This window comes from Lissotriton vulgaris, chromosome 8 (assembly GCF_964263255.1).
Source record: "Lissotriton vulgaris chromosome 8, aLisVul1.2, whole genome shotgun sequence".
NCBI classification, from domain to species: domain Eukaryota; kingdom Metazoa; phylum Chordata; class Amphibia; order Caudata; family Salamandridae; genus Lissotriton; species Lissotriton vulgaris.
In genome coordinates this window covers 1258745881-1259034238 of record NC_141696.1, presented here as the reverse complement: position 1 = coordinate 1259034238, position 288358 = coordinate 1258745881, and the positions used below count along the sequence as shown (strand labels likewise).

At 44.4% G+C, this 288358-nt stretch overlaps 2 protein-coding genes and 1 non-coding gene across 5 annotated transcripts; 2 read left to right on the top strand and 1 right to left on the bottom strand.

Annotated features, from left to right (window-relative positions):
* Nucleotides 1–88432: 88432 nt before the first annotated feature.
* Nucleotides 88433–258465, bottom strand: MTIF3 (mitochondrial translational initiation factor 3). Its single transcript, XM_086935171.1, has 4 exons — nucleotides 258316–258465; nucleotides 149055–149548; nucleotides 115151–115305; nucleotides 88433–89322 (listed from the first exon to the last, which is right to left on the bottom strand). The coding sequence occupies exons 2-4, from the start codon at nucleotides 149545–149547 to the stop codon at nucleotides 89095–89097; spliced, it is 876 nt and encodes a 291-aa protein (XP_086791297.1). The 5' UTR covers nucleotide 149548; nucleotides 258316–258465; the 3' UTR covers nucleotides 88433–89094.
* An 829-nt stretch (nucleotides 258466–259294) lies between these two features.
* RPL21 (ribosomal protein L21) lies at nucleotides 259295–272532 on the top strand. 3 transcript variants are annotated; one of them, XM_086935172.1, is made up of 6 exons: nucleotides 259295–259470; nucleotides 263251–263329; nucleotides 263910–263971; nucleotides 267868–267980; nucleotides 271975–272125; nucleotides 272406–272532. In XM_086935172.1, the coding sequence occupies exons 2-6, from the start codon at nucleotides 263263–263265 to the stop codon at nucleotides 272493–272495; spliced, it is 483 nt and encodes a 160-aa protein (XP_086791298.1). In that variant the 5' UTR covers nucleotides 259295–259470; nucleotides 263251–263262; the 3' UTR covers nucleotides 272496–272532. The 3 variants fall into 3 exon arrangements, with proteins under 3 accessions (XP_086791298.1, XP_086791299.1, XP_086791300.1); XM_086935173.1 differs by having other exon boundaries at nucleotides 259466–259626; XM_086935174.1 differs by lacking the exon at nucleotides 259295–259470 and adding an exon at nucleotides 262096–262652.
* LOC147698576 (small nucleolar RNA SNORA27) lies at nucleotides 268020–268146 on the top strand. The gene has a single exon (XR_015299659.1). It is a non-coding gene; the product is annotated as a small nucleolar RNA SNORA27 (small nucleolar RNA).
* Nucleotides 272533–288358: the final 15826 nt, after the last annotated feature.

Genomic DNA, 288358 nt, shown 5'->3' with positions numbered 1-288358 from the left:
TTCAGTACTGGGCTGGTCTGCAGGGAGCTGGGGCTAGTCACTTCCAGATTAGACAGAGAAGACACTCTGTGGCAAGAGGAGTAGAGACAAGATAAACAAGCATTTGCAATGCAATAGGTCTCGCATTAGGAAAGTTTAAGCTATTGGTATTGTAAATGAAATTTTTTATTTATGTGTTGGTTTTGAAAATAGCGAATTTAATAGCGTGTCATTTACAATGCCAATAGTTATAACTTTCGCAAATGTGACACCTATAGCATTTGTAATGCAATATGTGTTGTATTTACGTGACTTAGATGTATTGATATTACAAATAACAATGGCTTTTATTTTTTTTAATAATTAATACTTAAATAAAAGTATTGTAATTTATAATGGCAATAGCTTAAACTTTTGTAAATACATTTTGTGAAGATTATGTTCAGTGTATTTTATTGTGACGGAAATCAAAGAACAGAAGTGAAATAATAACTTTTTTATTTTACATTTGTAATAAAGCTTGAAACATTGAGAGAACATATTTGAACCCGTTGTTGAATGGTTGCACAGATTGATGCTGTGGTGGCGCTGAGTGAGGTTGTGGTTGCGACGAGTGATGCTGTAGCGTTCAGTGAAGCTGTGGTAGCGCAAAGTGATGTTGTAGTGCCCCTGAATGATGCTGTGGTGGTGCTGAGTGATGCTGTGGTGATGCGATAGAGTGAGGGCGATAGATAGATAGAGTGAGGGCGATATATAGACAGATAGACTGAGGGCAATAGATAGATAGAGTGAGGACGATAGATAGAGTGAGGATAGATAGAGTGAGTGGGATAGATAGATAGATGGTTGTGTGTGTGTGGTTGTGTGTGTGTGGTTGTGTGTGTGTGTGGTTTTGTGTGTGGGGGGTTGTGTGTGTGGGGTTGTGTGTGTGGGGTTGTGTGTGTGGGGTTGTGTGTGTGGGGTTGTGTGTGTGGGCTTGTGTGTGTTTTTGTGAGTGTGTGTTGTGTTTGGGGTTGTGTGTGCGGTTGTGTGTGGTTGTGTGTGCGGTTGTGTGTGGTTGTGTGTGTGGTTGTGGGGATGTGTGTGTGGTTGTGGGGATGCGTGTGTGGTAGTGGGGATGTGTGTGTGGGGATGTGTGTTTGGGGTTGGTTGTGTGTTTGGGGTTGGTTGTGTGTTTGGGGTTGTGTGTGTGTTTGGGGTTGTGTGTGGGTTTGGGGTTGTGTGTGGGTTTGGGGTTGTGTGTGTGTTTGGGGTTGTGTGTGTGGGGTTGTGTGGGGAGTTGTGTGTGTGGGTGTGTGTTGTGTTTGGGGTTGTGTTTGGGGTTGTGTGTGGGGTGGTGAATGTGGGGTTGTGTGAATGTGGTTGTGTGTGGGGGGGGTTGTGTGTGTGGGGGGTTGTGTGTGAGGGGTGTTATGTGTGGGGGGTGTGGTGTGTGGGGGGGTGTTGTGTGTGGGGGTGTTGTGTGTGGGGGGTGTTGTGTGTGGGGGGGTGAATGTGGGGTCGTGTGTATGTGATTGTGTGTGTGGGGGATTGTGTGTGTGTGGGGGGGGGGTGTTGTGTGTGTGGGGGTGTTGTGTGTGTGGGGGGTGTTGTGTGTGGGGGGATTGTTGTGTGTGTGGGGGTGTTGTGTGTGTGGGGGGGAGTTGTGTGGGGAGGGGGGGTGTTGTGTGTGTGGGGGGGTGTTGTGTGTGAGGGGGGTTGTGTGTGTGTGGGGGGTTGTGTGTGGGGGGTTGTGTGTGTGGGGGGGGTTGTGTGTGTGGGGGGGGTGGTGTGTGGGTGTGTGTGTGTGTGTGGGGGGTGTGTGTGCGTGTTGGTGTGTGTGTGTGTGGGGGGGTGGTGGTGCATGTGTGTGTGGGGGGGTGGTGTGTGGGGGGGTGGTGGGGGGGGTGTGGAGGGGTGGTGTGTGTGTGGGGGGGTGGTGTGTGTGTGGGGGGGGGTGGTGTGTGTGTGGGGGGGTGGTGTGTGTGGGAGGGGGGGTGGTGTGTGTGTGTGTGTGTGTGTGTGTGTGTGTGTGTGTTTGTGTGTGTGTGTGTGTGTGTGTGTGTGTGTGTGTGTGTGTGTGTGTGTGTGTGTGTGTGTGTGTGTGTGTGTGTGTGTGTGTGTGTGTGTGTGTGTGTGTGTGTGTGTGTGTGTGTGTGTGTGTGTGTGTGTGTGTGTGTGTGTGTGTGTGTGTGTGTGTGTGTTACTATCCTTGTGGGGACTTGAGTGTGATAACACACTCACGCTGTGGGGACTTGATTGCGCTGTGGGGACCTGAACCCAAGTCCCCACAAGGCAATGTCTTCTAAATGATTTGATATGACTTAAAAAACATCTGTGCCAATTTTTACAACTTTTTCAAAAAATGCCTTGTGGGGACCTGTGTGTCACCAAGGGTGTTTATTTTTTTGCTCGCTCTGCCCCTGTAGACAGGAGGTGGTACTGCAGCCTTAAACACACTTAGCATATTAAACACACTTCAGGATTTTGAGCTCATCTAGCAACAGAGAGGATAGTGATTTGAAGGAAGCAACCCCATCAGAAATCATAAAACTTGAATACAGTGACCTTTTTAATTGTACGTAATCTTTTTTCCAAAGTTTGTAAACCACACAAATAGAAGCATGTGGGTCATATTGCATTATTTCTTAAGTATAACATTTGTAAGTATGAAGAGTTTCGGATGGTTACATTAACCATGTATTTGCTGCGCAAAAATGTTCCTCAGTCTAACCTGCGGTTTATTTCATTCTGTGTCTGAATTCTCAGCCCACGAGAAAGGAGACTTAAACATGATGAAAGCATATTTTCATTTGCAGCTGGAAAAGAATTACAAAGCTGAAAGCGTTTTTATTTTGTCTTGTCATAGTGTAGTTTAAACAGCGTGCAAAGGTGCAATTTCAGGAATACAGGAAGGCAAAGGATGACGTTCTTTCTAATCTCATTAAAGTATGCAAGAATGAATTCCACTCGGGTTCCTGCAGTTAAAATAGTCATACCCTCCTGGTCCATTCTCAGGAATGAAGTGAAACCAGTCAGGGAAGTTAAAAACACCTTCCGATGTCAAGGCCAATTTGCATGTGAAAGCGTAGGAGCAGCTCGCTCAAGGTGCTGAAATTGCTCTGTTCAAAATGAAAAGCCTGTCATCCCCTCCTCCCACGGCCTCAGGTTAAAGGGAACACCGTCACCTTTGACTGGATGGAGACAGTCAACTCCTTAACTCCCTTCAGCTGTGTTCTGCTTCTGAACCAAATAAATTGAGAAGCGTCCTAGTGGGTATTTCTATGTTTTCACATGTTAGCATTCGGCTATTGGGAAGTTACTCATTTTCTCTTAGGGGCGTGGGTGAGATAAAGGTAGTTGCATACTAATTTAGCACATTCATCTTTATTTATTTCTCAGTTTTATGGAGCGCAAATTTAACCCGAAGGTACTAGAGTGCTTAACATGAGCACCAGTTACATTACACAAGAACACATTTGTTCCATATATGAAAAATAACCACCTAGGCAATTGTATTGTCTTGTCTGTCCAATGACATCTAGGAGAGGCAAACAAACTAACAACTGAAATAATACTTAAGAAAAACTAAGGTTCTGATTGTTTATTAACAAAGTTATGTTTAAAAACACATGTTCTATAAAAGGACTTGTTTCCATATAAAATATACAGATCAAATCAGACAATAGTCAAGGAACAAATCACAAAGTAAAACAATAACAGAAAAACACAGCAAGTGGCACAACAGTCAATTCAAATTCGACGCGCGTTTCGGCGACCAGCGCCTTCCTCAGGAATTGCCACGTATTACTTAGACAACTTTCAACTGTATAAAAAAATGATATAAGATAGTTCCTTTCCTATGGATTATTAATTCAAACGTATTCGTTTTATGATGAACTCTTCCTAATATCTTAATTCTCACGATGACGCAACTGTTGATTTTCACACGGTGATAAAAACGCAGCTTAGACACTCATGGATACATAAAGCGCCACTTTTAGTTGATAGTGAAGATATCGCTTTGTATGAATGGACGTCTTTTGTATTTTTCTAGTATGTAGAAATCGGGGACCTCAGACCTCCGGTATATCAATCCACACTAATATAATAAAGAGAGAGCCCAAACCTTTGAGGCGGGTAATCTCAGGAACCACAGCACCAATCACAACACCCAATACAGTGATGGAAAGGGCAGCTGCAGCAGAAGGACATAGGCTATGCAGACGCCCACCATATACATTTAAAAAGTAAAAGAACCGTGCCAGCAAAGTAGTCCCTTGTGGGCGTGTCTGCGTTGTGCTGTGGGCTTGTGCAGGGGTGCGTGACAAATGCTGGGGGCGTGTGGTCGTTCCGCCCTTCGGGCTGGACTGTTCCCATGAGGCACAGGGTCAAGGCTGATTTGCATATGGCCATGTCTGAACTGGGGTGGTGTGGAGTGCAAAAAAACGATGGATTTAGGCCCAGATCTCCGCACTGGGGTGAATGTATGACATTGTTCTGCATTCTGTCCATCAACTGTTGTTTAGCATTTGTCACCCCAAGTGGGATGGGTATGCTCAGACGTGAGTCCCATGCTCTCCACACCACTGAAGTCAAGCTATCCTGGCTGATAGCCAGAAATTGGCCCTAAGATGCTAGAGTCTGGTCCACGAAAGACTTGGCTTGGCAGTTTGGCCTGGAATGTTCCCATGAGGCACAGGGTCAAGGCTGAGGTGGTGTGGAGTGCAAAATAAATGATGGATTTAAGCCCAGATCTCTGTATTGGGGTGAATGTATGACATTGTTCTGCATTCTGTCCGTTAACTGTTGTTTTTACATTCTGCCCTTCATGCCATGTCTGTGTTGTGTCAAATATTTCATTGTTTTTTCTTCCCGGGTTCTGTACATTCCAGCTCCGGTGTCCACCCTGCTCCCTTTAAATACCCCTGCACCCCATAATCAAAACCGACCCTTACTCCTTAACACCATCGCTGCTGATGGTTTTTCCCTCCTGTGCTGGTCACAAGTTATCCCCATTGTTCATGACGAGCTCAGCTCGTCATCAGCACAGCTCAAATACCCCAACACCCTTAAACACTAACCCATCTTAACCCTATAAATATACCCTGTACCCCAAAACCCAAACCTATACCTAAATCCTAAAAATACCCCAAAAACCAAACCTACCCCTGAACCCTAAAATACCCCTGTACCCCAAAACCCAAACCTAGCCCTGAACCCTTAAAATACCCCTGTACCCCAAAACCCAAACCTACCCCTGAACCCTAAAAATACCCCTGCACCCCAAAACCCAAACCTAGCCCTGAACCATAAAAATAACCCTGTACCCCAAAACCCAAACCTACCCCTGAACCCTAAATTACCCCTGTACCCCAAAACCCAAAACTACCCTTGAACCCTAAAAATACCCCTATACCCCAAAACCCAAACCTAGCCCTGAAACCTAAATATACGCCTGTACCCCAAAACCCATACCTATCCCTAAACACTAAAACTACCCCTGTACCCCATAACCCAAAACTATATCTGAACTCTTAAAATAACCAAACACCCCAAAACATATACCTCAGTACCCCAAAACATATACCCCTATACCCATACTTACTTTATCCAACCATTAAAAAAAAAAACATGCTTTTACCATTCATGCATTTACAACGAATTTCGTTGTAAATGTATGCGTGGTAAAGCATATAAAATGTAATGCCATGCGTTATAATGGCATTGCGGAGTCATGGTACTTTCATAATGAAAGTATGCGGAGTGATGGTCTGCGGAAAGAAAGTTGCGGAATAATTGGTATTTACCCTCCCCCGGTAAGTACATTGGTGGCACGGCGGCCCACATCTCCAGCAACATACTCATATTTTTTCACCACCAATTTGAAAAATGCACAGGTCTCTCTCATTGATGGCCAGCACCGACATACACTTTCAGACACACCTCCCGCCACAAGTTCTAGAATTGCGAACTTTAGAGCTGGGGAGCTACGTTCGAATCTCGGCATCAGGTCAACATCCTGTGATTCCAGGCAAATTGCTTTGCCTCCCCGTGCCTACCACAAATTAATGTGTTCTTCTGTAATGTAAATTGTGCTCATGCCATGTTGTCGAGTTTGCGCTATATAATATTGCAAGGAAAAATAAAGTAGGGAATCTCGAGTTCACACACTACTGAATGCGCACTCTTAAGTGCATCAGCAGTGCACTGTGAATCGGAGCGTTTCACAGGCCTGTCACAGATAATAAATGCTATCAAAACGAAATCCTACAAAACAATATACTACTGGCCGGCAGCAATTCATACCCGGACAACGTCGGGACTGCCTGCTAGTAATATATAAAATTCGTAGACTTTAATTTTCTGGTAAATCAATAAAATGCGGATTTGTAAAACTGCATGGATAAGCAGTAATTTCACAAGGCTAAAAGCATTGATAGTGCATAGCCAAGAGAGACCGGAGGCGGACGGCGTCTTACGTCATTCGGCAGTTGATGGCGGGAAGATTTGTTTCATAGGCATGGGGAGATTTGGGGGCACATGCACTAAGCCTTTTTCCATTTCTAAATGGAAAAAGGCCTTTTCAGATGCAGGTAACTTTTGTCATTCACAATTTAGGGAACTGCAATTTTTTGTGATTACCTAAATTTGCGAATCCCTATTTGCTGATGCATGTAGCCTTTCCTAAATACGAACTGTGCATTTAGGAAATGCTAATTACCATCAACTTCAAGTTGATGGTAATTTCTGCATGCTTTGAAAAATGCACAATAATGGATTTTTGAAAGTGCCATGTAGCGCACAGTAAGGGCATGTGTGTGCTTCACATGTGCACACTTACCTTTCGTTGGGGGGTGCAACAGGGGGTGCCTTAGGCCCCCAGACACCCTTGGATTTCCATTTGCAATTTGCGATTACCAATTTGGTAATCGCAATTTCCGAATGCATTACCATTCATTCCTATGGGCCTGTAGGCCTATGCAGACCCTCCAAGATTGTGCGGTTTGCCACGAAATCGGCACTTTTGTAAAAATTCCACTATTTTTACAAAAGTGCCTGCGAAATCAGCACTTATGTGACAGGGTTTCTATGTCTCTGCTCACCCATATCCCAAGGTCTGTCACCAAGCGTATTGCTTTGATAATGGTGCCCATTTTAAGCCATGAATGAATTAGCAGTTATTGGGCAACGCATCAGTACTTCAAAACCTCATAGCACCGTAAACCATGTTAGGGTACTCGTTTCATGTTAGGGTACTCTATGGTGTGGTGGAGCCCGTTCAAGAAAATAGTGTTTGGGAGTGACTCTTTGCAAGTCGTCGTAACCATTGCAAATGACAGATGGGAAGAATCCTTTCACTGCACTAACTTTCTGAAAGCACAGCATTAAAATCATAGGAAACTTGAGGCATGCAATGTGAGTCTTGGGGCACTTAGGCCTCAATGTCAGACGAAATGCAGTGTTCTGAAGGTCATGATTTTGAGTCCCATCAAGGCATCCTCGGTATTTTATCCTTTTTGGGTAGGTGAATTGAGTAGCATAAACTTAGCAATGGTAATCTTTATTATTTTAGTGCTTAGGAACAGCTTACATGAAGTATTTAGCGCCGTTTCTTGAACTCAGTTTTTAGTAGGCGAGAAAGAGTGAGCTAGAGACAGAATGAAGGGAGAGAGAAAGAGAGAGTGAGAGAAAGAGGGGTGAACATTTTTATTTTGTTTTAAAAGAAAGAATTTGGGCGCACTGGGGTCAATTTTTGTTTCGCTATTAAAAAGAAACAAACATCATTTGCCTCTAAAATGCCGCTAAATTACAATTTCTGTGCCGCTAAATTCATGTTTTTGTGCCGCTATATCCTCATATATCCATATATTCATTCCTATGGGGTCACATTAGCTAATAGCGATTTGCAATTTCTGAATCGCTATTAGCTAATGATAAGGAATTGCACTTTTTATTATACTACATGTATCGGCATTTGCGATTACCAAATAGCGTTTCCTTAAAAATTTGGTAATCGCAAATGGAGAGTTTGATGCATGTGCCCCTAAGTGATTTGCCCAGAATCATACGATGCTGAGCTGCTGCTGAGACTCAAACCAGATTACCCAGTTCCAAAGTCAGCTGTTTTGGCCGTAACACTAATTCACCTCACCCTTAGATTATTAATTTTGTTGTATTAGCAGAATAAGATCAATAGGTGATATGTTAAATGGTCGATGCAGACAAGGAATATTTTTTAAACTTGTGCTGATTGTATATTGCATATAACAAAGCAAATGAAAGCTTGAAAACATCTATCCTTCACTGATATACCCGAGTGACCCTGCCACATCTATTCCAGTGACATAAGCCCTTAGGGCCCGACACACTAGAAGGTACTCTTTGAGTGCCCCCAATCACATACTAATCACCCCTAAACCACTGCCCCACATATGCACTTTTCAGAAGCCTTACAAAGCCATAGTAATCCACAGGTTACAAAAATCAACTGGCTCTTGTCTCAACCCTATCTCAGGATCAGGTATTACAGAGTACAAATTACAGGCTCATGCATAACACAGAGCGATTCCCCTCTTCTTAGATATAGCATTGAATGGTTGTCTTTCATGGAAAACAGCAATATTTCAGATTTACAAACTTCAAAAATCTAATTCTCGCACAGACCGGCTATTTTTCAAATTATTCCTCACATCAAAATGGGATTTCAGCCATGGCATATGTACTGCAATGGGTGAATGTCATAACCTGCTTTGAACACAGTTCTTGGATGCCCCTTAAAGTATATGCTTCACTTCTTTCAGGTGAAAAAATGAGAAAAAGGCTTTCTATGTTACAACCTAAAATAATTACATACTTGATAGTAAAAACACATCCATGTAAACTTGAAAATGTGATATTTGTTTCTAGAGGAATAGCTATATTCTGAACATGTTCTGTTCATTGAATTCCTTCTTGATACAAGGCGTACAGTTTTGTAAAATAAGGAAATAACATTTAGTGACATTCATGTCAGAAAGAAAATGAGATACAGATTTCTCTCTCAGCATGCTTCTCAAATCTGCTGCTATGCTCTTGGGACAATGACCTGTAGAGGATCTCAACTGAGTAGCAAGTTGGAAACTTGCAAAGCACCTAACAATGATCTGCTTATCCTTGTGCCCGAAGCAGTCGTTTCTTGGGTTGCTTTCACTATTTATGTACCTCTATCGAATATGTGACGTTACAACGCGATCAAAATGATTGTGGTACGTTACATCGCAGTTTTTACAATGCAAGTCATCACAACGACTTGCGCTGGAGAGCGCTGGACTTAGGAATAGTATGATTTACTATTCCAACACCAGTCTACGTACAGTAGGGAAGGTGTTGGAATAGTAAATCATACTATTCCTTAGGTTGGAGCGTCATCCAGCGCAAGTCGTTGTAACGACTTGCGTTGTAATACCACCGATGTAAAGGCATTGCGATGCAATGCCAGCGTGGTAATGGATGTTTCCCGCCTCTATCCATCTATACTAGACTTTGCTGCCTTTCAGTAGTAAGCAAAGATATTAATGTAATGACACTAGCTACAATTTCGAAATTCTGCATGTTGTACTGCAACATATTTCTCACAGTACACACTTTGTCATAGTTTGCCTACATAAGACTGGTTTGTGCAGAAAATGTCTTGCTACAAGGCAGTCTAATAACTGAGCCTTCATAAGGGGTGAAAGAAAAGGGGTAAAAAGGTTTTGTCTGCATAAATGTCTTAGCAAACACAATAAAGTAGATCATATCGCTAAGGGAGGTGGTGTAAAGCAAGAAAAGGAGATGACCAAAGTCAGAACCTTGGTGGACACCAGCTGGTAGTTGGGGTGGGGGGGGGAGTGAGATGATTTGATGGATTGCCAGTCCACAGAGACAGTCCCGCAAAATAGGTAGGAGAACCAGTTCTATGTCGAGCCTATGATGCTTAGGAGCCTTGGGATGTCAAGTAAGGTAGGGGGTTAATGCTGTCAAATGTTGCAGATAGTCCAGGACTATAGATGGCTCTGAGGACATTGCAGTAGGCTGGTTTTATGAAGTTAGCTATGTGAACGAGGGAAATTTCAGTAGAGTGGAGGGCTCAGAATCCCATCTGGAACACATGGAACAGGTTGTAAGAATTGAAGGTGCTTGAAGATGAGACATTAGATTTTTGGGAAAAGAAGGGCAGTAGAGAAATTGGATGGGGGCAGGGTTTGCTGTTTTTTGAAAGGGATCTCCAACATCGTTTTAAAGTATGAGGGGTAGGTGTCAAATAGGAGAAATTGAGGAATATGGATGTCAAGTTGTCAGACAGTCGTACTCTAGAGGTTTGAGAAGGAAGTTTTATGTTTGTTTACAGTTTCGGAGAAAGGTCCAGAGGTTTGTACAGGCAAAGTCACCAAGGGTGGAAAGAGGAAAAGTTAGTAGTGAGGCTAGGGTTCATCTGATGGTGATTTTTAACGAGAAACTGGTTACAAAGTCTGGTGCAGAGAGTAAAGATGCAGACATAGCTGTTCTAGGAGGAGCAAGAAGATCGTTAAGTGTGTGTCTTTCTGATTTTGGAAGGAGACGGACCTAGCTTGCCCAGGGTTTCTTAGTATGTATGTAGGTTTCCATTAGTCATGTTCATCTGCCATCTACAGAGGAGTGTTCTTTGTGCTGCCTTGCCTTACTTTTTTTTTTTTTTACAAGGCCACGCTTATCAGGATTTTCATGGCTTTTTAAATCTACAATGGATTTTGCATCTGGACTGCGCCAAATAAGGGTTGCAACCCCGACACAAAATCTTAGTAAATCTGGGCCTGGCTAGTGTATAAAAATTAATCTCTGAGATGAACATGTGGTGATGATGCAGTCATTTTTTAAGTAAAAAATTGATTTTCATCCCCTAAATGAGGGCCACTTGAGGGCAATGGATGAAGGGCTTCTTTTGTTAAATGATAAGCTAATTAGTTTTAGAATATATGGTTTAGAAGACCGTCAAACCCAGTTCTGCACTTCATATTTGGTTTGTGCACAAAAATCGCTGGTTCTAAAACTAAGACGTGCTATTGCATACAGAAATAGACTGTCCTGTTCCCAGTCAGATTTTTCATTTATTTAAAAAATGTAACCCGAAAATGTGGATCTAAAAAATTGTAATCCAAGCCCTTTCTACACGGAATAGTGTGTCTTACCATTTACAGTTTTCGTGAATTAGTGCTAAATGGACTAATTTGCCCAGATCCTTCAGTCATTACTATTTCAAAACATTTACTTTTGTCTCTGCTGAACACAATCACCAGACTGGTTGACAGATGTCTAAGTTTATGGACCAATTGAGGACTATGACTTCAGAACTGCGAGTCCTTCAAATCATTAACAAAGGATATGCTCTCCCCTCCAAGATATGTCAACCCAAAGTCTCCCCGCAATCTGTTCTTCTCCTCCAGCCATTCATGGCCTTATCTTGTCATAGAGAATCCTAAACCTTCTTACCAGTGGTGTCATTGGGAAGTATGAAAGGCCCAGAGGGGACCTGGGTGCAGCTTTGTCTCCAAGGAAGAATAGAGCCTGAGACATATTTGCGATCAGAGTGCCCTCACCTCCTTCATGAGGAAAGAAAAATTCTAAGTGCTCTTCATCAGCCAAGCTCTTTAGGTCCTGGACCTTCAGTAAACAATGTTGTCCTAGGACTCACAGGATGCCGAGTTTCATAATGCAGTCCTTGAGATTTGTTGCAGGCTAGAACTACTACCAGTTGTTAGTCCATCCTATTGGCCTCGCTTTAGGTTCTCAGGTTTTTACTAAGGTCCTGGTGTTGTCCACAGGACATCTTTGCAGGCTGGGAATAGATATTTTATACTACGTGGATGACTGCTTGGAGAAGGCGGACTCTTTCCAGCTAGTTTTCGCCCACATGCTGCACATGGTCACCCTCCGCTCCACTTTGAAGCATTTGATTAAGTACCAAGAATGACATCTTGAGCCATCTCAATTCTCCATTTTAATGAGGGTGGTCCAGGACAGAAATATCTTGAAGGCTTTCTCTCCAGAGTATTGTGTATTGTGTGAGGGACATCTGTGGCTATAAACCCAATATTTTTTTTCAGAAGATGTCATTTGTGGTCCTGACTAAGGGTGACATATGTACTAAAAAGAAGGTTTCGACCTGGCAAAAGGTTTATTTTGCTAAGTCAAGATGACAGGTTAAAACTGCACATACAGGCTCTGCAGTGGTAGGCCTGAGACATGTTTAAAGAGCTACTTAAGTGTGTGGCAGAAATAGTGCTTCAAGCCCACTAGTGGCATTTAATTTACAGGCCCTTGTCACATGTAATACCACCTTAATAGGGACCTATCAGTAAATTAAGTATGCCAATAAGGTATAAGCTACTGTAATCATGTTTTAAGGAGAGAGCACAAGCACGTTAGCATTGATTAGCAGTGGTAAATTGCACAAAGTCCTAAGGGAAACAAAAGTAATTCAGGAAAATGTAGGAGAAAGGTAAAACGTCTGGGAATGACCTTGCAAAAAGGGCTAGGTTCAACAGGTGGGGGGGGGGGGACAGCAGCTTGCTTCTAGGGGCTCTGCTATTCCACAGTGCTTCATGTGTGGTGCAGAAGCACATTTTTGGACTAGTATCATACTATGTCATGAGGGAATGAATGGCTGGCACAGTGTTGCATTTATTATCATCTTCTATTGGAAGTGTTCTGATTTCTTAGATGAGTGACCAGTAAGGGGCTCTTATCTTACCTTGGGGAACAGTGCCTATTTGATATGTGCACTAAAAAAGGGGATAATCCGAGAAGGCCTAGTAATCCATTTGGCAAAGTCTGCAAGGTAAAGACCCTTAAAAAATGTGTAAAATGATAGGGTGTGCGATCTTCTCAAAATTTTCTTTTGTGTAATTATGCAACATTTCAGGACAACTACACTAAATCACATGTGAATATGTAAAATGAGAACCCATTATTTAATGCTACATTGTATAAAATTAGTTTTGCTGTAAATACACAGCATGAAAAAACACAAGTGGTACAAGCAACAGCTGCTCATGTTCAAGCCATTCGCATTATTCCCATGCACTTGTGGTAATTGTATGCTGAAAATAGCCTGATATTATTTATGTGAAGTGGAGCAATTTTGGGCATTTTTTGTAACAAGCATAGAACAAAAGTCCCAAAATTATGTAACATATGCAGCGTAAATTAAAATTTTCCAGGTCTAAAAATGATGACAAATGGTAATAATGGGTGTTGGTGAAATGAGAAGCAGCATTGTTTGTTGACATAGAAAGAAAGAGGAAAGGAAATATGTTCTCACTCTTTTGAAGTCTTAAAGAGACTAACCATTTGTAATTTTTACCCTTTCATCATCTGTGCCCCTATTTAAATCCATTTTTGCCAGAACATTGCAGAGAGACAATAGCTCCAATTTGCCAGATGCATTAATGACAGATTGAGCACGGTACACATACTAATTACCAATATCAACACTTAAATGCAATAAGTGCTGTCCTTACCAGAGTGACATCACATTGAGCGCCGGGACACCCCGTTGGGGTAGCCGTGCGCTATATAAGATACACTAAATAAATAAAATCACATTGATAACAATGGAAGCTACTCCACCCACTAATCCAATCCTAGAGTTAATCCTGCCCTCTGATTCTCTGCCCACAATTTCCCAACTTTTTTTCCCCCACTGCCACAGAGATGGTATGTTATTAAAGCGATGTACAAGTCCCCACAAAGCTAGTGTGTTATTCTAGTGTTGTTCAAGTCTTCACAAAGAAAGTGTGTTATTACAGCAATGTGTAAGTCCTCACAGAGAGAATGCAGGAAGTTGATTGTGTTTAAGTCTTCATTATTTAGGGCCCGATTCACAAAGGTAAGCTTAGACAAAAAGTCTAACTTTACTACTTTTCAGTATTCGCAAAGCCCCATACAGAGAATGTGAAGCTGATGATGTTCAAGTCCAAACAATGCGTGTGTGTAATTACAAGAATGCTCAAGTCCCTACAGATATGGTATGTTATTATAGTGATGCCCAAGTCCCCACAAAGATAGTGTGTTATTATAGCGATGTTTAAGTCCCCACAGAGATAGTGCATGAAGATAATTGTGTTTAAGTCTGCATTAAAATAGGGCCCGATTCACAAAGGTAAACTTAGACAAAAAGTCTAACTTTACTACTTTTCGTTATTCACGAAGGTAAACTTAGACCAAAAGACTAACTTTACTACTTTTCAGTAGTCACAAAGCCCCATACAGAGAATGTGAAGCTGATGATCTTAAAGTATAAACAGAGCTTGTATGTAATTACAGGAATTCTCAAGTCCCCACAGAGATGGTATGTTATTATAGTGTTGTTTAGGTCTCCACAGAGATAGTGTGTCATCAGCGACGGCTCGTGGAGGGAGTTACAGTGGGGCAGGAGGGTGGGGAGGGGGGGGGGCAGGGCGGAGGTTGCTAAAATCCGGCATATGGATAATTGCAGGTAAGTAAACAATTTAATTAATAAAAACGAATTTCGTAGCTCGCACTCCATTGCATTTTGCGATGCAAGGCGCACTACGAAATTCATTTTATTAATTAAATTGTTTACTTACCTGCAATTATCAATATGCCGGTTTTTAGCAACCTCCGCCCTGCCCCTCCCCCTCCCTGCCCTCCTGCCCCACCGTAACTCCCTCCACGAGCCGTCGCTGTGTGTCATTATAATGATGTTCAAGTCCCCACAGAGATAGTGTGGTATCGTAATGATTTTCATGTCCCCACAGAGATATTGTGGTATCATAGTGATGTTCAGGTCCCCACAGAGACAGTGTGGAAATATGATTGTATTTAAGTTTCCACTGAAATATTTATTTGAGGACAAAGCCTAAATACCCATACTGTAAGTGTGAAGCTAATTATGTTCAAGTCCAAACAGAGGCTGTATGTAGTTACAGGAATGCTCAAGTGCACACAGTGTTGATAAAGTGAAGTTAAAGTCCCCCCAAAATCTGCATGTGATTACAGTGCTGCTCATGTCATGGGGCATGGCCTGAGCAGCCAACATGGAGAACACCTGAAGCAAGTCTCCCAGCTTAAAGCTCTTTTAATCAGGCTAATAATCTGTCCATTCAATGGTAATTTCACCCCTGGTCTGTGGCCCAGTGCTGGAGGGCCTGGAGGGCACACCACTTGTTTCTGGGTCATTAATTGAAAAGAAAGTCTGGAACTGGCCGCTGGACCTCATGGTCCGGGGTCAAAAGCGTGGACGCCTCGGCCTGGCAATGCCACTATTGACTGGATGAAGTGACCCGCGTAATGCTTCCCAGAGGAAATCAATTGGTCCTGGGTGTCTGGTTCACTGTGGTCCCCTACTGCTAATCACTGTAGGGAGTCAGAGGACCAACAGAGCGAGTCAGCAGAGCTGCCCTAAGTTGGCAGGGTATGCCCAGACGTGGATCCCTTGCTCACTTTGCCACTGGATTTAAGCTAGCCTGGCTGATGACGGCTTATTAGCCAGAAACCGGTCCCAGGATGCTTGTTTCCGGTCCTGGGAAGACATGGCTTGGCAGTTCGGGCTAGACTGTTCCCATGAGGCACAGAGTCAGACTGATTTGCATATGACCATGTCTGAACTGGGGTGGCGGAGTGAGCTAAAGAATGATGATGGATTAAACCCAGATCAGTTGACTGGGGTGAGTGCTTGCAATGTTCAACACTCTGTCCATCATCCCCTTTGGTTTTGCTTTAACCAGAGAGACAGGCCATGACCTGAGGGCCAAATGCAAAAAAACGATTAATGGACAGAATGCAGACCAATGTCATACATTCACCCCAGTACAGAGATCTGGGCCTAAATCCATCGTTTTTCTACTCCCCATGTCATTCCAGTTTGAACCCAGCCATATCCAAATCAGTCTTGAGCATGTGCACAATGGGAAAAGTCCAGTCCGAACTGCCAGGCCAGGTCCTCCCTGGACTGAAAATAAGCATCCTAGGACCGGTTTTGAGGTTTCACCCCTCATCAGCTAGGATAGATTGGCCCCAGTGCATTGGGGAGCACTGGACCCACGTCTGGGCATACCCATGACACTCGGGGCCAAATGCAAAAGAACAATTGATGGACAGAATGCAGATCAATGTCATACATTCACCCCAGTACAGAGATCTGGGCCTAATTCCATCATCTTTTTGATCCCCATGCCATTCCAGTTTAAACCCAGCCATATGCAGATCAGTCTTAACCCTGCGCCCAATGGGAATATTCCACCCGGATTGCCAGGCCAGGTCCTCCCTGGACAGGAACAGGCATCCTTGGACTGGTTTCAGGGTTTCACTCCTCGTCAGCCAGGATAGCTTGACTCCAGTGGCATGGAGAGCACAGAACACTGGTCTGGAGGTGTGATTGTGGTGTGGAACTCTGGCTGCTGGGCCTAGTTTTATTGGTACCCAGAAGGTGGGTGCTGAGAGACTTAACAGGGGGCACTCTCCAGTCTTTGAACTTGGGGGTTCAGCCGTGACCTCCATGGGGTGGCTGCCCTACATAACACAGCTATGTAACAGGAAAGCCCTGTGACTGGCCCACTGTGGGGCTCGCATGCTGGTGGCTGCAAGTGGGTCCACTCACCCCCCAATCTCCCCTACTTTCCTGTCTCCACCACCTGCCTAAATTATGTGATGCGCCAAAACAGCAAAGACTGGGGCCAGTCACTGCCTAGACAGACCCTCTCCCCCCCCCCCCCCCCCCACCAGCCTGGCAGCCACTGCATCAGACAAACTAGAAACTATACTAAACTCCATAGATATTTCCAGCATCTCCCTGGAAAAAAGGTGGATTATGTGGTAACTGATGTGAAACTCCTGTGGAAAAATCACAGATGCCTTGCAGAACACATCAGCCACTCAGGGAGAACATTGGCTGAGCTACAGCCACCTACATTTGACCTTCATACAGGGCTTAGGACGTGGGCCGTACTCTGGAACACAGAGCAGAAGTTTCAGAGGACCGCTCTTGCCCCAACAATGTTCAGATAGCTGCAATATAAGTGACTACCTAGTAAAAAGACTTGGTCCCCACCACAGCTTAACATCCTACTTTTCCATCAAAAGGGCCACCTGAGTGCTGGCCTACTGCCTCATTGGGCAGCCCTCCATGCTCCATAGTGGCCCAAATACTACATTTTAAGGACTGGAATATAATACTCGATAGGACACTGAGTCCTGACCCCATATAGGTCGACAATCACTGCTTTCTGCATTCATTACACTGCCATCCAGAGACAGAGGGCCGCTTTTTTGGAGTCAAGAGTAATTTCATGCCTTGGGGGTCAAGTAGGTCCACAGCGGCAGGCAGTTAACCCAGACGCCAGCAGCAACATTCCACAAATTCTCCGGGGACCACAGAGTTCCTCCTCTGAGGCCTTGGAAAATGGAGATACTTCCTCTGGTGTGCTACAAGAGATGGGGTCACATCCCAGCGTTACCACCCAAATAGAAGATGACCTCCTCTAACAGAGGACGTGGCAGTACTCCCTCAGTTTTTATCCTTCCTCACCCCTAGGTCCCAGGGGTGTCTCGGGCTCCTGCCCATAGGGCCACTACTTCAGAAGCTTGATATACCCTTCAGGTTACACTCACACATTTACACTTCTGTTTCGCCATCAAGAGCATGGGCAACTCTCTCATCTATGATGCCTTTTCTCACGATCCACGCCCCAAATAGGACTTACTTTACCTTGTTTTGTTCTGACTTGGTGAGGAGTGCAGTCTGTGTGTGGGAGGTGATAGTGGGTGTGTGGAGGCAGGTGAAGTGGTAATGTCAGCAGGCAAAGGGGCCCACTGTGGACTGAGGTGCAGCTCAGCAGCAGCGTTCGTAGCAGCGTCCAGGGTTGAGCATGTGGAGTTAGTCAGCAGTGTAGCTACAGGAGGTGTTTGGACCTGGGTTCCTGGCATTGCGCGCAGCCATACAGATGAGTGGCATAGAGTGGATTGTTGTATAATGCAAAACCATAAAGTGGAGTGTTGTAGAGTGGAGTGAGGTAAAGTGCATTGGGATAGATTGTAGTGGCATATAGTGCTATAGCGCACTGTGGAGTGGAGTGTTGTACAGTAGAATAGCTTATAGTGCAGTGGCATAGAGAATAGTGGCATAGAGTGGAGTGGCATACAATGGAGTAATGTACAATGGAGCAGTGTAGAGTGGAATATTGTACGTTTTAATGGTATACAGTGTAGTGACAGAGTTGAGTGGCATATAGTGGAGAAGTATAGAATAGTGTAGAGTGGAGTGTGGTACAGAGGAATAGCACAGAGTGTAGTGACAGAGTGTAGATTAGAGTGAAGTGGAATGGAGTAGTGTACACTGTACAGTATACAATGTAATAGATTACAGTGAATTGTTGTGTCGTGGAGTGGTGTACACTGCAATTATGTATAGTACAGTGGTGTACAGTGCAGTGAAGTGGCATTGAGTAAAATAGTGTTTTTATTAACAGGGAAATTGCAAACAGACTACTTTATAATGGAACAATGAATTACCCACTAAATATTAGAAGCAGCTTTACTCAGTATTTAACTACACTGTTTATGGACCTCTCAAAAGTTCTACATTGCCCCTTGGACAATGTCAGATAAAAATAATTACAAATTTGTGAATACAAAATATAAATAAATGAACTGATCTTAACTACAAAAATATGTGCACTTACTGATATTCTTCAATATAATTATTTTCATACAAATATATATGCACACTCTCTTTCTTGGGTGCCTTCTAAAGGCTTGCAATCATTTTCTTGTTTATAGTGACAATCACTTTGCTTGGTGAAAACTTCATAGAACTTCGTCATATAACATTTGTTTATCCATACTTTGAAATCAGGGTGGTGTTTTATTGGTACAGGGGCGGACTGGCTGAAGCAGGCACTGTGCATTTCCCTGGCGGCCCACCAGGGTTGGGGCCAGTTTTGGGCCCCTGGGGGCTGATTTTGTTACAGGGGCGGTTTTGCAGCATAGCTGCAATATCAGCTGCTGTAACAAAATTGGCCGAAACCGGCTGTGGCAAACAGCTCGACCGCATCCCCAACCCCCGGGGGGCGGCCAAGCACTTTGCCAGGGCCGGTTTTGGTTCCCAGTCCGGCCCTGTATGGGTAACAACCAAACAGCCATAGATAAGGAGGCGTAGATCCTGTGTGGGTATGGGAATGCTCTGTCTGACATCTTTATAAATGGCATCCATGGTAGGTAACGAAGGCACTTCAATGCAAAGACAGGGAAGCTGCCATGCCTCGCACCAGCAGCAAAGAAGAAGCTGTGTCAGACACAATACCGAGCGGTTCTTGTTTGATAACAGTAGAACAAGCCGCCATGCAGTGCATGCTGCATGTTCGCCAATACAGCAGTGCATTGAGGTAGAGCCTTTTTATGTGCATGCATCAGTCTGTGCTGCTTTGTTGCTCTCTGTTTACCACAGACCGAAGCAACGGGGTGAGGTGGAGCCGAGGGCTGGATAGGTTTGTTAACACTACGCTGCAGTAGTTCAGGCTGCTACACTACCTTTTATCCTATGCGAATGTGTTAGCACAATAAAACTAAAACAAAAGCAGTAGTTCTGGATTGCAGCTGAAAATGCTGGCCACACCTATTGGCTTGGCCAATGCTTGTTGCATTCCAGGGCTTATCGTTCTGCATTGTGTTTGGAAAAGGTAAACTACAATTTACAGAACTTGAAGGATAATACCAGGATGTTATAGGCTCCTCCATGAAAGCCCAGCGTGTACGCACTTAGCTTCCCATTTCAAAGGGAGACTTGCTACAACCAAGTGCTGAGAAATCACAAAGACAGCACAGATTGGAAGCCAAACATTATCAGAGAGAAAATTCAAACAAGGGAAAAATTACAAGCACATCCAGAGCTTTCAAAGTGTGTTGTTACCCCTCAAAGTAATATAAGTGTAGAGATTTTGTTTAAAAAAATTTTTTAAAAAAATTATATATATATATATTACCTACTGGCGGTCGCCAGTAGGTATATATAGTTAGGATTTTTTCTCTATGGGATTTTTGAAAATTCTATGTCTAATAACTTTGGCGTTTGTGGATGGAATTGGCTGAAATTTTCAGGAAAATGGAACATTTTGTTTCTGAGCAGCCCCTGACAATTTGGGGGGGTTTCATCAAGGGGGGGCCGAGAAAAAAGGGGGGTCCCAAAACGCGTTTTTCCCATGTTAATTTCCATAGGGCGGTTGGCCTCACTTTTAGCTCGAACGGCTGAATGGATTTGCACGAAACTTGGCAAAATTGTAGGGACTGTTAGCCCGATGTGCCTTTGCTAGGTCTCAATATATGTGCTCCAGTGGATTTTGAGTAATTTAGGTTCAAAAAAAGATATATATCTGGGCGGAGCCTAACCACACATCTGATCTGATTGGCTGTCAGCACTTCATCCAAGAAGTGTTGGCAGCCATCTTGGGACCAATATACATGATAGCACCTCATTAAAAAGCATTGTAGTTTATAGAGGGTTTTAGGACCTTAGTTACATTATAAATCATTTGTTGATGGTACCATACTCGTTTTAGGAATTGTGGTGGGTTCTAAGGTGATTTTACCATGTGAAAAAACCTTCTGCTGTGATATCATGAATATTGTTTGAAAGAAAACTAATATCTCATGATTTTCCCACAGTGGTTTGGAAGGGGATCTATAAGCTAAACTGAAAGCATATTTTCTGTAAATTCACATTATCTTTCTCAGTCATGTGAAAATGAAGTCTGACATTCTCAGTAAAACATGTACATCCAACAAGGACAGAGACTGTCAGTTGATTCCTTTGTGTTCTACTGCAGCCTCCTAGAGTGTTCTAAAGAACAACTAGAGCGCTAAAAGTCCTACTTATTACAAAGGTATGGCACACCTGAAGCCATCTTGATTGGAATAAAGTGGTAACTCTTAAAACATTTAATTTAAAAAGAAACAACATGAGGGGGTATATTTTACCATAGAAAGTATGATTAGTGCTGCAGAATGAAAAATTAGGGCACATTTTGAGTGACTTCTCAAATCCTTTTCTATTTCATTAAAACATTCTGACATGCAGTCTCCCAAAATGGCCACCAGAGACAAAAGAGCCCAAATGTAGCCCAAATATCACCCAGATGTAGCCCAAGTATAGCCCAATGACAGAATGTCCCAGAGTGTTCTAAAGAACAACTAGAGCGCTAACAGTCCTACTTATTACAAAGGTATAGCACACCTGGAGCCATCGTGATGGGAATAAAGTGGTAACTCTTAAGACATTTAATTTAAAAAGGAACAAAATGAGGGGGTATATTATGCAATAGAAGGTATTATTAGTGCTGCAGAAAGAAAAATTAGGGCACATTTTGAGTGACTTTTCAAATCCTCTTCTATTTCATTAAAAAATTCTGACATGCAGTCTCCCAAAATGGCCACCAGAGACAAAAGAGCCCAAATGTAGCCCAAATATCACCTAGATGTAGCCCAAGTATAGCCCAATGACAGAATGTCCCAGAGTGTTCTAAAGAACAACTAGAGCGCTAACAGTCCTACTTATTACAAAGGTATGGCACACCTGAAGCCATCTTGATTGGAATAAAGTGGTAACTCTTAAAACATTTAATTTAAAAAGGAACAAAATGAGGGGGTATATTTTGCCATATGAATTATGATTAGTGCTGCAGAAAGAAAAATTAGGGCACATTTTGAGTGACTTCTCAAACCCTCTTCAATTTCATTAAAAAATTCTGACATAGTCTCCCAAGATGGCCACCAGAGACAAAAGAGCCTAAATGTAGCCCAAATATCACCCAGATGTACCCCAAGTATAGCCCAATGACAGAATGTCCCAGAGTGTTCTAAAGAACAACTAGAGCGCTAACAGTCTTACTTATGACAAAAGTATGGCACACCAGAAGCCATCTTGATTGGAATGAAGTGGTAAGTCTGAAAACACTCAATTTAAAAAGGAACAACATGAGGGGGTTAATTTTGCCATAGAAAGTATGATTAGTGCTTCAGAAAGAAAAATTAGGGATCATTTTGAGTGACTTCTCAAATCCTCTTCTATTTCATTAAAAAAATTCTGACATGCAGACTGAAACATGCACTTTGAACACCAGCAGCAGACGTCCCTGGTGAGCAGTAGCATTACTACAGTGATCTAATGTGCAACTAGAGTGCTAACATTCAGAATTTATGGCAAATGTGTGACACATCTGAATGCCTTCTTGATGGAACCAAAGTAAACAAGCATTGAAAATGCAATAGATCTCGCCCTCGTTTAAGTTAAAGCCATTCTGTTTGTAATGAGGTGGCTTTTTAGCTTTGCTTTTATTAGTGTTTTTTCAACTTTCATGTAAATAACGCACCGTTTTCACCAAATCGACTTTGCCCAAGCACACCCTTCCCTTCGGCCAACAAATCCCAAAAATTCGGCACACCTGCCGATCCACTCTCCCTACAGCTCACCCAAGCCCCGTCCCTCTAGCGCAACTGGAACACCCCAAATTCACCTTCTCCATGCGCACCAAAAACTCCCATTGAATAACATGGCAATTCGCTACTCCGCACAAAAATTGCTCTTTAAAGCACTTCCACTGCTCCGATCCGCTTCAAACTTGGCTGGACACTAGTTCCAGCGATTCCCTAACATCTCACCAAAAATCAGCCCAATCCATCCACTGGAACGGGGACGAATTTCAACCCGAATACGCGCCCCCCGCAAACACAAAAAAAAGCCATAAAACGGCCAAATCTCAACCAAAAACCGTCAAAATCCCTCAAAACCTTGCCAACACCAATACGCACGAAACTGAACCGGCCCCTCAGCCCTAGGCTCCGGGAACCCTACTTAATTGACCCAAAAGCCCTAAAAAAGCAACATAATACACACGAAAACGCCCTAACAACCCTAAAATGCATATAAGTATATGTATGCATGCATTTATGTTTGTATTTATATAGATATACCGATGATATATGTTTATATATGTATGTATATATATATATTCACTGAAAAAAGCATAGGCTATACACCATATATAGTTAGGAATTAGCATTTACAAAACCTTGAAAATTCACTGAAAAAACCATAGGTTATAGACCATATATAGTTAGGAATTAGCATTTACAAAACCTTGAAAATTCACTGAAAAAACCATAGGTTATAGACCATATATAGTTAGGAATTCGCATTTACAAAACCTTATTTTACTCACACAAAACCATTGAAATTCCATATATAGTTAGTTGCACTAACTATATATCGCGCAACCGCAATCCACTGCTGATGATGTCACATATTACATCATTCATGACATGGTCAGTGACATCACTGATGACATCACTGATGACATCTCAAATGACATCACTGATGACATTACTGATGACAACATCCAGTGACTGTATGTTTCTGTAAAGTTAAAATATGTCTTACATATTGAAGAATGAGTGGATGTATAAGTGTCTGGATGAAGGATTTAGTAGGTGCATGACTGACTGTATGAGTGAGTGATTAAATGTGTCTCACTGAGTGCATGGGTTAGTGACTAAACTGTCTTAATTTGTGCATCATTATGTCTGTTGTTCTGTAAACTGTTGCATGTGTTGATAAGTAGCTATATGAGTAACTATATGGGTTATTGATTGGTTGCCCAAGTATTTGTATGGGAGACTGAGTGTGTGTGTGGGTGGCTGGGAGGTGTATGACTCTGTGCATAGATGTGTGAGCAGTTGATTCACTAGATGTATGGTTTCAAAAGTTCATGTGGAAACAGCTGTATGGGCGGTTGACTGTGTGCATGAGTGTATTGGTGAGTGAATGGATATCTCAGTGCTACATGTCAAAGTAAGTACATATGTAAAACACAGTACATGTGAGAGTTGACATATATAAATAACTGTGCATAAGAGCCAGTGAATGTGTGAGTGGCTGTATGGATCATTGTGAACTTGTATCAGGGAATGTATAAGAGAGTAAATATGTGTTAGTATATGTTTGAATAAGTAAAGTTTGTATAACTGTATATTTGAGGAAATGGAGGTGTGATTGATTCTTTGCATGACTGACTAGGTGTGTGAGTAACTCCATGGATGAGTGACAGTCTGTGAGTGTCTGTTTACACTGATTGTATCTAAGGTTATATTAGAGTCTGAAGAGGTTCATCGTATTATCACATGAATGATATCATCAGTGATGTGATCAGTAATGTCAAATGAGATGCCATCAGTGATGTCATCAGTGATGTCATTTGAGATGTCATCAGTGATGTCATTTGAGATGTCATCAGTGATGTCATCAGTGATGTCACTGACCATGTCATGAATGATGTAATATGTGACATCATCAGCAGTGGATTGCGGGTGCGCGATATATAGTTAGTGCAACTAACTATATATGGAATTTCAATGGTTTTGTGTGAGTAAAATAAGGTTTTGTAAATGCGAATTCCTAACTATATATGGTCTATAACCTATGGTTTTTTCAGTGAATATATATATATATACACAGATTTGAGATGAGACATTCTATGGTATGCTCGAAATGTACAATTTTAACAGAAATGGGCTGTAGTCGATGTTTTAAATAATTTCTAAGACTGTGGTGAAATTGACGCTTTTCAAAGACCTGAGACTGGGGGTCCCCTTTCTCCATCCTTGTATACAGGAGAGCATTGAACTTCCAAAGAGAAGAGCTTCATCAGTACTTCAGTCTCTGAAGCAGCCCCTTCCCCCTCCTGTTGATGTGCGAGTGCCGGGCTTCTATTGTCATGCCTATAGCTGAGGAAGAGGTGCGAATGCGGCCGTCCCAGGCAGCTCTGAATGTCAAAGGGCCTAGACCTTGACACTCCCAGCTCCTGCCGAGTCCTGTTCACCGAGGGGCACCTGTGTCTGTGTTTTTCCATTGAGCAGCAGCACTTCTCAATAATCTGAAGTCACTCCGACGTTAGCACAGCCCAAACACAATCTTGAAGCAAGCGTGTCTGCGGTGAAAATATTTTTTCGAAAGTGCAACCATTTATCATCCTTTAATTTATGTGAAAGTGTAAATGTCCAACAAAAGAAATGTATGTTTTTTATACGATATGATGACTTTTTCCAGAAGCAGTGGCAAAGTCAACAGTCCTGTCTTAAACATACATTCAAACACCGACGATGCCAATGTTTGAGCTATTTGGAAGCGCAAGTATTTCACAATATTTAGATCCGTTTCTAGGAAGTTGTCGGTGCTAAATCCAATGCTCTCCTAAAGGGCATATTTTATCAAAGCAAACTGTTGAGGTTAGACTGTAGGTTTGTTTTAAATTACAATAAAATCAAACATTAGAAGATGAACATAATGAAGCATCATTCTCACTCATTATTCTGGGTTCATGATGCCTTCTTAAATAAGATTTTGAATTTCCGGAATAAAAAGTGTCTGCCCTCAGTGTTGTAATTTTTTTTCTCAAGCGTGTAGATTCTTTTAAAACATAGTGTGTAATTAACCACACCATTGTCCCACTCTTGAAGTGCGCACAGAGAATACAGATGCCAAATAATAAATAAGATTAATTTCTTGCAAAATAAAATGCTATGCAACGTACTCAACACTGTTTAGCTGTAGTTCAAATGCGCATAAGGCGAACTATCAAATTTGGCCTTTGCAGCTCTCTGTTTTTCTTTGACTTGTTAGAGACTTTCAGATTAGGTAGAAAATGATGTGTCTGTGTGCCCCTCACAACAGGAAGTAATCATCTATAACAAAGCCAATGTCAGAGTGCTTACCCTGTCATGAGCTGCTTTAGACTACCTTCCCCCCTGCAGTAGCCCTCATAAACATAGGCTTAAATGATCCTATTAGCATATCTATACCTAGCAGGCAGACGCCACCACCCTCCAATGCCAGGCACCTGTTTGTCACCTGTTTTTCGAAAAGTAAGGTTTAAAGCACTGAAAGGGTTCATGATTTTGATCTGGCCTGAAGAGTAAACTGTGAGCTGCATGGAGAAATCAGGCAGATGTTTATTCAGCGAGGTAATATCAGATAGTAAATAGCCAGCCACCAACATGGGGTGATATATATATATATATATATATGTGTATGTGCGTGTAATTTTATTTTGACGGTGCTACAGCCTGGAGTGCTGTGGCGAGTGAAGTGGGCAACTTCAATTCTTATTCTTAGGTCCTTATTAGAGGTAACTTGTAATCTCTTAGGAGGAAAGCTGATTTTGACATCACTCATGGCCAACCCTCGAGATAACAGCCACACTATTCCCCGAAATGGAGGTTTCATGAATGCAGGTTGTATTGGAAAGGCTAAGGAAATGCCTTAGAGGTGCTGGTGACTGGAGACATGAAAGTCCGGCAATAACTGGAAGAGCTATCTGCACATGACATGTATGTGAGCCACCGCATCACGAAAAGCTCTGAGGAATCGGTCCCGATGTACTGGTGCAGAGACAGTTAAAGCTGAGAGTACCCTACAGGCCATTTGAAGTTATATGTGATTATCAGAAATGACTTCAAAGTGCAAACAGAACAAAGCGGGCAACATCACAGAGTGGGTGTGCATCAAAGTAACATCCCTACCTCTGACTTTCTTTGTAGGAGGCGAGGGCCTATGCAGCAACTCCTTGTGTGCATAGCAAAGTAGAGGTATAAGATTGGTCGCTGTTGGGTGGGTATGGGGTTTTGGGTGGCAAGTTACATTTTTGGGTTTAAGGTAGGGGTAGGTTTTTGAGAGGAAAGGGATTTTTAGAGTTTCAGGTAGGTATGGGTTTTATGGGTTTGAAGGGAATTTTCAAGGTTTAGGGTGGCTGTGGGTTTATGGGGGCATGGGAAATGTTATGGTTTAGGATGGGTATGAGTTTTTGGGTGATAATGAATCTTTAGGGTTTAGGGTGGGTATGAGGTTTTGGGCGATAATGAATCTTTAGGGTTGAGGGTGGTTATGGGTTTTTGGGTGCCAAGAGAATATTGAGGGTTTAGGGTGGGCGTGGGATTTTGGTTGGCAAGGTATTTTTTATGGTTCATGGTGAGTATATGTTTTTAGGAGGTAATGGCTTTTTTAGTGTTTAGGGTGGGTATGGGTTTTTGGGTTGTAAGGGATTTCTTAGGGTTTAGGGTGGGACTGGTTTTTTTTTGGCTGGCAATGGCATTTTTAGGATTTTGGGCAGGAAAGGGTTTTTAGGTGGCAAGGGAATTTTGCAGAGTTTAGAGTGGGTATAGATTTTTGGGTGGCAAATTCATTTTTGGGGTTTTGGATGGGTATGGATTTTTGGGTGGTTGGGGATTTTTTAAGGTTTAGAGTGGGTATGGGTTTTTGGTTGGTAATGAATCATCTAGGGTTTAGTGTTTGTATGGGTTTTTGGGTGGCAAGGGATTTGCTAGTGTTTAGGGTGGGTGTGGGATTTTTGGTGGCAAGGGATTTTCTAGGGCTCAGGGTGGGTGTGTCTTTGTGGGTTTTTGGTTGGTAGGGGATTTTTTAGTTTTTAGAGTGGGTAGGGGTTTTGGGTGGCAAGGGAACCTTTAAGCTTTAGTGTGTGTTTTTTTTGGGTTGTAATGATTTTTTTTAGGGTTTATAGTTTGTATGGGTTTTTCGGTGGGGATGAGTTTTTGGGTGGCAAGGGAATTTTTAGGGTTTAGGGTGGGTGTGGGTATATTTTTGTGGTAAGTTTTTTTTAGGGTAGTTATGGGTTTTTAGGTGGCAAGGGAACATTTTGTGTTTGTGGTGAGTATGGGGTTGTTGGGTGGCAAGGGAATTTTTAGGGATTACAGTCAGTGTAGGTTTTCGGTTGGTAAGGGATTTATTTAGGGTTTAAGGTGAGTATGGGTTTTTGGGTGGCAATGGAATTTTTAGCATTTAGGATGGGAGTGGGTTTTTGGGTGGCAAGGGAATTTTTAAGGTTAGGGTGGGCATGAGTTTTTGGGTGATAAGAGCTGTTTTAAGTTTTAGGGTGGGCTGGATTTTTGGGGGCAAGGGAAATGTTATGGTTTCTGGTGGGTATGGGTGTTTGGGTGATAGGGGAATTTTTAGCGTTTAGGGTGGGTATGGATTTTTGAGTGGTAAGGCTTTTGTAGGGTTTACGCTGGGCTTGGGTTTTGGGTGGCAAGGGAACATCTAGGGTTTAGAGCTGAAATGGGTTTTTTGGGTGGTAATGAATAATTAAGGTTTTAGTTTTTGGATGGGTTTTTGGGACTCAAGGGATTTTTTATGGTGGGTATGGGTTTTTGGGTGGCAAGTGAATTATTGGTGGTTAGGGTGGGTGTAGTTTTTGAGTGGTAAGGGATTGTTAGCGTTATGGGTGGGTATGGGTTTTGTGGGATTGATGGGGATTTTTAGAGTTTAGGATGGGTTTAAGATTTTGGTGGCAAGGGATTTTGTAGGGTTTAAGTTAAGTATGGGTTTTTGTGTCACAAGGGAATTTTTAAGGTTTATTGTCGGTGTGGGATTTTGGGGGCAAGGGAAATTTTAGGGTTTAGGGTGGGTATGAGTTTTTGGGTGATAATGGATTTTTTGGGTTTAGGGCGGTTATGGGTTTTTGGATTCTAAGTTGTGCCTTAGGGTTGATGATGGGTTTGGGGTTTTTTGGTGCCAAGGGAATATTGGGGGTTTAGGATGGGTATGGGATTTTAGGTGGCAAGGTATTTTTTTATGGTTTAGGTTGAGTATAGGTTTTTGGGTAGCAAGGTATATTTTATGGTTTATAGTGAATATAGGTTTTTGTGTGACAAAGGATTTTTCAGGATGAGGGTGGGTATGAGTTTTTGGATCGTAAGGGATTTCTAAGGACTTAGGGTGGGTATGGGTTTTTTGCGTGGCAAGGGAATATTAAGGGGCTCATTATGATAACGGGCGGATCGCCACTGCCCATATGGCGCTGGCGATCCACTCGCCAAAAACCACCGCCCGCCTCTAACTTCCCTGCTACATTACCATGGCAGGGGGGACCCAAGCGAACGGGAATACTATCCACCGGTTTTCCACAGGTAGGCAATCCACCCGATTGCCTACAGGGTGGAAAAGCAGTTTATATGGTGGCAGTGTCTGGTAGACACCGTCATCCATATTTGTATGCAGGCTGGGATGTGCCTTTCCGTGGCGGCAACGCCACCACGGAAAGGCAGGCAGTTTTAAACATTGGGGGCCCGTAGCGGGCAGGCAAGCTAGTGATAAATCCTGCTAATTGGTGAAAACAGACTTAGAAAAAACAGTTTTAGAAGTGGGTATTTCTGTGTGCTTATGAGTTTTTGCGCCTGCCTGATGTGTATTGACCATTTGGTTTTGACTGACAGAGAAGGGATGTGCATTCACTCTAGTCCCTGGGGTAGTTGAGGTGTGTCCTGCCCTGCGTGGGTGACTCGGTCCTAGGCTGAATAGACCTTTCCTGAATTTAGAGTGGCAGGGGGAGTTTTCCTTGCACCTGAATAGGCCTGATCTTCATTTGGTGTGGTGGGAGGAGTTGCACATGCACCTGAATAGGTCTGTGCCTACCTTCCACAATAATGGCTCCACCCCCTGTGGTGTGTCTGGGGCCAAGGCTTTCAATATGAACGGCAGTGTTGTGCACTTCTAATATGTGGTTGAAGTTCCCTCAGAACAAAGACTTTGGCACTATAAATACAGGGGCTATGACCCCATGAAAATAAAAAGGCACTATGTGGGGCACGTACCCAATGACTGCTGTGTGCCAGGAGGAACCACAGTTTGTGAATACCTTCTTGTGAAACTAACCTGCTGCCTGCTGGGTGGCTGAAGTGACTTCCTCTCTGCTAAGGGACCTTCCGTGCTAGCCAGCCTGTGCCCTGTTCTCTGCCCCAGTGTCTCCAGGGACGAGGTAGTGCTTGCCTCCCTGTTTGCTAATAGCGCGTGGTAAGTGTTTTCAATTCTGTTGCCCAAGGAGTTGGCTGTGCTAACCCCATACAGGAGCGCTTTTACCCTGCAGCATGGGCAGCACAGCTCCCTCATCTAGGGCCTGAACATTGAGAAGGAGGAGGTGAACGGAACAAAACGCTCTCCCTCTCGTATTGCTTGCCTTTGTTTATGTGGGCCAGCAGCCGGGGCTCTGCTACATGGCTGCGAGGCCATGCCCAAGCAGCAAGGAATATCAGCCCGGGAGTTCCCTTGGATGTCAGAAGATGTGGCCCAGCAACACCCGGAAGTGACCAGAGCCTCACGTGTCCATTCAGATGCTTCCACACGCAGCCAATGTGAGACCCTAGGTGGCCGACGTGAGCCCCTGGGTGCGGGCATTGCTAAGGAAGGCAAGAGCCTCCCAGCTGCACCCGGCCGCCTGCAGCGAAACATGAAGAGATTCGTACCCATGCCACACTACGGACCTGTACCAGAGGCATTTGGCTCCCCTTGGCTTCTGGCCCCGTTGTTGTGAATAGTAGGGGCAGGTGGACCCATCACGCTAGATAGTGCGAGCACCCAGGGATAGTGTGCTCGCACCAACAAACAGACATCCCACTGGGCTGATCTCCAGGAGTAAGATCCTTTGGTGTTTCCTTACCCCGCAGATCACCCCTGTACTTCCGTCATTCCCCTGCTTCCATGTAAACCGGTAGTGTTTCCTTGCAGAGAGTGCAGGCCAGTGGCCCTATCACACTGGTGAGCACAAGCACCCATAGACCGTGTTCTATCCCCGTCGTGCAGGCAGGAGATCTTTTGACGTTTTCTATCCCCGTAGGGCGTCTCTGTAATTCCTGGCATTTTCTCTGTTTCTACGGGAACCAGTGGAGCATTTTCATGTAGAAGGAGGCAGGGGGATGTAGTTGGGTGTTAACAAAGCTGGAAGCAACTATCTTAAAAGATTGCCCTGTCAGACTGGTGACACCGGCTCAAGCGGAAACATGTTTAACTAATCGTTATTGTCTTGATTGCACTAACAGTAATATTAGGCCTTATGTTTTCAGTGTGGTGTTCACTTATAAGTATTTACTCAAGTTCACTAACATTGTTAATTATGACAATTATCCAATTGGCAAAAGTGCTGTATGACTTTATGTGATGTCATGACAAAGTGCCTAGTGGCACAGTGATTTATGTGATTGTGGTCTAACTTTTTAAAAATAAATAATACAAAAGATATTTTTATGTAACCTTGTGTGGAGTCGCTTTTTATGGTGTGCCTAAAGTGTCACTGTTGTGTGAGTGCGTTGTGCAAACGCTTCAGACATTGCCTCTGGGATAAGCCTGACTGCTCTGCCAGGGGTTGTTTTTGATGTGTTACGATCTTACCCTTACTAGACTGATGGGTTCTGCCCTACCATACCTGCATACCCTAGCCAACCAGAAACACCATGTCAAACAACTGGAATGCTAAAAATAAAATGATAATACGGTCCATTATTATCATTTCCTTTTTTCCATTGCCCTGCTTTAAAGCAGTGGGGCGACGCTCTTCCACCTTAATGGAGCAGCTGCCACTGTTGAAGTGGATACATTAGTTTGCTAAACCACTAGATTATGACTATCTGTTTAAGTCTTCATAAAACCTATAATCACAAACATCACTGTGGAGACATACTATCTCTGTGGGGACTTGAACAAGTCCATAATCACACACTATCTCAGTGGGATCATGGATATCAATATAATCAATCAAACACTACCTTTGTGGGGAATTGAACCAGACTGTCATCACACACTATTTCTGCGGGGACTGTGGTAACGCTATAATCACACACCAACTCTTTGAGAACCTGGATATTTCTATAATTACACACTATCACTGTGGGGAGCTTGACATCTCTATAATTATAGACTATCTCTGTGAGGACCTAGCACCCCTATAATCACACACTATCTCTGTTGGGACCTGCCATCCCCATAAACACACACTATCTCTGTGGGGACCTGGGCATCAATATAACCAATCAAACGCTATCTTTGAGTAATTGAACATAACTATCATCACACATATCTTTATTGGGATCTGCCATCCCTATAAACACACAGTATTTCTATGGGGACCTGCCATCCCCATAAACAGACACTATCTCTGTGGGGACCTGCCATCCATATAAACACACACTATCTCTGTGGGGACCCGGTTTCCCTGTAGTCACACACTATCTCTGTGAGGACCTGGGCATCCCTATAATCACACACTATCTCTGTGGGGACCTGGACATCACTATAATCACACACTATATCTGTGGGGACCTGGGCATCAATATAATCAATCAAGCGCTATCCTTTAGTAATTGAACATGAATTTCATCACACATATCTCTGTGGGGACCTGGCATGTCTATAATTACACTCTATCTCTGTGGGGACGGGGGTTCATATACTTTAACTTTGTGGGACTTGAATATGACTGTCATCACATACTATCTCTTCAGGGACATCAACATGTATATCATAACAGACTGTCTTTAGAGGGACTGGAACTTTACATGCATCACACACTTTCTCTATAGTTCAATAATCACCATCTTAGTGGGCCTCCCTAATCATGCACTATTGCTTTGGGGACCTAAGCTTCAGTATAATCACAACATATCTCAACATCACCTGAACATGACTGTAACTACACACTACCTGAGCAGGCACCTAGGCATCATTATAATCACATACTACCTCTGCAGGAGCCTCGGCATGACTGTTATAACAGCAAGCACCTCAGCATCATTGTTATAACACTCTCTATGTGAGGCCCTGAACATGACTGTAATCACATACTATCTCTGCGGAGATGTAACATAACAATAATCACACACTATCTCTGAGGGGACTTGAACATGAATATAATCACACATTTTGTCAACGGGGTCTTGAGAGTGACTATAATTAAGCGCTATACGAATTCTGAATGAATGTCAGAATGACTCATCGTACACTTTCTCTACAACACTTGAACAACACTATCATAATACTCTCTATGTGGGACTTTAATATGGTTATAATCACACACTATCTCTCTGGGGGTCCGGCAGTCCTATAGTAACACACTATCTCAGTGGGGACTGGAACATGACTATTATCACACACTATCTCTGTGGGGACTTGAACATTACTATGACCACACACTATCTCTGTGGGGACTTGAACATTACTATGATCACACACTATCTCTGTGGGGACTTGAACATTACTATGATCACACACTATCTCTGTGGGGACTTGAACATTACTATGATCACACACTATCTCTGTGGGGACTTGAATGTGAATATGATCACACTATCTCTGTGGGGACTTGAACATTACTATGATCACACACTATCTATGTGGGGACTTGAACGTGAATATGATCACACACTATCTCTGTGGGGACTTGAACATGGCTATAATACCACACTATCTCTGTGGAGACCTGGGCATTCCTATAATCACAAACTATCTCTGTGGGACGTGTGCATTACTGTAATAGTGTTATTTCTGCATGAACTGCAGCAGGACTATCATCGTACACCAAAACCACAATATCTGTAGGGACTTGGGCATTAATCTAATCATGCAATATTTCTGTGGGGGCTTGAAAATTATCATCATCATACACTTACTCTGTCAGCTCTAGAATATTATTATAATATCATGCCACCTCTTTGGGGACTATTAATGCACAGCCATACGTAGATGGTGCCAATTGGTGAGGTTGATGAAAAACAACTAGGTGGTCAAATGGCAACTTGGTTTTGCCATCTGACCCCATTGCAGGATCTTAAGCCTCTAAATTAATTTAACTATGTGTTGTTTTCATATTCCTTAATGTTTGTGTGCACTCAGTAATAGGCTAAACATCCGTGAATCCCTGTCCATGCACTTTATATATAAGATAATTTTCTACTGTAAAATGCATTATTAGACAAATCTCTGTTCTAGGTGCACCTAGGACATAGTGACCTATTCAAATTTTACTAGAGTATCATGTGTATGTATGGCACTGAAAAATAGCATTTATCTATTAGATAATGAGTGTATTCAATCAGAAATGAGAATTATTGAGTAGGTCCCCACAAGGATGGTAACACATGTTCAAGTCCCCACAATGATGGTTCTGTGCGCGTGACTAAATAACAACATATTTGTAAAATTGAAGCAGGATCCTGTATTATGAATTTTTTCTTAACATTTTTCTGTTATTGGTATATTTTTAAAACATTGGGAAGGGTTAGTCCCCACAAGGCAGGTGAAAACACATAGTCCCCACAAGGATGGTAACACGTGTATGAGTGTGTGTGTGTGTCTCTGTGTGTGTCTGTGTGTGTGTCTGTGTGTGTGTCTGTGTGTGTGTCTGTGTGTGTGTCTGTGTCTGTGTGTGTGTCTGTGTGTGTGTCTGTGTCTGTGTGTGTGTCTGTGTGTGTGTCTGTGTGTGTGTCTGTGTGTGTGTGTGTGTGTGTGTGTGTGTGTGTGTGTGTGTGTGTGTTCACTGACTAACTCTCAGAGCCCTTAAATAACTCTTCAGCAACGGGTCTCTGGGCTGAATAAATTAGAGAGAATGACCTACTACCAGCTACGTGGACTTAGTCCTTCCTGGTGGCAGCAATGTTGTTAATAGTAGGGACATCGGCGTAAGTAAGCAGACACAGTTGCTAGTGAAAGAAGTTTCTGAGGAGAGAGTGGGTCTTTTGTTTTCCTGAGTTGTCTAGCCTGGAAGGTTGACATGAGCCTTGTGTATAGCTTCACAGCCATTGTGCCAGTTTTGTAGGTAATCCTGCTTGGAGCCAGCATGGTCACTACCTAATCTGAGGAGCCCTCACCTTGGGCAAATAACCTATATGCTCTTTAGAGAAGAGCATAACTATGAAAAAAAAATTGAACCAAGACTATTTCTAAACTCTGCCAGTGGATATCCATGCCAATCTGAAAATATTTTTTTTTAAAAATGGGTTCCAACTTCCCCAATTTCCAGTTCGAGCTGATTCACTGCCACAGGAGAAGAGCAGCTGTGTACCAAGACGGATATCGCTGATAGCTAATCCCCTCAAGGTGCGGAAACAGCTGATTTCTCGCAATCTTACAGGAAGTAGCTGTGGGTCAGCCAGTGACCCTAGGAGCTGTCTACTTGCAGAGATAGCTGTGCAAACAAAAGGCTGCCTACCTGTGAAGGAGAACTCGGCAGCAAACTTAGTTGTGAGGAGTGGCCCAGTGTGAGTAGAGGAAGTGTAAGAGTGCAGATAAGACCAGTGAAGAGCCCAAGGTCCCTTCGTGTCCCGGCCTGACTGCCAAGTCCTACTACAAGGGTCAGGAATAGGAGTATCGATACAGGTCCCTAGATAAACATACTACAGGGGGAGGTGGCAGGGCTAGAGCAACAAAAAAAGCATTTGCAATGCAATAGGTCTCGCATTACTGAAAGTATGGGCTATTGGCATTGCATTATAATTTGCATCACCAATAGCTTAAACTTCCACTCGCTAAGATACCTACTGTGCTTCGATTATACACAGCAGCTGGTTATGCCCTTTACATTAGTGCGCATGGAGTTAATTCTAGTCCCCCTTGCTGCTTTTGCACCCTGCTGGAAGCACTTGCAGGGTATGACGTGCTTTACAAAACCAACACACTGAGGTAAATAGGAAACAAATATATTGTGTGGGTTTATAAATTAAAAATGCCAAAAGATAACTGTGTCATAATGGGAAATTCCAAAATAACTACAATCCTCCGATATATAAGACAACAGACACTACCAGCGTCCCATGCCCACACTACTCCAATGGGCAAACCCTTTAGTGATCTAAGCGCTGTACATTAGTAGGCCTTATGCTAAGAACAGATGACATTTTAGTAACGAGGTGTAGGCTGGTGAACTAAATTCAAACAGGAACAAGGGTGTGGTGTGCAAAGAACCAGATTACCTTGCATGAGGAAAGAACCTCCTTAAAGGAGGTCCACTGAAGTTATACTGCGAAGAATAACCACACGTTGCCGTCAGCCTTCGTGAAGGTCCACCTCCACTCCTATAAATGTATCGGGAGTCCCACTAACATTTGTTGCATGCTTTACTAGCAAAAGTTTTCACGAGTGGGCTCACCCACTCTTTCAGATCCACGGCATGCAGGGGTGAGTTGCCGGTGAAGAAACAGCAGGGAAAGGCCTGTCAGCCCGATAATATCAGTGAAGTTGCCGGCTTAGGGACAGACACATGCATTGCTGTAAAGTAAAGAAGAGCTTCTTCTACAGCTACAAATGTGGATTATGAGTTATTATTTCTACTCACCGTGTACTCAGAAAGACACACAAAATAAACACAGTCTTAAAACGGAAGACAAGGAGTGAAAAACAAGCTGCAGAGCACTCGTAGCTCTACCTTAAAGTTTCCGGGATGATGTCAGTTTTTAAGAAACATGCACCTCTGCAGAGCCGTAATTTGTTGATTGGTTGGCATGCCTGTAATGAAGCTCATGGTTTCATAATTAGCAGCTCCAATTGACTTAGTTTCGAAACTCATACGTTGTTGTACAGAGATTGTCAGCTGCCATTACGCACCACAAATAGATGCTGCGAGGAATCCCGAGTTCCGTCTGAGTCTGCTCGTTACCATTTTGAAATCTGCCTACAATAAGCATGCCATGAATCATTGTGTTTCATTATGTGGCTATAAACTTCAGGGCTTTGCATATCTATTCTCGCTGATTTCAAATTAAAAAATCTGCTTGATACCATTATTTTAAAACTAAGGTATTTTCAGGGGATGATGTAGTTGTCTGAAAGATTACATAAAATATTTTGTGCGCACAGCTTTCACCTGGCGACATGCATGAAGTGGCCCTTGAATAAGACGCAATATTTGAAAAGAATTCCCAATTTCTTGCCTGAATGGCTTTTCCAATACCCGATGGTTATTGCAGCCTCAAGTGGGCGGGCTGGGGTTTGACTGCCAGGGCTTCCACGAGTAAATTGTGGGTCAGTTTAGGGCAGGGGTCTCCAACCTTTTCTATAGTGAGAGCTACTTCTGATCCGTGAAAATCATCGTGAGCTACTAAAGGCCGCGTAATGTGCAGATTATTTCCAAAGTCCCCCACAAACCCAGCTTCACCAACTAGGGATAAAGAGATACTCATTAAGTGCCTGCAATGCACAATATGAAACCAGAGAGCTTATATTAGTTCTGGGTGTCCTCTTCAACACATTTTGTGCGCCTGACCTCTGCAGTAACCAGCGAAGAAGACTACAATCATAAGAAACCATACAGACCTGCAGTGCTGTTCACAGCTGCTAGCGTACTAAAAACCATAAACTTCACATCTGCCTCTCACACCTCCTCATCCACCAAACTACTATGTTTCATAACTCTGTAACTGCACCTCGGTGGTCATCAAGCACAACATGGAAACACTTACCACATAGAATCACAAAATAAAAATAACACCTTTCTAACCACACAGCCTATCTACATGGATTATGTAGGTAAGTGCTTCAGTGCCCTACATAAGGGTAGTAAGCACATGACAATATAAATGCTGCAATACAATTATTTTATTACATAATGCCTTCATTTTCTAAATTCTCACATGCCGGGACCTTGAAATGCCTGAGTCCAGGGTGTGCGCTGTACAAAAATGCCCCCTGCCAGAGTATGCATTTGCTCCATGTAATAATAACTTATGCCACAAGTATGGTGCGCATGAATTGCCACTTAGTTATTATTATTAATATAGCATTGTCATCATGGACGGTGGGAGTCCATCATTTCATGTTCAAAATATATTACTTCTAATAATGCCTCTCAAAGTAGTGATATGATCTGATGTTCACGTGAAAGGTCCTGCATGTAGGAGAAATAAACTGAGTGATTTTTAAAAAGACTCCATAATATTTTTGTATGACTTTTGGGGCACTATTTGCCTTATTTGAAAGTCTTTGCTCATGGAAAGTATGGGCCACAGATCCGTCACTTGGCCCATGCGCAGCTCTCCATGTTATTTATTGGCCCAATTTACAACAGAAAAATATGGCCTCTGCAGGGGTGAGCTCACTTTAAATTGATCCCATTAAAAAAAGTGTAAGTGTCAAGCCTTTTATGTTCATTGTGTCATAAAATGAACACTTCATTTAATTTTTTTCCCTTTGTCATTAACTTAAGGCACCATTTTACGTGGATTTTCCTTTTTTAAATAAAGTACCTCTTGGACTTGGAAGTTATTCATGAGCACAAACTGGAGTCAGGAACCTAATTTTACATTTCTCTCATAATTTCATTAACATTTAGAGAATAGACATGTAAAATGATGATCCTGGTTCTGGTTTGTTGCCAGTAATAAGGTGCAAGGTACATTATTTCCTTAAAAATAAGATGCCTGTCAAATGGTGCTTAATTTTAATGACGAAATTAAAACAGTGTTTCAAATAGACTTAAAAAAACACTGTATCAATTGTAAGCTTTCCACTGCATTATACACCCACAACTGCATTACAATACAACTCGCATTTTAAACCAGACAAAGCATAGCCATTATCCAAGGACTACTCCACACATGAGCAGTCATGGCTATCAAAAGAGAAACTTCCCAATTACTCGACATAATGATGTAATCTAAGCCACGTTTGGAAGGATGTTGAGCACAGACTGCTCCATCTATGACAGATTGTATGCAGTAGCAAATGCAATTGCAGGTATTGAAAGACACAGTTATAAGTTGACAACCAATATTTAGTGATTTGAAACTAAATTTGTTATTGATTAAATTCATTGCGCATCTATTCTACCCAGAAAAATTGTATCATATAATCTCACCTCAAGTGTTGTTTTTAGGCATACAAGATTCCTGAGCATTGGAAACGGCTCATGTTTCAGATGCCAGAAAAAAGCAATGCACACATGCATTTGGAAAAAAAAGTTTCTATTGTCCAGAAACGTGATGCAGGTCCGATTGTTTCAATGTAGGAAGTGCTGCAGCTCCTGTGCTGCTGTATGTAGAGACAATTGTGCCTGCAAGGTTCCCGTTCCCGCCTCCAAGTCAAAGCATGATGCAGGCAGCATAAGGCAGGCCTCGTGGTTCTCGTGGGCAGGCTAACACTGCTCAAGCTGGGCGTACGTCCGCCACTTTACCCTCCCCAGATAGGCTTCATTAGCCAGCAGGGGCAGCAGGATTCTTTGGCGGCTGACACATATAAGAGGGCTGAAAAAGCCCAAAATACAAACAAAGCATTGCACACGCATTAGAATAAAAAAAGTTATCTTGTTCACAAACCTGATGCAGGTCCAGTTGTCCCTAATGTGGGAAGTGTTACAGCTCCTGAGCTGCTGTATGCATAGACAATTGTGCCTGCAAGGCTCCCATTCCTGCCTCTAAGTCAGGCAGGGTCACAGCACGGTGCAGGCAGCTTAAGGCGGGGCTCGTGGTTCTCGTGAGCAGGCTGACACTGCTCACGCTGGGCCTGCGTCAGGCACTTAACCCCGCCCCAGATAGGCTCCATTAGCCAGCAGGAGCAGCAGTTTACTTTGACAGAGGACAAAATTAAAAGGGCTGAAAAAAGCCTAAAAATAAACATAATGACGACGATAGGCTACTAAATTGAAAAGTCAGTTCGCGAGCTACTGACAGGGTGTCAGTGAGCTACCAGTAGCTCGCGATCGACTGGTTGGAGACCCCTGGTTTAGGGGCACTCCTGTGGGCAGCAGTAAGTGGAGCTCCATTAAGAAAAATAAACCTCTGAGGCTGCAAGGCAGCGCGCAAACTTCAACCTCTCTATTCTCCACCAACAGCTGTTAACGAGAGAAATGCGATTTAAGCACTGTGTAAACAAGCAACGTCCACACTGACGAAATGCAGCCAGTGAATTGGAAAGCAAAGCCTGTGCGCCAAGAAACGATCACACATAATTGAAGCTTGTATAATTTCCATAGGTACATGCCCAGTCTCCGGGAAGCTGAACATATCTGTAATTTAAGATCACTGGGAGCATGTTCCAGATGTGATTTTCCATCCTGGGGTGCCCTCGGAGTAATCTGCTTTGTCCCCTTCAACTGATTAATGTGCAACAGAGCCTTCGGCACAAACTTATCACTAGCCAGGGGGGTCCTACTTGGCTGAGTTTAATAGTCCACGACCTACGCCATTCTTCAGTGGCTGGTAACACCGTCCACGCTCACTAATCACAGAGCGGCAAGAAACAAGAAACAAAAAACTGGGCAGAGGGCGTAGGGGCTGTCAGCAGAAGTGAATGAGCCCAGGCAGGTTGTGATGGTGGGGCCAAGCAGCACTGAGAGGAACCGAGCAGAGCAGTCGGCCTGAGGGAGAAATTAAAACAAAAACACAATTGGGGCAAAGGGCATTGTAAATGTGACAGATACAGCATGATTTTCAGCCCTGTTTACAGAAACAGCCTTGCTAAGCTCAGAGCAAGAATGCTCTGCAAAAGAAAAGGAAACCATCACTAAACACGAGTAGGAAACCAAGAAAAAAGCCCCTAGGGAACAGATAAACAGGACAAAGGGTAATGATACTGTAGTTAGTCCCTGCTGCTGGGAGGAACTAAAGAGACAAGTCACGTTTAAAGTACTCGCACGGGTGTCTCTGTACGTGACGGGCTGCATAACCAAAAGCTGCCTACGGAAATAATAAGCAAAGCAACAAAGGTGATTGGCCCATGCTGCCGTTTTTGCTGAGGTGCGTCCGTGGTTAAAATGATGGCGGACCAGAGAGGGAGCATGTCTTCAAGGAGTTCTGCCTCCTGATTGGCTGTTGAAATAAACACTGAATAGAAACCTGTGGTGCACGCGCACGCCAGAGGAGCCGACGCGGGAATCGAAACCAGTGGTGCGCGCACCAGAGGAGCGGGGTAAGGGAGCGCGAAGACGCCGAGACAAGGTAGGGGATGTGTGTGTAAGGGGGGGGAGGGGGGGTTCTCTGTGTATGTGTGTGTGTGAGTGTGTGTATGCGGGGGGGGGGCTGTATGCGTGTTTGCACGTGTTGTGAACAGCCTGCCGGAATCAGAGCGCGTGTTGACGCGCGCGACCGGATCCCGGCAGGCTGCTGCGTGCATGCGCGTGCCAGTCTCTTGTCCTCTCCCTTTCAGTCCTTGAAAGCGAGAATGATTGCAATAGTCTCGCTCTGCGACAGCAGGCCTTTGGCCTGCAATCGCAGGGCGAGACCTAAAAAGTGTCACCTGCATTGGTGTACTGCCTGGCCTAAGCAGTTGTTGGGTTTTCTTTGCACTTCTGTAAGTTTGCACTTGTTCTGTGTCCCTGCACATTTGTTTTGTTCTCCCTGGGGCAGTTCCGATATATATAGTTTAGTCCCTTCTTCTCTTCAAATCTACAGACTTCTGGTCACTGTATTATTGAAGTTAATTACAAGAACTTCAGTTAGACATTTCCAATTATCATCTCTTTCTGTTCAGTTCTCCCGCTGATTCCAGGTAGCTCGAGGACCAATTACAGCGACATACACCATTTTGGTGGGTCTCATAGGCATTCTAACCTTCCTTTTCCAAGCTACCTGTACTCAATGCTCATGATATCAGCTCCAAATTTCCACAAGTCTGAAGCTTTGAGGGGTTGTCTCCTGAACCCAGTGTTGTTTCTCTCTCTTCCCATGCCCCATTTTCCCCCTAATGGTATCTCCATTGCCAGATATTCATAATGTCCGTACCATGTATTAAGGTTGTCTTTCACTCGCTCTTTATTGTGATTAGATTGTACGCCTCTCATAAGTCTTATTTGGTAAGTAAGTTAACTGCTTTTAATTGTTCCATTAACATAGAAATAAAGGGAAAATGGAAGCCATTTTCAATTATGATCTGATTTACTCTTGGTAGTCATGCATTGTCAACATTCACCTTTCAGGTTTCAAAATGAAAAAAATAGGGTCTGCCACTGGAGACGCAGAATGTCTTATCAAGCCCTTTTTACGTTCTCTGCTAAACAGTCTTTAATACCTTGATCTTCCTTAGAGCTGAGTGGATGTATTCTATTGTGAGTGATCTTGGCATTTGGAATTAAAACAATACTACAATCAAAGGGTCCATGTGGTGGTAATCTCTATGCCGCCTTGTTGTGTGGCGTTTTAAGCTCCGACTGAATTTTCCTGATTCTATAGGTACAATTCACATTGCCATTATTTAGGCATAGAAATCAAGCCCTTATTTAGGCATAGCCCATGCTACCCAAACACAGGCATGGCTACTTCCACCCGAACCAAACGTCACAACGATTTCTTGGAAACCCAGCTTAAGCAGTTAGGGAACTTCCCCTTGCTTGAATATTGATTTGTCCAAGAACTCAGTTACTTTACAAAGAACAAATATTCCCTAGGGGTTCTTTCCTGATGTTCATATGCCCGACTTTACGTCAAACTATGGCATTCCTAAACACCTTCAAGGTATAAATATACCTACATTTGCTCTGGAAAGATATGGTGGTTCGGAGCAGTTCGAAGACCTACTTGCCCGACGCAGCTCGCTACAGCAAGTGCAGAAGGAAGCCGACACTCCAGCTGACGCACTAATCAGGAAGCTGCCTTTCTCCTGCCGAGAATCCAGCTCCAGGGCTCCCGGCTCCCTTTGCGGTGTCTTGGGAAATCGAGTCCTGAGACAGAGATACCAGACCTCCTTCATTCTAACCAAGGTATGGAGCTACTTAGAACCTAGAGAAACCTTTGGTAGATTCTTGGCAAAAACTAAACCTATGCTACACAATACTTACTTATTCCCGCGTACTAGACTTAGGTTAGGTACATTGGGTAGGCGTATTTTAGAAGCACCAGTTGAGTATTTTAGTCAATGTTATTTATGTATGTATTTTTATATGGCTTAGAAACCATACAATGCTCTTACAGTATTATTTCATGTTACTGTTTACGCTGTACACATTATACTTTGCAGTCTGCATAACGATTGTAGCAGTTCACTTCTCTTGCATGAGAAAGAAGACTGTTCAATAAACCCTTTTATTGAAAACGCCCGTCTCACTATTTCTCTGCAACTCTCTAGAAACAAAGCATGCACGATTGACTGAGTGAAATACTTATATATTGTTTCCGCAACTCTGAGAGATATATTCTTATTCTTGGGAAACAAAGTTGTCATGTTTATGCGGTTGTCAGAAACAATTCCCTTCTTGTGTATTCGAGAAAGTTTCTAGTGACCTCTGAGTTAGCTGGCACACACAATTAAGTTTAGTATATTCGATAGAGACCTAGTTGACCTCAGTCCTACGTCTATTCTATAGGATATATTATTCCCATGCGCAGAGCCTATTGGGAATATAGGAACTACACTACATGGTGCCCAAAGTTTGGTAAGGCACTAATTTAACGCTAGATACTAAAGTAACTCAGTCGCGCTTTTCTCAGAGACCCCTTTTCCCGTAAAATACTCCAATAGACATCTGGAGTGGGTAAAGGCGATAATATCCGCCATGGTTGAACAGGACGGAAAATCCTATGTATCAATTTTTGGTTTTTCAACGTTGAAGGATACAGTGTATCAAAATATTGTGCACCTTATCTTTGTTTCCTTGAAACTTGTTTTGCAACCTTTCAGTCAACAAAATGACGGATAGCGACACCGAGATCGGTGGAGCTACAGGTGGCAACGCAGTACAAGTTTTAAACTTTACAGAGACCGACGAGGATGCTATAAGCATTCCAGAAAATTGAAGGAAAGCGATCACTATAAAACTCATACGAAATGGCCTATCATCAAGAGGTGGTAGGGTAGTTTTTGTGATAGAGGCACATGAATATCACAAAACAGAGGTATTCTATTCATGGATAGTCTTCCGTGAAGCAGATCCAAGAACAAAAGTGTTTCACATCTACAAAGAAGATGAATTACGAGAGGAATACATTCCTTTCGAGGATATTGAAATTCCACTAACATACCAAGAGCAGGCGCTCTGGTTTAAAGGCGCCCTAAAACGTATACATCACATTACCAGGCTCGGTCCACTAGGTAGACCAGGAGCAACATGGCCGGTATTAGCCAGCTATACACCACATCCTGCCATTGAAGAAATGTTGGATGAGGAACTATTAGTTCAACTAAAAGAGCTGATAAAAATGTATAGACAATTGGTTCAATATGTCACGCGGACCTTTACTGTCCAAACGGCAATAAGGATTCCACAACACACCCCTTACCTGGGAGAACATAAATACAATAACACCTCAGACTTTACACTCAGTCGTTGGTAAATTACCCGCAAAACGGGAACAAATTCCATTCTGGATAGCTCAAAAAATTACTCAAATCGAAGCAGTATTTCCTGATACTACCCCTCATGAGAAACACAGAATTCTAACAATCTGTTTACCTACGGGGATCGCACCACATCTGGAGGACTGCGACACTTGGGGTACAGTTTTTGCTGCAATCTACAACAAAACACATGGTATTCCGTCTATGGTGGTAATACCGGATGTCCTGAAACAGATTTAAAATGAATACGGGGCAAAGCCTGCTCTAAATCTAGGTATGAAACTACTGAAATATTTCAAGCAGGTCTCAACAATAATATTAGCTAATAATAAAGGTGAAGCTGCATCCGTGGATGAAAGAGAATTTGATATAACTGAGCAACCACATGAACTGGCCAGAATAATTGAAAAATCCTATGAAGAATTAGGAAGGGACAGTTTGGGTGGGACACCAGTTAAACCTCAACTGTCAGAAAGTCCTGAAAAGGTCTTCATTAAAAACACTCCTGCTCTTCCTAAAGAGAAGTGGAAGAACACTAAACAAATTTCTAAAGAGAAGCGTTCTCAATCCAGAGGTAGGTCTCCTCAAAAGGAGCCCTCTGAAAGGAGGTATAACCTCAGGAATAGGGATAATTTGAGAAAACCTGATAGATATCAAGATACTGATACATGTTACTCTCGTACCTTTCAGACTTCGTCACAGAAATCCGAAAAAAGAGGACGGTCAGAACAAAAGGAAGAACTCGAGAAGGCCAAAGGCGATCAACACGTTCAGAAAAGTAAGAAAACTCAATTCACCAAAAAGAAGGTAGCAGGTCTAAAAATCTGACATGCCGAGGATCTTAAAGATACAACTCAAGAAGGGGGAATGGGCTTAAACGATGTTGGACAGTGCAGCAGAAGTCACCATAGCTCACAAGAACTTGAAGGATCATCTGGAGAAAGTGGACTTGAATGAATACATCCAAGTTGAAACTGCAGATACCAGGTTTAGTGTCCCACATAAGTTATATGAAGTAACACTCTGGATGGAGGGGGACATAACTAGAAAAAAAGAGCACTCTTTTGGGAGAGGCTCTCTCAGAGTTATGACAGTCTTCTAGCTGAACAAGACTTGCCACCCGAATTTGTCAGGGAGTGCCCACATTATGCCAGCTTTTTCCAACTACATTCCAATTCATTTAAAATATACTTATGCCAGGAAAGGGGCAGTCGCCCAGGCTCCTGCATTATATAAAAATCATGTAGGATGGGATGATGATTCTCCTCACCATAAAATCCAGTTAAAAAATTAACCAACTGCTCAAAGGCAGTACCCAGTTAAGCAAGAAGCTAAAAAAACAGGTCAGGGTGATATTAGATCAACTTGAATACCAAGGGGTTATTGAAACATGCACCTCGTCCATGAACAATCCTTTGTTTCCTGTCTCCAAACCAGACAATACATATCATCCTGTTTTGGATTACAGACATCTAAATTTGTGTTGCAAAACTTTTGCCGTACAAAATGTACACAGTGCAGCATTAATGAATAACATTGTGCATAAAAAATATAAAACCACATTAGATATTTCTAACGGTTTCTTCTGTCAAAACATTGCACCAGAAAGTAGGTACTTGACCGCTTTCTCAATTATGGGGACACAGCGTCAATCCTGTTGTCTCCCCCAGGGATTCAAGAATAGTCCAGGGTTATTTTCAGCCAGAGTAACAGAGTTACTACAAACCTATGATGATGAGGCATTATCATATGTTGATGACGTCTATCTAACGGACGATGACTTGGATAGGCACTTGAACAGGGTGAACACCATAATATTGGGCTTCCCCTCTAAAGGGTACAAATTCAATGTTAAGAAATCACGAATTGCCCACCTCAACGTCCTTTTTCTAGGATACGAGTTATCAAGTGAAGGCAAAAGCCTGGCAGCAAACTTTCTAGAGAAATGTGCGCTGCTCCAACCTCCAAAAACGCTGAAAAACTTGCAGTCTATTCTAGGTTTCCTGAATTTCGGAAGAACTTCCATTCTAAACTATGCAGAAAGGGTTAAACCTCTCTACGAATTAATCAAACCTGATTTCAAGACAGCTAATTGGACTCAAAAACACACGGAAATTTTGCGTTCATTGCAAACAGACATGTTAGCAACAAAACATTTACAAACATGCGTAAACGTACGCAACTTGGTGATCCGAATCATTCCAGGACAATGCGGATTCACATACTTACAGAGGCATAGCCAGAGCTTGTGGCGCCCGGGCTATCCCTCAGATTGCCACCCCTTGGGGGGGGGGGGGGAGGGGGGGGGGAGGGGGTACTGGGGAAAAAGGACGGCGAGCACTTGAAAGATGGGTGTAATTTCTGGGATTCATATGACTTTCCTTCATCTTTATTGAGAAATTTAAATTTTTGCCCGTGAGAAAGTGTGACTCCTAGACGTTGAAATGTCACTAATAATTACAATGACATTCTGAAAGTGCCACATATAGCAATCTGAAACCTTGGTAGCTATGGATGAGTCACATAATCAGCCACCCACCCCTCTGAACCTGCTGCTGCTCTCCTCTTACCTCACTCGCTCCAGGCAGGGTCTCTATGGCAGGCAGGAGTGGTTCGGTTCGAGCTTTGATCCCCTAATGACTTCTGCTGTCCTGAGTCTGCAGTGCAGCATCCAGACTCTCAGTCCAGAGAGCCAGCAAAACGACGCCCAAAGCTGCAAACACCAGGCCAGTGACTCCTCACAAGAGCATAGCGGTGAAGCGCACAACACGTCACTGCTACATTCTAATCGCCAGGGCTGGCCAAAATGTCACTACAGGGCCTTCATAGCTGCCAAGGTTTTAGATTGCTATGTGTGACATTTTTTTAATCCGTTGGCTGCTTCCGCTTTTTTGCGGTAGTGCGGCCGTTTTAAAAAACGGCCGCGGTCTCCAGAACCGCCGACGGCAGCACCAGCGAGGTAGTGCTGTCGTCGGCCAATGGCCAACGGCAGCAGCCAACGGGTTAATTTCAGTGCAATTATGAGTGACATTTCAATGATTATGAGTGAAAATTTCTTGCAAGCAAAACCAAGCAATGAAGTCCATGAGAAGGGATAAATATTACAAATTATACTATTTTGAGCTGTGAGAAACTCTAAAAAGATCTTGAAACAGCTGCAGAGCACCTGAAATTAAAGTTTCCTATTGATCACCAAATGTCTGCTTTTTATACCTAGGTGTTCTTTGTATTCTGGGGTTTGTATGCCCATGCATTATTATGGGAAAGGAGAAAACTATTAATCTCAGATTCCAAAGTATGTAGGAATAACAAGTCAGGATTCACAGTGTTACAATTCCTATGAAGCACACAACAGGAAGCAGCTACGGATAGGTCACATTATAGTACTTGGTGTCATGTGATACAGAGAGCCAGCCACCCTTTGACACAAATGTCACCTGATAAGTAATGTAAACCCTTCTCCCCACCATAATAACAACAAGCATTTACAATGCAATTGTTTTGCCTTTGTTAAAGTTAGAGCTATTGGCATTGCTCTTGACATTATTTTTATTTATGTTTTTTTAACATAAATAAATGGCATTGTCATTTACAATGCCACTAGCTTTATCTATCGCAAATGACACACACAAACACACACAGAGCCGCCCCACACACACCCCCACACAGAGCCCCGCACACACAGCCCCCCACACACACAGCCACACAGAGCCCCCCACACACACAGCCACACAGAGCCCTCCACACACACAGCCACACAAAGCTTCCTACACACACAGCCACACAGAGCCCTCCACACACACCAACACAGCACAAGCAGGCAACAGGGGCAGACGGAGGCACAAGCAGGCAACAGGGGCAGACGGAGGCACAAGCAGGCAACAGGGGCACACAGAGGCACAAGCAGGCAACAGGGGCACACAGAGGCACAAGCAGGCAACAGGGGCCCACAGAGGCACAAGCAGGCAACAGGGGCACACAGAGGCACAAGCAGACAACAGGGGCACACAGAGGCACAAGCGGGCAACAGGGGCACAAGGAGGCACAAGCGGGCAACAGGGGCACAAGCAGGCAACAGGGGCACGAAAACGGAGGCACAAGCAGGCAACAGGGGCAGGTGGAGAAAACACAATTTTCAACAGCCCACTTGGCTCTGCAACAGTTGCCTTTGAAAAGCAATACGGCGTAATGGGCATGATCAAATCCCGTCCCCTGCATAAAAAAAAACAACAGCCTGAGGCGACTGCTAACACAGATGTAGTACAAGGCATTACACGGCAAGGGTGCTGCTGCCGGCAATTATCCTGGTATTTAAACAAATCTCTCTCTCTCACACACAGAGCCGCCCCACACACACCCCCACACAGAGCCCCGCACACACAGCCACACAGAGCCCCCCACACACACAGCCACACAGAGCCCTCCACACACACAGCCACACAAAGCTTCCTACACACACAGCCACACAGAGCCCTCCACACACACCAACAGCACAAGCAGGCAACAGGGGCAGACGGAGGCACAAGCAGGCAACAGGGGCAGACGGAGGCACAAGCAGGCAACAGGGGCACACAGAGGCACAAGCAGGCAACAGGGGCACACAGAGGCACAAGCAGGCAACAGGGGCACACAGAGGCACAAGCAGGCAACAGGGGCACACAGAGGCACAAGCAGGCAACAGGGGCACACAGAGGCACAAGCAGGCAACAGGGGCACACAGAGGCACAAGCAGGGGCACACAGAGGCACAAGCAGGGGCACACAGAGGCACAAGCAGGCAACAGGGGCACACAGAGGCACAAGCAGGCAACAGGGGCACACAGAGGCACAAGCAGACAACAGGGGCACACAGAGGCACAAGCAGACAACAGGGGCACACAGAGGCACAAGCAGGGGCACACAGAGGCACAAGCAGGCAACAGGGGCACACAGAGGCACAAGCAGGCAACAGAGGCACACAGAGGCACAAGCAGACAACAGGGGCACACAGAGGCACAAGCAGACAACAGGGGCACACACGTGCAAAAGACACCCACAAGCTGACAGCCCAATTATCTTGAGCCACAAAATGTATACAGACCCTTAATTCGGATCACGTTTATTTTAGTTTCAAGTCACCATACCTAGAAAAGACATTATGTAAATGCAAAGATACTGGATCGATTTGAAATATTACGCTCTGCATCTGCACAGTTGAGCCCAAGTACCCACCCAGTGACACCCGTCCATTTCCACACGAAAAATCCACGTAAAGTATACACGAATATTAAGAAGCAGTCTCATCGAGCACACGTCGGGCATCGGCCAGCTCGCCCTCATACAACGCCTTGACCCCAGTTACCTACAATGAACCGCATATCAAAAGACCTAGAAATATGCGGACAAACTCACTTTATCCAAAAGTTTTCCAGCTTCATTCCTCACATGTAACTTGCAGCATTTTCAGTCATAGCAGCCGGGGTGACTTTGCTTTTGGCTACATCTCTCGAGATTGAATCATCGAGTTGGGCTCAGTCATTCCGATCCTTACGACTCGTGGGGGGGGGCTCGCGCGGGGGGGGGAGGGGGGGTGGGACTTGGGGGTGGGGGACGACGACGACGGGACTTGCGGGGGGGTGGAGTCCCTCGGTGATGGTCGAACCCTCTCTCCAGACCCTCTGTCCCTCAGCTGCAGGCCTCGAAGAAAAAGCCCTGGGGGTTACACTCTCGGGACTGTCCGAGGTCTAAGCCTGTAACCACAAAACAGAGCGGCCACATTCTCCGCCCATGAGCCGAGCCATTCACACGGGCCACTCCCCACCCAGCGGGACACCAGAAGGGGCCCTCCCACAGAATCCAGAGACACCCCCTCTCCACGGCAGCACTCCAGGGAAACTCCCACACCGGTGAGAGCCACAACGAGGGACTCCCCGCTCCAGTGACAGCCCCAGATGGGACTTCCCAAGGTACCCAAAGAGACCCCGAGAGAGGTACTCCCACAGTACCAAAAGAATGCTCACTCCAGTGACAGCCCAACAAAGGGAGACTGCCACACAAGTGAGAGCCACTGAAAGGCGTCCCCCCCCCCGCCCCCCCACCCGGAGAGGGACACTTCAAACCAGCAAGAGCGACAGAGAGACACTTGGAGAAATGATTGTTACACCCGGAGGACAAATCCCCACGAGGGAGACTCCCTCGCGAGCATCAGAGAGGGGCCCTCCAGACCAGCAGGGCCGTGTCAGAGACAGCCTCTCACGTATAACACCTGCACAGAGCGGTGGTCACTGCCCTTCCAAGACTCTCAGGGGTGGACAATGTACACGTCCCACCGAAATCGACCCTAGTCACATCCAGAGACGGGTGCGCCCCCTGCGGGTCTCCTCCAGGCCCGGGTGTGGGGCCGTGTCCACCTGCTTTGAGGGGTGACGGGGCCGCATCAATAGTGCAACATGATATGAACTGTGTTTTTTTTCTTAAAGGAAAAATAGTTACGTCTTTTTAAATATTTTAAATGCCTGCAAATTGTTTGACCGTTTCTCTGTCATGATGATACTGTTATGGTTTTTATTAACGTAAACAATAAAGCATTGACTATGACAGTGCAACAGAATAGCTGCGTTTTAAACTATGGTGATCTGCGGGCGGCTGCCTGGAGCCCATGTAAGAGGTTCTTAGCACCGCCACTCACACGGGATTTACCCACACAGCCCGGCACACAAAGAGGCAAGCCTGCACACAGTGCACAGTCAGTGACCCTCCCAGCACAGACACTCACCAGCCTTGCCCCCCAAAATGCTAACAGTATCCAACCACCCAGCCCTAGTCCAGACCATTATGACGCTACTCCCGGCCCTGACCGCTTCGCCTACAAATCCTTGGTTTAGCCCAATTAGACCAGTGAAATCAAAAGAAGACGCCAACTCTGAGATTGCACGATGCTACCACACAAGAGTGTAGGGCTGGAAACAGTGTCTGCAGTGACCCAGAGGGAAGTGCTCGCCCATCCCTCAGTCCAAGCTTCTACAGGGTTGCAGTCACTCAGCACAGACACCCAAGAAATGTCGCCCACCAAGCACAGACAGACACCCAAGAAGTGTCGCCCACCAAGCACAGACACCCAAGAAGTTTCGCCTACTCAAATTAACCAGATTGCTTCAACTAACCAGGAAAGACACGCACGGCTGGTTCACCCCATCAACTAAAGCACAGAATCCCGTCCGCGGGGGGGGGGGGGGGTATTTACCCACACACACCTGGTCGAGGGGGGGCTCGCGCGGGGGGGGGGGGGCGGGACTTGGGGGACGACGACGACGGGACTTGCGGGGGGGGGGGGGGGGGGTGGACTCGCGCGGGGAGTTAAAAAGTACATTTTTAGTGCGGCTGCAGAGTTCAATATCATACTGATGGCTTCGTAGGCACTTCAATTATCAACAGGCATTACAACTGATAATTACTGAAACCGCAGGCGTAAATGCTGTAATGCAGCGGGAGGGGGCGGGAACGGCCACACACTGACAGCGGGGGGGGGGGCGGGGGGGGGGGGGAGCGGGAACAGACACACAGAACACATCTATTTTTCCATTTCGAGCACTGGGTTTAACAGAGGCTACTTGGGGGCACAGTTCGTACATGGGGGGTATAGGGGCTGTCTTACCAGAGGGAGGCTCAGCCTTACCCGTGGGGACTGAGAGAAGAGTAACTAAGTCAGTCTAGGTAAGAGGAGAGTACACCCTGCACCTCCGAGTAAGAGGTGCACAGAGGCTACCTGAGGGCACGAGCCAGCACATCCTTAGCGAGTGCTCAGATTTACCCGTTCTATGGGTGCCGAGGATGTGACCCGTTAGTGTTTTTGCACCTGTGCATTCTGGAATAAATGGGACTACAAGTCCCAGGATGCAAAGCAACCTTCTGGTCTGGATAAGCTACACGCGCGCGGAACCAGGATTCTTGAGCGTTCTGTACGCGGGGGGCGGGACACATACAGTACCAAAGGCTGGGAGAGGGCATATATTGGAATTTGTAGGGCGGAGAGCGGATTGCACCTGATGGACTAGAGTTGGTGTCCCGGGGAGCACACACTGCGCCCCAGAGAGTGAGGCGTGGCCAGGGGAAGGTGAGAGGCGCTATTGGGGAGGGAGTTGTGAGGTGAATGAAAATGAGGGAGGGATGGTGAAGAAAGATAAAGAACCAGGGGAGTGGGGTACACGGGAGGGGCTGGTGTGCTGTGAGTAGCGGGGGAATGCACAGTGCGATTAAGGGTAAGGGGCAGTGGTAAAAGGGGAGGGAATCAGGGAAAGATCAGTGGGAGGAAAGACATAAGACCTGCTAAAGGGGGTGGGGGGGAGCAAACATTGACAGAAGAGGAGGGGGTTGGATGGAAATTCGTGGCTTGAGGGGAAGCACCTGCGGTAGAGAATGTTCGAGTTTCCGAGCCCATAAGGAAGTTGCTGATCTTGTCTTTGGGGGTTTTCTTTGCATTCGGGTACCTGTGCTCTGATGAAAACCTCGACAACGATGCCAACAAGTTCCAGAATGCATTGTAAAACACTTGGACTGGTTCATCTGCACCGACTTTAAAGGTGAGTCTTTGGTGTGTCACAGAAGGAAGAGATTAGGAAACCCCAAAACGCAGCAAGCACCGACCGGTGCAAGAGTGGTGCACTTGACTGATGCTGCCGATCTTTCGCCTCCGGGCGGGTGCAGCTTTCACGTATGCTGAGCATCGAGTGACACTTGCCGTGCGGCCTCTCTCCTGTGCCTGGCAGCCTGGACGGAGTTAAGTGACACCCAAACGCAGCAAGCACCGACCGGTGCAAGAGTGGTGCACTGTTGGCTGATGCTGTCGATCTTTCGCCTCCGGGCGGGTGCAGCTTTCACGTAGCCTTCTTCGAGGCTGACTGGGGTGATAGTTGGAGCGGCCCGCCTGCAACGGGGCCGCTCTGGGCACATCAACCTGCCCACGGCACTCCCCTACGCATAGGAGCGACCCGGAGCCCGCCCGCACTCACCGGTTGTCTGAGGCGGCTCTTCTCCGCTGGGCTCTTCTGGGTGACGGTGGCAGGGCTCTCTCCTCGGGAGAGCCTCGCCGGAGGACGGTTCCTTCTTCTTCCCGGCAGGAGCGCGGGGTGGCCTCCCGTCCGCTTCCTGGTTTCTCCTCACTCCAGCAGCCAATCACCGCGCAAGTCGCCCGGCGAGCCTCCCGCAGCCTGAACCAATGGTAGCGCGGCTCCCGGGTGACGTCAGCGGTCGTTCCATCGGCTTCTCCGCGGCCCCGGGGCTGCGGCGGTGATTTTCACGGGCAAAACGGCTGTGCACAAAAAGCGCTCAGGGGAAGCACAGCGCTTCGGACTGACTGACTGCCTGCCTCTATACCGGCCATCGCACAGGAGCAGGAAGGCAGGTGCCCTCAATCCCGGACCAGACTCGGGGGCGTTCCCGGCGTCGCGTGACGTTGGCAAAAGCCAAAGAATGTCGGGAACGCCCCCGTGTCTGGTCCGGCATTGACGGACAGGCCCCTCGTCCAATGGCAAGGCTCCGTTTACGGAGCCAGCCAATCAATGACGAGGGCCGACCCAAAGCCACACACACAACTCAAGAGGTTTTTTGGCACATGCGCAAAGCGCATGGCCAGTCAAAACCTAAAAAGATACAACCAGGCCTGGACTGGCCCAAAAGCAGCAGCAAATGCTGCTCAGTGTGCACATTTACCCTCCTGCCAATAACAAGGATTACTGCCTTCACTATTGCTCTCTATTCTGCAGCAGATCACATGTAGTTCCTACTGTACCAGTCACTTACTTTCAGGGTTACCATCAGACTCTGTTTTACTGGCCTGACCAGTATTTTATTGTCCTGGCTGTTACAAATTCTGAGAAGCTCTGAAAGTCGATTGTTTTCCCCTCATAACCGCATATTTTAAACAGTAAAAATAAAAACACTTTGCAGTGTTCTGGAGCTGCGAAATTAATAACTGGCTCATAAATAAAGTAAAGACAGAAAGTAAAGTCCCTATATAGACTTTACAAAGAAATTTTTTTTATAACTCGCTCATGCTTGAGCCTTAAATCGACAAGGTCTGTGGTGCAGAGCAGAGTGCAGTAGCGCAATGCTGTCTTTTAAAGACATCTCAGGCACCTGGTCACAGCGTGACCGTACAGGTGTGCCCCAGCAGAGCAGGGCCGGCAGACAATTAAGTAACGGACTGGTGTGCCCAAGCAGAGCGGGCCGGCAGACAATTAAGTAACGGACAGGTGTGCCCAAGCAGAGCGGGCCGGCAGACAATTAAGTAACAGACCCTGCTTTAGCCAGCCTTTGCCAACTGGGCCCCTCTGGGTACTCCCTGGCAATCAATCAGATGCAGAGCAAATGTGCAATGCAGGCCACTCTTTTCCACGTGGGACCTGGCCAAAATAGGATGTGAGGCTCCAACAACATGGATCTTCTTCGTCAGCTGCTGAAGTAATTAAAATTAAATAGTCAACAGTCTGCTGACTATAGGACTGGACAGCCGAGCATCGAAGCCTCAGGCTGAGGCGCAAAACATACATATGTCACAACCAAGGTGCCCTCTAGGTCAATCTTTATTTAAATAATGACTCGACCCTAAATCATTCACCCCGAGAGCTGCGATCGCCCCGATCAGCGCACAGCTACCAGCCCAGCCCCGCAGCCACCAGCATGGTACAGATGATGTAGCAGCTGAAAATGAAGTACTCGCACTAAGTCTTCAGCTGTAAACGCAGGGCAGGCAGGCGAAGATAACCCACATGATAATATAATTGAAACCACATTTTAGAAGAGTGAGGATATCTCACTCTACTTACTTTGAGAGGTGAGCTTCAGCGGCTGCAAACTGGTACGGGCCTGGCCTCCTCGTGAACACAACCATTCCAGCGGCATGAAAATTCAACAGCCGAGTGTGTTCTGGGATCTAGAAGTCACGGCGCGGTTCCTGTGCTTGAGGTTAGGTCAGGTTCGCTGCTGATCGTGTGGATGTCGATCACATTTTGAAAAAATATGATTACTGCGGGGTCTCAGTATTATTTGGGCTGCAGTCAGAGTGGCTAAATGTGACTGACACTAGCCGCGCAGCCAGCGGGAATTTCGCAGGAAGCAGGGCAGATAATGTAAACTTTTGTAGGACGAGAGTCATAGCAGATCTTTAACTCTTGAGCTGCTGCTGCTCGCAAGTGAAGTCTTCTGCGGCCCGGGGTGCACACAGGTGGCGCCGGAGCGTGCTAGCACCAGGCGTAGGCGCGGCCGCCTTTATAATTTATTTGGGGACACTGTGTTCGTTCCCAAATAAATTATAAAGGCGGCGCAACAGGCCTCCAGTGCCGCTTGGCCGCCTCAAAAATAGTGTCGCCTGGGGCAGACCGCCCCCCCCCCCCCGCCCTCCCCTAGCTACGCCACTGCATACTTAAACTTTAATGAAGGAGAAAAAGTACCAATAGCTTACAAATCACATTTTTACACACAAGCAGAAATGAAATTCACTTCAACAGAAACAATTCTGACAGCGGTTCAAACTGCAGCAGCAAAAGAGAGAGCCCTCGCACAGGGTAAGCTCATAATGATCGTTACTCCGGTACCTGCCTTAGAGGCAATGACAAAAGCGAGCATCCGGAATGCTAAAGCTTTACATTCGAGATGGATACAATGGGTTAATTCTCTTGCTGCAATGTTGAATATGTGTTTTTACCCTTATTTGATTGATTGCCAGGGAGTACCCAGAGGGGCCCTTATTTCTACAATACAAACAAGAATGTCCTCTGCCTACTGAGATTCTGCCTCTAGAGCAGTATGAATGTATAATTCATACTGATGGATCAGCACAACCCGCTACACGCACGGGGGTAAACATGCTTATAGTGCTGCGTGCGCGATCATTAAAGGTCGCTGGCGAGATGGCAAATTCCGACCTATGGTCACTAAAACACAATCTCTAGGAGATTGTACAGCTCAGCGAGCTGAAATACAAGCATTCAAGATGGCGCTTGAAAATACTGATCGCGAATTCCCCACACTCAGTGTGCGATTCGTATTATTGTGTTCAATATTACAATGAATACTTGCAAAACTGGACTCAAAACGGTTACAAAGATGCTAAAGGTGGCCCAATCAAGAATAAATTGCTTTGGGAACAAGTAGTTCAGTTACAACAAGAACTACAAAAGGCTCACGTGATACATACACTGAGTCATCAACGTGATGGCGTTCACGTTGCAGGGAATTTATTAGCTGATGAAGCCGCGAAGGCAGCTGTGCAAATGGCTTCCGTAGCTGCAATCACTAGTTCAAAAACAAAAATAGACGGCAAAATAATGCTCGCTGTCAATGCCACAGGCAAAGGCAACGGTGCAGCGTTACCTCAAAACTATCCACTCAAATAATTGATGCAACTCCGTTGCTTTTGCTCGAATTCCTGGAGTGGGGGATAGAGTAATTCCAAACAGGTAAGGTATAGTAGCTTTGCTACACGAAGCACATTTGGTAGAGGGTCTGATACATCAGGGGATCTCTAAATCTATACTAGAATTAAAAGAGACTTTCTGGTGGCCAGGGATGAATGGCCACATTTACACATTCGCAATTAACTGCCATAACTGCATCAGAGATCGCAGCAAAGAACGTCGCCAGATACCTGACTACAGTGTAGCCAGCTCAGTACATACACCTTTGTTAGACAACATTAGACTTTCTACACACGGACGTCCCTATGAAAAAATGCGGTCCCACATATATTAAGACAAGGTTCATCTGGATGTGGCTTCATCGCTCGGCTGACGCTCGAACTGTTATAAAAGATTTGCGAATCTTTATCTGCACATACGCAGTGGGCACGCTACATTCTGACGAGGGTCCTGCATTTAGCTCTCGAGCTTACAAGGAGGCCATGGCCAAATTGGGCGTTGCATTGCGGTACTCTAGTCCATCCATCCTTAGGGAAATTCGGTAGTGGAGAGAAAAAAGGGACATAAAACAATCTATAACAGCTAGGGTATTCGGCTCGGGTGATGGGTGGGGCAAACATCTAATAAGTGCCCAACGTAGTCTTAACAATCTGCCAATAATTTGTCTAGGGGGTATCACTCCATATAAAATCCTTTTTGGAACAAGAATGATTATTTCAGATCTCGATTGTCAGACTTCAGTGGTAGAACAAAAACCCTTTGATATCAAAGACCATTTGGCTGTTTTGCAGGACTTAAATTAAATAAGAAAAAGCCAAAGGAACGTGTTCCTGAAGCCAACGACCACTGAAGAGAAACCAACCGTCCCAGCAAGACCTGTCTGGATTCCAAAAATTGGGGATCTAGTCAGAGAAAAGATCGCGGCCAAGAAGAAATTTGGGCCTTCTTACAGACAACCAGTACCTGTCCTAGCAATCCACGGATCAAGAACAGTATTACTGCCGCCCCTTGCTGGTAAAAAGACGAACAGGTCATGTCTATCAACCTGGTAAAACCAAATGATGTGGCCAATTATAAGCAGTAGGCCAAGTGGACTCCAGTGCAAAAAGAAGAACTGTGCAACAAAGCCATGGAACTTGTACCTCTTGAGACCCAAATAACAGTTTGTCAAGAAACGCCTGTCTACAATGAAATAGCATCTGACTATACAAATGTAACAAGTGATCAAGTGGTTCCAGCTATTTTAACGAATCCTGAAGCAATCCCTACAATTTACAGAACTGCCTCTGGCTATTTTATTAACTTTGATACATCAGTAAAAATAACTTTTAAAGAACAAGCAACAGAACTGTTTCATCACCTGGAAAAGACTTATCTGGTTTCACCATGGATTGAACTTTGGATTGTGTTGAGTGTACTTTTTCTTCTACTTTGGTTGACTCTTGTAATAACTTTGGGAATGCTGATAAATGGAAGATATGTTAAAAAGAACACAGCAAGTAAGAACATCAACTTACTCCTCAAGCCACACAAATCATCTCATTGTGAACAAAGAGACTTGTCATCAGTGAACATCACAGCCATTTCTATACCTGGTGGTATAGCTTGGTACAGAACGGATTATGACATTTTCGGTCCGGCAGAGCTGTTGAAGATTCTATACCAGTTCAAGATTTCCTTGAATGACTTTGTTTCATCTAGTACCTTTTCTGATGATTGGAACTTCAAGACTGTTAATAATATGATGTCAGACTTAGAAATGTCTGCTGTATTTCATAAATCTTAAATACTTAGAAGGTTCATCATATTATGAACAAATGTATTGTTATATTCACTATGGTCATCTTTTCTTGCACAAATCTGCAAATCCTAGAAATGTATTGAAATATAACCAATGGGAACATTGCCCAACGCCACCAAAGGGTAGCTCAAAAACATTTTATGGCAAATTTCCATACTTTTCAGGTTTTAAAGTTTCAAATCCAGAATCATTTTACTTTAAAAATGTTAATAGGACAGGAATGAAAAGTATGTTGACAAACACCTAGCAAATTTATTCTGCGGCCTTTTATGCTCAGCTGTCTTCCTTAGGTTTTGACTTTTGGAAAGACTACATTGAGACAAAAACTGTCTGGGGCACAAAAGACTGGCAGGTGCAGGGATTAGAAGCCTCATTTATGAGCCTGCATCATCCCAGAGCAAATAATGTTTTTGAATGACACTGTCCAACAGACATCTTGTCTTGGGTTAGCCAATATAAAAGATTTAAACAAAATGTCAATACCTACACCTACACCTGATAGCAGTAACACTTCAGAGGGGGTGGTCGACGTACATACTATTTTGCATCACAACAGAACAGATCCAGATTGGAAAAAATGGTTAATCTGGCCCACAGACACAAACACCTCCCAATATAGATTCCTGAATAAAACACGGGGGTTAAAATTCACTTGGCCAGATTCAAGATATGTTCAGAGACAGAATCCAGGAATAGTGACAACATACAGTGTAGGGAAACTGTGCCTTGAATGGCTACTCAAGTCTACACTAAAGATGGCGCTGATCTGAGGGACTTCTTACAAGGACCTACTAAACCACATCATAAACATTTTATATACGCCAGTATCTATGCATTGTATAATGAAGCATGGAAGATTACGCAAGCAGAGACTGCAGAACAAATACGAGAAATTGATCTTATTATTTAGAGAAATATCTCTGTATTTGACAATGGGTTAACAACTCTGTCGTCCAGGATATATTCTTTGGACAGCATAGTATCCTCTGCCATAGACATAATGGAACAGGACTTGGTCATGTTGCAACATGGTCAGTCGCAATTACGTTCTATAATGCTATTAGGCTGAACGTTACAAAACCTTCATTCAGGCTATGAGCCATGGCGTTTAATCAACACTACGTCACTGTTTTCAGAATTCAATCTCACTGAAAAACAGATCAAACTGGCACAGAGGGGAGCAGACTATACGGTGCTGAGCATTGAACAACTGGAAAGATTGCCATTTACTGTCGCTGAAAAACAAGCCATTGAATGGATAATACACAGAACAATCACTCTGCTGTTACAATTTTCTATTTTCAGTACCAGCAGGCATATATGAAAGGTTGGGTAAAGAATACATCAAAACATCCTGGGAATTACCATACACACACAAATGTTGGAGTGGTGGAAAGAAGTGTTTCTTAGTGGTAAAAATTGTGAAAAGGCACTAAGCGGCTCTCTCCTTTGTCAGGGTATTAACTTACATGGGGCCTGCGATGGTTCCTCTAACAATTTATCCTGCCACCTGCAAGATTCACCAGCTGCAGTGATTGATCCAGTTTTTAGTCAACTTTATAATGGGAGTTACATTATGTTGAATGATCACAGCTGCTGTGGCATGTTGCCAGGTTTAGCCTATCTCGTAACTGTGTCAGCCAGGGTCACTTGTTGTATGCAAGTATCGTTTCCAAAAACCAAGACAGACCGGGAGTTACCTTTATAGCCTCCACTGAACTTCTCTTCTATACGAATTGATACTTTAAGCAGAATGAAAGCCATTCTTTTACAGAAAACTGTGCCAATGACCTCGGCCAAAGAGGCCTATGATCTGCAAGTCGCAAGGATTTCTGCCGATATACACAAACTGCCCTGTACATTTCTCAGAAATGTTAAGTCGTATCTTAAACATTTCTGATGCGAGCGGTATTGTACATGTATTTAAGACAGTTTTTTCGGGACTGTTAGCACCTTTTAAAGAAGTCCTAGGCATATTTCCAAACTTCGTGCACTCTGTGTTTGGCGGACTGACTCTCATTTTGGGACTCGCTGCAGGGATACTATTTTTGCTCCTACTGCTTCGATAAACCCAGTTCACCGTGGAGAATACTCTACTGGCGATGAAGTGTCGTGAGCACATAGAGAGCACATAGACCACATTTTGGGATTAACTCGTTTAGGAGAATTTTGATACTTTGCTTGGACCAGTGACGGCTCATGCACTGTGGTGTCCCCAGCAGCTACCAATTTTGATTACGGCATTCATTGAGACAGTGAGGTACGAGAGGAAAGCGGCTCACAGGTACCTTCCAATTCAAACATTGCTAATGTGACCAACGCTGACGGCGATGCTTCACATGTATGTGCGATTAATCTTCTTAACGAGGTCATCCAACTTTCACGTACAATGGTAGACAAATTCTTTACAGAAAGATTTGATGTTTTTAGCAAAGAATAACACTGACTTGATTTGGCACGCAGTGTTCTGTGAGACTCTGAATTCGACCTTCATTTTTTCAAAACAAAGTTTCTAACTTTGGAACTCTATTTTTTCTATGATCAAACTTTTGTTTTTCCAAAATTGTATTTTTTCACTTTTTTTTCGGGCACAAAATAATTTGCTTAGAGCAGAACTATTCATAGAGAACTAGAATTCTTTGAAATCTTCCAAGAGACAATATTTGACCTTGTCCACAATCAACCAGTTCTTATAATCGGCCATGAAATGGTCTAGACTTTTTCGCTGTAATTAAGAGCCATTTAATAAATGTATTTTTCGTGAATCATTCAGAAAGCATTTTCAAATTTCATCTATATGCTTTGAATGAAACATTGCTTTAAAATGCGTACAGCACAAATGCTTTTCGTGTACAACCAGTACCAATGCATTTTTCATGTATTTTGGGTGGGTTTTTAATACATCATGTTTAGATATGTTTTTATGTGTTTAGAACTTAGTAATGTCGTACATAAGAAAGTGGAGTGGGTGTTGTATGGAGTTTTAAGCTCCGGGTGAATTTTACCGATTCATGCCCTTATATAGGTACAATTCACATTGCCCTTATATAGGCCTAGAAATCAAGCCCTTATTGAGGCATAGCCCATGCTACCCAAATACAAGCATATCTACTTCCACCCGTACCAAAAGTCACAACGATTTCTTGGAAAACCAGCTTAAGCAGTTAGGGAACTTCCCCTTGCTTGAATATTGATTTGTCCAAGAACTCAGTTACTTTACAAAGAACAACTATCCCTAGGGGTTCTTTCCTGATGTTTATATGCCCGACTTTACGTCAACTATGGATATTCCTAAACACCTTCAAGGTATAAATATACCTACACTTGCTCTATCAAGATACGGTGGTTCGGAGCAGTTCGAAGACCTACTTGCCCGATGCAGCTCGCTACAATAAGTGCAGAAGGAAGCCGACTCTCCAGCTGACGCACTGATCAGGAAGCTGCCTTTCTCTTGCCGAGAATCCAGCTCCAGTATTTCCGGCTCCCCTTGCGGGGTGGTGGGAAATCGAGTCCCGAGACAGAGATACCAGACCTCCTTCATTCTAACCAAGGTATGGAGCTGATTAGAACCTAGAGAAACCTTTGGTAGATTCTTGGCAAAAACTAAACCTATGCTACACAATACTTACTTCCTCTCGCGTACTAGACTTAGGTTAGGTACATTGGGGTAGGCATATTTTAGAAGCACCAGTTGAGTATTTTAGTCAATGTTATTTATGTATGTATTTTTATATGGCTTAGAAACCATACAATGCTCTTACAGTATTATTTCATATTACTGTTTAAGCTGTACCCATTATACTTTGCAGTCTGCATAACGATTGTAGCAGTTCACTTCTCTTGCATGAGAAAGAAGACTGTTCAATAAACCCTTTTATTGAAAACGCCCGTCTTACTATTTCTCTGCAAGCACGATTGACTGAGTGAAATACTTATCTATTGTTACCGCGACTCTGAGAGATATATTCTTATTCTTGGGAAACCATGTTATCATGTTTATTCGGTTGTCAGAAACTAATCGCTTCTTGTGTATTCGAGAAAGTGTCTAGTGACCTCTGTGTTAGCTGGCACACACATAATTAAGTTTAGTATACTTGATAGAGACCTAGTTGACCTCAGCCCTACTTCTAATCTACAGGATATATGGAAAGGGGCGACCACTCGGTCCCCCCGAACGTATGGATGAGTGCCTCGATCCCCCCGGGAAGCCATTTTTGGGCGGGAGGCGCGTCTCGGCTGGTATGCCCGAAGCGGCGTAGCCGGGGCGCGCCTTTTCCCGCCCTAGAGTGGGCTGGCCTAGACACCGACGCAGCCAGCCACGCCCCCGGGGCGGGCAGGGGCGGGTTTTCGCCCGCCCTGAAGACGGATAAAAGAAGGCGCAAGACCAGAAGACGTCCTCTTGTTCTTGTGCTCCGAAGCTGCACCTCCTCGCTACACGTGAGCTCGGGACGGAACGAAGAGCCAATTTTGAGCGTTTTGATCTTTTTCTTTGTCTTCTAGATACTTCGTAGGAGAGATGCCCAAGAAAGGCGAAAAAAGAATGACGACTGAGCAGATGGTTCGGGCACTATTCAAGGATATGTCCGACATAAAGAAACGGTTGGCGGAGCGAGATGGGGAGGAGGGTTCGGGCCCTTCGCCGGCTGGAGGGAGACCTAAGAGGCCGAGAAAGGTTCCAGCCGGTGGGGACGTCCCGGTTCCCTCTGCCCCTCTCGAGGCGCCGACCCCAGTACCGATGGAGGGGAATCCAATCCCCGTTGTCGTCACCCCGACATCGAAGGAAGACATGCCCCCCGAGCTGGCAGCACAGCTAGCAGCATGGTTGGGGGATAGTGGTGATGGCGCCACGGCTGCCGAGGCACAGGCGCTGATAAAAGGGCTTCGTGAGAAGAAAGAGGCAGCTAGAGTGGCGGGGATAGACAAGCCGCAAGCGGCAGATGCTGCGTCCGGTTCAGGTAAGCGGCCATTGCCGATTGCAAGGGACGAGTCAGCACCCTCTCGTAGAGAGAGATTGGGACAACATGTGCCTTTAGCTATAAAGGAAAAGATCTGGGCGGGGGAGTACGTGAATATTTTTTCCCTGCTTGTTGATCATTATGATGTGGAGCATGTGAAAAGTCAGAAGGACTTAATGCATCCGAGTGTTTGGCGCGCTAAAATGGCCGCCTTTAAGGTAAATGAGAACATTGGCAACTGGGGCAATGCGTGGGGTATTTTCACATCAATTTTGGGGGAACGTAGGCCCGAGTTGCTCCCTGAGTTTCCCGTTTACCAATCACGAATTATGGGTTACTCGACAACGTATCAAGGTAACCATTGGTTTTGTTATGACAATCTGTTCAGGAAAGAAAAGGAGCATAACAAGAGTTTGACTTGGGATTGTTACGATTCGTTAACATGGGACAAAATGAAAGAATCAGGAATGTTACGAATGCCATTGGTCGGGAGCAATGTTGTTGAGTACTCCCGCCAAAATGTGGGGACGCCCTTTCGACCGAGTACGAGCAGCGACGACCAGTCGAGGCCCGCAGGCAATACAGGGAGAAAGGGTTTCTGTTTTAATTTCAACAAGGGGAAATGTACCAGGCCTCCGGGATTGTGTAAGTTCAAACATGAGTGTAGTACGTGTGGGTCGTCCCATCCTGAGTCATCGTGCAGAGCCAAAACGGGTGAGAATGGGGGTAAGGGAGGCGCCAAACAGGTCTAAGCTAGGACGAGGGGCGCCTTTACCGACCCCGATTGATACCTTGGCGATGATTCCCTGGCTCAGCGAATACCCGGATCGTACTTCTGCCGGGGTGCTACGGAACGGTTTTACACATGGTTTCCGCATCCCGGTAGGGGACTTTCGGGGTGTAGGGATTTGCAAGAACCAACTTTCCGTTTTACAACATACATCCGTGGTGCAAGAGAAAATTCACAAAGAGGTTAGCCGGGGACGGGTCGCCGGCCCATTTAGTGTACCCCCGGTACCGGATTTTGTTTGTTCTCCGTTAGGGGTGGTCCCCAAGAAGGACCCGGGTGAGTTTCGTTTGATCCATAATCTGTCTGCCCCACACGGCCTTTCAGTAAATGACGCAATTGATCCAGAAGTTTGTTCGGTGCGATACGCATCGTTTGACGAGGCAGTAGCCATCTTGAATCGCCTGGGGCCCGGAACGTTGATGGCAAAATCAGATATCGAGTCAGCGTTCCGGTTGCTCCCGGTACACCCAGACGATCAGCGTCTTTTGGGGTTCGGGTTCCAGGGGTCATTTTACATGGATAGGTGTATGCCAATGGGATGCTCTATATCATGTGCTTATTTTGAACAATTCAGTACTTTCCTGCAATGGGTGTTCACTAAGAAATCGGGTTTTCCAAATGTAATGCACTATCTTGACGACTTTTTGTTCCTTGGTCCCGCCGCAAGTCCTGAATGTGCTCAGGCCTTAGCTGAATTCTGTGTGTTGATGGGTCAATTTGGCGTGCCATTGGCACCGGGTAAAACTATGGGTCCCACGACTCGCCTCGAGTTTTTGGGGATCGAGTTGGACTCAATGGAGGGGTGTTTCCGTTTACCAGCTAGCAAAGTGTTGAAATTCAGGACAGCCCTCCTAGTATGTTTGAATACACCTAAGGTTACACTGCATCAGTTGCAACAATTAGTGGGGAAGTTGAACTTTGCCTTGAGGGTGATCCCAATGGCTCGCCCCTTTTCCCGCTCAATTGCCCAAGCGATGGTTGGCCTGAAAGAGGGTCATCATCGCACGAGGTTATCGGCTGAGGTCCGCCAGGACATGCGGATATGGTTAGCATTCTTGGCGGACTTCAATGGCCGAGTCGTCTGGAACAAGCCAGCCGTGTCCTCGGAAGAGCTTGGGCTATGGACAGATTCAGCAGGGAGCATAGGTTTTGGTGCCATCTTCGGCACGAACTGGTCTGCTCAAAGATGGCCCCTATGGTGGCACGAGAAGGGGATAACGAGTAATATTGCTTTCCTTGAATTATTTCCCATTCTCGTGGCCCTGAGAACCTGGCCAGAAGGTTTCAGAGATCATTCTGTCGTTTTTTGGTCCGACAATATGACCGTGGTAGAATGCATCAATAGTCAGTCAGCCCATTGTAAAATGATTTTGAGGCTGCTCAAAGAAATTGTCCTACTATGTATGCAACTGAACGTGGTATTCAGAGCAAAACATGTCCCAGGGGTGTTGAATCAGGCTGCTGACGCACTGTCTCGTTTTCACATGCAGGCTTTCTCGGGTTTCCTTCCCTCAGCGGACCCGGAGCCGGCACCCTTCCCCGAAGCTCTCTGGTCTCTCGGTGCCCCGAACTTCGTCACCTCGTGGGAGAGAGTCTAGCACCCAGGACAAGGAAGGCATATGAAGGGGCGTTCCAGGCCTATTTAGCCTTTTTGGGGGCAGAGAGAGGGGGTCTTTGGGGTCAGGAAGAGTGTGTGGTACTTTTTCTGATGTCATTACGTAGGGCTGGGAAATCGGTGGCTACGGCCCAAAGGCATCGTGCCGCCATTTCCTTTGTTGCCAGGGCCCATGGCATCCTGGACCCAACAGCGTCTTTCACAGTGCAGAAAGCGCTGCGTGGGTGGCAACGCCTAGAGGGTCGCAGAGTAGACGTAAGACGACCGATAGGTCTAGACAGGTTGTCCCAGTTACTGGCCACACTCCCTAACACATGCTCGTCCCCTTTTGAGTCCTGTTTGTTCCGGACTGCATTTACGCTGGCGTTTCACGGGGCTATGAGAGTTAGTGAGCTGGTTGCAAGGAACAAACAGGATGTGACGGGGGGCTTGTGCAGGGAACATGTTCAGATCAGGGGGGACGCGATGATTGTCTCCTTTCCCCGGTCTAAGACTGACCAAGATGGGAGAGGGGACTGTACGATCATTCGCAGGAACCCCGAGTCATCCATGTGTCCGGTACAGTGCTTAGAAGATTACCTAGCACAGAGACTGGCAGCATGGGGGGGGACATTGTTGAGGCATGCAGACGCCACCCCGCTGACGAGGTTTCAGTTTCAACGGGTGCTTGCAATGGCCATTGCCGCAGCGGGCTTGGACCCGGGCGAATTTGGGACCCACTCCTTTCGTATAGGGGCTGCCACTGAAGCTACAGCCAGGGGTCTTAATGTAGAACAAGTGAAACGTGTGGGGCGTTGGTCCTCCAATTGTTATAAGAGGTACGTGCGATTGCACATGTTGTGAAGCTGTATTCATGTACTCACGCCTCTTGTCTTTTGTTTATTTTCAGTTGTGCAAGCTTACGCGGCAGGGCAAACTGAGCAGTCGACCCAACACCAGGCCAGCGGTCGCACGTCACCGGCTGTGAAGAAGGAGGTGTGGGTCGTGGGCCACTCATACGTGAGACGGGCCGCAGACGTATTCAAAGCAGGTGACATGATTCACATAGCTGGGGAATACGGGTACAGAGTGTCCTTCTACGGAAGGGGCGGTCTCTGTATTGACCAGTTTCAGGAATTTTTTGAGGGCCTGTTAGGGCGGATGAGGTCACCGCCGTCCATAGTCATAGTACATTTGGGGGGCAATGATTTGGTCACCACCGGTAGACGACTGCTCCTGGAGGCTATGCTTTCCACGGTAAGTTGGTTAGCGAGGAGAGTTCCGGGGTGCCTAATTGCGTGGTCTCATATGATTCCACGAAAAGTGTGGCGGGGGGCTATCTCGATCCCTGCTTTGAATCATTCTGTTAAAAAGTTGAATAACAAAGTAAGTAGGTTGTTCCGGTCCAAGACATTGCATTCAATCTCGCATAATTGTATTAATGATGATAGTATGTATCTGGGGGATGGTGTGCATCTGTCGAGGGCGGGGAACGAGTTACTCATAGGAGACTTCCTAGCCTGGTTAAAATTTTTAAAGCATGACCTATAGGTAGGAGTTTTGTGGGGGGTCCGGATAGCCGGTCAACTATCCGGACCTGTGGCGGTAAGGTCATGATCGGTGAGCACTAATTGGTAGATCCCTATGAGTGGGCGTCACCCAACACGGATGGGAGCGCTCGGGAGAGGTGGCCATTGGCCCCTCAGTGGGGAGGCGGTCCCGTCTAAGGGCGGGTCGCCGGAAGTAAAGGAAAGGCGGTCAAGGCCCCTTCCTTTGTAGGAGGGGTTACAGCCCCCTCCTGGGGAATTTCCCGGGGCTAGTGTCATCTGCGACGGCAGATGCGGTAAGTTGTGTGGGGTGGGGAGAAGTCAACGATACCTTCTAGATACCACACACAAGTGTTCGAACGACCTTTAAATGGCGTCGAGTCTTAAGTGCCCCCGTCAAGTCAAGGGAAATTGTTAGTAGTTGCACTTGTGGTAAGCCCCTGTGCCATCGCCCCTCCTAAGTGGGAGGGGTAAGTCTGGTTAGGGATCTTGACACCGGTTATGACCTTGCCGTTGGCCCTTAAACGTTAGGATGTACAATTTCAGTGTTCTTAGAGAATGTTTTGTAGGATGCTAGTTCGGCTAGGAGAACCTCTGTATTAGAGATTATGTTAAGGTTAGCCAAACATCGTAATGTGATAATGAAATTGTACATAACATGAAAACGTTTAATGTTTTAAATTTTTTGTTTTAATAAATACGGCCGGGATGGTCACTCCATCCCACATCCAAAAACTTTAAGAACAGTTTCCGGTTTCCCTTCCTTTGGGGATTGTGTTGAGAGGGGGTGGCGGGTATCTCAGCCATATGGAAAGGGGCGACCACTCGGTCCCCCCGAACGTATGGATGAGTGCCTCGATCCCCCCGGGAAGCCATTTTTGGGCGGGAGGCGCGTCTCGGCTGGTATGCCCGAAGCGGCGTAGCCGGGGCGCGCCTTTTCCCGCCCTAGAGTGGGCTGGCCTAGACACCGACGCAGCCAGCCACGCCCCCGGGGCGGGCAGGGGCGGGTTTTCGCCCGCCCTGAAGACGGATAAAAGAAGGCGCAAGACCAGAAGACGTCCTCTTGTTCTTGTGCTCCGAAGCTGCACCTCCTCGCTACACGTGAGCTCGGGACGGAACGAAGAGCCAATTTTGACCCACCCACCAGCCCCTGAGGACAGCAAAGTTGTTGTGCAATAAAGTGAATTGATAAGTTTGTTTTTCCGTTTCGTTTGCAGGCTATAACAGTATCAGTTTGTGGTTAATAAAGATGGTGAATATCGTTTAGGTTGTTACGATTAAAGTGATTTGATGTGATGTTGCATTTTTAGCATGTTCCTTCGGTCGTAGCGACCAATGTTTTCATAGGTTGAAGAACTGTCGTATTTATTTTTGGTAGGCGGTAAGGTCATGATCGGTGAGCACTAATTGGTAGATCCCTATGAGTGGGCGTCACCCAACACGGATGGGAGCGCTCGGGAGAGGTGGCCATTGGCCCCTCAGTGGGGAGGCGGTCCCGTCTAAGGGCGGGTCGCCGGAAGTAAAGGAAAGGCGGTCAAGGCCCCTTCCTTTGTAGGAGGGGTTACAGCCCCCTCCTGGGGAATTTCCCGGGGCTAGTGTCATCTGCGACGGCAGATGCGGTAAGTTGTGTGGGGTGGGGAGAAGTCAACGATACCTTCTAGATACCACACACAAGTGTTCGAACGACCTTTAAATGGCGTCGAGTCTTAAGTGCCCCCGTCAAGTCAAGGGAAATTGTTAGTAGTTGCACTTGTGGTAAGCCCCTGTGCCATCGCCCCTCCTAAGTGGGAGGGGTAAGTCTGGTTAGGGATCTTGACACCGGTTATGACCTTGCCGTTGGCCCTTAAACGTTAGGATGTACAATTTCAGTGTTCTTAGAGAATGTTTTGTAGGATGCTAGTTCGGCTAGGAGAACCTCTGTATTAGAGATTATGTTAAGGTTAGCCAAACATCGTAATGTGATAATGAAATTGTACATAACATGAAAACGTTTAATGTTTTAAATTTTTTGTTTTAATAAATACGGCCGGGATGGTCACTCCATCCCACATCCAAAAACTTTAAGAACAGTTTCCGGTTTCCCTTCCTTTGGGGATTGTGTTGAGAGGGGGTGGCGGGTATCTCAGCCATATTATTCTAATGCGCAGAGCCTATTGGGAATATAGGAACTACACTACAGCCTTCCTACTGAACACATCTGAAAGTTCTGTATGCTTTCGGTAACCCTTCTGGAAAGGTACCTGAAAGAGTTCCGGAGCAAATCAATGCGTATAGGTCCATTATATTTTTCATAGAAAAACAATGCTGTTGACACTAAGGGTCCTTAAAGGATACTACTTTAGAGGCCCAATTGATACTCAAATCATTTGGTGGTATCCATGATGTTACCAATTATGGTTAAATCAGGAGCCTTAACAAGAGCAAATTGTAGTCTCAACACGTTCCTCTTTAGTAGCCAAAACTGACAAATCATGTTTTCGACAGCACCACACCAGAAATCAAGAAAATACCCTCAATTCTTATTTCTTAAGCTATGGGCTTCTTCAGCTTTGGCATATTATTCTGGGCCTGAAACGTCTGGTTCATAAAACGCCTGGAGGCTTAACAATCCAAGAGAGCTTCTATTGCAACTGAACCGGTTAAGAGTGATATCGTCATGTAGAGATGATAATGTGTTTTTGGGAGGGCAAACATCATAAGAAGGATCATGCTCAGTCTGGATTTGCCTTTAAAGACTGAGCTGTGTAGTTTTCTAGCTGCATAGGTCATTCTTTTACAAAACGCTCCACCTTTCCACAATACTAGAGCAATCTTTCCTTCTACATGGTTACTTTCTTCTTTTGACAACAATCTTTCCAATTTACCAATCACTCAAAAGCAACATAAACCAGCACAAAAAGTTTTTGGTGAATTTCCTTACTTACGAGCGCAACTTTGGCACTGGAAAGTTGCCTGAAAGTAACACAATGCAACGTTTTGTGCTTCTTTGCATTACTTGAGTCATAAGGAGTTGCACGGGTGGTCCATGTGCGTTTTGACGTAAAGCTGTATCTAGTCATAACAGTAGACAGGGTTTTTCCAACAACAACAAAAATGCCTTTTTGAGAGTATTAACTTGGAAAAAATGCTTTTATTTCTCCAAACTCCTCCGACTTTGCATGTGTTGCATTGTAAAGCACACATTCAAAGCGGAAAAAGTTTTCATGTTTGTCTAGGCATAGTATTTTGTACTGGAAGAGTACCTTTCCAGTACAAAACATATGATAGACATCGCACGCACACCCATGAACCATTTTTTTCCAAATTGTTTTGTGGTTTTCGTTGTTAGGAATCTGAACAGATGTGTAACAGAGTTATTTTAACCCCTTGTGACGGAGCCCCGCCCACCTAATAGAACGCCCGCACGCAGCGGAAAAACCTCTGCGATTAAGGCGTTAAAGGCATCTGTATCATCAATTCCGAGGTTACATACAAATATAACAAGCTTATGTTGCAACAAATTTGTAAATTTCATCAAACAGGTCTACAAGATCATGTGTAGCAGTATACAGTAAACAAAACTATCCCAATTCTACTCACCCTTCCTGGAGTGTCCTGAGCTGGGATTCCTTATAGTTCCCAGTGTGTTTTTTCTGTTCAAACATTGTTTCCACGGGCCACATTATTGATGGGGAGCTTTGCAATGCCCGAAATAGGATATGTCAAGGTATACCGGGCATCTGAATGAGAAATCATGGGTTATGGAGGTGGGAGGGCATCAGGTCCACTGGAAAACAGAGAAGGGGAAGGCAGTACCAAGGCCAGTTTGGATGTATGAGAATATTTGCCTGTGGAGAGTCATCAACTCAGCTGGTGAATTAATGGGGGTTGGGGGCGGGGAGACATGGGGGCTTATGATCCGCACCACTGTGCTTCAGGTCCATAGCCACCTCATCCTAAAAAGATGCAATTGATATACTGAAGGATACATACAATCAACAAGTAGGCCAGTTTTTACAATACTGTAAAGTTATAGGTTCTCTCTGGTGGCTCTGGAACCCAACCCGGGCAAACCCCCTACACATGCCACCATAGGGCGTGGCCCTAGAGTTCTGTCCTGGATCTATAAAGCAACACGGGAACATACTGATATCTACCTATAACCCCTCAGGGAATGTTGAAAGGTCGTTTAAATGCAAACCCATAAAGATATAGAATGGCAGAAGGCCTTAGAATACCCTGGTAGGGTCTTCAGAAACGCTGATTGCAAATCTGTTCAATTCTCCACAGAGCCTATCTCACACCACAAAAGATTGGGCATCTGTATCCGGGGGAAAGGTCCAGCTGTACCGCTGTATCCGGGGGCACGGCCGACTGCTCTAGGTGCCATCATTCCCGCACAGACTTTCACCATGTAATGTGTGCTTGTCCAAGACTAAGTGTGTTTTCGAGCATGGTGCTGACCACAATTTCAAGTCACTGGGAAACCTAAGTAGCTGAGTAATAGCTACCTATGAAAGTCTACTTGATAGATTGATCCTCTAAGACCAAGGTCACAATGAAATACACAAATCACTTACTTTCACTAGCCAAGCTTAATATACAAATGTGCTGGAAGTCTACAAAACCTCCCAGCATATACACAGAATGTGTCTGAGTGTTCTCTAATCAGGTTACTGTTATCTGAGTAAAGCACCTCATAATTGTTCAGACATACCGCATTAATCCCTTCTTGCATATTCGCTTCCCGACTTGCGTCATCTTTAATAGCCAACACCCTTGCACCATGGTGCACTGGTGTATGGGTAGTCCTAGGTTGCCTAAATGTGTGCCTGCACTAGGGAGAGAATATGAACTGCGCCATACCTTACTGGGCATTTTACTTTCCTGCTCCCTCCCTCTTGTGCAACACAGTGCAGCAACTTTGGTTGTTGAGCTGCGTTGGGTGAGTTTTTAGTAAATATACCACATTGTATGATTTAAGGCAGCCAGCAGGGGTTGTAGGTACTGTAGAGCAGAGACTGGAGTCTAGATAGATACTGCAGATAAACCAGCATGAGAAATATAATTAACAAATGAAAAATGTATTTGCCATTATTTTGTAATACTGTAGACCTTTCAAAAGTACATGGCAGCTAAATATGCACGTTTGTCTCACTGTAAAATAGACAAATATTGTGAATTAATTTTCATCTACTGGTCATTGCTGTTCTGTGGTATCTTTTCCTTAGCTAACAAGATGAAACTTTTCAAGGGCTAAGCCTGCAGCATTTTCGCAGAATGTGGCACTGTGTGGTATTACGTGGAATGTTTTTACGTTGCATTGAGTAGAGTGTAAGTATGAGGCGTGTAATTAAATGGAACTGAGTGGTATTATGTGAGGGGTATTTGGAGTGTATGTTGCATTGAGTGCAGTGTAATTATGTGGCATGTAACTATATGGCACTGAGTGGTATTTGGAGTGTATGTTGCATTGAGTGCAGTGTAAGCAATAGTTTACTTTGTTTCATCTGTTGAAATTCATGAACCATTTGCTTTAGCAGCTTCAGGTGGCGGGGAGTTCTTGATGGTCATTCTCTGTCTGCAGCTTGGCAGACAAAGGCTCATATTTTAACGAGAAAGGGTGGGTAAGTGAGTGAAAAGAAAAATAGATGGATGTGTGAGTGAGTCAAAGGGTGGGTGGATGGATGGATGAATGAGTGAAAGGGTGATTGGAGACGTTTGCTGAATGAAAAGGTGAATGGATGGATGAGTGAAAGAATGGATGGATGGGTGAAAGGGTGGATGGATGAGAGGAGGTAGGATGGCTGAGCAAAATGGCTGATGGATGACTGGATAAGTGAAAGGGTGGACAGATGGATGAGTGCACAAATGAATGGGTGATAGTTGAAATAGTGGATGGATGAGTGAAAGAATGGATGGTTAAGTGAAAGGATGGCTGGCTGAGTGAAAGTGTAGGTGGGTGGCTGAGTTAAACTGTAGATGGATGGGTGGTTGGTTGAGTGAAAGGATGGATGGATGAGTGAGATGGATGGAGGGAAAGGTTAGGTGAATGGATGAGCCAAAATATGGATGAATGGCTGAAAAGATGGCTGGAGGGATGGATGTGTGAAAGGGTGGATGGATAGGTTTGGACAAGGAATTGCGAATCTCCCAATTTAGCAGCTACAGTGGATGGGGCTCTTCTGTCTTCAGCTAGGCATACAAATGCTCATAATTACAGTGAAAGGGTTGGGTGAGTGAGTGAAGGGATGGAAAGATCAGTGAAAGGGTGGAAGAATGTGTGAAAGGTTGATAGATGAATAAGTGAAAGAGTGGGACTAAGGATGGATGAGTGAAAATTCATAAATGAGTGAAAGGGGTGGATGTATTGAGTGAAAGGGTGAGTGGATGGAGGAGTGGATGGATGGATAAGTGAAACGGAGATGGATGATGGATTGGTTTGGATATGGATGAATGGACAGAATGTTGAAAGACTGATAATGGATGAAAGGATGTAATGGTGGATATCAGTGGGTGAATGGAAGGATGAAAGGATAACTAGATAGATGCTTGAGTGGAAGAGATAAGACAGCTCTTCTGTGGATGGCCCTGATGAGTTGCTTCACGCCATAAGAGATTTGCTTTAAAGTGTAGGGTATTTTAATTTTCTGCTACTCCCTTGTTCAAGAATCGCGTTGTAGCACTGTATTCAAGTCGTCTCTTACAGTCCCTTAACCCCTTGCGTGCGGGGCGTATTCTCCGCCTGTGCTGACTCCGCCTTGCGCAGGCGGAGTCATGACGGAACGGTTTCGTCATCAGCACAGCTCACCCGTAGCTGATGACGGAACCGTTCTGTCATCAGCACGCAAGGGGTTAAGACACCAAATGTTTTTAGATCTGCTTTGTGAATAAGGACTTAAGGTAATGCGACCGTTAGCACTTACTAAATGACCTATTAGCAGACTAATGTAGAAAGAATTTGGTAAAGGGTGGGCCAGAGTTTTTTCTTCATCTTTTTTCCTAAGCTTTCTGCTATAACTGACAACAGTCGCGTTTGCATCAGTTTAGTAGAGAAGGCTGTGAAGTACCTGTCTGGGGATAAATTGGAAGCATTAAGCCAAGTGGTTACAAATGGACACCATCAGTGGATGTGGTGGTGAGATCTGTGGCCATATCAGCGGCTGTCTCAAATTAGACAGTGTTGCGATTGTCTGCTTTTCGCCTGGTAGTTAGGCCTAATCACTCCCTGTGCCGTTAGTGAGTAATGTTGTAGTTTACAAAGGGAGACCCACTTAGGACTATGAGCCTAGTTGATTATACTATCTATCGAAATCATTCTAATGATCTGATCATTTCTATCAAGAGCTAGCAATGAATATGTATGCTTCAATATCATTTTTCACAAAATCTACTTATTACTTCTCAATTAACCATTATTTGGACAACTGGACATACAAAAGAGCCTATAGATGCAGCAATAACATAATCGTATTTATTTTCAATAGCAACATCAATACAAAAGTTGCACAGAAATGGAAATATAATGGTAAACATATTTGCTGCACCGTCTCTGTAAACTAGATTACTCATTAGCACATCTTAGAAGTGTTGCAGCTGTTTTATTTGCAGAAAATCAGATTTTGTAACGAAAATAAGCAGAATAAATTGCAGTTTACACATGCATCCGCAACATTTGGCCCCAGCGCAGGTATGCTACGTTTCTGTGGGATTCTAGTCCATTTTAGTTTTTCCTCACGCTGTCCTCCTGAAATATTTTCAGTGTGCAGCATCCTGCCTTGGTTGGCATTACTTTTCTTCGAGCACTATATGAAAATGTGCCTGTGCTTAAACATACCTGAACATAATCCCTTTGAAAAGATGTTTGTGTTCTAAAATAGCACACTCTGAGGGTGAAGTGCTCCTTCTCGCAGGTGCAGAGAGATGCGTTGACCTGCCTCACCCCGGGAAGGGTTAAAGGGAAGCCCCACGTGACCTGTGCAAACTATGAATCATTCTAATAGATCCGTTCAGCTCCTGCCTACTCAGGCATAGGGCAAATGCTGTTCCCTGGCCGCCATAGTGATGCTGCTTGTACTGTAATAAAACAAGGAGGACAGTGGCCTACAAGGGATTTTGTTTATCTGTAATTATTTGTAATTATTTGATCAGTAAAACTATTCAAAATCACACTCTCATTGGTAGTGGACAACAGAATTGATCAAAACAATAGATGTATCAGTTGGTAACAGTTGTTAGTTAAAACAAGCAAATAATAAATCATACACGGGGCAAACAAATTATTTTAGAAAAATATGTATTCATATATTGAAGATATGTACCATAAAAAGTTTTATCAGGGATGATAAATATAGTAGCAACAACACATAGTTTGCAAGGTGACGTCAGTTGACCTGTACAAAACACTATGTTAATATCTTCTCTATAAAGTTAAAAACAATCAATGTTCTGAAGAGAAAGATGATCAAGTCAACGTTTCGGTCTGTCAAGGATATAAAACCATCAGACCATCTTCAGGACAAGCAGTTGACTGAGACTCCACTAGGTTTTTATTGAATTATGACATGTGACTTCAATTAGAAAGATATATCAATCCTGAGTTTTGAACTTAAAAAGAGAGTTATCTCTGTCTCTTCGTTGGGACAGATATAGAATAGATGGTGGTAGAGCCGAGTGAAATGCTGTTTCCGTAGTGGGCGGTATCTTGCGGTGTCACTATCAGAAGTAGTACACTTCATTGTTTCCTATAAAGTCTGGCAACTCCAGGTTGTCCAAAACGCAATCAAACTCAGCATTGATATATCTTTCTAATTGAAGTAGATGGTCTGATGGTTTTATATCCTTGACAGACCGAAATGTCGACTTGATCATCTTTCTCTTCAGAACATTGATTGTTTTTAACTTTATAGAGATGTTAACATAGTGTTTTGTACAGGTCAACTGACATTGAGGGGAACACTGATTGGCTCCCCTGAGCTAGAGCTGACGAGCTCGGAATTCGCACCCGCGCCAGAGAGGTACAAACCTGAGAACACTTGGCAGCCTGCACAGCTAATCCCGAAAAACCTACTCTCTGCTGACGAGGAACAAGAATTCCGAAACACCGGTGTCCAGAGTTGGTGCTGCAACCTTGCTACGACACACTTCTACGCAATAGCGCACACGCTATTAAGAGACTGCATCGTCCATGATGCTCCTGGGGCACACCTGCTGGTGGGTGAGTCGGAGTGCGAAACCCCCCCCCTCAACACTGATTGGCTCCCCTGAGCTAGAGCTGACGAGCTCGGAATTCGCACCCGCGCCAGAGAGGTACAAACCTGAGAACACTTGGCAGCCTGCACAGCTAATCCCGAAAAACCTACTCTCTGCTGACGAGGAACAAGAATTCCGAAACACCGGTGTCCAGAGTTGGTGCTGCAACCTTGCTACGACACACTTCAACGCAATAGCGCACACGCTATTAAGAGACTGCATCGTCCATGATGCTCCTGGGGCACACCTGCTGGTGGGTGAGTCGGAGTGCGAAACCCCCCCCCTCAACACTGATTGGCTCCCCTGAGCTAGAGCTGACGAGCTCGGAATTCGCACCCGCGCCAGAGAGGTACAAACCTGAGAACACTTGGCAGCCTGCACAGCTAATCCCGAAAAACCTACTCTCTGCTGACGAGGAACAAGAATTCCGAAACGCCGGTGTCCAGAGTTGGTGCTGCAACCTTGCTACGACACACTTCAACGCAATAGCGCACACGCTATTAAGAGACTGCATCGTCCATGATGCTCCTGGGGCACACCTGCTGGTGGGTGAGTCGGAGTGCGAAACCCCCCCCCTCAACACTGATTGGCTCCCCTGAGCTAGAGCTGACGAGCTCGGAATTCGCACCCGCGCCAGAGAGGTACAAACCTGAGAACACTTGGCAGCCTGCACAGCTAATCCCGAAAAACCTACTCTCTGCTGACGAGGAACAAGAATTCCGAAACACCGGTGTCCAGAGTTGGTGCTGCAACCTTGCTACGACACACTTCAACGCAATAGCGCACACGCTATTAAGAGACTGCATCGTCCATGATGCTCCTGGGGCACACCTGCTGGTGGGTGAGTCGGAGTGCGAAACCCCCCCCCTCAACACTGATTGGCTCCCCTGAGCTAGAGCTGACGAGCTCGGAATTCGCACCCGCGCCAGAGAGGTACAAACCTGAGAACACTTGGCAGCCTGCACAGCTAATCCCGAAAAACCTACTCTCTGCTGACGAGGAACAAGAATTCCGAAACACCGGTGTCCAGAGTTGGTGCTGCAACCTTGCTACGACACACTTCAACGCAATAGCGCACACGCTATTAAGAGACTGCATCGTCCATGATGCTCCTGGGGCACACCTGCTGGTGGGTGAGTCGGAGTGCCAAACCCCCCCCCTCAACACTGATTGGCTCCCCTGAGCTAGAGCTGACGAGCTCGGAATTCGCACCCGTGCCAGAGAGGTACAAACCTGAGAACACTTGGCAGCCTGCACAGCTAATCCCGAAAAACCTACTCTCTGATGACGAGGAACAAGAATTCCGAAACACCGGTGTCCAGAGTTGGTGCTGCAACCTTGCTACGACACACTTCAACGCAATAGCGCACACGCTATTAAGAGACTGCATCGTCCATGATGCTCCTGGGGCACACCTGCTGGTGGGTGAGTCGGAGTGCGAAACCCCCCCCCTCAACACTGATTGGCTCCCCTGAGCTAGAGCTGACGAGCTCGGAATTCGCAACCGCGCCAGAGAGGTACAAACCTGAGAACACTTGGCAGCCTGCACAGCTAATCCCGAAAAACCTACTCTCTGCTGACGAGGAACAAGTATTCCGAAACACCGGTGTCCAGAGTTGGTGCTGCAACCTTGCTACGACACACTTCAACGCAATAGCGCACACGCTATTAAGAGACTGCATCGTCCATGATGCTCCTGGGGCACACCTGCTGGTGGGTGAGTCGGAGTGCGAAACCCCCCCCCTCAACACTGATTGGCTCCCCTGAGCTAGAGCTGACGAGCTCGGAATTCGCACCCGCGCCAGAGAGGTACAAACCTGAGAACACTTGGCAGCCTGCACAGCTAATCCCGAAAAACCTACTCTCTGCTGACGAGGAATTCCGAAACACCGGTGTCCAGAGTTGGTGCTGCAACCTTGCTACGACACACTTCAACGCAATAGCGCACACGCTATTAAGAGACTGCATCGTCCATGATGCTCCTGGGGCACACCTGCTGGTGGGTGAGTCGGAGTGCGAAACCCCCCCCCCTCAACACTGATTGGCTCCCCTGAGCTAGAGCTGACGAGCTCGGAATTCGCACCCGCGCCAGAGAGGTACAAACCTGAGAACACTTGGCAGCCTGCACAGCTAATCCCGAAAAACCTACTCTCTGCTGACGAGGAACAAGAATTTCGAAACACCGGTGTCCAGAGTTGGTGCTGCAACCTTGCTACGACACACTTCAACGCAATAGCGCACACGCTATTAAGAGACTGCATCGTCCATGATGCTCCTGGGGCACACCTGCTGGTGGGTGAGTCGGAGTGCGAAACTCCCCCCCCTCAACACTGATTGGCTCCCCTGAGCTAGAGCTGACGAGCTCGGAATTCGCACCCGCGCCAGAGAGGTACAAACCTGAGAACACTTGGCAGCCTGCACAGCTAATCCCGAAAAACCTACTCTCTGCTGACGAGGAACAAGAATTCCGAAACACCGGTGTCCAGAGTTGGTGCTGCAACCTTGCTACGACACACTTCAACGCAATAGCGCACACGCTATTAAGAGACTGCATCGTCCATGATGCTCCTGGGGCACACCTGCTGGTGGGTGAGTCGGAGTGCGAAACCCCCCCCCTCAACACTGATTGGCTCCCCTGAGCTAGAGCTGACGAGCTCGGAATTCGCACCCGCGCCAGAGAGGTACAAACCTGAGAACACTTGGCAGCCTGCACAGCTAATCCCGAAAAACCTACTCTCTGCTGACGAGGAACAAGAATTCCGAAACACCGGTGTCCAGAGTTGGTGCTGCAACCTTGCTACGACACACTTCAACGCAATAGCGCACACGCTATTAAGAGACTGCATCGTCCATGATGCTCCTGGGGCACACCTGCTGGTGGGTGAGTCGGAGTGCGAAACCCCCCCCCTCAACAGGTCAACTGACATCACCTTGCAAACTATGTGTTGTTGCTACTATATTTGTTATCATCCCAGATAAAACTTGGTACATATATTGAATATATGAATACACATTTTTCTAAAATAATTTGTTTGCCCCGTGTATGATTTATTATTTGCTTGTTTTATCTAACAGCTGTTACCAACTGATACATCTATTGTTTTGATCAATTCTGTTGTCCACTACCAATGAGAGTGTGATTTTGAATAGTTTTACTGATCAAATGATTACAAATAATTACAGATAAACAAAATCCCTTGTAGGCCACTGTCCTCCTTGTTTTGTAAACTTCACTGCCCAAGCCTGCAAGGGTATATTGGGTTCCCACTCTCTTTTAAAAATTGTACTGTAATAAAGCACAACACGAAGCCTTCCTTGGGCAGAGCTCTGCGGCGATTTTACCTACGGTTCATTGTTTCCCCTCCATGGCAGGAAGTGAGAAGGAAGGGGCTGCGCGGAGGGACATCTGACACCGGAGGTGGCACAGCTTATCGCAGGTTTCCATACAGATGCCAACCTGTCCGAGAAAAAGACGTCATTGTACGCATTGTAGCATCGTGCCGCGCTATTTTGGATCTTGAGTGTAAGTTAGGTGGGCTCGTCTGCTATGCAGCGCCGTCTCAGGGCTCTCGCAAATGGTTTACAAGCACCACGGGCATGGGAGGGGCGGCAAGCATCGTCCGGCTCCTTGTCTAGCAGCTTATCACCCCCTGCTGCATTCCTCGTTTATGATGGAGTCCCGCACTAAGCAGAGGGTCTGATGTAATTCCCCAGTCCTCTTGGCAGGCTGCTAGAGATCACACATCCGCTCCGGAAGCAGGCAGCTAGCTGCAAGCGCTGCCCTTGGCTCCGACCTGGCTGCACTCCTCGGGCTTCATCTTCGGCCAGCAGCGATGAAGGCGCCTGTCAGGTGGGAAGCTTCTAAACCAGCAACTTTAAACAAGCGCGCGCCTCAACAGCAGGGGAGGGGACATGCGCGATATTCTTGCGGCAGCGTGCGACCAGATGGCGCTGAGCCTCCCGCAAGGAAATCTCCAGACGTGCACGCGTTGGCATTGCAAGCAATGCAACGCGTGCACTTCTTTGCTGAAAAAGCGGTACCGATGGGATTAGGTCTCTCCTATGAAGCACGCATGCGTAGGCAAGACCTAAAAACGTATAAAAGCATTATAATCCAGTCAGGAATACTCACCAGAGACATCTGCTGTGCGCTTCAGGTCACGGTTTTAGATCCCAACTGTTCCAATTCAGCATTTCATCATCTTAAGTTAATGCACTGAATACCATTAAATCTGACGGCAGAAACAAGTTATATACAGTGCTTAGAAGTAGCTATACTGCAGTGCAGAAAGCTATATTATAAAAATGATGAATGAGTATTCACCACAAATGACGTTATGGAATATATTTTACCTGGGTATCCAAAAAGTATGCTTTCTGCAATATGGTTTGGATGGACTGGCTGGTTATCGGATCAGCTATTTAATAGGTGTGCTTTGTTTTTACTTGTATGTACTGGGTATCCTACGCTGACTACATACCACAGGCGCCCTCCTATTCATGTACTGCAAGAAACAGTAATATAAAAGTGCATGCACTCACTATCTCAGTGTGCCTCTTTGCTACAGAGAAGTGCAGGCCTTCTGACATTAAAAGTATTGGATCTTTGTTGAGAAGTGTTGGTATTCTCTCCTTCAAATTAAATAAGTGCAGGCACCTGACAACACCTGGTAACTTAAAGTGCAGGATAACGAATTTGTTTGGATTTTGGCCTCAATTGTATCATCTTGTAGGATACATCTGCCAGGAAGTATGCCATTGCCCCATAGTTTGGTTATAGTTGTATGGCTTTGCTTGAAAAAACATCCTAGGGGCACCATTAAAGCTCCAAGTACTAACTAAGAATTCAGAAAAGTAGTTGTCTGTTAATGTAACCTTGGACACAATTTACAGGAGGGGTGGCTTGTGTAGATAGGGTAGGACAGGTCTGGGATTGGGGTGGTGGTGTGGTAGCAGAAGGTACTGAGGTAGAGAAGTCCTTGCCAAAAATAAACGTTATTCTTGTTCAGTATTTTAAATGCCGGTTGGATTGACATCACCTGAATAGTTATTTTTGACTTTGCGTCCTCATTAATTTAATTATTATGTTATGTATTTATTTAAATGTAGAAAATTATAGAATGTCACAGCATTGATAACTTAATTGTAAACCAAATATGTAGAATATATGAAATTCAAATATTGTTTTAAAGTTTAAATTGTTTAAAAAATATCCCACTTAAAGTTAAAAATGTATTTTCTTATAATGTATATAAATGGTAACAATTGATGAATAGAATTAATTAAAAATAATTTAATAATTTTGTAATATAAATTAATGTTCCAATAATTTTTAAAAACAAAAAAGTTCATTAAAATATTTAAAAATGCAATAATAAATGTTTTTCTTTTTTTAACATGTAATCGAATGTATTTATATTTTTACACAGTTTAAATAGTTACATGTATTTTAACATTACTTTCTATGGTGTTATATTTTTAGCCCCCACTTTAATTATTTTCAATAGGAGGGTGTTTTAGTACTAGTGGTTGGCCATGAGTGGTACTGAACTTACTCCAGCTATGAGCTGGAGTACATTTATAACTGTTTCAGGTCATTCTTTACTGTAGTAGCTTAAGAAGGGCAGTTTGTGAATAGCAATGGGCTCACTCTTTTGTGGTTCTGTGCAGGTCCCTCTTTAAACCCCTCTCTTATGATCCCTAAATGCCTCCTTACTCTTCCCTTGACCCCCTCCACTTTAGAATTAACTTTTGCGCACTGAGACTGCTCTAATGGCCGTTACCGATAACATCAGGCTCACCCTAGATCAGAACCAGCCCACCCTTCTAGTGCTATTAGACCTCTCTGCCGCTTTCGATAGGTCTACCACCAGACTTTGCTCTTGAGAAAGAGGGAGGCAGGGATCGGGGGAGTAGCCCTGAAATGTATGGTCAGTTTTCTCTCTAACCGGTCCCAGACCATCAATCTTGGCCCTTTCCGCTCCAAAGCACAAGACCTTATCAAGGAGGTGCCACAACGATCTTGCCTAAGCCCCACTTTGTTCAATATCTACATAGCCCCATTGGCAGCTCTCTTAAGGAAGCATGGGTTTGTCCCAATATCCTATACAGACGACACCCAACTTACTTTCTCATTCAGCAAAACCTCTCAGACCGCACAATCCACCTTCTCCGCCGGCATGCTAGCAATATCCCAATGGATGGAAAATAACTTCCTCCAGCTAAATGCCGGGGAGACAGAGGTTTTGCTCCTAGGCGACGTCCCACTCCTATGGTCACCCCACTGGTGGTCCCCGGAACTTGGGAAGGCTCCTTCCCCAGCAACCACCGTTAAAAACGTAGGATCGTACCTCGAACAGACCCTCACTATGAAGAAGCATGTCACTCACACCGTGGGCTCATGCTTCACACATTAGGCCTCCTAAGGAGAGCGTTCCCCTATCTACCTGATTCCACCAAAAAGTCCTTTACTCAAACTCTAGTACTGAGTAAGTTGGATTATTTCAATGCTCTACTGATGGCAGCCACCGAATCCTCCTTAAACCGACTCCAAATGATACAAAACACTGCTGCCTGCCTGATACTAAATGCCCCTCATAGATCTGCTTCCCTCCCCCTCCTTCACCAATTGCACTGGTTACCCATACCACAACGAGTGAAATTTAAGATATGCTGCCTCACCCATAAAGCTATATGGGGGAACGACCCTATCTGGCGGGAGACTATACCCATGCACCCCACTTCGGACTCTACGCTCAAGTTCCAAAGTCCTTCTCAATACACGCAGAATGAAAAAGTCAAGGACTGGAGGCAAGTCCTTCTCTCACCAAGCCCCTTTCATATGGAACCAACTCCTTCTTGCCTTAAGACAATGCCCTGACCACTTGAAGTTTAGGAAAGCTCTGAAAACCGCTCTGTTCTCAGCCTAGCCAGTGCCGCCGCTTTCATTTTGCACGTCCTGAGCGCTGAGATACCCCCTCGGGGGTGATTCAAGCGCTATACAAATAATACATCAAATCAAGTCAAATCAAAGACATTCTTTGGATTAATGAATATTGGGCAGCTGGAAGCGCCTGCCCAACTAATTAGTCGATTATGGAATCTGATCCTGAAAGTAAGATAACTCGATGATGTAAATAAACATGCTCTTTCAGCAAGCAGGATACCTTCAATTTCCCCAGTGGATTCAGAATTCTGTTTAGCTAACAACGGAGGGAAAATAAATTCTTCCGCAATTTTTTTTAACGTAAAACTGCCCACTCCTCTTGACTACAGTGGAACACAGTAGGTCACAACATTGTCCTTTGGGTACAGCTCTAGCCAGGTTTAGTCATGGTGCAAAAAGTGAAAACAATCTGGTGAGACGAAATATGTTTCAGTTTTGGGCTCAATCTGAGTCTGATCATTGTAAATCCTGAGACGATGATCATTTTAAATGTAGAGAGCAAGCTATCCAACAGGAGTAAGTACTAACCTAAATGAGAACTTCGAAATCAAGATAAGTGAGGAAAATAACAGAATTTTTTCAAATTTGAAATTTGTATGGACTATGGACAGTCACAGAGGGGAATCGAATTCCAGTCTTTTAGTAGAGTATGAAATTTAAGTCACTGCTCCCACAGTACGTTCTTATTTGTTCATAATTATAAGAAGAATTACATGAAGAAAATTTAGCTTTGCAGCCTATGCCCTTAAATGGATTGCCTGTTGGCCTGCACATTACACGAGAAACAAACAATAGACTTGAGAAATGAGTCTTCCCCCAAGATGGCGGACCCATGCAGTAGCAAAGCAAATTTGAAGCCACTGTCAGTCAGTCCCTCTGTCCCAGAAAGCCAGCCTGTAACAAGGAAAACCGTCAAACCTAACAAACGCCAAAGCTTCAGTTGTGCTTCAGTTGTACTTCAGCAACGCTTAAACATGGAGCAACTGAGATTATAAAAAATAAAACCAAACTGAAAAAAATGTGGGAACTCAACAACAGATGTTAGACTTAAAAATCAAAAATGAACCTGCATTAAGGTGTTGATGCTTAGTCCTTCTCAACACAGCTCGAGAGACTGACGGGGGGGCAACAATGCACAAAGTTAGTCCCTGGTGAACAGTGAAGGTGCATCCATTCAGTCCTCTGAGATATAGCCACAGGTAGCTGTGAAGGCCTTTGTAAGTTAAAAGATGTAGACATTAAAAGCTGGATCTCTAGCAGGGTTCTTAAGAGTAGTGACAGGGTCATCTTCCAGACCAAGGGAGAGGCCACCGCGAGCTAGGGTGTGATGCAGGAAAATCCTGGAAGTTTGGTAGAAGGGCCTCGTAACATGGTGCTGGAAACAGAGACACTCTAGGAGTCGGACTGGGACTAGAAGGCCCATTGTGCCCACTTTAAGATGGAGAAGCGAATAGTTCTTGATTGCAAAAGCCAGTGAAAGATAATGTTCTCTTTTTAGGGCAGTCCTCTTGCCCATCACAAGTATAATGGGGTTGTCATGCGTGTGAGGTGCTAATTCACATCCACAGAACATCGCCAATGCATGCAAATACGCCAAATGAAATTAGGCCAAGGTTTAGAGACATCGCATTGAGTATTGTGGTTATGTAGATGATGTAAAACTCAACAATAGGCTTATGGCACTGCGAGTGACAGTGACAATCAATAGTCTAGCAATCTAGACTAGCTGTAGAGTTTGACAGTCGGTGCACCCTCACCATGGGGGCTGGCACACGGGCCCTTCGAGAAAATATAAATGGATGGACTGCATGTGTGAAGCTTGCCAGTGTAGCACCGGAGGATGTTCCCGCTCCCCACAAGACACTCTCGCAGGAAGGGAAGAAGTGAATTGAAAGGGCTTCCTGACGAGTGTGGATCTGAAACACTCACCCTCTGGAGTGTGCTGCAGTCTCCTGAAACTAAAAAAGGATGTCTATAGAAAAGCTTTCTTGGGGCATCTCAGCATCACTCACACCACATACCCTGGCCTACTTGCTCCCTGCTTTACCAGGAGATAAATCTCTGAGAGCTTGACGTAGTACAAATGGGGAATTTCAACTTCTGAAAAGCCACTGGGCACAGTCAATGGCAATGCAAAGCAATAGAGGCCCCAGAATCTCTGGAACTGTTGATCCCAAGGCGTCTGAAACTTCACAATAGTAATCCTTCATAGGAAGAGTCTGAAGAGAGACTCAGCTTAACACGCGAGAGGCCTGCCTTGCAGTGCAATGACCGTCCTTTCCCAACAAAATACTGGGGATGTGGGCTTATCTACAGTGAGCATCTCGACCCTCCCTTGATTGCTTGTCAGCGCCATGTTTATGCACAAAGAAAATTAATGTAGAGCGGACTGCATTAAACTGAGAGCAGCATTTCGCTTCAGGGTCAAGGAGCTTCAAAAACGTTTTACTATTTTCCTACTGAGGACCGCCATGCCTTGCAGTGAGAGTGACTCTGTCCTATTTTTTGTGAGACAACCATCAATGATTTTTTAAAGCAGTACCATGCAGCAAAAATCTGTGAAGGTCGCCCCATACTAAATATGGTTGAGTGACTGTCACTGTGAACTGGCAGCCCTGTAGTGGACGAGGCACCAAATGAACGTTTTCGGACATGAGTCAGCTCAAACTCCACCACTGGAAACGCACCGGTGCCCCACCCCCACTGTAAATGTGAGTCCAGCAAAGCACGCGCCCTGCCAATTTGTGGCAGTGATACTGATCCGCTAAACTGTGAATGACTCCCTTCCTCCTCTCCTTAGTAAGCACTTACAATACTCTGTGACAGAAGTTTTAAAAACTTAAAATACACATGCTCTATTGAAATATATTCAGGAGGAAAAAAGTAATTCAGTGTAAAATCACGGTATTTTCAATGCGACTCTTTAAGGTGGCCTGTTTCCATTATTGTAGTATTATTCATTAATCGCCATACCTCCTTTAAATAGTCGACAACTTCTGGTCAGTTCTGGCCAGTGATCAGTGTCACAATGGAGGCACTGTAGCAGACTTAAAGAGAAGGCGAGGGTGGTTGGACTTGTTTCACCTAGAATGTGTCTAAAAACAGTTTTGAATAATTTAAGCGTCACTTTGGTTTCACTTGTACTGGAAGCCGGGCTGTGTCTGTGCAAAGCTATACTCATCCGATGAGAAACTGAGCATCGTCGTAAGCAGGTTTGAGGTGACGTGTAAGGCACATTTCTAGAGTTACAGTCTCAGCACATCGTTTCTTAAACAAGGATGAGATCACATTTGCTGCGTGGGTTTCCCTTGTCCCCTCCCCCATTTTTGCAAAAGTGGAACATGCCTACTTCCCTTTGCGTGTCTCCGGATAGAAGGCGGAGCGTTCCATTGAGTAATTTGCACAATTTATACATTTGGGTATTATCCATTGTGCAGGCGCTGATCTGTTTTGTTTGTTCTGTATTTCTGTAAAATGTACTCCGTACCAGAAAAGAAAGTAGATAATCAGTAGGGAGTAGTTTAGCCACCAAGATTAGATGATGGAGTTATTCTTCCTCCATGGTGATATGTCTTTAAATACAATGTAAGGTTGGTGGAAGGTCAAGGCCTCCCCATTTTCTTGAGCTCGTGTTTCCTCTTAATGCCACAAGGTTGTTGGGAAAGAACAGCTTGTGACGGCCAGATGTGTAGCTTGTAAACATTTTACCATCTAATAAATTACATGAACTGCAACAAAAGGCCCTTGCGGATCGACTTACACTAGCATCAGGCACACAGTGTGCAGGCTGGGTACATACAGTCTACCCATCACCTAACATTGTCCAGAATCAAGCAGGTGGCCTGGGTGATTCTGCCTTCATTTGCTGTTTGTACAGCCCATATGAATGAGGCTTTACATCGCACACCTCTGAATAATACATGGAGTGTAAATGACTGTGTGCGCTGAATGATGTCAATGCCTTTTCAGGTTTCATTTGTTCTGCACAAGCTGCTGCTGATGGTCATATTTCAACCTTTTAGCGTGTGCAGGTAACTAATGTTGACGTGAATTTTGTTGTATGGATCATTGTTTTTCGAGACATTTATTAACTATTCTATCGTGGCTCCTAATCTGTAACACTTGGAGAATCGACCATTCATTTTTACAACGAAAAACCAGAGTTATAGGCATACGGTTGCCAGGTTTTCATTTAGCTGGGTCAGTTTGTTCTTTAGAAGTCCACACACGTGTGATCTCCTTCAAGAGGTGCCCAGATGGAGCATGAAAGCACGGCTGATTAATGAGGCATTGTGTAATTTTTTTCGGAGCAATAACATTTTTGTACAAATTGCAGTTTTCTTGTGTTTGTGAAGAATTAGATAGCACAATTTAAAAAATATGTGCTAACAATAAAATAGATGAAAAGCTCTGAAATAAAGTCCTGTCAATGTTGCAGGCCCAGGGGGCTAAGGGTCAGCATGACATAGCTAGCCCTTTGGCCGTACGTCTGAGTTTCATGCCCCGCAGCATTCGGAGTGAAGGGTAGGATGGTGGGCAGGGGGATTGTCCACTTCGAGACTGCAGGTAAGAGCGGTGGGAGGCCGCCGCCCCTTAAAACTCTTGCTGCCTGGGGCGCTCAGCCCCCCCCCTTGCTACGCCATTGAGTGTGAGCGCAGTCTCTAATGTACTGTGTCTGTGTCTCAAGCCATTTTTAGGTCTGGCTTAGACAGGTTTAGATGTGGAAGGAATATTTACCTGCCTCTATGATCAGAATCAAATAATAAATACAAATATATACACATGCATATAAGTAGGGGCTTTGGGTCATCCATTGGTCTGTTCGACTGATGTTCACATTTTATTTCTGCCCTTCATAAAAGGAGCCAGGAGTAACAGGTTAGCCCACATCAATATCTGGTTCTCTTGCACTGTGAGTGGTGTCACTTACTTTTCATGATGATAAGTGCACATCTGTCTAAAAAGAAGTGCACTTCAGTGTAAGGGATGACAGATCTATACTTTACTTTGTCAGTACTTTTTTCTTTTCATTCTTTATCATTTAAAAAAAATATAGTCACATTGTGTTTTTAAATTTATGTTATTTAAAAAATATGTTATTACTAGAGGAGGCTCTTGGAAAATATAAACATTATTTACTGAAACATTTGTGATATACATAACGGACAGCAAATTTGTTCTTAACATGACATAAATTCATATTACTTATTTAGATTATTGTAATTTAGTTTATTGTAATTCAAGGCAAATTGCACCTTTCCATTGTGGCAGTGAGAATCATATAATTGCTCTAATGCCCAATAAAAACTTTAAGAAGTTTCTAAACCTGTTTCAAGTTCTTCTACCTACTAGGAGGCAGCAGTAATGTTCTATACAAATTATACGTGATCGTCAATTTATTTTTAAAAGTAGCATTCTTAATTTAAGCATGTGTCCTTTGCGTTTAAACAGCAACATGGATTCAGTTTTTCCTTTTCTGTTTTGTGAGCAAGAAAAATAAACTGAAAATGTAAGCATAGCCATCATGGTGGCTTCCCAAGGCAAGACCATTGGCTTTGCCAGTGCTTGTTACTTTCAGGAAGCCACTATTTTTCTTTCAAAGCAAACCTGTTTTGTTGAATCTTGTTCAGCTGGTAAAACAAAATTCTCAAATACCATCCATTTGCCAGGTTTGAAGTAATTGAAATTTACTATGCGACATTTAACAGCTTTACAGGCACAGGACCACATTTCCAGGAAACGTGAAAGCCTTTACAAGACACTTTTTTTCCGTTAAACGAACATCAGTGAGGGGACTTGTTCGGTTCCAATGGCCCAGCCTGGTTACTTTGTTCGTTCGAAATGTTAGTGCCTTCCTGTGTTTCGCTCTGGATCTGTTTGTATTCACGTAATTCTTTTTCGGACATGGGCCTCAAAACACACATAGCAGCTCTTCCATCTTTTATCAATTTCGGCTTGTACACACAAGCAGCGTTTCCAAGCATAGAGTCAACAATTTTCTCAAGAACGGCCTGCAAAAAAAGACAACCAAAAATGTTCAGGTTACTTCTGAAATCTTCAAATGTAAGAAATATTTAACTAATACAATTGTCTTGCATGCCCTGTTCAGCCCAATCCACTATCACTTTGAACCCAGCAGTTGCATATACCAATCACATCAATTTATGTTCGCAGACAGGTCTTAGTAAAAAATACATCAGTGATTTTCTTTTGGCGCCGTGTTTTTGAAACAGGCTTAAAAAAAATGGAATACTTTCTCTTTAAAAAACATATATATTTTTATTGAGCATTTTTTGTGCCTTTTAAATGTACACATGAAATCAAGGCCATATACAGCAATACAAGCAGTTAAGAAAGACAGAAAGTTAACACCAGCAACATGACATGTAGGTCACATCCAAATGATATGGTGATCAGTGTAGTGCCCTTTAAATATAAAACACTGTTACTCTTTTGGTTCCCACTGTACACCATAGGCATGTGACGTAAGCGTTGGATGGATGAGTCGAAGGGAGGCTTAGAATGTTGAGTTCTGACTTATACGCAGTGGAATAAAAAGACGTGAAAATGTAATATCGGTGTGTGGCGTAGTAATTGAGAGTACCTGGGATGGTAGAACGCTACAACTGGTGTCAAGATAGGAAATACGAAGCCCATACATTAAAAGCGCTCTTCCAAAGCGTTTACCGTGGTCCAGCAAACTGCTCGTGCATTTCACGTGTGCCACAGTCAAAGCGCAGAATCAATGCTGGCACTGGTGGAGTCTCAGCACAACGCCAGCCTGTTAAAAATACTTGAAGATGAAGAAAGTGACACAAAGTCTACAACTCGGTGGCCAGGGTCTGAATGAAACGGTCCTAAATAAATGTAATGCAACATCATGCAAATTAATGCAGTATGCTGTACGGAAAAGAATGCTGAAGGCAGATGCAGCCAGGTTAAGAAAGCAGCACACAGATATAGTTCAGTACTGATTAAACTGAAATGCTTGTGCTGTGAAACAGAGATTAACCTGGTGTATGTGAAGAAACATTTAAGCAAAAAGCCAACCAAATATCATAAAGTTATCTGCTTTCATGGACTAAGGAGTATATAAGGTTGATTTACTTACCAAAACCATTAACGAGTCATTGCGCCACAATGTGCTGCAAAGTGGCCCCAGAAGGAGGTTTAGGGGGTTGTGCCAGCAGAGCTGTCCACAGACGAAGCGGCCCACTACCAAAGCTGCCGCATACGAGCTCAGAACAACCCCTAGATTGCCATCATATAAAGAGCTCCAATGGAGAGCCAGGGTGAGGTCCAAGCTCAAAAAGTTATTAAGGCTGACCCTGTAGTCAGCATGTCACAAGCCACTAGAGAAGCTTTGTGTGAACAAGATCCACAAGAAGAGCCTGAGAGACCATTACTTTCCATCAATGCATATACGGCTGCTTTTTTCTTTGATTGTTGTTCTCCTATGACATTTTTTTTAAAGTGGCAGAGTTTAAGGGTTTGTAGAAATGTAAACACATTCATTTCAGCCTCTAGCTCATTAGAGGGATGTGCTGGGACAAAGGATGTACCTCTTTATAGTAAATCCAACTGGAAAGCTGTGATTGGTTTCGGAGATATGTCGATGACTAGGATGTCCATTGTTAACTTTTTGTTTGACTCCTGGTCACTCTGCCTGTTTCTTTTTGTCCCATGTCAGCTCCTGATCTTTCGTTTTCAGCAGGGCTTGCTTGTAATAGAAGGCACATCCCTTGTTTTAGAACATGTTGAAGTGGATGCTTGTTCTTCACTGCTTGCTGCATGTATTTCTGTGTTCTCTTGGGGATCCCCCTTCAACTACCATCCTCATCAGAAGTTGAAGTGTGGCCATAAGGTGTTTGTGATGCAGGGCCGGTTTGTCTTTTTTCTTGCCAAGTACGTTGTTTTTGTAGGAAGCTGTTAAGAGTTGTTTTCAGTGATTACCGTGGAAAAGCTAGACACTAGTCATTTAGGTAAAAATGTAATGCACGCATTTCAGAAAGTTTGAGCACCTGTGATAAACTTTTGAAGACACACTTTGGAAATAGGTTATGCCTGAGTCAATTTTAGGATGTGAATAATTTCCTTTTACAATGTGCATGTTACCAGGATTGTCAAACAAGCAACATGAAGTTTGTAGTTTCCAATAGCTTTTAAGCAAAGTCAGTCAGCCCACTGAGAAAATGCTAACAGGCCTATTTCCTACCAATGCAATGCGCCTATTAGTGATGAACAACTTTTTGACTCAGTTAATAGTAGATTGTGGCAAGGAACACGCAGCAATTTAGGACATAGGAATTTCAAACATTTTCTGTGACATTTTCATATGATCAGTTCTTCGATTATATGTATAGATAGCACATCATCTATCTTACAATGTCAAAAGAAATGTCATTACCTAGATTTTTGTTAATATATGAATAGTTGAACATGTTTTCTTCTTCGTTTCACAGTATTTAACAACCTTCTGATGAAGGACCCATTTTCTTAAATGCATTGAGGATTGTCATTTGTTTTCAGCAATTATTATTTTGTTGAATATTTGTGGGACTAATCCACAGGAATTGCAATATAATTTTTCTTCAAAACAATAAGAAGCAATTAAATAAGAAAATCAACCCCTTCATGGTCACATGAATATTTGAACAAGTGAATTACGAAAGTTTGATTATTATTTGAAGCATTCTTAAAACCGCCATCAGTACTTGATACTGTCAAAAAACACAATATTGACAATAGATGGACTGCATGGATAGAGAGTTCTGAAGATTTCATAGACAGGCAGAATACATTATGTCGGCCATACGCGATAAGCGTTTGCACATAAAAATATAGGTTAAAATCCATTCATTATCATCTTGCTGTACAATACATCACTCTTGCTTACATCGAAGTTTTCATGCAGTAGCTCTCTGATATCATAACGGCTCAGAATTAAAGAACATAAAGACACAACCATAGACAGAAATCTATAATTGTCCGCCGCGATCTATGTTGGAATTTATACATATTTTTGGCCTAGATATATCTAAACAGTAATTGGGAGTTACAAATATACAAACAAAAACTCATAAATCCAATTCCACAAAATCCATATTGTGCAAATAATGAAGTGCCAATAAATTAAAGTGCATGAAGGTTGTTTCTATTTTTCCTGGTTACTGCAATCAATAGAATAAAAAACAAGCAAGAGATGCAGTACTAGGACTAAAGTGCTAAACATACAACGTGCATTAATACAGTTTTCAAGATAGCTTGAATAACAGACTTTACAGAAGTATTCCTGCTTCGAGAAGACCATAATAACTGTACACACATGGGTTAAAACATTTTGACATTAAAAAATTATTATCAGTACCAATACCAGATCAGAATCGGTTATCGATAATATAATTCTATAAAACCAACTTTAAAATTCATGATCCATTGAGGTTTTATAAATGCAATAGATTAAAAGGACAATAAAAAGCTTATAAAGTATTTGATGATTTTGGCTGGTCAAGGAGTGAAAGAAGCCATAAAAAAGATACCACAAAAAAGTCAGCTGACGTACGATCACATCAAAACAGCGTTGAATGTCAAGTTTAATCCAGTGCCAAATGTAGATTACGAAAGATGCATATTCGATTAAAAAACCCACAGACCTGGTAAAACCATATAATTTGTTGAGACACTGGATGTTCTGGTGAAGCACTGTAAACTCAATGGATTTAATAATGAGGAAGCTACATGCCTTAGAGTTATCAATGGATGTCCGTTAGATTATTTTCTAGGATGAATGCGGAAGGAAACTCTTACCTTAGAACAAGTCTTCAAGGCTGCTTGTGCTGAAGAGAGTACTGATCGTAAAGCGACTGACATGGAGGCCGGAGTGCATCAGTCATGAGCATGAAAAGTAAGCCAAAGTACAAGGCAGAGAGACACAAAGTGATATATCCACAGAAAAAGAAAGAAAGTGTTACAGATGTGGACTGTCATTTCCACACAAACGGAAATTCCCAGCCATTGGACAAATATGTAAAGGCTGTAGTAAAGTTAACCATTTTGTGATAATTTGCAAGGCGAAGAGAAAAGTAAGTGCATCAGTGTGAAGACAAAATGGCCAACCAAGCGCAACCTCAGTGTTGTTCGACGCGCTACCAGAAGGTCAAGCGGTGACACTAACTGAGGCAAATTGACACCAAACACAGTCAATCATCATCTAAATCATCGACAAAGAGCTCTTCAGCATCAATTTCCAGTGAAAATGACAATGACAATTGTGCCATGTTGATGTTTACTTCAGAAAAAGCATGCGCATGTGGGACTAGTCGAATGTGAGAAAAAATTCAAAGTGAAGAAAAATCAACATGAAAAAGCATCAAAGACATTCAAACATTGTCCAAAGATTACCCTAAAGATACATGGGTGTTCGGTACCATTAATAATTGGCAGGGGTGCATTGATATATATCATGCCTGAGGAGAAGCATCAGGAATTGTTTTGGTTAACCAATACTTATGAAGTCAAAAACTAAAGTGTACACATAGGACGCCCTTAAAAAGTCAAAGTTGGTTTGTAGCAATGATGAAACAAAAGAAAACAGTGGTGCATGCGCCCATTCATGTACTTCAAGGAATGGCTTCAAGTGTCGGTTTGCTCAGTTTCAACACGGCTGCTGATATGCGACTGATAAAAGTGAACTACAATATGAATGCTCATCATGAAATTGGAAGACAATTTTCTTCATTATATCATTGGTTAGGAAAACTCAAAACAATGAAAGTAAAGTTACATAAAAATTAGGATGTTCGTACTGTTGCTCAAAGACACAGACACATTGCATTTCACTTGCAAAAAGCTGTTGAAGAGGAACTTAATTTGTTGCTTAAGCACAAAATCATTGACGCTCCACTGGTCCAACACCATCGGTTTCTCTCATTGTAGTAATGCCAAAAAGAGACAATGGAGAAGCTGTACGCATATGTGTTTACATGCATCAGGCCAATAAGGTGATTGAGCGAGAGAGACATCCAGGTACACACATTGCTGATATGATAACTCTATTGAAGGCTGCAGAGTTTTTCTCTCGACTCAACTTATATAAAGCATACCACTAATTGTAAATTGAAGAAACACTCAAGTACATTACAATCTTTTCTATGCATATTGGTCTTTTTCACTATAAGTGATTGAGTTTTGATGTATCCTTTGCTGGAGAACTTTTCCATGATGTCATTCGACGTATCATAAGGTCTGCAGGAAATGCATTTAACTATAGTGATAACATATTGGTTTTCGGAGCCACTCAGAAAGAGCATGACAAAGCTCGCAAGCAAGTAGGTCATTTGCTGAATGATGCAGGCTTAACTCTGAATGCTGACAAATGTGAATTCTACAAGAAAAGCTTGAATTTCTTTGGCCATGTTTTTTCTGATGGGGCGTGAAAAATTATCCATATAAAATGCAGGCGTTATCTACTGCAAATCTCCCACAGGACATTTCTATGCTACAATCATTCCTTGGAATGGCCAGTTACTGATGTAGATACATACAAGACATTGCTAGGGTCATTCAACCGTTATAAAAACTGAAGAAAAAGAATGTGTAATTTCATTGGTTACATAAATTTGAGAAGACCTTCCAAAAAAATCAAGCAAGCCATCAAGAATGCCACTGAAATGGCCTAATTTGATCCCAAACTTCATACAGAGGTTGCAGTTGACACTAGCCCTGTCGGGTTAGGCACCATCCTTGCACAGCGGAAAGCCAAATGCCTGAAGAGATATCATGGCATACGCCACTAAAAGCCTTATTACAAATGGAACAAGCTTATTCGTAACCTGAGAAAGAAAGTTTGACAGTGGACCGGGCTTGTGAATATTTCCACGTATTCTTCTATGGAAAGCCTTTCATAATAGTGACTGATCATCAAGCACTGTTGAGGATATTTAGCAATCCCAAAGCCAAAATGCCTCCTCAAATTGAACGTCGGGGTTTGAGGTTACAAGAATACTATTTTACAATTCTTCATCGTCCAGGGAAAGATCAGAATCCTGCTAATTATTTTTCGAGAGTACCATTGCAGTGCCCTGGTACCTCATCTGGAACTGTGGAGGCCTACATCAATTGTATTGTAAAATTAAGCACACCAGCTGCCTCTTTAGAACAGATTGTCACTGCCACAAACCAAGATAGTGACATGTTGCAGTTAAAAGCCGTTATTGCTCACCAATCATTGAAACAGCACACTAGGCCCCTTGCTAAAGACAGTGAGTATTTCAAGTTCAAAAATGTAAGATATGAACTATCAGTAACTCAAGAAGGCCTCATCCTGTGAGGTAAATGAGTTGTTACCCCAGTGAGTCTACGCTACGACAACAAGTGATCAACGTCACCAATGAGGCACATCGAGGAATAGTTCCCACAAACAGAGCTCTCTGCGACCGTGTCTGGTTTTCTTATCTCAATGAAAGAGTCAAATAAGAGTTAAATATCTGCAATGTATGCAACTGTCTTTCATCTCAAGTTATTCAGCACCCTTTGAACATGGGAGAGAATTGCTGTTGATTTCTTTGGTCCTCTTGAGAATGGACATCATCTTCTAGTCATTGTTGATGACTGCTCCTGTTTTCCATTTATAGAAGACCTTTCATCCAGTACACATGTAAAGGTAATCCAAAGGTTAGATGGCATCTTTACAACATGGGGTGTACCTGCAATCTTAAAATCTAACAACAGCCGACCCTTTAATAGTCACAAACAAAAGATGAAAATATATGCTGAAAAACGATGTCATGTCAAAGATGTCACCTTTACAAGAGGAGATGGAGATTACTCTCACTTTTGACATGTGGCTCATCACTCACCAAAGATTGATGTTAATGTAGAGACTGGGTCCAGGCGGACTGTAGTTAAATCTGTGACAGCTGATGATTCCACCTTACCTATGCAGATCACGGTCACTTTGACTGCTAGGTCCCAGTTTCCAATGATCTGATCAGGACATGTGATTCAGACGCCACGACGATTAATTGAAGAATAATAATTGCATATTAGCTATGGTCATCTGTGTGTTTATTCATGTATTTATTTGAGTATTTATTTATATATCTTTTCAAAAGTTGTAAACTTTATTTAACAAAGCAGGAGATGAAGTATCTTGAAAATAAAGAACAATGGAAGTCTTGGTTCCCACTGTACACCATAGGCCTGTGATGTAAGCATTGGAGGGATGAGTTGAAGGCAGGCTTACAATGTTGAATTCTGACTTACACACAGCAGAATAATGACATGTAAAATCACTCTCCGTGTGTGGTGAAGTTATTGGCAAGTACCTGGGCTGGCAGGAAGCTACAATCAGGACGCTGTCTGCATATTTGCAAGCAAGACTGTATGGAGGCAGTTGCGACAGAGTTATGACATCATGGCCTTACGTGATAAAAAAAAGACATTGTAGACCAACAAAGAGGGAAGAAAACAAACATTTAAACACACACAGCATTTTCAGTTTTACAAGTAAGTGTCTATCCACAATGCAGCACGGAGTCGATTGGTTTGCATAACGGAGGGGAGAGGAAAAGCCACTGTTCTAGATACACACTGTATTAGGTGTGCAGCCGGAGAGACTTCTCCTTAGGGTGGGGGTCGAGGCTCCCCCGAAGGGTTGTCTACGCTTGGCAGGGTAGATTGGTACTCAACCAGGAGTGTGTCCCAGCTGCAAAGAAATGTGTTTTTTTGTGTTCCACAATAAAATCAGAGATGTGAGGGAAACATTTCACGTTTGAGTCCCGGAGTTTGCGCTTGACAGCAAGGATTGTGCTACGCTGGTGTGCACTGCCAGGCTATAGTCCAGGACGATCATTACTTGTGCACTGTCGACCACCAAATCATTAAGTCTGTAGTTCTCCTTAAGGATTGTATTGTGATCTCAGTAATGTAGAAGGTGGACCACCAGTGACCTGGAAGCACCCCCAGGAGGGGGCCTCCTCCCCGGGACATGATGTGTGCAATAAATGGAGAAGAAAGGAGAGAGTGCAGTGGAGGGAACAATACTACAAAGCCATTGTTCAAGATAGGTAACTGCATCCTGTACTTCACTGTTTTCCCGAAGGCCTACAACATGTATATTATTTCTGCGAGAGCAGCCTTCAGCATCCTCTGCTAGTTCTTCCAGGATATAAACCCGGTCTCGCAGTGTGTGCAGTTGGGTCTCCGCCTCCCGGGCCTGTGACTGGAGGGCAGCTCATGTCAGCTCTGCAGTACAGACATTGTCTTCCAGTTACAATGGTTATCGTGCAACAGCATCAATCTTGTTTTCTAGTGAGACCCGGGATTTCTCTATGGCTGAGAGGACGATATCCAGTTTGTCTTCAATGAGCGGGGACCCATCAGGGCGGCCCAAGGGGGTGACCACCTCAGCAGTTGATGCAGGCAGGGCTGAGGATGCTGGGAGGCATTCGGGGTCCCAAAGCACAGGCCCCATGTCAACCAGTGAGTCTAGGAGCCAAAGGGAGGAAAAAGATAGTCAGTGCAGAAAGGGCCCGCTTGCAAGTGCCAAGAGGTGAGATACGGCACAGCAGCACGAGCAGCCCGGTCAATGGACCAGTCCACAGGACACCCGTCATTTGATGCGGGGGTCCCAGGGCAGCCAGTGGATTACTGGGAGCAGAATGTAACTCAGGTAGTAGCGGGGGTGCCCAAAAGAGTTCCGAATGACCATGAGCCAAGAGGAGAGGCAGTGACAGAAAGAGGCCTGCTGGCACGCTCTGTGTTGTGCAGCAGGAGCAGCCCCACAGATAGGATAAGTCATTCCCCGCCAATAGGTCTCCCTCAGCGGGTGCAAGGCAGCCGTGGGTGACCCAGTCTCAATATGAGATGACCAGTTGTCAGAGCAATTTTCACGGAGCTAGGCCTCCGGATGATGGTGTGCTTGCTGCAAGGATCAGTTGTAGGACCATGTAGTGAGATAGGGCCAAGCACCCCTATGATCTCATTAGCAGTACAGGCAGACGTAACCAGTAGAGTCCTGGGACACCGTCATGGACACGGCACAAGGGTAGTCGCTTGTAGGATAGGGGCAGGGTAGGCACAGATCTCTCTGCCCAGGATCCAGGATGACAATACACCGTTGGTCTCCCAATCAAAGACTGTCCAGCTTTCAGCCCATCCCCAGGTTCTAGTATGGTACAAAGGGAGCAGACCCCAAGTAGCTCATCACCATCTCAAGGATCTCCAGTAGAGAGTTCCATTCAGGAAAGGGTAGGCTTAAGGTGCGTGGCGGATGAAGGAGTCCTTCTGCTTCTTCCACAACATGTCCTCATCCCAAGGTGACTTATGCAGGGTAGGTAGGCCCTGACTCATCCCACAGTCTCCAATCGCACCAAGAGCCACAGTGTCCAATTGAAGGCCCAGCGCGTATAGAGTCTTACACAGTGCAGCCCCTGTTCATCCTGACAGGTCTCGGCATTCCTTAGCGGTCGATCGTGTCATTTACCTACATGGTCGCAGTCCCTCATCGCCAGGCCAAATAGGGGAGCCCAAGTGGCTGCGCCGGGAGAGTCCTGGGCCGCTAAAGAGCGGTGCTGGTTGTTTGCCCCTCACCCGCTTGTGGCACAATTTAATGCAAAGTGGGGCTTCCCTTTGTCTGCAGCTGGTTTTATCTCTGGTGCCCAAGGAGGAGGGCTCTCTGCTGGCACAATCATGGCTGGGGGGGCAGAAGAAAAGGAGGGCGGGAGGCCCAGGTAACTCTTCCAGGAACCGGGTCGCTGCAGTCCGCCATCACCATGCCCAGGCAGCTGTGAGTTCCACAACAGCGCTTTCAAAGGCAGCAAGCCAGAGTAGGCGCCCTCCACAGTACTGAAATCTAAGTGATAGCGCACCAGGGTCGTCCCGCCAAGAGGTGAGTGGCGTGTGGGCTGGGGGGTGATCAATGGCAGTCAGATCTAGGGGATTATTGTAGGATGAAGGGGGTTCAGTGCGGAGATCCATAAATGAGCGTCCACCATCTTGGCTACACATACCACGCCCCCCTGAGATACATTCTCCTTGTTCATTATTTTTCTTTGATCTCAAACATCAACTGTGGGTGCCACGTGGGCTCAGCATCGCTCAAGGTTCTCATGTTCGTATACAAAGTTCATCAACTTCACAGGCCAAATCACAGTATTGGGAAAATTGTGTGATTCAAGACGTTGCCTAGTTCCAGAAGAGAAGACATATTTATCTTTAACAACAGTTCTCCAGCTGGGGCATCTTTTATAGACTTGCATGCCTGAATCAGTCACAATTTTCAGGCTAGGAGTCCCAGGTAGTATAATGTACGTCACCAAACAGAGCTAACATGTCTCCAGGAAAACAACAGTACTTATTTAGTAGCACAGTCATCTAATTGTAAAGTACCCAAACTTTGATTTGAATGTCGCTTCCAATCCAGACCTTTGTAGTTCAAATTTCATTGCACAAATAGTAATGGTGTAAATTAAGGGGTGAGTCTCACAAAAAATGAAGAATGATCACATGCAAATCTATTAAAATGGTTAAAATAAGCATTATTCAGCCACTCATTTCATGTGTTGTGCTTTCCTCCATGTGTTGTGCAACTAACAGTAGCAGTAGAGAAGTGTTCAACATAAGCAACTTGAAATAGGCTCTGCGAAGAGGCTTGAAAGCAATTTTCAAACAAGTTCATCAGGGTGGATTTGTCTTGGTTGAATATTAGTCCTGATCTGTAGAAAAGCAAGAGTCAATTGGCAGTGGAAGTATGGACGTGTTGTGCCGACATCCCTTTGATTAGCTAGTCATCTAGAATTGGAAAATCCGGATGGCCTTGCCCCCTGAGGTGAGCAGCTAAAGTGGAAAGACATTTCATGAAGAATATAGGTGCGGTTTTGAGCCAACATTTGTCAATGTTGGCTGGCCACAGAAAAGCAAGTGGCATCTGTTGTTGGTGGGTATGTGGAAATATGCATCTAGAATGCTGAAGGAGCAAACTCAGTATGGATATATTGTGCAGGCCGTTATATAACTACTTATATAACTACTAAGTCAATTGTTGAACTGAAACACAAATTTACTGTCATTGGAAAATACAGAAGAGAATACAATGGCCATGTGGAATGGAAAACAAATTGTCATTACTAGAGAAGGCTGAAGAATTTGTGATGTGAAGTATCTAATGTATAGTACAATTTTGTTTAACATCACATACTGCATATAAACTGAGTGATTTATAACGGAATCAGCATGGATCATGATCCACTTAATTGTTTGAATAAGAACATTATCAAAAGTATAACAATGAATTAAGTGCAATGGTACAGTGAAGTGCACTTTGACCCTTAAATTTACAATAATAAGCAACTACCCCTCCACTGTCAGATTGCATACATGGGGGAGAGAGTACCTCCTGTCGGTATACTAACTCTGATTTGGGTTATCCATGCTAAGCTGCACCAGCTAGCTTTTAACAAAGGTTGAAAGGCCTTGGTTGATACTGATCATCTTCAGCTTTAAACTGTTAACGTGGAGGGTCCTCTAATGATTCTACCATAGTTTGTGAACCAGACACTGGTGTTTCAAGCTCAATACCTGTCCTTCCAGATCAGGATCAACTATAACTGATGGCTCCTTTTCCTGGTTCCAAAGCCACAAAAGCTGCATTGCAGCATGTTACATCCAAACAGAAATATGCAGGACAACTTGCTTACAAAACTCCCTTAATCTCAAGGATGTCTAAAACCACCAGGTGACGCTGAAGGCGAGCAATACTGTCCACAGTGATTAAATCGCTTCTCTGAACCTTGCAGAGAAGTATGCATACAAGTGGTATCCACTGCGAAGGTACCGAGGGGATCTTGTCCTTGTTAATGGAGAGAAATACATCACATAACAGGGATATAATTTAATATTGGGAGACTAGATATGCCTAAGGAGACGACACATTCAACAAACAGTGGTGGAGGTTGAGATAGATATGAATGTCCAGACACTTAACCATGTCACACGCACTGCTATGATCTTGGTTTAAATGCATGTTGTGGAACTCAAGTAGAAAATGATAACCTGGTAGTGCACTGGTAGCATACTTCCCACGCACCGAATTGAGTTATTTTCTTTTTCTGTCGTAAATATAAAACAAGGTGTCACTGAGGTCCCTGGCACAGAACCAATTCCTGGCAAGCTCTAAAGAAGTCCAATGTCTGGTACAACAAAAGCCCTGGCTAAAAAGAATCACAGTTGTTAAAAGTGTACATAAGGTTAATGAGGCTAAAACTGGTGAGGGTCACCTTCTAAAACATGTGAGGAGAAGAACCAGTATTTTTTTTAATCAGATGACGAGGAGCCCAAAGCATGTGTAGGGAAGCTGGAGCATAGGAAACACTGTTAAAAGAAAGGTATTGTGAGAAAGAAAGTTTTCGTGACACAGGCAGAGCTCAGAGGGCTTCTGCAAAACAAGTGTGTTCCCTTTGTGCAAGGTTGGATTGGTGCACATGTGCTCGTTTTGTTTCTCATGCACAGTTTTGTAAATAGCACACTGAGACCCAGCTTTCGTGCTACTGGCACCAGGATTTAAAAAAATTGCAGACACTCCTGATCTAAATTGGCAAGGCACACACTCTGATCTTGTAAAGGTTTTTATTATTTATGCTGAGCATTAAATTCTCAGTTACCCATCTCAATAACAAGGACAACCTACCCATAAAGAGTAAGGGTTTCTAGGACTAACAAAAAAGCGTTCAACACTGCCAGACAGGCAATGAGTGAAGCATACTATGCTAAATGCCCTGCACTGAGCCGGATTCACGCTCAAAACGTGTATTAATAAATTAACTTTACTGGCAAATTTTTAGCATGGCAGGCACGGGAACAAGCAGCCAAGTATCGGATAGATGTCCTGACATGTCCAATCACTGGAATAACAAGTAGGGATTCAGAGAAAGTGGGAGAAATCATGTTAAACGATTACAGACAGATTTATTCACAAAATCAGCCAATTGATACAATCTATTTAGAAAGATTTTTAACTGATTGTGATATTCCAGCCTTAACTACAGAAGAGGGAGCTGATATGACTCAACCCTTCTCTAAAGAGGAACTGATAGATGAAAGTACGAATCTTCCGAATGGGAAAGCTTGTGGCCCGGATGGATTTCCTGGCAAACATTTTTTAAATGTTTTTAGACGCTTTAGTTAACCATCTTTTATCTCTAGCTAATAGAATGGTACAGCGAGACGACATACCACCTTCTTTCTTTGAAGGAAATGCTGTAGCTTTCTGAAGAAAGATAAGGAGGCTGAAGATCCTAACTGGTATCACCCTATCACATTAATAAATACAATTATTAAATAGCTACGAACCTGTTTGCAAATAGATTTAATTCAATAGTCGCGGGCTTGATCCACTTAGATCAGAATGGCTTTTTAGCAGGTAGACAGCTCGGGACAAACACTCACTATCTGGCGGAAGCTTTCGATCACTTTGCTGTGCATAATATAAAAGCCCTGGTGTTTCTGCTAGATGCGGAAAAGGCTTTCGACCTCGTGGTCTGGTAAACTTTATATAATAAATTGACCAGATTTGGTATTCCATCCCGGATCACGGAGCTTATATATAATATGTATTGTAAAGCCGAAGCTGGTCCTATCTTCAACTCAGTTGAAGTTGAGCAAATAAAGGCATTGCGTGGCACAAGGCATGGGTGCCCATTGTCCCCTATCCTTTGTGCCTTTTTTATTGAGCCACTAGCTAGAGCAATTTGAGCAAATACGAGTATCCAGCATCCACTCCCACAAATTGATAAAATAAAATTATATGCGGACGACATCATACTAATTTTAGGTAGTAGGAAGGAGACTCAAGAAAAGCTCTTTGAGATTTTCGCTCAATATGAGACAATGGAAGGGTATAAAATCAATAAGAGGAAGACAGAAATCATTCTTTATGGGAGCGTGTCGAAAGGCCACCGTACCTGCCGTAGCGAAGCGGCCTCCTCGCGCGGGGAGGGGTCCGTCTAACATAGATGATGCCTTGTTCCCTCTCCATAGGACTTCTTCTCTATCTCTCCCACTGCAGGGTTACCGAGGTCAGAAACCGGAAGACGGACACCCGGATGCAGTTCTACATGAACCCGGAAGTCCCGCCCCCGACTACATCCCGGAAGGTATAAAAACCAGCGAACCACAACGAAGGGCGTTCCAACCCGCGGACTTGTGGCAGGAGGCAGCAAGGAAGGAACCGGAGCTGAGAGAGAGAGACGAGGAGTCGGAGATCCCACCGGAAGAAGTGGAGGAGGACGCCGACGGCGACGTGTGGTCTGAGGACTGGTGGAGTCCTCAGGAGGTTGCTGGAGAGCGGCCGCAACTCACCAGGGAGTTGCGGCGGGCCACGTGAGTAACCGTCATCCATCTCCGTGTGCCGTTTGTAGATAGTTGTAATTAAGTGTAAATAATATAGCGCTGCACCTACTTGAGCACGAGAGCACTGTATATATATATATAGATAGACCCCCACCTTCCTACACCTCGAGCACCCTGTCGACCCTTGGTCTCCCTTCCTATTTGTCGGCCTCTTTCACCTCCCCGTCTTACCCGTCCCTCACTTTCCACTTTCTGTATCTCCACCCCCTGGTGTCGGTGATAGTTGTACAGACCGAGAGGACTGAAAGACTAACGGTCCTCTATTTTTTCTCTCGCCCCAAACCTCCGAGGCTCACCAACAGAAGTCAAAGACCCAACGGCATTACAGAGAGGGAAGCCTTATACCATTCGGAGGACATCAGCCCAGCAGCCGGAGCCCTTCCCTTCCCTCACCGACCGGACGTCTTCACTACCTCGGACTTCCCCAGGAGAACTCCATCGATCCCCTTTTGTTCAGAGACTCATAAGCCACACCTACCTGTATCTACAATAAAACTCGCTAAACATAGCGCACTATATCTGGCCTCCCCGCCTGTTATTCCGGCCCGCCGAATCCCACACCCCACAAGTGGTGTCAGAAGTGGGATCACCCGGAGGCATGGAGGCCGCAGTCAAGAAGCTGGCTGAAAGCCAGGAGCAGCTCGGACAAATGATGGAACGATTCCTGAAGACCGCTGAAGACGACCGGGGCCAACTCCACGACGTCCTGAAAGGGCAAGGAACTGCCCAGGACCAGGCTCTAGGGAAGCTCACGGAGGCAATGGGACAGCAGAGGCCTCTGGCTCCCTTACCGTCGGTCGTCCTCCAAAAGTATGTCGCGGGGAAAACCCCGACTTCTTCTTCACGAATTTCGAAAGACTGGCTCAAGCGGCTAACTGGCCTGAAGATCGCTGGGGTCATTACTTGGGTCCGTTGCTGACCGGGGAGTTACAATCAGCCTATCAACAGGCCAACATACAGGGGCAGACGCCGTATGCCGACATTAAAAAGTGCATCCTCGAGCGTCTGGGGATAGACGAGGAATCCTATAGGATCCGCCTACGACAAGTACGAGAGGGGCCCCAAGAAACTCCTCGGGCCCTCTCTTATCGCATTCAGGACCTAACATCCCGGTGGTTGAAAACTACTACGTCCACTAAAGAGGAGATAGTCGCTAAAATAAACCTGGAACAATTCCTCGCCTCCCTTCATCCGAGCACCCAAAAATGGGTGCGGCAGCATGCTCACCTGACGCTCGAGCGGGCAGTCGAGATCGCCAGTGCCTACAGCAAAGCCCAAGAAGTTCAGAAGAACAAGGAAGAACATCTCCCTCGGGGCCCACATGGAAGCCACATCCCGCCCCCTCGGCCACCCGTACCCCGAAAAGCAGAACCTGCTCCTTTCGTGCCCTATCCGATGATGCCTCGACCAAACCCACCTGGACCACAATGTTACCACTGCGGTGGTTTTGGACACATTGCCCGTCACTGCCCCCAGAAGGAGGAGCCTATGGAAATCGGGGTGACTCGGAACTATGTGTGTCTCACCGCAGGAGCCTCACCCCCACCGTTTAGGTGTCCTGTGAAAATCAACAACCAACCCCTTATGGCGCTGGCCGACACTGGATGTAGACACAGCGTGGTACGACCTCAGGACATGCCGAAACCCGTCGGCCCTGTCACAGGGTCAGTAGCCATCAAGTGCGTACATGGAGACACCAAAAGCTATCCCACAGCACGAGTCACGGTACAAACCAGTACTGACCACGGAAGAACCCTGAATGTAGGACTGATCCCTAACTTGCCAGAACAAGCCATTCTGGGTAGTGATTATAGTGGACTTCCCCTTCTCCTAAGAGACACTACCGACTCCCTGGAAAAGTGGTGGAAGGAAGCCCCCTTTTCCCAAAACCACCCCTTGAGTCCCTCTCCCGAGTAGCAGGCCAAAACGAAAAACCAAAAGAAAAAGGAAAGAAGGAGGTACACAGAAGCATATCCAGTACAAGAGGCGCAGCATCCCTGGGAAACGGACCGTGAATTTAGAGCTGCACAGCAAGAAGATCCCATCCTGCAAAATGCCTGGGGGCAGGCCCTTGACAACGAGGACCCGCTACATGTAGGTCCCTACTTCTTCCGGTCTAGGGGCTTGTTGTATCGAAAAGCGGACCCCCAGAAACCTCCACAGTTAGTTATTCCGGTTCCATTCCGGGACAAGGTGTTGTTCCTTGCGCATAGTCATCTCCTGGGCGGCCACTTCGGGGAAGAGAAGACAGGACAGGCAATACTCTAAAAGTTCTACTGGCCGGGAGTGTATAGCCAAATCAAACAATATTGCAAGGAGTGTGCCATCTGTCAAAGGAATAGCCGCTACAGACCCCCGAAGGCACCCCTCCGGCCCCTCCCTCTCATAGACATACCCTTTAGCCGGGTAGGAATGGACCTTATCGGGCCCATGTTGCCCTCCAGGAGCGGTTGTAGATATGCATTGGTGGTGGTGGACTATGCCACGCGCTTCCCGGAAGCTGTCGCCCTGAAACATCCCACCACCCAGAACATAGCGAAAGCCCTGGTCTCTATCTTTTCCCGGGTAGGATTTCCATGAGAAATTTTAACGGACCAAGGAACCCCATTCGTGTCCGCCTTGATGCGCCAGGTATGCTCCCAGCTAGGTATCAAGCAGCTGAGAACTTCAGCGTACCACCCCCAGACGGATGGGTTAGTGGAACGCTACAACGCCACCCTAAAAGCCACTCTGAAAAAGTTATTGGATTTGGAAAGCAAGCGGTGGGAAGAGATGTTGCCCCTGGCACTGTTCGCTATCCGGTGCAAAACCCAAAGTAGCACCGGATATTCCCCATATGAACTGTTGTATGGAAGACCTCCCCGAACCCTCCTAGATATGGCCCGCGAGGCTTGGGAGGCAGAACCTGATCGTACCCGGCCCCTTCCCGAGTATGTTGGCAATCTAAAAACCCATCTCACCCAAGTCCGGGACATTGTACGGCAACACATGGAAAAGGCCCAAACCTCCCAAAAACAACAGTACGATAAGGGAGCCAAGAAGAGGGTCTTGGCTGTTGGCGATCTGGTGTTGTTACTACTACCCTCCTCTGACCACAAGCTCCTAGGGCAATGGCAGGGACCATTCACCGTCCTTCGTCAGGTAACCCCCGTCACCTATGAAGTAGAGACCGAGCCTACCCGAGGAGTCCGGCAGATCTACCACATCAATCTCTTAAAGAAACGGGAGGGGCCCCGACCTGTCCTATCTGGTGAACCGGTGCGTAACCCCATGTCCTTTGAGGGTTGCATAGATCCGGATCTACCCCCATCATTGACAGAAGAACTAAAAACCATGTTGTCACCGGTTCAGAACGTCTTCTCCTCCCTGCCAGGACGTACAACACTAGTGGAACACGCCATCCAGACTGATCCGGGGGTAACTGTGAGACAACGGCCTTATCGGGTCCCGGAAGCACGCAGAAACATAATAAAGAAGGAAACAGAACAGATGTTACAGATGGGCATTATCGAGCCGTCGGTTAGCAGCTGGAACTCTCCAATAGTACTGGTCCCCAAACCCGACGGCTCGGTGCGGTTCTGTATTGACTTCCGAGCAGTAAACAAAGTCTCACGATTTGATTCCTACCCCCTTCCACGGGTTGATGAGATGGTGGAAAGAATAGGAGCCGCAAAATACATTAGCACGCTCGACTTATGCAAGGGGTACTGGCAAATACCCCTGAAGGATGACGACAAACGGAAGACTGCCTTCTCTACCCCTGAGGGCTTATTTCAGTTCAGAGTAATGCCTTTCGGCTTATACGGCGCCCCTGCCACTTTTCAGAGGGCCATGAACAGGGTCCTACAGCCCCACTCCCACTATGCTGGGGCTTATTTGGATGATATAGTGATCCACAGCAATACCTGGGACCAACATTTGGGGCACCTCCGGGCGGTGGTGGCCGCTCTGGGCAACAGTGGGTTTACTATAAACCCGGCCAAAACGACCTTGGCCGCACAAAGTGTCAAGTACCTAGGCTATCTTTTAGGGGAAGGTCTCATCCGACCCCAAGACAACAAGATAGAGGCCATCCGCTCCATACCCTTCCCTCAGACCAAAACAGAACTCAGGGCCTTTCTGGGGCTTCTGGGGTATTACCGGCGGTTCATACCGAACTTTTCCCAAACAGCTGTACCCCTGACAGATCTGCTAAAGAAAAGTACCAAAACAGAAGAGGCCCTAAGACATCCCTCAGTGCCCTTACTGCAGGCCTTCGAAGCTTTAAAACAGGCCCTCCTATCCAGACCAGTCCTTGTAAGCCCTGACTATAGCCAACCATTCATCCTCCAAACGGATGCCTCCGATCAGGGGTTGGGGGCCGTCCTGTCCCAGAGAGACACAAGCGGGAATGAAAGGCCCATTCTGTACATAAGCAGGAAGCTCTACCCCAGAGAAATGAACTATGCCTGTGTAGAGAAGGAGGCGTTAGCCATAAAGTGGGCAGTGGACAGTCTCCGTTATTACCTAGAGGGGAGGGAATTCGTGCTCTACACGGACCATGCCCCTCTGGCGTGGATGGCCCGCAACCGAGGCCACAACGACCGTGTCCTTAGGTGGTTCCTTTCCCTTCAGCCCTATAGGTTCACAACTGAACATAGGAAAGGGGCAGAACAGGGAAACGCGGATTACCTCTCTCGCTTTCCCTGTTCTCCCACCCCCACAAGAAAGACAGCTAGGGAAAGGGGATGTGGAAAGGCCACCGTACCTGCCGTAGCGAAGCGGCCTCCTCGCGCGGGGAGGGGTCCGTCTAACATAGATGATGCCTTGTTCCCTCTCCATAGGACTTCTTCTCTATCTCTCCCACTGCAGGGTTACCGAGGTCAGAAACCGGAAGACGGACACCCGGATGCAGTTCTACATGAACCCGGAAGTCCCGCCCCCGACTACATCCCGGAAGGTATAAAAACCAGCGAACCACAACGAAGGGCGTTCCAACCCGCGGACTTGTGGCAGGAGGCAGCAAGGAAGGAACCGGAGCTGAGAGAGAGAGACGAGGAGTCGGAGATCCCACCGGAAGAAGTGGAGGAGGACGCCGACGGCGACGTGTGGTCTGAGGACTGGTGGAGTCCTCAGGAGGTTGCTGGAGAGCGGCCGCAACTCACCAGGGAGTTGCGGCGGGCCACGTGAGTAACCGTCATCCATCTCCGTGTGCCGTTTGTAGATAGTTGTAATTAAGTGTAAATAATATAGCGCTGCACCTACTTGAGCACGAGAGCACTGTATATATATATATATAGATAGACCCCCACCTTCCTACACCTCGAGCACCCTGTCGACCCTTGGTCTCCCTTCCTATTTGTCGGCCTCTTTCACCTCCCCGTCTTACCCGTCCCTCACTTTCCACTTTCTGTATCTCCACCCCCTGGTGTCGGTGATAGTTGTACAGACCGAGAGGACTGAAAGACTAACGGTCCTCTATTTTTTCTCTCGCCCCAAACCTCCGAGGCTCACCAACAGAAGTCAAAGACCCAACGGCATTACAGAGAGGGAAGCCTTATACCATTCGGAGGACATCAGCCCAGCAGCCGGAGCCCTTCCCTTCCCTCACCGACCGGACGTCTTCACTACCTCGGACTTCCCCAGGAGAACTCCATCGATCCCCTTTTGTTCAGAGACTCATAAGCCACACCTACCTATATCTACAATAAAACTCGCTAAACATAGCGCACTATATCTGGCCTCCCCGCCTGTTATTCCGGCCCGCCGAATCCCACACCCCACAGAGCGCTTCCGATGTTGTACTTTCAGATTTGGCTGTATATGTCAACTCACAACCAAAGCTATACTTAGGCATAAGGTTCTCTTCTAAGATTGAGGATTTGTATGACCTTAATTTCTCTCCTCTTCTCACAAAAAGGTACAACATTTAATCTCACAGTGGATCTCTCTCCTTCTGTCTATTCAATGGGGAGTTTCCCTAATTAAAATGTCGGTCCTTCCTTAATTTAATTTTCCTATTCTTGGCTATCCCGTGCGTCCTAACCACCTCATTTTTTAGGGCTGTTGATTCCATGTTCTCATCTTATATCTGGCAAGAAAATCACCCAGAATTGCACTAAGCACTTTATATGAACCAAGGGAGAACGGAGGGTTGACGCTCCCCAATCTCAGAGATTACTATCCTGCATATTTAGCACAATATATGTCTAGATTTAACACAAAGATACTCAGGGGTCTTTTTAAAGAGTTCAATATTCGGGGTGTACTAAAGAAAACGAAGCTACCTAAAAGAGTAGGCTATAAGAGCTTGAAGTGGTTGTTCTGGAAGCGTGGGGATCTCTATAGAAGATATTCCATTCCCCAGATCAATGCAGCAACATCCTTGGCTTCTGTTGATATGAGCTCAGGGGGAAGCTTTCACCCAAAATTGTTCAAAAGTGGGGTAAAGAAGGATATTGTAAAATATCAGACTTCCTCAAGGGAGATAGATGGCAAAACTTAGGGGAAGTAAGACAGAGTATTCAGGATGATCTTGTCCTCTCTGGCTCATTTAGAATACTCAATAAAGTTCTATTTGATTTGGATCCTGGCCAGATCCTTAGCAGCAGAGAGGTGGTGTCTGCTTTAAGTGACAATGGGGTTTTGAAAAGGCCAGAGGAATGGAAAAGAATGCTTTTAGTATGTAAGGGCCCTGAATCCACCCAAAAAGTGAATAAAAAATGGGACAAATATGAAGGGCTTGAAATAACAAACAAAATGTGAAAGTAAGTCAATATATTAAAGTTTAATGTGTTAAGAGGGGCCAATTGGCGACTGATGCTTTTTTATAGAGAACCCCAGCCTTTTTAACATATATAAATCTTGCCCTCCCAGGTAATTGTCCCCGGTGTATGTGGCATTCCCTGGCAAACTGGATGCACGTTATCAGCCACTGCTCATCAATACAGGGATTCCGGACTGAAATATTTCAGTATCTTGTAGGTGTTTGGAGGGTCAATCTGGTTCCAACTACTTGAGCCAGAGTCTTGGGGTATGACTGGGTACCGGGCTTGTCCAACAAGTCTGTAAAATTAGTATATGTTGCAACAGCCATAGCTCGATCCCGCTTACTCCAAATTGACGAACACAGATAATCCCCTCAATGAAGGATTGGCTTCAAAAAAAGAGACAAGTTAGAACTAGTGAACAGCTATATATAAATCGAACCGGGGGAGTCAGGAAATTTGAGAAACTCTGGGGACAATATTTCCAATCTGAAGACGTTGGAGTAGTGTGAAAGGGGAATGATCAAATAAGTTAAGCTCTTCCCCCGATCCTGTTGTAGGTACTATATGAGCAATTCTCCCTCTTCTTATCTGGTTTTAAGTCAACTGCATTTATAGTATTTATAATATTCTTTGCTTTGGTGATATTTTCTCATCGTAAGATGTTACACCCTGTGTATTTATTGTATTAATATAATATAAAATGATATCTGTATTGAAGACTTCTATGTGTAATTTACGATGAATGTTTACTGTAATTTATATCTATGATATTGCAACATCTGGATCCTAATAAAAATAATAATAAAAAAAAGAGTAAAGGTTGCTTGAACATGGAAATAATTTTCCTATAGTGGGGTTGACAACCAGGGTGGCACAGATGACGTCAAGGGAAGACTCGACAAAGCAAGGCCTGCCTTCATCCAGCTAAAGAAGACCTGGAGCTCCAAGGACATAATGCGGCAAACCAAGACCAGGCTTTTTAACACCCAAGTAAAATCGGTCCTTCTGTATGGAGCAGAAACTTGGAGGAAAACAGTGACCACCACCAACAAAGTCCAGACATTCATCAACAGCAGCTGTCTGAGGAAAATCCTCCTAATCTGCTGCTCAAACACCATCAGCAACAACGACCTATGGCAGCAGACTTTAATACTCCCTGATCATGAAAAGACGCGGGCTGGTTAGGTCATACCCTTGACACGCCTGCAAACGCCACCAGGCAAGCCCTCACTTGGAACCCTCAAGGCCTCAGGGCTCGCTGCAGGGAGATAGGTTAAACCTGGAGTCAGATTGAAAGAAAAGCCCAGGACAAAGATGGCTGGAGAGTCCTGGTTGAAGGGGGGTTATAGGTACAAGTAAGTAAGTAGGGTAGAGGAAGATACATGATTTTTTGATGTCCTCTACAATTTTCTTGTGGACATTTGCAAAGCCATTTCAGAAAGATCTGCTACTCCCCTGCCCTGAACATGGCTACTGTTGGAAATTGGGTCTGTAGTTGGCAGAGGAAGGCACCCTGTTCACCACTCCAGTCAGGGTATGTCAAATACACTCCCTAAATTAACTTGTGCTCACCCTTTGGTAACTTGGCTCAGAGCAGGTAGGTTTAACTTATGAGACAATGTGTAAAGTATTTGTGCAACACTTATTGCAGTAAAACAGTGAAAAACACCACACAAAAATAATCCAAACCTGGTTAGAAAATTCAACCTTGGATTATAAAACAAAATGAGATCAGAAAGACAAACATCCAATACTTAGACTCAGAGTTATGAATGTTTAAAGAATACATTGTAAAATAGCTCCTAAAAGTGAAAAGCACCAACCGCAGACATCTGGTTACGCTACTCCGGGGCAAAGTCAAAAGTTACATCCGACCGCGATGTAGTGTGGGTAGCATACAAGTAGTGGATTGGGCCTTGTCTGCGCTTACCTTGGGACCTAGGACATTTTTGAAGACAAAGTCTTTGAGAAGGTAGAAAATCAGCAGGGCAAGGCTGCAGGAGTGTCCGAAGCGGGAGCGTCGTTGCCGGATAGCAGTGGAGCAAAGCCACAGTGAAAATCTTTACCTTCGGACTTAGTCATTGAGATGGAAGTAGAAAGTCTCCAGCGGGACAAAGCATACCACTGTATATGAAGACAGTTCCACGAGGTCAGATACTCCTTTGGCAAAGGGCAGATGAAACAGATTTGCTGCTGTGGAGAAGAATGTAACAGGAGAAGTTTCAAAGTCAATCTGACCAGTGATTCACCTCAGGAAGATAGGCAAACAAGTTGGTCCCAGTCTCCTTCTGGTTCTCAAAGCACTTTTTGACCAAATTGTGTAAATTGGCCATCTGGGCACCTTTAACACCACAACCAAGGGTCCAGGAGTGGATGGGGACCTCTTTGTATTTCAGGACTCACTCAGGCTGGGTCCAGGTGCAGGATGCTGGGAGCCTGTTATGTCCCTGTGACTCTGAACAAGAGACCTGCAAACTAGCCCTTGGAGGAGCCTCTGTTAGTCCTGGGGACAGGACAAGATGCAGGTCTCAACAGCAGGGCTGGCTTCTGAAGATTCAAGGCAGGCGCCAGGCAGCAAAGCAGTCCTTTCAGGTACAGCAGCGGACTGGTAGAGTGCACAGCACGTCTCAGCAGCAGGCAGTCCTCTGAGAAACCTTTCTCAGGTTCAGTATTCAACTGAGGAGTGGGTCTGAGCAGTGGCGGCTGGTAGGGAACAGTGGCAGGGAGGGGGGTTTTCGAAAAAAAAGGAAGACTTACCTTGACGTCGCCGGTCACCAGCCGCAGCCTCTTCTCCATCCTCGCTGTTCTCCTGGCTCCCGGCAGCACCCAGGCTCCCCAAAGTCAATCACAACGCTTCTGTCACCATGACAGCAGCATCGTGATTGGTCTGAGCGCCATGGCTCAGCGTTGAGATTAGGACTGGGGGTTGTGCATGTTCTCCACCCAGGCTGTACAATATAGCCAGGGGAGGAGATGTTAACTGCGCATGACAGTTTTGCCGGCACAAGACAGCCGGCCAAACCGTCAGGCTCACTTGGTGCAGCAGCAACCACTCCTCTCTCTCCCTGTGCCAAGCCCGCCCAACCTAGCTTGCTTCCTACAGAAGAAGAAAATGATAATAACGTAATGTTATTAATGTTGCGTTATTATCATTTTCTTCTTCTTTTTCCACTTAGTGGGCCGATGCACCTCCGTCTTGGCGAGGAAGCCACCCCTGGGTCTGAGAGCCCTTCTTTTATACCCAGGTGTCCTGCTCCCAGAAGGTAGGAGAAGTTTCTGGAAAGGTCCTTGAAGTTCTGTGAGTTTCCTGACTCCCCTGACCTGGCTCCAAGCTGGCTGCACTGAAAATACAGGATTGTTAAGCTTATTGTGGGGAGACTGGGCATAGCCTACTCAGGTGCAAGTGGGGCTGTACTCAGCTCTGGCCCCCATCCTGCCAGTTGATGGGCCTGTCAAGCTCTGCTAATCTCACTATTGTGTGACTGTCTGGATGGAATTCATAAAGTGTGTCAGCTGCACCAATTCATGTGATCCTAAGACAGTCTGCTGGCACAAAGGGCTACGTGCAGGAAAATGCCAACTTTCTAAAAGTGACATTTTTAAAGTTGTAATAATAAATCCAACTTTCCCATTAAAGAGGATTAATTATCACAAGTCCAAAGGTACAAAACTCAACTATTTGATTCCTTCTCAGTCGGGAATTATACTTCATAGTATTATGTAATGTCCAATGTTAACCTATGAGAAGGGTAGGCCTCATAGTACTGAAAAACGAATGTGGGAGTTTTTCACTACCAGAACATATAAAACTACAAGTTACATGGCCTGCCTTTTACTTACAGAGCACCCTGCTCTATGTGATACCTAGGGCTTTCCTCAGGGGTGACATATGTAATAAAAAGGGGAGTTTAGGGCTTAGCAAGGGGTTTTAAATGCCACGTCGACATGGCAGTGAGTCGGCATATATAGGTTCCACAGTGGCCGATCAGAGACATGTTTGAAGGGCTACTTAAGTGGGTGGCACAATCATAGCAGGCCCACTAGTAGCACTTAATGTACAGACCCTTGGCACACACAGTGCACTTTATTTGGGACTTATTAGTACATTAAACATGCCAATTGAGCATACATCAATGTTACCATGTTTTAGGGAGAGGATAGCTCACATGCACTTTAGCACTAGTTAGTGATGGTAAAGTGCCCAGGGTCCTAAAGCCAACACAATTGAATTCAGCAAAAAGGGGAGAAAGAAGGCAAAATGTTTGGGGGTGACCCTGCAGAAAGGGCCATTTTGAACAACTATCCTACCATGAATTCTCAAAACCATGCACGAAGCTGGGTTACTCATAGTCATTAGGAGCAGGCAATGTAACCTCCAGGCTAAGCTACTAGCTTCATCCTCTCACCCCTTCCTGTTAATGAGTATGTGAAGAGTGAAGATATGTACTGCTAACCATACATGCCTATAAACTAAATCCAAAAGAAGGACTTATCGTTTGGAACTAACTTCACTAATTGAGATTCAGGGTACCTACAAAGTGTCATCATGCCAACGCTCTGCCCTCTTAAGAATTTTAAATAGTGCTTGATGTTTCCCCTTTTTTTTGTTTATATGGTGTGTGCTGATAACTGACTATCAAAGAACATAAAACAAATAGGTCGCCTCATTTGTTTCCCAGCTTACCATCTTGTCTGTTGCATCAGCGGAGCTTCCTTTTACAACAGTGATTCTCACGTGATGTTTCTTCTCTATCCACTGCTGAATCTGTTTGTTTTTTGTCTCTATATCATGAGTTGCAATACCCGCAGAAAATCTCAGTTCCTTTATTTGGACTGCTCCTGCAAGAAGGACAAAAACAACATGCCTAAGAACAATCAGACAGTGTCATGACATTTAAGGGGATTGTGGATATTTCAAAAGCAAAACCATTCACATACCAATGACTAAAGTTATGCTTATTTTAAAGAAAATCTTTGAGATAAATGAAAGAAGGATAGTATTCTACAGCGCACAGCTACTCAGACAGAGTGTCCCAGCACTGTATAGGTGACTCAAAGTGGAAAGGATGCGTGGGCCACTGATCTCTTGTTATCCTAATGGCTGAACAGGAGAGTTTTCAATTCCTTTTTAGGTCTCGGCCTAGCTTTACACTGCGCAGCAGTGTTCGCGCAGCCAAGATTTTCTGTTTACAGTATTGGGGGCTTAAACCCGCCCCTCTTCTCCATTGGCTGGCCTCGTAAATGCTGGCCAGCCATTGGAGGAGAGGGGCATCACTCCATTTAAGCCCCGTGTTTTTGGGACAGAGGGGTGTGTTTTTTCGTTTCTTTCTGTTTACTTTTTCTCCTCTTCCCATTGGCTGGAATTTAACATTCCAGCCAATGGGAATAGGAGAGAACGAAAACACGCCCCTCAATCCCAACAATGACGCTGGTTTCTCCGAGGCATTTCTGCTTCGCCTCGGAGAAACATGGTGTTCCTTTCCGCCTTGCGCTGATTCCGCTGGCAATAATCACAGCCTACAGCCGCTCTCTGCTAGCTCCCTATCTCCACAGCAATCAGGGCTTAATTTGTAAAAACAAACCGTGAAATGCCGCCCTTCTTGTCCGAGACGCCGGCCCTGTCATTGTCTCTGATGTGAACTATGAGCTTTGGACTGCAGTGTTTCAGGAGCCCTCTCTGGGACCTGCGCTGTCTAAGAGAGCCCTGGGGAGAGCGGCATGAGATGGATGCTGAGGGGAAGCTCGCCCAGTCAGCGAGCTTGAAGGGAGCTCTCTCTGGCGTGAACTCTCTGAGAGCTGCATCTGTCTTCGTCAGCGAGGTGAGCCCGACGAGGTCTCAGGTGACACTGTCTCTGGGTGAGTTCTGCGAGAGAGCGCTTCCTGCCTCTGAGGAGAGCTAAGAGCTGCTGCTGACCCGGTAAGTGTGAAGAGCTCTATAAATAAAGGAAAATGGAGCTCCCTCCCTCTGAAGGGAAATCTCCTGCCGCTTCGGAGCTCTTACCTCTGCGAGGCCACACATGTCCCTGTCTGTGAGTGAGTTCTCTTTGAATGGTGCAGAGCCCCCGGAGCTGCAGATGAACCTACCTGCTCGTGGGGTGAGTCTGTCTTGTGGAGGGGCTGAGGGCAGGTGCACTGCCGCCCCACCCGGACCCTTGCGCCTTGGTTTGCTCCAGACCTCCAGCCCCGGCGGGGTTCTCAGACCATCTGTCTTCGCCGCCCCCTCCCTCTGCCCCAGTCCCGGGCATGCGGAGTTAATCTGCCTTAAAGGGGCCTCGCCAGCGGAGGAAACAATTATCAACCCGTAAATAAAGATGTTAGAAGGCCCCACAAATTAGCGGAGGGCTGTGGATGGAGCCGTCTGTGGCGCCTTTCAGGGGGTGAGAAGTGATATGGCGGCCAGCTGCTCCCAGGGACGGCCGAGGCCTGGCGGCCAAGCTCGGGTTCAAGGCCATTCTGAACCTGCCTGCTGCCCGGCATGGCAGCGCCGAACGGCTTACAGGGCACCAGGCATCAAATCACCTTACAATAGGAAGCCCCCAATGTGTGCACGGTTCACACCCATCTGCATTCTGGGACCTGCAGTTAGTGTCACAGTCAGGACTACAAGTACCAGAATGCAATTGGTGCGAGCTAAAAAAAAAACTGGGATGAAGAAACTGCTGACGCTTAGACACTTAGATCTCTGCCACTGTCACTTTTTATTTATAGCCATGTTGCACTTGTGAATGAAAACTAGTGTTGAAATGTTAATTATGCTGGAGTAGTCGGAGTAAATTCATTGTTTTTGTGTTAATTTGTGACATGAAATTAGCAAATTATGCCCATACACGTAATTTTGCTGCCATTTCTCATAATCGCACTATAACAAAGTATGCCCACCAAGCTCATACGTTCCTGGTTCCAAGTGTGTCCGTCTGATCCAGGTCACTTTTTTTCTCCCTCCTTTACAGCTGTAGTCCAGTTGATTCCATTATAAAATGAAAACTATACATCTAAAAATGCAGGGAAAAACCTGGACTGGGAGTGCCCCCGAACAGAGTTCCTCAGGGAATGAGTCCATACAATATGGGCAAAGACAGCCTACAGAGCCTATGTGTACTTTTATAAATATTTTGTATTGGAAAACATGAGGCTGGCGATGTTTCTCGCCAAGTCTACAAACAAAATGGAACCAGGGACCTTCATTTTTATCCAAGTTCCTTTTATGACGTAGGAAGGAAGCGACACGTTGATCCGTTTTGTTTACCATGGATGACCCCTAAAACACTATTTAATTCCTATCTATCCATTTTGTTTGTATTTATACAAAAAATGTTTAATTCACAATGGCTTTTAGAATTCTTTTGTTTGGGGCCCAGCGGATGCAGAAAGGAGGGTTAGCAGCGGGTGTCTCTGGGGCACAGAGTCAGGGGGCTGGGTGGATTGGTGTTCATTAACGCCCTGTGCGCTGCAATAAGCCTCCAGGTTGCCTGCTGAGCTGTGAATGGTATGTGGATTGTACTCTCTCACCCATGCCGCATTGTCCACAGGTGCCGATTTACACCTTTCCTGGAGGGGGCAGGTAGCGGCTCTCGCCCCATCCCCTTTGTAATGCTTTGTGTATTTGCATATTCGTAGTGTAGTTTCGGCGCAGTTAGAGGGCGCCAACCCTGGCAGGACGGATTATAGCACCCCCACTTGGAAACTTGGAAAGCTTTCCTCAAGCCTGAATTCCCCTTCCCGAAATTACATTCAAGGCTTCCAGTTGCCATATTTTGTGGCTACACACATGTTCACAGATGGAAAAAAGGTCTCTGTGTGTGTGGCTCTGTGTGTGTGTGTGTGTGTGTGGCTCTGTGTGTGTGGCTCTGTGTGTGTGTGGCTCTGTGTGTGTGTTTGTCTCTGTGTGTGGCTCTGTGTGTGGGTGGCTCTGTGTGTATGTAGGTGGCTCTGTGTGGGTGGTTCTCTGTGTGTGTGGGTGGCTCTATGTGAATGACTCTGTGTGGGTGGCTCTGTGTGGGTGGCTCTCTAAGTGTGTGTGGCTGGCTTTGTGTGTGTGGCTTTGTGTGGGTGCAAATGCAATAGGTCTCGCATTTGCGAGCGATTAAGCTATTGGCATTGTACATGACAATGCCATTTATTTATAGGTTTTAAAAACCAAAACATAAATAAAAATAATGTCATGAGCAATGCCAATAGATCTAACTTGAACAATGCAGAGACTATTGCATTGTAAATGCTTGTTAAATTTGACTTCATCCGGAATAGCCCTCATCAGTTCAGGCTGCTGATTTCATAAACTGGCTGCATTAACAGTGAAGGAAGAACCTCCCCTTTGTTGCCTTCTGTAGCGGGAAACCACAATTGGCATTGCTGGAGCGCAGGGGTTTCCCAGGGCTGTATTAAATTATTTTGTTCAGGTATACAGGTCCTTTATTGTAGAGGGGTTGGTGCGTCAGGGTCAGTGCTTTGTACACTAAACGTTTCCAAACTGGTAGTCAGTGGAGTCTCTCCCAAAATACTGATACTGATGTATATTTTGGTATTTTATTCAGTAGGCGGACCATCATATTTTGCACAATTTGTAACTGCCGAATCAGATATTCAGGGAGGCCCTGGTATAATGCATTAGCATAGTCGAGCCTTGACAGGATTAGTGACCTGACCACTGTGACTTGAGCATCATGCGAAAGCAGGTAAAGAAAGTTCTTTGCATACGAAAAATCCAGACACAAGTTTTAACTACTGCTGATACCAGTACATCAAATGAAAGTTGGGCATCAAACATGACGTCCAGGCTTATAGCTGAAGTTGTGAGAGGGGGCGAGGGAGAGAACCATGTGAGGCCAAGCTCCAACCCATCCTGGAAGGGGATAATCGCCCAAACATGATTTTTCTTGAATCTGGGTTACATTGCGATTTGTTGGCCTTCAGCCAGTCAAGGAAGACTACCATACAGTGAGCAAATGCATCCTTTGCAATTACAGAATCTCCATCATATGTGAGCAGGAGTTTGGTATCATCCGCATATAAGATGACCTTGCTTTTAAAGGATTCAACTAAAGGGAACATATAAATGTTGAAGAGAGTGGGATTTAGGGTGAGCCTTGTGGCACTCCGCACTTTAACTGTTTTGCTCCTGAGGCATACAATTTCATCCAAACCATCTGAGCACATATCTCAAGGAAGGAGCCCAGCCAACTTGAGACAGAACCTGTCACACCCAGATGTTGCAATCTAAACAGCAAGATGTTATGGTCTACTGTATCAAATGCGGCTGACAGGTCCAACAGCACCAGAGCCACTTAAACACCTGAGTACATGCTGGTTTTGATGGACTCAGATACCTCTAATAATGTGGTCTTGGTGCTGTGGCGGGCTCTGAACTCTGATTGGGAGGGATGGAGCAGGTTGAAAGGTGGTAGGTTGTTCATTTACCATTTACCCACCTATCTAGGACCTTTGAGGCTGCTGGGAGCAGAGACTCGTCTAAAATTTACCAGAGATTTAGGGTCGGGGTTGGCCATTTTCAACAGAGGAATCACATTAGCTCTTTTCCAATGCTCTGGAACGACTACTGAGCAGAGTGAGATGGCAAAAAGCTCCAAATACGTTGGTGCGATAATATCTGGGATGGACCTTAGAATATAAGAGGGTATTAGATCCATTGGAGACCCAGACAGTTCATGAAGGAGGTTGATACTTCCTCCACAGACACAGCCTGGAATCATCGGCTTAGCCTGATTTAACGCAGACTTGAGGTAATTTCGTAAATAATGCGCAACAAACTATCAAATAAACTTATGTACATACTGTAGTGAAAATATTGTGGTGTCTGTGGTGGGATTTGGAGGCACAGATATTGAAAATCCACTTCCTCCTCTGTAAGTACCACCTTGAGCTTCTTTATGAGTATGTGTTGCAATTTATTGAATTCTGGTGAACTATGCTCTCCTATGTCTTGATGCATCTGCAAACACATTTGACACACCTTGTGGGTAGGGTTGCTTATACCGGTATACCGGTTTGCTGCTCTGGCTCATTAATGCTATGATTTAAGATAGGACCGATTTAATATGATCCATGCTCATCATATACCTTTGTTCATCCATATGCCACAGGCGCCGGGAAACCCTTTTTGGGTAGCTGTGCGCCATATAAATGTAAAAAATAAATATGTAAATAAATAATATGATGGCCTTCACTTACCTCTTGTCAGAATTATTATGCATACTAAAAATGTAATAGTAATAATATCATAAACCGCAGAGCGGGAAGCAATACAAACGCTATACCTGGCAGTTATTAAAGAATTTCGTATCAATATACCTAAAAATATTTTTTTATAAATTTGATCCGGCTGGCAGTCAACAGCAATTGCACAATGTTGTGTAAAAGGTATAAAACTAAGAGCTAGCTGGCAATTGTTGTAACTGAGTCGTAAATCAAATATTTTCATTTAAGAGAATGCTAATGAGTGTCTAATTAATGAGCGTCTGGTGCTGATGCCTTCAGTTACCAAGCCGTGATTCAAGCACCCAGGGCAGTAGAGGAAAACATGTAGTGGCATGGTCAAGAGAACATCTTCCCCCGAGAATCCATAATATGAATTATATCCGAGTTTAAATAAAAATAAAAAAACTTTTCTTTCTTGCTTTTACAGTTGCACAAAGCATTCTTTTTTCAAACCACTTACTTACACCCACAAGTGCAGGTTATGATGACGTATTTTCCAGTTATAATAAAATAAAAAAATAAAAAAGGACTCCCTGAACTGCACATTCAATTATTATACTCTACCACTAATGCGGGTTTATCATATTACGTGCTTCCACTGAGTGAGAAATTATTGTTCAGCAAGAGAACCTCCAAAACGCACAAACCCTTCAGCAGTCATACCTGGACAAAAATAAAGAACAAAAGGCCTTTACACCTGTAACCACATACAGCAAGCATTATTGGGTGCGTGGGTTACCAATCTATTCCCCCAGTCAGACTCTCATTACAGGCTATTGAAGTTTTCACTTTCCTTGTTCACAGTAAATACCTCATTGTCTCTTATATGTGACCTATCTGTGTACCTGTTGATGCCAGTAGCCCATTTCAACTGGTTCAAACACACTACCTGTAACTCCTTACCTTCATCCTCCTACAGCCATCTCAAAAGTAGGTAAACAAGAAGCTTTCTGGGAAGGAAGAGGGGCAGTGAAGTGGTAACTTGCATCCATCACAAAGCATGAGGATCTACTGTTACCAGGGCCACACTGGCAACTACAAGCAGCCCTGGAATACATATAAATATCGCCCTTTTCCATGCTGCACCCAGCGAGCAGAGTGACTGCAACTCTCCCCAAATGGCTCTAAATCATCCCATATAAAATGGCTCCTAATCCAAAGTCTTCACAGGGACTTGGGGAGCTCAATTAGTATTACATTACATTAGTGGTGTAGTGTGGGTTACCATCGCCCGGGGCAAGATTTTATAAGAAAGTATTGCGCCCCCTAACCCGTGGACCGTCAGATCAGGAAGTAATAACGGTCCACAGGTTAGGTGGCGCCAGACCTTTTAAAATGTTGCACCCCTATGAATGTTGCACTCAGGGCAACCACCCCTGTGGACAACACTACATTGCTTCAAGGTCTGCCACATGAGCAAAAAGTAATATTTCGCAGCAGCAAATCGTGACTACAAAACTTCTTTACACTGAGTTACTAAACACCCCTCACACAAATGTGCTCAAGAGCTGATTTCCAGTTAACATAATAACAAGGGAAAGCTGCAAGAAATGCACTTTAAAGAAGTCATCTATTAGGAAGGTCAGGTATCTCTCAACATGTGCAACACAATATTTGACAAGAAGGACTGCTTTGTTCATGTGGACAGGCACAATTTTGTTTTCACACAGCCGCGATCCAGGAAAATAATGGGTGGATGACAAGCCCACCCTTTACCATGGATATAACAGAATCTCTGGAGAACATAATGTTTCTTGGAATCCATTTTGATAAAATTTGGAGGAGAGAGCTACAGAAACCTAAGATGTACTCTAGCATTGGAAAGCACGATGAAATGATGATTGTTTGCCTGTGCAGTCTGAGCAATGGCATAAAAGAAGCAGCTGCTGCCTACCTAATAGAAGGCTTGCAGAAGTGATCTGGGCGTAGCAGATCTCACTGTAGTCACCAAAGTAACTTTCTGAAACCATCCCCGATGAAAGAAAGGCATTGTAAATCTCGCTGACAAACTAACTGCCTATTGTAATAACATATGTAACATTTGACCAGAAATCTAATAAAGTCAATTAATTATAAAATATAAGTCAAGTGTACAATGAGCTGATAAAAACGACCAACTTAAATGAACGTATCGTGTTAGATATTAAATGTGAAATGTACATGATTAATTACCTCACTAATAAATGTATACGGTCTGGAAGCCTAATGCCCAAAATAACATAACTAGATAGAATGAGAGTTGTTAGATAATAACAGGGCCGGTCCTAGCCATAGGCGGTATGGGCAGCTGCCAAGGGCCTCGCGCTCAGGGGGGCCCCGCCGCCGGCCCCGCAGTTGCGGGAATAAATAAATGATGATGGGGAAAAGTGCTGAGCAGTGAGCACAGCACTCGCGCAGGGGCCGGGCCGCAGGCCCGCAGGCAGTAACTAACTAAGGCAGGGAAGGAGGTCTGGGAGAAGTCAATGTTCCGGTTATGAAGGCAGTGGGAGAACAGTGATCCGAGGTGCTAGGACAGGCGTGTCCAGCTCTGGTATTAAAGATAGGGGCATCGAATGCGAGGCCCCTAGGACAGGCTAGCCCAGTCTTTATTATGAACGATGGCTGGAGCTGATGGTAGAGAGGGCCCGCTGCTCCGGCGGAGCTCTGGTATCAAAGGTTCAGATTTATTTCTGCATTCTTCCGTCCAATAATATCGAGTGTGTTTATTTTGCAGACAGTTACCAGGCCTCGTTCTCCACACTCTGTTGCACGAGGTCCCGAGGTCGAAGGGCCTGACTGAACACATTGCTCACTTACTTCCAGACCGTCCTTGCCTGCCTCGCCTGTGACTTGACATTGGGGACATCTGTTACCGCCTCTGATGCGTGTGCCTACAATCGGTTTCTGTGATATTCAATTCAAGGGTGTCTGCTGGCTGCAAAGAAAGTGCGAGAGGAGACTTCTTGGAGCTTAGAGCTCTGTATTCATTCAGCCATTATTCATTAGGCATCACTGCCCCCTGGGCCCCCTAGGCCCCCTCTCTCTCTCTTACTTCACCTAGGGTCTCTGCGTCCCTTCTTTGAGCAGAGCCTGCTGCTACTTTTAAGTCAGCACCTGCTTCAGTTCAATTCATCATTGAGAGTCAAGGGCCGTTAGCCCTAATTATATGAAACCCTTATTATATGAATATATCATAGCCGGAAGATGACATAATAGCCACGAAGGTGACATGGTTAAATCAATTTCTGCAATGATTGAAACAAAATAAAAACGGATGAGAGGGTACATAAATAGAACTGCTGTGATATACAAAAATTATAGGTTTGAATGACAGGCCTTTTCCAGGAAAGTAACTATAGGTTGGTACACATTCATGCAAATCCCAGCAGAGCTGAACATTCCACTGTTTCTGTACTAGGGAGCACCAGAAATAAAGTCCATTTAGGTATTGTAAAGATCAGTAAAGTTTCCCCCTTCTTTTTCCTTTCGCCAGGCACTACATTTTCAGAATCTCTCAAAAAACCCTTTTATGTGACAGAAGTGTGATCCGAACCCCTTTCATTTTCTCGTAACCACTTTCTGATGTTTCCACCAAAGGAAGTATATTGCAGTGGATGGTTATTTGACAGGGTATGATGTGTATTTTAATTCTGATAACTACAGTGAAAGGTACAAATACAATTTGTATGGTGTGAGGTGTGTTTTTCTACAGTAAGATGTGGTACATTATGAATAGGGCTTCCGGTTTTATGGTTTTTATTTTTTTGGGCATTTCCGTTTGTATTTATCCACATTTATTTGTGGCCAATTTTATCTGTATTTATCCATATTTATTTATGGTTTTGTGGAAAAATGAAGCTGAAATTACTATATTTCCACATTTATTTAACCAGTAAATATGCGGTCATAATTGAATGCCTTTCATGTTTCAAAACTGTAAACACTGGCTGCAAAAGATAAATCAATGCACTTAAAAGGAAATATGCTATTTTAAAAATGAACCTTGTGCATATCTACTTCTGTTAAAGGCTCTTTACTAAAATTCCTTTCATTTTTAGCCCCATAACCTATCAATCCACAGGCCTGGCAGCCATGGCAGACAGTATTTAAAGTTACTCTAAAAGCAACCCACTCTCTGTTTTTATCCACATTTAAAAATAAATACAGACAAGAAAAGAAATGTTTTCTGTCTGTATATATCTGTCAAAATCAGTAAAAACGGAAAACAGGAAGCCTTAGTTATGAACAAGATGAGTCACCAAGGGACGTGTTCCTAGTCAGATACGTCCTGTAGTGTTACTTTTTTCTTCACCTCCTTTTCATGTGTGCTCACCTTCTCCGCCAGTGAGGTCTTCTCTCACTTTGTCTGCATTAGTATGAGTTGAATTGTGGTGGTGTCTGATCATGATCCTGTGACTTTATGGTGCTTATGCCATTCGATCACCTATTGCGCAATGATTATTACACTGAAGGTGCCTCTATTTTGTAGCTCTTGCCCTACTTGATTTGTGCACTTCCATTCCAATGTGTGTTTATTTAGCACTTTCACCAAATAACTAAGATCAAAAGTCCTCCAAAGTCACTTTCTGTGATGTCACTTGGAGGGGCCTCACATCTTCCCTTTCGCCCGGGGCCTCAGAAGGCCTAGGACCGGCACTGGATAATAATCAATTAAGTACTAGTTAATTATTCAAATGTATGCCATGAAGACTCAAAGAATATATGCTGGTAATGGAGTTTGTGCCAAATGTGAAAAATGTAATGGCTACACGTTATTACAATGACACTTACTGACACCACTGTCTGAGACAGGGGGTTTTAACAAAAGGGTTTGCTTCCGTACTTGTACAATCGGGTATCTGTGCCCGTTGCATTCTCAAGGAAAGTGACACATTAACGTCTGCATGAAACCAGAATACACAAGTTTGGCAGCATACTGGGGTGTGGGTGTGTACTTTCAAACGGCATTCTGGAAGCAACTACTTTGGATAGGCTATGACCAGTCTTTAGCAGAAATACTAAAATGATTATAAGCATGCCTGGACCGGGAATTGTTGCATCAACTGTCGTGAAGTTGTGGAGTAAGTTTATGGTTGATAAAAACAGCCTAATCTGACACTGCACACGTGCAGAGTATGTCGAAATGCCCAGTCAGAAGGGAACAGCTCTGGTCTCAGAATTCTATGGGCAGACATGTTGGTGGAAGACCAGTCATGAGGAAGTGGCCTTCATTTATTATAGCCTGAGGGCCGGCGTAGGCCTGCTCCAGCCTTAACAATGGAGTGGGCCTTTAATGGCCGGTACAGCGCACTATGGAGGGCTCTAAGGCTATTAAAACATTCTGCCTCTAGAGGGCAGAATGTTCAAGGTCCTCACAGAGCCCAAAGAGGGATGAAATCTCCTTGTGTTCTGTAAGTCCTTTGTTCACAGCAATAGCTGTCAACACACATTGCAGGGATTGGGCGAGGCAATGTTTCAGACTACACACCGAAAGGGTTCCCTGGAGCGGAGAGTTCTTGAAGAATGGTGGCTGTGGTTGAGAGGTGCCAGTGCGGATCTCAGCTGCTATAATATAAATCAATTATCTAGAGCCACTGTAGCTGAGCTCGCTGCCCAGCCCTCAGAGGCACAATTCCAGCACAGCACGAGGAGACAAGCAGTGAGCTACAGGCACGTTCAGCTTTAAATTAAATATATTGAGAATGAGACCTAAGTAAATGTGTGCCACAGCCGTTACAAGTCTCCGGCAGCCGGTCCCACTGTAAGCTGGGCAGAGAGATGCACAGAGGATAGCAGTTATTAATCATGATGCTAGTTTGAGGTGCAACTGGACTTTTATTATGTGCTTGTCCTTTACGTCCAGCTAAACCCAACGCAGCTCAGAGAGTAGTTCGAGGAGCTTCTTTCAGGATAGAACATGAAGCAGCAACAGCAACTGGCTGCAGTCCCGTGTCTCGCACTCCTTGAGAAATACCATCGGCCCGTGTCCCCAGTGCCCTTCCCACGGCTGATATCTGAAGCTTGCAATGCCACGAGCATCAGCGTCCTTGGTCCTTGTTGAGATAAACGAACAGATGAAGGCTATATTCTCAGCATGTTCCGTTTGGCCGACGCTCACCGCCAGCCCACTGTATTGTTTACCGTCGTATCATGATGTGTCTGCTGAGTGGAGCACTGTTCAGGCTGATACTTTCAAATTAAATATTTTTAAAGTCAGATATTACAGACCGGAGTGTCAGTGACAGAGAGCCGGGCAACGACGAGTCTCCAGGAACGGTCGCCTGGAAGCATCTGCAAGAAGCAAGGCACAACCTTGTAAGCATAACTGGCGCCCGCTAATTGCAATTAATGGACACAATGTTGCAGTCACTTGATACCATGCCACGTGAATGCCGCTGAGGAGCAGTGCACTAAACGGTCACATACACAGCGGCTGCCAGATGAGTGCTAATAGCAGGGCTCCCATTTCCTGCTAAAGTTGTCAGCAACTTTACGAGGCTCTATAAATGTGTGACTGATTTTTGTGCGATGTTGCGGATCACCACACGAAAAAGTGTTAGTCTAACGCTTGATGCGTGGTACTGTCCATGTCAGCAGCGTTGTCTTTCAGTACGCTCCTTAGCTCTGGCAGCAATCAACACTCGCTCCAGACTTAAGAGTTTCTCTAAGCATTTGTCATCTGAATGAATCTGACAAGAAGCATTCATCAAAAACTCTAAGTCACAGAACTTCCTCATCATTAAATTCATTGAACTTATAGTGTTTGATGAGTGTTATCGAGTCTATCCAGAAATGTATTAATGGCTTCACCAACTTTCTGAAGTTCTAGACTGAAAATGTATCTTTCGTACTTAACATTTGGTACTGGATTGAACATGAGATTCAGTGTTTTTTTAATCTTACATCATGTAATTTTTGTGTGTGTTCGCAGCATTTTCTTTATGACTTCTTTCACACCATCACCAGCAAGACTTTTGAGATACTTGGTAATCTTTTTTGTCAGTCTCTTCAAGGGCATCAATGAAATAATCAAATGTCTTTAGCCAAGCAGTTCATCTATTACCAATATTTTTCCTTTTGGCGGTTGTGGGAGGGGGGTTTGATAAACAGGCGAGGAGGCAGTATGAATTTTCAAAAAGGAGGATTTTTATTTTCAATAGTGGAAGGTATGGGGTGTGTAGATGGCTTTTCCTCTGGTTCCTCTTCCGAACTGTCGTGTGATGAACTTGAGCTTGATAAGGTTCTCAGGGATGATGGTTCTTGCTCCTCTTCCTCTTTGTCAAGGTGGTGAGGTGCCGGGTTTTTAGAGACCCGGTGGTGCCAGGGGACCACACCCGAAGACCTCTGGGTTCTCCCTGTTCTGGACTACAGAAACACAGAGTCTTCTAGTTGAAGTCAGAGATCGAGTTTTATTGGCTGCAACCAAGTAACATGTGTCCTAGAAGTACGACAGCACGGGCCGTAAGTTCTCAGGAGACTGTTCGTTTTTACAGAACCAGCCTTCTCCTTATATACATAAATAACAGCTGCGGGCAAGAATTCTTGAGTTTATGATATGGTTATACACATATTTCTACAATAATACAAAGAGCGAAGTCATGCTGGTCAGCACATATTTTGGATGTCCAGTTCGTGATGGATTACCCAGCCAGGCCCAGAATTCCCATCAGATATCGATGAAACACCAATAAGGTCGGGCACCCTCCCATCGTAAAACTGGTCATAAACAAGAATCATGGACAGGTGTATGTGTATGGAAAACATGGTCTGTATGTAGTGAATGGTTTATGGCATGTTGTGCCTTGATGATATCTTACTCGGCCACTGGGCGAGGAGCTGCCCGAACAGGCTTGGCTGGAGGCAGTGGAGTCAGCTCGGCCAGGTCATGGGGAAGTCAGCTACGGTGGACGTGTCCTTTCAGATCAAACTCGGTCTTAATCAATTGACTATATGAGGGCATTTCATAAGATGGATGCCGTTTACAAAATGGAGTCCGAGGGTTCGGGACGGAAACCACGATTTAAGGGTGTTAGCATCACTCAATCATGACGCAAATGTATAGGGATAATGTCCTAATCATTACCGGTCCATCGATACCAAATTCGTCATGGTACGACGATATTTCGTGACACGAGTGTTGGACCTCGGGACTGGTGTAACAGCAGGGTCCGGAATTACAGTACCACAGCCCCTCCTTTTGCCCTCATATTAGGCAATAACTCATGCTAATCTGAGTCCAAATCTGTGTTGATGAATTCATGGAGATGCTGCTGTAGCATCATTCTGTTGCTCAATTCGTCCCTTGACACAGGCTTCCTTACACATGAAGTAGCACAGAGGCCACATATTGCAGGAGCGCACTGTACAAACAGGCAGAACATAAACAGAACAGCTAAGATCATCCCAACGAAGATCAGGGTTTTCCATCCCCAGGCAGAGATCCCTTCCCAGAACCACCCAAGCAAGGACCATTCCCCTTTCTCCACGTGAAGGGAATCAGAGATTTTGTGCAATTTGGAGATGGCCTGGTATACTGTCGGAGCATTATCGGGGATGAAAATGCAGCAACTAGATTGGATCACTCTACATACACCACCACGGTCTGCAAGTATGACATCTAGGGCAACCCTGTTCTGAAGGGTCATAAGTCGATCCGACTGAAGCTCAGCTGTCAGGTTGCTAAGGGCACCGGCCGTTTCAGTCACGGCGGATTCAACTATTCTCGTCAATTGTCGAATGTTCCTGCTGTTCACCATAGGCCCCCAAAATGGCAGAAAACCCTTTGCGAAGTCTCCAAACTCCTGACCCGCAGTGTCGTCTTGACTCACGACACCCCTAACTGTCCTTGTCCGATGGTAATCTGCCCCGGCCGTGTAGGTGGGTGGCAGCAGAAACGAGATAAAGCATGTGCCCGAGAAGTCAGAGGGCAACCATGTATAGGCTTTGTCATGGCAGACGAAATAGGTGCCTTTAGCCGCCAAGAGTGGAGGGGAAGTTCAGGAGGCAAACACGTATGTTTCCGTGCATACGCTCTTCCCCAACTGTGCTTTGGGGTCCCTGCCAATACCTTGCAGACATAGGTGACCTTGGTGGGGTACTACCCAAACTGAGGAGGATTTCTTCGATTTCTGGCCCTCACTTAAGGAAATCCCATACTTGGTGATGTTCCACCTACTGTATGGGGTAAACTCATCCTTGGGAGTTGCTCTGACCGTGTCAATATCTCTACTCATATTTTTGATTCCTGCCACTAGCGCCTTGTTATTTGAGTTTTCCCCTCGAACATATGGTTCAAGGGAGAACAGGAACATGGTCTGGAAAGCCCACAAAGAACCGGGATAGCTGAATGGCAGGACGAAGTAAGGGATACCCTTATCGGTTGTGTGTGGCATGAGTCCACATATCCAACAGTTCGTAGTGTTCATGACAGATTGGTGCTGGTGTAGGAGTAGGACAAATGAATTATTTACAAATTCTAGTCTTCTGGCGGACTCGTGTTCAGGAAGAGGGTGGAAGGAGTGTGAAGAAACAGTTGGAGAAGGTGTGGGATGAGTGTTGTTTACAAAGGTGATTTGAAACGTGGATAAGGTATAACCAATCAAGAACATCATTATGCTACATATCATCAGAATACATATTATCAGGAATTTCTTCCTGGCCATCACAGTGCATATTTTCGTTTTAAAGTTCGGGTGTCTAGCAGGTCTCTCTACCCTCGGAAACTCCATCCTCTGGTTGCTGCCCGCGGTGGGAGGTTGCTTCTGCCAAGATGTGCGCTCTGTCCAGTCCGGGGTGATTCCCTCAGACCGACCAGAACCGTTGACCTAGGCGTCCCCGGCTGCACTCCTCAGACTTCAACCGCGGCCCTAGCAGCAGAACCGGATGGCGGTTCGAAAATCAAAAATGAGCTAGTTCCCTGGGCGAGAGAGCTGTGAAATCAAAAATAGTTCATGGGGAAAAAGGGAAAATCGCACTAATTCGATTATCTCAGTTCCTTGGTCTTGACCTCAGATTATATCGTTCCTTTCCAGGCACTGAGTGATCTTCAAACAATGTTTCAGGTTCTGTAGTGTCCAACTGTATTGACGGTGGCACAGATCCTTGCAAAATACAATCGCTCTCTTTGTCGGTACTAGTTCCTTTTAATCGTGCATCGCTGAAGGGGACAAAACGAGGTATAAACTCTGTTTCGGAGTCAGCGACTCCTTGCTGGACCCATCGGTCATACGGAAGGGGCAGCGGGACCCTTTTGCAATGGGCGCCGTGCACCCAGTGTTTCTTTCCGTGGACACGTACTGCAGAGCGGGTGGACAGCAAAACCTGGAAAGGTCCGGTCCAGCGAGGCTTCTCGTTCTTTGCTCGTCTGAAATTCCGAATCAGGATCCAGGAGCCGGGTTCGATGGCGTGGCCTAGATCGTCAGACGCCGGTGGAGAGGAGCTGTGGACCTGTTGATGTAAAGCGTGCAGTTTAGTTGTCAGTTCGTGCAAATAGTCAAACAGTGCAGGGTACTCTATTTCACTGAGCCTCCTGGGTCTCGGTACTCCCCATATATTTGCAGGGCGCCCGAACACGATCTCGTGTGGGCTAAGTCCTAATCTGGAATGGACAATCATCCTGGTAGACAGGAGTGCTAAAGGCAGGGCGTCTGGCCACTTGAGACCTGTGCTGGCTTGGATTTTGGCCAGTTTCAATTTTAACGTGCCATTATAGCACTCTACCAATCCTGCCGATTGGGGATGATTTGCAGCATGGAATTTCTGGTGGATGCCTAGACACTCACACACTCTCTTCATCACTCGTCCCACGAATTCACTTCCGTTATCACTCCAGACAATTCTAGGCATGCCAAATCTAGGGAAGAATTCCTTGACAAGGGCTTTGGCAGTTGACAATGCAGTGTTGTTCTTAAGGGGGTACGCTTCTACCCACCTGGAGAAGGCGCAAACGACAACAAGGACATATTTCAGGTTATTGCACCTCTCCATGTGAATGAAATCGAGTTGCAAGACCTCGAACAGGTACGTTGGAGTTGCAAAATGACCAGCTGGGGTTGGGGTTCCCCTACCGGGATTGTGCTTCAAACACACCATACAATTTCTGACCAGATTCTCCGCACATTTTGGGATACCACTATTCTGCCATACTGGGGCCAACAGCTTACATATTCCTTTCACACTGATGTGTGCCATTCCATGGGCCATTGTTACCACTGCGAGCACATAGGCGTTAGGTAACAACCATCGCTGATGTTCTGACAGTTCGACCCAACAACCATTCGTGTCTAATCTACCCTTGCTTTCTCTCCATTCATTCACCTCTTTCTCAGTAGCATCAGCTTGTATAGATTTCACGCTTTCGATGGTGTCCTCACACATACCCACATCAGGGGTCCATCTAGCAGGACCTACAACATACATCCGACTCATTGTGTTCCTTGCAGTCTCTTTCGCGACCTCATCGGCAAATGCATTCCCTCGGCCAATATCATCTCGGACTTTCCTATGCGCGCTGCACTTCACAATCGCAACCTGTAGGGGCAAGGTCAGTGACTCGAGAAGGTCGTGTACTAGCTGGCCGTGTTGAATTTTTGCACCATGTGACGTCAGGAACCCACGGTCACGCCACAATCTTCCAAAACTGTGGGCTACGCCAAAGGCGTACTGACTATCGGTATACACATTCACTCGTTTTCCTTTCGCCAACACGCACGCTCTTGTGAGTGCGACTAATTCTGCTGCTTGAGCGGAATTGTGGGGGATGCGAGCTGTCTCTACAATCGTGTGTAGTGTTGTCACGGCATATGCTGCAGTCGTATCACCATTTGGCAACTTGAAACATGAACCATCAACCCATAAATTATCATTACATTCAGGGAGGGGAGTGTCCTGGAAGTCTACTCTCCCTTTTGTCTCTTCCTCTGTCCTAAAGCAGCAATCATGTTTTTCAACCTTATCTGTCTCTGCTGGAATGGGTAATAACGTAGCAGGGTTGAGTGTATCACACCTCTTTATGTGAATGTGACTTGCCAACAGTGTCAATTCATAGCTGGATAGTCGAGCACTAGTCAGATGTTGTGTTTTCGTCCTGTTTAGTAGGCTACCTACTGCATGTGGGACCATAACGATCAGGGTATTATTCATGACTAACCCAGCGGACTGTCGAATACAGACAGCTGCTGCAGCAGAGGCCCTCAAGCAACTTGGTAATGCCTTAGCTACAGGATCTAGAGTCGCTGAGAAATACGCGCATGGGCGCTGTTTGTCTCCAAAGTATTGTGTCAGTACTGATAATGCGCAACCTTCCTTCTCATGGACATATAACGTGAAAGGCTTACTGTAGTCGGGGTTGCCCAACACAGGAGGCGAACACAATGCTTCACGCAACTCATGGAAACTTGTCTGACAATCGTCAGACCAAGGCATAGGATTGGGTGTGTCTTTGCAGAGTAGTGCCAGCAAAGGTTTGGCCAACAGTGAGAAGTTCGGTATCCATTGTCTACAGTACGATGTAATGCCCAAGAAGGCACGCACTTCTCTTTGTGTCCTTGGGACACTCAATTCTGCAATTGCCTGTATTCTTTCTGGGGTCAGTCTCCTTCCCTCCTTCGATAAGATGTGACCTAAGTAGGTTACTTCTTGTCGGCAAAATTGTAATTTGGAAAGCGAGACCTTGTGCTTCATGTCACATAAATGACGCAACAATGACAATGTGGTTCGCTTGCAAATCTCTATAGTATCTGCAGCGATCAGTAAATCGTCTACATACTGAATCAGAGTCGCGCCACCAGGTAGAACAATCGTATCGAGTTGTGTTTTCAGAACCTGACTGAATATTGATGGACTCGCACAGTAGCCCTGAGGAGCGCGTTTAAAGCGGAAGCTTCGTCCTCCTAAATTGAAGCCAAAGATATCTCTGCTCTCCTCGGCAATCGGGATGCTGGAGAAGGCATTCTTCAGGTCAATCACTGAAAACCAATTTGCTGAGGCTGGAACCATTGTCAATAAGGCAGTAATGTCGGGGACGACTGGAAACTGTGGTACAACGATCTTATTCACTTCCCTTAGATCGATCACAAATCGGTACACAGGGGGCTGTGAAGGATCGGTACGCTTTAAGACAGGCAAAACAGGACTGTTACAAATGTTGCCTGCAGTCTCTTCGATGACATCTTTCTCAATCAGACAGTAGACGATCGCTAACAAAGCCTTTTCACATTCGTTTGATATTCTATATTGGGGAATACGTGGCAACCTAACATTAGCTTTCAATGTTATGACATATGGCGCTATTTCTAAACAACCTACGTCATTAGAACCATTCGCCCAAAGTACATCCGGAAGAGATGACAATTCGGTCGGAATATTCTCCTTTGCCAAATACATTGGAGAAATAACTTTTCTTCCCACGGTAAGCTGTACTCCCGAAGGGGAGCAGTACAAGGTCGCATATAATCTTTTTAACAAGTCCAAGCCTAACAAGTTTTCGCCACAACCTGTTGTAAGAATGAGGGGTGCTTCTAATTCACATGGGCCAACTGAAAGGGGCATGGGACTGGAGATCGGGTTTCTAACAGGGGCGCCAGAAAAACCTACTGAAACATTCATTTCGCCGGACAAAGGTGCGCCAGGAAGTTTTGAGTGCATAATAGAACTTTTTGTAGCACCAGTATCCAGCAGAAATGGCTCCGACACTCCGGATGTAATCACCTCGACATAAGGTCCATTTTGATCTACTGGAACTGAAACAACTCCCTCTCTTTGTCCATGGCTGTCCTAGCAATTATTACCCTCATTCTCGTTTTCTGCGTAATAGTCATCTGCATAGTATTGAGCTGACCTGACCTGGAAGACGCATTATTCTGTTGGTCGAAGCTATTCATAGAATTCTGAGGCGGAAAAGAAGTGGTATTCTGGGGGAAATTTCCACGGCCCCTACCTCTAGGAGCTTGTTGAACACCTCTACCTCTTGCGCCGGAGACACCGTTTAAACGTCGTGCAAGAGCTTGGCAATTGCTTTTGAAATGACCCTCTTCTTTGCAATATGCACATTGATTCGGGCCATACGGAGAACGCTGGTGGGAAAACTCGTTTCCTTGCGCGTTTCTTGAATACTGTTGTGGCTGCTGATAATTGGGCTGACTAGGAGTGCGAGGCGGATAGGCTTGCTGGAGAAGAACTTTAGTTTTTAGTTCTTTAGTCTTCTTGTCTGACTTATCTAACTCGTCTTTGCGTCTATTTTCATAGTACTGGGCTGTGGCTAAAATCTGCGCTGACGTGGAAACAGCCCAAGCACTCTCTGAATCTTTCAATTTATTGCACAATTCAGGAAGCAGATTATGTACAAACTTGTCTACAAACAATCTTTGGCCACCCTCGGTAGCCATGTCCTGACCACTATGATCAGTGAAAGTCTCCTCAAACCTCGTGAAAAAGTCAGACACATTCTCATCTTTCTTTTGCATGCACGCAGATAGCTTGTCCCAATTTACACGTAATTCAGGCATTAACGTTTTCATGTACGTGATAATCCTACCAGGAAGATCTGCTATTAACGGCTCGGGTTTAGAACCACCTACTTGTCTGGCATCTGTAGCAGTAATATTAGCCCATGAGTCACCTAGTTCTTGATCATGATCTGCATGACGAATTTTACTCCATAAAGGATGCGGAACAACATTTCCAAACAACATGTCTATATCTGCTAAATTCATTATACATGAGCTGGCAGTCTGTGATAATTCCTTGTAATATCCTGCTGGGTTTTTACGTGGATCAGGTAGTGTCTGTTTGAGTGCTAAAACTTCAGATCTTTTCCAGGGGACATGTACCCATACACGCTGGAAATGCGGTGGAACAGGTGGTTGTGCATTCGCATCACCTTCCCTCCATACCGGAGGAACCTCTCTCATGGGGTACTGTTGCGCCTTTTTCCTACCCGACATATCATCCTCATCAAACGATCTAGAGCTGTTTCCCTTACTCCTATAAGATAACAACAGATCCATTGCTTTCTCAACATCTGCACCTATAATCATGCCTTCGTAAAATTTGAATCGCATGCGGGCTAGTTCCTGCATTCTGCGTTTTGGGTCATTGTCTTGTAAATCTTCCCAGAGGTACACACACATTTCTTCAAATACATATCTTTGAGTGGATGGATCCCACTGACGGAAGACTTCCATAACAGACTGAACATCATATCTTACAGTATCAGTAACCCACTTGCGTGCTAACTCATTCAGTACTTCTCTTTCCTCGTAGTCTGGTAGTTGACTACGCAACTGTCTACGTTCCGTTTTAGGGGTCGTTTTAGGCGACCCAAAGAAGGGCGAGAATAGACCAGTGACAGTACTTGCCACTCTCTGTCTGACAGAAGGAGAAGCTTGCTGCGAAGCAGATGCGCCAGAAAAGACAGGCTGATGTGAAGAGGAAGTCGAGGCAATAGCAGAGGAAGTGGAAGCAGTAGCAGAAGTAGTATCATAGTGAACAGTTGGAGCAGTAGGCAAAGTCGTAGAAGTAGATGGAGTATGTAGCAAAGGCGGCGGCCCTTGAGAAGGCTGCGCCGGAGAAGTAGGAACCAGCTGAAGAGGAGCTGGTGTTTGTGCAAGAGCTGCTTTTCGTGCGCTGGGGCGCGGTATAACAATATGCCTCGGGAGTCCAACAATACTCGATGTATATGGGGGTGGTGAGTTCAATAGATGGGACATTAATGGATCTTTCTCGGATGTTCCCTTTGAGTTTTGTCCCTCATGTGGTAACATCGGGTAGCATTTATCTACTGCTAGTTTCTTGCTTCTGAGCATTTGTTCACTTTCCTGCTCTTCCTCATTATCCCTGTATGCAACGGCGGCTTGCACCATCGACATACCTCTTTTATTTTTCTTTGCTGATTTTATTTCTTTCTGTTTGGCTTCTTTGCGCCATAAGCGAAAAGAGTCAAACATCGCCGGTCGGGCTTTCTTCTTGAACAATTTGACCTCGAGGTTATCTAATATTTCCGAGTCAAAACTACCATATTGGGGCCATTTTAAAACACCATCCTTGCGGGTGTATTTTATCCATACCTCATTATACGTGATAGGACCTACTCCGTGCTTTATATATAACTCATATGTTGGAGTTCCAATCGGAGGAACCGGACACGAATCCTCTAATCGGGAATCCTTACTACAACCAAGACAAAACAAGTTTCCAAGTCTGCTAAGACTAGGCATCTTCGCTCACTAGTCTAGCTTCAAACTTCAAGGGATTATCTAATTATGATATTGTCGTGAATACACGAATCCCTCGGTTTTGGTGCTTGCAAGAACCAATACAAACCGATACCAAAACTAAGAATCAAACTAAGGACTGGGAGACGCTCCACTTATACTTAACTGAATATTGAAGATCGGTGACGTCACTAGAAGACTCGTCTTCGTTTCGCTCTACCAAGGATCACTGGGTCCAAAACAGGGTGATAGTCAGGGCAGCAGTCCTTCGTAGCCGTCGGGACGCGGGGAACCTCGCAGCAAAGACCTTCGGAACCACGTCGACATACAGGGGTCGCTGAAGTGGCTGGCCGTCCTCCGGAATTTCCACACGAAGCTCCTCACGAACATCTGGCTTGGACCGTCACCGCTTGATACCGCCCCGAGTTGGGCGCCAACTGAGGTGCCGGGTTTTTAGAGACCCGGTGGTGCCAGGGGACCACACCTGAAGACCTCTGGGTTCTCCCTGTTCTGGACTACAGAAACACAGAGTCTTCTAGTTGAAGTCAGAGATCGAGTTTTATTGGCTGCAACCAAGTAACATGTGTCCTAGAAGTACGACAGCACGGGCCGTAAGTTCTCAGGAGACTGTTCGTTTTTACAGAACTAGCCTTCTCCTTATATACATAAATAACAGCTGCGGGCAAGGATTCTTGAGTTTATGATATGGTTATACACATATTTCTACAATAATACAAAGAGCGAAGTCATGCTGGTCAGCACATATTTTGGATGTCCAGTTCGTGATGGATTACCCAGCCAGGCCCAGAATTCCCATCAGATATCGATGAAACACCAATAAGGTTGGGCACCCTCCCATCGTAAAACTGGTCATAAACAAGAATCATGGACAGGTGTATGTGTATGGAAAACATGGTCTGTATGTAGTGAATGGTTTATGGCATGTTGTGCCTTGATGATATCTTACTCGGCCACTGGGCGAGGAGCTGCCCGAACAGGCTTGGCTGGAGGCAGTGGAGTCAGCTCGGCCAGGTCATGGGGAAGTCAGCTACGGTGGACGTGTCCTTTCAGATCAAACTCGGTCCTAATCAATTGACTATATGAGGGCAAGTCATAAGATGGATGCCGTTTACAAAATGGAGTCCGAGGGTTCGGGACGGAAACCACGATTTAAGGGTGTTAGCATCTCTCAATCATGACGCAAATGCATAGGGATAATGTCCTAATCATTACCGGTCCGTCGATACCAAATTCGTCATGGTACGACGATATTTCGTGACACGAGTGTTGGACCTCGGGACTGGTGTAACAGCAGGGTCCGGAATTACAGTACCACAGTGGTCCCCCCGGAGGCTCATAGGAGGAAAAAAAGGAGGAAGCCTTGAGATAAGGGTTTGATGTATGGATTAGAGAGTTATACCTTCACCACACCTTTGGTGTTGAGACCTTTCTTTTGTGTTGAGGTTAGGTTTAGTGAGGGAGGGAATCTTATTTAGTGCCTAGGGAGTTTTAGGGCGGTGCTTGTGGAAGTGCAATTCAGGTTGTGATGGTATCGAAACAAAGAAACTCAAACACTCTAGTCCCTATGAGTATCCGTGAACTTGCTGCCACGATATTCCTGCAAGCTAAGGCGAAATGCAGAAGGACTATCTCTCTACCCGTAGCCCGCCCCGGTATCCCCTCCTGCTTTCCACAACCCTACTCCTGGTTCCCTCGAGCCGCTGTCACTCACCGGCTCTGTCGCAACTCTCCAGAGTTGCGGCCTCTCCCCAGCATCCTCCGGACACCACCAATCTTCACACCAGCTCTCCTCCGACTCCTCCGTGTTTCCTGATGGTCTCGCGTCCTGTGTCTCGAGTCCCACGTCTTCTTTCTCCACTCTGCTGTCCTCACTCTTCCGCTCGCTCGTCTTCCTTCCTTTCTTCTCGCGCCACCGGTCACTGACTCCTCCCCTTGAAATCGGCCTTCTCTCATTGGGCCGTCAAGAGTGTTTCCGGAATCCATCGGGGTGTCTTCCCTCAACGTCGGCGTCTCTCTGTGGATAAACATGAGGGGGGCATGGTTGTTGTAGTCCTTGTACAGAGCTCTTGACTGGTATTGACTGGTATGACTTGTACAGGGTCTCGGTTTTGCATCTCCCCCCCATGGCGACACCTCAGTAGGTCCTTCTTCTGTTCCCCAGACTTCCTCACAGCGGTATTCAAAGCTGGTGGGGGTTTCAGAAAGGAGTCAGCATGGCAACTAGTTATGGCAGTGGTTGACCTGAAGGGTGGAGTTCTTTCTGCTTCTGTCGGCTGTCCATTCAAGTCTGCGTCATTTGTTCTGTTTCTGAGGTCCTGTGATGAACAAGCCTCAGAGTCATCATGGATAATTGGGGAAGCGGTGACCTCCTCGTTGGTCTCCATCAGAGCTCCTCACTTGGTGGAGACCTCTGGAGTTGTTCTGAGCCAACATCTAGCAGCCTTGGTGGTGGTCCACTTCAGGTATCGGACAGCTCAGTAAGCACAACCCTCGTGCTTCTTCTTGGGTCTCATCGTCCGATTCTGAAGTCGTAAAAGCTCTGCTTATCGAGGCTCTGGTAAGTGCAATGATAATATATTTCTTTCTTACTTATTCTGCCAGCCCGCGCTTTTTCCTATATCAGTACGTAACCACCTTTTGTAGTATCGGTCAGCATAATGTACAACGTTATCTTATGTGGCAGCGCTGTACCTTTATGTATGGTGTGACCGGCAGGTTCTCGACCATCGACGTGTAAATTCTTTGTACCGCTTCCGTTGTCTTCCCCTGCTTTACAGCGGCTGGAGTTGCACTTTGACTCCACGTGTATGAAGTGTTGATTCAGTTTTTCGACAGCAACACATGTGGCACGCACAAGCAGCTTGCCAGGAAAACGGAAAAATGTCTGGGAGAGCACGGTCTCCAATTATAGCGTCATCCCCAGCCGGGGTACCCGCCAATGACCATGCCACACATTGAACTTAGCATTACAGGTCTTTATTCTGCTGTGTGTAACTGCAAACTGAACATTCTTTTGAGTTCAAAATATTTTATTGAGATTTTTATCATAAGTAACAATAAACAAGACATACAGAAAACTATAATGAATTCATGGTTCCAAATAAAGTACAAGTAATGCAATGAAACAACGAAAAGAAAGGGGAGGGAATGGGAAGGAACATATAATGTCAGATAAATAATAGGCAATAAATTGAGCTACTATATACAATAACCAATGGTAAACTGAATTTAGAACATACGATAACTGAAATTAATTCAATAAATAATTATCGATAGGAACCCAAAATAAATGATAAGAAGATGAGTTTTGACAGACCCCGGATAAAGATAATTGTGCTCCTCTTCTCACAAAAATAACCCAAGACCACCATGCATGAACCGATAACTTTGAAACATCTTTCCAACAACATGTAATGGATTTTAACGCAGGTGAAAGTAGAAAATTAAAAAGCTTACATTCAAGTGTATTTAAATCATGAGACAGGGAGTATTGATTTGCAAATCAACAAATTGTATGTTAAATCCTCTTGAATATGAAGAATCTTATTAATAATGTCCCAAACATCTGTCCAGAATTTAGAAAGTAAAGGACAAGTAAAAAGCATATGTTGTAGTGAACCAGAATGTGAATAACAATGCCAACATGTATCAGATTGAAGCAATTTAGCTTTGAGTAATCGCAAAGGTGTCCACAAGCAATTAAATAGAATATAAGAATTAGTTTGAAATAAAGAAACAGGTAACCAACCAGATATACTGTTAAGCCAAATAGATTCCCATGAATTAATGGATAGAGAGAGAGAGAGAGATAGTTCAATGTTCCAAAACTGTGCAATCACATTAATATTTGAACTTAAATTATTAGCTAATTTTTTATATAAAATAGAAACACAATGAGGATTTGATGATACAGTTTGACCATAAGTGAATAAATCAGCATGAACAACAGAAGGAATGGTTTGTGAAAACGAGTCCAATATAGAGTTAATTAAACATTCATATTTACTAAAATCTGAATTTGCCAATTTGAATGTACCTTGTAGCATTTGAAATGATATGAACGTATTTGACTTATAAATATCCTTAAGATAAAAAATACCAGCTTTAATCCATGAAGACCAAAAACTAATATGTCTATTCAATTTAATAACAGAACTATACCATAGGGATAAATCACTAGTAACAGACATGGGGTGCTCAAAAATAGAATCAAGATCATTAAAAACAAGTTTAGTGGATTTAATATATGAGATTTATGAACATATGAAGATTTAAGTGACATGGTCATTAAAGTGGGAAGTGGAAAGGGACTAACAATGGATTTTTCAATAAGGAACCAAATGGGAGGGTTATGGATAGGTGAATGGTTACGCCAAATAGCACTTTGTTTCATAATAAAAGCTTTATGGTAAAGAAGAAAATCCGGAATGCCGAAACCAGCATTACTTTTTAACATCTTCAATTTGTTATACTTAATGCGTTTTGCTTTTTTATTCCAAAGAAAGTTGGAGAGAAGGTTATCAATATCTTTATAAAATTTCAATGGGAATTGAATGGGTATCATAGTTAATGTATAAAAGATTTTGGGGGCAATATTAATTTTAATGCATTCTATTCGTCCCCACCATGAAAGATTTAATGAAGACCATTTAGAAGATTTAACCTTAATATAATTTAAGACAAAATCACTATTTAAAGTCATTGTTGATTTAATAGAAGAGGAAAATAAGGTACCCAAATACTTCAACTTTTTCTTCTGCCAAATAATATCACGCATGGGTACCATATCAGGAGTACAATATACATTTAAGGGAAAAAATTCAGTTTTATTGGAATTTAATTTGTAACCGGAAACTAAAGAATATTTAGAGATTAAGTCTAATAAGGAAGGAAACGAGGACATGGGATCACTGATAAACAAAAGGACATCATCTGCATATGCCAGTGTTTTAACCATTATACCTTTAACTGCAATTCCTTTAATAGAGTCGCATTGTCGAATAGAAGCAAGAAATGGTTCAATACCCAGTAAAAATAGCAGAGGGGAAAGGGGACAACCCTGGCGTGTACCTCTGTAAAGGGAAAATTGAGTAGAGACTTGGCCATTAATAAATAATCTAGCAGTAGGGGCAGAATATAGGGCTGAAACCATATGGATATAATTATCACCAAAATTAAACGCACACAAGGTATGAAATAAAAAATGCCAATGAAGCTTATCAAAGGCTTTTTCAGCATCTAAAGCCATAACACCGGATGGAGTATGTAATGATTGAGCTTGTCCAATGACATGTAATAAAGTTCTTGTGTTATTAGCTGAATACCTATTTTTCATAAACCCTGATTGATCGGGATGCATGATAGAATCCAATATTGGGGATAAACGGGACGCCAATATGTTTGCATATAATTTGCAATCTTGATTTATTAAAGAAATGGGGCGGTAATTAGAAACCAGGGTGGGGTCTTTATCTGGTTCAGGAAGAACAATAATTAAGGCTTCTGAAAAGGACCCAGACATAGTTCCTGAAGAGCTAAAAAAAGTAAATAGTTGGAGTAAAAAGGGCGAGAGCTGGGAATGAAATTCTTTATAAAATTCAGCTGGTAAGCCATCAGGACCTGGGGATTTATTTTGTTTGAGAGATTTTATAGCAGATAAAATTTCATCTAATGTGATGGGTAAATCTAGGCCAAGTTTATCTGTTTGAGAAAGTTTGGGTAAGTTACAGGAAGAAAGAAAAGAGTCAACTATAGAATCATCATTAAAATCAGGCTTATTATATAATGTAGAGTAAAATTCTAAAAATTCATTAACAATATCTACGTGTTAGATCCCAACTTTACCAGTAGGATTACGAATGAAAGTTATCTGTGTTTTGTCTTTTTTAATACGAAGATAATTAGCTAAGGGCCCTGACGCTGCTTTCCGCACCGCCCTACCGGAAGCAGCTTCTTCCTTGGCCCTTAAATCGGCGAATTTCTGCATAGTGGGGGATCTTAATCTTCATCTGGACTCCCCTCTATCTGCTGCGTCGAGTAGCTTTCTCGCAGACTTTGAGGCTTTACAACTGTACCAGCATGTCACTCACCCGACTCATGTAGGCGGCCACTTATTGGATCCTTTCCTGACTAATCTCCCCGGGGTTGTCTCCTGTCCACCTAAACCCATGGCCTGGACCGACCACTATTTGATTGAAATACAGATTTCTTCGATTAGGGCCCCTTTCAAAAGCACGATCCCTACAGTCTTTAAACGTCCTTGGAGGAAACTGAGGCTGGCTGACTTTCATCAGCTTCTGGCGCAACATCCACCTGATCCTCCTACTGACGTTTCTTCGGGGTATGATTACTTCTGTGACTGGTTGACTCAGGCATTGGATACTCTGATTCCAGCTGGATGGAGTAAAATTCGCCCTGGCCCACCTAGCCCGTGGTATGACGACTCTCTGAGGCTTCTCAAAACGGCATGTAAGAGGGCTGAAAGAGCCTGGCGCAGGACATATGACTCTGTCCTCAAGCAGAGTTACCAGGCCAGTATCAAGCGCTACCATCATGCAATCTGCAAGGCCCGGGCCTCCTTCTATGCCTCAGAATTCAAAAATAATCCCAATCCTACTAAACTTATCTTTAAAGTCATTAAAGATCTGACTAGTAGGAAACAAGTAGGCATGGAACAATGCTCTCAATCTCACTGTGAAGAACTAGCAGCCTTCTTTGTGGAGAAAGTGGCGGCCATTTACCGGTCCTTTCCTTCCTCAACCAGCCCAAATAGTGACTCATGCCCCACACACCTGACTATTAGGCCGCTCGCATCAATACCTGAGCCATCTCAAGAAGAGTTTAAATCTTTAGTTCTGAAAGTTAAGTCAGGGTCACCTGCGGACCCTTTGAGACCTGCACAATTTAATGAATTTGCTGAAGTCTGCCTTCCTCCTTTGCTTGACCTTATTAGGCTATCTTTTTCCTCTGGGACTGTACCTGTCAAATGGAAGCAGGCCACGGTTATCCCGATCTTAAAGAAGCCTACTCTAGACCCAACTAAACCAGAACATTATAGGCCTATCTCTCTTCTCCCCTGGGTCTCTAAGCTGGCCGAGGCTCATGCTAATAAAATTCTATCATGTCATCTACAAAATCTGGGTGTCTTAGATCCTTCTCAGAATGGCTTCCGCGCCGGCCATAGTACAGAGACAGCTCTGTTAGCTATGGTAGAACATCTGCGGAAGCTGTTAGACTTAGGGCAGACGGCGGCACTGATCCTTTTGGATCTCAGTGCCGCTTTCGACACTGTTTCCCACACTATCCTTGTCCAACGTTTAAAAGAGGCTGGTGTGGAGAGCACAGCTCTCGAATGGTTTCACTCTTTTTTGACTGAGCGTACCTTTAAGGTTTCTACCCCTCCATTTGAATCCGTTTCCTGCTATATCCCTCAAGGGGTTCCGCAGGGTTCGGCATTGAGCCCGACCCTATTTAATTTATATGTGCAGCCGCTGGCTGCGGTCGCAAAAAAATGGGGTCTAACCATAGTGTCCTACGCTGATGACACTCAGCTTGCGGTGGCACTAAATGGGGACACCATGATTGAAGCCTCTAAGTTCCAGGCGGCCCTTAAGGACGTGGCTAGTTGGATGACAGATAACTGTCTCCAACTCAATGCTTCTAAAACTGAAGTCTTAATCCTGGGCAAACAGGCTCAACTATGGGGCGACTGTTGGTGGCCAGAGGATTTGGGCCGAGCACCCACTCCGGTGACAGAGGTAAAGAATTTGGGTATCTGGCTGGACTCAAATTTATCATTTACCCCCCACACGAAAAGAGTTGCGGGGACCTGTTTTGGGGCTCTTCGGAGCCTGAGACCTATTTTTAAGTTTTTCGATGCCTCTACTAGGCAACTTATTCTCCAAGCTGTGATTTTGTCCAGATTGGACTATGCCAGCTCCCTTCTTCTAGGTGTCAACCAAGCTGAACTAACTCGGTTACAACGTGTGCAGAACGCGGCAGCCAGAATGTTGATCGGTTTGCCTAAATTTTGCTCTGCCAGGCGTGCCATCTCCGATCTACATTGGCTGCCCGTTGGGCAGAGGATCAAGTTTAAAGCCTTATGCCTGGTGTTTAAGATCCTAAAGGCTGCCTCGCCCCCCATTCTTGCTCAAGCTATCGTCTACTATACCCCGGCCAGAACATTACGCTCTACTGGACAATTTCTGGCTAAGATTCCTCGCTTTAAAAAAGCCAGAATTGGCGGCCGTTCTTTTGGTGTTCTGGCAGCAGAACTATGGAACTCACTTCCTGTTAACATTCGTTCCATTCCTGACCTGCTGCCTTTTAGGAAAGCCGTGAAGACATTTCTTTTCACCTCGGTTAAATAGTCTTTGTTTCTGGTTTGGTCCTTCATTGTGTTGTGTTGTACTGTCCATCATAGCGCTGGGACGCCACTTGGCTGTGGCAGCTACGCGCTTTATAAATAAAATAACATAACAAAATAACATAACATACCAGATTTATTTGCGTTGAAACTAAATTTAGCTTTGGCTCTGGAAAGTTGGACCCCAGCTCTTTTACTAAGAATAGTATTGAATTCATAACATAGTTTTTGCAATATATCTCTATATTTCAAATCATTGGAGGTAATAAAAAGTTTTTCATATTTCGCTTTTTGTTTCTGCAGCCAATCAATGTTAGCATTAAAAGTTTTATTTTCATGTTCCATAATAGAAATCGTAGTGTCTCTAATATAAGCTTTAAACACATCCCATCGAGTAATCGAAGAAGTTGGGCCTTCAGGGTTAAGCGGAAAGTAATCTGATATAGCAGATAAATGTTTTGGTTTATTCCATTAATTGAGAGCAATGCTAGAATTCATTCTCCATCTAGATTGTTTAGGGAGTATTGCCTGGAGATTTAAAATACAAGAAATCATAGCATGGTCAGAGATATCAATATTTACAATAACAGGGTTCGCGATAGATGCAATGAGTGGTCGTGAAACTAAAATATAATCTATTCTAGAATACGAATTGTGTGGATTAGAAAAGAAAGTAACATTTTTGTCAGTAGGGAAATGGAGGTGTCAAATATCAACTAAATTTGTGGTTTCGAGAAATTGTTTAAAAGCAAAATAAACTTTAGAGGTGTGAAATTTTGTGTGAGACAATCTATCCAATAAAGGGTCAGCTACTACATTAAAATCACCTGCAACAATCAAAGGAACATTTCCAATTTTAATAACCTCAGTAGTACTAGAAGACCAAAACGTTGGTTCATCTGCAGTAGGCCCATAAACATTTATCAAAAAGAAAATGGTGTCATGAACTTTAACTTGTACAATTAAGTATCTCCCCTCAGCATCAGCAACTTTGCTCAAAATTTGGCAATGAGATTTTTTTGCAATTAGTATTGCTACACCATTTTTTTTACCAATAGCAGGAGATGAAACTATACAGTCAACCCACTTCTTTTTCATATAATCCAATATTTTATCACCCCCATGAGTCTCTTGAAGAAAACAAAAATCAGCCTTGGAACGACCTAAGTAATCTAAAATCTTAGTACGTTTAACTGGGTGACGCAAACCTTTCACATTTAATGAAACTACTTTAACATTAGCCATAGTGAAGAGTTAAAGAAGAGAAAAAAAAGAAGAGGATGATAGAAAAAGAAGAGATAGAAAAATATAAGTAGCTCGAAGGATTATGAAAATTGAAGAAAAGGAGAAAACAAACAAAAAAAAAAACAGAGACAAGACAATACACATAAATAAGAGCAGTGAAAAGCACACACGATCTACAAGCATGACCGTAACCGTTGGAGCCCCAAGGTAAAATAAGAATTCAGCAACCTGTCAGTAGACAATGAACAACAAGCATTCAAGAATCAGGATGAGGATCATGAGTATCCATTGGACGGTTAAGTTGCTGATCAAGAAAATGGCGAAGATCATCAGGTCTGTGAAAAGATTTGGAGAATGTGTCCTTCCAAATGCGCATCGTTGAAGGATCAAAGAGACCATATTTATAACCAAGACTTCCTAGTTGAGGGCGAAGAGAAGCGAATTCCTTAGGAATTGCAACAGTATCTTTTGCAAAATCTTGATGAATCAAGATTTTGTGACCATTAACCATCAATGAAGGAATGTCTCTCGCTGCCTTTCTAATCATAACCAAATGATGATGACAAAATACCTTAAGTATCATTTGTCTAGGTTTGGTATGCTGTGGGTTACGATGCGAAGGAATTCGATGTGCCTTGTCAATTTCAAATTTTTCAGGAAATTTGAGGTTTAAAAGGCCAAGAAGTAAGGACTCCAAATATAAATCGACAATTATTTCCCTCAACTTCTTCTGGTAAATTAAAAATGCGCAGGTTATATTGCCTATTTCTATTTTCCATATCCAGAAGGTGCGAGCTCAGAGGAGAAATTTCCGCCACAAGTGGAGCAAAGGCATCTATTTTGGTTTTATTATCTTGGCTTTTGATTGAGTTATCAGAAATTTTCATCGATAAACAAGCCATTTCTTCACGCACATGTTTAATTTCAGACGCAATAGTGTCAGTATTCGCTTTGAGTGCTTTAATTTCCTCTAAAATGAGAGATAAGGAGGGCTCTGAAGACTCCACCAATTTTGATTTTAAAGGAGGTGGTGAAACGTGTGGTTTCCTTTTATTGAGAGGTTTAGTATCCATTTTAGCAGAATAGCAGCCAAAATTACGTAAATCTGGAAAATATCAGCCAGATAATGTAAAAATTAACAAAATAGCTCCAAAGTATTGGTGTAGCAGCTAAACTGGGTCGTGGGTGTGGTTAGGCCTAAGCCAGGCCCTCTCCTAAAGAACATTCCGCCCCCCCTGACAGAGATTTCAGGCTGCAGCAGGAAGCACACAGGGAGCAAGAACCAAGAGGCTGAAAAACCCACTTGCCGTGCAGAAAAGCGGCTGAAATTGCTTCCAGGAACAGGTGAGGGTTAATGAAATGCAGCGACCTCTATAAATCAAAGTCACTGACAGATTTTCGTCGTTTTTTGACGAAAAACGGACTTGAAACGCGATAGAGCTCCTTAGGCGGCAGCCATCTTGGTCGCGCGCTCGCGCGTCTCCTGAACATTCTAATACAAGCTTCCATTGTATTGCGCTCCGACACCTACGTCACAGCTCTACGGAGTCCATTAGGTGCCAAAATGGCTCAGTCTTAAAATATTGCAAAACACTACAATAAGAATGACAGCCTAAACTTGTGCTGTGTTACTTCCTAACAATACAGAAAAAAAATCATACTGAATCACCTCTAGGTGTTGCACTTAGGAGACCTGAGAGCAGACTGCAAGGTTAGATGACAAAAGAAGTGATGACAATGAGATGAATCAGGACAGAAATCTGATGAGGGCAGTTAGAGAGGACCTGTGTCAAAAAACGTTCAGATGACTGTGTTCTCCACCCTCTTGACTAGTATCAGGGCTCGACAAATTATAAAACAAAATGCTCTAGACCTGCAGGTCTAGTAAACTACAAAATCTCCTCAACCTAACTTAAATGAACTTGACCTCCAACTCTGAAAACTGAGCAAATGTGACAAGTTAACAAGATTTAAAAGCATTTTTATCACTCGTTTACTTTGTGGGCAATAAAGATGCCTTTAAATCTTGCTATCTTGTCACATTTCCTCAGCTTTCAGAGGCAGAGGTCAAGTGTCAAGTTTGTATTCCTACTCGCAAGAAAGGGCGAGTAGGACCTACAAATAGCTTGTCCTTAATCAATCTCACTCGCAAATGTGAGCGGTCGAGTGAATTTTTCGAGTCCTTTAGTATGACTATAATATTTGACTTCATTCCTGCCTTTTAGAGTAATTACTTAGCAACAGACCAATTAAATTAAAACAATGATGACATAGCACTTTTTATATTTAAAGCTCATTTTGTCCCAGGTTGCCCTGAAGTTGTAGCTTTCATTCATGTCAGAATGGGTCATGGACACTAGAATATGTTCCAGAAAAGAGAGCATAAGTCAATGTGTTTTCATCATTCAACACACGTTAACAAAAACATGTTTACCTGTACTGACGAAATGTTTACATCGTGTTTCACACATTAGGAAGTCAGGTGGCCAACTTATCCAATGCAATACTTACATATTAAATGGGAATGCCCATGCATTGATGTTGATGCATACCTGCTTTAGAACTGGCTTTTTGCTTCTCTTTGAGTATTAATTGCTCTTCATGAATCTGCTTTCCAGACATCAGCCTGTACACAGGAGGGTCAGCATTCTCTCCCACAAGTACCAACTTCAGGTCCCGCTCATCCATAATTCGAATGACATCTGCCCGGTGCATGTTTCCCAAATCTTGCTTATTATCGTCAATCAAGTGAATAATGCGATGAGGGATTTGCCTCCCTACGCTTCCAAATGTTTTTCTGGCGTGTGGGTCTAGTTTCTTTTTGTTCCTCTCTGGCTCTAGCTCCTCCTTTTCTCCCACTGTACAGAGAAAATTGGTCTGCACAGCCACAGTTCCTCTTCTGGCACATAATCTCACCCACTTTGGCTGTGGTAAAGTTCTGCCCATTGTGGTCCGAGGCAGCAGGTGGGTAAAATATCTGAAAAAGCAGATGGTTTCTTTCTTTGTTGCTTCGCCAATAAATCTCCGAAGGGAAAGTGCAGACATCCTACCAAAGGGAGAAATTGTAAAGAATCAGAAAATTCAACTAGTTATGCGATAAACATACTCCACATGGATTACATTACATGCATGCTGAACCTCGTCCTATGGTACCCCACTGCATTGTCATGGACATGGTGGCAGGCACCTTGCGGTGCCTGTCACCATGAGCATTACAATGCACCCGGCGGCCCCGGAAGTCCGCCCGCCATCTTAATGGGCCCCAAAGTGTTAATTTATGGACGAATTTTGGGATTCAAATACAACTTTTGGGGTTTTAAAAGACTGTTATTACATTTTCAAATTAGATGTACAACACACACAGCACAACAACACTGCCACGGGCATTTAAAAGGTTCAATTTTTGCTTTTAAAAGAGTAAAAAAATGTAAGAGATTATTTGATTTGGGCCCAGATTGAGCTTACAGACCCAAGCTAGCAGAAAACCCAACTAGGGGATATCAGACTGGAAACTATAAATGTGGTTTGTGCAGTGTGTGCATGAATATTTTCAACCTGAAGTCTTTTGTACATGATAGTATGCAATTCTCAATGACTTCATACCAACTGAAATTCCTGTAATGTGATTTATGCCATTTGGTGCCTATGCAATAAAATCTAACTTGGAATAACAACTCAAAGTATAAGAGCACAAAATAAGTTGAGCATTTTCAGCAAGTCGAACATACGGACCAGGACATCAAGAGGCAAGTCACTGAATAGGGGACACGAAAATCAAAACGTCGCTGATATTCAAAGGACACTATTTATGCTGGCACGTCATTGGACTGATCGTCTGGACCCAGTATCACAACAATGCCATTTCTGTACTACTAGGTAGAGCTTTTACCTTTTTGTGCATCTATTAATGCCTTCTGGTGCTTTTACTACACTTACACTCATTTCATGCCTCTTGAATCTGCATGGGTGATTTCCTTTTCTATCTAAATCACACTTTTTCAGATTTTGACCTATACTTATATATTTTCACTTCTTCTATTAGTATTTTCTTCACAACATTTCCCTACTTCCGTTCTTCGCTTGCTTAATACCAAGTCCGTCTCCATCTCGCTACGCTTTGTTTTTTTAAGTACACGCTAGGCAGGTATGGCTGCCACTCCTGCGTGATAAAGCACTACTCAGCATGCACACTTTCCGTTATTGGACACACAGGGGTTTCCTTCCCCACCTAGCTCGACTTGTACCATGTTGTCGGTGTGAGACCCTTGCTGTTAACTATTATGGAACTCATTTTTTTAAACTCTTTTAATTTGCGCGTTATTGGCACATCATATCACAGTACAAACTTTTATATACACATAGGATCTTAATAGGTAATTATCTACAATCACTGCACATCCCATGTATCACTTCTTCCCCTCCTCTTCCCACAACGGAAATTGTGTCATGCACTAACACTACCGGCCCATTCCCTTGTACTGAGGGGGAGGTGCAGATATTGCCTCTATGGAATTAAGTTTTGATTCTTCGTCTCCTATAGCGGGTGTTTTCTCAGCCTGCTTCTTTGACTGAGTTGGTAGTCATCGGTCATCCTGTTTGCCTGCTCCTGATCCCCACCAACCTGCTCATTTTCTCTGGTCATGTGGCTTCAGACCAGCTCTTCCCTCCCAAACACACTAATATGGTTGCTACTGGATTCCTTCAGGTTCTCTAAACTGTTCTGGTGTATCGATTTTCATTGTTACCTGCTTTTTGGTGTTCCAATACAACAAATTTTGCTTCAACACTTGATTCGGTTTCTTAGTTTTATGAAAATTCAATTGAATTTGCCCTTTGATACTAATTTGTAATTCATTACTTTAGAAAGTTGTTGGTTCCTTATTTCCTTGATGTGCTTCTGAATAGGGCATTTTTGTCATTATTGATTCTTCCATGACCCAATCTTAGGCAAGCCCATTTCTCCCACTTTTTCACTCTTTCATAGTGGAGCTTATTTAGAGAGAGTTCTTCACCTTTGGTCTTTCAGGTTGCTTTTATTAACGGTCTTGTAAGCCCATCCTGATGCAGTACTTGATACTTTCAACCCTCGGGGTGAAATGTCGAAACTTGTAAAATATTTGTAATCATATAAATAAAATAGGACCAAGATGGGGGGAGCATGCACGGCGCAACCTAAGATGGCCGCCTGACGACGGAGCTCCGTGCTGCCTTGGGCACTGCCACTTGGATTACGGCTGTTCCTACACCGCTTTATGTTATGTTAACCAGCATTTATATCGCGCGTGGCTAATCGGAAGTGTCCTGTTGCGGAAAACCTGGGTATGGGAGCGCGGAAGTAAAGATGTGACTGGTTACCTAAAAAAGCAATGTTTTTAACTGCTTTTTGAACACCCTAAGGTCGTGGATGTTCCTGAGCTCAAAAGGCAGGCTGTTCCAGGCCAAAGCTGCCTTTACAGAGAGGGAGGAACCTCCCATTCTGGTGAGGCGGTAGCGAGGAACAGCCGCCAAGCATTGTCCCCAGGACCTCAAATGTCTCAGAGGGACATAAAACTTAAAGCGCTTCCTAAGGTATAAAGGTCTAGGTTGGTAGAGAGCAGAATAGGTAATAGTCAATGCTTTGAACAGAATTTGTTGGTCAACCGGAAGCTAGTGAAAATACCGCAGAGAATGCTTAATACTGGACCTTTCCCTGGAATACCCAATAGCATTCTGGCAGCCGCGTTCTGAATGATCAGAAGCTTTTTAAGCTGGTAACACGGAATGCCAATATAAAGAGAATTAGCGTAATCCAGCAGCTCCTGAAACTGGTTTATTCTTGAGGCTAAATACTTGCCTCATGTAACACTGCCTTTTTTTTAATCTATGTTTTCTGCTGGACCCTAAACTCATCAGGTGACACAGGAGGCTGTAATGCGGGCACCATTTTGTATTTTTGCATATTGAGAAATTCACCTCAGAGCTTGGCATGCTTGGATCAGTGAGTAGGTTTCTGCAGTATTTTTGAGTTTCTCTATTATTTTTTGTAATATTCACTGTATATCTTCACTGGGAGGAGCAGTTTTCAGAGGAACTTCGCTGTTTACTGACCAATATTGGTTTTGTTTCAATCCTTTTTTTCTTGTCTTGTCAACTTGGTTCATGGGCAGAAGTAAGAATTTGGTACACTCTAATAAGAGATATACTACTAACAAGCCGGTTCCTAGTTCTTCTTCTACTGAGTTTCCCATAGACTGTTTGCATAATTCTGAGAATATGGCTCAATCTGTCTCTTCTCGGTCTACGGTTTCACCCATTATTACACTAAAAGTGCAGTTACCAAGCTATGCTAATAAAAGGCTTAAGCATGACCCTCCTTCTCTTCCCAAATCTCTTTGTCCTGTATCGCTGGACACTGTGTTAGAGGAAATATGTGCTTAACGACCTTTTGTTGGCAAAACGAATACTCGTATGCAAGTTCTGGATAATAAATGGTTGTCCATGGAATCACGGTTATCTTTGGTGGAACAACATGTAAACAACATACAGGCTGTATCAACCAGAATTATATCTTTGGAGAAGGAGGTTTGGTTGCTTGAAAAGTCCACAGAGAATCTTGAAAATAGAAACGGGCGCAATAAACTTCACTTGCATGGTCTTTCATAAGGCATTGCAGGAGATGACCCTGTAGCTTATTTTGGCACCTTTCTTCCAAAGCTTCTAGACCTTCATGCGTCCGTTAATTTAAATATTCAGCATGCAACAGATTGGGCCCTGGCCAGTCTTCATCTGCTCCTTTGAAGTCATCTGGTATAATTCTTTTATTTTAGAAATTCACCGATCTTCTAAAAGTTTTAAATGCAGCCAAACTTAAGAAACAACTAATCTGGTCTGTTGCAAGACTTTATCTGTCGCAAGGTGTATCTATGGTAACTGCTAAACGATGGTAGGAGTTCCTAGAGCTTTGACCAAGGTTATTTCTGACTTTCATGTCAACCAAACTATAACTTTGCCTACGTTTTTTCAGAATCCTTCATCTCCAGCAGAAAGGTCTTTACATTCCCTGGATGTTAGGAGGGTGTTGAAATTTTATCTGGTTAAGACCAAAGATATTCGTAGGTCAGACCAATTGTTTATCAATTACGGATCGGTCAGGACGGGTCTTGCGATCTCTAAGCAGTCCATCTCTAGGTGGATTGTGTCCTGCATACAGCTATGTTACCAGAAAGCTAATAAGACCTTAGGAGGTAAGCCTAAGGCTCATTCCACCAGGGGCAAAGCAGCCACGACAGCCTTACTCCGTAAAGTGCCGATTGCAGAAATTTGCAAGCCGCCACTTGGAAGTCGGTTCATACCTTTGCTAAGCATTACTGTCTGGACGCTGATGCCAGGGCAGATGCTCAGGTTGGACAGGCTTCGCTGCGGAATTTGTTCGCACAATAGTGGTGTTGGTTTCTTTTCTCCACCGCCGCTTTGGTGTGGGGATGGGCTTGCCATTCTAGTCACTAGATTATGACTATACACAGAGATCCCCTACTACAGAAGGAGTAGTTTCTTTTCTGTAACTCCAGTTCTGTAGTAGGGGTATCTCTGTTATAGTCATAAGCGCCCGCCCTCCTCCCCGGTGGAGAGATAATCATGTAAGGAATGCTACAGGTCTGGCGTGTTACGCCTTCAAAAAGAACTGAGAGTAAGAGAGACCTGCAGGGCATTCTGGGATACTGTGAAGTTCCGGAAAGTTCTCTTAAAGGCACAGTATCCTATTCTGAGCCACATAATGGCAGCCTATGGGGCTTGTCTGTCCATGTCCTCCTCTCTATCTTCCAGAGGGGTTTGTGCTGAAGGCAAGGGAAATCTGGACAGGCTTTGCTGTTTTGTGGATTTCTGGTGGAATTTCTAGCTGAAGTACTGGACAGTGTAGCCTTTTTTAGGCTGCATTATATGTCTTTAAATTCTCTCTTAAGTGTCTGTGCAGTTCTGTATTTTTTCGACACTGTAAGAGAATATTTTTGATTGCTCCGGGGTCCACGCACATGGGCGGGACTATTCACTAGATTATGACTATACACAGAGATCCCCTACTACAGAATGGCTTATGCCACCATTACCCATGTTTGTTCAAGATTACTTTGCAGAACAAGACTGGTCCTTCCTCTATAAATTGACTCTTAAATGTTAACATTTGAAATGCCTCATTTTATCCTGTTTGCTTTCTTTATAGGCTCTTTATCTTGATATTTGACATCTTTATCACATTGACCTTCTTTTTTTCCCCTAATATTATTGCAGATGACTCGGATCTCCCATGTACCTGTTTCCTGTTCACGTTATACGGCATGCCACAGTGGTGCGTTGTCTCATGTTAGCTATGCCATCTTAATCTGTCAGTTGCCACTCCATATTTTTCTTGTCTTCCCTTGAAGGTAAGTATTACAGTCGTTAGGTTCTGACATATACTGTTCCTTCTTGCTGGGTTTTTACTCCTTTTCTCTCTTTCCTATTCTGATCCTCTACTCCTTTTCCTCTTGGTGATTGTATTGCAGTTTTTCCCTCATGCATTTTCTCCTCTTTTTATTGAAGTTGATCGTGTAGTTTTATATATATTTCTGTTATTTTACATTCAGAGTTATTTCTTGGAATGTGTAAGGTTTTGTTAATCCTACTAAGAGACAGAGAATGTTTTCCCATTTAGCCTCTTCTAATCCAGATTTGGTTCTTCTGCAAGAAACATACCTCACGAAGTAAGAGGCTTTAAAGTTGAAACGAAGTTGGGTTCGCTCTGTTTTAATCTTTCCTGCTCCCAGAAAAATTGAGTAATTACTTTATGCCATAAAAAAACTAAAATGTTACGTTGTGTCTCAAAAAACAGATTTTGAGGGCAGGTGGTTGATAGTCAAATTGCTCATTAATAATATTTCTTTAAACTTTTGGTTTTGTTTTGTACTGTATGGTCTCTTGAGCTTTCTTAATAAAAAGATTTTCAAAACCAAAACCAAAAATAATAATATTTATTTGAATGCAATTATTGTTTATGGCCCGACCCAGCCGGATTATTCATTTGGCCTAGTGTTACAAAAAAATGTATTCAATTTAGAGATTATTTTTTTATTTTAAGTGGTGACTGTAACCAGAATATTGATCCTTTTATTTATCGTCAATATCAAGTCTGTTTTATTCCCATAAATCGTTTCTCAATACAGTATTTCAGACACACCTTGCAGATGCATGGAGGCTATGTAATCTAGATACAACATATCATTTTTCCTCAATTATTGTGGGACAGTTTTAAAGCCACAGCACGTGGCTTTATTAAAGATTAGGTCTCAAAAAAGACAACATAAATTTGACAACATAAATCTCTATTAGCTAATACTAAACACTTGGAACACAATTTTTACATGTATTTCTCTGATTCTATTCTACAGAAGCTTGTATGTGCAAGGTTGGTTTTCAATAAATTAACTACGGATAATGCTGCATCTATATTACTGCGTAGCAGCGCTCGTTTAAAAAAAAAATTTTTTTGGGCATTTGCGTAATAACCGTACATTTTCGTACAGGTGTATCACAATATTTACAATATTCTCGTTTCCATCCAACGAGAATACCATTTCACTTATCATAGGTTATTATTTACTTCTCTTCTTATCTTCCAATTTTTATCACACAAATTGCATATATCATTGTCATGTTTTCAACTGTAGGCAATAATAACTTTACACTTATTCCCCCTCCATCGCCCCTAGTCCGGTACTGGGGTGCTAGGTTTTTCCGGAAACTGGGAAGCTGCTTCCTTATCTTATACCTAACCTGACTGAGCAGTTACCTCGTATAGGAGGAACCTCAGGCGGTGCCAGTGTGTCATTTCTACCCTGGGTGGGCTTTAATGGGTCTACCTCCCCCTCGGGGGGGTCATTTCTTTGGGTATATCAGTTATCGTTAAATACCAAACCCTCGCATCCTCTTCTATTTTTTCGTCCTTTCTGACTTTTTCATTCTGACTAATTCTGCGGTGGCCCATTCCTGCATATCCCTGGCCCACCTCTTAACTGTGGGGGGGTCTGGACTCAACCAACGGATTGCTTTTCTTCTTTTTGCTAGTACTATGCCCAATTGAATGAATTTCCTAGGGAGTTTTTTGGTTTTTGGTGTGTGAAGAAGCCCCAACACCACCCCTCTTATAGTGACTGGTATTGTCCATCCCATGACAGTCTGAAAGTTGTCTATCACTTTCGCCAAGTAGTATGCCAGTTCGGGACAGTCCCACATCACATGAACAAAGTGTGCATCTGAAGGCCTACATTTAGGGCAAGAGTATGCACGTTCTGGGTAGATTTTATGGAGTACTTGGGGAGTTAGGTATGCCTCATTTATTATATTGTATTGTGTCAATTTAAACCTTGTGTTAAAGCTGATCTGTTTGACCCCTTCAAGAACTTTCTTTCATTCTGTTACTGTAAGGGGCTCGTCCAGTACATCGTCCCATTTTGCGTGTATTAAAAGGGGTTTAATAGGTAGATCCTCCCAAAGTGCTCTGCATATGTGCGAAACCAGTCCTCGTCCTCTTGCCAGGGTGGTTATCAAATTCAAATTCAATTCAAAATTAGCTTTATTCGATTTGTTTTAGTAAAATCATAAAAGCATACAAGTACATTATATACAACAAGTTTAAAAAATTTATCCCCAACGAACTTTTTATGAGTCTCTGTAAAACAGTTTTCCCAAATGATAAAAGTCAATGGTGAAATTACGGCAGTTGACCTCATGTAAAAACGTGTGAAAAAGTTTAAACATGTAAGGGTTACATCATGGAATTTCTATATGTCATCACTGACATTAAAAAATGAGAAACGACAAAGATGACATACACCTCATCTAGCAAAAGTAATTTATAGTAAGCGTCTTTGCATGTTCTTATGCCCCAGTGTTTTAGAAGAGGTAATAGGTACAATTTCCTTGGGGCAGAATACAGATTGCAAAAGAACATGATATGAATGTTACTTTGTGATGAGTGATCATCGCATGGGCAAATTAGGTTCGTGGCAGTCCAATCATTTTGTTTTGGGAGAGTGACCATACGGAAAAAGGTGCCTAGGCGCAGCCTGGTGAGAAGCATACGAGGATAAGGTGCAGTTTCGGTCCTGAGGTACAATTGCAAGCCTTCGATGGGAGTTATTCTTTGGTAGCTCAAGGTGGTATTTTTGAGTTTCTCTACATCCCATCTAACACCTTCCAGGTATGTAATTAAAAGTTTTTTGAGGGACGACCTAGACAGATTTTCTAGGGACTCTGGGTCATCATAGTATTCAGGACAGCCAATCTTGACGAACATCAACCGGACATGTCGCATCCATTTTATTTTAGATGCGGCATCCAAGTTCATGCAATCCGTGATGAGTTCTCTGTTAAATTGGCATTCCCTGGTAGTCCAAATTTTGTGCCAAAGCAAACACGGTGACAGCTTTATGGAGTCGCTAAGGTATTTGAGGCCAGTCTCAATGTGAGTGATGAAAGTTGAAGTAGATTTGCTCACACCCAATAAGTAACGAATAAAAAGATTCTCACAAATTTGGAGTGAGGACACGTCTTCAAAGCCCCATAAGCCTGCTCCATAAGTGACTGTCGCTACACACTTTGCTTGGTAAATCTGTATCATCTCAGCCGTCGGTTTGCCCCCAATTTTCGCTGCAAAAGTTCTCAGGGCACCAATAGCACGGGTAAAGGCAAGCCTCCTAGCCGATACTGCATGTTTCCAGGCTCCTTTTCTCTCAAATACAACACCCAGGTAACAAAAAGTGTCTGTGGTCTCGATTTTCTGCTCGTCAAGGTATATCGAACATTGTGGCCTTTTACTCTTTTGGGTGCACGACATGGAGAAAGTTTTTGAGATGTTCACTTTCAAATTTCTTTTCCCCATGTAGGACGAGAATTCTCTTACAGCTCTCTGCAACCCTACCCTAGTCCTAGACATAATAGCCGCGTCATCGGCATATAATAGGATGGGTACAGGCCTACCATTGACAGATGGATAGTCGTTCTGGAGATTTGTTAGATGGTCTACAACAGAGTTAATATAAAAGCTAAATAGAAGGGGGGCAAGTATACAACCTTGCCTAACCCCTCTATTTATGGGAAATTTCTGTGTACATTGCCCCTGGGTCCCGAACCTCACCCTGGCACCTGCATCTCTATACAGTTCTTTGATGAATACCACTATGGTAGGATCCACCCCAATGAGCTCCAATGTTGACCAAAGCTGCAGATGATCCACACAATCAAATGCTGAGCTAAGGTCAACAAATGTAACAAACAGATCCCCTTTTTTGGCCTCAATATATTTGGACATTAATAAAGACAGATTTAAACACTGCTCCTGGGTGCCCAGTCCCTTTCGGAACCCATATTGGAGTTCCGAAATAACCTTGTTTTCTGTCTCCCAGTGCTGAATCCTCTTTAGGACGATCCTTCCTGCAATTTTCATGAGACCGTCTAGTAAAGATATGGGACGGTAGCAAGCCGGATCGTCCCTGTTTCCCTTTTTAAAGATGGAGACCACAATGGCATCTGACCAGGTCTTAATTAAGCCGCATTTATTTCCCATGTTCAAAACGTTCGTTAGGAGCGGAGCCCAAAATTCCAGGTTTGTTTTATAGGCATCCACTGGTGTATGATCCGGACCAGGAGCTTTCCCTGAAGGACTTTCCCTGATTGCATTTTCAACTTCTAGGGTTGTAAAGACCAAGTCAATTGGATACGGCGAAACTGGGGGATCGCTTGACTGATAATCTTGCGTGGCTTTGTTCAAGGGTGAAGGTGCCTTTTGTTGATTCATGTTATTCCCCTGTCTGTTGGTGTAGAGTTTCCCATAGTGTTCGGCCCAGAGCTCTGCTGTGATTGCTACATCTATGCAATTATCAGTATGTTTTGTGTTGTATACTGATCTTATCACTTTCCAGAAAAGGTTAGTGTCCTTATTCCTGGCAGCTTCTCCCAGTGCCTCCCAGGCCTCCTTTTTCATGGTCGCTTTCCGGAGGTTAATTTCTCTCTTGTACTCTCGCCTAGCCTCAGAGATTTGGGCCCTGTTTTTCGGAATGGCGTTTAAAACTTTCTTCAAGTTCTTTAAGGCAGCTGTGCACCTAGAATCAAACCACCCGGATGCACGTTTCCCCTTCTTTTTGTGGCTCTTAGTTAGAACGCCTTTTATGTACTCCTGTATATTGGCGAAAGCTGCCATAAATCGCCTTAGGTTCAACATCTTCTTCTAGGCAGACAGATATGTCTGCAAAGCAGGATGATATTAAATTGTGGAAGAAGATTGTGGGGTTCAATTTCTCCCACTTAAGCACATAGCCGTTTATCTTTGTTAAGGTGACCTCCAATGGATACAGTGGACCGCTAGATTCCTTTGCTTTCTCCACTGGGAGCCTAACCCCAAATGTAATAGGGTAATGGTCACTCATTGGATCATCCCCTATCCCCCAAAAGGTTATAAAGTTAGACGGGGTGGGGGATATCAGTGCAAAGTCAATTGTGGTTTCACAACCTCTTCCATTATATGTTGGGGCAAAGGGAACTGGGGGAGAGCATGCCTGATTAATGAAGGTGAGGTCAAAAGTAAACATAATACTATTAAGGAGAGACCCCAGCTTGGTGTGTGAGAAGTGAAAAGGGCCGTCCTCCTCACGATCTGCAAGGCCGCACAAACCTAACTCAGAAAGTGGGCAGACTGCACAATTAAAGTCTCCCACCCAAATAACTGTATGGTCTCCCATGTTTTGATCCCTCACTTTATGGATGTGGTTTGACATTTTATTTAAAATGGGTTCCATTTCATTTGGTGGCATATTGTTATAAAAGTTCACCAGTATGACCTTTTGTGTGGCGCCCCATTTAAAAGAAAGGATTTGAAAATATTGGTCAGAGTGGAAATTATACACTTTTATATCCCCCACGTTCGAGACGTATATACACAGACCCCCTTTATTGCGGCCCTCAGTGGAGGGAGCAGCGGGTGTATGGAATGTTCGATACCCCATGATGTGCCTTTCTTCTGCAAGCCAAGTTTCTTGCAGGCAAAGTATGCCATGCTTCTGGACGATCTCCAACCAGGGTGTATGCTTGATCTTATTACCCAGTCCTGCTACATTCCAGGATAATAATGAGTGTTTCAGTTCACTATCTACCTGATGTGTATGGCCCTCACTCTCTATTACCTCTACCTGTTCTTGGGAATGTACCCTGTCTAGGTGTAGCATTTCTCGCACAGGGAGCGGATGCTGGGCAGAGGAGGGTGGAACCACCATCAAATGGGTCGAGTTCTTAACCATGGGTGGCAATGTATTGCTATTAGTGGCAATCTTTGCGTGGTTTTGATCACTTGATCGAGGTGTTTGATCGACTGTTCCCAGTCAATCCACCTGATCTAAGCATCCAAACCTATTCATGGTGGGTGCACCTTCCCACCAATTATTGACGGGTTGCCATCCCTGCCCCTGACCCTTCCATCTGTGGTTGTGGACTGTGGTCCAAGCCCCAGGATGCTCTGCTAGCTGTTTTGGAGGGTAGAAAAAGGTAAGGGGTTTGGTGACAATGGTTTGTTCGGTCACGTATGGGTCCCATGTGGTGATGAGATGGGCTGTATAAGGGTCTGCAAATGACACCACGATACAATCTCCTGGTATCGATTTGTAGGTACGGCCCACCCAAGGGACTCTCCTGACCATTAGTACCCTACTCCTATTGGTGTGAGGAATCTGCCTATTGGTATTCAACCAGTGGATCACTTTGTTTTTTAAGGACCACTGGGTTTCAACAATGTCAGGGGCAAGCGGGGGTACCCCTGCCAAGATAACCACGTAGGGCCCAGCCTCAGGGGGGAGATCAATATAGCCTCCGCGAAAGTTCTGGTGATTCGGGTGTAAATTTGGTGTGCGCTCTAAGAGAGGAGTGATAGGATTATTCGACTTCTGGTCGGCTCTAGAAGGGGGTTTGGGCTGGAGATGTTTTTTAGGGGGTTTTTCCTCTATTTTTGGAGGATTAGCAGCGACATTTACAAGTGTCCTAGGTTTGGGGATCGGAGTAGGTTTGGATAACGAAGGGGGTAAAGGTGCAGGCAGAATCAAGGGGGCGGGGGGAACCTCCTTAGGCGCTGTAGCTGCTTTAGTGCCAATGTTAGAGGCTGGAGCAGATTGGATACCAACATTTCTAGCCAGAGGTGGACTCTCATTAATATGGGGATGTGTTGCTTCCAGCTGTTTTAGGCTAAGCGTGGCCAGGGATACTAGTGTTTTATCCATTTCAAGTAGGTGATTCTTGATACGTGACAGTCTGAGTTCGAAAGGTGTCAATAGTTGTTTTAAAGTGACCCAGACTGTCTGGAGAAAGTCTTCATCATCACCCGCTTTATCCTTATCCCTCCCTGTCTCGTTTAGCCCTCCCTGTGTTGGGTTATCTATAAGGATAATAGGATTCTCTACCGCGGGGGCAGTAGTGAAGTTGCTATCATCCCCTATTAGGTGGGTAGCTGGGGGTGGTGTTTGTTTAGGATCCCCTGCGTTGGGTAGAGTTCGTCTATGGTTGAAAAACTGCTGCCTTGCAACTTTGGCTTTCTTACGAGCATAGGCAGATTTTGCATTGTTTTTCTTCTTCAAAGCTTGGCGACCTGGGTTTGTACTTTTTGCTACAGAGAAGGAGGGGGCAGTTATAACCGGCAAGGTGGTGGAATTTCCCTGCTCGGTAGGTGGGTCACCCTCACTAGGTTGGACGGTCATGGGGGAGAAAATAAATGAAGAGTCTGATGGTGGTGGAGGGGAAGGAGGGGGGGAGTGATGAACGTCAGCGAGAATCAACAAAGGAGGGGGACGTGCCACCTGTTGGGGAGATGCAGCAGACGCAATATTTCCCAAGGAAGATTTTTTAGAGTTGGCAAATGTTTGGGAAAGCCTGCGTGCAGCATCTAACTCGATTGAAACCCTCTTCTGCATTTTTGTAATTTCGGCATCTATTGCCAAATTAGTTTTTACTAGGAAATCGTCCAAGGTGCCTTTTGGCTTGGTTAAACCCAGCGCGGTCTTACTGCGACTCCCCCGGGAACACATGATGTGTGATAGTTACGGTTTCTGTGTGGTACTCACTAGGCTCAAAGTCCAGGCACGATAACGGTGGAAAGAACCAAGGGGGGTGGGCCAGGCCAGTCCTCTTAGTCCTCGAACGGCCTCAAACGGTCCCGCCCTTGTCCCGGGCTTCTCCCGGCGCCCTCCCGCGCGCTCCCGCGCAGCGGGGTTGTTGCCTTTGCTTTATAGGATAGGTGGTTACCCCGAGGGGGCGGGGCCGGCAGGGAGAGGAGCCCAGGTGTTAACGGGCGCGCGGGGACTCCTGGTCTATGGAGTCCTCCGCTCTACCCTCGCAGCCCTGCCGGTGAAGTCAAGCCCCGTGTGGAGTGGCAGCCGCTGTGTCTCCGCGAAGCGGGACCCGCGAAGCGGGTCCGGCGAGCAGGGGCGGCACACAGCGGTCTGGAGCAGCGTTTCCCGTGTCCAAAGTGCCCAGCGATGAAAGGAGGTAGGAGGAATCCCAGGGTGGTTATCCTCTGCAATACTGTTGTGACCGGAGGCTCCTGCGTGAATGCCGGACCATAGTTCCCTGGCCACTGCAGAGATCTTTGCATAGTGTAGGAACTGCCCGCTGCCTAATTGAAACATGTTCTCTGCTTCCTCTCTCGTCATGAACTGCTTATTGATATGTAGATTTCCCATTGTGTGGCAGCCACCCTCCTTCCACTTATTAATGTTCATTTTTTGCCCTATCATTTTGAAAGGTTTTACCACCCATAGTGGTGTCTCTGGGGTGTAGGGTGCTCTCTTAACTACTTTCTGTACCACTAGTTCCCAGTTCAAAGCAACATGCCTCATTAAATATGGAAAAAACTCAGGTACTCTGGATCCCATCATAAAAAGCTCCGGGAGGGGAATCCCCCGATGCATGCCCACCAACAGTCGCCCCTCCCAGTTGTCCTGTTCATCAAACCAGTGCACCGCGTGTTTGAGTTGTGCGGTCATGTAGTGGAAATCTAATCGCGGGACCCCCAGACCCCCTGACACCACCCCCTCTGCAAGGTGCTCAACTTTATCCTCTTCCTTTATTGTCCCCACATCAATTCCACTCTCAGGCTTTCAAGTTAATAAAAATACTTGTGCTGGACTCTATATATGGAATTTTGTAGGGTGTAGAGGCATTGCGGTAGGATGACCATTTTAGTCAATGCTACTCTACTCATTAGAGATAATGGGAGCTCTTCCCAGAAGGCAACAGACTTTTTAATACCTTCCACTCTCTTCCCTATGTTATCGTCCCGATATGATGTGCTTGTGTGCATTAGTGTAATCCCCAAATACCTTATTCCGTCTAGTACAGATCGCATCCCCACATTGGACAGCTCTTTTTCGTGTGTCCCTATTAAGTTACCCATGAGGAATAGTTTGGATTTGCCCGGGCTGAGACGTAGGCCGGATCACACACCAAACCTTTCCAACTCTGTGGTGAGCACCGGGACCGCCTGCTCAGGGTGACGCAAGTATAGAGTCATCGGCATACATGAAGGCCACATGGTGTGTATCCCCTAGGGTGATTGCCAGAGGTTTCATTGCAATGGCGAACATGATCAGGGACAAGGGACACCCCTGCCAGGTACCCCTTTGCAGTACAAAACTTTCCGAGACCTGACCACATAGGCGCACCCTTGCTGTCGGTCTGTTATATATTATTTCCATCCATTGTATAAATGGCCTCTCACTCCCATTCTTTCCAGCACTGCCAACATGTAATCCCATTCCACTGAGTCAAAAGCCTGTTGGATGTCTAACAGACACAGCGCCCAATTTTCATTCTAAGTTTGGTGCATGCCATACATGCGCCAAGCGCCGCAAATTATGTGTGGTATTCCGTTTAGGGATAAACCCAGCTTGATCAGGGTGGATCAGCTGGGGCATATACGGCATTAAAAGAACGCCAATATCCCACTCAGTATTTTGGCTTCTATATTTAGGAGGGAGATCGGTCTGTAGGAACTCGGGGAGATGGGTTCCCTGTCCGGCTTAAGGAGCATGGATACTACTGCCTCCAACATGGTGTTCAGTAATATTTTACAATCGCACACCAGCACTCGTTATTACAGTGGCCGTAATAAAGTTGGTAAGCTTCTGGCTATTTACCTTAAGTCTCTGAAAAACCGAGTAATAATGGATTCCATACATTCTTCCGAGGGGAAGCTTTAAAGATCAGGATATTTAAGATGAATTAATAAAATTCTATAAAAATGGATATACTTCTGATTCGCCTCTTTCTGTTTTCCGTATTCAATCTTACCTTAATACCATTCCTCCTCCTCCTCCTCGTGATCATCTTAAATTTTCTGATCTGAAGCCTTTACTCAAAAAAGTAAAACTCCGGGTCATTTTATATCTCAGGTAAAGCAGAAGGTACTTTTCAAGAAGCCACAATAGGTTTAATTCGCTGTACGAACAATCGCCCTATCTATTTGGTGAATGTAGCCTATAAATTACTTGCTATACGGTTGGAGCCTTTTATGCAAATTTGATTGGCAAAGAGCAATGTGGTTTCTTTAAGGGTAGAGTGATTTCTGACAATTCGCTGTTATTTTTTAATGTTTTAAATAAGGCTCCCTCTCTTTCCTATTCTCTAGCTGCAGTTTCCAAAGATACTCAAAAAACATTCAATGGGGTGGATGGTCTTTTTTTATTTAAGGCTCTTACCAGGCATGGTTTTGGTCCTAATATTATTTATCTCATCTCTTTGCTTTATACTACCCCTACCAATGATGTATTTTTTAATGGGCGCAAATCTCAATATTTTCCTCTACAACTTGGAGTTCGTCAGGTTGTCTCCTCCCCCCTCTTCTCTTTAGTTTAGCTTTTGAGCCTTTTTTTGTCTCACATTCGCAGTAATGACTGTATTGCTGGCTATCTTTATGGTGATCGCCGTTTGATGTTATCTGCTTATGCAGGTGATATTTTGCTTTTTATCGTCAATACAGAGGTTTCTTTCCACCTTTATTACAAGAAATTTCCGACTTCTCTCTAGTTTCTGGTTAGAAGATCAATTCAGATAAAACAGAAATTCTTCCTCTCACAAATTTTTTGTTCCGCATTCTTTTGAATCCACAAGATTCTTATGGACTCCAAAATTAAATATTTAGGCATATGGTTTAATAATTCCATTTCATTTGGTCAAAATCAATATGAAAGAAGCTCTCAATCATATTTATAAACTCCTCTCTTCCCGGAATGCTCTTATTCTTCTCTTATTCTTTGCTGGTGGGTACTTCTGGGCTCCATCAAAATGATGTTTACACCTATTTTATTGTACATTTTCTCTATGCTTCACATTCATATTCCGTCCATTCATTTTAAGAAAATAGATTCTCTCCCTTCCAACTTTCTTTGGAAAAACAAAAATTCTAGAACTTCATTAGCAAAACTCAGAAAAACCAAATCTAAAGGGGGTGCACATTTTCCTGATTTTCGTGTTCATCATAAAGCATGTGGACATTACTTGAATAGAAGGCCAATACAGTTTAAAATGTGTAAGGCTGATTCAGTTTAATAACAAAAGCTAAAATGTTTTTATAATGTCGGCTCAAACCACTTACTAGCCTAACAGGTTCCCAGCGGAAATACAAGCCAGTCTCCGACTGCACTATGCAAGGCAATACTCATGCAATGCAAGGGGTTAATTTGTGACAGTGGCTTTCACCAGATCTCTTTTTTAGGGGATGAGGACTCTTCTGTCCCGCCTGCGGGCAGCGGTCCCATTGGAGGCCCGCTAAGCCAAGTGGAAAATATCTTGGGCTGTGGGATGACTTGGCCTGTCTTTGTAGGTCCATTGCCCACCCAGGGTCAGGTATTTCTCTACTACGTGTACGGATGTTTCATAGGGATGTCGCTTCATAGTAAGAGTATCATCTGCGCATGTGCTCCTTGTGCACTCCTGCTCCGTGCAATTTGCATAAGTGTTCACATCTGCATGCTTCCCAATAATTCCGGTATTCAATGTATGATCAACTGTTCCCGGAATCCACAATATCACCACAGACTGGAATATATGGTAGGCAAGTGCCCTCTAGAAGCTGCTACCTTCTCAGGAGGAAAATCCAGAGGTGTAAAACACATCCCTGCTCACCAAAGACGTCAAAGGACTGAAGAAATGCAGGAATCCGGAATACAACAGTAGACTTTTTGAAGATCGAGGAGTCACCATCAGCAAGTGGAGCGAGCGAGGGAACAAGCGAACAAAAAATGCACCCTCCAACTAGAGTGAAGCCTTCATATAGGAAAAAAAGGAACAGGAAAAGGAAATTACATCAAACATCACACAACAGGACGCACAAAGGATTGGGAAACCAGAAAGAAATCAAGAAAGGAATAGAACAGCGATGTTGGAAAAGGGAAAAAAACGTTTGCAACTTTGGAGCTAAAGGAGCAAGGAGCAGCAACTAGGAGCGCAGGACCATAAGACTCGTTCATTCCTATTGCAGTGATGTTACTGCAAAGTAAATTTTCTGTAATAGTACTACTCTGTAGATAAATAGGCAGTGCTGTTTTATTTAGAGTGCAGTGCTGTTAAGGAGCACTTCGTCTGATTTATTTACAGAACAGTATAGTTAGTACCTTCCTCTTGCATTCATGCAAAGCACATTTTCTCTATCTGTACTGCTTAGAGGCAGCATAGCCAGCAAATTAATAAGTAGAGAAGAATCAAGGGTCTGGCTTGGCCCTAAGCCTGAGCAGAAACTGAGCCATCAACGTATTTGGCTTGTAAATTGTGCAGCAAACCTCACTTCAGTACATTAAATAACTTCACAGAATGACTTTTATTAGAAGCAGCAATTTCAGAAAGATTACCACGCTCTTTTTCAACCCGATCTATTCTATGAAAAAGGCAACCTTGTCGCTTCACTCTCTGCACTTCGGCATTGCACAGTATTTGCAGACAGAAGACGGGGTCAGCAGGGGAAACTGGGTGGGGCCAGTGGAGAAGTGGGCAATGGCATCTTAAGATAACATTTGGGCAATGTATTGTTAAAGAAAGTGGTTCCTAAATTGCACTCATGAAGCAACATAAATGTTTTACACTTTTTTCTCAATAAACGAGTGTTGAGGTTCTGCATATTTCTTTCTTTTTTTAATGTAGTTGCTTTACAATTCTTTTGCTGCTCCTTTCCCCTTGAAGAAGGGTTCATAATTCACTAAATGCATTGGAGTGGAGTATTAAGCATTTCCAAGACTTGGATATGAGAAATCAATGTTATTAATTTACAAAGCGTGAACGGACAGTGTTCAATTTCTTTTTTCAAAATGTTCAATGGAATAGGTTACTTTGGAAGGAAATGTTTGTATTGAACTGAACTAATAAATACTTACATTTGAAGACAAATCACTGAAATCAAGAAAATATTTTTAATGGTTATCTTCCTTTTGTGTGTAGTAGGTCTGAATAGAAGACGGTATACAGCATCATCAGCAATGACTGCAGTTTTAACATTATTCTTCAGTTTCAAGATTTATGGCCTGAAGAATGTAATAATGTTTCTGATTTATTGGTTTTATAGCAATACAGTGTGCATTCTCCATTTTTCATTTGGGAGGGGAGGGGGTGAGTGACTCCAAATCTACGGTGCATGGTTGGAGCGTGTTATGTAACAGATCTCATCTCTCATCCCCACAAAGTTTGTTTATAGTATTTGTGAGAAGGTGGCCTGATATGCAGTGGTCACTATTCTAGTGAACACTATGTATCAGTCCAGCAACCCTTATTGATGATTGGTTGTAAGTCAACCTTATAGACCAGCTATCCTAGTAGCGTGGATACGAGCAGTCTAAGGCTAAAGACTTGAGAGGGCGTGTTAAGCCAGCTGTTATACCACATATACCCCTTGAACACCAAGTGAAAGGACACCACACAAGTGTTATGAAAATAAACAGTTATTTATTAAAGATCACAACAGCCCTGTACTCTTTATGAGGACAGGGTACTAAGCACAAACCAAAACTCTTACAAAAATACTTAAGTTAGCACAGTATATACAAATGCCCGAGGGGCACGGAAAACCATATACTTGAAAAGTGGAATGCGAAATTACTAGCAGGTAAGTACAGTACTAATAGCCTTTGGAATCGCTAGGACTTGACTATAGAATCGTTAGATTACTTCTAGGAGACCCAGGGGACTCGGGTGCAGTGTGTGCACTCTCACGCGAGATGCGGGACAAAGTCTATGGTAGCTAGGAATTGCAAAGTTAGTGTTCTCGGGCGAACCCGACCTGGTAGGGAGAAAACGAAAGTAGATTCTGACCCTTGGATAGTGAGCTATGCTGGGGCACCGAAATGCCGAAGTTACCTAGCCCAGGGGCTGCAGCTGCATAGGACTCAAAAGACGTCGGGAATCCTCGTTGACGGACCAGGAGCCTGGAAGAAAGAAGTTGCTGGCAGGCGACCAGTGAAGAAAGTTCGGTGGATCCAAGCCTGGATCGATGGAAGATGACACCTGAAAGCAGAGGGGACCAAGTTCGAGACTACTAGCCAGTAGTCAGTGGGCACCAGGAGGGCACCGGATGGTAGCCACCTCGGCAAGGCGTGTGGGTGACGCTGTGCTCGGAGATCTCACGGACCAGGAGGCGTTGTCGGCGACCAGGAAGGAGGATCGAGCTGTCCCACGAAGATAGAAGCTGTCGGCGTCTCTGGACCCAGGATTGGGCAACAAAGCCTTGGCAAATTCAAGCCCACGCGGTGGACCTAAAATGGCGTCTGGAGTGGACCAGGAGGGTCCGGGGTGCCTCTCTTCAAGAAGGAAGCAAGGGCCAGTCTGGAGCAACCAGACCAGCAGCAGTGATGTCGTCGGGCGTCGTTCAGAAGGCCACAAGCCAGCCGGCTAGTAGCCAAACAACGCGGTGCACAGCAAACAGCAGAAGGGCCCCACGCAGATCGTGGAGATGCAGGGAGGCTGATCTTGGGTGCTGGAGCTGCGCAGGGTCGGGGCTTCTCGGACCCCAAAGCACTCACCCGTGGAGGACACGGTGGGCTTGCAGTAAAGATGTCGTGCAGTCTTGGCGATCGTCGGTCCCTCGAGGTCTCGTCGCACTCACGGTTCTCAGCTTTGCTGTAGAGGTGAGTAGAGGTCAGAGGTGCCAGGGAAGCCGGGTCTCGTCGAGCTGGGCAGTCGGATTCCGGAGGAAGGACTTGCAGCAGACCGCAGTGTTCTTAGGATGGTGCCTGCGGATGCAGGGTGACTACTCCTTAGCCACAAGGGAGAATCTTGAAGAAGAAATCTTGATGTCCTTTCGTAGAAAGTCGTGTCTTGATTCCAAAGATGATCTAATTTGAACAGGGGGCCCGCTCCCATCTTTATACTAAAAAAGGGGGCTGACCCGGTGACTAGGTCCTGCCTATGGGTGGGACTAGGAGGGGGTTGGTTACACCCCTCTGCCATGCCGGACTTTCCCCAGGCCAGGGGCTGGTGTGCCCCTGGAACTGGTTCTGACCGGCCTATGCGTAGTGAGCACCGGGGTGCCACTCAGCAGTCACCTTCCTGAAAAGCCCTGCCTACCCAGGATACACAAAACCATGTCTGGGACGGTGCTAGCACCGCCCCGGACAGGAAACCCTTTGTCCAGGCCTCCCTCGCTGGAAGGACTCCCTGCAGCAGGAGGTCAGACTCGTGTCTGTGGTGGCAGCATCCATTTTGTGGAGCTGAGGCTTCAGTTAACTTTAACCGGGGTTCACAGTTACATACATGTCGTGTCCCTCTAGAAGGGTGGAATGCTAACCCCGTCGCCAGAATTGGCGAGGGGTTAGTATTCCAATTCGTATGACACCTTACTCGACATGTTTTGATAAAGCAATACCAAAGTTAGCATTTAACCGCGAGGATTATAATGCACTTAAGAGTATATGGTATGCGATATCATGGAACAGCTATTAGGACTTGGTTCCGCAAGCTGCAGACAGGCTCGGCTCATGCCAGAGCACCATCTCACACGATTCCAAGCACTCTGCCTTCAGGATTGTCAAGGCCTGCCATAGGAGTGACTGATAGGAATCTGTGTGTCCATTTTAGGGTTAGGTATAGGTATACTACACCTACAGCAAAGGGTGATTACACGACTTTGCCCCAGCTGTCATGCAGCCAGTTGTGTCAAATTTAGGAGGCCAGCCAGGGGTGGCATAATACATGCTGCAGCCCCTGGCAGCCCTGGGTACACCTATGCCCTGAGTTACAGGGTCTGATAAGGTGGCCCAGTACCAATTGGAAATGTACCTAGGGTACATGGAATCCATTTTAAAGAGAGAGCAGTAGGCCTGGGGTCCTGATTGGCAGGATCCCAGGTCGACTATGTCAAAAACCAGCTAAAACACAGGGCAAAAAGTTGGGGGCAACCATAGTCAGGAGGTACCTTCCTACAGTATTCATGTTTATCAGAAAGTTATTTGTCAGGAAAAAGTGGGACTTCAACTTATGGTCGAGCACAAGATCTGTGAGAGAGTTAAAGTTGAGTGTGTGTGATAGGCGTGTTTCTATTTGTTTCCAAAGACATTAGTCACTTTGCTGGATTACATAGATGCTAATATGCATTTGTATAGATGCTAATATGCATTTGTCCAATATAGTATAAGTCAGGAGACATCTCTTTCAATTGGTAGGTTTTTTGGAATAAGAAAGTTACCCCATTTTTTTCTGTCCAGGGATGGAGGACACAAATACTTTGTCAATTCTGCTGGGTTTTAACTTACGTGTTTCTTTGTAGTTGATATCGGTTTATTGGAAATAGGAAATATTTCTTCTTGATTTTTTACGGATGTCAATCTGTTCTTTTTCTCAATAGGGTGATGAATTCCTTAGGCATTCCAGGAAACCATATTCAAAGACATACTAATTGTATGCTCTTCCATTGTTTTTTCTTTACCGTATCATGCATGAGATTCTAATCTGCCTATCTAGTTCATCAATTGAAGGAGTATGCAGTTGTATGATCTCTTCTTTCTGAAAGGTAGATATTCGATTTGTTTTGTGATTGATCTTTATGCAAATGTAAGCTTTTTAAGTCAGGAAAATGTTTCTTGGTGATTGCTAACATTTCTATAGAATTTGCTGCCATAGTTGAGATTAGGGAATACAAATTGTGGCCAACTGGACAACCCCATACAAATAAAAAATAAAATTATGTGGTTTATTTTCTGCCACGCAAGAGGCAACAGGTGCACAGGTAGAACAGTCCGAGGACAAAAAAAAATTAGATTACATGAGGAGTTTTAAACCACCAAAATGTGACCATTGATGCTGGCGACTGATATGATCCTATAGTGCATCTCAGGTAGATTTCCTGACAGAATGAGGAGCAGTTCGTAAAATGTTTGATTTTGGTGTGGTTTGGTACGTATACTTTTCTCTACGAAGTTGATATTCAACATTTGGAATGTCTTGACAAAGCAGATGAGATGAACTCTTCTCACTGCCGCTTGTTTACATTTCTGTGGAAGTTGGTTCTTGCACTCTTTCATGGTCATTTTCTTTTTTACCTTTTTTGGGACTTAACATTTACCCGAGTGTAACAAGACATACTTATATTCTGCAGTTTCATTTCAGTTCTGACTGATATCTATAATAAGTGAATGGGCTACAAACATCCGCCAATGACAAGCTACATTTTCGATGTAGAACATTTCCAAGAATTAAAATCCATTGACTTACTAACTGCAATAACAATCCTCCTGCAGTGTTTATTATATATAACTAACCCCTTAAAGAAAGATGATCTTGGCTAAAAAGCAGACCTGTCCTGTGACCCCTGCATAGAAGCAATGAAACAAGGGGAAGAGCTATATTAGACTACATGTATATGTAGTTATGTCTTGCTTCAGATACATTACGGTTGTATAAGGAACTGTCTACCTACCCTATTCTTCTACGTTGTAATATGGACCTTTGGATTTTTAACCTCTGCTGTGGACAGAGGTCTCATTTGGGCCACATGCTCTGTTTCACTGTATGTGGCTGTTTCTCTAAGTGACATCTTTGCTGTTATAAAATGGGCCTGAATTTGTGTTGGGGTGTTATGCTGATTCCGGGGATTATTAAATTATTGATAACTTGCCCGATCTAGGATAACAGTCAGAATTTTTGACCATCTCAACACACTGACATATGTGCAGGTTAGAAGTTGTAGAGTAGCTGAGAGGTTCTTGGGACAGAAGAGACTTCGGCTCAAGGTCCAGAAACCTCAGATAACAAAACTGCTACCAAGAGGTTTGTGTAGAGTTGCACCAATTGGGGGAGGGAGCTATAACTGACTTTAAGAAGGTTGAGGTTACTAGAACTAAACAAAAAATAAACAGCATTGAAAGCTTGCCTTTGCTAGACATTTTGCAGGACAAAGGTGACATAACTGTAGCTCCCAGAAGACTCACGCTAATCAGTAACATCATTGTGATAAAGGTACAACCTTGTTGGTGAAATACTTCAACCCTCCCTGCTCTGAGCTTTTTAATTCCTGTTGAAGGTGATTACTTAAGAATCATATAAAGCCAACCCTACCTTGTGGATCCATCAATGAATGACATCCTTCAAAATAGTAATTTTCTTTAGAGCTTGACAGTCCAGTGTGACATCATCCGAACTTCAAAATCTTCAAAGCAACCAGCTGCTACCTCCGCTCAGTAAGAGTGTTTACATCCAAATCTCCCATGTTCACTAAAGACTTAAGCATCACTTATCTGACTGCCACGAAGCACTGCACAGGGCCATCTTTTAAGTTGGTGCCAGCTATTTGCTCATTAAAATTTTGTATATCAAAACAGAGAGTTGTGGATATCTTCTACACAAACCTCTTCAGGTACTAATAAAAATGCACCATTGGGTGGTAGGGTTGTGGAATGTTTGTGTTAGAGAGCGTTAGCAAAACCTGTTTGACATCTTTTGCTGGAAAGCATGCATCTCCCAACTAAAACATACCAACCAATTGCCCATCGGCACATTGCTGACAGTCCTTTCTATAGGCACCAAGCACAGACTTCTGTCCCATAACTGGTCATTAACTGAGCTACAACAAAACTACTACACTCCCAAGAATTCAGTCATACATTATATACATCCAGCCTCAAACAGAACTCGTAACTCCTGTGCCTAACACAGCACAACAGCTATACAATTGGCATGGCGCCAGCAACTCAATAGCACTTTCCCCATCGATCGACACACACATCTTAGACCCACTCATATAAAGTTGGCATACATTTACTACAACAAACTCAGGCACACAATACCTTCTGTTAACTATGTATTTGATTAGAGATGCCGAACTAAAAAATACTCTGCATTTTCCACAAAATGGACAACCGACCACTCAGCTCAACATAGAAATGGAACAATCATGAGGCACACCCACACACCCACGTCTCTACAAAGATACTTTTTGGATAAAACATTTTATTTCAGATTAACCAATATGTACCAGTCCATGTAAAACATTACACCAGTCATCAAAGGTGTGCTTATTGTTTCCGTATACCTAGGGGCATCGTATTAACAGTAAGATTATTGCATCATATCTTGGTGCCTTGTCCTTTATCGTAGTTTGTTCACAGAAAGGCTGGGTTGATTTTTTTGAGAATTATAATAAACGTTTTAACTGTTAGTAGTGTCATGGCTGGCTAGAGGGAGCCATTGTGAGGGAAAGCTATAGGGGCAGAGGGGTGATGCAATTAAATTCTTTCCTTCAGCAGATGTTCATGGTCTAGCAGTTAGAAGAACGGAGAAACACTTTCACTAAGCTGTCAACATATCTAAGTAGAGGTCTATTTATTTCAGACATATTTACAACAAGGGGTATACTCAGATGTGAGTCCCTAGCTCATTGCACCATCAGGATTCAAGCAAGCCGGGCCAAAGACGGCTGAAATGCCAGAAACCGGTCCCCGGTAGCTTGTTTCCTTCCCAGTATAAGAATTGGCTTGGTAGTTTGGTCTGCCCTGTTCCCATGATGCACTGGGCCAGGGTCAGACTAATTTGCATATAGCCAAGTTCTGAGCTGGGATGGTGCAGTGAGCTAAAAAACGGTGATGGATCAAGCCCTGATCTTTGGACTGGGTAAGAGTGGTCTGCTTAATTCAGACACTCTGTTCATCACCACCCCCGTTTCTGAATCATTTTTGTCCACCATAAGCGTGGAAGGGTATACTCAGATGTGAGTCCCTAGCTCATTGCACCATCAGGATTCAAGCAAGCCGGGCCGAAGACGGCTGAAATGCCAGAAACCGGTCCCCGGTAGCTTGTTTCCTTCCCAGTATAAGAATTGGCTTGGTAGTTTGGTCTGCCCTGTTCCCATGATGCACTGGGCCAGGGTCAGACTCATTTGCATATAGCCAAGTTCTGAGCTGGGATGGTGCAGTGAGCTAAAAAACGGTGATGGATCAATCCCTGATCTTTGGACTGGGTAAGAGTGGTCTGCTTAATTCAGACACTCTGTTCATCACCACCCCCTTTTCTGAATCATTTTTGTCCACCATAAGCGTGGAAGGGTATACTCAGATGTGAGTCCCTAGCTCATTGCACCATCAGGATTCAAGCAAGCCGGGCCGAAGACGGCTGAAATGCCAGAAACCGTTCCCCGGTAGCTTGTTTCCTTCCCAGTATAAGAATTGGCTTGGTAGTTTGGTCTGCCCTGTTCCCATGATGCACTGGGCCAGGGTCAGACTGATTTGCATATAGCCAAGTTCTGAGCTGGGATGGTGCAGTGAGCTAAAAAACGGTGATGGATCAAGCCCTGATCTTTGGACTGGGTAAGAGTGGTCTGCTTAATTCAGACACTCTGTTCATCACCACCCCCTTTTCTGAATTATTTATTTCAGACAGCATCAGAAGCCATAAGACAATGGCACATTTTGCTGTAGTGAGAGAAAGGCCAGAATTGAGTGCCAAAACGTGGAGGATGTTGCAAATAAGAGGAGGGAAAAACACTATGGTAACCTTTAGGGTGAATTAGTGCTGAATTTGAGCCAGTGGTTTCTGGTGCTCAGCACCGGCATTTAATCATCTACACCAATGCTTTTCATGAGCACCAGTTAAGGACTCATTAATTTACATGGAGATTAAGAGAATCACAGGATGTTGAGCCGACGCCCAGATTCGAACCTGGTTCCCCAGCTCCGAAGTTGGCAGCTGTGGTGATTGCGCCACATCCTCTCCCCACTTTCATGGTTAGTACTTGGTTCTGTTTTAGGCAATGCTAACAGAAGAAATGGCCTGACGAGAGCCCCGGAACTTCATTTTTACATATTAACCACTGGGGAGAATGGGACAAACAGATTTGTTGTGGGATAAATTTAGAATTGATGGTCAATACAAGATCAATGTACACCAACATTCCCAGAAATCATTTTAGGTAGAAATATTCAGAGACTTTGCTGCAACCTAAGAATATTTTTCCATTGGGCTATAGCAGAGGATAAATATTCCTGATTACTAGTGGGCATAGTTTTGTTTAAGGAAGGAGAATTGCAGGAAAGATATGTATTTATTTATTTCTAAAGTTTTTAGTCGATAAGGGAAGATCGCACTTATAGGGTTTGGTACTTCATATAGATTGATACAATTCATGATCACAGGGATGAGGAGCAACTTTTAACAGTAGAAGATTGATAATTGTGGAAACCTTCACCATCCTGAAGGACCTTCTCAACGTCCCTGCTCCCACCCCGAGAAACCCCCCAGACCCCAAGGCAGATCAGGATAAATGCCATCGGTTAGCCAGCTTTTTTCAAGAAAAAAATCAAAACATTCTGAACTCTATCCCTCCATCTAATCCGAGCGACTTTGGCGATCTACTCGACACTTCGATTTCCCCTAAACTTACTTCTTGGGGGCAAATATCTATCGAAGAAGTCGAGAACACGCTAAAAACCGTCAAAAGCGGATCCCCTAGGGACCCCGCACCGCTACGGATCCTTAAGGAAGTAGCTCCTACCATCATTCCCCCCCTCACCCATCTGATTAACGCGTCTTTTCAACAGGGATTTGTCCCCCCGAGCTGGAAAGCGGCTGTTGTAAAAGCGCTCCTAAAGAAACCCTCCTTGGATCCAGCAGAATTGGCTAATTATAGACCAATATCCCTCCTCCCTGGGACCAGCAAGATCGCCGAGAAACTGGTGAACAAGAAACTTTCCCAGTTCCTGGAATCGAATAACCTGCTAAAAAACTCGCAGACCGGTTTTCGTCCAGGACAGGGCACTGACATCGCCCTCCTGGCGGCGGTGGAGGAGACCAGGGCACTCTTAGACGAAGGAGGATCAGTGGCAGTGATCCTCCTCGACTTAAGTGCGGCCTTCGACACCGTCAACCATCAACTCCTGATCAAACGGCTCAAAAAGGTAGGAGTAGAAGGTACTGCTCTATCCTGGCTTTCCTCCTTTCTGGCCCAACGCTCCTTTCAGATATGGGTAAATAACACCTGCTCCTCCGAAACACCCCTCCAATGTGGGGTACCTCAGGGCTCCTCCCTGAGCCCCACATTGTTTAACATATACATGGCTCCATTGGAGGAGGTTGTCACTCCGTTCGGAGTGAGCATCGTCAGCTATGCAGACGACACACAACTTGTCGTCTCCCTATCCCACCCTAGTAAACAACCGGCGGACTTATTTAACTGCTTAACGCAGGTACAAGGGTGGATGAATAGCTCAGATCTTAAGCTGAATGGATCAAAGACGGAAATCCTCCTTCTGGGTCAGAAAGGACTTACCCTCCCCTTGGACACCTGGCCACCATGTCTGGGGCCCCCCCAGACCCAAAGAAGGAAGTAAAAAGCCTGGGAGTATGGATAGATACTGATCTCTCATTCACCACGCAGGCAAAAAAAGTAGCCGGCACCTGCTTCGGACTACTGAAATCCATGAGAAAGATCCTGCCCCTACTTCCACCAATATCACAAAGACTCCTGATTCAAGGCCTCATACTTTCCAGGATAGACTACAGTAATGCAATCTACCTGGGTGCGCCTGAAGCAACCCTAAATAAACTTCAGAAAATCCAGAATGCGGCGGCCCGGATCCTCACCAACACCCCGGCCAGAGCTTCAGCCAAACCTGCTCTTAAGCTCCTCCACTGGCTCCCAGTGAGGGAACGTGTGATTTTCAAGGCCCTTTGCCTAGCCCACAAGCTACTGCAGAACCAAGGCCCTCCTATTCTAAGGAAATTCATAAAACCGTACAAAGCCCTTAGATCCCTCCGATCAGACAATGAGTCCCTCATCATCATGCCTAGATTCAAGAAAGCCCGATCGGGTGGAAGACGCTTCTCGGTCCACACCGCACGCCTCTGGAATGCTCTTCCCCGAGACTTGAGAAAAGAATCCAATTATGTACGATTCAGGAAACGGCTCAAGGCTCATCTCTTTCCTTAATGGCAACCTTCCCCTTCTGAAACTGGCCCTTTCCCCTTCTCTGATGCCGAACCCCCAGAAGTAGGGATCTCTAGCACTGGGATACCTTAGGGTGACTACGCGCTCTATAAAATTTTAATAATAATAATAATAATAATAACATGCTGAATGAGTGTGTGAGTGTATTTATGGATGTTGTGGGTACACTGAAGTGGTAAGTAAGCAGGATACCATTAAAGGAGAACAAGATTCCTATCTGGCGTGAGTTGACAAGGGTTTCCATAGTTGAGACAGAAGAAAAGGCGAGGTTGGAGAAGATGGTGCCGTTGTGGGACTGAGCCAGTTGTGATTGCATGCACGGTGGACAAGCAATCTTAGATTTTGCACCGACTTTAGGAGATTAAATCAAAATGTGGTGTAAGACAGGGTTCTGTTGCCCATCATCAATAAGATAGTTTTATTGTTTCATGGTGGCAAACTATTTTTTAAACTGGATTAGAAGCTGGCAAATCCACCTTCTTCACAGACTTCCTTGCTTGAGAAGTCATTTTTCAATTTACAAGGCTGCTTTTCAGGTTGGCTTCCTCTACGAGTGTGTTTAAATGCATGATGACAAATTTGTTCAAGAATCAAAGTAGTGTGCTGTTCTTGCAAGACAAAATATATAAGTGCATGGAATACACAAGGAAAAGCATGATGTCAAATTGCACACTGTTCAGCACATCGAGGGATGCTGACTTCACACTGACAAAAGAGAAAAGCACATTTGTCTTGAGGGAAGTGTAATATTAGGGTAACACCATCTTTGCAAGAGGGGTCATGCCGAAAGATAGCCGGGTAAGGTCAATTTGTATTGACATCAAAATGAGCAGATAAAGGGCAACTGATTTCATTTATGGGCAAGGCTGAGCAATATGAAAAATGTAGGCACAATTTCGCAAGTAAGAACACATCTCTGAGTCTGTGACTGTGCAAAGGGAAGGGATCAGAATCTAAAAAAATTAAAATGAATTCATTATGATTCAACAATGTATTATAAATATAACAATAATAAAACCAATCGATTTAGAGAAAAAGATATCCATAACTGTGGAAGTGGTACACTTAATAGTTAGAGTGGAAAGTGGGGAGGTAGCATGGCTACAAACCGACGAAGATGGCTGTTTGAACTCAGAACTCCGGCTCATGACCCTGAGGGCGCAATCATCCTGCTGCACACCGAAGGATTGCCAGTTGAGGCTGCCAGACTGTTTGGCTGCACGGGTTGGTGGTGGGTGGCTCATTTGGCCACGGGAAACTCCGTTGTATGAGGCCCCACAAGAAGGCGGTGCCCATGACCTGGACATAAAAGGCCCTGCTCCAAAAGCTGGGGGGGGGCAGCCACAACTCGGACCCAGCGACCCTGATCGAAAAGGTTACTATCACTGTGCGGTGGGCAGAGTTCGGAGAGGGTGTCGGGGAAAGAGGCACCTGGCTGGAGGCCAAGACACAGGCCTGACGTGGTCTGGGAAATCCCATTTGATGTCTGCGGCTCCCAGGGGACAGGCTCCGAGGGACCCTGAGCCCGCTGAGCCAAGGGTAGACCCCGGATATAGAGGCGGGCTCGAGAGGGGGTGGATGGGATTGTTGCACCTCTGCCTCATGTGCTACGTCCAGACTGCCCAGGAGTGGGCACTAAACTGGAAGTAGATTGCAAGTGGGATACTGATGTAATCAGAAAGATGCCGGTACTTCCATGTAGATTAAGTAAGTTACTTTATTTAAGTTAAGATGTTAATAAGATAAAACGATAACCCCATTAGGAGCAGCTGTCCTGCTGCTCAGCCCTCACCCAACTGACATTCACAAACCTCTAACATTCCATTCATCCAACAATCCGCATCACATGCATTCTAGCTGAGCAGCAGGAAGACATAAGATACAACAGATACCCTACCCCGTGAAGGAGACCCCCGGATTGATTGGGCTCCAATGTAAGCTGAGGATACTCGTGCCTGCAGGGCGCCTGGAGTTGCTGCTTGGGGTGGGCTGTTCTGTCCAGGTCCAGGGGCTTGGTGACTGGCGAGCCATCCCACCTGGTGTGGAGGCCTCAGGGCGGGGGGGACGAGGCGGGGAGTTCCGCCTGGGAGGTAACGTCAGATGAGCCACTGCGATCCGTGATACCACTGTGTTTGAGGGATCACATCTGATGATGGTGGACTGGGACACCTACCTGCACGGGCACACATCTGCAGAGGGCCACAGGGGACCCAGAGGTGACCTGGGCCAGAACTAAGTCGGTTCAGAGGTATAATGGTGAGACCCAGGGTGCTGCCCCCCCCCCCCAAAGAGAAGACAAAAATGACCAGAGGCTGCTGGAGACGGGACTAAGATTGGAAGCACCCATCCCGCAATTTTAGCTGTGATACGGACACGAAAACCGTCTGGAACAAAAAAATGAAGATTTTGCCCTGGAGCTTGGGCTATTGAGGTTAGATCACAAAAAGCTAGCGGACAGAGTGGGGGACGCATAACGCACATTAGCCTGCCCAGAACCCACGGTAATGGAAAGTGACAAGAAGATTCAGGCCCTTCAGAAGACCACTGAACATTTAAAGGATAAGGTGGATGATGCAAAGGGGCATACATAAATGTGTGGTTGGTGGAGGTCCTGGAGAAATCAGAAGGTCGGAGCATGTCTGACTGAGCCACAAGAAAACTGATTAAGGAGTCCACAGACCTATACTTCAAGGAAACCTATGGCTCAGTGCCATCAGAGATAGATCTAGGGAGGTCTATAAGACAATTATAGGAGGACAGCTAATTCATTCAATCTTTATTCTGCTATAATACAACCATTAAAGAATACAGGGCCTACAATAAAAAAAACATTACAATAGATATAATAAAATATGGATTGTATACTGTACAGAAAAAAACATGCAATTCGTTTAAGATTTCAGATTAAAACCTTATAAAATGAACAATCCAGATCCAAATCTTTTCCTAGTATTATTAGCACTTTGAAAAAAATTTAAAACAGCCAAACAAATGGCAGGAGTATCTCATTTCTGCAGGCATGTCAGTGATAACTAGTATGATCTAATGTTAGCTTTGAGAAAAATGGGAATCAAAATTGAGTGGCGGGGGTTGAGTATAATGAACAAAAAAAGCATAAAGTGACATTTGCTTTGGCTAGATGTGCCATCACAGGGACATGGAGGCAAAGTTTTAGAGAAAGTCCCCTGGAGTAGGAAAGCTATGATGAAGTGCACTGGGCTAAAACCAGTTAAGAGGAAATGTTGACTGGAATTCATTATAAATAATAAATAAAGGTTTTGGTCCTATAAAAGTCTATGAGATGGGGACAAGGTAGGTAATCTATTAGAGTGGCTAGCTCAGAGAGAGGATGGGTAGAGGTGGATATCCACCACAGACCTGGGATTAGGGGTGCTGGCAGAAACCCTGATGGTGGTGGCTCAGGTTTGGCTAAACACCTCAGCAGTCTCTACCAGGCACAGTGAGAGAAAGAGGAGTCTGACTTGGAGAATTTTATCAAGGACATATCAACGCCTCGACTCCAAGAAGAAGCAAGCTGCTCCCTGGATGCCGACTAGAGAAGATGCCCTGTGAAAGATAAAAAACAGGGAATCCCTCTAAATGTGTCAAATCCCACATTGTAGGCAGCCTAATTTTCTTCAGAACAAGACAGGAGGGAGTCCTGCCCCGAGACCTGCGACGACAGTCATGATCCATAAGAACGGGAAGCCGGGGGAAACTTGTGCCTCATATTGCAGGCCTTGAAAAATATACTCGCCCACTCACTATGGCGAGTCAGATTTAATCAGGTCAAGCTATATTTAGGACCTACTCGCACGTTCTGGTGAGTTGACAAAGAACAGGTGTCCTGTTCAGCCAGAAAGAGAAGGAGCAATAAAGATGCATTTAAATCTTGTTTTTATCTAGTCACATTTGCTCTGTGTTCATAGACAGAGGTCAGAAGTCAATTTACAATTACTTTTCCTTCTCTGACTGCAGAGTTCCAGGATTTTGTAAAGTGAACTGCCTAGTCTTCTGTAGCAGTGTGAAATGAAAGACTGTGGGGTATCAAGTTTTTCCTAACACGCATTTAAATAGATAATAAATCAACTGCACAAACATTTTAAAATGTTTCAGTAGCTGTGAAAGCCCATTTTGTGTACTTCTGTATGAGGAAAAAAAATATTTTAATAAGAGGAAAAACAAATCAAAACACTTTACTTGGTGATGTCCAAATGATATGTTTTATGAAACCAAATTTTTGCAGGTTATTGTTAATACACTATATAGTTTTATCACTAACGCTGCAAGGTAGTGGGAAGGTTTTTAGCCATTTCTTGGAAAGGTATGATCTGTAAATGACACTGCGCTGCCGCACCAAGCTTTAGTAATATATTTATCAAAAGGGAGTGATTAAACATGAACTGAGAAACACCACTGTCACTGCCCTGATGGCGATGTGTAGTGTGTAGTAGAGAACACACCACAGTGTAAGTTTCTAAATAAATATTTATTGAAGAGGTCACACGCAGATGAGCTGCCAGTACAAAAGGGCCCAGGGAATCTAATGTTTACACAGCTCTCAAAATAACAGAAAATACAGAACAGAACACAAAGACACCCAATGACATCTACTACGGCTTAACAATAAAATGAATGATTATAGATGAAATACTTAATGAGAATGCCACACATCCCTTTTTCTTTTTTAATAAAACATTTAGAACATATCTAATAAACATATAGAAATAAAGCAATAAACAACAAACAAAATATCACATGTAAATATAAAAAAATGAAGATTTAGCACATGGAACTCTTCCGTATAACATTTGGGAGGTCTAATATTTCTACCACTCTTCTCAACAATAAACTATCAGAATCTCTAACCACTTTTCCATACTTATTGTTTGATTGTTCTGTTTTTCCTTTCCCTCAAAGTCACTGTTTTTATTAGCAACCTCTCTTTCCACCTTGGCAATTCTAGGCAAATTCCACCACTGCCCATTTGACACACGCACAGCATTACCTTTCAACTCAATAACCCAAACTGGATCCCGAAATGTAGAAAATCCTTTTCTTTGCAACACAGGATCTTTGATACGAACCATGTTCCCCAACCCTGATCTTAGACTTCTTGGGAACACTGTCCTTAAACATAATTTTTCTCTGACAACACAAGCACTCTGCTTTTGTCACTCAAAATCTTATTTTTTTCACATCCACTCAAAACATCACAACTCTGACCCTTCAAATCCACCTTCCAAAAGTGACAAAGCGAAGATACCACCTTTCTCCCTCTCATAAGCTGAAAGAGTACCTTCCCCGTGATCGACTGAGGTGTAGAAAGGTGGGCCCAAATTAATTCTTTTAATGCAGTCTCACAATCCATGTTCGGTCTGATTGCACTTTGTATACATTCCACCAACACTCTGTTAAACCTTTCCACTTTTCCATTAGCCTGTCGATGATAAAGAGGAGTGCGTAGATGTTTCACTCCATACCTATCAAGAAAATTTTTCATCGCCAAAGATGTGAACTGAACATCATTGTCAGTGAGGAGTACCTCTGGTGTCCCTTCTCAAGAAAACACTTGATATTTGTCACTCCTCGCACCTCCACCCACCTTGAAAGATGATCAATCAAAGCTATGAAATACCTAATCCTAGAAGGCAGTATATTGAAGGGTCCCAAAAAATCTACAGCAATTCTCTGCCACATTTTACTGGGATTGTTTACCGGAATGGGAGTGGGCCCAGTGGTAGATAAATGATCGTCACTAAAGCAACATTGCGTGAAGTTTCTCACTAATTCGTCCACTTCAGCATCCACACCTGGCCACCAAAAATCATTTCTTCTTCTGCGTTTTGTGGCAATCATGCTTAAGTGTTCCACATGCACAGTATCACTATATCTGTTGGTGAAATCATGAAGTTGGAACCAGCTTATCAGCTCTCACCAAAACTTCACCTTCCAAAAACAGCTCATCAGCTACTTTACTGTATTGTTGTAAAGACACATCAAGGGATTTTTCTCTCAGCCATCCCAATTTCACCTAAGAAATCACTTTGCTCAGCTCTACATCCTCTTTTATTTTATTACACCACTCCACCAGGTAAGCACAAATCCCTTGGTCTTCCACTTTAGCAATTATGCAGTCTTCAATTTAATCTTGTGCAACTTCCAAACAATAAGTTTCCACAGGCAACCGAGAAAGAAAATCAGCCTTAACATTCCTACCACCTTCAATGGAACTTATCTTGAAATTGAATTCTTGCAATTGTGTTGATAGTCTTGCTAACCTGGCTGTAGATTTTTTAATCTTGAAACGTGATAAAATTTCAACCAATGGTTTGTGATCCGTCCTAAGATCAAACACGGTTTAAACTTTTCAACACCCCAAACACAGGCCTGCATTTCATTTTTTATAACAGAATATCTTGTCTCCAAATCTCTCAATCTCCTAGACGCAAATCCTACAGTGCCTTCAACACATTGCATACCTGAGACAACACAGCCCCAATGCCCTATGCGCTGGCATCTACAGTTAAACAAATGTCACGACCTATCATGTAAGGTTGCAAAGCAGGTGCTGACAAAATACTTTGCTTGATACAATCAAAACTGAGTTGACACGCACTGGACCAAACAAAATACGCATTTTTTTAAAGTAAGTTTTGAAGCATGTTGTCATTTCAGTATAATTTGGTATGAATGTGGAATAAACCTCTCGCAATCCTAAATATTACAGAAGCTGTTCCCTGTCTGCTGGGTGTGGTGCATTCACAATGCTCTCAACAATACTGGGCTTGGGTTTACCTCCTTCAGATGTCAACACATGCCCTAGATAGTGTATTTCATTGACACCAAACATGCACTTGTCCTCTCTGATTGTTACACCATTGATTTCCAGTACAGACAAGACATTCTCTACACCCATCATGTTCCAACATAGATGCTGCAAAAATCAGAATGTCATCTTGGAAAATAACACTGTTCGACACATTGTCATGACTTTCTGCAAAACTGATGCAGTTGAGGCCAGCCCAAATGGCATGCGACAAAATTGGAACACACCATCCGGTGTGACGAAGACAGTAATATGACGGTACTGCTCATCTAACACAACTTGATGATAAGCTGCCCTAAGGTCTAGTTTGGAAAACCATTTTGCTTGACCTACAGTATTGATCAAACCTTCAATCCGCAGCAAAGGAAAATTCTCCACCCAAATGGAATCATTGAGTAATCTAAGATCAATGCACAAACATAACTCACCAGATTTCTTTTGTTGAAGAACTACTGGAGAAAGCCATAAACTGGCATCCACTCCCTCAAGGGTTTCATCATCCTTCATTTTTTTAAGAATAGATGACAACTCATTTCTGACACTGTACAGGACATTGAGTAACTTATGCTTTACAGAAATGCTATTTTCCTTAATTGTGATGGCGTTTTTAAAATTGTTGATCTTACCCACTATGTCTGCAAAAACATTCCTATAGGATTCCTTCCAAGACTTCTGATCAGCAACAGCATTGACAATGGTGACTTGCTGTTTATGACAAGGTCTAATCATGAGATTCAAATCAGCCTGATGCCACCAGCCCAATAGATTATTGCCTTTGCGAGCAACATAAACTTTCCCTTTAATAGTATTGGTTTCAAAACTGATATTAGCTGAGAAATAACCTTCCATGTCTATCCTGACTGCCATTGAAAGCAGTGGTGATAACATCCAGAGGTAATAGTTCTTTGTCAACCCAGACTTCATTATATTTTTCACAAGAAATAATTGTGATTTTAGCACCAGAGTCCAACAGTAATGGAATGTGAATACCATCAATGAGTAAAGGGATATGAGGATCATTATAATTCTGGATACTATGGACACTATCAACTTCTACACATTCTATAGGTAACACTAACTCATCCACTCTCTTATCAATACTATGAAAATCTTCCAAATTTTCATCCATTCTCTTCTCAATACTATGAAAATCTTCCAAATTTTGCTCTTGTACACTCATTACACCAATGCGTCTACCTCCTCGTCACACTTTACCAAAGTGGCCAATTTTCTTGCATTTCCAACACTCTGTGCAATTTCAGTACAATTCTTAAAATTTGAAACGTGAGGTAGATCCACATCTAAAACATTTGTTTGCTTGGAAACCGAGGATACCCTCTTCCCCTGTTAGAACTAGATGAAACGCTTTTCACTGTAACCTGTTTATTATGAGAGATATTCTGTTCCTGCGTATTGACCTTCACAACAAATATTTGTGTGCCAACACTGCCTAATTCTTTCGAATCCTCTAGAGAAGTTTCTATACTTTTGGTAATGCCCAGTGTTGTGTCTAGTGAAGGATTCTTGCAAGCTAAAAGACTTTGTTGAATTTTCTTAGAATGGCACCTCCACATAATTTGATCACAAATTAACTGAGAAGGCAAATCTTCAAAGCCACAGTATGCCACAAGTTCTTTTAAGGCTGTGACATAGGAATCCATGGATTCATTAGGGGCTTGAACACGAGTGAAGAACTTATGACAATGCAACATTAAGTTCACTTTCCTTTCAAAATGAGATTCTAATTGCTTACCACCACTTCAAACTCATCATAGTCATCATCACTTACAAATGCAGGAAAAAGGTCAAAAATATTTTGGTCTCAACACTTTTTTTTTTTTAACATATTTTTATTAGAAGGTTATGCCATTGTACATCGTTGGGTGAAACAAACCACATGTTCCTGTCACATTGGCGCAAGATCTAATAAGGCAATCATAATTACACAATAGTAATCCCAATTTAAAAGTTGTTTTTCAGGAGCACACCCAATACTTCTATTACACATTTTGGTTACATTTCAAAAGAAAAGCATTCCTTCCCATCCATATCAAAGTACATGCAGCTCTAATATTACTCATCCTGTGGTCTGTTGTCATACCCAGTAGTCACGGCATCCAATATTATCGGTAAATGAGAATCTGAAACAAGAAAAAAACCAAAATCCTACTAACCACCCCTTCCCCTTCCCTCCCCCCTGAGGCTCAACATGAGAAATTACATTATCATATACTCAGTCCAGTACTATACATTTACATTTTGGCACATACAGACAGTGTCCTGCCTGTCTTCAGCAACCCCCCTGTTCAAGGCCCAGAGTTCAAGCCCCACCGTTTTGCGACTTGGTATCCTCCCTAGAATATACATTAGGTATAGTATTCTATTATGTCCAAAGCGCCAAGTTCCTCCATCAGCAAGTTCCATTCCATTGATATGGGCGTTCTACGCAGTCCGCGTTGTTCCTCCCTTTTCAATTCCACCCCCTCTGCCCTGCCCCATTTCAATAACTCATCATACCAGGTTTTTAATGCTGGTGGCCTAGCTGCCTTCCATTGCATTGTAATGTTTCGCTTAGCCAGTATTATCGCCAAGTTATTAAACTTAGTTATCAGACTACCCTTCTTCCCTTTAGGACCTAGCCCCAGCAGACAGTATTCCAAGCTATCATTAATCCGCACTGGTGCTATCTCCGACAAAATCTCACAGACCGCCCCCTTGGCCCTCAACACATAAATAGTATTAAAGAAAATTATGTTTGCGATCAGGCTTGAATTTCAAGCCATCAATAGCTCCCAAATAGGCTTTGAACCCTCTATACCATAACCTCCATCTTAATGGAGGTTCTCCAGAATCTTGCAGAAAATGACTGGTTGGTGTAACAGATTGCATTGTAAGCTGTGCACAGAAGAAAAATAACTAGCTTATAAAAAAAACAGAAGAGAAAAAAAAACAATGTATTTGCAAAGAGTCATAAATAGTGACAACTGGAAAAAATAAAATGGTCACCACAACTGAAGTGTGGAGTAGAGAACGCACCACAGTGTAGATATCTAAATAAATTATTATTATTTGTTTTATATATTTTTTTTATTGGTGCATGATTGAAAAATTACAATACGGTACTTCTAATTTCATTCAATCATAGAAGAAAAACAAAGAATGTATATAAAACAACAAGTACAATAGCCCATTCAGTTTACTCTAACGTGCCAATTTATCGAACAAGAGCAAACAGAAACAAAGGAAAAAGGAACCATGTTAAATCAATTAAACTGACTCATGCAGAGTTTTGTTGGTTTAAGCCCACCCACCCTCCCCAACCACCCCAGGGGGTTTGCACAATATTATAGAAAATTGATGTCAAATGAGGGTCCAAAATATCTGGGCAAAAAGGAAATTACTAACTATCTCTCAAGCCATCTAGTTAATGGTTCCCATTTCTTTAGCCCTTTTGCGCGGGATCGCATCCCTCTTTGTTCGTAAATTGCTTTTTCAAAATTTGTAGTTCGCCACTAATCGCCATTGATGATAGCCAGGTGGGGATGAATCTAACCAGGCTGAGGCGAGGCAAAGCCGGTATATCACCATACCTATAAAAACCAATTGTTCTCCCGGTTTCTCTTGTGTCTCCTTATCCACCCGAGACATATCAGAGAAGGAGAAAGATATATATCTCTTCCTAGCACGTCTTTCATAAAGTTTGCAATCTCTGATTTCAGATTTCTTAATGAGTCACAAGAGGCAAACATATGATTGAGATCTGCCTGATATAGACAACATCAGGGACATAAAGTCCCTTTCCCTGTCTCCCATTTTGCGATCTTTTTCGGGGTATAATACAGGGAGAAACAAGTTTTGTAATATTGGGCTTGAAGCTGTGCAGAAATTAACACATTATGGAAAAATAGATCCCAGATATCTCAATTTCGGATTCCCATTTCCTGGCCCGGCTTATCAAATCATCAGACATTAACAAATTGAGAGAGTTATATACATTGCCAATAGTTAAATGTTTCTTTCTCAGGTCATCGATAACGGAATTACTTATGAATCCTAGTTGGCCGCCACATTTTTTCCTTAGAAAATCCTATATTTGCAAAGATTTGAAAAAGTCCCTACAATCTAGTCCATACCTGTCTTTAAGCTTTTCAAATGAATCTATCTTGGATAGAGAGAAAAAAATCACAGATTTTTACCAAACTTTTATTTTGCCATTTTTAAATTATTGGGCCTTTTAAAATTGTGGGCAGGTTAGGATTATTATGGATTGGGGTGTAATAGTTCAAGCGGCCCAAACCCAATATTTTGCGAGCCGCTTTCATAGTCTTAAATCCAGCAATTAGTGTCTTGAAGCGGACCTTCTTGTAATGAGAATCATTCAAGAATCTCCATAACCACCTCCAGGCATCTCTGCCCATTGTAAGTTCTATTGGGGTTGGTATATCCCCAAGCTGATTATCTAATGGTTTATCAGAAAAAAGAGTAAGGTTATGCAAAAGGGTTGTTGCCCAATAATACAATTTTATATTTGGTAAAGCGAGGCTCCCCCTTTTTTTGGGTAAGGAAAGATATTTATAAGCTCTTCTGGGTTTTTCGTAGGCCCAAATAAATCGGGAAAACAAGTCTTCAATCTTTTTCAAACAGCTGGTACTAAATTCTAAGGGCATGGCTTTCAGCAGATAAAGACATTTTGGGGAAAAAGAGCATTTTAATTAGATTACATCGCCCAATTAATGAGAGGTGCAGATTAAGTAATCGAGAGAATTCGAATTTGATTTTATTCATTAAAGGGTCTAGATTACCGTCCACAATTGTTTCAACGTTAGCCAAAATATCGACACCAAGGTATGTAGCCTTTTCAACTTGTCGAATATCATCTCTCATACTGACATTTTTTGGGTTTTGGATTGGTTAAGGGAATAGCCTGATATAAGTCCAAACCTATCCACCTCTGCTTCAACCTCCACCATAGATATTCCAGGATTCACTGTTGCCAGGGCAATATCATCGGCGTAAGCCAGGACTTTCATTTCCCAGTTATGAAAAATAATGGGGCGAATTTTTTGATTAGCTTCCAGCAGTCATAAAAAAGGATCTATGTATAATGCTAATAAAAGCTGTGAGCTCGGGCATCTCTAATGGGTACCTCTAGTTATTTTAAATGTATCAGTTAATGTGCCATTTAAGAATAGTTTAGCAGTTGGCTGAGTGTATAACATCTTCAATGCATAAATAAAGCCCTAGCCGAGGCCAACCCTAGACAGGGTCTCCCACAAGAAAGGCCAGGAGACCCTGTCAAAGGCCTTCTCAGCATCAAGTAAGATAAGTGTGATTGGATCCCTAGAAATATGAGCGGCGTCAAACAATGAGATAGTTCGCCGATACGATCTACTGTGCCACGTTTCGGAATGAATCTGTGTTGCCAAGGTGATATTACTTTATGTATTACCCCGGCTAAGCGAACCACTAGTATTTTTTTTTTTAAACCTTTATTGTACCTTCACATAATTACACAGCCACTTGCCTACAACCAAAAGGGGCGGCCGCCAATGATTGAGCAGTGGATGTTATGCATAAAGTAAGTCCATATTTGATCATGCTGCTGAAAGTAAAAGGTGCATCACACGGCTAAGTGAAAAGGTACAAAACTGACGTCATGTTGCAAATCAGTAATGGTTTTGGTTTTCTGTTTTTTATGAAAATAACAAAAATAACAATGAGGAAATCACATTGCGGTCATCTAAAAGTAGTAATGCTGTATAGCTGTAGTAAAAGTCTACCCGACAGTATGTGTTACTATTTATTTTCACTGATTCAAACCAAGGTAACGGGCAGTAATTCCCATGTACCTATGTGTTACTGTGTAGCAGTCCCAACACTGTCTATCCAGTCTGCCATCCCCTCGGGACCTGGGCCCCTTCCCATCCACAGTCTCCTCTCCCCTCGACAACCCTCTCTTGACCCATCAGCCTACCTCCCCCTCATCATCTGACTCCAACTGGTCGAGCTCTGGCAGAGGATCACAAATTTCACCTCGGTACACATTCCATGGGGACCATATCTTGTTCCACTTCCCCGGGCATGCACAACTCAAGTATACCGCCCTCTCTTTCACCATTATCCTGTCCATATTCATGCACCACTGCGACTTCGTCGGTAGTTCTGCCGCCCCCCAACGCTGAGCGATATCTCTCTTGGCCACTATCATGCCTAACGTAACCCAAAGTTGGCCACATCTGGACAGGTCATTCGGTCCCCACACATTTAAGAGACATTGCCTCGGTTCTGGAAGTAGCGAGGTCTCTAGAGTCTGTGACACAGTGCGCATTATTTGTCTCCAATAGTTTTGTATGCGTGGGCAGTCCCAGATTGTATGGAAAAAGGACCCCTCCTCCCCACAGCCACGGAGACAGTAAGGATGTTGTGTTGTATTCTGTGGATGCGATGTAATAGTGTTCTTGTGTAATACACTCTGTGCAGGACCTTAAGCTGTACGAGTCTCAGCCTGGCTGAGATGCCTACCTCTTTTGGGGAAGCTAGTGCCTCATTCCATTCGTGTTCATCCAGGGCGTCCACTTCCCCTTCCCATCTTTCTTTCAGGGAGGTCAGCGGGTCAGGTAAGTTATTAAGGAGCTTGCGGTATGTCAACGATGTCGCTCATTCAATCATGAAGTCAGTTAGAAGACGATCCGCCAGCGGGGAGGACTCGGGTATATCCGCCCCGGAGGGGATGGCCGCAAGTAAAGCATGTCGTATCTGGACATAGCGGTATGATTCGTGTGGCCCCAGTTCATACAATTCCCTCAGGCGGTCATATGAAATAACCTCTCCCCGTTCCCACATGTCGCCCACCGTGGATATCCCAATGGTGTCCCAGTGAGAGAAGCCCCTGCTGTATCTCAAGTTCCCCAAGGCACGGGTATCCCATAGCGGGGTAAGTTTGGTAATTTTCCCCTTCCAGCCCAGCGCCGCTAGTGCCGTATGCCACAGCGTTGCAGTAAGTTTAGTAGGTCCCGTTAATGTTCGCACTCTACGCTGGTCGTAGAGTGGGGCTAGCATATTGTTGGTGCCCAGTTGTGCCCTTTCTGTTCAGAAAGTTGGGTCAGTCTGTGGAGCATGTATCCACTGGTTAATGGGCTTAAGGTGAGCCGCCCAGTAGTATAGGTTAAGATTCGCAATTCCACCATCATACCAAGCCCTGTGTAGCTTGGCTTGCGCAATACGCGTTGGGCGATTGCTCCACAGCAGACCAGAAACTACTGCTGCCACCTTTTTAAAGTACCCTGGCGCCACCGGAAACGGCGTGTTTTCCAATATGTATAGAAAGCGGGATAAGGACATCATTTTGTACAGCGCTGCTTTTCCCAGCATTGTCAAGGGCAACCCCGCCCAGAACTTGACGTCTTGTTTAAGCCGTTCCAAGGGTGGCGTCAGATTTAGTTGTATGAATTCCGTTGGGTCCATTGTAACATGGATCCCCAAATATTTGAAAGAGGAGCCAGCTAGTCTTAAGGGGCAGTCAGGGCCTAGCACCGGGACCGGGCCTTTCAGAACATACATTTCTGATTTGTTCCAGTTGATCGTGTAGCCTGAAATCTTACCATGATCGTCATACAGGTTCAAGAGCACCGGTACACCACGCTCGGGGTCTGTTAAATACACCAGCATGTCGTCCGCGTAAAGGGACAGCCGGTCTTCCCAGCCTTCCTTCCATTGTATCCCCTTAAGTAAGGGCGTTTGCCTTATTAAATTAGCTAGTGGCTCCAGGGAGAGCGCGAAAAGCAAAGGTGAGAGGGGGCAGCCCTGGCGGGTGCCTCTCCCTAACTGAAATGTTCGAGAAATGTGGCCATTTGCTACTACCTGTGCCATCGGTTTCGTATACAGCAGTTTGATCCATGATATAAATTTCGAGCCGAAGCCCATACAGACCAAAACCTCGAATAGGTAGCTCCATTCCACTAAATCAAATGCCATTTTCGCATCTAGGGCTAGTATTACTGCTTGTTCGTGGATCAAGTGCGCTCTCGTCAGTACCCCATGAACCCTGCGAAGGTTCAGTGCCGTGTTCCTATGAGGCATAAATCCGGATTGATCTGGATGAATAAGATCAGGCAGATGGGTCATCAACCGGCTGGCTAGGAGCTTGGCCAAAATTTTACCTTCCACGTTCAGCAGAGAGATAGGGCGGTACGAGGAGCAATCCTCTTGTGGCTTCCCGGGTTTAGGAATCGCTACTATAGTGGCCATTCTCTGATCGAGTGGAAGTTCACCCTTCTCTAGGCATTCCTCGTACATGTTGAGTAAATATGTACTGAGCTCCTCAGACTGGGACCGATACCATTCCACAGGAATGCCGTTTGGTCCGAGAGCTTTGCCAGGTTTGAGCGCTCGTATGGCCAGCTGTACTTCATCGCTAGTTATGGCCGCATCCAGGTCGGCTGCTGCCTCCGGCTGCAATACTGGGATTTCTATCCTACCTGGCGTTTCCCGTGCCATGTCAGTAGTTACCAACCGTTCTGGGGTGTAAACATTCTCAAAATGTGTCGCCAATGCTTCCACTATCCGTTCAGGGCTTGTCTGAGTTACGCCGTTGCTATCCCTCACTTGTTGGATCCCTCTGGAACTACCCCCCCTCTTATCGAGCCAGGCCAACATCTTTCCCACCTTATCTCCCACATCGTATACCCGATTCTGTGTATCAGTTATGTGCCCCTTCACCATATGTCGAACATGTTCCATGTATAGTTGCTGGTGGAGTGCAAGGGTATGCGCCGTGTCTATTGTAGGATTAGCCTCGTGCAAAGTTGTCAAGTCGTGCAGTGTCGATTCAAGCTTAGACTGTTCGGCTGTTTGCTCCTTTTTATGGGCCGTAATGGAGCTTATTGCCTGCCCTCTCAACACCGTTTTGTAGGCCTCCCATAGCACCTCTGAAGAGGCCACGGTAGCCACGTTTTTTCGTCGAAATATTGGGTTGTAACTTTCTGGAGGGTTTTCCTGATTTTCAGGATTTTGAGGTACGATGCTTGAATGGGATAGATACGCCTGCAAGACTTTTCCTGGGTGGAAACTGTTAGGGTGATCGGGGAGTGATCCGAAATGCCCCTGGGGTGGTTGTCTGCGGTATCGATGTGTTGTAACCCTTCACCCAAAGCTAAAAAGTAATCAATTCGGGAAAGGCTGTGTATCTACTGTAGCATTAAAATCCCCTCCCAAAATTACATCGCCTTCAGGGAGAGAGAATAAAAAGTCACTGAGTGCTGGAAGCATTATTGAGTGAAGGGATGGCGGGACGTATACCGATACCACAGTTAGAGGGCGACCTTCCCATTGTCCATGCAGGGCTGCGAAGCAACCCTGACCATCAGTTTTCGTGCTCAGTGGAATAAATTGTGAGGATTTTTTAATCAGAATGCCAGTTCCTCGGGAGCCCGATGTGAATTCCGAGTGTGCCACCATCTTGTACCCCCTCCTATCTAAGGCCCTAGAGGCCCCCCCGTCAAGTGTGTCTCCTGTAACAGCGCTAGATGGGGTTTTTGTCTCTTCAGCGCATTCAGTACCAGGCCACGTTTCACCTTATCCCCAAGTCCCCTCACATTCCACAATAGTATTAGAAGGGGGGAACCACGTGACTGTAACTCAGCGTTACCCGCGTTACGTAGCCGACCATCCGCCATCTCCAGTCATGCAGACACATACAAATGAATCTAGGAGGAGTAACCGGACCTTTAGGTGTACCTTTCCAGCTATATCATATACACAAAAAGCACCAATTTCTGACCGACATAGGGAATTTCCAACCAACAACCAACAGCCCCCCCCTCACCCACCCCCTCCCTGCCTCCCTGCTTAACGGACCTTCAACTGCCCGCCTCCCCAACTGAGCAGAGCGCTTAACCCATCCCAAAAACAGAGTACTTGCACGTTGGGCAGATGTTTCCCCGAGCAGGCGGCCCCCCTGCTCCCTTCAGAGTACCCAGGCCAGCGTCCATTCACGACCTGCGTGCATAAGCAGTCAATCAAGGAGTCAGCGTCCAATTTGTACACAGGTTGTCCACATTATTTTCCCCCGGCAGCCTCAGATAGTTCTTGTGTCGGTAATTTGCTCGCGCCTCTTCTGGCCGAAGTTTGTGAGCCAGTCCTGCTGTCGTCTCGATGTCCGTGGTTCATTCTGCCGGACCTACGCTCCCCATTGCGCCAGCCATCAAGCCAGTCTCTTGCCGCTTCGGGAGAGTCAAAAAACCAGACCTTCTTATCGGCGACCACCCGTAGCCGAGCCGGGAATAATATGGAGTAGGGTAATTCTTGCTCACGCAACGTCTTTTTTACTTCTAAAAATGTCCTTCTCCGTCGTGTTACCTCCGCCGTCTAGTCGGGGAAAAAGGATATTCTCGAATTTTGAATTTGAATGGCTAGCGCCACTCTGGCCGCCTGAAGGATGGCGTCGCGATCTCGAAAGTTGAATAGTCTCGCCAGGATCGGACGCGGTGAGGCCCCTGGTTTCGGTGTTCCTTCAGGTACTCTGTGGGCCCGTTCCACAGTGAAGAAGTTTGAGAGACCCTTGGGAGCTAGCTGGTTCTTGATCAAGTCTTCCACGTATAGATCTATAGCACCCGTGGTTTCAGATTCCGGGACCCCCAAAATACGAACGTTGTTCCGCCGGGAGCGTCCTTCATGATCATCCAGCTTTTCCTTGAGAAACTTGTTATCGGCCTGCAGTTTCTCCATTTCCACCTGTAGATCTGAGACATCCTCCACCAGGGATTTAGCTACCACCTCCACTTGCTTCACCCTTTCGCTCATCTTCTGGAGGTCCGCCCGTATAAGGGTTACTTCCGTTGCAGTTGCCCCCACCGTAGCCTGCACCTGGGCCAAGGCGTTCAGTACATCTTCCAGAGTGGCCTTCTTCGTTCCTTCTCCTTCCGTGTCTTTGCCCAGGGACTTGCGTTGCTCCGTCTGGGAGAGTGATTGTTTCTCATAGGCAAATTTATCAAGCTTAGCTTGGGTGGAGGTATTTCTGGACCCTTTGCCCGCCATGTTCTCACACTGGTACTCTCAGCCTGTGGTGGCGTCTTATTAAGGGAGTGGTCACAGCGAATGGTCGGCGGGGCCGCCCGAGTTTCAGCGGCGCCCCGTCCACACAGTAGTTAGGCTTTACTGGGCCGGATACCCACAGTCGGGTTTGCACCCCTCCTTTAATTGCGGTGGTATACTCAGGATCCACTGTTGAGCTTGCGGAGACCTCGGCACAGGCCGTCCAGGCCTGCAGTCGAGAAAGTTCATGCCCACGGTGGCGGATGTAATAGAAAATGGCGGCGTCTACGCACTTATTTTCCCGGCTTCAGTTTCCGCTAGCGTTGCCGTTATCCACAGCAATGTCTTATCTTTGGAGCGATATGTTGAACCATTTGATGATCTGCGAGGGGCTTCAGATTCTCACCGCCGTTTTCGCTGGGTCCGTACTCACTGCGGGCACTTCCGGTTAACAGCGCCGACGAGGCCCCACTTCCGCCCGGGCAGCATCCAAACCAGCCACCGCTGCTGTGCTGGTGTCACCAGGCCACAGACGTAAGCCGTCTTTTCCACCCGTTCCCGGGGCACCGCTGCTCCAAAACTTCTCCTCCAACTGCCGCTCGGTCACCGGACCCGGGGCACCTCGTCTGGGTTTGTTTTTGTGCGGATAGGCATGCGGATTGATGCGGGAAGCCGCCTTACTCCGGGAGCCTCTCTAGTTTGCTGCCGCCATCATCGGCTGCTAGCCACGCCCCCCACCTCTAGTATTTTTTAATACATTTTGCTATCTACATTCATCAATGTTATGGGCCAATAAGAGGCAGGTTCAAGAATTGATTTATGTTTTTTCAGAAAAATAATAATTTTAGTTTGTGACCATGTTTCAGGTGGTCTCCCCCTTAAATACATGCACACATAAATGGAGCATTACCTCTTTAAGTTCAGTATAACAGTAGAAAATGTTTTTTAGAATTTAGCTGGGATATTGTCCAGCCCAGTAGCTTTACCATTAGAGAGACTATTTATACAAATGAGGGCATACATACATTGGGGGCGGGGGGGTTCCTCAAGTGAAACCTGGTCATCTAGAGTTAATTGCACTCCTGGAATTGAATTAAGATATATTGAAATATCATTTGCATGTGGCGTGCAAGTTTTTTTTTTTTTTACATTTTTAAATTTTCTTCTTTTTTTTTTTGTCCTCATAACCACTATGTAGACAAAGTACCAAGAGGAATTTACAGAGAGCAGCTGTCTCAATTTATCTGGAAAACTGGAGGGGACACGAGTCTTGTGGGGGCCATTTATCCCTCAGCTGTCAACTGTATACCAGGAAGGCACAAAGTCCATGATTTACCAATCTGTGACAAACCTTGGGGTAGTTTAGCAGCCAAGTGGGGCCGGGCATGAACCGGATAACGGCTGTTCCACAGGTACAAGATATAGAAGCACCATAGGAGATCAATCATTGGACCCGGGGAAAAAAAAAAACGCCGGATGGGTCAATGAAGTCAAGAAAGTATACACCAGAACGCCCTTTTACTGTGATTACCAGATCTATCCAGATCCGTACATGAGATCTGCAAGACTGAAGTTTGCCAATCTCTAAAAGTAGGAGGTGAAGAGTCTTTCCATTTCCTGCAGATCTCCCTTCTTGCAAGCAGGATAGCATAAAAGACTAGACACCTGGCTGGATTTTGTACGCCTTCTAGAACCCCAAATACTATTAGGGGCAGATCTATGGTGACAAGTCTTCCCAATGATTCTGTGAGGGAATTACTGATATCCTCCCAAAATGTGGTTAACAGTGGGCATTCAAAAAACATGTGTGTATCTGATGCAGCAATCAACCCGCATTTAGCACAAGAGACTGACTCTCCTCCTGCAAATTTAGATAACCTAAGAGGGGAATAATATGCCCTATGCAGGGTAAAGATATGATTTCTGCGAAGCCAGGACGGCTTAACAATGTTCCACAAAAGTTCAAAAGAAGTCATCCAAAGATCTTGTAAATTCTGGTCTGTCAAAACAGAGCCCCATAATGACTCCGGCAGAACAAAGTCCCCATCCGACTCCTCCAGAATGAAATTAAAGCATTTAGATACTTCTTTTTTAGCTGGACCACAGATTACCAAATCAGAGACAAATGGGCTATGCCCTCCAAGTTTGAATTTATTCCTATTAGCGGGAGAGGTTTTATAGGCAACAGTCCAGCTATGAATCTGTAAGTATTTGAATCGTGAAAGATTGGGGCCAACTTTAGCTTGCAGGTGTTCCCATGAGAGTAAATCCCACTCATAAAAGAGGTCACCCCAAACTTCCAGGCCTGCCTCTCTCAAAGGGATTGCTAGAGTGTCGTCAAGCCAGGCAGGATTTTCAGGCAACCCCCACAGCGGAGTTTTTTCGCAAAAGTAATTTAATTTTATGGATTTCATGACTTCAGCCCAAGTTCTGGCAAGACCTTGTAGAGTCTTCAGTTTAATGTTTTTTTTAAAATTTAGGATCACCAAACTTAAAAAGAAAACCTGAATGATTCTTTCCCCATCCAACATAGCTGCATACATATGACCCACCCCCGAGACTACGGGACCCTTCAACAACATTCGTGAATGAGATAATTGAAAGGCTAAAGCATAGATTTTTAAGTCTGGAGCCGCCAAGCCACCCTTGTGTAATGGCTGGATTTCCTGTCTAGATGGGATCAGCCCCCAGGGGCCCCTGTGACCCAGCCAAAACGTACTCACCTTCCCTTCTTAGATCGTATTCACAATGAGTAGCTATACAGATAAATATACAGATTGCACCTAAGAACGGGGAATGACAATATACATATATGGAGTTTTTTTACAATATCTTATTCACATCCGGTGGCCTCGCGGTCGCCCCGACCCAGACCGTTCTACCCTAGGGCAGATCTGACACACAATCCGGCGTGTCTACACACGGGCCTGCAGAACCCAATGCTCCCTTTTCCAAGCGTTCGCGATCCTGCGAAACATCCACGCCAGTATCCCTCCTGGCGCTCTCACTTATCTTATACCACAATCCGGTGGCTTTATACGATAGTATCCTCCCTATCGTTCTCATTAACGCCGCATATCAACGACGACCACATTCCTATGAAATGTTATTGGGATGATATCTCAGCAATCTACTTAGGATAAAACTAAAGTAATAACTTTGGATATGGATTCAGATTATATAATGTACTTTGTGCTCACGACATCAAAGGTCCACTCACTCCCTCCTTATTTAGTTACCACCTGTCTGATCGGGATTTCTCATCCGTTCGTCTAAATAGTGCCTAACTAGAAGTGCCATTTACCAAGATTGAACATAAGCACCAGGTACACGATAATTCTATATGAATTAGGGTATTTATTAACAATAGGCATAAATCACATTACTATGCAGCATTACATTTGCAAAGAGAATAAAAGATAAAGGTTAGAGTGCACGCACTATAAGAGTCGGTCGGACATCACCTGGTTAATGGGAAATCGGGACTCGGCAGTCATCTAGGCTCCTGTCTCGTCTCTGGGTCCTGGCTCGCCTTGCAGTCACCCTCAGCCGTCACAAGTACACGTCTGCACAGTTAGGCTTAAACTCGTCTGCTCTCCCTCAGGACCTCGGAACCTTGCTGTTAATTAGCTACCGTCTCTCTCTCTCTCTCTGCATTAGTGCGCTCCGCGCCACTTCTCGTTCAGTCTGTTTTCAGAGAGTCTCGGTCTTAAATCTTTCTCCGACTTCAAAGATGGCGACTTGTCCACCATGAAAGTGAATAATAGCAGAGATGCTAACGGCTAGATGCCGCCTACGGACTAACTGACTGAAAGACTAACACCTTCGCTAATATCAAAGCCCGTTCCTTCATGGAAATTCACGGCCAGTAACCTGCCGCCCACCAAATTCTTGTACCTCCCCGTACCAAGGACACTTTCCCAGCCGGCCGGCCTGAAGTTGTGTCTTCGGAGTGGAGAAAAATACATTCCTTCGATAAGGGTCAGCCTGAACCGGTTCTCTCCAAGCGAACAACAGCTTGAAACTAAAACATTACATTTCACCTAGAAAGCCTTCTCGAGCTACCGGGCAGAAAGCAAAATGGAGTCTGTCTCGTTTAAGGCCTACGGAGCCCATAATATGCATAGCTCCACGAGAAACAGATCGGCATGTTAGCAAATGAATAAATCATGACTAATACTTATATATCTAACCCCTCACTTAAATTCATAAGCCTTACTCTAAGGGAAATGGCACGAAAATGCCCTTATATCTGTAAGACAGGGTCCCTGTCTATCGGCCTAATCCCTATGCTACGAGGGTGATAGGCTGGAGTCACTCTCCATCATTCTCCTTCTCCAGGGAGCTGGCAAAAAGACAGCCATAACATTACACCCCTTGACTCCAGTCTATTAACCAGCAACTAAATGGAACTAACGTCAGTAGATGAATAATATGAAACAAAACTAACTGATCTACTATTCTTTGTAAGTCTAAAAAATTGTAGCAGGGAAGGGATACACTGAATAAAGCAACAAATCGCTATAAAGATGCAGACAATAATAATAACCCCTCCCAAAATTTGTCGTAAAAAATGCATGTCAGGGAGCCAATTAAAAAGCCAGTCAAAGAAACCCTGATCTATGTGTTCTCTAATTTCTGCAGTCAAGTCGTGGAGTTTATTAATATGGGACTGGATATCTTTAGAATGGTCAGACAAATTAAAACAGCATAGACCTTCAAAATCAGAGCATTCATGCCCGTGTTTTAGCAACAAATAATCGATAGCGGCACGATTCTGCAAAATAGCTCTACGTTCACCTTGGGAGTCTAATAATAAATCGGATAAAACAGTAGACGTTTGGTTAATTGACTTTACCATCCAGCAGGCCATTTTGCCGATTGTTTTGGCATTATAAACGGCCAATGCAGGAACACCAATAATGGAAAAAGCTAAACCAAGATATTCTGATCTGGAATAAAGATGAACAGAGGAATCACAATCTTCATGCAATGACATAGAATCTCGAACAATACGGGAATGTGAAGGAGGATGTGAAGAAAACATCAGCAAACTTAATCTAGTGATGGCACATGGGCCACCAGAAATATTCGCAGGAATATAGGGCCAGGATGAATTTCCGCATGAAAAGAGCCATCCAGCCGGTAACAACATTGAACGATAATGGCTAGTGGCAACAACCAAACTTTTGCAAGTCATATTGTTCTTCACTGAAAAACATGAATTAGGAAGTCTTTTCATACATAACAAACGCTGGTGAAATGAAAAAGTAGTAGCGGCTTGGAGTTTCAACCGCAAACATTCAGAGATGGCTTTAGGATTACAGGTCATCATGAAGCAAAGGTCACCAGGGGTAATGTTAAAAGTAGTGATTCTGGAATTAAGTAGGACATCCTGGTCTGGAAGAAGAGTACATGAGGGACAATACTCATGGGCCAAGAAGTCGCCCAAAATGACATTAGGTCGGGCACTAGATATATTAAATACATGACGAAGTGTATCAGTAGATGCGGGGACAGCAACCAAACAGGTTGATAAAATGTCAGTAACGGACTTCATGGGGGTAAGGCAAAAATGCGGAGAGTTCGTCACTCGCTTCGCGAGTGTGATCCAAAAATTGGAGGACTTCTGCCACGCGGACCGCGCGGCTCTTGTTATCCCATCACTCGGCGTCGGTAGATGCTCTCCTCTCCCGGCGTAGCAAGCCAAAAGGAGTCCAACGACGACACATCCTGCAGCAGCAGTCCAAAGAATGGTCTGAAAGAATACAAACACAGGCCTTAATCATTCTCGTAAGTAACATTTATCAGCTGGGACAGCTTCCCAGCCATCTTGCCCTGGCTTCATCACCAAAACGGTGTTGTCATGACCGGTCGCAATAATATCAGCCTGTTCAGGAGGATTTTTAGGCGATTGCACCCATATTTTAGCTCCAGGAAGATCAGAGGATCCGAAGCCTTTTTGTCCTCGCACAGTTAGCAACGTTGGGGCAGAGCCTTTTTTGATCTCACCACTGAAGACAGGCATAATCAGTAACTGAGCAACACGGTCAGACTTTTTAATGAACAAATCCGTCTCACTGCTGTTAAGCAAGAGAACCTTAATCTCTCCCTGATAATCACTGTCGATCACACCACCAAGGACTTGAACACCTTTCAGGGCTAGGCCAGATCTAGGGGCAATTAATCCAAAACTACCGGCAGGTATAGAGACACCAACGCCAGTTTCAACAATGATTCGATCCTTTCCTGGGAAGTGTGCATCATTTAATGCATGCAGGTCGAGGCCTGCGGAACCTGGGGTCGCTCTACATGGAGCCATAGCACCGGGGGTAATTTCCCAATAAGTCACAGTGGTAGCAACAGAATTAGGTTTCGCATCAACATGTGGAGGAAACAAACGCATCAGAGGAGATTCAGCATGCAACAAAGGACGGTTATTCAGTATTAACAAGGCTTGAAGTAAGACATCTCTCCACTGGCTGTAACGGTCATCAGTCAGCTTGCGCAACTGTTCTTTCAACAAGCCATTCATTCTCTCAATCAGTCCTGAAGCCTGTGGATAATATGGAATATGAAACACCCAATCGATATTGTTCTCCATACAGAATTCCTGCACCAATCTTCCCCGAAAGTGGGATGCATTATCTGATTGAATTTGGAATGGGACACCATAATATAAAATAATCAGTTCCAGGGTTTTAATTGTATTCACTTGGGTAGCATTTTTGCAAGGGAAAGCGACCAAAAGGCCACTATAAGTATCAACTGCTGTACAAATGTATTGACAATTTCTGCTCATGGGGAGCGGACCAATATAGTCAATCTGCCAAATTTGGGCGGGCAATTTACCTCGATGTAAGTGACCTCGAACAATTTGAGGCACCTCTTTCTTTCTAGAATGCTGGCAAATGGGGCAATGTAAAATGGCATCTTTAATTAAAGAAAAGGGAATATGAATTCCTCTATCAGCAGCCCACCTGTTAGTGGCTTTCTCTCCAAAATGTCCTGCTTTCTGATGGGCCCATTTCGCCAATCCCGCCAAATCAGAATCTTGCATGTCAACCACTGCCTCAGAAATTTTAGACTGTTCATCTGCAATGTTATGGAAAAATTTATCAAGGGAGTCGATTGGAGTATGAGCATCCACGTGAAAGATTGTTACAGTACTCTGCGGAAGCATTTCCCAAATTTCCTGCCACAATTCTCTACCCCACAATTCCTTAGAATGCAATTCCCAATTGTGCGAATGCCATGTGGGCAACCACACCGCTAGTCCATTTGCAGTGGACCAAGAATCAGTGAAAATATGACATGTACCTGGTAACTCCTGTTTCAAAACTTGGTAAACTGCATAGAGTTCAGCATATTGACTACTCTTACCATCTCCAGTCGTGCTCAATAATTTCTTTGTAATCGGGTTATAGGAGACAGCTTTCCAATGTCTCTTGTCACCAATGAACTTCGCAGAACCATCTGTAAACCACACATGTTTTCTATCCTCCACGGACAGATCATCAAATGATTTACCCCACTTCACGGGAGACTCCTGCACTACGGGTACCGAACGCTCACTCTCAGCTTCATTGGAGGGCGCCTGCGCCACTCGCTCATGTAGAACTGCCACACCTTTCGGACCCACACGTGCCCTGTCCTGAATGTACCATTTCCATTTAATCACACTAGCCTCCTGAGCATGTCCAATTCGATGGGACTTCGGTGAACTCAAAACCCACTGCATAATGGGAATCTCAGGCCTCAAAATCACAGCATGGCCTAAAGTCAATTGCTCGGTATCCACCAGAGCCCAATAACAAGCAAGCAACTGTTTCTCAAAAGGAGAGTAACGCTCACCAGCCTCTGGTAGCTTTTTGGTCCAGAAACCTAATGGCACTTTTTGTCTGCCCTGCTTTTGCCACAAACTCCAATTGGCATACAGACCTTCCACGGACACATTCAAATCCACATTACCCTCACTCACGGGCCACAAATCCAAAGCATATTGAATAGCTTCTTTAGCCAAATCAAAAGCAGTCTGTTGAGGTTCACCCCACTCAAACGCATTCTTTTTACGAGTGACTCGATACAGTGGAGCTAAGATCTGACTCAAATGTGGAATATGTTGGCGCCAAAATCCAAACAACCCAATAAAGGATTGCGCCTCTTTCCGATTTCTGGGAACAGCAAAATCAAGTATTTTACGTTTAACTTGTGGGATCACTTCTCTGTGACCTTCATGCCAATTAATTCCTAGAAATTTCACAGCTTGGGATGGAGTTTGTAATTTGTCAGGATTGATTTCCCAACCTTTTGCTCGCAAACAGTCAATGATCTGATCTAAATGAGACTGTACTTGGTCTTGCGTTTCACCCTGAATCAAAATGTCGTCAATATAATGACAAATCTGAACTTGTGGAATCAAAGGCACTTCAGACAAGTGTTCCGCCACCAGCCGGTGACAGATTGTAGGGCTATGTACATAGCCTTGAGGAAGACTCCGGAACGTCATTTGACGTCCATTCCATGTAAAACTGAATTGTTCTTGGCATTCGGGGGCAATCGGAATCGAAAAGAATGCATTAGCAATATCGATAGAAGCATACCATGTACCAGGATGCTTTTGAATTCTCTCAATCAATGTAACAATGTCAGGCACTGCCACAGTCAATTTAGGTGTATGTTTATTCAATTCTCGATAATCAACAGTCATGCGCCAAGAGTTGTCACTTTTGCGCACGGGCCAAACAGGATTATTCCAAGCGGATGTGACCGGAGTAATGACTCCCGCGTCAACCAAATCCTGAATCGTAGCTGTAATTTCTTCATGACCACCTGGGATGCGATATTGTTTCTGAGAAATCACTTTCGTCGCTAAAGGGATCTTAATAGGTGGCATGCGTAAACGGCCAACCCGAACGGGTCTGGTCGAAATGTACTGTCTAGTACCAAACTGATAGTAACCATCATCCAAATGCAAAGTCATACCTTTCAAGATGTCAATTCCAATAATGTATTCCAAAAGTGGCACAACCAACACAGAGTATTCTCTACGAGGAATCCTACCAATTTTAATCTCAAGTGCAGTTTGAACTGCGGGTGTTTCTTTACCACCCAGGCCGGTAATTGTAAAAGACTGTCCATGAAATTTCCTTGCTTTACCATGAATTAAAGTGGCCTCCGCCCCAGTATCAACTAACGCTCGGGCCCTTTGGATATTACGATGTTTCCAAAAAATCTCAATATCTACATATGGTCTGTAATCTCTGTGGGCCCACCTGCGTACCGGAGCTTGACCTATTTCCTAGTCCTTTTTCTCGCGTTCCGTCAACCAAGACAGATCAGGGTAGATGTTTTCAGTTTTCCTCGGTATCAGAATTTCTTGTTCATATCCGTCTCCAGTACGAAACGGATTAGTGTCAGGTTCAAAAAGTTGTGAGTTACGGTCAGAGAGTCTGTTACGATCCTCCCTCCTACGTACATCAGGGGAAAAACTCCTTGCATCTCTAAGTCTGTTAGAACCACGATCATCTCTTCCCCTTTCACGATCATCCTCTCTCCCCCTCCCATCACTACGACGGGGGGAATCACCACGTTCTTGGCGCCGATCATCACGGCGATCAAAAGTCACACGTCGTCTCTCATCACCACTGTCATCCGAACCACGATCATAATCATTCTTTCGCACACGACGGGCACCTTCCTTCCGATCCAAACCACGCTTACGAAACATATCCCATAGGATATTATTAGGTTCACCATCGATCTCTTCCCTTTTGACACCATCAGCAATGAGAGCAAGAAACATGTCGCGCCTAGAGAACTTATAGTCCCCACCAATACGACCCTCAGGTCGGGATTGTCTTTCAGGTTTAAACCATTCACCCAGCTCACCAAGCTGACGAACAGACTCAAGCACAGCAGACAAAGGATTGCCAGTTTGGTTAATCAATAATGTCATCATGACCTGCTTGTAAGCAACAGGAGAAGTACGTATAATGCGGTTACGCACGGAAGATGTTAACAAACCATCCAGTAACCTGTCAGCAGTACTAAGGAAGATACACGTTTTCATGACTTCCTCCTTTAAACGTTGCGACGCATCGCGCAAAGTGTACCACGGCTTTTCATCAGAGGGCCAATCAGACTCTGTTGGATATTTATGATTACAGCCATCAGACGCAAGCTGGAGCAAAGAAGTTTGGACATTACCATTAAAATTTCGAAAATGGTCCTGAATAGTAGAATCAGAACTCAAAGAGCAAAATCGTAAGCAATCAACAGCATCGAGCATAATACCGGAAGCGCCAAGCTCATACAGACGCACCATCCAGGTAAGCAAGGCCTCACCAGGCCGTTGTTTAAATCGTTGCAGGATGTCACTAATCTCCTGCTGAGTAAAATCTTCAATACAGTCAAGAGGGATGCCACCCGGATTACCAGGGGCTTGTTGTAATTTCCGTCGAAAGATCGGGTGAGCAGAAACTGCGGGAAGAGCTTCCGAGGAAGCCCGCATTTTAGATTTAACAGAACAATCAGGGCAAGCAACGTCATCCGCACGGGAAGAACGAGCACGGTCACCATCGGTAGTCAAATCAATACACGAGGCAGATTTACAATCACGTCCGGAGCGAGAAGACTCGCGCTTGTCACCCTCCTCTGCCGAGGAGTCAGAAGTATGAGAATCCCAGATATTACCGTCCCACTCGTCGGGGTTCCAATCCATTCCAGCTTTCGCTACAACCATACGCACTTTACGGGACGACACGCGCCCACGACGATGTTTGTATTTATATCGTGCAATACGGACCGCAGCTCTTTCGGCGATGGTCTGATATGTTTCAAGTTTGTCGGCAAGCAATTTATTTTGACAACGCAACAAAGTGTGCGCATTTTGCAACTCGACACACTGTCCTTCCGAGTCTTTAAACTGTTTCTGTAGTTGTACAAACCTCTCATGCAATATTCTGTATGCATTAAGAACAATCCACCCTCTGCGTCCTAAAATAGGAAGCTCATCACCCTTCACTACTGGCGCTTTCTGTAGGCACGAAATCACATCAGCAGGCTCCGCCTGCTCCAAGAATGAAGACCAATTTTCACTTAAGCCAGTAGAATCAGCCCACTCACGGGCCAAAGCCTCGTAAGGCGTAGACTCCCAGCCGGGAATCTGGATCGGTAATTTAAAAACCGACGGAGATTTTTTCTGAAACATATTAACACACAAAAACTATATACACAATTATAAACAAAATTTTATACGTAGAAGCTGAGCGCAAACCAACGAGATGAAAACAACACAATGCACACAGGCTTCGTAAACAGTTCGTGACGCCAGATGTAATGGCTGGATTTCCTGTCTAGATGGGATCAGCCCCCAGGGGCCCCTGTGACCCAGCCAAAACGTACTCACCTTCCCTTCTTAGATCGTATTCACAATGAGTAGCTATACAGATAAATATACAGATTGCACCTAAGAACGGGGAATGACAATATACATATATGGAGTTTTTTTACAATATCTTATTCACATCCGGTGGCCTCCCGGTCGCCCCGACCCAGACCGTTCTACCCTAGGGCAGATCTGACACACAATCCGGCGTGTCTACACACGGGCCTGCAGAACCCAATGCTCCCTTTTCCAAGCGTTCGCGATCCTGCGAAACATCCACGCCAGTATCCCTCCTGGCGCTCTCACTTATCTTATACCACAATCCGGTGGCTTTATACGATAGTATCCTCCCTATCGTTCTCATTAACGCCGCATATCAACGACGACCACATTCCTATGAAATGTTATTGGGATGATATCTCAGCAATCTACTTAGGATAAAACTAAAGTAATAACTTTGGATATGGATTCAGATTATATAATGTACTTTGTGCTCACGACATCAAAGGTCCACTCACTCCCTCCTTATTTAGTTACCACCTGTCTGATCGGGATTTCTCATCCGTTCGTCTAAATAGTGCCTAACTAGAAGTGCCATTTACCAAGATTGAACATAAGCACCAGGTACACGATAATTCTATATGAATTAGGGTATTTATTAACAATAGGCATAAATCACATTACTATGCAGCATTACATTTGCAAAGAGAATAAAAGATAAAGGTTAGAGTGCACGCACTATAAGAGTCGGTCGGACATCACCTGGTTAATGGGAAATCGGGACTCGGCAGTCATCTAGGCTCCTGTCTCGTCTCTGGGTCCTGGCTCGCCTTGCAGTCACCCTCAGCCGTCACAAGTACACGTCTGCACAGTTAGGCTTAAACTCGTCTGCTCTCCCTCAGGACCTCGGAACCTTGCTGTTAATTAGCTACCGTCTCTCTCTCTCTCTCTGCATTAGTGCGCTCCGCGCCACTTCTCGTTCAGTCTGTTTTCAGAGAGTCTCGGTCTTAAATCTTTCTCCGACTTCAAAGATGGCGACTTGTCCACCATGAAAGTGAATAATAGCAGAGATGCTAACGGCTAGATGCCGCCTACGGACTAACTGACTGAAAGACTAACACCTTCGCTAATATCAAAGCCCGTTCCTTCATGGAAATTCACGGCCAGTAACCTGCCGCCCACCAAATTCTTGTACCTCCCCGTACCAAGGACACTTTCCCAGCCGGCCGGCCTGAAGTTGTGTCTTCGGAGTGGAGAAAAATACATTCCTTCGATAAGGGTCAGCCTGAACCGGTTCTCTCCAAGCGAACAACAGCTTGAAACTAAAACATTACATTTCACCTAGAAAGCCTTCTCGAGCTACCGGGCAGAAAGCAAAATGGAGTCTGTCTCGTTTAAGGCCTACGGAGCCCATAATATGCATAGCTCCACGAGAAACAGATCGGCATGTTAGCAAATGAATAAATCATGACTAATACTTATATATCTAACCCCTCACTTAAATTCATAAGCCTTACTCTAAGGGAAATGGCACGAAAATGCCCTTATATCTGTAAGACAGGGTCCCTGTCTATCGGCCTAATCCCTATGCTACGAGGGTGATAGGCTGGAGTCACTCTCCATCATTCTCCTTCTCCAGGGAGCTGGCAAAAAGACAGCCATAACACCTTGTCACATCGCCGTCTTAGTTTTTTCCAAGCGATCTGTGGAAGATGGTTATTCCAGATAAAGGATGAGATATTAGATTGGAATTTGGCTAAAATAGTTTGATCAAAGTATAAAGGAATGGTATTAAATAAAAAAGAAATTTTTGGAAGGATAGACATTTTAATGAGGTTGGCTCTACCTAGTAATGAAAGGGGCAAATGCGACCATGATTGGAGAAGCTTACGGCAATCTTGAACAACTATAGATAAGTTAACTTGGACAAGTTTATTAATGTCCTTCAGTATTGTCAAGCCTAGGTATCGCATTGAACTGCCTGCTTGAAGTTCTGTTACGGAGTTCTCATCATTCCATACAAGCATTTCAGTCTTGGCTGCATTAATCTCATATCCCGACACTTATCGAAAGGCATGGGCCAATTTCAAGATAGCCGGAAGAGCAGTGGTGACTTCTGATGTTAAGATAAGCACGTCGTCGGCGTATAATAATACCTTCCTCATCCAACCTGGATAGTAAAAAGGTTTGATGGTGACCTCATCCCTTAGATGTAGCGCAAAAGTCTCGATGTAAAAATCAAAAAGCAAGGGAGAGAGCGGGCATCCCTGTCGGGTTCTCCTAGAGATGGAAAAAGAGCTCGAAAGGTCACCATTAAAGAGAAGGCATGCAGATGGATTGCTGTATAACAGGCCTATCACCCTACGGAACTTTTCCCCGACACCAAACTTGGCCAAGGCTTCCGACAGGTACACCCAATTAACCCTGTCGAAAGCCTTGGTTGCGTCCAGCGTAAGGGCGGCCAATGTGAGATTGTTTGTTGTTGCGATATCTGTGGCTCCAATTAATTTTTTTTTTGTGAAACAAACAAGGACTCCCTGATGTGGATCAATTTCCTGGGTCAGGGCAAGACAATTTGTGTGAATATAATACCCAGGCAAATCTCTAATAAACACTAGCACATGAACAATGGCATTTGTCAAACAAAAATAAAATAAAAGTAATCAACAGACGTTTTTGCACATTGGATACATTTTAATTACTATTATAAAACAGGATTCAATGATAAAAAATTGGTACATTAGTATACATACATGATAAAGTGTTTCAGCATTCTAGCATAGGCATAAGTTCAGACATTTATCAAATACATTTACAATACAATTAAAAGATGGTTTAATTGTATTGTAAATGTATTTGATAAATGTCTGAACTTATGCATATGCTAGAATGCTGAAACACTTTATCATGTATGTATACTAATGTACCAAATTTTTATCATTGAATCATGTTTTATAATAGTAATTAAAATTTATCCAATGTGCAAAGACGTCTGTTGATTAATTATTTTATTTTTGTTTGGCAAATGCCATTGTTCATGTGCTAGTGTTTATTAGAGATTTGCCTGGGTATTATATTCACACAAAATGTGGCTCCAATTAAAACATAGGTTAATTCATAAAGTTGTCTCCCTTTCAGGAACCCCTTTTGATCCGAATTAAGGACAGAGGGTGCGATGGGGTATACACCTGTTACAACGCAACTTTTACAACTACCTACCATTACAACGCAACTTTTACAACACATACCATTACAACGCATTGCGCTGGGGGGCGCTCTAGGATAGGGAATACGTTTAATTTACTATCCAACACCTTCCCTAGTGTCCACGGGGACTGGAGTTGGAATAGTAAATTATACTTACCACTATCCAGCACCTCTAAGCGCCATGCGTTGTAATGGTATGCGTTGTAATGGTCGCGTTGTAATGGTAGGTAGTTGTAATGGTATGCGTTGTAACGTCATACATCCGTGCGATGAAGGCTAATCTAGAGGATAGAACTGTGGTGAAGATTTTATAGTCCACATTCAAAATGGAAATCGGCCTATACGAGCCACAGGCCTCCTTAGGTTTACCCGGTTTTAAAATAAGGGTGATAGAGGCATTATCCCATGATGTCGGAGGGGGCATTCCTTCTAAAAGGATTTGATTTAACAAATTGGTGAGGAAGGGAACGATGTCTGACTCCAGGGGTTTATATAACTCAACTGGCAGCCCATCAGGTCCGGACGCCCTCCTCTTCTTACCCTTCCTAATGGCAGATCTCACCTCATCCTCTGTGATGGGATTATCCAAATGTTGAGATTGTTCAAAAGAAAAAGAGGGTAAAGTGATGTTACTCAACCAGCTCTTAATAGCCTCAGCCGTGATTACCTTGTCTTCTTGATTTATATCTTGGAAGAATTCCCTAAAAGCCATCCTAATTTCATCATCTGAAGTAAAGTTGTTGTTTCTTACTTTTATAGATGCTATGTTATTCCGGACCTGATCTACTTTGGTCTTCCAAGCCAGTAGTTTACCTGCGCCTTCACTATATTCGAAGTGCGCCAACTTACTGGCTTCCATCTTTGTTGAACCCTCAGATTTAAAATCGAAGCCAGGCTTCCTTTTAGAATCAGCAGTTGATTGTGAAGAGGATCTAGAATAGACCCTGAAGCTGTGCTGTTAATATCAATATCGTGTTGAACACGAGCCATTTCTGCTTAAATGGAAGAAATCTTTTCGTTATAATTCTTCCTACGATAGGCAATTTTAGCAGTAATAAGCCCTCTCAAGGTACCCTTAAACGAGTCCCAGATAATTCTATTTTAGGCAGAGCCATTGTTTAATAGAAAGAAGCTCTGAGTCTCCGACTTAAGATATGAGAGATCATCATCATTGGTAAGGAAAGAGCGATCAAAAGACCATGTTCTCGGGGGTTTCTTAATACGGAGAACTAACTCCAATTTAACCGTAGAATGGACTGAAAGATGCGAGGGAAAGTAATCTATTGTTTTAACAGAATCAACCAGTCTTTGAGTTATTAAGGTAAAGTCAATCCTTGACTTGTGATGGTATTTAAGGTTCCGAAAAGAAACCCCTTGTTGTTGCCCTGACCTTTGTCGCCAGACATCAACAAACCCATACTGCATCATAGCGTCCAATAGGAAGGATCTAGTCTTAGACAAAACCAAAGATCGATTATTAGGAGACTTGTCAAAGACAGGATCCAACACGATGTTAAAATCACCGGCTTGTATTATAGGTCCTGAAATGGAAAGTAACTGCGAAAAAACAGTTTCCAAACAAGAATAGTCATCCTGGTTCGGACCATAATAGCCGAGGATTGTAACTGAAAACCCAGCCATAAGGACTGACGCCATGGCCCATCTACCAGAAGAATCAACAGCCTGTGAGACCAGCTTAGCTTTAGCTCCTTTTTTAAAAATAATCGCGACCCCTCTAGTATGGGATGTTTGAGTGGTAGAGACCACAAAATCGATCCATCTATTCTTCTTGGTAAGTGCAATCAATTCACTATGAGTTAAATGGGTCTCCTGCAACACCACGACCTGCACATTCAAGTCTTTCAGATATTGTAAGATTCTATTGGCTCGGGGCTTGGTGCGGAGGCCGTTAACGTTCCAGGAGAGAAAACCAACATTATTCATGTCTCATCCAGTAAACCAAGATGATTAAAGATACTATACCCCAAAAGAATATTTGTGATCTCGTTCATAACTTCCTTACAACAATTGTGTATAATGTGTGAGTTACCATTCCCAAAACTACTATTTAGGTTATTGAGGACTTTTTTATATTTTTGCCACCCTCAGCGCTCACCCACCCAGGGTGAGAGCCCCTCCCCCCGTGAAGAACCCTTGCAATATCTAACCGGAACAATGTCCAGTAGATATTGCCCCGCCGGTTGACCTCCAGCAAGAAAGATCACCCGCCTTCTATTCAAATGACAAATAAAGAGTGAAAAAGATTTCAAGAAAAAAGAGGAAAATAACGAAAACTGTGACTATATTGACTAGTGCATATAAGTAGGAAGAGAAGAAAAAAGATACGTCCACATCTAGATTTCCAGATAAAAATAGAGAATTGAATGGGAGGTCCCCTTAAGTACTTAAGGTGGAGTTATGGGTGCCTGATGTTAAACCTTACGAGCCCCCTTGCCCAGATCCATTAGTAGCTCATCAGCTGCTTGTACAGACCTGATGTTAAACATCTTGTTATTGTGCATTACTTTAAGGGCTGCCAGCATCTAGGCGCCTCCCAAATTCCCATCGCTTTTCAAGTGTAACTCTGGAAAGGTCTGATCTTATCAAAAAAGTGAAACCTTTCCCAGCCAAAGACTTTTGTTTCAAAGCCATACTTAGGATGCGTTCCTTTAAAAGGTAGGTGTGACCGTGGGACTATGGCGGGCTGGAAAATCAGGCAAGGAGGCCGTATGTAGTGGGCAATGGCGGGTCTTTATTTGTGCCAAGAACAGAGTCAGAACAATGCGGGGAAATGGTAGCACAGAAGCGAAGCTCCAGGAGAGGATGTCTCGTCTTTTCCTTTTCTTCGGTGGGAACGGATTCTCCGGGAGGTCGAGAGCTGGGGTGGTCCTCGGAGGAAAAGGAGACAACAAAAGGAGCGGTTAGTCCTGCCGGACTTGTTATGGTACAATTCCGTAACCAAAACCGGGAGTGTATAGGAGGTGAAGAAGCGACAGTGAGGGAGGGCGGCGGGACGGAATCAGAAGGGAAGGAGAGAGAGAGTGTCCGGTGAGGGATCGTGAACGGGGAACCTATGAACTAAGTGCTGTACAAGTGATGACGTGCTATACAAGGTTTTTACAGTGAAGGCCAGGCCGAGTGATACTATTAAAGAGAAGCGGATTATATATACAAAGCACCTAGCGTGCTACAGAGGTGGATTTGTTAGTACTCACACGCTCCACTGCAACTCCCTGATGAGTTGCGGCCGCTCTTCAGCCACCTCCTCTGGACTCCACCAGTCCTCGCTCCACTTGTCTTCTCCTTCGTTCGCCTGGTCTGCTTCAGCTCCGGTCCGAGCCTCCTGCCACGAGATCGCTGCTCCGACGGCGTCTCTGTCCTTGCTTCCGCTTTTTCCTCGTTCCGGCGGCGACTCCGAGGAGGGACTTCCGGGGTCATGGGGTTGTGGTTACGGGAGATGGCTGCTCCGGATTGGTTCCTGAAAGACAGAGGGGAGGGGTGCTTGTTGTCAAGGCTGTGTCCAGGGACGCCTCATTGCAGGTTGCCGCGAAGGGTGAGTGTCCGAAAATAGGAGGTCCGGACGGGGTCTGGGTCGGAACCGTATCACAGTAGGTGTGAAAGTTAACTAAGATTTTACGAGGTTTAGACCTCTGAGGTTTCAATTTAAAGGGATCCCTGTGAACCCTCTGAATGTCAGCCGACAATTCTGCGAGAGTATGCTCTAAATTCAATGATTCCTTCAATAAAGACACAATGTATTGTTTAATATCTGACCCTTCAGATCCTTCAGGAACATTCAAGATACGAATATTCCCCTGTCTCGCATTATTTACAAGAGTCTCCATCCTCTCGCTGAGAGCCAGATCTTCCCTTGTGAGTTTCTGAATGTCGACTTTCGCTTGGTCCAAATAGATTGAATGGGCACCAACCGTTTCCTCCAGCACTCCAGTTCTTATAGTGAGCCCTTCAATTGTATTATCAAGTGTTTCACAGTAGTTTTTAAACTCTAATTGGTTAGCAGATGATTTGCGAACCCTTTTCTTATCTCCAGGGTAAGGGCTGAAAACATCTCCAGAACGGAGGCTGCCATCATCGGAGAAGGAGAAGGAGAGGAAGGGGCCAATAATGAGTTGGGATCAAGTAGAGCAGGGACAGAAGAGGTTTCTATATCGATGCCCCTCCTAGCTCAGGAAAAACTAACTCTTCGGCCTCCTCGGAAAGCTCTGTAGTAAGGACTAGGGGTAGATTCTGCTCTATCCCAGATGAAGATTGTGGCGGAGATTGCGCAAACAGAACAGACTGCACGGGCTGCACAGGCTGTTGTCCTATCTCTGGATCTTGCGGACCTTGCAGGCTCCCTACTAAATCGGTAGTTGCAGCATTTTCAATAGTTTGACTAGAGTTCTTTTCAGCTGCATCTTCCACCCCCAACGACGATGTATCTGCTGGCGCAAAAGGTTGGCAATAAGAAGAGGAACTGGCCTCTGGAACCGATGCCATACCTGTATCGTCAATCTCTTCAGAGAGATGTAGAATCTGAGGAACGACTTTGAAATAGGAGCGGAGTGAAGGGGTAATTCCTGAGCCTGTGGGAAGCACTGTTTTAGAATCTTTAGCCTTCACCTTAATTTTACTCTTCACATTAGTATTTTTAGATTTAAGTTCTGTGTTCAGAAAGGAAGAAGATTTTTTCTTAAATGGTGTATTGACCCCTTTTCCAACCTCTGCACCCCCCACCGGGACTCCGACTTTGCTTACTCCGGTTTTCTTTTTTTGTCCGCGGCCTCGACCTCGTTTAAGTCCCCCTCTAGGAGTATTAGGTGAGCTGTCAAGAGTCTTTGAGGTGTTAGGAGTATTAGGAGTATTTTTAATAGGAGAAGCCTGTAAATTGTGCTTAACACCGGTAGCGCAATCTGGCGGAGTAGGATTAGTTGCTACTTGAGACAGGTCTGTGAGATTCCCATCACCGGGTTCATGTGCCAGGGACCCCTCCACTGCGGCAAAAAGGCTGGTATGCTGTAGGTGCCGCAGCTGATCTTGTGATCCTTCTTTGGAGTTGGAAGTTGCGATTATGTGAGTAGCATTCCCTGTATCTACTAACCCCCGAAGGGAGATCAAATTTCTTAACTTCTTACCTCTCCTTAACTCCAGCGCGGCTGTGCAAATCCTCGGGCTGGGTTCAGGAGTGACCGGAGATTCTGGGAGGCTTTTGAAAAAGGGAGTGGAGGAGGCTAAACAACAGCTCTCTGAACGAATCGGCGAGCCCTTCAATAGCTGATTTCCCTCACTTCCGCAGGCGCCCTGAATGTCACAATTGCCCAAGAGCCACTTGCCTGCACCAAATCAGCAAATGTGTCAAGATAAAAACATGAATTAAAGGTGTCTTAATTGCTCATCCTCTTTCTGAATGAACAGAACACCTGTTTCTTCCAGCTTAAGTTTATTCCCCAGTCAGCAAGGTCGAGTAAGAGTGAAAAATAGCTGGACCAGATAAAATCTCACTTGCATGTGCGAGTGGGCGAGAAGATTTTTCGAGGTCTGCACATGGTCTTCGCAAACCATGGCCCAAAGGATATTGGCACAGAGGGTGATCCTAGCAGAATGGGGAATCATGTTTGCTCAACCCGAAAAGTCTAAATATCCAAAATGCTCAGGAAATCACATATGCATGTTGTGACCCATAATCTCTCACTGACAATCATATCGCATTAAAAAGGCCCAGATACAATTAAGCCATTTGAAAATTTACAAATCATAGCAAGAGGAACTGCTCCAAATGTGCGATCAATCTCATGGACAGAGATCTTACGACCAACAAATCAATTGCAGCTCCCAACAAACATTTTTTACACCCAATAAACTGAGAACACGGACATTTTTAAACACTTAGAGGTCTTTTAGTATAGTGGGCGGATCGCGACAGGCGACGAGGCGGAATAAGGCCCAATATGGTGGTGGTGTCTGCAAGGCACCGTCATCCATATTAGGATGAATGCGGAGACGTGCATTTCCAAGGTGCGGTTTCTGACTTCGGGTACCCATTGTGTGCCCCCAGGGTGTTTGGGAGGTGGGGATGCACTCAAGGGGTACCTATGATACCCCCCTGCATTGGCATGGACAAGGTGGCAGGCACCGCATTGTGGCAGGGGTGCTGTGAGCACCGCCCGCCACAATGTTGTGAATGGGGGTTGCCACCGCCACATGGCTGTGGCATCCTAATGGCCACAGATGGACCGCAGAACCTCTGGAGGACGGTCCCGTTCACTGTTACGGTGGCGGGCGGGTAATAGGGCCCTTAATTTTCTATTATATCTTGGAATATTACACGCTACCACAGACAACTGAATCACTCGGGGGTAAAATTGTCAAAGTTAATTCAAGACCATTGTGCAATATGTTTTCAAGAAACATGGCACCCCTCTGTCTTAATGATCCTAAACTTTACTACGCTCGAAATCAAACCAAAAAAGAACAAGCTTAGGAGACTGAGCGGAAGGTTGGCAACAATGATCACTAACGATCTATGTATGAAAAGTATAAAATTAAAATCATCTGTGGATTATATATTGGCAGTTTTACTTATAATTCAATCTTCCGCAAGGTTCCTAAACATAAATATTGATTTTCCTCCTCATCTCGTAAAAAATAAACACAAGTTATAAGAAATAATAGATAAGCTGGAGTCATTAATCGAAATGTATGGGCAGCTATATGTAATTATTATTGGGGACTTTAACGAAAACGTGTGCCCTCCAGCAAATCATCCCTCATCTACAGAGGACCCAGAGTCAAGTTATAATATCCCATCACCCAAAAATCATACTGCAGGGGGAAAATAAGGTCCCAACTCCCAAACCAGATTCACTTACAACCTTCTGGATAAAGAGCACTTAACAGGAGATTTACTGATGACCAGCCTGCTAAATCTACATTCCGGGGTCCAATGGCATCTACCATCATCGATTACACATTTGTCAAATATACAAACTATCACCTCTGGAAAAGCTTCGCTATTGTTCAGAGGCCTTAGAGTGACTATGACCCTCAAAAGACAGTTGTTAAAATCAAACTAGATCAGCTGGAAACTCAAACAACAGCAAACAGAAACCATATGATTGCTATCAATGGCAAGAAGTTCAAATGAAACAGCACTCTGAAAAATAAAGCTTCTAATTTGTGTAGATGAGCCTAGTGGCTGCCACTACGCTAATCTCTTAAAAATGAACATCTCAATTCTAGGATTAGCGACGATTGAATGAACACGTGGCAATATACATTAGATTCCATACTGTCTGTCCTGATGACAAAGTTACCTACTGTACGACTAAATATTCCTAATTCGTCCAGTGTTCAGCAACTAAATGAGGCAAAAAGGGTCTATCATAAAACACTGACAACACTCTAAAATCACCTTCTTCTAATGATGGTGATGCAAGAATTAAAAATGTAAGGATTACATTCAAGCAGAAAAATACAAAAATAAAACAGGACAGCCAAGAAATCGCTTAGCCCAAATTGTTGTACACCATCTTGTCTCGAAAAGGAAAGAGCCTTTTGGACTTTGGTCAGTCATGGCTCAGGATCTTATCAGTGACCAGATGACCTATTCATATCAAATGACAAGTGGGAAATATATATAAACTCCCTACATACATCTGCTATCAACTACTCCTCCTAATTTGCAAGAGACTCTGTAATATATCCTGACATCACTTAGGAGAATATATCAAAATTAATAAGAAGGTTGCTCTTCTAATCGGACGGTCCATAAGGCCTATCGATAGATCTGGTCAAATTAGATGTCTCCTTCTGGAGTACACTTCTGGAACAGTTATTTTATTATGGAACCATAACTGGACAGGTGCCATGCTCTTTGAAAGGTGCAGTAGCTCATCCAATTTATAAGAATGGCCCTAAGCATGATCCAACCACTGACAGATTAATTGCAGTCCTAGACTTTGGAGGGAAGCTATTTGCCAAGCACTTATAAAATAAACTGGAGAATTGGGCCGAGGAACAACTGTTAATACAATTAACACAAACAGGAATTGCAATCCTCAGCACGCGTTTTCTATTTCAAAGACATGACAGCAGTAACATGCGAAAGTACACGCAATTACAAAAAAAAACAGTAATGAGGTTCTTCCTTTCTTTTATTCTTTTCCTCGAAACAAGCAAGAACTGCTTGTCTTCGTGTGCGGATTTTTTGTTCGTTGAAGGCAGTTTTTAACAGGGCTACTCTTTCCTCTTTCAGCCTTGGGCAGGTGCATAGTAGGTGCTCGAAGTCTTCATTCTCTGCCCCGCACAGCCTGCAATTTGTCCCACAGTCCCTTCTCAGCCATGGTTGCAGATGTGGAATAGAGGGTAGAATTCCTAGCCTATGTTTTAAGAAGGCTTCTTTTGTTTTCCTGCCATACCCCAGACCAAAGTATCCTTGTAACCCAGGCGATTTGTATGTGGACAAAGTCATCCATGCATGTCGCCTTTGTGAAAAGGTCGCTTTGTCTTCCAAGTGCGATTGTCTTTTTATGCACTTGTTTACCACACGCTTGAATTGCACATGCGGTAATGGAGTTTCCCATAGTTCTTTTAGACCTGTGACAGTCAGGGATTCCTCTAGGAAAGTTTTCGCCGGCAGTTGAAGAGAGCTGCTTAGGTCTAGCCATAGCAGATGGTTCAGTGAATTTTCTGGTGAGTTCTTTATTTTCTGCCAGCACTTTATGTATGAACCTCTTCTTGCGAGCTTTTGGCAGGTCAGTCCAAACTCTAACCGAATCTGGGCTTGTGAGGTGTAGGTTGGCAGGTTAAAGAGAAGTCGGTAGGCCTTTGCAATGGTTGTATCTAGCAGTTTCGCGTCTATGCCTTTTAGAGCCTCGCTGCCGTATGTAATAGATGACTCTAGCTTAGCTTGTGCCACACGGAGCAGTGGGAGAAGAGTGGGACCATTCAATTTAGACTTAAGCTGTTTAAGCGTGGTAGCTATCAGCATCCCTTTCCTCTTGATTGCCTCTAGTTGGTTCGAGAAGCGACCTCCTTTATCGAACAATATTCTGAGGTATTTATATTCTGAGCAATTTGCGACAACCTTTGTTCCAAGGAACCAAGTGTGCAGCTTTTTGTTCCCATTTATAGACAGAACTTTGGTCTTGTCGATGTTTATTTCTAACAGGTTCGCTTCGGCATATCCATGCAGTGCATTGATGAGATTTTGGAGACCTACTTTCGTGTGGCTGACCAGGACCACGTCGTCTGCGTAGGATATGCTAGGCAGCGCTTTGCCCCCTAGGCGTGGAGCGTGCGCGTTACAGGTAATTGGAATTTTTATGGTCAATTGTGTCCCCGAACGTAGACCCCAACGGCTCCATGTACGCACTCCAAGTACATGTAAGTTCCCTCCACAACTGAATCTGAAGACGCAAATACATTTGCGTCCAACGTTAACATGTCCTCTATCAGATCCACCATGAATGGATCGATAATTCCGTTCCTAAGTATGCCGTGCCACCGTCTTTATGTGGTGCACTTTCACGTTTTCCTGGCTCTGCCGAGCTAGGCCCTGAATTCTGTCCTCAAGCCACTTCTGCCTCTGCCTCTGAAAGCTGCAGCATGGAGACGCATCCCTGACCTCTGCCTTACTTACTGCCAACCGAGCGGTGCCCCGCTCGGCCTGGTCTGCCTGCCAAAAACAGTATTTTGCCTTCAAGTTATCAGCGTAGTCAGCTCAGCTCCTCGAAAACACATTCCTGTCTAGTGAAATACGAAAACATATCCCCGACTGCAGAGCAAGGGCCAAGCCTTTCTGTCCTCCCTCATGAAATTCATTGCTCCCGTTACTATGGTAGGCCCCTGGCTCCGAGCATTTGCACCTAGACACGCATACATTCAGTATAGAATAGCCTCTGCCCAAGAGACCTTTTCCTCTAGATTAAACATCCTCCAAATACTAGATATCAGATATGTTTAGGGACAGGTCGATCTGACATGCCAGACTTCTGTCTCTTCTACTAGTGTTAAAAGTCAGACTCTTAGCTTCCTCCAGATGTATGTCAATCACACGTCATATTAGCTGCGCGCGCATCCAGGCCATGGGTTTCAGCTGACTCTGCAAGAATTCTCTAAGCATCCACCCACTTATGACACTTTTCTGTGACGTTTCTAGTTCACGGCTCTGTGCACACCCATGTTCACGCCTTTTTGCTACGCACATGTGTTCTTATCATATACATTTCACTTGTCACGCCTACTGTATTCAATGCTATTGTGTCATTTTACTATATATGTCATGTACTGTGAATAAATCGTTGACATCTTTTCCTGCCATCATTGCATACCCGAACCCTTGTATTGATGGACTAGATCTCCATTGACTCGAGTCATTTAGTCATTTTATGATTAAAGCCCTTACGACTCAGACACCACGGACTCTGCCTCTCATTTGATTGAGCTATTCTTTTGTAACCTGTCTGAAATTATATGGAAAAATAGTATACGGTAAAATATTTACCACATAATTTGGCGCCCGAACAGGAACCACTCCCCCACCCCACGCGCCGGCGATGCGTCGCAGGCTCTGCCCCCGACTACAGCTGTGACGGACCCCATGCGCATCTGCAGGATTTCCTGTATCTCCCTCAGGCCTACGGAGGTGACGGAGACTGCGGCCGACATCCAGACGAGGCGGTGAGGAGTGCGGAGGATCCCGACCAGAGCCCAGCCGAGAGAGCAGTGTCCGAGGTATCGAGAGGCCCACCTGTAGTGTTGAGGCGCATGCATAGTGCGCAGCAGAAGCAGTGACGTCAGTCCAGTCCAGTCGAGTTTCCGAGGCCTTCCGTTCCGTGCTTCCCGGTGAGTACCGTTGCTGGGGACGCATCTAGACGGGTGCATTAATTTGTGTCCGGTCAAGACGGGTTTGGGTACGCAGACCCGGTCTGCACTGTTTTAGCAGTGTATCTGTACTGTTTAGCAGTACATCTAGTATCGAGGTATCAAGTTATTGTTGTTCGTTTCATAATGTTTAAATGTGTTTTAATGTCGTTGTATGAGTGATTGTTCGCATTTTTACTGTGTTTATTGTGTATAGTGTCTAGATCGAGGTAGTAATGCCTTTATTCTCGAAATTGCGACAGATAGGAACTAGGAAAGGGATACTTGAAGAAGCTGTTCCCATCCTACCCAGGGACACTCCCGGATATTTTATGTACCACAAGCACGGCTTAGATGCCATATTATTTCACGACTTGTGGGTGGAATACACGAAGGACTTAGCAGAGAATCAGAGATGGCCCGTTACAGGGACATGGGATGCCGAGTGCATCATGAGAGTAGAGGAAGCGTTGTGGAAAAAGAAAGCCAGACAGTCACAGAAAGGTGCCATTGAATTATGGCGTAAAGAATCACATAGACGGACAGAGAAAGCACTCAGAAAAGCAGAGAAAAGTAGAGAGGATTCTGAAAAAGCCAAAGAAAAAGAGCTACTAGAAGAAGGAGAACGAGTTAGAATGGAACAACACGACAGACAGAGTAATGCCATTATGACAGGACTGTATCCAGTCCTGGCCGAGGGCCTGCCCAAGGCGACCCCGGAAACACCGAAAAATCTGCCCCCTCCATTGGTTCCGACTAAATTACGTCACAAGACCGCAGCAGACATTTTCCTTTCTTCCTATTTAGACGATGTAGCTCCCGCATACACCAATGTACCTGCCCATGTACCCGTACCACCTGCTGACATTAACCTACCCAATGATCATCTGCCCCCGGGTCCGCAACAGCAGACCCCTCCCGCACCGCTTCCTGCACCCGTACCTGTTGTTCCCCCTATTCATCCGCTTAATCCCTTTGGGTCTGGCACTGGTCAGGCTCCAACCCCGTTACAATTACCGACCCTACAGCCAGGTTATGCTCAAGCCTCCGCCTCAGGAGGTGCTACAGGAGGTTATCGCACCCCGCCCCAGTTACATCGAGTGACAATGAGAGAATTCGCAATGTCGCGAACACCAAAAGGTGCCCAGGCCGAACAGCTTAAAGAACAGCTTACAGATTGCAGATATGACAGAGTGCCTGGAAAGACAGGACCCATGTTGTTAGCGTCCCTACGTTTAGGACGTGTTACAGATTATTTGCAATTGCTACCAGAAATGCCAGACCATCTAGACAATATGTATCATTTTATTAGAACAGGAGAAAGACCCGAGTGTGTTGGTGAGGCCATGTCACGTCAGAAAGTTGAGAACAAAGGTTTAATTATGCGATTTTTGGTTAATTGTTTGATAAGGGAACAAGATCAGACAGGCTTTCCACAAGTTGAGATGGATAGATTGACCAGATGGAGTCAGAATATTTCGGAGGGTAAACATGATCAAGAGAAATGTGTACATGCTATGGTTAGAAAGATCCGTAAAGAAATAATAGCAATACATGCCCGTCGAGAATCTGAAAGACGTTCTGGGTCAGAGGAAAAGGACTCCTCAGAGGAGGAAGAAGCAGAGAATCCAGCAGAAACATCAGAACAGGTGAATAGAGACATGGTGGCATATGTAGGTAGAGAGAAATTCCCTTGACCGTATCCTCTTGATAGGCCCTTCGATAGACCCATTCGTTTAGATAACAAGAAACGTTACCTTTGTCCGATACCAGAGCGATGTACCCTTGAACATGTATTCCAAATTACTGACAAAGTACTGAAAGAAAGGGTAGGTTATCACGAACTCAATACCTTACGTGATCAGGAACTAGCCCGGTCCGCAGTACAGTGGGCCGGAGATGACAGTATATACAAAGACGATTCAGTAGTGCAAACATTTTTTAAGTCTTACTCCAGAAGAACAGCGACTAGCTGGTATTTACATGACCCAACACCTCATTATACAGTACGAAAACCAAGCATCTGATCCAGGTCCGTTATATAGTTTACTGCAAGACTTACTCCTGAGAAGATGGAGAGGTCTAGGTACCGATCTAATTGAAACGATTTTAGAACAACGCTACAAATATAGAACTTTCTTGACTCAACATCTTGTTTCTGTTCCACCCCCAGTCAGGCAACCATATCACTTTGACAAACAGAATCCTTTACGAGAAGTACATCCAATCCGGAACCCTGATGATACTTTTGCACGTGTGTATGTATACACGCCCATAACTAAGATGGAACTATTGGAAATGAAGAAAATAGTGCCCAGTCATGATAAAGACCCTGCAGGTTTCCACCGTGAAATAAAAGACATGTTACTCATGGGAGATTATACTTATCCCGACATTATGAAAATATTGAAAGTGTTATTGCCTGCCGGTATTTACGAGAAACTCAAAGAAAAAGAATGGGAGGTGGGAGACAAAAAGATTGATTGGGCTGCATTAGAAGCCGAAGAAACAACACGAACCCCAGGTGTAGGACTTGGGGATAAAACTAAAGCATTACCAGGATTGTTAGTACAGGTTTTGCCAAGATTGTTAGCAACTAAAAAGGAGGACTGGGATGCAATCTCAGCCTGCAAACAGAAACCCGACGAAGACACTAGTGATTTTTATTCCCGATTTGAGAAATGTTTTATTATTAATAGTGGCCTGAAAACAAGTAGCGAGTCATACCCACACCTTTTTGTATCCAAATTAGTCGAGAATTCATTGCCCCAGGTTAAGAACCGTGTACTGAAAGTCGAGAGCACATGGCAAGCTAATTCGCCTTCCCAAATGTTACAAATGTTACAGTATCACCAGAACAGAATTAGAGAAGAACATGATCACGAACAGAGACGTATGAAAGACACGAAAATGAAAGTACTAGTTGCTCAGTCAGTTCCAGCTGACGGTCATAGAAGAGGTACGACACAATCAAGTAATTCAAATTCAGCAGCTCCTGTTAAAGGGGTATGCAACTATTGTAAACAGCCAGGTCACTATGTAAACGATTGTGCAGTTTTGAAACACAACATAGCCATGGGTAAAACTAAAGAGAGACCGCGTCCTCCTAGACAGGACCAGGTTCAACAACACGTTCCACAGAATGTACAGCCTATGCAGGTTCCACAACAGACTGTAGCTGTACCACAGCCACAGCCCATTGCCGCAACACAACATGTCACACAGCAGATGTACCAGTATGCGCAATCCGACTACCCCGATTATCAACAATACACATGAAACAGCCTAGAGAGGGAGGTTGGCTTGCCCCTTATCGAGGTTCCTGTAGATCAAGAAGGCCCTTATGTACACAGTCAGGTATTAGGGAAGGATAGAAAATTTTTAGTTGACACAGGGGCAAGCAGGACAACCATCAGTCACGACGAGGTTCCAGGGGCACCCCTCTCAGGCTCACAGAATGTTTCCCTTGGATTTTCAGGAAAGCCTATTGTTAATGAAGTATCGAAACCAGTTCCCCTTGCAGTTGGTCCATTGTCCCGCACTACAGACTTATTGCTCACGAAATCATGCCCAGAAAACTTGCTTGGTATAAAGACCCTGAAGGCTCTAGGAGCTGTAATTTGTTGTTCTCCGGAAGGAGTAAGGTTGTTCCTTCGTGATTTCAAAGGCCATTATGTATTGAGAGATTTTGACCCCAGGTTACAGAATGTTCCTGCACATTTATGAACGAAAGGCCCCACTGATGTAGGTTGTATGCACATTACTCCATATCGTGTTACACTCAAGCCAGGAGTAGTACTACCACGCATTCGACAATACAAGTTACCACCAGATGCTGTAGTGGCTTTACTGAAAATCATTGACGAGCTCATTGCACAAGGAGTGGTTGTAGAAACCGACTCAAATGTTTGTAATTCACCTATCATTCCAATTCTTAAACGTACAGATCCAAATGCACCTCCAGTTTATCGATTAGTTATCGATTTACGAGAATTGAATAAATGCATAGTACCACGATATCCCGTGGTCCCAGACATTTCGTCCTTATTGACAGCTATTGATTCTGAAGCGACGTTCTTTACTGTAATTGACCTCAAGAACGCCTTCTTTGGTGTCCCCATTGATCCGGAAAGCCAATATCTTTTCGGATTCTGTTTGAATGGCCGAAGCTTCAAATTTGCACGCGCACCTCAAGGATTCACAGAAAGCCCCAGCATCTACAGCCAAGCATTAAAACGACAACTTGACAGTATCCACATGCCTGCCAACACTGCCCTACTTCAATACGTCGATGATCTATTGATCACCGCCCGTAGTGAACCAGAATGTGAACAAGCATCACTGACAGTTTTACTTTTCCTGGCGGACAAGGGACACAAGGTGTCTCCTTCGAAGCTACAATTCTGTGCTCAGCAAGTGGTGTACCTTGGGCACTTGCTGACCAAGTGGGGTAGGCAGCTGACACCTGAACGAATTCAGTTAATTGCACATCTTCCGCAACCCAAGACACAGAAAGAAGTACGAGCCTTTATTGGACTCACTTCCTATTGCAGACAATGGATTCCACAATATGCGTTTCTAGCTAAACCACTCATACAGTTGACAAAACAGGAGGCAGCGTCTTCGACTGTTCTCCCTTGGACTCAGGAACATACACAAGCTTTTGACGAATTAAAGAAAGCCTTATGTCAAGCACCAGTTTTAGCGACACCATGTTACAGCAAACCTTTTACACTTTTTGTTACAGAACGCGATGGCACAGCGTTGTCGGTTCTCACTCAGTTACAAGCAGACAAACACAGACCGTGTGCTTATTTTTCGAGTACATTGGATCCAGTAGCCCAGGCCTTGCCTGCGTGCTTAAAGTCAGTTGCAGCGACAACTCTAGCAATCAGACAAAGCGACTCTATTGTATTAGGACATCCATTGACAGTACAAGTTCCACATTCTGTAGAGGTTCTTTTAGGTTTAAAGTATTTTATTAAGGCACAAAAACACGGGGAGGGGAGCAGGAGGTCAAGCATACATACAATACAAAAAGCGGAACGTTGCAGCGAGTCAGAAGAAAAACAGGGAGGCAGGAAGCCCCAGAGGGTAACTAAGCAAATACAAAAGGCAATAAGGCATTGAGAACAACCCCCCTGTTGACCCCCACTCCCTAAGCAAGGCCAAACCGGAATAGCTCCCCGCAACGCAATAAAGGAGAAGCATACCGTACCACCAACCCCCCAACCCCAGAAAGGAAGAAGAAAGGAGAGTAAAGGAAGAAAAGAAAGAAAACAATACCCCCAACATCCCCGTCCGAAAGGCAGCAATAGAAACATATAACCCCTCTTCCCGACCCCAACCCCCGGCCCTCAATCCGCACATTCACTCCGCCGCAGCTGGCGGCGGTGTCAGCCTAAGGAGGCGCAAATACCGTGGACACGTGAGCTCGTGGAATTCCGTGGACAGCAATGCCAAAAAGGGGTGCCAGAGCTCCTCGAACTGGTCGACATTCCCAGCCACCGTTAGCGACATCTTCTCCATGCCCAGTACCTGCCAGAGTCTATGCAGCCAACCAGTGATAGAGGGGGCAGTAGGGGTGCGCCAGAGTATCAGTATGTTCTGAACGGCTGAACCTAGCGCAATCGCAATCTGCCTGCCCCTGCGGGATTTCAGCGGGTACATCAAATCATTGGGGAGGCCTAGCAAGACATACGCGGGGAAGCGCGGAAGCTCGATCTCAAAATGTCTATCCACCTCATCTAAGACTTCCTTCCAGTAGGCCGACAGCACCGGGCACTCCCAGAGAATGTGCGTGAGGGTTCCCACCTGTCCGCAGCCGCGCCAGCAACCTTTATCGCCTATTTTGCGCATCTCATAGAGCCGCTCTGGGGTGTAGTACCAATAGGTGGACACTTTAGTGAAGGTTTCCGTCAGCCCAGTATGGTACGCAGAGTGCCTCGCCCGATACGCAATCCTGTCCCACTCCTTGTGACTCAGGGTCCTGCCCAGTTCCCTGTGCCAGCGCTCCCTCCCTGGGTTATGGTAATGAAACGGCGGGGGTTGGAGAAATTTATACAAATCAGTGATGAGCTTGGCGTCCGAGGTCCGGGTTACCAACCATCGCTCGTAGGGCGTAATTGAACGGGCAGCGACGTCACGCACTGGGGGTTGAAGAGCCCAGTGGCGAACCTGCATGTAACGCAGCCTGTCCCCCTCCGTCAGGCCAAACTCCTGGAGGAGCTGCCGAAAGGGGAGCACGCCCTCCGGCCCGTAGATCTGGAAAAGCGCCCTGCAGCCCGCGCTCACCCAGTGGGAAAAAGCTCCCGGCTCCAAACCCGGGGTAAAGTCCGGATTGCCAGCGATGGGAGTGAACGGCGATGGAAAGGTCGTGAGCTCACGCAGCTCACACACCGCGTCCCACACTCTCAGGGGGACTCGGGTGATAAAAGAGGCGTAAAGATTAGGCGGGCGGTGAGCGCGCCGCAGGAACGGGACCTCCTGGAGGGTACGGCCTGCGACTGCCTGGTCCTGAAAGAGCCAATGTTTATCCGATTCCCACCGGCTCCACTCCACCAGATACCGAAGCTGTGCCGCCTGAAAGTATCTCCGGAGGTCCGGGACTCCGAGACCCCCCGCCTCCGGGGCCAGCATGGAGAGGACCCGCTTCATCCGAGGCTTACGGCCCTGCCACACAAAGCGGGATATGTCTGCCTGCGCCTGCCGTATCCAACCCACAGGGGGCTGGAGGGGCAGAGCGCGGAAGAGATATAGGATCTGAGGCAGTATCGTCATCTTCACCGCCGCGATACGGCCCAGCCACGAGAGTAGGCCCTTGTTCCATCGGCCGAGTTCCTCTTTGATCTTTTTGCCCAGAGAGGAGTAGTTAGCTGTAACCATGGCAGGCAGGGAGGGGGCAAGCAAAATGCCTAGGTAAGGCACCGTGGAGGAGGACCACTGCAGAGGAAAGAGACTCTGAAGGTCTCGCCTGGTGGAAGCAGAGAGCGACACGTCCAGTGCAGCCGACTTAGTCATGTTCATTTTAAAACCCGCCACACGGCCGAAGGCGTCCAGTTCCTGGACGCAGGCAGGGAGCGACCGCTTGGGGTCGTCCAGGGTCAACAAGACATCGTCCGCGTATAGGCTGATAGTGTGCGTGTATTGCCCCATCTTCACCCCAATAGCGTCCGGATTATCACGAATCCTCTGTGCAAACGGCTCCATATAGAGGGCAAAGAGGAGCGGCGAGAGGGGGCAACCCTGTCTCGTGCCGCGCTCAATGGCAAAGCAATTGGAGCTGTGTCCATTGACACGCACTGACGCTGATGGTCTCCTGTAGCAGTTAAAGACCATAGTGCGGAACTTCTCGCCAATCCCCAGTGTCCCAAGGACCAGCTCGAGATATGGCCAATGAACCCTATCAAAGGCCTTCTCCGCGTCGATTGATAGCAGCATCCGCTCCCCCGGAACGCGTGAGGCCTTTTCCAGCACGTGCGTCACCCTCTTTGTGTTGTCGACCGTCTGTCTACCGGGTACAAAACCGGCCTGGTCTGCCTCCACCAGACCTGGTAAATGTAAACCCAATCTGGCCGCCAAGATCCCGGTGTAAAGCTTGAGGTCCACATTTAGGAGCGAGATGGGCCGGTACGAGCCGCACAGGGTCCGGTCCTTCCCCGGCTTGGGGATAACCGATACCGTCGCTGAGAGAAGGTCCGGCGGGATAGCTCCCGGCTCGGAGAAGGAGTTGAACAAGCGAGCCAGTAGAGGCGTGACAGTGGGACAGAAGGTTTTGTAAAACAAGGCCGTATAACCATCCGGACCCGGGGCTTTACCGTGCTTTAGTCGTGCAATCGCAGAGATGACCTCCTCCACGTGGATGTCCCTCTCCAGGTGGTCCGCTTGGGAGGAGTCCAGGGCCGGGAGGGTCACGGACTCCAAATAGGCCTCAGCCTCTCCCGGTGGGGAAGGCTCCGCCGCGTACAGTGCTTCGTAGAAGGAACGAAAGGTATCTGCCACCTCCGCGTCACTGGAAACCGGGATCCCGTTCATTCCCACCAGCTCCTTCACCACATTGCGCTGCTGCGCAGCCCTGAGCCTATGGGCCAGGAGTTTACCGCACCTGTCTCCGCCGGTGTAAAAGGCATGCTTCAGGCGCAGCGCAGCATACTCCGCCCGATCTAGATCCAACGCGGAGAGGAGTTTCCGAGCCGCCTTCAGCTGCTTCCAGACACGAGGAGCCCCCGTCCGGCGGTGAACCTGCTCGAGCTCCCGAACCTGCGCTGTCAGTTCCTCCCTCTTGCGTTGGCGTTCCCTGTTTTCCGCCGAGGAAATGGAGATAAACTCCCCTCTGACGACCGCTTTCAAAGCCGCCCACTGCGTCGCCAGGGACGTGGCAGAGTTGTTATTGTGGGTCAGGTAGTCCTGGATGACCTCCTCCACTCGCTTTACGACCGATTTCTTATGGAGAAGCGTGTCCCGGAGCCGCCACATCCCCCTAGAGGGGGGGGGCCGCCGGCCAAGCAAAGATTCCGGAAACCGGTGCGTGGTCGGACAAGGACAAAACCCCGATGTCCGCTGCCGTGGCGGCCGAGCGAAGCGGTCCGCTCACCAAGAGGTAGTCCAACCGTGAATACGTGCGGTGCGCGTGGGAGAAATAGGAGTAGTCCCTATCGGTGGGGTGCAGGACGCGCCAGAGGTCATGCAGATCCATTTCCGCAAGCTGGTCCTGCACCGCCCTAGAAAGCTCCCCTGTCTGCGGGAAGCGTTGGGCAGACCTATCCAGGGTGGAGTCGAAGACCATATTCAGGTCTCCCCCCAAGATGATATGGCGATCGGGCGAGGCAGTAACGTCCACCAACACTGATTCCAGGAAACGATCCTGGTGGTCATTCGGGCTGTACGCTGAACCAACCGTAAAGGTGACACCTCCCAAACGCATGCGATACACCAGAAGCCTCCCTTTCTGCTAGCATGTTTATGCAACACCTCCCCCCTGAAGGAGCTGGCTAAAAGAACGGCCACCCCAGCAGTCTTAGTCGCAGCAGAGGAAAAGAGTTGCGTAGGGAACTTGGCAGAGCGCAACCTATGGCAATCTTTGGAAAGCAAATGGGTCTCCTGCAGGAGGCAAATATCCGCCTGCGACCCCTCCAACAGGGAAAGGATCGCCCTACGCTTCACGGGGTTATTCAGACCCTTAACATTAAGGGTCACTACCTTCAGGGGCGGCATCGCCTCCAGGGAAACAACGCGCTATGCAGTGGGCAAGGGATCAGCGGAGGGGGCGCGCGGGGCAGGGGCGCAGGGAAGGCCAGAGGCAACATCGCACATGTTCGGACCACTTCGGACGGGACCCCCCCCACACCAAACCAACAATAAAACCCCCCCAGAACCAACCCATGGCAACCAACCAAAATAAGAAAAGACAGAAAACAACACCCCATAGTCTCAGTCTAGCCCAAATGGGCGAGTCTGTAGAAAAAAGTCAAGTGGACGTCCAGCCACACACCCCCCCCCCGCCCCCCCAGCCCCAGCTCAGTACCGTTAAAGCTAAGAATCTCTCCCCCCGGGGAAAAGTTAGGCCGTTAGGGCCACACCAGTAGCCTCAGGCAAGTTCCTGGCCGCATTCCTCAGGGCCTCCGCCATTCCTGCCCTGATGGTGGGCGAGTCCGGACGACTCGTCGGTGCGGACGATGGGCGCCTCCTCGACCTCCGTCGGCCCCGCCGCTCGGGGCGCCGCCATGCAGGTGTAGCCCCCTCCTCCTCTGTAGCAGTAAGGCCCAAAACTCCACAGACATCTTGCAAAGAGCGCAGCTGATGCAGCACCCCATTCCATCGAAAGATAAGACGGAAGGGGTGGCCCCAGGAGTAGGGTGTCTCATGCTCTCGCAGAAAGTCCGTCGCGATGCGGAAAGACCTGCGCTTCTGCAGTGTGATGGCGGACAGGTCCTGGTAGAGCGCCACAGGTCTTTCACGAAAGGTCAGCGGCTGCTTCCTGCGGGCCTCCGTCATGATGCGCTCTTTCAGGGGGAAATCCGGCAGGAAAGCTAGGATATCAGGCGGGGGAGCCGATGACTGGCGCTGGCGGCCCACCCTATGCGCTCTGTCAATGCGGATCGGGAAGTCCGCTCCTTCCTCCAAGATGTCGCGGAACAAGTCCTGCAGATAGGCCACCAGGTCCCCACCCTCATCCGCGGACGGAACACCTCGCACCCGAATGTTATTCCGCCTGGACCTGTTCTCGAGGTCTTCCGAATGGGCCTGGAGCTCAACACATTGCTCCCGGAGGCGGAGGACGTCCTGCTGGAGATGAGTTCTCTTCATCGCGACGCTGGGCCGTCGTCTCCACAGCATCGACCCTCTCGCCCAGGCCTTCGACCTCCCTGCGCACCTCCCGGACCTCTCCAGCCACCTCGGTCTTAAGAGTCTGAAATTCCTCCTTGAGGGAGCTGAATAAGTCCTCCATGAAGGACCTCGTGACTGGTGGCTCGCCCACGGCTGCGTCCGTTGATGTCCGGGAGGCCCCCGGGGACGGCTGTGTCCTGTCGCGTAGTTGCTGGGACCTGCCGAGCATTTCCGGCAAAGTGCGATCTCCCCGTGCCGCGCCACGTCTCCCAGCCATCTTGGCCCCCGGTGAAGCCTAGGGTCAGTCGCTGTCGACGAGCGCCACCGCTCGCGGGCACCAAATGTGAGGCCTTCGGTGGGGACAAGGGTAGTGCGTCACAGGCGACAAAATGGCGGCCCGGTCCTGGGCAAGACGACCCCCGGGCCAGCAGGGCAGGCAGCAACGTCCAAAGTGGAGGCCTCCAGCCTCGTATTCCCAGAGAGGGCAGCAGATGAGTCGGTGCCAGGACAAATCGAGGCTCTCGTAGAAGAAGGGTGCGGGCGAGGGCCACTGGGCACAGCTACACAAAGACAAGATGGCGGGAGGGTGGGACCCAAGGAGGCAGCCCGGGCCAGCAAGTCCATGGGCGACCCTCAAACAGCAACAGGTCCGGAAGGGGCGAAACCGGCGGCTCCCTTCGCCACTAGTTAATTCGCCCGGCATGGGCACAGCTCGAACTCCGCCATCCAGCGACTCCGGGCGCGGAGTTCGCGAGGCATCACCCCTCGAAGATCAAGGCAGGGGGAGGGTCGCCGGCGCAGGGGTGAGGTCCGTCGCCCATCAATGGTGTTCGCCACCAGGGCACCGGTCAGGGAGCTCCGGCACTCCGCGAAGTCCGTCTATTCCACTCCCTCGGGAGCTCCGGCTTTCAGCTGTTCAGCACTCGGCCTAGCCGAGGCGAGCGGACAGCGCCGTCGTATGCCCCGCCTCCAAGCTCTTCTCCTCGGGACGACCCAGGCTCCGCTCCTCGGAGCAATCTTCGGATAAACTTTTCGGGGACTTCCCCCGGGGCCACGAAAGTCAAAGTGGCATCAAAGTGTGCCCCAGGAATTCCGGCACAGTTCTCTCGCCCGCAGTGCAGCCGCGGGGGGAGAGAAGCGCGGCGATCAGGGCTCGGGCTGAGCCGGGCCGGAGGAGCTACGGGAGGAAGCGTCCGCTCACCCCGCCATCTTGGCCACGCCCCCTAGAGGTTCTTTTAAACAGAACACAGACTCAACACTTGACTGTAGCACGACTGACAGGTTATGAATTGACATTATTCCAGCCACACATAGAAATCAGACGCTGTAATACACTGAATCCTGCTACTCTTTTACCATCAAGCACATTAGACCCTACTCCACATGACTGCGTGGATGTAGTTGACACAGTTACGAAACCCAGACAAGACTTGACAGATGTCGCATTATCCGATCCAGACCTGACACTTTATGTGGATGGTTCATGTTTAAGAACAAGTACAGGAGAATTAGTGGCCGCATATGCAGTGACCACTGAAACTGAAGTCATAGAAACACATCGCATTGACACCCTGTCTGCTCAAGCAGCAGAGCTTATTGCTCTGACCCAAGCCTGTATACGAGCCAAGAACCAGAAAGTAAACATATACACAGATTCACGTTATGCATTCGGAGTTGTTCACGACTTCGGTGTCCTCTGGCAAGAAAGAGGTTTCTTGACCTCTCACGGAGCCAAGATACAGCATGGTCCCCTCATTCAAGCCCTATTAGAAGCAATACATTTGCCTACAGCTATAGCTATCATGAAGTGCAAGGCACATACAAAGGTCACAGACAAGATTTCTCAGGGCAACGACTTTGCAGATCGAATAGCGAAACATACAGCACTGACTCATACTCAAACGACGGACATGACCAAGACGGATGCGACATCACAGACACATTGCATGACAGTCAGGGACCCTGCACTAGATGTCATCGACATACAAACACATGCCACTCCAGATGAAATAAAGAAATGGGCTGAACAAGGAGGGGTCCAGACAGACCAAGGATGGATGACGAGGGGAAAGACCACATGGTTCCTCCCCGACTCTATGGTTCAAGTTATCATTAACACAGCACATAGCCCAGCACATTTAGGAGAAAAAGCCATGTTAGACAGTGTACAGAATCTCTGGTTCAACAAGCATTTACGAGCAGCAGCAAAACAGAAAGTGCGTACCTGCATGATCTGTTGTCAGTTCAATCCAGGAAAAGGGATTCCCGTAGAGCAAGGTGGATTCCATCCTCCCGACTATCCTTTTGAAGTCCTCCAGATGGATTATATCCAGATGGACAGATGCCGAGGATTTAAGTATGTCCTCGTAGTCGTATGTGCCCTATCCCGATGGACAGAAGCATATCCAGTCCCAGATTACACTGCTCCGACCACTGCCAGGCAGTTGGTTCGTGAGTTTTTCCCTCGATACGGTTTGCCCCGTGTCGTGTATTCAGATAATGGTCAGCCGTTCTCATCCGAACTTATGAAGCAGGTCTCGCTTCTATTGGGGTACCAGTGGAAGTTTCACTGTGTCCGGCATCCTGAGGCAGCAGGTCTCGTGGAGCGGCACAATCAGACTCTGAAAACTCGCCTTGCAAAAGTGTGTAAAGAGAAGGGAGTAGATTGGATAGTAGCATTGCCAGTTGCACTTTTCTATATGAGAATGGTAGCTCACTCTAGGACAGGGCTATCCCCGTATGAGGTGGTCTTCGGTAGACCTCCTAATATGTGGGGGACGCCTCTGCTGCGAAAGATTACTGATGTTGATAGTACTATGCTGACAGATTACCTTGCTTCCTTGATGTCTGCACTACAATCATGTCGTTCACAGGTCGCGGCAGCCTTCCCAGACAACACCGAGGTGAAGCCCCATGAACTGGTTCCAGGCGATGTAGTCGTCGTACGCAACTTTGACAGATCAAGCCCGTTGGAGCCCCGCTGGAAGGAGCCGAAGATTGTTTTGTTAACAACAAGGACTGCAGTGAAAATTGAGGGACGTAAGGGGTGGGTGCACTCCAGTCACGTCAAGCGCTTTCATGGACTTCCGCCAAACTCTGAATCCCAGAACTCCCACGTACCAGTGACTGATACCAAACTCCCCCTTCTAGAGAAAACTCCCCAAGAGGAGTATCGCCAGAAACTAAGGTCTAGTAAGTCAGACAGTTTAATTGTTTAAGTCCCCTCCTGGGTGAAGCGGTTAGGCAGTTCTGACAATGTACAAGTTAGACCCAAATAGAGAGAGAGATAGACAGGAGACCAAGAAACGAAAATATTGTAAAAGTCTCCGGAGCAGATGCGTCTGCACATTACTTATTATGTTTTTTCTGAGTCTTACGATTATTGCTTTAAGTTGGATGCTTTATATGTATTTTCCTCTTGCACATTCTTCTAATAACACTGCAGAACACACGTTTAGTGCTCTACCCCCACACGAATTGTCTTAACGACTTGCGCTGCGCAACAATACATTCATTCGTATATTACATCATTCTCACCAGATCAACAATGCCACTAATTGTTGGATATGTGGCCGACTCCCTCCCTACCAGAACTACAAGGGAGCTCTGCCTCTCTTTCCTTACCCGTTTACACATAATGGTTCCTGTGGTGCCTGGTTTAGTTTAATATCTTCCATAGACACTGACTCTAAGGTTTCCCAAGGCAATTTTATATGGGGAAATCTGAACACAGTCATGAACAAAGCATGTTTCCCGAACGAAGAAGGTCTTCCCCAAATGACAGGGACAGATCTAGAAAACGAAGTGTATGGATTAGGCAATTTTACACTTAACCTCATGATTCTAAATGTTCAGTCAGAAACCAGTCCAGACTTGCCATCCATATCAGTTCTACCAGCGAAAGGTGTATTATGTGTCAGAAAAAATGGTTCAGTACATCTAGGTCACAGTGACTGTACTACTGTAGTCGAATTCACTGATCAAGGCAAGTCTACATTCAAAGCTTCCCGACATTCCTATTTTATATGTGGTCAGACAGCTTATGTCCGTTTACCTCCAGACTGGGATGGTACCTGTTTCATTGCATTCTTGTTGCCACCAGTATTTCTAGCCCCATCTGACTATCACAGGAATTCCCGCCTTAATATTGTTAGACATAAAAGAGACCTCCCTATAGTTGATCAGACTGAAACTACATGGGAACAATATACAGACTTCAATAAAGGATTCTTTCCCTATCTAGGAACCGTCTCCAATAGTAAACTGATACGCAAATTAACCAGAATACTCGAAGCGGTAGTGAATGAGACTACTTCAGCTTTGGGCAACTTAACAGAGGAGCAGTCTGCTATGAGACTTGTTGTTCTTCAGAACCGCCTTGTCCTTGACGTCATCCTGGCCGTTAGGGGCGGAGCTTGTAGAGTCATCGGCTCCAGTTGCTGCGTATTTATTCCAAATAATGCGCCATCAGTCTATAAGGCCATTACCCGACTTCACGAAATTGCCCATCTGATACATCAGAATCCAGGCTCATGGACTTGGTCCGGTTGGCTCTGGAGTGTAGTAACAGCCTGGGGACGGAAGCTACTGTCATTCCTGGGAATCATATTGGCCATAGTATTCAGTTGCTGTCTATGTTTACAATGTGGGCCAGCGATTTGCGGCTTGTGCGCCACAGCTTGTGTTCCCCATTCAAGTGCACGTTCCCATTCCAGAAAACAGAAAGAAGAGCAAATGATGTTATATGAACAGATTGATGGTCTCATGAGAATCGACATATCATGAAGGGTCCGTAGGGGACAAGGAGGGAATGAGGTAATTGGAATTTTTATGGTCAATTGTGTCCCCTAACGTAGACCCCAACGGCTCCATGTACGCACTTCAAGTACATGTAAGTTCCCTCCACAACTGAATCTGAAGACGCAAATACATTTGCGTCCAACGTTAACATGTCCTCTATCAGATCCACCATAAATGGATCGATAATTCCGTTCCTAAGTATGCCGTGCCACCGTCTTTATGTGGTGCACTTTCACGTTTTCCTGGCTCTGCCGAGCTAGGCCCTGAATTCTGTCCTCAAGCCACTTCTGCCTCTGCCTCTGAAAGCTGCAGCATGGAGACGCATCCCTGACCTCTGCCTTACTTCCTGCCAACCGAGCGGTGCCCGGCTCGGCCTGGTCTGCCTGCCAAAAACAGTATTTTGCCTTCAAGTTATCAGCGTAGTCAGCTCAGCTCCTCGAAAACACATTCCTGTCTAGTGAAATACGAAAACATATCCCCGACTGCAGAGCAAGGGCCAAGCCTTTCTGTCCTCCCTCATGAAATTCATTGCTCCCGTTACTATGGTAGGCCCCTGGCTCCGAGCATTAGCACCTAGACACGCATACATTCAGTATAGAATAGCCTCTGCCCAAGAGACCTTTTCCTCTAGATTAAACATCCTCCAAATACTAGATATCAGATATGTTTAGGGACAGGTCGATCTGACATGCCAGACTTCTGTCTCTTCTACTAGTGTTAAAAGTCAGACTCTTAGCTTCCTCCAGATGTACGTCAATCACACGTCATATTAGCTGCGCGCGCACCCAGGCCATAGGTTTCAGCTGACTCTGCAAGAATTCTCTAAGCATCCACCCACTTATGACACTTTTCTGTGACGTTTCTAGTTCACGCCTCTGTGCACACCCATGTTCACGCCTTTTTGCTACGCACATGTGTTCTTATCATATACATTTCACTTGTCACGCCTACTGTATTCAATGCTATTGTGTCATTTTGCTATATATGTCATGTACTGTGAATAAATCGTTGACATCTTTTCCTGCCATCATTGCATACCCGAACCCTTGTATTGATGGACTAGATCTCCATTGACTCGAGTCACCACGGACTCTGCCTCTCATTTGATTGAGCTATTCTTTTGTAACCTATCTGAAATTATATGGAAAAATAGTATACTGTAAAATATTTACCACAGCAGGTGGTAAATCGGCTGTAAATAGGTTGAAAAGGGTCGGTGCTAAGACGCACCCTTGCTTTAGGCCGTTGATGGTCGGGATGCGCCTGGAAAGGTGTGTGCCGTTGCCGAGCTTTACCTGGACCCACGTGTTGGTGTGCAGTTCGATCAGAAGGTCCAATACGGGGTCGGGGATCCCCCAGGAGGCCAATTTTCTCCAGAGATGGCCCCGGTTGACGTTATCAAACGCCGCCTTGAAGTCGACAAAGCAAAGGTGGAGAGCTTGTTTATTCACCCTTGCTTTGTCGATAAGTTGCGAAATTGCTAGCAAGTTTGACGTTGTTCCCGTTTCTCTGCTGAAACAAGTTTGGCTCTGCGGAATTATGTTGTGGTATGTTGCCCATTCGCACAGATGGGTCAGTAGGAGCCCCGCAAAGTACTTAGCCTCAATATCCAGGAGTGCTATCAGCCGATAATTTTTTGGCAGCGTTCTGTCCCCCGCCTTATAAATTGGTGAAATTATTGAACCCCTCCATGAGGCCGGAAGAGTCCTGGATCGGCTCACAGACATGTAAAGAGGGGTCAGCGTTTCTGCCCAGTATTCTGGCTCAAGTTTGAACAGGGCCGGAGGAGGAATCCCATTTGGCCCTGCTGCACCATCCTTCCTTCCCTTCGAAATGAGTTTCTTAAGCAGAACCGCAGAGATTCCAGGTTCGGATTCTAACCAAGTTTTTATTGTTTGTGGCGGTTGGCCCTCTGGGGCTTCCTGGGACTTGCTTATAGTAGCGACCTGCTGGTTAAAGTGCGAGTCTAAGAAAGATTCCCAAGAAGATTTAGTAATGTGAGACGTCATTCCGCAATTTTTTGGATTTATGATTTTGTTTATTGTAGACCAAAACTGGGCGCTGTAGTTACCCTTTGAGTCGTAATGAAGTTTTGCCCAGAGGTCGTCTTCATTGGATCTTTTGACTGTCCATTTCAGTTGTTTTAGGTCCGTCCGAACCTTCTGAAGTTTTGCAAGAAGGACCCTGTCCCCCGGGCTTTTTCTCAGCAGTCTTAACAGTCTATTGATATCTTTTTTGTGGGTTTTAGGGCAGATTTCTGGGAGCTTGAGATTTTCCTTAGGGCACCAGAGCCGGCAAATGAACTGTGCCGTACGATAGATGAATATTGATTTGCAAAATCAGCCGTAAATTGTTCCCAACCTGCTACTGGATTGCCTGAGGGATAGTTTAAGCTGCTTAGTTGGTGTTTTGCTACTTGTAATACCTCCGGCGTGTTAGCAACTGAGGTTTTGATCCGTTTAAAATCTATGGTGTGGGTAGCGTGTGGACCTGTTGGATTTAAAAGTATTAGGTCCGGGAGGGCGCAAAATGAGACTTCCTGAGGGGATGGTCACTGTCTCCCTTGTCCCCTAGGTTAAAGCCCAAGATGTTGTGAAAAAGAGGGAGAGAGACCAACGTATAATCTATTGTCGAGGTTACGTTGCCTGAGTTGAACGTGGCCATAGGTGGAGAATCTTCAGGAAATCTTCCATTTAGGACCCTCAAGCCCATATGTTCCAAGTCTTCCAACAAGTCCTTTGCCAACTTAGCGGTTTTACCTTGGCTGCTCCAAGTTTGATTTGGGATGTTCCAATGGTAAGACTGGGCCTGAATATCACTGTGCAAGGATGACCCTAGAATACATTGGTTGAAGTCGCCAGAAACAATTAAGCTTTGACTCTTGTTTTTTCTTTTTTGGGTTAATATAAGTGTTGATCAGTTGGACCTCTTTCTTGTTTCCCCCAAAGTTTAATACCAACTCAACAGTGTTTATGGATGGAGAATTGGAAGTGAGCACCTGTACATTGCCAACAGTTGAGATTTTAATATAAGTTGCAAGACCACCTGCCAACAGCCGGTACTTGCTTCTCCTTGTGGCTGGGGAATGATGGCAGGTATAGCCCTCTAAGTGGACCGGTTCCTCAAGCCATGTCTCCTGGAGGAGAATGATGTCAAACGATTTCACGTATTGTAAGAGGTCAGTGTCCGCTGCTTTGTTGTTAAGGCCGTTTAAGTTCCACGAACATAGCTCCAAACGTGGTATCGAATGTCCAATCAATAGAATTTCCAATCAATAGATTCACCTGAGACCATAACGATTGAAAATACTTAACGGTAATGGGGTATTACAGGAAAATATCGCGGAGCCCACTCATGTATCGTACCAGCATGGCTGCCACCTTTGCCATTGGCAGCGGCCGTTTTGTTACACTTCGCCCGGGGTCTAGTCAATTTAGACCTCGTTGCGGGCACAGCAGGAAGTATTTATTCAATCCCCTACCGAAGACACGCTAAGATGTGGTCCGACGGGGAGACGAGTAGGTGTCCAGATGCGGGTTTACCCACATTGAAGTAGGTGCCAATTGCCTCCACAGGAACCAGACAACAGGACGGAAGTCCGTTTCTAACACGGGGGGGGGGTTCCACCAGCGCTAATGATTTCCTACCCATTTTTTCCTCAAATTGGCAGATCATATTTTCAGGGAATCACCACCCCCGCAAGTCCATGAGGCACAGTTCTGCTCACAAATAAGTATGTGTTTACAGTCTGATATAACAACTTTTTTCCTGTTTGTATGTGTGTTGTGTGAAAGTCACCTCATGTATGTTGTGTGTTTTTAATAGATAACCAACCACCACGCAGCATGTTTGGCCAGCATGTTTATACCTTTTTTGGTTGCAACCACGCTCTGAGCCTGGACGACTGCACGCCCCATTAAGGAGCATCTCACCAGCATGGAAGTACATTGAAATGTGTACCCACCTACTCTACAAGAGAAAGGGGGCTGTTCTCTAACCATGTCTTTCTTTATTGTTGCAGACATACTACGTGACATAGTGATCGTATGTATAACCATGCATACTTTATTAGTTGCAGCGTTTTGTTGATTTAATACTTTATTCCCACATTTAGGTTTAATAGGAATGACAAACACAGGGCTGGTCCCCATGCAGTCCTGATGAAGAGCTAGGGGTAGGCTCAAAACATGTTGATCTCACACTGAACTTCTAACCCATCATAGTTAATTTTCTCTGTGTATCACCCCCTTTAAGATACACCAACCTAGGAGCAATAATAAAATATGTTAGCCCACTAGCAAGGTATTTTTAATTACATTAACCCACTCCACCATACTGTGCACTACACATAGTCTTTCATTTAAAGTGCTCCTACGTATTTTTCCACAAGTCACAGCATGCCCCAGTTCGTAGAGAACTGGGATGGCCCCAATGATGAAGCATGTCACTGTGGGGAAACCCTGGTGAGTGAGGACTCAAGAAATATTTTTTTATTTCCTGAAGGCAATCTCTGATCATATTGATTGGAAGCATTTTCCTTTGATCAGGTCCTCGAACCTGTGATCTGGGGTTTCATTTAGTGCAGATAAAGTTATCCATCAACAATACCATGACGCCTAAATTCCACACTGAGAATGGCCTCAAACAAGATTGTATTATGGCCCCTTTATTATTTTCCTTGTACATTGCCGATTTAACTGAGTTATTGGTGTCAGATTAGCATATTCCACCTAGGATGTACAAAAATAGCATATTTGGCCTATGCTGACGACGATTTGGTGATACTGTCACAAACACCAAAAGGCCTACAACATCAATTAAAACCACTTGAACAAATTCAGCTTGGATAACAGATTAATTGCTAATCCATCAAAAACAAAGATCATGACTTTGGAAAGAAATTCTAAGCTTGTGGGCTGGGTCCTAGGAGATGCTACGATTGAAATAGTCAAACAATACGATTATCTTGGGGTGATATTTGACAGCAAGATATCATGGTCTAAACATCTAGCCATCAGAAAGCTCAAGTCAACCACAATCACTAAATTGGTCATAAGATATGCTAATTTGTTTTGGGGTAAAGCAATAAAGCTGTCATTGAAAGCATTAAATATTAAACGTATTCCATACCTGCCATATGCATTTCCTGTGCTAAATCACAAGACCTTCACTAGTCTCGATAAAAACTTTGATGCAACGTGTACAAAATCTTCTTCATCTCCATAGACCTAGTTCTCATTGTGCCAGCTGGCTAGAATTAGGTCTAAAATATCTAATGTCACTTCATTACAGGGCACTTTGAAATACTTCTATGACTGTGCAAGAGCGGATCCATCATCATTAAAATTCTTGATCTATCAGGAAGCAAGAACAAGCATTTACAATGCAATGGTGTCGGCATTATTAAAGGTAGAGCTATTGGCATTGCTCATGACATTTTTTTCCATTTTTTCTTAAAAACATAAATAAATGGTATTGTCATTTACAATGGCAATAGGTGAGCATTAGAGAGTAGTAGAGAGTATTCCCGGACACAGAGCCACACACACACACACACAGACAGAGCCACACACAAACAGACAGAGCCACACACCAACAGAGCCAAACACACGCAGAGCCACACACACAGACAGAGCTACACCCACGCAGAGCCACACACCCTGAGAGCTCCCATAAACACTGGGGACGCAAGGACCTGTGTTATCACCCTAGCCTTCATTTCTAAACAATGTATGTGTGGCAAACATAAAGGAGTGGGTCTCAACCTTTTGCCTTCCGAGGAACCCAGAGAATCACAACAGGAAACCAGGGGCAAGCCCTATCTATGCTTTGAATCTCAACAAAAATACACAGAAAATACACAAGTCCACACTACATACACCCAGCACTTCTACAACTACATGTTTACATATGAGAGTGAATATACACTGGTACAAGACACTGTACGTATTCACAACCCATTAGGAAATCTAGTGAAATCAGAGGTCTCTGCAATGATGTTGGGACAGACGTAGTAAATCAAATCAAAAAGACTTTATTCGTTTATATTTCATAACGAGAAAAGTACATCGGATCACATAAAAAATTACATCAACATTGACTAAAAAGAAGAAGAAAAACAATGTACACAGTATATACATAGGCCGAAGATTGAAGTCATACATTCATTGTCTTGCGTAAATAAAATATACTTTTAAGAAAAGCCACAACGGAAGCAACAGAAAAAATGTCCTCTAAGATCTGTATAGCTAAAATCGCTGGGCGACACGGTCTCAAATTCATATATTTTAAAATTGGCATTATCCATCTCTTCCTAGATATCACATAAAATCTACAGAAAAATAAAATGTGTATATCCGATTGAGCAGAGACATTGTCACAAGGGCATTTACACATATCCTTAGACCAGTCATTTGTAGCGGGAAAGCTCAATATTCTAAACAAAATTCCAAACCAAAATCTGGTCAGTAAGAACCTTTCTTGCTCTTTCATTTGTAGGTTTAGATAGGGCTGGATAATCCTTGTTTTGGTTATCATTTGATGGGAAATCACAGTCTTTTTTACCAGTTCACTCGATTGTCTTTGGTTGACAAGGAAGTTTAGGCACAAATATTTAAATGCTTTCCTAGTAATATTAACCATAGTATCTGGCTCATCAAAAAACTCTGGATGCTTAATGCTATTGCAAACAGTTTTTATATAACATAACCATTTTATCCTTTTTACCCCATCTAGTTTGAATGCGTCCCCCAATATAAGTCTGTTTAGGTGACATTTCTCATTGGTCCATACCCGATGCCATAAAAGCATCGGTTTAATCCTAATTAGGTCTTCCAAATAGGGGATACCCAACAGATACCCGACAGACGTAGTAAATGGATTGGCACTAGCCTCTGGCAGACACAAGACAGCAATGGAGCTTAGTATGGACAATGCAGGATCTTTGTGTAAATAAATCAGCTGCATAAAAGCTAGAAGACTAAGTACTCACTTATCATGCCAGAGTACATGCTCCCATCTGCAAGTGGTATCTGCAGAAAAGTGCAGGCATGCGCACTTTCCAAAACATGAAGTGTGCGTGACAGAATTATGTAAGTGCCTGACTATGTAAAGCAGTGGATGGGAGAACGTGAAGCCTGGAACAGACGTTTGGGCAGAGCACCTATGTATACATGTAAAAATGACTAGCTTCCTAAATGGAGATGTCCATTATTTTGAAGAAAATTAAAAGCAACTTAAAAAGGCTTTAGTCAGAAAAGGATTTATAGTTCAAATTGGAGTGTGCTTGAATGGGAACAGCGACTGTGCACATTCTTACATGCACCATGCTAAACTAGCAATCAGCTTCTAACTAAAAACCTTATGAAAATGCTTAGAATTTGTTTTTATAAAACATATCTTTCTTGATTTTAGTAATGCATAGATCAAATATATTGGGGAGGCAATACGGTAGCCTTTAAAGAGGTGGTATTTATACTTCATGAAACTATAATCCATGTATATGGGACCATTTTTATATGATTAAGTAGCTCAAAATGCTTATGATTATTGACAGAAAACAATGTTAAGAATTCGTATGGGTCCGGAGACCCCCTGAATGGATGCCACAGATCGCTACAAACGGTTGCTCGATCATAGGTTAAGCACCATTGGCATAAATAATTAAATGTGGAATGAATTAGTGTACTTTTAAGATGTAAAATAAAAGAATTCAATGTGTAATATTTAATCATACTTTTTAGATGTAACATAGTCCGTCATGCACTGAAGGTGGAAAGACACATGCACGCATCAAACAGCATTAGGTGAAAGAAATTACTTCTTAAAGTAGAGTAAAAGCCCACTGTAAATCTATGTTAAATTATATTTGTAACCATAGGTTCAGGAGACAATACCATCATGCCATACTTATGAATGGCACCGGCCGGCTACAAATTGCTCAGAACTGCACAATGAAATACAAATAGTGATACAAACTATTATACAAAGTAACTTCTGCAAAGTACGGGAGAAATTGAAACAAAGTAAAACTGAAACAAAGTAAAACTGCCTAAGAAGAAACGCAACACACAAACGAAAAAATCAGCCAGCAGTGAGATGTAAACTTTACTGAACAATCATTCCTTTTTGGAAGAAAAGTAAGCATTGAAAAAAGAAACTTCGCCTACATAAAGACTTCCACAAAGTAACTTGACCTGCAACAATATGCAAATATGGGTACAAAGTAATTCAGCCTGCAAGAAAATGTAAACATTGATACCAAGTAATTGAGCCGTACAATGCCACCTAAACAAAAACACTCCAGGCAGAAATAAATGCGTATGCAAAGAAACTCGATCCACGCTGGAACATGAAATCATTCCCTAGGATGAGGCACGCACTCATGGACAGAAGTTGTGCGCCGAAACTGATAGCTGCACCTCTTCCACCGTCCACCCCCAGCCTCCTCAAGTAACCATAACATTGTATTCTGCTCAAGTGTAAGTGCCTCTCTCAAGTAACTAACACTCTGCCGTGCAGAGAGCCTGCGCGCCCATTTCTGAAACAAAACAATGGAAATGTGAAACACAGCACAGCTCCCGGCTTTCCTAAACACGCACAAGCTCTTCAAGAAGCAGCATGCGTGCGCGCACAATGCACAATAGAATGGCGTCCGGCGAACTGAAAGAAAGCTTGCGCGTGCCAGAAGACTCGACGAACTCAATCTACACAAACAGACAGGGACTTTCAGAAAGTACGTCAGAATGGAAGATTAAATCTCAAAAGATTTCCTAAAACAAACGAACAATTCCCGCAAGCAATTACGCAATGAAAAAAAATTACAAGTTCAGAACCAGATAGGCTTTGTGAGCACGTTCAAGTGGAATCTTCACCCGAAAGTGAGTTCGTAAAATAAAAATACAAAAAAGCTATAGCAATAAGCAATGGCGGGTAGAATCCTGCGCAGTACCCCACTCGGCGCTGCAGCTAAGAAGCGCTATAGTACAGCTTTTATCTAAGCACCTTCTTCCTGCGTGTCTGATGCCGTCTGCCTCCTCAGACAAGCCCAGCTACTCATCAGCAGCCTTTCGCCTCAAACTCCATGGCACCAACCTGCCTGTCCGACCTGAGAGGCCGTAGGAGGCGGAGGCAGCCGCACTGAGGAAGCAGCTTGCAGGGGAAGCAGAGCAACCGAAGCAAGGACTGGAGGGGAGGCGGCTTCGGCAGGCAGAAATACGGAGGGAGGAGACCCGACCACAACAACAGAAGGGGGACGAAAAGCACGAGTTCAGGAGAAACGGGAGAAGGTGGCAGGCAGACCGGCTGGAGAACCGAGGGAGACAAGAGCAGGGGGAGGTGACGAGCAGCAGCACCAACCGGGCCGTGGACAGGGATTACGTCATGAACACAACCATCTTTCTCCGAGGCCAAGAAGAAATGCCTCGGAGAACGCACCGTCATTTTCGGATTCGGGGGCGTGTTTTTTTGCAGAGTGACGGATGACGTCAGATTAAAAAATGCAAAAAAACACGCCCCTGAATCTGCTCAAGCCGGGGCCTGAACCGAGTGACGCACATCTCTTCCAGTGGCTAGCCTCCATTTACGAAGCTAGCCAATGGAAGAGAGAGGCGGGTTAAAGCCCCACTGTAGAAGTCATAAAATCTTCGGCTCCGCCCACTGCTTCGCAGTGCGACGGTAGCCTCGACCTAAAAACTACATTCAAGGACGTAGAGTTGCATGTCTTACTCTCAAACATAGAAATGTACAAACTACCAGACCTAGAGTCAGTGGCACAGCTAAATTGAACAGCCATAAAAATCTACTCAGTGGAATTTTACTTTTAGACAGAGGGGCTCTGACTTGGCTTAGGCTAAATATTACAATCTCAAAGACTTAGTCTTTCAAAGACTTAGTCTTTGATACCCTTTCCGTGCAGAGCCAAGAGTATATAGGGTCAAACCTGCAAGGACATGTTAAAATTAATTTTTAAGGGTCAGATTGTTTTATATCCCGCAATACGAATTAGAGCGGAACTGGAACCCAATAGTCAAAGACAAAACTGTTTCTCAACTCTGTGGGCACACAACCGAATCTCTTCTGCACATTTTATATATTTGCCCTAAGCTCTTGTATTTAAGAAAAAAGTATTTTTGACCTAAGTTTAATAAGGCAAAATTAAGATCAACTGTGGAGGTCGTTTTAGTGTCAGCGAAGATAGTGCAATAATAATGCTAATTAACCTTTTTTTGTTTGCTTATAAAGTACCTACTTCATGGTTTTAGCACTTATGTCTATACCCTGACTTGATTCCATCTGTATCTAGATTTAAACAAGTTGTTTTTACACACTGATCTTAAATTACAGGTGTTTTGCACATTTGCACTAAATTGTAGTGTTTAAGATAAATTATCTCCCATAGACTCTTAGAATGCCAATTAAGATCTACTTTAGAAGTTGCTCGAGACTGCTGTAGTTTCAGGAACAGCAGTGCAAAAATAAAGCAATTTACATTATTAGACTAGGTTTACAAAGCATTCATTCCGTAATTTAAGTAAATTGTTTTCATACTCTGATATGAAGTATCAGCCAGCAATTCTCATAGAGCCACAAGAAGATCTACTGGACAAGCTGCTTGATAATTTGATAGTGCCAGGAAGAACAGTGCAACAATAACAACAATAACAGCAACTAAATTCTTAAATCAGGTTTATAAAGTGCCACCTTTGGGATTTAAATATATTGCCTTATACTCTGATTCAAACTCATCTGTGTCCAGATTCAAGCTAACTGTTTTTATGTTTTGATTTTAAAATACTTATATTCTGCAACTTTTACCGATCACCTGATACTTGTGCTGATTGTGATGATTTATACCTTTTATTTTAATCTTTTGATTAATACAATAAACTTAGATTAATTGTTACAAGTGGGGGTGCTCCGGGCAATGAAGTCCAAAAGAGTCAGTGTGATGTCAAAGAAATTCTTTATTTTCAAATGTTCAGTAGAAAAATAAGCTCATTAAGCTCAGCCAACGCGTTTCGTTCCCTCTAAGAGAACTTTATCAGGGCTTATAGCCGTGGTTCCCAAACTATGCGCCGTGGCACCCCGGTGCGCCGTAATGAGGAGTCAGAGGCGCCGCGACCACAATGTGGAAAAGTGAAGCCTCTTGCAGCCGCAGCCAAAATATTTTCCACCTGCAAAAACCTGGGACATGGTTTGCCCCAAGAGCGCACTGCCGCCATACGTGCGTACGTATATTCGTCGTACGTATGTTCACAGGCGTCTGAAGTAGTCTCCATTTTACTGGCATACGCATGCCATATGCAGCTCTGGCCGTTTGAGGGGAGTTACTGCTGCCGTGTACTGCCGCCCGCCGTCTTCTGCTGTAGGACCCTCTTCCCACGTAAGCTAAGTTTAGTTAGAAGGGCCGTGTTGTTAGTGTTGGGGCTGTAATGGGAGGGATTCCTGTGGGGTCCGTTCTGTAACTGTGTTGCACGGCAGCCAAGAAGCCAAAGAGAAGCCCTTGGCTTGACTTATATTTTATTTCTGATTTCTAACGTGCTCCGTTTTTACAGTAAACACAATGCTTGTGATACGGTTGTAAAACGAATGTTGGGCATTTACACCTGTATCACCAGCATTATTTTTACTGTAAATCGGAGCACTTTAGAAATCAGACATAAAATATACGCCAAGCCAAGGCCTTCTCTCGGCGAGAAGAAGGCCTTGACTTGGCTTATATTTTATGTCTGATTTCTAACGTGCTCCGTTTATACAGTAAACATAATTCTGGTGATACGGGTGTAAAACGAAGGTCATGGCCACGCCGATCTTCTGCCCAACCTTCGTTTGACACCTGTATCACCAGCATTATTTTTACTGTAAAAACAGAGCATGTTAGAGAGGGGAAGGCCATTTACACTTTTCAAAGGCACACTCGTGCTGTTGTCGGAGTGCAGCAGAGTACGTTTAACTGCTGGACTCTTGTGAGACTATCAATCATAGGTGTGCAATTCCGTGTATAGGACATGTTACATAAGACAATGGATAACAAGGGGTGAATTCACATGTCATCCATATTGGTAGGCAGTATAGTTGAAGAGTGCTTGGTCTGGAGAAGCACAAACTCTGAATTTAAAATGTAACACAATGGAGTAGGGCTCTCTTTAATGACAAGAACAGATTTGTACACAAGTGAACCCTTTTCACATTAGAATAATGAAAGTCAGGGGGAAAAACCCATATGTTCTAATCTATACTCTGAAGTCTGCCAGCAGTTCTTTGATGACAGATATTAGCTCACTGTAAACTGCAACTAACAAAAGGAAGTCTCTAACAAATGTAGTAGCCCACAGACCTGTTTACGTTACATTCACTTTGTGATCTGCACGGTGCATGTTCTAGGTAGCAGGTATATCAACCCTCGTATTTTATTTATTTACTTACAAAGTTTTATATAGCGGTGGCTAGACCCGGAGGTATCAAAGCGCTTTACATGAAGATCAGTGAGTTACAGGTTACATAGTTATATCAGTTGGATCAGCGAGTTACCGGTTACAAAGTTACAACAGTTTGAATCAAAGAAACAGAGGGAGGAGGTGGAGGAGGGAAGGAGACACAAACGGGGAGACGAGGAAGACAGTGCCAGATGACCGGCTGGGTAGGTGAAGGTCAAGGGGCCAGACTCCTCTATAGCTGCATAGGACAGCTCCACTGGGCATCGGCCAAGGTTGCTCAGGCTCCGCAGTAGGTATCTACATCAGTTGAATCAGTGAGTTAAAGGATACATAGATACATCAGTTAGAATCCAAACAATCGCAGAGGAGGGAGGAGGGGGAGGGAAGGGGACCGAACGGGGAGACGAGTAAAACAATGTTAGATGTCAGGCTGGGTAGGTGACGGCCAAGGGGCCAGACTCCTGTATAGCTGCATAGGACACCTCCACCGAGCATCGGCCAAGGTTGTTCAGGCTCCGCTGAAGGTATCTACATCAGTTGAAACAGGGAGATACAGGATACATAGTGACAGCAGCTAGCATCAAGAGAACCAGAGATGAGGGGGAGGGAAGGAGACCAAACGGGGAGATGCGGAAAGCAATGTCAAATGTCCGACTGGGTAGGTGACGGCCGAGCGGCCAGACTCCTCTATAGCTGCATAGGACAGCTCCATCGGGCATCCGCCAAGTTTGTTCGGGCTCCGCAGTAGCTATCCACATCCGTTAAATCCGCAGGTAAGTACAAAACAGTATCCCTTTCTTCCCATGGGGCATCGTCCAAGATCAGACTCATTAGAGGACGCAAGGAGAGATCGAAGGAGGTTGAAAAGGAAATGGCTACCTGGAGGAGGGTGATGTAGAATTGTCTTGCTCAGGGGGGGATTATGTGTAACCACAACCAAGAATAACAACTTCCTAGAGTCTAAACTTCTATTGGATAAAACTCTAATCTCGCCTGGAAGAACATTAATCACCCGAGCTTTATTGACATTTTAATTGCTGCCTGAACACTGCTAGAGGTCAGGAACGGGGCAGCAAGTGCTTTTACGCCCCTATGCGAAGTCAGCACCCGGTGCGGTGGCACCGGTCATACCGCCATAGAGCCGGCCCTGCCTTCACTTTTATGAGTGACGCTATAAAATGTATTAAATGCATCTGAGAGAGAGTGGTTATGGAGACTGTTAAAGGGTAGTAGGGAGGGAATCCGTGGTGGAGGTGGTCATTGGGAGGGGGCGCCAAAAAACATTGTTGCACTGGGCGCCACAAGTGCTAAAGCCGGCCCTGCTATTGTGCAACAGACTCACAGAATATACCACCCAGGAATCCAGCGCCATTATATCATTTATACCCATGTTACTAATTTACACATTATTGAGCCTGCAAAATGGTTCTGCGGTGGAGAATACGGACAAGTCAGCCTTCCAAAGCCGCATTTATTCCTCCTGGCACAGTAAGCAGCCTTTCTAAATTATTTTCCAACCATCCATAACACTTGTGTCTTTAAAGAAAAGCGCACCAGTGCCTCAGTTTTTCAGCCCCAAAGATTTCCCATGCATATGACTGGCTGCAGCTGGAGTTAATATATTCGATACTTTCTACAGTACCACACATAGGGAGAAGCTCAAAATACGCAAGCCACGGTGTTATTTCTATAAAATAGGTTACTCAAGTAAGGAGAATGTCTTACAGTTTTTACAAGAAGAGATAATAATTCCTGCTCACTCTACTCCAGTCAGACATACAATGACTTGAATATAAGCCAATCCCGCGCTGTTATGAATAATAATGCTGGTGATATGTGTGTAAAATGTAGGTTGGGCAGAAGATCGGTATGGCATTTTATTAATTATTAATCAAATGCCCAACCTCCGTTTTACACCCGTATCACCAGCATTATTTGTACTGTAAAAAGCCAGTTAAACTAAAGAAATCAAGGTCCTAGGACAGGTAGGATTCTTGTCTGCAACGTTATCAATACAATGTCCATAGTTATAGTTGCAAAAAACACATAAAAGGATATTTCAGGGTTTAGTAAGGCACTGAGAATTAAAAGTACAGGGAAACAAACTGTACCACGCTGTGCGGTACACTTTGCCCATATTCATCATGAACTGTTAGAAGCTTTGATTTGATTCGGATTCGGTAATGCACGTCCATGGTCACCATGAGGATGGATAATCGTTGTTACAAGGGAATATAGCTCTGATGGTATACTTGTGGCAGGGCGATGTGAAAGCAATACAAATGATAGTAGAAACATTTTGCACATTAGATGTTATTATACTCTTAGCAACCTTTGATGCCTGAAGCACTGTTTATTCATTATTAATCAAATACCATGCCGATCTTAGACTTAAATCCTACAATACTAGCCACTCAGTCATACTGTGGTTGTGATCAGGATTTCAAAGCCTGTTTGACATTAGGTGCCCTTTGTGGGATAGAGCTGCACTGTGGACTGCTCCCTCGCCATCTGCTCAGCTGACGTGTTTCTAGCACTGCAGCTTTGATGAGTTTCTGACCGGGCGTAACCCAAGAAATATGCAGGAACATTTTCTCCTGACCCACGATGTGTGGAAATGTATGCAAATGTATGTGGATCCTCATTCACCCCATGTGTTCTTGTTTACTTTCCCATTGATGCATGCAAAAGTAAAGCATTTTATTTAGTTTTGGCCAAATGTGTTTCTATTTGATTTCACAGGGGTTTAAACCTTGCTTATAAGAACTAAGTTAGAGTTGCTCATGTTTTCTATTATTGGTTGCCCGCTGCACTAAATTGCAGCAAACTTTCCAGTTGCCATTTTATTTGATGTTAGCTTTCATTAAAAAACTGAATGCTCTTTCTGTCTGTGCGGGGTACCAATAAGAATAATAAGTCCAAATGGTCACCATCATAATGGGCTACTATTGCAAAATAACAGATCCATCATTAGGCAGAGAATAACTTTAGTTCTACTTATACTTGTCTTACCTGGATGTTTTGTACTTCAGGCTTATTATTCCGTGGAGACTGTGGATAAGACCCACAAGAAACCTGGAAATACTTCAGCAAAGGAAAAGAAAAGACGACCAGGAACTTTACAGATAGAAAGACCTTTCTTACATATTTTTGTAAATTCTTCTCTTCTCCATCTGAATAATTAAGTCGAGAGGAATTGATTCCCATCTTTCTGATTGACAATGAAGAGATTTCTAAGGCAAGTTCGTCTGAGAAAAGTGAAGTTACAGGTTCTTCTGACAAAAAAAAAGAGGACGAGAAACGAAAAGCCAAGTACAGAAAGTACGATGACAGGTATCTGGATTATGGTTTCAAGTGTGTTCAGGTTAATAATGAAGACAGTCCTCAATGTGCAATCTGTTTAAAAGTTTTGGCTCTGGAATCCATGCTTCCAAGTAAACTTAAGCAGCATCTTGAAAGTCTTCACCCAAATGTGGTCGGAAAGACAAGGGAATTTTTTTAAGAAAATTGCAGAAGCCAAACTACAAAAGTCCACTTTCTCAAAACAAACCAAAATTAATAGTAACACCCTCCTGTCTTCATATAAAGTGGCCTATCCAGTTGCACAGAGTAAAAAAATGCACACAATTGCAGAAGAGCTGATTTTGCCTGCTGCTGTTCATATGGTAACAATCATGCTCGGCGAAGATGCGTGTAAACAGCTGCTGAAAGTGCCTCTTTCTAATAATACTATCAGCTCGAGGATAAATGATAGGGCTGAAGATATTAACGATTAGCTCATCTGTAATCTAAGAGGCAGCAGACAACCACAAAGACACCCATCTTCGCTATATGTCAGATTTCTATATGAAAAACAAATTGTTGAGGATTTGTTGTTCTGTAAAGAAATCAGAGGTTGAACTACAGGTCAAGACTTGTATGCGGTTGTGGATGATTTTATGCAACAGAATCAAATTGACTGGGAGAGATGTGTTGGAGTTTGTACAAATAGGAGCAGTTCAATGGCAGGATGCAACCAAGGACTTTAAGCTTGCAAACGATCTAAAGCGCCTAATGCTGTTTTGAGACACTGCATAATTCACAGAGAAGCACTGGCAGCAGGAAACCTCAGTGAAGAACTGCATGGTATTCTGAAAATAGTCATCAAAGTGGTAAATTATATTAAAACAAGACCATTGAAAGCAAGATTTTTTGCTAAACTGTGTGAGGACATGGGTGAGGAACGCTCATGCCTCTTGTTCTACAGCAGTTCTCGGTGGCTGTCTCTAGGTAACTCCCTGCTTAGAGTGTATGAGCTGAGGAATGAAATATACTCATATCTACATGATGATGAACATTGTTTTGCTGACAAGTTTATTGATGCAGACTGTCTAATACAAATGGCTTTCCTTTCTGACCCATTTGAAAAACTGAATGCACTGAACAAGTCCTTGCAAGGCAATAATACCAACATCTTTCAAGTGTCAGACAAAGTTTGAGGCTTTAAGAAGAAAGTGATCCTTTGGAAAAGCAGTGAAGCAAGGGTGAATATAAATGTTTTCCTTCATTGGACCAGTTTTCGCAGGACAAAGAGATGGTGTTAAAAGGAGGAACTGACCAGTTTTTGTTCTGTATTTGTCTCAACTGAGTTTTTACCTACTAAATATTTTCCAGAGGATGAAGTGGAGCCAATAAAATGGGTAAGAGAGCCCTTCAATGCTGAGATACATCAGCATTTCAACAATGAGGAAGCAGAACAGCTTATTGATGTTTCAAGTGACTCAGCATTGAAAGTAAGGTTCCAGTCTCAGTCACTGCTTGAGTTCTGGTGTCAAGCTAGAAATGAATATCCAATGATAAGCAAGAGAGCCCTCATGTTTTGATCCCTTTTGCTACTTCGTACCTTTGTGAAGCTGGTTTCTCAGCAGTTGCAGTTATGAAGCCTAAATATAGGGCAAAAATTAACCTTGAAAAAGAAATGCATGTTACGATCTCAAAAATAACTCCAAGATTTCAGGAGCTATGTAAGGAAAAACAAGCACATATATCTCACAAGGATTTTTAAGGTTAATTACGGACTCTGTTGTTTTACCTGTTCATTGAAAAGATATTTTATAATACAGAAATGTTTGAACTATTGTGTGGTTAAAAAAAGTTTCATGGAAACATATTTGGCCATTAATCTTGTATCGTTTCACACTCAACGAGTTTTTATTAAACAACTGTTATTTTCTTATTTTGTTATAAATATGATTATAATACCTTCATTGCTTCCCAATTAATTTAAGGAAGACAACAGGAAGTACTCCCGAGGTCGAGCTTGTATCCCCCCACTGGTAAAAAAAATGGTGGTGAGCCACGGCCAACTGCCAATTAGGTCAAGGGAGCCACAGGTCAAAAAGGTTTGGGAACCACTGGCTTATAGGTTCAAGCAAACAAATCAGGAAGCCTGGTAGCTCTACGACAATTTTTTCCAGGATATTGGATCGGAAACTGTGGTGGTACTTACAGGCATAATAAAACCTGCATGTTGAAGACCTTTCAACCGGTAATGCCTGTAAGTACCACCACGGTTTCCAGTGCAATATCCTGGAGAAAATTGTCGTACAGCTACCACGCTTCCGGATTAGTTTGCTTGAGCCTGTAAGCCCTGAAGTTCTACTAGGGGGAACAAAACGCGTTGGCTGAGCTTATTTTTCTACGGAACTTTCGAAAATAAAGAATTTGAAATAAAGAATTTTTTTGACATCACACTGACTCTTTTGGACTTCATTGCCTGGCGCACCTCCACTTGTAGCAATTTGTCTGGATCTGGAACACAGAGGCATAACGCAACGGCTGGCGCTAGGGAGCAAAGCGCAGGACCAGGATTTGGTGGAACTAGCATGAGGTGCAGAGCTAAAAGTCCGCCATTGATGCTTTGGATGTATTAATAAACTTAGATTACTACTACTACACATTGGCTAGCCTAAAGTTCCCTGCTGCCTCAAATTTAAATAGATATTGCCAAGTTTTTTAGTTGCTTCAAAATAAATACATTTATTGACTATTACATAATATTTGACCACGGTCTCACTTAAAAATACCAACCGGTAATGTCACCATATGTCTATTATTGCTAAGATGTGCTTACTCCATCTTACTTAAAAAGTACATCTCATATGTATGTGCATAGGGGTATTGCTCTCTTGGGGTAAGCGATTAACATTCTAAATAAGCCAATACTAGTCAACATAATTCCAGAACTTTAACTCCTTTGGACACTCTTAATATAGTCCTCCACTGCAGGTCCAATATATTTATACAACCTGTCCTCCTCTTTAAATCTCACAAACGCACACGGAGATGGGATAATAAAAATGTCCATCCCAATAGATCTCCAATTCTCTCTCCTTCCAACTTGCCAACTCAGGCCCACAACTATACACACACTGTCAGATTGGACAACCTAGTGCAGTAACCAACTAAACATACCATATTATAAAAAATATCATCTAGAGAGCTGTTCAAAGCTATCAGCATTCTATAAACCATAAAACCGCACGAAGGTCTTTTCCACTTCATCCAACATACTGCTAGGCGCTGTGTTCCATAATGTGATAACAGCACCTTGGTGGACATCATGCACGATATGGAAACACTTCCCACATAGGATCAAAACAAAGACAATATCCTTCCAACTACAGAGCCTACACTGTTACAGTATAGCAGGCTACTCAGGTAGGCAATAGCTTCAGCGCCCCACATAGGGATAGCAAGCGCTATATAAATGCTGAAATACAATACAAAGCAATACAACGTATTCTCATTTGGCAGGCATCACCCTCTTTTAGTGGTATTCACCCTCCTAAAGGGCAATAAGCCTCCAGACTTCTCTTTGCAAACCTACACCATCACCAAAAATGTTTTTCTCCAGTCACTTTAATGGGATCCTCCTTTTAAACATCTGACTTCACCTGAAATTGAAATCTACCAGAATGGTGGGAGGATAACTTGCAGCCTAGTCAGACCCTCCAGTTTATCGCGATTTCGCGATTCACGAAAAAATCGCGAAATCGGCAGATTACCGCGATGGCCGCGAAAATAAACATATTGGCCGCGATATTTACAAGTGAGACAGCAAAACAAACAATGCCTGGCTGCGCGCGCCGCCCTCCCCCCCACTCGTGTGTGTCAGCAGCTTCCTGGGACACACACAGACAGTCAGACTAAGCCTCATTAACAAGTGAAAGGTCTTTAAATGACCTGTGAAGTACTCGGGTGCGGCTGGCAGTTCAAAGCTGCCAGCCGCACCCGAGTACTTCACAGGTCATTTAAAGACCTTGCACTTGTTAATGAGGCTTAGTTTTTCACGCCCCCGCCTGTTATCCTCGGCTCTGGCAGGTGTCAGGGGCTTGCGGTGGTGCAAGCTTTCATCAGACAGTACAAATACAAAACAAGCAGCAAATGTGTAAAGTTCATTACACATATGAGAGGGAGAATGGTCAAGAGTTCTGCACGCTTCTCACACGCAGACAAAAGGCGCAGCTAAGGCTTTGTCACTGCAAGCTTATTCTTTTCCTTAGACACAGCTGAGCTCTGGTGTTTCCCAGGTTCATTCAATCAAGTCTTTCTTTGGACTAGATGAGCAACTTAAGTGCAAGCTTCTCGTCATTTGCAGCCTCGCAAGAGCCTGCAGAACATTCAGATGTTTTTATCTGACAAGTGGGAGATGTTGGTTACTTAGCACCTGCTACCCCAGCGCATGTAAAAGTGTAGCTGTCATTACAAACTATTAAATCTCATTTTATTCAAGTTGCATTGTGTAATGCACTGAGTGGCAGAAAATATAGGGAAACTCAGGGGCACAATCTCCCAAGGTTTTTTGCATATAAACATAGTGCTGTCTCGCGCTAATGATGCTTGAATTATAGCTGTCGAAAGTTAGAACTTCTTCACTTAGATATTACATTTCGTCAGGGCTAGCTTTAGGGCAGTGCAACTGGTGCTACCGCACTGGGCGCTTACCTCAGGGAAGGGGCGCTGTATTTAGAAATAACTTATGAGTTAAGAATACTTGTGGCAGAGTTCCTTGGGGGTCAAGTTTTCAGACAGCATTAAAAATGACCAGATAACGCTTGTGATTATTGTTCCAGCTAAACGGAGAGGGAGAGCAGATTTTTTTTCTAAATTAGAAAAAAAATCTGGTTTTCTTTTTTCTTGCTCTAGTACTGCGAGACCCCGGGGTTTCTCTCCGGAGGATGCGAGCGACAGTTACCAACGGCTTCCTGCACGGAGAATCACAGACAGGCGGGAGAGAGAAAGAGGGGTTGGAGGTACGTGTGAGGAGAAGAAAGGGGTGAAAGAAAGGAAGAGTGGCTGGGGGCACATGTGTGAGGAGAGGAAAGGGGTGAAAGCAAGGGAGAGTGGGGCGTTTAGAAGGAAAGGGCAGGGGTAAAAGAAAATGGGAGGATAAAGGTGAAGCGCAAAGGTAAAGAGGGGGAGCAAGAATGAAAACTGAGGGTATGGGGCAGGTGAGACGAGAAAGAAGGGGTGAAAGAGAGGGGGGGTGAGCAAAGAAGTCATAGAGGTGGGAAAGAAGGAAAGGGTAGTAGGGGGTGAGAGAAACTGGGCGAATGAAACTGAAAGGTGGAGAAAAGTAGAGAGGAGTGAGCAGGAGAGAAAGAGGGAGGGTGAATGCGCGAGAAAGAGGGTGAGAGAGGAAGGGGAAAAAATACAGTGTCTGGAAGAACGAAAGTATGAGAGTTATAGAGAGAAGAGAGGGCGGGGAAGGCAGAGAGGGAGACAAGAGAGAACTAGAGAGAACTAGAGAGGCAGGGTGCTAGAGAGATCCGAAGATGGAAAGAGAGAGGGACAGGGGATAAGAGACTGGGCTGATGAGAGAGATATCGATGAGGAGAGAAAGATGTGTGTGTGTGAGAGAGGATGAGTGAATGAGGCACAGAAAGGAAGGGGCATGAGAAACAGAAAGCTGAATGGGACAGTGGAAAGAGTGTAACAGGAAGGAAGATAGAGGAGCTAAAAGCGGCAAAACACAACTAAGAGAGGGAGAATTGGGAGGCAGAAAGAGTGTAAGGAAGGACGGGTGACGGATGGGGTCACTGGAGGCCGCTTTATCAAGGTCCAGGGCCAAATAAAATGCCACCAAATTGCCGCTAAATTTCCATTTTTGTGCCGCTAAATTTCCATTTTTGTGCTGCTAAATTTGCTAATGCATGCCGCTATATCCTGGGGGGTCTGCCTAGTGCCATTAGTGTAGGACAACCACAGACAGTATTGACTTTTACAAAAAACGTACACTACAAGTCCAAGAATGCATAATGAAAAAACATCAAATAATATATCGTGATACAGAATGTCGTGATGTCATAAGAGCCCTGGCTGAAAGCCATCACCGTGGTACGAGCTAGCTGACTCCTGGTGAATTTAGAATGAGGGCTAGCAAATTGATATCAATAATGCAAATGTTTGCAAAAGATTTTAACAGCCCTAATACCTGAAACTGTGCGCACAGCAGCCCGCCCGCAGTGCTGACTAGTCTTCTTCACATGTCAAATCTTCGCTCAGGTTTTTTGTTGTTTTCCTGTTCTGGTGCCCGTTCACATTAAGAGGGCAGGCGCTGTAATGATTCGTCCCCAAAGGAGACGGAGTACATTTTAGACCAGAATCTGTTTTATTTGACTCCTGCAGATCGTCTGCCAAGCTATGACATGAAACATAGTTTGGTCTGAAACACAGATTTGGCATACATTTATTCTAAATAAAATAGAGAAAATGCATTAGGTATATTTCAACAAAAATAACAAATGTCCACAGATCAATGTTAATCATTATATCACAGGCCTACATAAACGGGTACATGTGTGAGCTTTAAGTAAATCAGGATCCATATATCCGTTCTCGTTGTCCTACGCTTGATCTGAACGTCTGAGAATACATTTCAAATATGGCTCACACGTTTGCTACTCCTTTGCGACCAGCCTTCGACTGAGAAACGGTAGAACTAGTACGTAGCCTACGAGTTTCTCCATAAGCAGAGAAGCAATTTCTCCATAAGCAGAGAAGCAATTTTTGGCGCTAACGGGCTATTTCATATAACAAGGAGGGCACGCAATAATGTGACTTCTGCATTAAAAAGAGCATGTGACGTAAAATATAACTTTTAATTTCAACGGACGTAGCTTCATGATAAGTAATAAAATACACATATTTATACAAAACCTATTCTTTGCACTCAGTTATCATTAGAATCGGTTACACTATTCTTTTATATTTACATGTATTTCGCAATTATGCCTGAATAAGAGCAGGTATTTTCACGAAACGACTGTATTGTAAACCTTTCTAAGATGGCCGCTTACATTACGTCCGCCAAGGTTGCCCATGTCAAGACCTAGTTCTGACATGGACGGTGTCGAACTTCTCAACCCTGTTTCGCTTTCTTTAAAGTTTTGGAGCTCGTTTATCCTTGAAATAGGGGCGGTTTCGCTGTAGAAGACCCACGCTCAAGCACCAGAGAGACTATAAGATACAGTATCTGATTTTTCTTTCGGCAAGCATTCAGGCAACCTGCAGGGCAACTCCGGAACTTCCCTGTAAGACCCGTGGGGTCCTCGAGTTTTCCCTTTCCGCCGGATTCGCCATCTTCCAGGTAACGCGGTGCGAGATGGTGCTCCGCTAATTTTAGTAATTTATCTGAAAACTGCTACATTAGTAAACTGTGCTCGCAGGAAAACTTGAGGGAGATTATCCGACTTCCTTTAGATGGTAGTATTTCTGTGCCTCGCGTGTATTGGGACGCACAACGGTAGGTTCCCGGGGTTTAGAGTTGGTCGCTTGCTGCCTATCGGGGTTAATCTTAGTTTAAACGTGTTGCAGTTAGGATCCGGATGAGTAATAAAGTCAATTTCTACTCCATCACGCCCTTTTTCCTGCTGTACATGTTTCTTGATCTGTTTCTGGTGTCTTCTAATAGACTTAAGGTCGTGTCTCGTGAACCGGCCAACGCACAGGGAAGCCTCCGGACGAATTTGCTGTATGGCTCAGCAAAGACCTGTTTGTGATTATCTCCCGCTTGTCATATTTGTGTCCGCATTCCTTAAACACTTAACACGTGTTGTGAAAACGTGGTGTGTAATGGTATTTCTAATTAGTTATGTCACAATTTCTAGACTACCATTAGCCGTCGGATGGGATATATACCGGTTACTGTAGGGTTGTTTCCTTAAAATTGTGGTCTTATATCTGCAATATTCTAACACCTCCCTTAACAACCCACCGATCATTTCGTAATTCCATCGTTCACCCCCATGCTACCTACTTAAAGATGTTTGATTCCATGGACTCGCGTGTTCCCACAAACTTCCACGGTGGACGTGTCCATTTTTTTAATGCACGTCTCCATATTTAAGGTGAGATTATGCTTCTCTACCTACCTTTTGTTGTCTCTTGAACACCACCGTACATCAGTTGTCTGTTTTTAATAATTAATTCACATCTCGCCAGCAGGTGGGCAAGGAAACCCCCTATATCTCGTTCTTGTTTTTAACTTTCCAGACTCGCTATCGGCCCTAATGTTCAGTCTGTTTTGGCCCCTTTCCTATAAAAATAACTTTCTTCATAGTTGTAGGACTCGATTACGTTGACAACCTACCCTGAAGAAATGTAATAGTATGGCTTGGAAATTCCAGCGTTGTCTTGTTTGTTATATTGTGTCTATGAATAAGCAAGCTTCAACACTACCTTGCATTTAATCCATGTAATGTTATCCCTGCAGTCTCCCCAAGCTAGCACCATGACTTCCAAAAGATAACACACTTAATGAATTATTTATATCTCACATTATTGACTTGGCTCTACTCCAGCACAACATATCATTCGATTATTATAAGTCTATAATACATTTTAGCTCCTTGCCCCACCCCTTTCGTTCGCAGTCTTAAAATAGCCCTCAGCATTCCGCATCTTCAAAATGGGTTCGCTTCCTACGTAAGGGGCACAATAACACGAATATCTTCAACCCTGGGGAATACAAACAAGCCTTGAGGACACTTGACGATACCAAGTGAAATCCGTGCCGCCTCACTTTAGCCTCCCCTCCACCCCCATCAAACCACTCTCTCCTCACGTTCACTTAGCCATGACCCATCCTGATCCGTTAACTGCCGAACGCTTTATTCCCAGTAAATCTAGTTGCAGTAATAAGCTGTCATTTGATTCTGTGCATGTTGCCTCATTTTCCTATAAATAGTGCAGTATACAGAAATGGTTGGCATTCAACTGCCTCGTGTTTTTTTTTTACCCGTCCTTAAACCTGCTTATGTCCCTCCAAGTAGGTTTTTGTACCCTCCACAGAAACACGTGTACATTGTTCAACTTTTACCCCTTTTCACAATTAGTGAGTAAACTACCAATAATTTTGGATTACTCTGCCACCTTCTACGCTGTTGATTACATTTCTCTTTAGACTCACTTTGCATCCAAGGCCTGGAACACAAATGGCTCACCTTATGTTTCAGGCTGCTATTTTTTCCAGTTGCTTGACTTCTATCAACACTGTCCCAATTTAAGGCGTTCTGTCCTTAACTCCTAGATTTCATTGTCCCATTGTGACCTTTTCTGCACGGTTTCATTTCTGTATTACCTCTTTAGACAATACTCAGTGTGTGTATATATATCGTCGCTCCAATCACCTCCTTTTGTATGAGAAAGACCAGCACTCCGGGAGACGTTCTGAAAGGGTTTTATTCTTGTACAAACATAAATTCCTTTAGAACGTCTCCCGTGAGTGCTGGTCTTTCTCATCCAACAAGGAAGGGGATTGGGGCGACGACTTATTGTAGCAGGCACGGCCACTTCCATGCACCCGCCCGTAAGGGACTCTGCTTTTTGTGCGAACCTGAGCTATATATAAAATATATCATGCTCCTTACCCGTCTGAAATTGCCTCACGATGCCATTCGGCATTGAATGGCTCTGACATGAATACTGATGAATTAGGTCTTGCACTTTTTTTCCTCATCCGCACCCATGTCTCTTCCTTATTCTGTTCTACCCTCCTGAGTGTTGAATTTACTCCTGCGGCCCGAAACCTTGAAGTTCTCCTTAGCCCTTTAATGAAAATGGAATCCGTCACTAAATACAATTTTGTCATTACTGGCTAAAAGGTGTCTTGCACTCAAATATGCATGCAAGGCAGCGTATGCCCTCATCTGCTCTTTGGTGTTCAGTAGACTGCACTATTGTAATCGTCCGGTTGGTCCACTCCTAACGTCTCGAGTCTAGGTTCTAAACTTTGCTTCCCTAACGCTGTATAGTTTGTTCTAACTTTCACCACCTTTGCACTCCACCCAGCAATCTGGCTCTCTAACGAGAATAGTCTTATGGAAGCTACTGGCACGTTTATTGAAACAGTGAATGATTTATATAGCGCATCAAGGTATCAGAGCGCTGTACATGGAAGCAAACCGCTTAATCTGGTAAAAGAGAATTAACAGATAAGGTTACACAGGATGCAGATTGCATAGTAGGAAGGAAGGCCAATGCTGTAAACCAGAAAAAATGTACTTTGGCTGGTAACGGGTCTATTGTCGCAGGTAGCTAGTCACAAGCAATACTTTGACTTTTTGAATGCATTGGTGAAAGGGTTTGTTCTGATTTTGGCCCTAATTACAGTTAATGCCCTTTCTTGATAACCACTTCAGAAAGACCCCAAGCCATACCGACCGTGATATGTCCCAGCCCTCCCCAAACTACCCTGACGGTGATTTTAAGTTCAGTTCTTCCACCGAAGCTCACTACCAGCAGATGCTAGTGCAACCTTCTGTCTTAAAGGTAAAATTGCATTGCCAGGTCACATATTGCAATGCGTAAGATGTTAGTAGGAAACACTTCATTTGATGTAAATATGAATATATATCATGAAGTCTGTTCCCTTTATAGAAAGCTATTGCTTTAGATCTCTTGCTCTTTGCGAATTGGAACCATAGCACCGGTGCAACTAATTTATCTTGTTATTGCTGTACATAGTTAGCCACCCAGTTCTGTGTTCTACATAACTTATAATTCAATTGCCATATAAAACATTTGTTCTGTTATTGTTGAGGTGCACAATGGTCACGGAGTGCAGAATAGATTGAAGCCTCAAATAGTTTTTGTATAACAATTGTCCTGGAGCATCTTTTATATTAGATCTGAGGTACATTGATGTGGTGAGTGTCAGCCCCCTCCTACTGTATTACCATTTTATCATAAAGTAGCTAACAAGTGCCAAAGGGCGTTTTTGCAAATTTTATGATACACAATTGTTAATAAATAACATAAACCTAACCCTATATCTAACTTGAGTTTATTTTAAACGGCAGAATGTTTTTGGTGGTGGTTGTTTTGCTTATGACTGATTATGTGTGCTGTTGTACCCCTTTGCCTTTAGTAAACCGCCAAAATGACGAACACAAGAGGAAAAAGGCGAGGAACGCGTTACATGTTCTCTAGACCATTTCGCAAACATGGTGAGTCCTTACTCTTGCATTTGTTTCCAAATGCATTGACTATTTCTTTAGCTGTCATGTGAACAAAAGCTGTCTTTCAAGGTCTGTATAGGGTTAAAATAAAAATTCATGTCATTCAGGCTGTAGGGGTTTATCGTGCAACTCTACGGTATAACTATTTTGTTTGGTAACCTGCATATTGGGATCTTGCATTTTGAATTATTTCAGTTACTCGATCTTGTTCTAATGGCTGCTTGTGTAGCCTTGCTTCCATCGTACTGAATTCAGACTGTAACTGTATATAAAGATAAGATGGACAGTGTCTATTGGTATTAAATTATACCTTAATGCGATTCTATATATAAACCACAGATTTATTAGTTTTAAAATTCTGGTTTAGTAATGGTTAAACTCGCCAAACTATTGGCATTTTTTTACGGGGCATATTTACGGCCACATGCTAGTGCATTTGCAATTTTCGTATAGCCTGTTGGATTTGTTTTTCCAGGGTTTTTTTTCTTCATAGTTGGGAATACATGTGATCAGTTTTTTTTTTTGTTCTTTTTTTTTGTACTAGCTACTCTAATAATTTGTTTTACAGGAGTTGTACCTCTGGCGACCTACATGCGCATCTACAAGAAGGGGGACATAGTGGACATCAAGGTATTTCTTCAGAATTAATATACTTACAAGGAGAGCTCTAGTCTTCCAGCTATATTGACACAATATTCTAGCAAGTTTTAAATAAGTCTGAGTCAGTAGAGCAAAATCGAAGAAGGGGTCAAACCCGTAGCTGTATATGGCGGTATAGGGGTGCCAGAGTTGTTGCCTACTTTAGTCGCAAGCTAATTCTCAAACATTTGAGTACATGGCTTTGACTTTTTGAGCAGATTGCTAAACTATTAAAGCGCAAAGGGAGGGCTTTGATAATATTCCCGAATGTTTTATTCCCATTTTAGATGTTTTAGTGCCAGTTTACAGAGGAATGAAAGCTAACTTCAATGAGAAGAACAGGATTGGTCTTAATTTTTCGCTTGGCCTTCATGGCTTTGGGGATCGTCCCCTTGGTTTAAATTTCCGCTCCTGAAAGCTGATGCCTAGCTTCCTGCATTAACATTCCTTTTTAAAGGTGTTGGGAAAATCCGACCCTTAGTTTCTCACTTGGCATGTTTTATTATAAATTTGAGTTCTCTGTTGGGATGGACTTTATTATACTCGAATATCTGAGTGCGTCTAAGATGCAAATAAGTAGTCAAATTCTATAGATAGTTGGAATCTGCTGTGAATGGACTACATTAAAGTCCTTCGAAATGTCCAGTAATGAGTGATATCTTCAGTTCCATGTCTGCTCATTTGGCAAGGCTTGTTTTTTTTTTGGCTGACCATTGCTGATAGCCAAACCTCGTAGCTGACTGATTTAAGAGGTATATGTTACAATTTGTTGCTGACAATTCCATATTATGATTTTAGTATTGTGGGTCATAACTATTTATTTGAGGAATACATACCCGTCTAATGCCACGGCGAACCTTGTGTCATCCCTTTTATTTGCTTTCCTGAATAACGAAGGCAGTTAGCTGGTTGGGTTTGCAATTCGTGGGTGTTAGGCTGTGGATAATGCTTGAGGGTGCAGCAGTTTTATGGATGCAAACTGTTTTAAAGTGGCGTACATATTGAAGATGGGCCTCCTTTAGGAGTGGTTGCAAAGGGATTGAGAGTTTGTGTAGAAAATAATACAGGGTTGGAGTCTGATCAGGTCAAAGTTGCTCCCGCCTATTCGTGAGTTGGGAAGTTTTGCGTTCCATGTATATGACAAACCTAATGTCACCATGCACTGTAGGTTGTGGTATCTTAAGTTTTCTGTATGCTAGTAATTTTTTCTTGCTAGTGTATCACATGCAAGTAGGTTGTTCGATCAAATTTTTTGCTTAGGTATGGTGGGGTGTGAGTTAATTGACAGCATATGTACATCCTTGATAGAATAAATAAAGGGTAGAAGGCTGGTAAAGAGCAAATATTCAGATGTTCCTGTGTGGCGTTTCCAACAGTCCTTTGGTTATTTAAAGCCTGTGCAGTAAATGTGTATGCTATTGGAATTAGATGATATTTGCTGCTGAGGATAATTTTCGATCTTTCCAATCCCCCGAATTAATGGCAAATGGCCTTTGTCAGCCGCATGAAAAAAAATCCTTCAATGTTTAAATGTAAGGCAAACCAGAAACTGAGGGCCAGATTTAACACATTTGGGGTGCCCAGAACAAGAGGCATACATTTTTATTAGACAGAAATGTGACCATGTATTTTGTTTCCTGCTCAGTGCAACGCTGTTATACACAAACTGGTTTATTCCTGGTGTTTGAATTCACAATGCTTTGTCGAAATGGAAGCACATAAACACTTAGCTACACTGTACTTTCTGTTTCCCTTAAACATTAGTCTTATGTAGTATGGGCTCTCATGTATCTGTGTTAACCCCTTCCACACTCATGACGAGCTGGGCTCGTCATGGTGTAGCCTCCTCGTACACTGATGACGAGCCCAGCTCGTCATGAATAATGGGAAAGTCAATAAGTCAGCACAGGGGGGGGAAAGCCTTAGCAGCCATGGAGTTAAAATATATGGAATAAAGTACCCTCTGCCATACATTATAGGATCTTGCCAAAAGCTCTCGAACACCAAGGTGACTTGAAATCTCCTTGTGTATGGCAGAGGGTACTTTATCCCATAATACATGTTCACATCACCTTTCCCACAAACCACTTAAATCTTTGGTGCGTAGCTCTTTCATATGAAAGAAGCATGTGTACAAACATGAAGAATAGAATCTCTAATACAAAATCAAACTCATCAAAAAGCTGTTAAATATTTCTTGAAAAAGTCTATTTGAATCCGTAGTAAGGAAAGTCAGGCTTTTTTTTTATTTTAGCTCCTTTACCGCGGTGCAAATTCTGCTGCGGTGCAGGAGTTCTGAAGAGTGGGCGGGCCGCGTCGGCCAACAGACGTGCGCGGCACTTCTGAGGTAGTGATTGCGACAGCCGTTGGCCGACATGCGCAGTGAAGGGGTTTAAGAAAACACACAGTAGAAACCTGCAGAAAGATTCTAGCTTTTCTATGATTACCTAAAGAGTGCAAAAATGTTGCCATAAGTGCCTACTTTGTGTTTATCACTACAACTAGAAAAACAGAGTAGAAGAAAAGTTTAGTTTTCCTTTAAACTGCTGCTTTAATTATGCTCTGTCACCCGGCCTTGCCTTTCCCCATGGCTGCTGGCTCAGGTATGTTTGTAAATATGAAGAATACAAATCGAATCTCTAGTGTATAATTAAACACATCAAAAAGATGTGAGTTTTCGGAAACAGATATTGTAATTGATTTAATAAGTCAGTTTTTTCTTTAAAAAAAAGCACAGTAGCACTAAATGTATAGAAACATGCAAAAGGATTTTAACTTTTAACTATTGTAGAAGTGCAAAAAAAGTTTCCATAAATATCCCCTTGCTGCTTGTCTCGATAAAGCTATAAAAGCTTTGCCCCATGACCTTACCTGCCTTTTTCCATAACTGCTGGCTCTGTCAGCAGGAATTGTGACATCAAAAATCAACTAAGTTACTACATTTGAGTACTGGCATTTCTTTGTAAATGCATCACGAGTTGCCAATTATATACTTTTGAGACTGGTTTTTGATACAGGAAATGCAGAATCCTATGTATTATAACAAGATTATTTTACAGATGTGTTGCATTTTCTTGCAACACAAGATAGCTCTACCACAATTTACTCATTGCCACCTAATTCCAGTTGCCTGGACTTCAAAAAATTGACTAAATTGTACAGACAAAGCCAGATTTTTAGGTTGAGCATCAGCGCCTGCTGTAATCACTCTATGCGGTGTAATTACACCTGGTGCTTGCCATTGGTTCACAACCCCATCCCTCTTATTTCCTCGCTCCTTATTGGCCGGTGCTCCTGATACTTCAGTTTTAAGCCAGGTGCACCGGGCAACTAGTTTCCTTACACAGGGCCTTGATCATTTTGTTTGTGTTTTCTTTCTTACTTTTTGCAGGCACTCCATTCTGCGCTTTTACGTAATTGAGGCCAGGCCACGCCACTTTCTGTAGACGAGGGTCATCTAAAGAATGGTGCGTGGCATGACCACTATTAAAATGAAAGCACGAAATAGGGCGCTTGTTTTAAAAAAAAAAATTTTCATTTTGTCTAAACTTGCTTCCCTTAGTCTGTGTGATGCCACTTTGCCCAGAGCCACACGTTCTGCATATGCAGAACGAGCAGCATCACCTCCCAAGGGCCGTCTCTGTGCCTTCATAATCCTCTGTTGCCCAGGAGCATTGCAAGACCTCCTTGGCTGAGGCCGTGTATTTGCTTTCACTATGCTGTATCCGTTTTCTCTGCTGAAAACGTGCAACGAGGGTGGCTTATTATAAATATATTTGACAATTTTGCGACACTAAAGTTTTGCCTCCTAAACGTAGAGTGTATGTTGTAAAGTAAATATTATAGCCTAAATTCGATTTTACATGTGTTATTTTTCTCTTTCAAAGGGTATGGGAACAATTCAAAAGGGTATGCCGCACAAGTGTTACCATGGCAAGACTGGAAGGATATTCAACGTCACCCAACATGCAGTGGGCATTATTGTAAACAAACAAGTCAAGTAAGTATTTTCACTATGGACTTGTGTGTTTCGCTTGGAAGTCCCATTCTCACTTTACTAGGCGGACCTTGTGTCTGTACTGGTCATTCACGTGGGGCAGAGCAATTATCCTTCTAAAACACAAGCAAATCCATTTTTGACTTGTATCCTGTCTGAGGAAACAGCTTTATTTTATAAAAACTTGGTAGTGTATGTAACTAATAATTTGTTGTGTATCCAATGTTTTAAGCAAGTCCACAATTTTCATTGTCAATCAATTTTCTTTAATACCCTCCACTTTCTACTTCAACAAGGTCAAGCTGTAAATGGTTGTTAAAATCAGTTTCTGTCTTTTATACATTTGATATAACTCTTAAGCAAAGCACTTAAAATCTACGAACATTTGCTTTCACTTTCCTTATGTAGTTTTCTACTGTAGTCCGGTATATGGTGAACGGATTTGCTTGTTAGCCCATTTAACATGGGCTCTGACTGCGCCTGTAGGTGGAGTTTTCGTTAATCATGCCAACTTTTGCCTGTCTATTATAGGATCCAAGTATAGTTCATTATCCAAGGTTTGCAGCAAGCCAATGGCTTATGTGAGGCAAACTTATTGAGTGTGCCAATGCTTAACTCAATTACTGCCCCTGTGCAGTACGTTTGGGCTCTAATTTAGATTACTTAGCACTTGAATGCAGGAGACGTGTTAGTTGCACTTGCAGCTCCCTGGCTTTCACGTTACTCTGGGACTTCTGATGCTCATTCATATGCTGGTATGCATTGAAATAAAGGAACTAAAGTATTTTCCAATCCGTTCAGTGTGTAATTGCTGAACTGCCTGTTGGAACCATCTGCTCTGAATTGAGTGTGGGTCTGAAGCAGCTCTTACTGTGTTCATTTATTCTTTATTTTATTTATTTTAAAAGTTTTATATAGCGCGGACAAGATCTTTGCAGATATCAGAGCGCTTTACATAGATGGTGGCGTACTCATACCAATAAATCAAAACAGTACAAATAGGTTACATAGAGGGGTACATGATGGGGGCGTAATCGTACAAATCAATAAATCAAACAGTACAACTAGGTTACATACGGGGTATGTGAGGGAGACTACTCATCTAAGTAGGCAAAGGGGTCAAGCAGGTAGAAGCATGTAGTACAGAGTTCTAGATACTAGTTCAAGTGTATTTAGCCATGAGGATAGCTTTTACTTCTTTTTTAAAGAGTGTAGTGGATGGGATAAGCCTTGTTTCTGGAGGGAGAGAGTTCCAGATCCTAGGTGCCATTCCAGAGAAGGAGCGCTTATATGTTTTTTCCTTCCGGAATCTTCGCGGTTTCAGCAGAAGATTATTTGTGCCTCTAGTGTTTCTGGTTCTGCCAGATATTGTCAATTTCTGGGCGAGGTAACCGGGTGACTTAAGGTGAACCGCCTTGTGTGTCATGCAGGCGATTTTCAGGTGTATTCTGGCTTCAAATGGCAGCCAATTCAGGGCTCTCAGGTCAGGGGTAATGTGGGAGTGCTTTTTTGACCCAGTGATGAGTCTCGCTGCAGCGTTTAGGGAGGCTCTTAGTGGTGCGGTTGTGGTTAGGGGGAGTCCGACTAGTGCGGTGCTGCCGTATTCAATTCGGGGGATGACTATAGCTTGTACTGCGGTTTGGAAGTCTTTGGCTGGGAGGAAGGGTTTAAGTTTTCTCAGAGTATTGATCTGGAAGTTCGCGCCCTTAGTTGCCTTGCTGATGTGTTGCTGCATGTTGAGATTGGTGTCAAGTGTAATGCCTAAAGATTTTGCCGAGTCCACGATGGTGGGTTGGACATTGAGTGCAGTTAGGTGTTTAAGCCAGGTTTGAGCAGTGGAGCTCTTAGCTGGAGGTGAGATCAGAAGGAACTCTGTTTTCAGGGCATTGAGTTTGAGGTGATTATCAGCAAGCCAGGATTGGGTGCATCTGATTGTTGCGTTCAGGAGCAGGATGTCATTGGGAGATTGTAATTTGAGATAAAGTTGGGTGTCATCGGCGTACATGTGAAAGTGTACATTGGATGCTTGTAGCAAGGTGGTGAGTGGTTCCATGACTAGGTTGAACAGAGTTGGGGATAAAGAGGAGCCCTGGGGGACTCCTAGCGTTACAGGTATTGGCGAGGACAACAGGTTGTTGCTCTTGAATTTCTGCGTCCTGTTGTGAAGAAAGGAAGTGAACCACTTGAGAACAGTACCAGATAAGCCCATTCTTGTGTTTAGGAGTTCTAGCAGATTCTCATGTTTAACGGTGTCGAATGCTGAAGAGAGATCAAGAAGGATGAGGAGGCAAGTGTCGTTTTGGTCTAGCATTTGAAGTGCGTCGTCAATTATGTGCGTCATTGCCGTTTCAGTACTGTGTCCCGCTCGGAAGCCTGACTGGTGCGGGTTGAGGAGATCAAATTGCTCAATGGGATTAGTCAATTGTAGTTGTGCGCATTTTTCTAGTAGTTTGGCGAGGGTGGGAATATTGGTGATGGGTCGGTAGTTGTTGAGGTCGGAGGGGTCGGCTGTGGGCTTTTTTAGTAGAGGTGTGACTTGACCAACTTTGAGGGAGTCGGGGACGCTTCCTTGTTGGAGAGAGCTGTTGACAATTTTAGTCCAGAGAGGGAGAAGCAGAGGGGTAAAGTCTTTTACTGCGGAGGCAGGCAAGGGGTCCGTGAGGTGATTGGATGGTTTCAGGGTGTTGAGCAGTTTACCAATTTCTTCTTCCGAGTATGTGCCAAAGGTTGACCATGTAGCATTGTTTTTTGGTTCAGCGGTTGCAGGGCACTGGGGTTTGGAATGGAGGCTTGCATCAATAAGGAGATCGCTTTTTATGTTGTCAGTTTTTTGGATAAAGAAAGCAGCGAAGTCTTCACAGGAGGGTGCTTTACTCGCAGTGTTAATTGGTTGGCGTTGTTCCTTGGATTGTGATCTGATAAGCTCAAATAGTTTTCTCGGTCTGTTTTATGCCTGGTCGAGCTGGCGGCTGAAGTCTGATTTTGTACGTTTTATTTTCCTGAAGTAGGCGTTTCTCTTTGTCTTCAGGTCTTTTAGGTGCATTGCAGAGGGAGCTGCTCTCCAGATACGTTCAGCCATTCGCATGTCTCGTCTATCCTCATTGAGACTCCCGTCGTACCATGGGTTGGAGATTTTAGTAGTGACTCTTTTCAGCTGCATAGGTGCAGCCTCATTAATTATTGGGGTCATGGCATTGAGATAGTGGTCAGTCAGGGTTTGAACGTCCGTATCGTCTGTCGGTGGAAGAAGGAGATTGCGCCTGTTGGGGGGCAAAGAGCCTGGGTTGAGTTTTTTCATGTCTCTTTTCCAAACTTTCGGTTTGGGGAATTGAGTCTTTAATGAATCTTGATACCATTGATCTGCATCAACAAGATGTTTAAGGGTAGATTAGTTGTCACTTGATTTCTTTGCAATACGATGGACCAGTGAGTGTGTGAGCAGTAGTGGGTGTGATATTTCACTCCGATGATTTTAGTTCGGATGCTATTTTGTATAATGTGAGGAATAATCTGGTAGATTGTGCACCAATGGGGGGGGGGGGGGGTTATAGTAATCTGCTAGACGGTGGCGATTAGGTATATACTGGTCACAAGTATGACTGATGGGTAAGCATTGGTCAGTGAATTTGCCATTCATTAATTACGTAATGGAGCAGGTGTGCACTGTGTGGAGACAATGGGATGGTGGATTAAGCAAGATGTGTGGGGGTGGTCCCATACTGCGAGGATTATGGTATGTAGCACATGGTGGCAGTACCCACTATTGCTCTGTGAAAATAACACAATTACCTTTTTCATAAAGCAATTTTCTGTACTGGGGCTTTTTTGTCTCTTCGTAATTTTGCAGTTGAGGTAATGTACAAGGACTGAGGCTTTCCTTAGTTTTGCCTAGACACATGTCATCATAAGAGTATTTGTAATATGAAACTATCTATACATTTGGGTTTCTTGTTGAAATACAATAGGCCAGATACATCTATTTTCTTTCTTTTTGCAGGGGCAAAATTCTTGCCAAGAGAATTAACGTGCGCATTGAACATATTAAGCATTCAAAAAGCAGAGACAGCTTTCTGAAACGTGTCAAAGAGAATGAAAGGAGGAAGACAGAGGCCAAGGCGAAAGGCTTGTGGGTTGAAATGAAACGCCAGGTAAACAAGTGTGCTTCTAATCCTTCTATACCTTCATGACCCTCGTGACGCTTAAGCATGGTTTTAATACTGTAAACATAGCGTTCAGTAGTTAATGTCCTTAATATTTGTTTAAAAAAATGCTCAATGATGATACTCTCCTATGATTACTTCAATGAAGTACACATGAGCAAATTATTTCACCGGTACTGAGAGCATATTGAATGTATTGTTCTTAATGTGGGCATTGCAAACTGTTGCATGTGAACTAAACTCTGTTTTAATTTTTTTTTTAATCCAGCCTGAAGCACCAAGAGGAGCGCACTTCGTTAGTACACTAGGCAAGGAACCCGAACTGTTGGAGCCAATTCCCTACGAGTTCATGGCGTAAATTTGTATTTACGAATAAAAGCAAATATTTTGCACTATGGTGTTTTTTCCTTGTTGATTCAACGTGGGATTTGGGGTGGGGGGGCTTTTATAATTAAATTTCTTTGCAGTTGATTGGAAGGTAACCTCGTGCCCGATAAAAAGCTGTGCACACTTTCAGTCCTTGGATGCCAGCTGTCTTATGCCTGTCGTCTGCTGCTGCTCAGTGATGATCGTCCTCCTTTGATTGCTTCTTTGAGCAAGATGACAAATTGCCATTTCACCGGCGAACTGAGAGCATGCGGTATACTATGGTTAAGGCTTTGCAGGGAATTAGAGCAATACAATTCTTGCTGCATTTATAACTCAAGCCACATAGAAAGTAAATATCAGCACTACCCACCACTAGCTGTAAATGCATCTCATTAGCAAAGGTTAAGGAAAGTCAAAACGAAGGCTAGTAAAATGTTACAGCATAACATGAATAAAGTACAGGTGCCAATATGACATGCAGTTTTCTTTGTCTTATGCTCATGCCCATTCAGATTTGTTTAGCAGACTGCTATAGGGCCATGGGAAAGATGTTTCAGTGATCTTAAAATAGATTTTCTACTCCAGTTATCAAATGGTGGTGCAGGCTTTACCCACCAGAGGGTGATACACCACTGCTTTAGCTGTTTTAGGGCACTCGTTTTTACAGTATAAATACAAGCAGCTGAGCATTGCCAATGCTAATTGGTTATAAAATGTAAATTGTGCGTGTTAGTTGATTCAGTGGAACTTGTACTGAAGCATTTATATAGTCATACTTTTGACATGGCCATAATGATTTGAGGTTTCCACCTTGCATGTAAAAAGTGGTTGACAGTAGTTTTCCCTCTATATGGAGTTATTGATGAGGTTCACCCCCCAGTGCCTCTTGCTCATTGTTCGCTAGCTGCTGTGTTTTCTTCGTTGTGTGGCTGGTTTAAATTTTTGTTCTGCCCATTGCAAGATGACTGGCCACAGATACATACATATATATGAATGGGTTTTGTTTTATGTTGAGAAATCACAGAAAGGTGTACGACTGAGTGTGTATCTACTGTAGTCTTTGAATGGGATTTGTTAAAAACCGTTCCTCAGTGCTTGTGCTTCCACGTTGGCTGTCTTGACCTTGATGGTAGTTCACCTAGAAGCTCTTGTCTTACTGGGCTGCACGCATCACCACCAGTCCTTGAGGGCAAACTGCTTCTGCATCACAAATTTGTGCAGGAGTATGATGTACTATACCAAAAAGTGTTTTCTTGTTTCAGGTGGAGGTGTGATGTGTGTGTATATAAGTAGATTAGTGCACATGCGCAAAACATGGTTAATCTTTATATGTACAAATATCAAAAAGCAGCAATTTATTAATATGATTTGGAATGTTTTGGGGAGGGGCTGGGGTGGGCAGTCTTGATTTTAAAGGCTGTTGGCAGTTGGTCATGCGTCTGGCCTTCGCATTACAGGTCGGTAGTGCTGGGGAAGAGAGCCACACTGCTGGCTTTTTACTTACAGATTTTCATAGCTGTGACTTGCTTTAATTAAGGAGTGATGCAAAACAACAGTTGATGGACAGAATGCAGAGCAATATCATACATTCACCCCAGTACAGAGACCTGTGCCTCATGGGAACAGTCCAGCCCGAACTGCCAAGCCATGCCTTTCCTGGACCGGAATCAAGCAGCCTATGGCAGGTTTCGGCTATCAGCCGTCTTCAGCCCGGATAGCTTGACTCCAGTGGTGTGGAGAGCATGGGACTCAGCATACCCATCCCACTCGCGGTGACAAATGCAAAACAGTTGATGGACAAAATGCAGATCAATATCATACATTCACCTCAGTACAGAGATCTGGGCGTTGACATTGTTCTGCATTCTGTCCAACTGTTTTTTGCATTTGTCACCCGAGTGGGATGGGTATGCCCAGATGTGAGTCCCATGCTCTCCACACCACTGGATTCAAGCAAGCCGGGCTGAAGACGGCTGGAATGCTAGAAACCGGTCCTCTGAAGCTTGTTTCCGGTCCAGGGAATGCGTGGCTTGGTAGTTTGGGCTGGACTGTTCCATTAGGCACAGGGTGAGACTGATTTGCATATGGCCATGTCTGAACTGGGGTGGTGTGGAGTGCAAAAAAAGATGGATTTAGGCCCAGTACTCTGTACTGGGTTGAATGTATGACATTGTTCTGCATTCTGTCCATCAACTGGTTTTTGCATTCATTAACCGCCTGTGCGCTAGCGTGTTTTCCCGCTGTGCGCTGAAATTTGAAATCGCGGGTTACGTGACAAAGCCAGCTAGTCATGCGCGCAGCGCAGGGAACGCCCATGACGAGCTGGCTTTGTCACCAGCATCAAAGGGGTTAAAGATTGAGGCCTGAGTACCTGAACTGGGGCAGTGACTGCTCCAACCCATAGCTCAGCCAGCCCGATGCCACGTGAGAAGGGAAAGGAGGGAGGCCAATGATGGATTCGTGGTGCAAGGACTTGTAGAGGAAGATGGGAGAAAAAAGAATGGGTTTAAAGGGTGTTCAATCTGGACATCCATAATGTAATGATTGAAAGCAATTAAAGCTACAGTGAAATGAGAAGGGGTGCTGCTTCTTGCAGGATCTTATCACAGTTCCTTGGTGCCCTGGGCATGGGCCAGCTTAGCCATGCCTGGCTTGTCTCACACTTCTCTCAAAGCTGCCATATAGTTCCCCTTACCGAAAGCGCCAGCCAATCTTCTTTCTGGAAAATTCAGTCTAGTTCTTTCTAGAAAAATTATTTTTTCCGATTCTTGGAAGACCAGCTCAGTATGTGTTTTTACAGGCATGTACCCCTTTAAAAATACCTATTCCAGTTCTGAAAGCTCAATCTATTTGCTGTCTTGAAATTGCTGCCTTACCCTTGTTAAAAAGTATTGTATAAAGTCATCTCCTTTATAGCCAGTGCCTTCTCAAAGTCATAGCGTATACGTTTCTGAGGTCAATGTGCCACTAGCTGGCTCCAATCCAGGTCTTTTGCCTGCATTCTTGGGTGTTATCTGGTTTTATTGTAATTTTATATATATATATATTGCTTACTACCCCGGACGAGGGCATGCTGCTCCTGAACCCAAGGGATTAGAGGTGATTTAGTATAGGGAACTGTTATTTTGAGCAGTGGACATGTGAATCTTAATTTGAGTATGATAAAGGAGGGTCAGAGGAGGAAAGAGTCTAGGTGGTGGTATTTGGGTGTCATATTAGTAAGGTGAGGTTTGGGATGTGTCAAAGGAAGAAATAAAGGGTTATTAGGGAGATCATACTAGTAAGTTGAGGTTTGAGACCAGTTGTAGGGATAGAGGTAGGAACAGTCGAAGTGCTATTTTGGATATCCTAGTAAAATAAGATTTCGGGATGAGTCCAGGGGGAATAAAGGGAAGTGTCAAAGGGCCTCATAGCAGTAGAATGAGGTTTTGTGGCGAGTTGAGGAGGGGAGAGTCAAAGTCTTAAGTAAATAAGAGTAGTAGAATGAGGTTTGGAACAAATCGGTGGAGGATATGTTGAAATGTATAGGATGAGACCAAACAGTAAATTGGAGTGATTTGGAAGGCTTTTTGAAAACAATCTACAATAGGAGTAAAGTTAATATATAGCTACATAACTATAGAAAGGGTATACATAAACTTTTAAATTGTATAAAGTTCCATATGTGCCTGTATGGATACATAGTCTGAAATTGACTTACAGGTGTTGCTGTAGGTAAAGCTATTTTGTGTTTTTTAAAAAAAAAGACTTTGTTCATTTATTTTCTTTGCTATTTCAATAGCAAGACACTTATAGATGTAAGTATGATTATATTGACTATGTGATAGTGAGACTATATATAACGTGAAAAATATGTAGAGTTCTATATACAGGTTAAGCATGAAACGTGTGCATTTTTTACCTTAATATATACATTTGTTAAGCAGACCTAAAGAATATCATGTTTTTTTAAACTAGTATATGTACAAAGCTGCTCATCTAAATACATATAATCAAGTTATGTACATCTACATGCACAGTACATTTGTGTGGTGGTCATGAAGGAAAGAGCCGACTCTTGAATAGTCTTCTGAAGATACGATACCAATCCTTGGCTCGCAGTGGGGGGGGGGGGGGGAAGGGGGGGGCGGGTAGGGTAATGGTTTCCATAGTTTGTAAAAAGGAAATAATAAACTACTCAAAAGGTGATTCTACCTAGTTACATTCATGTGCACCTAACCCCCTAGGGTACGAGAACCACTACTTTGTCCTCTACCTATGCTAAAAATGGGTTAGATATCCCTAGCTGTGTGATACTCTTTATTCTGTGCTGGGTATCTACTATTAAAACCTACACTCGAGCTTCGTTTTAATGTATAAGAAGCCCAAATTTCCTATCACCAACATCCCCCAGGTCTCCTGATTAAAATGGTACTTCACTCTTGTGGGTGGGCCAAGTACCCGCTACAAGATCGCACAGGTCTCCCAAGTAAAATGATACCTCACTTATGTTGATGTCCAACGCAGAATCCGCGAAGTTTTTTTTATTATAAATGGTAGCGCTTAGAATTCGCAGGGCTAAACCCTTCATCCCTGTTTTTGGCCCTTCCCACTACTAAAAAAAAAAACAGGCCTTGCCTCCGAAAAACTGAATAAACAAGACCTGTCGCCAATCTCCTCCCTCCTATCCACTATCCCGGAAAAATGTGTCCTCTAAAACCTGACCCTGCACATGGATAACATCAACCTTCTTGACCCTCCCGATTGGGTTTTAGAAAAGGCTACAGCACCAAAACTGTGATCCTTAACATCACAGACAACATCTATAAATACCTTGATACTGACCAATGCTGCCGCCTCATCATCCTAGACCTGTTGGTAGCCTTTGACATGGTTGATCACCAACTTCTCATCCAGGCTGGTCCTACGCTGGTTTGCTTTCTTACACGGCTGCTCACCAAGGATAAAAAATTAAAAAAACTTTACCTCCGCCTACACCCTGTCAACAGGGGCGTTCCCCCCTGGTTCAGTGCTCTCTCAACTGTTCAACATTTACATTGAACCCCTCAGCACCCTACTCAAAAATGCTAACATCCCTTTCTACCTCTATGCAGATGACTCCCAAGTCTATCTTGAAACCCCCTCCATTGATGACATCACAGTTTAAATGTCACTCTTAAAGAAATCCAACATTAGCTGTTGCTTAACCACTTAAAACTCGTCCAAACCAAAACTGAAATACTCCTCATCTCCAACAAAGAGGAGCACCCTCATAATCCAGACTGGCTAAAAGCTTTAGAAGTTCTTAACGGCAAGCACACTCTTACCCACTCCGTTAAATCATTAGGAATTACCCTAGACTCAAAACTCGATATGGCCAATCACATCAAGAACTCCGCAAAGAGTGCCTTTGTCAACCTGAAGTTACTTAACAAAATAAAACCCTTCCTCCCAACAAATGACCTTAAAAAAAGCCACCCAATCACTGATGCTATCCATTCTTATGGGAATGACACCCTCACTGGTATAACAAAATCTCACCTAGCACCCCTCAAAACTACTCAACGCAGCAGCTAGAATGGTCACTGGAATCGGGAAATACAATTGTATCTCACCAGCACTCTGAGAACTAAAATGGCTCCCAATCAAACTGTGTGCCAAATACAGAACTGCCTGCCTCACACATAAATCCCTGCACACATGAAAAAGTGAGTATTTGGCTGCCAAACTCGAGGGCTGGTCAGACAAGTAACCTCAGGAGTTCCAGCACTCTACTACTTATCCCCATGAAAACAAAAAACTGCTGCACGGTCCTTTGCCAGAAATGAGGATACTTAAGAATCTCAAACCATTCCTCCAACAAGATGACTTCAAGCCAGTGGTCCGCCAAGGCTAGACTATGGCAGTGCTACGCTCTGTGGCCTCCACAAATATACCTTGGCCCCACTAAGGGCTTCCCTGAATGCTGCAGCTAGAGTGATTACGGTACAAAGAGAAACCTTCACATTTGCCCATCCCTAAATTGGTTGCCACTTGAAGCAAGAATACAACTAAAGATAGGCGGCATGACTCAAGAAGCCCTCCATTTCAACACCCCCTGTTACTTGGCGCAAAAGGTAGAACGATCAGAAAGGGGCAGATCATCTAGAAGTGCAAACTCCTCTTGAAACCACAGATTTTCTGCAAAAAGAGATGAGGCACAGAGCTTTCTCAGGCGCGGACAGCAGAGCTGGAACTCTCTTCCACCGGAAGTCCGCAGAATCTCGTCAATAGCTTCTTTTAAAAAGGAAGTGCAAATAATCCTTATGACCCAGTTCTTGCCTAATTGAACATGCCTGATTTGTCACACTCACTGCCCTCGGACTAACTACTATGTTAGACTATTACTTGTGAAGTCCAGAGTTGATTTGTTATACTCATAAGTTATGTGTTCTTCTCATAGTACGTTTGTATTATGTAAATGTGATGTCCCTTTGATACCCCCTTGTCACTGGTTGCTTGCATGCATTCTAAAATGACATTGGTTTGAATCCCTTTCTTATTTACTGCACTCCAAATTGTGAAGCATTCTGATACCCATTGGGGTCTTATTCACACTATACAAAACATAACTAAAAATAAATGAATTTAACATGAAATCACTGGCACAAAAGGGTCATGCCTACACTCCTAAGATAGCCGAATAGCACAGCGAAGTGGGGGCACTCAGTTTGTAAATGCCCTCGCGAGTACTGCCCTAAATAGTAGACGGGCACACTCCCTGCTGTGGCATATGTATGTGCAATACCAGGCAACCGGAATCCATGTCTCAGGATGAGAACTGCTTGGGAGTAGCTCTTAGTATAATTAGGCAGCATTATTTGAATTTCATTTTCACAGTCACACTTGTAATGGTTTTTTCCCATCCCCCTTCCTGTAGTCATGACCTGGAGAATAAAGACACTGTATCGCATGAAATGATATGTTAGTATTTTAATTTTTTTAATGAAACAAATATTTTATTTCCTCTGTGCATGTTTGTATTTCCCTTGTGGATGTGGATCGCACCACACCAAGATAGCCACGGTCTCTTCAGGGACTCTGCTTATTGTCTGTTCTCTCTTGCAGAGGTTATAATGTGCAGGATTATTGCTAAGCAGACTACAGTTCCCAACATGCTGTGCTGCCACCAGGTAGCTGTGCGCATGTGCGCTTTGAATACAAACCAAGACCAGGAGTTGCACAAGGGCTCATATGAAAGGTCAGCGAAAAAAGAGCTGGCATTAGCAGTGCCAGGTACGGGCCAGTGAGCCGTGAACTGTATCTCCAGGAGTTATAAGGCATCACTGTCTGTGGTAATTAACGGGCACTCTGTAGCTTAGCTGCCATGTGCTGGGCAATGTGAGTGCATCAAATGACTGGCAGTATTAGCACATCGGTGTGATAAAGACTGTCTGGCATCTTAAAGGACATGGCGAGATGGAAGGTCACCAATGCCATTTATTGTAAATGCCAAAATTGTAAAGGGGCATTAATGAGTTATAGAAAAATAGTATATTTTACCTTTGTGTATTATAGTCAGTTTGAAGTCTTTAATGACTTGAAAATGGCAGGGCACCAGTGCCATAGACTGCACATGCCAACTCTGTCAAATGACTTTAATGCCTGGTAGTAATAGGGCCAGTATGTCCTAGATGATTTACCACAAACATTTGATGTCAAGAGAATGTGCTAAATGGCTAAACAAAAGCTCCCAAAGGTGAGACCAATTGGCTTTGCCAATGCTTGTTTCTTCAAAGTTCAGGAAGGTTGTGTTTGTTTTACACTATTATCTTCAGGCTGCAGATAGCAGGCTCTTATACATTGCTGGAATCCGCTTTATGACCCAGGGCACAGAAGTGAAGAACTGAGGTATTTAAATCTTAAATCAAAGTCCTTGTCAACTCAATATTGGAGTGTGAGAACAAAATTATGTTTCTGGATGCTTTTAAATGGGGGTAAATTAAAACGAAGAGTTGCCCTAACATTAACACTTAATTTAAATGTTCTAACATTTTTGATTGTCCTGTTTACAAACAGCAGGTCTCTTGCTCCCAGTTGCCATTAGACGCTGCCATATTTATAACATAAATAGTCATATTTTTAAATGAGATATTTAAGTGAAGAACAATGTTTCTATGAAACATTCAGTCATTCTTTTTCACTGCTTTCAATTAAACCAATTACACCGTAATATTTAATGTAGCATGTTCCTTCCCTTAAATTTCTCTCATTTAAACTAATGGCTATATATTTCTGTTATAAATATTGCATTGTGTTCTCCCGTTTCAAAGTGACGCATTTACACAAAGCAGGCATCTCGCTCCCAGCGGCTGTGAGACAGTGTCATATTTATAACGAACATACAGCCTGTGGGAGAAATTTAAAGTACAGAAAATGTTCCATATTATGAACATTTTTGCAGAAAACCTTTCTGCACTTTAAAAATAAAGGATCATATGTTTGCGTCATACATGTAACGCTACCACCTATGTTGAAAGTTTGTCCTGTGCAACATGTAGATACGACAGGCGCTCATTCACATATACGCGTTCATACATCCTCAAAGACCACACTCTCACATGGCAGAACTGTCATAGTGCCCCTTGTTCAAACCAATGTATCTGGCTCTATGGACGTTAGGCTTAAAGTCAAAGAAGCTGAGCATGGGGTTGCCTGGTAGCACTGCACAAGTGCAGGGTCTGCTCCTTCTCTTGAGTGTTTGAATGTTTCCCTCCCCCCTCCTTTGGAGGTGACTATGGCAGGGGTAGTAAGCGCTATATACATGCAATTGCTTTGTTTGGGAGTCTAGGAGAACACAGCGCAGACCCTCTGGACTCTGGAGCATTGGGCTCACCTGTCTGAACCAATCCAGGTTTTGCTCTTGTGAACCTTTCAGTAGAAGAGCAAAGCCTGGATTCGTTTTGGCGGACTTGCCTGTTTCTGCGGGCCTGTGCTTTCAAAACAGCACGGGGAGGATTGATTAAAGAAATGACCAGTCACTTAGTGGCTACATTTTGAAGCCACAGATTGATTGGTCATGTCTTTATGGTGAGGCAACAGTACTGCTTTTTCGCCTCACGCACAGCGTCAGTGATGGCATTGTGCACGAGACGAGCGGAGATGCAGTTGCCTTCTAGTGTCTTAGGCCACACACTTGGAGCACGTGTAGCCAGGCGGAGGCCTCCTGCTCCTTGAGCGCTGCTGTCAGTTCTTGGAATCCATTAAAGGGGCCTACACGTTCCTAATCTACCTCCTGCCTTAAAGTGTTTTATATTAAGGCTCTGCTCTTCTTAGGCAGTTTGCGAAGGCAAGCCGTGAAACTCCTGGGTTGCGTGCACAGGTTGGTTTCATGGGCTCATTTAGTAAACAAGATTTTTTACAATAAAAGCGGCTTCCCTCCGCTGCTATGTACATGGGTCACACGGCGGGACATCTATTTCTAGGTGACCTAAATTCTCGACAGACATCAAATGAAAACGTTGAGCAAGTGACACACCTTTAAAGATGCTGTCATCTGATGAAAGCCAGATCTTTGTTGGTAATTTTTAAATCCCGTTGCTTTCGTGAGGACTGTGTAATGGTCACCAGTGAACAAAATGCCCTGCCTGCATACACACTTGCTATACATTGCTGTGTACGGTTTTGACCAATCACATATTAATGCGACCATTTACATCCTTTCCTGCTTTCTGCAATCTGGTCTAATCTGAACCCCTCGCATCACACTGTTCTATGTACAGTACGTCATGCTTGTGATGCTAGTGTTGGGAAATCATAAATCGCTATGGGTTACCCCATAGCGATTTATGATATACGGTGCAGGTGTATGCCTGCGAGGGTGTTTTACTCTCATTAATTGTTGTTTGTTGTTTATCTTGATTAATTATCGTTTTTTTACAAGGACAACTGTATTGTTTGAATTATAAGAACTTTGTGGGTGTTTTGAATATGTCCGACAAGGAAACCTTGTCTTACACTGATGAATATATAGCTAAACTAATTCAAGAACAAGGTGCCTCTAGCTTTCTCTTGGGGAACGAGAGAATTCCATCCGATGCTGGTTTAAGTGCGAAATTAGAGAGATTGGAGAAAAAGTTAATTAGATCGCGTCTCCATGGGCATGTCTTGACGAAATATTTAGAAGCAAACATAATTCCAAAAGGCCTCCAGGTTCGCAACGAGCCAGCTATATTTATAGACGTACCCAAATTCAGGGAGGGCTTTAGCTACGTGGCGAATAATTGTTCCAGGCACTGGATGGTGCTCGGTGTGGAGACTGCCATTGAATACGTCAAAGAATTGACACAAGAAATTGCAGAACTCAAGAGTGAGATATTGGGTGATTCGGCACTCACAAATGTCAAGGAGGCATTGAAGCGTGCGGAAAAAAACCCTGTCTGAATTTAATACAGTTACACTTGGTAAAAAGCTAGATAAACTCACTAACGACGTATGGAACTACGATAAAAAGCTGACATACCCCTACCTTGCCGACGAAACCTATCCGCAGGAAAGCCAGGGATTTTTCACTAACAGAGGGAGACAAGGTCCACGATGGTTTAATACCTTCTCAGACTAGTCTGTAGGAAATAGCTCCGATTCAGAGAACGTAAGACCCTCTACCAGTAGTTCAGACTATCAAGGTCCCCATAATTATTTAGGGGACAGCCACCCCAGGGGGAACAGAGGTGGGGGGAGGAAACAGAACTGGGAACGACCCAAGCGATGGGTAGGCCGGGCGAAAACCAGACCGGGAACCTCCCGAGTCAGATTTTACCAGCCAGAGGTATATGGAGAGATCTCTACAAGGAGGCAAACCTACAGATGGTAGCTAGCCCTGCAGGAGAACACATTTCCGATATACCATTGGGTACATCGGAGCGCATTCTTCCCCAACCAGTGATAAATGACCAAACATTGACTGTTGAACTGGTCTTTGGAGAGACGGGGTATAACTGCATCACCCTTGAGGATACTCCCGTCCCACTACAGGATGCAATACGAGCAAGGACTGTTGGGTTGCAACAAGATCCAGTTATCAACCTATCTAATTACACCATGACTAGAGCAGAATTAGACATCTTAGCTAGAGGCTTATCATATGTACTGACCACCATATCAGACTCTTTTCAGGTGAGATTGGAACTACAAAGATTCTTCCGAAAGATCAGATTGAAGTATTTCTTTGCTAAAAATACCTACACGCCAGCATTGGCAGCAACGCCTTTCAGACCACCCTCAACATTCACACCAGCCTCATTTATGCTGAGTGACAGAATATTGGCCTGGAGGATACTATGCAACTACTGGGAGAAAGGAAATATATAAAATACAACACGAGCAAAGAGGAGAAAATGGCACGACATGATCTTGCTAAAAATTATGCTATAGTGATAAAGGCGGCGGATAAAGGAGGAGCCATAGTGGTACAAAATACACTAGACGATATTAATGAGATTGAACAACAACTACAGGTAGTGGACAGCTACCGAAAGATTCCAAAGGATCCCACATCAGAGATCAAAACACTTATAGAAGAAACTATACGAGCTGCATAAGATGAGGGTTTCTTGAGTCAACATGAACATGATTTCCTTAATCAACAGGAGCCTAGGGTACCAACAACATATACCTTGCCGAACGTGCATAAAAGACTTGAGAACCCGCCTGGGAGACCCATAGTCTCTGGCTGTGAGTCGATCCTCGAACCTTTGAATCAATTTATTGATCACTTTCTGCAGCCGTGGTTGCCAACTACGAAGTCCTATGTGCGGGATAGCATGCACATTATCCAACTGCTGGAGGGGCAACCATTTGATGGTGACAAACAAATACTTGTCACACTTGATGTATCGTCCTTATATACGTCAATCCCCCAGGACAGAGCAATAGAAGTAATCAGAATAACATTGAACAAAAGAAGTAGACCACATTGGATCCCAACTGATTTTTTGATCAGTTTACTAGAAATAGCGAGGAGGAAGAACTACTTTGTTTTCAGAAGACAATTTTATTATCAATGTAAAGGGGTTTGGGCGCAACATATGCCCGAGCCTGGCAAATATATTCCTGGACAAATATGAGGAGGAACACTTTTACGACCTGGCAAATCTGTTTTTGGACAAAATTGATATCTGGAAACGCTACATCGATGATGTTCTAATGATTTGGTCAGGGGATGTAAATGAGTTGAATGAATTTCAGACGTGGTTGAATAACAGAAGCAGAGACATCCAGTTCACAATGGCCCACAGTAGGGAGTCCATAGACTCCATAGACTTCCTGGACTTGACCTTCAAGGCTGAAGAGGGGTTACTTTATAGCGATCTGTATCGAAAACCCATGGAGAGAAATACTCTACTCATGTATGGCTCCCACCACTCGAGGAATTTGAGGATATATTGCCATATGGGCAGTACCTTAGACTAAGGAGGAATTGCTCCCAGAGGAAAAAAAAAATTCGGGAAGCTGATGATCTAACTACAAGACTGAAGAGCCTTGGCTACCCCTCTAGTCTGCTAAAGCGTGCCAACAAACGTGCGTGGTACCAACCGAGGGATGAACTATTGGAGACTAAGGAAAAGCCCAAAGATCATAGTGGCATCGTGTGTGTCACCACGTATAATACAAGAAGTAATGATATAAAGAAGATCGTAAAAAAGTATTGGAACTTGGTAGCTGGGGAATTACAGATGACACATGAACCCTTGTTTGCCTTCAGGAGGGGCAGACATATAAAACACACAGTGGTAAAAGCCTTTCTGGAACCACCGAAACAACCGGATGTAAGACATTTGCTGAACCTTCCACCTTTGATTGGGCATCACAAATGTGGTAACTGTAAGGCCTGCGAACACTGTCAGGAGGGCTCTAGCTTTACCCACAAAACCAGAACTTATGAACTTACACAGTTCACGAATTGCAACAGTACACAGGTCATTTATGCCATCACTTGTCCTTGTACATTAATCTATATTGGACAGACAAAGCAAAAGGTGAAAACCCGGGTTCTGCAACATATGAGTAGAATGAGGTGCAACACTGGGAGCGCCTTTGGTGGAACATTTTAAGGCTCACAATCACAAACCAGAAGATATCAAGTGGAGGGTCTTAGAAAAAATAATACCTAATTTGAGAGGTAGGTCCGTTTCAAAATCCCTCAATTATAAGGAGTGCAGATGGATACACTCTTTGAATACAGTGCAGGAAGGATTAAATGAAAGGGAGGAGACTGCCAAACAAATGGGGCAACTATAGCTATCTAGCCACCTTGGTGACAGTAGGATCTTTCCATTTCTATATCCAGTCTATCATGCATGTGCTGAAGGTTATACATTGTTATATCAGCCCTCGATAAGATTTGAATTTACATGATTATTATGAGCCTCACTGTTTATTTGTACTTATAAATGATGATACAATTTTTCATTGAAATTGATGTTCCATGAGTAACAGTCTGGTGCTGATCCTGATATGTTTTTTTATAACTGTGATAACATGGTATGTGATACTAGCTCAGATATTTCATACCATTTGTGTATAATTGTTTCAGAAGTGCTTATTCATAATGGCATCTTACTTTCAAATGCACTTCTTAATAGTCACTATTCGTTACAAATGTTTTTAATAATGACACACTTCGTCACAGATGCTTTATACTTTGCATGCTACTGCTTTCTTTTAGACCCTGGCATAGAGGCATTCTGCTTTAGAAGTAACCATTGACTCTGTATCACACTATTCCGTGTGGTACATCATTTATATTTTGTTAAAACCTGCTATTGGTGCACCCGAGCGTAAGCTGGCAACCAGGAACGCTGAATTGTCTTATTGACGAGGACACCTCTATATGTCTGCGTAGTCCGTCATTAACCTAGCAACGAGTTTGGGCCGCCCAATCTCAGTGCCCTCGAGGGAATAATTTCAAAATCCTCAAATCAGCAGCCTTTAGATCCAGGCGTGGGCTCTGTTCTCCTTATAAATAACCCTGTGTAGCTACGCATCTAGATGTTAGAAAACTACAATTTAGAAAACTACAATTGAGGCACCTGAGCGTAACCTGGTAACTGGGACCGCTGAGTCGCCTCAGTGACGATGACGTTCTTACACTTGTACGTAGCTCGTCTGTTGCTTAGCAACGAGGCAAGGAGTTTACTTCCTTGCGTCCTCGAGGGAAGAAATGCTAGTTGAAACCGGCAATCACTTCCTTGAATTGCCATTCCAGTACTTCGGCGGCACACGGACGGATTAAGACCCAGTGGTGACTGCATGATGGAATACAATTAGTCGGAAATAAGGTGAGAATCTCAGCTGCCTGTTAAGCATTGAGCCAGTACTTTGACTCGTTTGTAGACGCGTTTAACAGCGCGTGATAATTATGCCCAGTTTGAATGTCGCACTGACAGCTCGTTCCACCCATTCTCTTACAGAACGCCCAAATCATTGCGGCTGTCTTTCTAGAAAAGGAGCGCCCTGATTCTCATCGGGCAGCAAGGTCCTGTAAATACATGACCAGTGGTGAAGTTCTTTTAAGTATCCGGGTGAGTCTTGACCATGTGCTACTGAATGGGGTTAATTTGTAATGTAAACGGCACATTACTCACTGAATTAGTTTAGTTGAAACTCATACTCCCCTAATATAAAGTAACAGAAACAAACTTCAGAAGAAGCCGGATGGCTCAGTTTGAAGGGTGATTGATCCGAACGCCCACCGGGTTACTATTCAGGAAGGACCCATAGGTGAGTGTAGTACTAACTATGTGCTCACTGCTTTTTTAATTAGGTTTATTTTGATTAAATTTCACGCAAATCCCGTCCTGATGGCCTATCCCTTTTTGACCAACAGGCGCCAACTCACTACCCCACCCTCCTAAGTCCTGAAGAAGCCCCGCCCCAGACTCATAATCAAGGCGTCCGAGGGTCGAAACGTCGACGATATCATAACCATCGGACCAGTATAGAATATTCCGCCACTAATGCCAAATGAAGTGGCGGACTGAATAAATTACAATCAAATATCGAAACTGGCCTATAAAGTGTTCACGACAAGCACCCAAACCTTCTCCTTTCCTTTTTCCTTCACTCACTTGTATATAATTCACTGTTTCACGAGTGCACTATATGTCACAATGCACGCACTTTATTTATATGCGCCGTTTGTTACTGAGTAATTTTTGAATTTCTGATCAACTTACTTGTATTCGAAACAACGTACTCTTGAATGAAATTAATTCATTGATTAAAAAGATATTGTTACTTTTTTCTCCTTGGTACGGGATTTGCTATTTGATTATGCTTTCATTTGATGATTGTTCAAAGTATTTGATGATTGACTAAGAAATAAGTTTGTAAAATGATTTTGCATTTTTGAAGTAATCAGTCTATGGAACTGACAGAACCATTGTATATATTAAGCTAGTGTTGGGGAAAACACAACCACAGCTCGACATCCTGTAATACTACGGAGCTCACTTAACCTCTCTGTGCCTAAACAGAAAAAAAAACCGGTGTAATGTAGTCTGTTTTTTGGAAAGCGCACCGGTGCCCTAGGGTGAGATTCATGCTATGGAAAAAACTGCAAAAAAGGTTCTCTGTAAAGCTGTCGATCGATCTTGAAAGCTAAACAGCAGAAACATTATTATGAAAAAGAAAAACAAACTAGCAGTAAACGTATGCATGCCACTAGTGCAAAATTATTTCAGTTAACTTGCACCTTCAGTGCACTTGCACACCATGCGTTGCTGTGTCGTACAGTACCTATGTGAGAAATGAACGAAAAGTTGAAAACCTTTGACCCCTCAAATTTGTAGCAACATAGGTTACTGGTTGATACTTTAGATAGCACATCTTCCT

Coding starts and splice junctions, on each gene's coding strand:
- MTIF3 (XM_086935171.1), bottom strand. CDS start 149,547: ATGTCTGCACTTTCCCTTCGGAGATTTATTGGCGAAGCAACAAAGAAA. Junction 115,306..149,054: donor AAAAGCCAGTTCTAAAGCAG/GTATGCATCAAC, acceptor TCCTTCTTGCAG/GAGCAGTCCAAATAAAGGAA. Junction 89,323..115,150: donor CTGATGCAACAGACAAGATG/GTAAGCTGGGAA, acceptor CTTTTTTTGCAG/GCCGTTCTTGAGAAAATTGT.
- RPL21 (XM_086935172.1), top strand. CDS start 263,263: ATGACGAACACAAGAGGAAAAAGGCGAGGAACGCGTTACATGTTCTCT. Junction 267,981..271,974: donor ATTGTAAACAAACAAGTCAA/GTAAGTATTTTC, acceptor TTCTTTTTGCAG/GGGCAAAATTCTTGCCAAGA. Junction 272,126..272,405: donor GGGTTGAAATGAAACGCCAG/GTAAACAAGTGT, acceptor TTTTTAATCCAG/CCTGAAGCACCAAGAGGAGC.